The 202,408-nt window shown below is 41.8% G+C and overlaps 1 protein-coding gene across 12 annotated transcripts; it reads right to left on the reverse strand.

The window, feature by feature from the left end:
* Positions 1–23,314: 23,314 nt before the first annotated feature.
* Positions 23,315–167,199, reverse strand: KIF1A (kinesin family member 1A). 12 transcript variants are annotated; one of them, XM_063442400.1, is made up of 49 exons: positions 166,988–167,199; positions 116,701–116,808; positions 104,797–104,873; positions 102,724–102,903; positions 101,478–101,543; positions 100,071–100,249; positions 99,422–99,533; positions 98,920–98,997; positions 98,174–98,239; positions 97,296–97,313; positions 94,850–94,925; positions 93,813–93,891; positions 93,556–93,698; positions 91,582–91,715; positions 88,648–88,727; positions 88,429–88,504; positions 85,860–85,939; positions 84,740–84,846; positions 84,210–84,293; positions 82,967–83,147; positions 82,412–82,484; positions 81,722–81,815; positions 81,132–81,280; positions 80,506–80,684; positions 78,209–78,346; positions 73,512–73,630; positions 71,994–72,079; positions 71,004–71,139; positions 70,125–70,290; positions 69,299–69,389; positions 61,909–62,027; positions 60,853–60,908; positions 59,076–59,184; positions 58,266–58,332; positions 58,100–58,184; positions 56,228–56,333; positions 55,355–55,381; positions 54,408–54,431; positions 52,889–53,003; positions 52,102–52,235; positions 50,228–50,289; positions 49,072–49,217; positions 33,631–33,843; positions 33,320–33,397; positions 32,863–32,987; positions 31,859–31,996; positions 31,120–31,312; positions 29,769–29,887; positions 23,315–29,415 (listed from the first exon to the last, which is right to left on the reverse strand). In XM_063442400.1, exons 2-49 carry the CDS (start codon positions 116,804–116,806, stop codon positions 29,373–29,375), a joined length of 5,112 nt encoding a protein of 1,703 aa, XP_063298470.1. In that variant the 5' UTR covers positions 116,807–116,808; positions 166,988–167,199; the 3' UTR covers positions 23,315–29,372. The 12 variants fall into 12 exon arrangements, with proteins under 12 accessions (XP_063298470.1, XP_063298469.1, XP_063298474.1 ...); XM_063442399.1 differs by having other exon boundaries at positions 71,004–71,147; positions 71,993–72,079; XM_063442404.1 differs by lacking the exon at positions 54,408–54,431 and adding an exon at positions 76,809–77,036.
* Positions 167,200–202,408: the final 35,209 nt, after the last annotated feature.

Raw genomic sequence — 202,408 nt, forward strand, 5'->3', positions numbered from 1 at the left:
CTAGTAGAGAGACACTTGCAATAGGCATTTTACGTGTACAATGCCCTATGTCAATGGTCTCATGTCATACTAACATCTGTCTATCCTACAAGGCCCACAGCTAAGTCCTCTCTTCTAAGGACTCTTTCCCTTCTTATTCTGCTCCTTGCAGCCTGGGACAGAATAAGAGGTGGATGTAGTGAGTGTAGCAGAAAAGGAGATATGCACATGCTGCCACACGAGGACAGAAGGAAGTTACAGTTTTAGAGAGATAAAAGCAGCAGGAGTGTATGCACAAATGTAACCTAATGTTAAAGGGATACCCCGGATACTTAAAGAGCTTTAGATTGCTGATATGCTTTATGTGTGAAGAGTGTGTCCTCTTTTTTTTACATCAAGTAAAGATTTTAATAGAAATTAGCACCTTTATAAATTAACCTTATTACACCCCCTGGTTGTCAATCAGATAACTGTTACTTCAGTGTTCTTTAGCTTAGTTGAGATAAACTCAAGAGGCAGGTGTTGCTCAGAGCACCTGCCTTGTGAAGAATTCTCATTAAACTGCATTGGGAAGCCTGCGATTGAACAGTTACATCAAGTCCGGGCAGCGTTAGTAGGGGAGAGCTTGCAAAAGATCTGCTACTTTTGCAAGCTGTTTTTAGATATACCCACAATGAAAAAATGCATTATTAAATGCATGCATGTTTTTTTGCTTTATAAGGGCATGCCGCCACCACCTCTGAATAAACATTCCTCAAGTTTTTCATTAACCTGAAACTTGTGTCTGGTGTGAATTACTTTTGGGAGCGTGCACGCACTGTTTCTCTAATTTGACCAGGGGCAGATACACAAAATAATCAATCAATTGGATTGATATCCACTTCATTTGGCGCCCAACGTGGGGCCCCGGATTTGCCGGTTCGGAGGGCCGGAAACCAACGGACCGGAGCGGACCTCTGGAAAGTGGGACAACCGGAGCCTGATCACCTCCACAATACAGCCGTTGTCTGTATCCTCCTGTTTTGTATCGGTCTGTCTCCGTGTCCACTTCTGGCTTCCAGAAGGCTACAAGACAGGTAATCTCTTATCCGGTGCCCTTTTTATAAACAAAAACCTGTCAATTGTCTATCTGCCTCCTGAAAGACTGTATATGTGTGTGTGACGGCCGGTGTGTGAGGTTTGCTCTTTTTTTTAATAAATTTTTGTCACGATTCGGGGAACCCAACATGCTAACAGACACACACACACACAGAAAAGGTGCCGTACCGGACATTAGAGTGGCCGGGCTAAGCACACACAGAATAGTCAGGAGACAAGCCGAGTAAGGGGAGCCAGAAAACAGGAGAACGAGAAACAAGCTGAGGTCAAAGGGATGGAGAATACAGGAGAGTCGGAGAAACAAGCCAAATAATCGGTAACCAGAGAGAACTACAAGCAAACAGCAATACAGGTATCAAAGACCACAACAGGGCACTATGGGGCAGGGAAGGTAAGTATATAAACCCTGTGGTTAATTCTGATTGGATAACTTCCAATCAGAATTAACAATCACACGTGGGAGATATCTATACCTCCCACTGTGATTGTCATACTGTGACTTTAACGCCGGGTCACGTGGCTGACCCCGGCGTTTGCATAAATGTGCTGTCTCCCAGCGTGCAGCGTTATACACGCTGCCGCCGGGGCATGAGAAGGAGGATGCGAGCGGCGTGCGAGGCAGTGATGACGCCGCTTGCCGACATACACAGGAGGAGGAGACCGCGGCAAAGAACCAAGGGTGAGTGCTGCGAGCGGCTTGCAGCCTCCCCTAACAGCCGCCCGCGGAACTCTGACAATTTTAGCTTGACTGCCTAGCAAGCAGGGTACGCGACCGCCCGGTAAAAGGCTGGGGACCACCCGTAGAAGGGTTGGGGTATTATTGACCGCCCAGTAAAGAGCTGGGGACCACCAGTAGAAGGGTTGGGGTATTATTGACCGCCCGGTGAAGGGCTGGTGACCACCCAGAAAAGGGTTGGGGTTATTATTGTCCGCCCGGTGAAGGGCTGGGTACAGCCGAGAGAGAGGCTGGGATTGTTATTGTATTGTCCTGAATGGATCAGGGCTTATTTGCTGTGTTTTATTGTTTTACTATGCTCATTGTTTTAATATGTACATGGCTATATTGCTCGCCATCATTCTGTGGTTTCTGTGCAATTGTTGCTATAGTGTGGGTACCCTAGGTGTGTGCGTTTGTGTTGTGTGGCTAGTCCTTGATTCCGGAATCTGTGCTCATCTCTATATTTGTGATTTCTGTAAATGTTTTTTTTTTTTTTTTAATTTGTATTTTATTGAGTGTTTTGCAACATAGAATACAACTTATACAGGGTATGTCTTGGAGGCATGTATTAGTCCTTTGCCTCTTCTATAAGTCAGAGTTCTGTTGCTCTTCAAACGTGTCACACAGGTTGTCTTCAGTTGGGTTTTGTCATTGTCTGGTGTGTGTTCTCGTCTACTGTGAGTTGTTGTGTTTCGGCTGTGTTGTGTAGTCTTGTGTGGCTATGTGTATCTATGGTGTCGAGCTTCAAGGCTATGTGGTTTTGCGTCTCTTAGGTGTTTTGTGAAGTGTCTGAGGGGCAGATGTCCCCACCCCTCTGTACCCCGTGCTCGGGGCAGATGGAGCTTATTATTATCCTGTTCCACTCCACTCTCTCTCTTCTGTACCATCCCTTCAGCCACCTTTCCAGTCTCCTACGTCCCTTACCACCCTTGAAACAGTCCCACCATCTCCTTTCCTTTCAGCCCTTCCCGATGCACCTCCTTTCCCGCCACCCCCTTGTCCTCCACCCCTCCCGGTGTCCCAGTCTTTTACCCCTCTCCCATTCTCTTCTGTACCTCCCCCGGTCCTTCCCGTACGACCCCCCATTGTTGTTCCTATGGCCCCAGTCTCCCATCCACCTATTCCCAATGTTCCCCCGTCAGTCTCTCTCCCTACTGCACTTCCCTCCCCTCCTCCTATCTCCGATCCAACCCCCCCTTGTCCTCTCCCCATCACCTCTGATCCTTCTTTGTCTCTACCTTCTTTCCCACCCCCTAACATTCTTTCTACTCCTCCTACCCTTCCCACCGTCCCTCCCTCTACTGATCTGTCGTCATTCCTCTCTGCCATTTCCTCCACTCTGGCCCGTCCTTCTACTCATGCTCCTCCTACTACACTCTCTAACGATCTCCCATTTCCCGATATTCCTCTTCCTGCTACTACCCCTCCTTCTACTGACCTGTCGTCATTCCTCTCTGCTATTTCCGCCACTCTGGCCCATCCTTCTACTCCTGCTCCTCCTACTACACCCTCTAATGATCTCCCATTTCTTGATATTCCTCTTCCTGCTACTACCCCTCCCTCTTCTGACCTGTCGTCACTCCTCTCCGCCATTTCCGCCACCCTGGCCTGTCCTTCTACTCCTGTTCCTCCTACTACACCCTCTAACTTTCTCCCTGTTCCTGACACTCCCCTCCCTTCTACATCCCCCTCCTCCACTGATATGTCATCACTCCTCTCTGCCATTTCCGCTGCTCTGACCCTTCCCTCTACTCCGGCCACTCCCACCCCACCTCTTAATGCCTCCGCTCCTGACACTCCTTCCTATACTCCACCTCCCGTTGTTTCCTCCCCTACTGATCTGTCTTCACTACTTTCTGCCCTTTCCGCCTCCAAGGCTCTTCCCACTACTCCTGCCCCTCCTACTCCACCTTCCACCGTTCCTTCCGTTCCCATTCCTGTTTCTTCCCCCCCCCCGTTGTGCCCTCCCCTGATCCGCTGTCCGCCCTCATTTCTGCTCTGTCCGCTTACCTGCTTCACCCGGCCCAGATTGCCCCTACTCCTACACCGGCCCTTGTTCCTGTCACCCCTGACACAACCTCCAGTTACCCACTCATGGTGGTTGGTACGGATGAGTCTACCACGTCGGGACAACCCTATGCTATGGGTGTCTCTCCTGCAGCATCAGGCTTTCATCCTACTACTTCTCAGTTGGTTACTCCCCAAACTGTTGCCATTGGCCCCCTCGGCCCTGCTGCCCCGGTCACCCGAGCTCCAGTTCCACCCGATGTTGCTTCTTACCATGGTCTCCCATTCCCTGTTCCTCCTGAAGATGACAATGTGCAAGGGCATAATCCGTTCCGCACTCCTGATAATAGGGTTTCTCAAAGATTACTTCAGGCCTCCACCTCCAAGTGCCCCCTGCTACAGAAGGTGCTCCCCCCATGTATGTCACTTTCAATCCCTCACAAGCCGCCACTCTGGTCACTTCTCTCCCTGACCCGGAGAAACAGCCCATGCCCTTCTTTCGAAGAATGGCCCAAATCCGTAAGACATACTCCGCTGCATGGCGAGACCTCTACAGTTTGTGTGAAATTAAAGCTGGTGATGCCTATTGACCAATTATGGAAAGGAGTTTCAATGATGCCCCTCTCACAACTGACATGGATTTCCAATCAGGCATTACCTTTTGTGAACAACTCCGTGCTTGGGCCCAAGATAAATTGGCTGATCAAGCCACATGTATAAATGATATTGTTCAAGATAAGCTTGAGTCCGTAGAGAAATACCACTCACAGTTAATCCAGACTTTCTCTGACCTTTGGTCCAGTGTACACAATAAAGCTCATACCCAGATGTTGTCTGCTGCCTTTGTGGCTGGCTTGAAAGTAGCCATTCGGAAAGGTTTAGTACTCTCCCGTCCTGAATACAGGATAATCCCTTTGGACACTCTTTTGTTGGTTGCTAAAGGTTTAGAGTCAGTGTTACAGCCCGCACAGAGGAGAAATAATCCCCTAATGTTCACTGCCTCAGGTCCCATTACCAGGCCATCTACTGCACCCTCAGGTTACCCCACGCAGCCGACTATGCTGCCTACCCAGGGCCAGTTTATGCAATCTGCCCCCAGGCCCCAGCCCGGGCCTTGTTTCAACTGTAATCAGTTGGGCCACTACCGGAGGGACTGTCCCCATCCTAGGGTATACAGACCACCCCCCAATAGACCGTCCTGTTCCGCTTTGGGTTACCCTGCATATCCTAATGCCCCTGCAGCCGCCTATGGCTGTTTTCAGCCAGGTTATTTTCCCCCGCCACCTCCACCTGCTAATTTCCCGTGTTTCCCACCCCCAGAGTATTCTCAGGCTCCCCCTCCTCCTCCTGACATTCGTACCTATCCTCCAACTCCTGCTGATGGTTATGACGCGGATGATTACCCGCAGGATGAGCGCCCCATGCCCAGCCATGCCACCCCTCTACCTCCACGCGCCACTACACTGGTCCTGATCAGGCTCATCTGGACCTAGTGCAATAGGCAACTGGCAAACCTGTGTCTGACACCCCTGTCATGGCAGTGTCTACAGGGGATGGGGGGGGGGGGCTCTTGCTACAGTTTTCCTGCCCTTTGAGGGACATCCTACCACCTTTTTAGTTGACACAGGTGCAGCCCGCAGTGTTCTAAGAGAACAAGACCTGCCTGACCCATCCTTTCTGTCAGACACCGATGTATCCTGTGTCGGTGTTGATGGTAATCCACTCACTAAACTCCTACATGTGGGTTCCGATATTCTTTCGCGTTTTGTTGTCCAATTAACCTCTTGGGTGCTGATGTCTTATCTCGCCTCCAGGCATCTATTACCTTCACTGCAGATGGTCAGGTTCAATTACTCACGCCCCTCTCACACAAAGACACTTTCGTCCTCTGTTCTTTACCCCTGCTATTACATCTAACATCCCCTACCGAGGGAGCCAGGGTCCCAGGTGCCCCCAGTGCTCTAGACAGGGTCCCTATTAAACTATGGTCCACTGGCCCCGATGATATTGGCCGCCTACTGTTTTGGATCAAAGAAAACTTTGATTATTTGTCTATCTACACCTTCCAAATTGATTAATGCATGCACATGTCTTCTGGAAGTAAAATCACACCGGACACATTGCAGGTTTGAAAGAACTCCAGAGTGGCCTTTATTGCAGGGGGTGCAATTCCCTTTTAAAGCAGAAAAACGTCATATACAGAATCACAATTAGCATACAGTATCATTTATCCATTGGTTAACAGTCTAAGGGGTCTTTGTCTAAACCCACCCTACTGGGTGTGACCCCAGCATCATCACATGACATTTCTTTGTATCCCAGCTCCATTTTACTACATGTGGCATGTTTCTATAGAGCTTTTAGTTGCACAAAGGAAGTGGGGGAGGAGTTAATAAAAGAAGCTGTTACACGAGGTTTGCTCAGATGGGAAGGGGGGGGAGGTAGCAGCTTAGGAGACAGCTGCTGCCCCGGCTAAAGAGGAATTTGCAGAGCAAACAGTTACTGAGTGCACAGAGGGGGGAAGGGAAGCTTTTACTCTAGAAACCAGTTTTTTTACACAGTGAACACAGAATAAATAGACATTAATAAATAGCCATTTTGGTTTAATTCTTCTGTCCATAACAGTCCCCCCTTAAAATGGCTATTTTATTAATAACTACTCTCTCTAACTCTAATACTGTCCCTATAGAAAAATAACAAAAGGCTATCTTGCACATCTGTCTGAACAGGCCTCGAACGCTTCACTGTGCGGGTTACCCATAGCAGCTTGTCCACTACTTCTTCCGCGACAGACTTCTGCCCGTAGAGACAGACGCTATCCCTGAATGTCCTTAAGAGGAAGTAGCTGTTGATTTAGTGCGGTGCGACTGTAAGGGTGTATGTGGTGTATCACGGTCTATGTCATCAATCTCTTGGTGAAGGAAGGTCGGGGTGGTCTGGTCGATTGTCTGATCAACTGTCTTTTGTAGGCATTTCTTAAGACAAGGTAACTCACAACAAACAAGAAGAGCGAGGATGATTATCGTTATTAAAATGGAAACACCTATTTGGGCTAGAGCCCCTTGCCATCCAGACATCCATCCAAACCATCTTTCCCATGGATCTGTGGCCCCAGAATTCCTTTTCAGTTCATTGGATAAACTTTTTTTAATTTTTCTATTGGCAACGTTACCTTACCATTAGGGCCTGTATTATCTGGGATATAGGTACAGCATGTCACGGTGTCTGGGAGTATTTTTACATACTCTCCTTTTTCCTGCCAAAATCATCTATAAGGCCATTCTATTCTGGAAGGTCATCTGAGAGGTAGCTTGTAACCGCCCTATCCCACCATATATCCCATAACCAGTATAGTTCCCTGGATGCCTTCGTCTGGGTTAATATTTTTAGTAATGATTGGGTATTCATTTTCCATGACTCGCATGCTGACCGCTTAGGTTTACATATAGTGTAGAGACTTAAAAAGCATACCTCATATCCGGAGGAAGGTTCAGGGATACAGTACCTGGGTGAGGCCTCGCTCCTCCGCAGACATAGCAGTAGACTTGTTATGTGTAGTAGCATTGTATTTCATCCATTCAAGTCACAAGTTAGTGTCAGAGAAATCTGTCTCTACAGTCATAGTATCCTCAAATATGGGATGACTACCATGTCTTTTAAAGTCCTAATGTATGGCTTGAGGGGATTAACAGTCATGTACGTGGCACTTACCCATTCAGGTGAGTCCTACATGTCCCATAAGTAAAAGGTCTCCTGTTTATTATATGAACCTCCTCCCTTCCAATTCAGATTTTATTAGCTGTAATGCTTGGGAGAATAGATTCAAACTTAGTTTATTACCTTAAAATAATTTGGTACCCCCCTTGACACCCCTATGGCATTAATATATATGTGTGGGTAACACCGCCCTTTATAGGAGTGTTCCTTTTTGTCCTGGAGCATGAATGTGGTATGTCAAGAGTACCTTGGTGATTGTCATGTATTATGTGTATGGACATAATATTGGCTAGGGCACATTTACTTATTCTTAATCTTATAAATCTTGTCTCATGCTACCCTAATACTAGCAGACTCAGATCATTTAAAAATTCAATATTAATATCACCACAAACTCAAGATAAGCAGATCATTCTGAAGAAGCTTCGACTGTGCATAGGCACCTCAGGCGTGAGGGCTGCAGAGTAAGGAGTACGTCTGTTTCTCTTTAGTTTCACGAGGTCCCCTTTTAGGGTATTCGGCTTTCCATCGATGACAGGTGGTCAGGCATTATTATGGCCATCAAAACACCCACTTGTTGATATTTTCTTCAGCAAGTATCTTTGTTCTTTAAGAATGGAGTTTCAAAAATTGTCAAGATCAACAAATTCTACTTCCCATGAAGCAGAGGCAGGCTTTATTCTGGAATGATGAATCCACGGGGTGATCCCTGTAACTTTCAAGGTGCACTACTCAGCATGTGGTCTTGGTTATCACTTTGGTGGCTGGGTAGGCCTCTGGCCATCCTGAAAACATGTCTACTATAACTAATGCATATTTGAACCAGCCACTCTTTGGCATTCTGGGTGTAGTCAACTTGACTCCTCTGGAAGAGATACTGAAGTTTGGCTAGATGCTTGGGGCTTTCCTCCATTCTTCCTGAGTTGCCCTTGGCACAAATGGCACAAGATCTACAGTAACTGTTGGTCAGAGAGGCAATTCCTAGTACTTCAGAGTATTTGCTGATCAAAAGAGTTCATGAGGGTTCTGGACAGATATGATGCTCCGTAGGCCCACTGGACCACTGCTGAGTATATGTTCTTGGGTAAGCAGAACTTTAAATTGTTGGGGTACAGCCCGTCTGCAAGGGTTGCCCTTTTCTGTTTCCAGCTTGTGTTTCTTCAGGGTCAGTAGCTGCTTGTGTTTCCTTCAGGAGCTTGAGGTCTGTGGGTAGGATCTTACATGGTGAATATGGGAGTTTCTTCAGCAGACACTCTTCTGTCCACTTCCCTTAGTGCACTTACAACTTATTGGACAGCTTGGCCAGCCAAATAGTTGCCACATGCTTCCTCTGAGTTCAATCTTCCGTGAGCCTTTATCTTCAGTACGGCCACTTCTTCAGGAAGGTGTAGGGCATCCATCAGCTCTTTTTAGCCGTGCTGTACTTAACTGGTGTGCCAGTTGCTGTAAGAAATCTTCTTAGTTCCAGATTCATTCCGGAGTCATGTGCCACACCTAGTGCATACCTTGTTGCAGAGTAGATATTGGCGTGTCTTCCTTCAGAGGTCTTGCATGCTGTGGTGAGAGCCTATAGCTCAGCTTCTTGTGCAGACATTGTTGAGGTGAGATACTTGGTCCACTGTAGTGACAGCAAATCTGGAACAGATCTGTTATGGTGAGTTTCATCTCCACCAACAGGAACAGGTCTTCTGAACCACAAGATGTAATGAGGAAGAAGGCTGAAAATAATAGAGTCAGTGTCATCTCATTTCCCCCCCCCCTGGGAAGTGGTAGAAGAGTGGCCAGGTAATAGAGTGTCATCTCTGCATGGTGACAGTGTCCAGCACAGGATTAGTCTATTACAGGGAGAAGTGGGATATTGCAGGGAGAGTCTCAGGGAACCAAGGCACCGTTTGACACCAGAGCCTTAACCTGTTAGGGAATAGCAAGAGCTTGGACAGGCTTCGGGGTGGAGGATAGAGAGGGGGTAGTATGGCTTAAGGGACAGGCTGGCCCCTGGGAGCAACTTCACAGGAACTTGGAGTGGGGAAAACATTGAGGTGTGCAAAATCTTCAGGGCCTGTCTAATTCAGGTAAGGGTATTGGGGCAACTAGCTAGGACCCTTGCCTCCTGGTCAGGTTTCACTATGTGGAGCAGAAGAAATAATAAGCAGAGGGCTGTTTTGTCAGCAGCAGAGATTGGTTCAGACATATGAATTTGGCCATCAGGCAGAAAGGTGTTAGAGGCCTGCAAATGGGGGAAGGACATCTGCACCTAGCAGATTGATTGGACAGGTAGAGGTAACTACAAAGCAAGACTTAGTTAACAGGCTACTCCAAGGAGAGCCATCTACATGTATGCAGGAGAGAACAATATTAGACAGGAATGAGGAGTCAGGCAGGCCTTGCATGCTACAAATAGATTCCATGTGGCCTGCTATGCAAGGCCACATATAGCCGATGGGTACGGGCTTTATTATGTACTGAAATCTAAGTCAGAGGAAAATTTGGGACAACCTGAATGATACTTTCCACAGATGCTAACTCATCGTGGATGACATTGGTAATACAGGTAGCCTAATCAGCCAATTTATCTTAGGCTTAAACAAGTCACTCCATGAAGTGGAATGGGTCATTAGGATTCGGGCAATTCTACAGTAAAAGGGCATAGTAAGAGTGGAAGTAATGTTACGTTAGGAGTAGGCGTGGCTGTGGATAGTAGTAAATCTGCCTCATCCATTCTCATATACTATTCCTTTGTCTTCTGTATATCCGAAACACGTGTATGTCCAGTATACAATATACAGTAATCCATTTTGGTCATGATATTAAAATCTCATTCTCATGAATTAAATCAAAGATTTTAATTCAACCCCAGAAGTAACAAGGTTTTCCTTCCGTAAAAAGGAATGGAGTTTACTGTATAATTGCATACACCAAAATAACATACATAAAAACAATGGAAAAAAAAAACCAAAACCAAAAAAACAGTACAGACTAACAACGTAGTCAAACAAACAAACACACATAGATCACTATTCTTGTGCTGGTTTTTAACTCTGGAATCAAATATCTGCAAGATCTTAAATAATGTTGGTTATTGCACCAAACACAAATAACTGTAATAGTTAAGTAGTTATAGTCCTAAAGGAAAAAAAAAGGAGGGGGTCGAATCTGCACTCCTCTCTCTGCCTCTTCACAAGTTAGTGTAACCCCTTCATTTCTGGATATCTAAGAATAAAACCAACTTCCATCAAAGTACTTTTTTTTTTTTCTCTAGCAATTACAATTCAGTACTTAACTGAGCTTCAGGGAAATTAGAATCAGTCCCTGTGATTACATAAAGTTCTTAAAGGACCACTCTAGTGCCAGGAAAACATACTCGTTTTCCTGGCACTAGAGTGCCCTGAGGGTGCCCCCACCCTCAGGGACCCCCTCCCGCCCGGCTCTGGAAAGGGGAAAGGGGAAAGGGGTAAAAACTTACCTTTTTCCAGCGCTGGGCGGGGAGCTCTCCTCCTCCTCTCCGCCTCCGTTCCTCCCCGTCGGCTGAATGCGCACGCGCGGCAAGAGCTGCGCGCGCATTCAGCCGGTCGCATAGGAAAGCATTCATAATGCTTTCCTATGGACGCTTGCGTGCTCTCACTGTGATTTTCACAGTGAGAATCACGCAAGCGCCTCTAGCGGCTGTCAGTGAGACAGCCACTAGAGGAAATAGGGGAAGGCTTAACTAATTGATAAACATAGCAGTTTCTCTGAAACTGCTATGTTTATAAAAAAAATTAGTTAACCCTAGAAGGACCTGGCACCCAGACCACTTCATTAAGCTGAAGTGGTCTGGGTGCCTAGAGTGGTCCTTTAAGTAGAATATTTGTCCAGCACACACATTCCTCACTGAGGCTCACAAGCATATCACCCATTTAACTATATGAGTGCTGTACAGAAACATAAAGAATACAAAAGAACAGGAAATAACTCTACATTCATTGCAAACAAAAACACAAGGAGTTACATTACATAAATAAGTAAGGACACAAACATAAATCAAGGATACATCAAGCTACACATACACTTGCAATCATATCACTAACAAAGGAATTCCAACTGGACAAACCTCACTCAGAGGAAGGAGCGAGTCAAAGGAAAGAGGGAGGGGTGGAAGGGGGGGGGGGACAAGTTAGTTGCAAGCACAAAGTTTTTAACCATGTGAGTGCCTAAGCACAGCTCTCCTTAAGACAAAAGATAGAATAGGAGAACTACAAGACACATATAGAATATAAAACAAGTAACATATACAGACAAGACAAAAGCACAAAATACAAATGTAATTACATCACAAATAGCATAGAAACACGCAAACACACATACAACAACTTAACCCTGTGTTCGTTGTTTTTATAATTTCAACAAACTAAAACTAATTACGCCAGTTTTGTATTTCCCAAAACCAAACTTAAAATAAAAACCAACAAAAGAAACGCCAGGATTTAATATTAAAATATTAATATAATCCGGCCAAAAACACCAGGGTTGTCTTATGAACCCTGAACTTAAAATAAAAACAACGCCAGGATTTAAAATGAATATAATCCGGCCACAAACGCCAGGGTTGTCTTATGAACCCTGAACTTAAAATAAAAACAACGCCAGGATTTAAAATGAATATAATCCGGCCACAAACGCCAGGGTTGTCTTATGAACCCCCTGATCTCAAAATAAAAACAACGCCAGGATTTACAATTAATATAATCCGGCCACAAACGCCAGGGTTGTCTTATGAACCCGACCTCAAATAATCAAAAGAAGTAAAAACAGATTCTCAAACAGACACTTTCACATATAAAACTCACACTCAGGATTTAGGCTGTAGATAGACAATTATGACAGATTGTTCTATATAAAAGGGGACATTATTGGGCATATTAAATACCTGTCTGAAGATGTTATCCACAGGAAGCAGAAGTGAAGGCATGGAGAACAAACGGAGTCCAAAGAAAGGAAAATATAGGTAAGTAATTTACCATATGCAGAGCTGATCAGACTCAGTTTCCAATCTCTGGGAATCCTTTGTTCTCCTGTCTTTGGAATTTATACGGCTTCAAATGGAGAACAATAACCCTTTCAGTCCCTGTTCGGGCGCCAAATGTTTTGGATCAAAGAAAACTTTGATTATTTGTCTATCTACACCTTCCAAATTGATTAATGCATGCACATGTCTTCTGGAAGTAAAATCACACCGGACACATTGCAGGTTTGAAAGAACTCCAGAGTGGCCTTTATTGCAGGGGGTGCAATTCCCTTTTAAAGCAGAAAAACGTCATATACAGAATCACAATTAGCATACAGTATCATTTATCCATTGGTTAACAGTCTAAGGGGTCTTTGTCTAAACCCACCCTACTGGGCGTGACCCCAGCATCATCACATGACATTTCTTTGTATCCCAGCTCCATTTTACTACATGTGGCATGTTTCTATAGAGCTTTTAGTTGCACAAAGGAAGTGGGGGAGGAGTTAATAAAAGAAGCTGTTACACAAGGTTTGCTCAGATGGGAAGGGGGGGGGGAGGTAGCAGCTTAGGAGACAGCTGCTGCCCTGGCTAAAGAGGAATTTGCAGAGCAAACAGTTACTGAGTGCACAGAGGGGGGAAGGGAAGCTTTTACTCTAGAAACCAGTTTTTTTACACAGTGAACACAGAATAAATAGACATTAATAAATAGCCATTTTGGTTTAATTCTTCTGTCCATAACACTACGAGTTCCACCAGTTGTGGTTACTCTTCTGCAAGGAGCTGCCCCACCGTGACGACCACAGTACCCGTTGAAACCTGCACAAGCTCTCGCAATCTCCAAGCAAGTTGACAGCCTCCTGGCAAAAGGTGCTCTCATCAAATGTGTATCACAATGCAATACTCCTTTGTTTCCTGTCAAGAAGAAAACTGAGAAAGGACAACCTGATCAATACTGCATGGCCCAGGACCTCCGTGCTGTTAATGATGTCACTGTCCGGGACACTGCTGTTGTCCCCAACCCACATACGCTGTTGTCTCAGGTCCCACCGACAGCCAAGTTCTTTATGGTGGTTGACCTCGCAAATGCCTTTTTCAGTGTACCTTTGGACCCCTACTGTCAACACCTCTTCGCTTTCACTCATGACTGCCAGCAGTACACATGGACTGTCATGCCACAGGGAGCACAGAACTCTCCCACCCAATTTGCAAAAGCTATGTCTGCTGTTCTGGAGCCTTGGCAGAAAACTCACCCGGATGTGGTCCTGCCTCAGCATGTTGATGATTTACTCTGTGCTGATGATTTCTTAACTGCTGAATGGGACTCTGAGGACCTCCTGTGCTTTCTAGCTGAAGAAGGTTGCAAAGCCTCCAAAGCAAAACTACAGTGGCCCTCTGTGGTCTTCTTGGGACATTGCCTCTCCCATGGCACCCGTCATCTCACCAGGAACAGGATCCTCGCCATTTTAAACTTGGCCCCCCCGTCTACTCACCAGACTCTTCATGCCTTCTTAGCAGGGGCGGACTGAGAACCCTCAGGGCCCCCGGGCAAAATAAATCAAGGGCCCCCTTACAGGCCCCACCCATACTCCGCAGCAAGCGCCACCCATGTCCCGCCTCCATGCACCGCCTCCAGCCACACCCTACACAATCTTTAGACACAAGGAACAAAAGTGCAATAATCCCTTCAAGGCCCCAGTAGAGACTACAATTGAGGGCTAATGGGCCATGGAGGGGGGTCTTTCTAGCAGAGGCTATCTCAGTGTCCTTTAGAGAGTGTGTTAGAAAGAATCCCCTCCAGGCCCTATTAGAGACTACAATGGAGTCTAACAGGCTTGGAAGGGGGTCTTTCTAACAGAGGCCATCTCAGTGTCCCTGCTGGAAACAGTCGCCTCCAGGCCCCAGTAGAGACTACAATTGAGGGCTAATGGGCCATGGAGGGGGGGGAGCATTCTAGCAGAGGCTATCTCAGTGTCCTTTAGAGAGTGTGTTAGAAAGAATTTCCTCCAGGTCCCATTAGAGACTACAATGGAGTCTAATGGGGCCTGGAGGGGGGTCTCTCCAACACTCTGGTTCCTATTCACAATATAGCAACACAACATAGCTGATACCTAGGCCAAGTTGGCTCCTCTTACCTTAATTACTGTTGCTGGCTGGCAGTCTGTGGGCTTGCTGGAAGGCTGTGGGCTTACTGGCTGCGGCTGGCAGGCTGTGGGCTTGCTGGCAGGCTGTGGGCTTGCTGGCTACTGCCGGCAGGCTGTGGGCTTGCTGGCTGCGGCTGGCAGGCTGTGGGCTTGCTGGAAGGCTGTGGGCTTGCTGTGGGCTTGCTGGCAGGCTGTGGGCTTACTGGCTACTGCCGGCAGGCTGTGGGCTTGCTGGCTGCGGCTGGCAGGCTGTGGGCTTGCTGGCTGCGGCTGGCAGGCTGTGGCTTGCTGGCTGCGGTTGGCAGGCTGTGGGGTTGCTGGCTTTAAGCCTAACTGGTGGCCTGTAGGCTGGCTGGCTGTCTACTGGCCAGCCTGTGGGCTGGCTGGCCTGTGGGTTGGCTGGCTTGCTGGCTACTGGGGCACTCGTAGATTATTTAAAGAAATAATCCATGCACAATAACCACTACTACTCTGTGTAGTCGTTATGGTGCCAGGAGGGCCGGGCCCCCCTCCCAGAGTAAGTAGTCAAACCGTTTAAGAACAGTTTGACAACTTACCTGGGGTCTGCTGGGATATGAGGCTGTAGTAGGGTATAGGAGCAGTGGTGCAATGTGTAAGGGGTGCAGTCTGTGTGAAAGGTTCAGTGTGTGTGAGGGGGTGTAGTGTGTGAATGTGTAGGGTGTGTGGGGCAATGTGTGTACGAGGGGGCTGTGTATGTGTGTGGCAATGTTAGTATGGGGGGCTGTGTGTGTATGGGTGGGCAGTGTATGTGTGTGTGTGTGAGGCAATGTGTGTAAATGTGTATGGTGTGTGTGGGGGCAGTGTGTGTGTATGGTGTGTGTGGGGGCAGTGTGTGTGTATGGGGGGCAGTGTGTGAATGTGTATGGTGTGGGGGCAGTGTGTTTATGGGGCTAAAGTTCACTCTCACCACTGCGACCACCAGGAATACCTGGTGGTCACAGTGTTGAGAGTGAACTCTAGCCCGTAGCTCCAGGGCTAGAGTTTACTCTTGCAAGAGCCGTAACGTTGCCGTGGTAACCGCGGCAACGATCTGTGCTCGCACAAGAAGGACCCAGAGGAGCTGCAGGCTGAGCTCCCGGGTCCTCTCTTCCTCCCTCCCCTGCCGGCTGCCCGCACGGTGCCTGTGGACAGGGGAGGGGGCAATTGCCCTCCTCTTACTCCCCCCCCCCTCTTCTTACCCCCTTCTTACTCCCACTCTCTTCTTACCCCCATTCTTACTCTCCCCTCTTCTTACTCCCCCCTCCCCCTCTCCTTACTCCCCCTTCTTACTCTCCCCATCTTCTTACTCCCCCTCCCCCTCTTCTTACTCCCACCTCTTCTTACTCCTCCCTCTTCTTACTCCTCCCTCTTCTTACTCCCCCCTCTTCTTACCCCCTCCCCCCTCTTCTTACCCCCTCCCCGCTCTTCTTACCCCCCTCCCCCCTCTTCTTACTCCCCCTTCCTCTTTTTACTCCCCCCTCCCCTCTTCTTACCCACTTTACTCCCCCCCTCTCTTCTTAATCTCCCCTCTTCTTACCCCCTCCCCCCTCTTCTTACCCCCTCCCCCCTCTTCTTACTCTCCCCTCCCCCTCTTCTTACTCCCCCCTTCCTCTTTTACTCCCCCTCCCCCTCTTCTTACTCCCCCCTCCCTTCTTACCCCCTCTCTCTCTTCTTACCCCCTCCCTCTTCTTACCCCCCCTCCCTCTTCTTACCCCCCTCTTTTCTTACCCCCTCCCTCTCTCTTCTTACCCCCCTCCCTCTCTCTTTTTACCCCCCCTACTCCCCTCTCTCTTTTTACCCCCTCCCTCTCTCTTTTTACCCCCCCCTCTCTCTTTTTACCCCCCTCCCTCTCTCTTTATACCCCCCCTCCCTCTCTCTTTTAACCCCCCCTCTCTCTTTTAACCTCCCCTCTCTCTTTTAACCTCCCCTCCCTCTTTTAACCCCTCCTCTCTCTTTTAACCCCCCCTCCCTCTCTCTTTTAACCCCCCTCCCTCTTTTAAACCCCCCTCCCTCTCTCTTTTAACCCATCTCTTTTAACAACCCCCCTCTCTTTTAACCCCCCCTCCCTCTCTCTTTTTACCCCCCTCCCTCTCTCTTTTTACCCCCCCTCCCTCTCTCTTTTAACTCCCCCCTCTCTCTTTTAACTGCCCCCCTATCTCTTTTAACTCCCCCCCCCTCCCTCTCTCTCTCTTTTTACCCCCTCCCCGTAGCGTGGCCGAGAGGCTCTGCGTCCGCGGTGCCGACCGGATTGATAGGAAGGTGCACACACACTGAGTGTGCACCTTCCTGTCAGTCCGGCCGGGTACAGGAAACAGAAACTCCTGTTCCGCGCGGAACAGGAGTTTCTGTTTCCTGTACCCGGCCGGACTGACAGGAAGGTGCACACTCAGTGTGTGTGCACCTTCCTATCACTCCGGCCGGCACCGCAGACGCAGAGCAGCTCGGCCACGCTACGGGGAGGGGAGGTGAGAAGCTGCAGCCGCCTGAGCGCTCTTAAGAGAGCGCTCAGGCGGCTGCAGCATTTAAAGGGGCGGCCGGGCCCCCTGATGGCGGGCCCCCCTCCTGGCCGGGCCCTCGGACCATGTCCGAAGTGCCCGACCGGTCAGTCCGCCCCTGCTTCTTAGGCCTCATCACATACTGTAGATCCTGGATACCAGAGGCCTCTCAACTCATGCTTTGAAAAGCGAGCCATTCTCACTATCATCTCAAGCATGGGATTGTTTCACTGCACTACAGAAGGCTATTTCTTCTGCTCCGGCTTTGGGCCTCCCTAACTACCAGCTGCCTTTCAAATTGTTTGTTTCGGAAAAGATTGGCCATGCTTCTGGGGTCCTCTCTCAATCCCATGGTTCTCACCAGAGACCTATTGGCTATTTCTCATGCATGCTTGACCCTGTGGCTAGGGGTAGTCCCTCCTGCCTGCGCACAGTATTCACTGCCAGTGCCTTACTAGACAAAACCAATGACTTTGTCCTTGGGCCAAACTGACCGTCCTGGCTCCACATGACATTGCCGCCATCCTGCAGCAAGTCCAGCCGAAACATCTCTTTTCTCAACGACATCTCCACCTGCAGACATCTCTTCTACTACCTGACAATGTCACCCTTCAACGCTGTTACACTTTAAATCCAGCCACTCTTCTGCCACTTCCCAAGGGGAAAGTGCTGCACTACTGGTACAGTCTGGACATCAATCCTGACTTCCGAATGGAATTTAAAATACCTACTCCCATAGTTCCACATAATGAACAGCCCGAGAACCTTCTGCATTGCACCCTATGGTTCAAAGATACTCCAGGCCCTGACTCGTACTACGAAGAGGAGCTGTTCCGGTTGGTGGAAATATGCATTACATTAACGGACCTATTCTGTGATTCCCAAGGCAACATGGTTCTGTTAGTCTACCTACCAATGGAACAACTTTCACTGGCGGGAATCACAAAGAAGATTATAAACTGCAATACAGTCAGTTATCCTCGGTACCACACTGAGATATGTGAAGATCTCCCTCCCACAGGACAAGATCCAGAGGCCCCTCATGATTGTTTTGAACAAATGAAAATGGAAACAACTCACTTACCAACAGTGCATGAGGTCGCCCTGTAGAATCCAGACTGCACCTTGTTTGTGGACGGTTCCAGATTTGCTGATGAACAAGGACAATACCATACTGGATATGCTGTAACTAGAGAAGGTCAAGTACTTCAGGCCTCTGCACTTCCACTGTCAAAATCAGCACAAGAGGCCGAACTAACAGCTTTCACGGCAGCATGAAAGCTGTCAGAAGGCAAACATGTTAACATTTACACAGACTCTAGATATGCCCTAGGTGTGGCACATGACTTTGGCTTGATTTGGAAAACCAGGGGTTTTCTCACAGCTACCGGTACCCCTGTGAAACATGGCGCAGCTATTGAAGAACTAATGGATGCCCTGCTGCTTCATGAAGAGGTGGCCGTACTAAAGGTAAAGGCCCACGGTAAATTGAACTCAGGAGAAGCCCAGGGCAACCACCTGGCGGACCAGGCCGCTAAGAAGGCATCACGCCAAGGCTGGGAAGTGGACAGAAGAGTGGCCACTGAAGACACCCCTATATACACTATGCAAACCTTACCTACTGATCTTAAACTTCTGAGAGAACAACAAGTTGCGGCTACCCCTCAAGAAAAACAGACTTGGAAGGACAAAGGAGCAATCCTTCAAAATGATGTTTACTCTATTAACCTCAAGTTCTGTTTACCCTGAAACATGTACCCGGCTGTTGTTCAGTGGGCTCACGGACCAGCCCATCTGTTCAAACACCTGATGAACTCCTTGATTGACAAATACTTTGAAGCACCTGGTATCACCACTTTGACACGAATCTATTGCAGATCTTGTACTATTTGCGCCAAATGTAACCCTGGGAAGGTTATCAAAGCTGCTCCTAACCATCTGGCCAAACCACATTATCCCTTCCAGAGGATCCAGATTGACCATATCCAAATGCCAAAGAGTGGACGGTATGAATACGCACTAGTCATAGTGGATATGTTTTCAAGATGGCCAAAAGCTTTCCCAGTTGCTAACCTCACAGCCAAAACCACGGCAAAGCATCTCCTCACGGAAATTGTCTGCAGCTACGGGGTCCCAGAAGTGATTGAAAGTGATCAAGGGACCTCCTTCACCGCTCTATTAATCAGGGAAGTCTGGGCAGCACTGTGGGTGACCCTTGCCTTCTACACACCCTATCACCCACAAAGTAGTGGTAAGGTAGAGCGCATGAATGGCACACTGAAGGCCAGAATGCTTAAAATGCCCCAAGAAACTAACATGCCCTGGCCTGAAAGTCTTCCCTTAGCACTTTTCAGTGTATGGTATACCCCAAGAGGGAAGTTTAGCTTGTCTCCTTATAAAAAAATGTGTTTGGTACAGCACCCTGGTTAGGCTGTTACTTCCCTCAGCAACTTCAGGTTCAGTCAGACGCAATGGTAGATTATGTAACTGCACTCTCTCATGCCTTGACCAAAATCCATGCCCAAGTGTTTTCTTCTATTCCAGATCCAGAGTCAAATACAGGCACTCACAAGTTGCTTCCTGGTGATTGGGTTATGGTCAAGAAATTCCTCAGAAAACATACACTTGAACCAAGGTTTGACGGTCCTTACCAAGTTCTACTGATTACAGCTACTTCCGCCCAGCCATGAGCTTCCTGTGTTTCTTTTTGCTGCTAGGCCTAATGAAGGCCCAACAAGGTGCTATCACAACAGACAATCATGTTTACACATTTTGGTATAATTCTTCAAACACACACGTGGCTACCTTTACTTTTGATTACTGTGATATTGTCTCTTGTACTTTTCCACACACACACCATTCTGCAATATATAAAGACATACCTGACAAAAAGGACCCATATATCTGCGTAACAGGGTGGCACTAGGGACATCACTGTAGTTCTTAGAAAGCTGCAGGAGGGAACACTGGTAGACCATGGAGCTATAAACCCCAATGTGCCCTGGACAGAGTTGACAGAAATGGAAAGCCCCTGTTATACAGGATGACCTTGTGTAAGCCCGCAGGGTCAACCCCAATGAAGCTTTCCTTAATTATTGAACACCCCAGTCCAGCGGATGGTGGAGAGTATGTAATGGGCATGTATTGGAAGGGAGGTGGTTCACATAATAAGTTGGGAACCTTTTACTTACAAGACATGCTCACATCACCTGATTGGGTAGGCTCTATTCATATAACTGTTAATCATCTAAAACCTCACATCAAGACTTTAAAAGACATGGTTGCCATTGCCAATCCCACGTTTGAGGACACTATGGCAGTAGAGACCGGGTTTTCTGATACTAATTTATGGTTTGAATGGATGAGGTATAATGCCAACTCACACAATAAAACTAACTGTTATGTTTGTGGTGGGGCTAGACCCCATTTGGGTACGGTACCCTTTAATCTACCTTCCGATGTTGAACTGTGTTTCCTAAGTCTCTATGCACAATCAACAACTAATTTATCAATATGCAAATCATGGAAGAAAGTGTATCCGATCACCCTGGGAAACATCAGGCCACCAGATGGAGTCACTGTATATCCAGGTAATTACACCTGTTACACAGTGCATAAGAACACTGGTAAGTTTGTAGGCAAATTCCCGTCTGGCTATTGTGCTATATATCACAACCCTCCCATGACATTACTAGTTAATCAGGCCAAATCCGTTGGAGACATTTATTGGTTATGTGGCGAATGTGCCTTGACCAAAGCCATTATGCCCATCCATATTATTTCTGATAACCACCAGGGGCCGCTTGATTCTCCACATGCATACTTTTGGGCAAAAAGAGAAATCCCCATCCGAGGGAGTTTTGACCCACATGTTTATATTGATGCCATAGGTGTGCCAAGGGGGGTCTCTAATGAATTCAAGGCCAGAGATGAAGTGGCGGCAGGATTTGAATCCTTGATTCCACTAATTACTGCTAACAAGAATTTTAATTGGATTAACTATATTTACTATAACCAACAGCGGTTTGTTAATTACACCAGAGATGCCCTCCAGGGCTTGGCAGAACAACTGCAAGCTACCTCCCAGATGACATTCCAGAATAGGATGGCCCTGGATATGATTTTAGCAGAGAAAGGGGCTGTATGTAAAATACTACCCGATACTATGACATGTTGCACCTTTATTCCAGACAATACTGGACCCAACGGCAAGGTAACTATGGCCATAGAGAAATAAGACAGTCTCTCTGATGAGCTGCAAGAAACTCTGGGGTCCCTACATGGGACAGATGGTTTGGATGGATGAATGGTTGGCAGAAAACCTTATTTCAAGTAGGGATGGCAGTCCTCACTGTGACAATCCTCTTCCTCTTCCTGACTTGTTGTGTCCTACCATGCATACAGAAATATTTGCAGAAGACTGTAGGGCAGACAATTGATCACGCTACCCCCACATTTTTACACCAAGACCTCGATGACACAGAATGTGACACACCACATACACCCCTCCAATCCCACCAGTTCAAACAGACAACTGCATATCTTTAAGGGACAGAGTAGGAATAGCGTCTGTCTTTACGGGCAAAAGTCTGTTGTGGGAGAAGTAGTGGGTTAGCCACTGCGAGATACCCACGGAGTGAAGTGTTCGAGGCCTGTTCAGACCGATGAGCTGCAGCCAATTAAGGACACCTTAGGGACAGTATGTAGTTGTCTTTAGTAAATAGTCATTTTAAGGGGGGACTGTTGTGGACATGAAATATTAACCTAATTCAAGTTAGTAAAATGTCTATTTACTTATATAGTCTCAATCAGTATTAATCAATGTACATGTGATTTGCCTAAAATGGCCACTAGGGCCAGGGAGTTTCCCTTTGACATCGACTAACACCCTTACTAACAAGATGGCGATGGAATCTGGGGGAGACCCGCAAGATACCAGTGACTTCACACCCAGTAGGAAGAGCAATAAATCAACCACTTAACCCCTAACCAATTATTGATCTATTATTTCATGTTATCTCTGACAAAGCATATGATGTAATTTTGCTTTATAAGGGGCATGCCACCCCCTCTGAATAAACATTCCTCAAGTTTTTCATTAACCTGAAACTTGTGTCTGGTGTGAATTACTTTTGGGAGCGTGCACGCACTGTTTCTCTAATTTGGCCAGGGGCAGATACACAAAATAATCAATCAATTAGATTGATATCCACTTCAATAACCAACCTAGCAACTGCAGAATTACAGATTTTTGTTTAATTCGATGTTTCAACCGAAAAATCTAAATTTCCTGGTTATTTCCATGTGAATTGAATAACCTTGTTAGTTTTACTTCTATAAAATAGGCAATCAATATACCATCCCTTCATACGCAATCCACTTCTTCATAGTAACTGTTTATGTTAAACATGACAGACAACCATTTAATTTCTACTATTACTAGCCATTTGCTAGTCACTTTTACTTCTTTATTGCCTCCTTTTGTTTAATTGTCTCCTTTCTCTCTGTGTGATCCTTTATTTTAAGCATTTTTAGGCTTTCAGTTAGGCTGAGAATTATGGAAAATGAGGTTACAAACATCTACAGTGCCACCAGTATCTCTGTTGGGGGAGTTTTCTGGATTAGAATACTGGTAAACATGGTTTGCAAACAACTTCAGTGTATTGGGTAATTAGAATTACATTTTTACTAGTGAATGCATTTTCCTGGATGTTCATATATTTTTCTCAGTCATCCTTTGGAGAGATCCACAGTAGATACAAACAAATCCTACTTCCCTGATGTCATTGACCACCACCTCAGCCATACTATTAGTATAGCTTCTTTTTGTTGTTGTTGCTTTCAACGTGTTCTTAATGTCTTAATACCTTGCCAATAATATTGTGTACTTCATATATTTTGTTCATATATTTTGTTCATATATTATCTTGTTAACCAGCAGGTTCGTTCTGAATGCCCATTACACAGTTATCTGGTCCTCAAACACCTAAGCGCGCACTTAAGAATTAATGTAAGCTTTGATGCACAAGAAGGCAGTAATTCATTTCACAGGTCTTTGTTGAGAAAACTAGTATTCATTTTTTTCTAAATATTGTAATGTAATTGGGTTGTGGAGTGTATTGTGAGTTTTGCATGATTCGCTTTCATGAAAAAAAAGACAGTAATCACAAAATGAGTTGTTATATGCATAACTGACACATTTATTAATGAATTAAGTATTCCAGATCATGGTGTCCTGGTTAGGATATTAACTCTTTCTCTGCAAGGTGGAAAAACAATTCACGCTGGAACCATATGGCAGTGAAAGAGTTAAGAGATCAAAGAGCCCCGAACTGCACAACCCCACACCCCAAACACTCAGAATTATACATCACAGTTACAAGACACAGCACAGGGCTTGTGGCTAGGACCATACAGTGAGTAGTGGCTACATGGGAGAGATATGTGATTGGAGAAAAAAATGCCACAGAAATAAAATCAGGGGTATTTTCAAATTGTAGCCTACTTTCAATTCAATATTGAATTTTTTCATATAATTTTCATTATATTTCCATGTAATGGAGTCATTTAAAGATCTACTAACAATAGTTGGTCATGGCATTTATGATTCTGCAATGTGTAATAGTCTAATAATGCAGACACGTAAGTAATGAGGCACTCAGCCGCAGGAGAAGGTAACGACTGGCATCATAGCTGCACTGGACTATAACTCCCAGCTGGGTATAGTGGAAGCTGTACTCAGCAGCTAGGGTGCTAGGTGTTGCCTATTCCTAACACAGCTTGTTTAACAATACTAGTGACACAGCAACTTTTCTTTCTAAGATTCTGGACATTAGATAAAGTACAGTTAAATAGCAGATCACTTGTACAAATGATATAGTGGCTCGCTCCCATGCATTGTATATGGACAAAAAAAGTTCCTCTTAAAGGCTACATCATATGTCTCGACCCATAGCTATGCTCAACCTATTATGTGATTACACTTCCCATGATTCTCTGCTAGCCATCCCCAGAAATTGCCAGAGGGCCAGTATTGGACACCCCTGCAGTACGTTAGAAAGCTATCAACTGTTATTAAGCATTGCAGGACAGCCTGAGCATTACCTGTGCGCAACTATTCATATTATCATACATCATGCCCTGGGTAAGTAATAAGATAGATATAACCTTGGGTTCAGAGGTGATAGCCAGTATTTATCCAGAGACTTAGTGAGGTTTACATAGAGATTTATTACATATAAAATCCACTGCGTATTAAATGACAGCATTGAGAAGGAAAGAGATTAACCAGACTAGGTCTCATAATAGCTAGCCTATATTCAAACTAGATCTTGTTTGATATAGATACCGTGAAAATACTTTTAATTAGATTTCAGTCTTCTAATTTTAATATGATAAATTTAATTTCAGAGCACCACAAAGAATTTAGCCAAATCTTACATAGCATTAAGATGTCAACATGAATGAGGTCATTCTACGAATGCTGATGGAGACAATCAGAAAACCACAGTTTGAGAAACTTTACCCTAGAAACTAATAACATTGAAATGTCCCGATCACCACATTCCGCATTTGAATGAAGTATCCTTGAAGATTATAGATTAACATATCTCATACTGGAGTATATACAAACAAATAAAAAATATCAATGTACGCTGTGCGTATAGGTAAACTATGAACATCAAGTTTGTTAAAATTACATCTCCAAATATTACATCGTACATCGCATACATAAAATTAATCCTTGCCAGAATTTCCTGCCAAGCTATAATTCTTACAATAGATACATAAATAAATAAATAGGTTAGACAGCTATTTTGATATATTACTATATGGAAGGCATAGCGACCTGTGAAGAAATGGCCACCTTGTGGTAATGTTGGCTGAAAGACCTGCAACACACTGGAATCAGTGTCCAAACTTTTTACCATATGTGCGCCAATTTTCTGTGCGACAGGATTGTATCTAAATACTGGAGAAAGGCTTCTTTTGCTGTTTTTTTTAAAAATAGTTTTAAATAAGGCTTTAAATTTGTTAAGCTGCGGAACTCTGGAATGGAGAGCTCTAGCACGGCCTGTGTAGCATTTATGGGCTGACACTGCTAGGTTTAATTATTCATGTCTATCCAGATTTTAGCATCATATTTTACGGTCTGTGAGGTTTAATCACTAAACACCCAGCTGTGTTTGGAAACCGACTCGATTGTCAAAATGAAGAGAATGAACACAAAGTGGTAAACAAGTGCCTACTTTACAATACATTTGGACTCTTCCTCAGATATAATACAAAAGCATCTGGACACACGTTCCATCCTTTGAAATATTTGTGTTCATTAAAATATGCGGAATTAATATTACTTTTAACTGGTAATATTACAATATACGGTAAGTAACCCCTAAATTGTTATATTCTATCTGTTATACACGTGCAATTAGCAGATGGGTCATAAATCTATTAACCTGGACACTTATGGTCTTTAACGACCTGAGTTTACATATTGGAATTGCTCAGCTCCTACGGAAACTGAATTTCTCACCCTTTTCTAGTAAAATAATAATTCACAGATCACCTGTACCGATTATAACAATGCAGTAACATAAAGCTTTTCGATATGAGATCCAAATACATTTATTGTATATGATATATTTTTTTTAATGAGTGAGGATATATCATGATTTATAACAAGGCTTTCATGCAGTAAGCTACACAATGAAATCTTGAACAACCTCTAATAATATGACTGCACATTGATTTTTATTGAAATATTCCAGATAGAAAGCGGTCATTTACATTTAGATCACTTGACATTTAAAGAAACAAACATCATGCAGATGCATTCTTGCAAGGGCATGACTCGAAACCGTTAGATCCCCAAATTGTAATATGATTTATAGACCTTGCTTCTGCCATTACCAGCAGACCTTGACCAGTCCAGACACAATACTCTTTAACAGAAGATAACTCCCCATTTAATTTATTCATGGAGGCAATAGACTGACACACATGGCCTGTGTTGGGTTCTGTTATGCCAGGCCAAACAGCAGTTGCACCATTTAGATTTAGAGGTGAGGATTCTTACCATAAAGAAAGACCTGCCTAGGTGTGACTTTATTTGATCACTAGGCTCCAGGGAATATCACAAACATGGGAGACATTCTTTTAACATTTAGTAACAAGGGAAACAATCTAGTGCAAACAAGCTCTATGTTCCTTCCTGTGATGCTGATAAAACATCTTTAAACCCCTTAAGGACACAACTTCTGGAATAAAAGGGAATCATGACGGAATATTTCCGTCATGTGTCTTTAAGGGGTTAAGTTCCAAATGCTTTTAAACAAGAGTGATTTGCTATATTTGTCAGTGCTCAGTAGTCGGTTTCAGGGAATGGAAAATACAAACAAGGCACCGATTGTGTTTGGTTCTGTCTTGACTGCTTGCAGGGGATGTTTCAGTTTAAATATGAAATTCTATACAATTATATCAAGACAAATATTATGGAGAAAAATCTAAATTAATTGAGATGTGTGATATGCTTGTTTCCTTCCCAATGCGGTGTCCACCTCTCTATGCTACCTCTGTATACTGTAGGGGCCAAGATTGCTATCAGCGACACTCAGTATTCCAACACTGGATTATTCATAGACACTGCTTCTAACTGTCAACGTTGCTTGCTTCTCTGACCCTCACATGGTTAATGAAATGGTCTGTGATTGATAATATTGTATATTCAATGAGTTAGTGTACACGATCATTAAAGTAACATGATATGCAGTATGATAAGGCCATTACTAGAACAGCTTAGGATAAGTATATTAACCCCTCCCTCCTTTCAGAACACCAAAAGAAACTTGCTGCTCGATTCAACAAGATTAATGCCCTCATTATACGGACCCAATTTCAAAATAATAGACTCTGTGCAATGAGCAAACAGGCACTACATATAAATATACTTTCACTGTTTAAAAAAAACATTTATTAAATCAAAAAGGGCAATCTTCTTCAATCTCTTTTTGGAACCCATTTACAATTTGCTTTGCCCTGTTGCTCTTCAAATGTCTGTGACTTCACGCTATGAACTAAAACTAAACAGTAACATCAGCTCCCAGTGGGCAGCCTAATAACTGTCTGCTGTTTACTCCCTCTGTATAGTATTAATAGGCTATGTTTGACTAGTTTCAAAGGGGCACGTCGTGCTCTGTAGGTTTGTTGGCCTCAGATACACGCCTGACAATGTGAATGAGATGATGGAACCTCATGTCTCTGAAGCTGTTTGACCACAGGACAATGACTTACGTTCTACCAGTCCCACACATTAAATGCCCCAAGGCATAATCAATCATAACCAAATATACTGAGATGGGCTTTCTAAATATCTTCTTTACTCCTTCAGCATCAGTCTCCATCTCACTTTACTACCGACCATTCCCTGGCATACTTTCACTTTCTTGCTTTTACTGCCAGCCTGTTCATGGTGTCATGGTGAGTCTTTAAGGACATTAAATGGGCAGTGACATAGTGTTAACAACAAAAAATGTGTAGCTTTAAAATGTTCCTAGGTAGATGGGTTTATTATTAATTTGTACTAATTTCACAGTTAGCAGTTATCATTTAATGTGCTGCTATAATAAAAGGTCATTCAAGTGCATAGGGAAAAACAATATTCTTACTTGAGGGAAATTCTTTGGCTTACTAGAGTGAACCATGTCTTTGAGATGCCTTTCGGGGTATGTTTACTAACGCCTCCTTGTTTTTTCAATAAACAATGCTGTACTTTAAAGTGACCTTATACCTTTGAGTACAATTATGGAAGTTGTAGTCCAACAACTCTAATATTCCTATTAAAATACACAGAACGTCTTATCAAAGCCAGGACTTTAAGGCCCCGCATATTTGCTATTTCTGTCAATCAAAAATGCACATGATCATCCCATTCATGATGTGCGAACAATACACCACAAATTAGAGAGTAATAAGAGTATCTGGTCATATGGCTACGTCAAGTCACAAATACTATATCTCAATGTAGAGATGGCTCCACCATGGATGTCAACTTTTGCTCTCCTATCACCCAAGTACCTAGAACTAGAAATGTGCTCTAAGTACACCACCTCATCACATGTGGAGCTACGTTGTCATGCTAGATCATATTTATGTCATTGGTGCCTCTATACAGGAAAATTAAGGTTTACACAAAAAGTACTCGGTTTACTGTGCTGGGTCAAGGTTATCAGATATTGTTTACCATGTCAGTTCGAGCTCCGTATTGTAGTTTTTCTCAACACAGAACCTCAACCTTAACAAACATTAGACTGGCTGTGATGTACAGAGTTTCTGTTGAGTGAACTGGTGTCCCTGAATAGAGACATGTCAGTGTGTGTCTTATTTAGTTGATAGAAGGACAGAGAAAATGGAGCAAAGTGGTGTGGGAAAGGAAGGAAATTTTGGTGTGTTAGGATTGTGACCTTGCAGTCGAGTAAGGACCTAAATAAAGTAGTGTGTAGATACAAATTTGTGTGACGTTAAAAAGAGTGCTGTATGCTTAATGAAGAGGTTTTGCATGCTGGAAGGGTAATCAGAATGTCATCACTTGTCATATGCAAATCTCTAGAACATCAGGTGCTGTTGGAGAAACGTGGACCATGAAGATGTGTTCCATTTCCATCAGTTTTCATTGACCTATATAACTACCTTCTTCCAAATGACAACTAACTGGCTGGAGAACCGTGGACTCTTTTCTCCTTGTTCTCTGTCTTACCTTCCTGCCAGATTTAAGATTAAATCGCTAGTAGACTACTGCTTGCTAAATCAGATACAAACTTTTTCAATGAACCTTTACCTCTGCATATGAAAATATTAGATCTCCTAAGAAGGACATTGTCCATCGATAGTTTGGACTTCCTTACAGCAGAGTAACACTGGTAGTCAGTGAAATTCCCTAACATGGTGAAGGTTAGCCATTTTCACTGAAGCTGTTGTGGACACTATTTCGGACCATTTAGCTGGCTGAGTACCATGGGAAAGATAGTGTACAGTGACTACAGTGCCAAAAGCTAACCCTCACTCGAAGAAGAGTAGGACTGCCTTAGACAGGAGAGAAGTGAGCATGAGCAAGTGATACTCACACTGAGAGACAGCACTGAGCTTAGAGGAGTGGGGCTGTTGTGTGCAAGTTTAGGGGTGAATTATGAATGTGAGTTGTAGTTAAAGAAGAGGAGAGTGCAGGGATCCCGTTAGATTCTCATTTGGGCTGTTCTGCGACGAGACAGTTTGGACCTAGGAAAGGAGCAAAGAAACAGAGAAAGAAAGACAGAGGGTCATATGTGCATTTTGGTACACAGGAGTTTGTCCAATCAATATACATGGAAACATCAGCCTACAGTCACCGCAACTAGAAGCATGATTGAATATATTTAAAAAGTCAGATTTTTTTAAAAATAAACTTTGTTGAAGGATTCTGACGTGTTTGGATTCACCAATTAATTATTTAGTTTTTAGTTCACTTGTGCATTAACATTATTGGTGGTGCTTTTATACAATAGGTATTTATAAATGGTTTTCATCAACTTTTCCACTATATCATAGTCATTAGCTTTTTCCTATCCTCCCCGCAGTGTGTTGATTCTCACCGGATGGAGCCAGCCAGCAAAGGGTTGAAGGCATAGAGCCAGTCGTGCATGTCTTTGTCATTGCCGGCCTGCAGCAGGATGCCCCGGTGTTGAGTGCACACCGCAAATGTGTTGGGAGTCTGTAGGGTAAAAAAATCAAATCAGGTATGGATTCCTTACTGCATAAATCTATTCGAAGGTCCCACCACTTACAACACCTGCCAGTGTTGTGTAATTAATTGAGCATGACCTCTGCCTTTCAAGAGGTAAAGCTTTTTCTCCTGTATGTGTTGGTATACAATAGACAGAGTGGAACAACATTGATTGTAATGAGATTCATACATCCTTACGGCTTTGCGTGTTTTCTTCCTAAATAAATGCATGTATAGGTAACAGTGTATTCCTCTTAACAATACACATCTCTTATTGTGACCAAATTGCAAAAGCCTGTTTGACCATACTGACCATTACTGATAAACAAAATGTGAAGTGCTTCTCGTGCCTAGCCTCATATTATATACATATGGCACATCTTCTCAAGGTTAACACGTGTGTACAGGTTTAAAGAAACATTTTCTCCAAAATATTTCTCCGCAGGCTTAACCCCGCCAGATACATTTAGTAAACAACCATGCTTTGCACTACCCACATAAAACTATGCAATGCTAAATTATGACTTCATACAATCACCCAATGGTGCTTGTAAATAAAGCAATATGGGATCCAAGTCCATTTCCTTGACAGAAAAATGGATACAAAATCAAAATGTTCTACCAGGTATTCTGCCTTTAAAGTGTCATTCTGAGGATTATCACAAATTTGGATAATGGCAACGTTGATGATGTGAGAATACCCTAAGCCTACTCTCAGCTCTGGAAAAAAATGGCAGTGATTTGTAAATAGTATGAAAGGAACCACAGTATTCATAAACAGCCTGAAAATAAGGCAACAACACCAACATGGTCTAAACGTTTGTTCCACTTTATAAACATACCTGCACTGTTCTGTTGTGTAATCTTATATGTAAACTGATGTAAGTTCATATTAAGACAGTGTATGTATTGGAGATTGCAAAAGTAAGGCCATAATAGAAATAGAAACTTTCCACAATTCAGCTATTTTACCAGCTTTATTACTGTGCTCTAAAGTTCAATTCCCTCATCCATCCTTTACATTTTCAGGCTTTAGTGGATAAACAGTGCCGTGTAGTATTTGGGTTCATTCAGATGAAAATTAACATAACAAGTCATGGGAATAGACAAACACTTTGGTAATTAGAATTGGGTATGTGTGCGTCTACATTTTTGTTTGGCTTTTAATCCTTTAATGTAGTCATTTGATCTGGCATGTGTGTTTGCTCAGAAGGACTTACCTTCAGCATGGCCTGTTGGTCTTCACTGTACTCCACTTGAGCTTGAGAGAGATTGAGGATAGCTCTCTCCACTGGATCCCTGTCACTGTTGTAGATGTACACATATGGACGTCGGACCACCACGTACCTCTTTACCCAGCCACCTGTGTGAGGCTCCAGGAAGTGGAGGTAGCCCTTTTTAGAGACGATGGGGCTAAAGAAGATAAACATTATTTTATTGTTTTTTTTTGTTCCTTTTAAATGTCTAAAATTATTTAATATTTTGAAAAATATTTTAACATGTTGATATGTTTTTTTAATATATGATGTATTTTTGATATTTTAATATTTTGAAAAAACAAAACAAAACAAAACATTTGTAAAGTTTATCTAAAAATATTGAATAATTTAAAAAGCTTATCCAAAATATTAAATGCTTATATTAGATTGTAAGGTTATCTATATAATTTATTTCTTAATCCATCCAGCAAGCCAGTCAGCTAAACAATTGTATGCGTAGTGCATACAATAAACATATTCTATATGGCAATGCTGCACAGTGTTTTCCTCTTTTGGGGGCATAAATAACAGAATATAGCATCAGGTGAAACCTAAATCACTTGGACTGACATTTTTTTCTTTGGACAAGTCTACTACATTCATAGGGAAAGTTCAACAATCTTAAATTGTTCCTGTTGACACAGATCCCACTTTCCTCTTTTTCTCTTGTCTTCCTATTATGCTTTATATATTTGATTACCTGACACGGATCTCTTGTATGTCAGGAACAAACAGACTGAGAGGGCTCTTCAGACCATTGCTTGGAGACTTCTGAGATTCTCCTGCAGGACTTAGAAGATCCCGATCTGGGCTGAATGCACGAGAAAGGGGCTGAGGACTGAAGGTTGGAGAAAGAAGAGTAATTGGGATAAAGCTATATAATGCAATGTGCATACTAACCTGATCCTCACAAGATAACTTACAGCACTCAGAATTGACACCATTAATGCTCAGTATGATACATAGTGAATATATACTATATTATATACTATAATATACATTCTATCTAAAATCGTTTAAGAGATCTATGGCAATATACCTCAATACAGAATGCACCTGTCACGGTTTACTATATGTATTACCTATTATGTGTTAAATGTATATATGTGTGTGTATATATATATATATATATATATATATAGTTTTTATATTGTATTTTTTTTGTACTATAGTACCCTATTGTAACAATGTAATGTTTTGTGGACCCAGGACATACTTAAAAATGAGAGAAATCTCAATGTATCCTTCCTGGTAAAATATTTTATAAATAAATATATACTATAATATATATATTAACTTTTATGTCACTCCTTACTTGATGTACTGAGATAGAAATTTAACAAATGAATTACTTATACAGTTATGTTTACATTATTTGTTTGTTTAATGTATTGTCATTTGCTATTTCAGAGAGATTTGATTTTCCGACAAACATCTATAATTTGATATTAATTCGGACATGAAACTGTTGTATAATGAAATATTTATTTAGCTGATAGAATTTAATATACTGACAAATAGCGATAGGGAGCTATAGACGAAAACAGCTATAAAAATGAATAGAAAGTCTTAAATAAAATATAACATGTTAACAGTAATATATCTAGGATTATTAATGGACTACATCAAGATAATCATCAACCCCTCTTACTGCCTGATAATAAATAATCTCAGCGTATCTTGCACTGACTGCTAAAAACGTACCTAGTCTCAGGACTGCAATATCTTCCTTCAACCAAAGAAGGACAGGTACTCGATGGGGTAAGGGAGGTGACCCCCAGGGCAGGCAGTGAGGGGTCCCGTAGGAGCGTGACTGACATCTCAGACAACTGCAATTAAATGGTAGGTGAAACAACTGTAAAATGTATTATTACATCACATCTGTCAATACTTTCTGAATAAGTGGATTCTGGGAAAAGAAGTCTGAAACAGGAGAATGTCTTCTTAATATGCAAACATCTGGTCATCTACACCATCTCTCTTGCTATGATTATTGCTATTGGTTATTGATAATGTGCCACCACACTGCACAATTATGCACAATGAGGGCAACTTACAGATGTATGTCAATAAACAAACAGATACAAGTATTGTACAGCTTTTACAATTGGCATTCTATGACACTGGTTAGTTCCTTCCATTTTTGATTATGTTAACTTACCTTGCTCTCACTAGCACTCACACAGACGTGACTGTAAGTGTACTCCCTGTTGAAGGTATGGCTAAGCAGACGTAGACACTATAAAAGAAAAATCAGTTACACACAATCAGTGACAGAAACAAACAGGGTGAACTGGATACTGGATACTGGTCTTGAAAACTAAAGATTAATACTATTTTTTCATTCAACATAAATAATTAATAAATAAACAAATAATACAAGTTGAAAAGTTTATTTAAAACCTGCATACTATACACTGGACAGTTTAAAAAACAAACATTTTATTTGATATTATTAAATAAGATACCCACCTTAGCAGCTAGCTCTTTCTGCCTCTCACTAGCAGTCTCCAGGGGGTTTTCTTCTATGTGTGGTGACCCATCCTCATTGAGCTGTATCAGCTGGCATGTGGGACTAAGAGGCATTATCTCCTCACTTGGGGAAGGTGTGAGTGGATCTGTGGCACCTCTTAGAGTGGCTTCAAGCTTTTCTCGCAGTAGCAGATAATGTCGAGTTCTTTCAACCTGAAAACAGAGTCAGTTTAGCTAGAAGTAAGCACTTTATATGTTCTAAAGCTGCAAGTAAATGTAACATTTATAAGCCACTGAGGAAAGTAGAAAAGCATATTTGCCATGGAATTTTCTTTTTTCAGTAAGCTATGCATTGGTCCAAAAAAGGGAACCACTGCCCAGAGCTCTTAGCTATATTCAATATTCTATGAGTCTGCACTATGTGTGGTGCTTGACGCACATAATCTGGAACAATAATATAGATAAGGGCTGGGCAAACAGCAGATCCACAGATGTTCTAGAACTTCAACTGTTATGATTCTTTCCTAGCCTTATGAATGGCAAAGCATCATGGAAATTGCTGCTCTGCAACATCTGATGATCTACCGTTTGCCAACCCTAACCTCGATTAACCGTGCGGATTATAATGAAGAATCTTTAGAATTTGTCCATTAGCAATCAGGCCAGCGTCTTATTATAGAATTTAATTACACCCATTCGACTTTCAACCAGTCTTTTACAGGTCTTGAGAAGAGGTATACCCATGGATCTGATTCCAGTCTCCTCTGGAATATTTGAGTGATGAGATCCTCCACTACCTGCCAGAAATTGTGTATTTTAGTACACTCCACCACATATGAATATATGTACCTTTCATTCCAAAGCCCTTCCAACAGAGATCTGTAGGTGATCTCTTTATGTGATAGAGCTTGACCGGTGTGGTGTACCACCGGAACAGAACCTTGTATGATTGTTCCTGCAGGGAGGCACATATGTACGTTGTGTTGTTTGCTTTCACTATGCCCTTTAACACCTCCCTCAGGTCTTCCTCCCACCGGTCTATATATGTGAGATTGCCCCACTCCTTAGTCCCCCTCGAATCTTTGATCTATATAGTATGTTTTGCAAATCCGTTGTCTCTTCTTTTACCAAATTAATGTGCCAATGGCCTTTTGCAGCGGGGTGAGGTCTGTTTTAGTTATTGGGATTGGCAGCGTCTGAAACAAAAGCAGAACCCTCTGGAGGATATTAATTTTAATAGTATGAATCCTTCCAATCTGCAAAATCGGCTTGTCTATCCATTTGTCCATGTCTCTTGGAAGGAAGTCGGATCCCTAAGTACTCTATTGCATGTGTTTCAATTGGAATGATACGGTAAATTGCTGACCTCCCACTTCTGCTCCGTGGATATGTGGGTGCTATCTAATGGCTTGTAATAGTGGTTCCAGGGATATAATAAAAAGTAGGGGTGACGGGGGCGTGGCCTGACACCCGAGCCGCATGGTCGTGTTTCTCTAGAGCTCCGGGAGATACGCGCTACAGGAGAGAAAATAACTGGGCTACATAATCTATTTTCGGCCCAAAACCTGCAGGGACCGCCGCAATGTCTCACCGATCCGCCAAAAAAACGGCGAAAGCGGACAGGGCATCCTTCTTTATGGCTAAAGCCGTAAACAACAAACACCGCGACGGCCGCGAGGAAATCCAAGATGGCGGCGGCCACGGATCCAGGGAGGACTCTCCATCCCCTCCCTCCTCGCCCACCTCACTACTAGAGGATAGCCCCCTCACAATAACAACAATGAAGTCCTTCATGGCAGACTTCACGTTGCAGATACAGGGCACCATTGCGGGGCAGATAAAAACGCTGGCAGGTGAACTCAGGAGGGATATACAGGATTTAGGCCTGCGCACGTCCCACATGGAAAACGCTATCAGCAAACATGCCTCCGCGCATAACAACATGGCAGACCAGCTACACCATGTGCAATAAATTGTCCGAGAACAAAATCTGAAAATTGCTGATCTGGAAGATAGATCCAGGAGAAATAACCTACGCATCAGGGGTATCCCTGAATCAGTTACAAATGAAGCCTTACACAATTACCTCCAAACCTTTTTCCTGGAACTTATCCCTGAAGTTCACCCGGATCAAGTGGTCCTGGATAGGACACACAGACTCAGGAGACCCCAACACCTTCCTACCTCAACAGCCAGAGATGTCATAACTAGAGTGCACTTCTTCCATGTCAAGGAGAAGATTGCCAGAGCAGCCAGAAAAGAAAATTTGCCCTCTCAATATGGAAACCTGAAGATCTTTGTGGATTTGTCGGTGCATACACTCCAATTCCGCAAATCACTTGCACCTATCACCACCGCACTGAGAGCGCAGGAGGTTCCGTACCGGTGGGGCTTCCCTGCGAAACTTATCGTCCACCACGACAACTCCAATCACTCCATCACTTCCGTAGAAGACGGAATGAAGAAATTGGCGGCAGACTGGTCCCGGGCCTAACACGAAGGCTGATTATATGCTACATGATTGCTAGACCAATGTCTCATTAACCGGTCTAAATTTGTTTATATGTTGTGCCATTGCTCACTATCTAGCCTGGTCCCACGACTTTCAGTAAGGGGGATACATGTTTGTATGTTTTATTGTTGTGTGTAATACTTAGCATGTATAATGACCACGGCAACTTTTTAGTTGACGGCTAGAATAGGCGCTGCCCATCAGCAGTCACACTCCAAGGCACCCCACCCGTTCCTGTTAATCGAACACAGACAGGGCAAGGCACTAACGCATGTTGATTGAGCCTCATGTAGCGAGGTCTCTTACATCCCCGCACGAAAGGGATACTCCCGCTCCATTATCTCCCACAGGCGACTCCCTACCCCCCCTAGATACGGTCGTCACCACATCAGACTGACCGAAGGCCACGTTACCCACCACCTGTGCCCAGTACAACTAGGCATGATATAGCTCAAGAGGTTTGAGCTCCTTGTAACTTGTTCCTCAATGTTTTTCTCTGTTATTCCCGTTTTCACCCCCTCCCCCTCCCCTCCCCCACCAAGTTAGATATCGATCAACTGCACCATTGTGGCCCCCACCACAGCTGCCACTAGAGAGTTGAGTAAAATTGTATACCGCAAACCGGACATCCCACGACACCATACACTCTGTGCCTATGGGAACCATATGTCATTACCTACTCAATACCTAACACTCTATTATGAAAATAGTCTCCTACAACATGAAGGGGCTTAATTCCCCGAACAAAAGAAACCTATTGTTTCAGACGCTACAACACCAGCATATAGATATAGCGTGTATCCAGGAAACACATTTTAAGTCCTCAATAGAACCAAGGTTATTCGCTAAACACTAATCAATTCCACGCCAAATCTGCTAACAAGACAAAAGGGGTGTCGATTCTCATCAGCAGAGACATAGCCCTGGATGTCCAGAGACAGTACATTGACCCACAAGGGAGATTTATTATATTAGTGGGTCTTTTTAACGCAACACAATACACACTGGTTACAGCCTACTTCCCCAACACCGACTCGACAAACTTCCTAACCAAACTTCTCCAAATAGTGGAGGAACACCGTCAGGGAGGCCTAATTCTGTGTGGGCATTTTAACTTCATCCAGTCACCGCAATTGGACATGTCGGCTGCGCCATCCCATAATAGGGGTAGACGCCTGTCCAATACCGGCAAAAGCCTCACTACCCTGATCTCAAAGTACGGCCTATACGACGGCTGGAGGATCACCCACCCCACGGAGAGGGACTACACGTTCCACTCCGCGGTGCACCATACCTATTCCCGCATAGACACGTTTCTGCTAGACAGCATGTCCCTGGCCAAAATGGCAGAATGTAAAATTGGATCATTTGCTTGGTCGGATCACTGCCCAGTTTACATCACATTGCATGACGCTTTCCAATTCAGGGGGCGAGGGAACTGGAAGCTTAATGAGTCGCTACTCTCTGACGATTCCTTTGCTGACCTCATAAAAAACTAATGAGACCACTTCTTTCGACTGAATAGCGGTGGAGAGGTATCAGACACCTCGGTTTGGCTAGCCCATAAGGTGGTCGTCCGAGGCCTATTCATTAAGAGATCTGCATACTTGAAAAGACAGAGACAGGGAGAACTTCTCCGATGTCATGAACAAATTGCAGTACTATCAGATAGGAATAAAACCAACCCAACCAGGGAACTTGCTGCGGAACTCCAGCAAGCTTACCGCAAACTCCATACACTTAACGCAACGAAAACTGCGTACTTATTGAATAGACTGAGAGCGACTACCTACCACTCCAGTGGGAAAGCTAACAAATCCCTGGCAGCAAGACTGCGAGATAGACTATCAACTAATAGGATAGCAAGAGATTAGCGACACGTTCGCCAAATTCTACTCCAAATGCTACAATTTGAAAGACAATCCCAATACACACACCCCCACTGAGGTTGAAGTGAAAACATTTCTTGACCGCATCAAATTACCCCAACTTTCACGAAGCCAGATTGAAACCCTGACGCACCCCTCATGGTGACAGAGATATTAGACACTATCAAGGAATTGACTAATGGCAAATCCCCCGGAGCGGATGGGTTCTCTAATCGCTACTATAAAAAATACGCCTTAACGTTGGCTCCACACCTGCTGGAAACTTTCCACCAGCCGATGGAGAGGGGGGCACTGCCAACGGAAATGCTGCGGGCCACTATAGTGACCTGCCAAAACCCGGTAAATCGACTGACAACTGTAAAAACTTCCGCCCCATCTCCCTACTCAATACGGACGCTAAACTATATGCCAAAATCTTGGCAAACCGATTTGCCCCTCTGCTGCCCTCGCTTATCAAAGATGACCAGACTGGCTTCGTAAGGGGAAGACAGGGCCTGGATAACACCTGCAAACTGTCGGTGGTCCTCCAACAGCTTAGGGGGGCCAGAGGGGGCAGTCTCCTCCTAGCACTAGATGCCGAAAAGGCGGTTGACCACCTCGGCTGGCCCTTCCTTCGAGGTGTCTTGGAGGCATATGGGGTCCCACCTCAAATTAGTCGACAAATATTCGCACTTTATGCGGGTCCCTCGGCACAAGTACTCCAGTCGGGATTCCTCTCCTCCCCGTTCCAGATAACAAATGGAACGAGGCAGGGGTGCCCACTCTCCCCATTGCTGTACGTTTTGGCTTTAGAGCCATTGTTAGAGGGGATCAGAACTAATGACGAAATCCAAGGCGTTAAGATCCATCATAAGGTGATTAAGGTAGGAGCCTTTGCGGATGACATTCTAATCTATCTGATGCATCCACTTACCACACTCCCCGTAGTTATGCGTTCGAATGGAGAACTGACACTATCACATATCTAGGGATTACATACACGAGAGCCCACACGGATTTGTTTGCTGCAAACTATGTGTCGGTGTGGAACAGTTGCCGTATCCTACTCAAAAAATGGTCACCGCTATTCCTGTCCTGGACGGAAAGGGTTACAGCGATCAAAATGTCAATCCTACCTAGACTACTCTACTTGTTTCGTAACCTACCACTAGAACTCCCCCGATCCTTTTTCAAAACAGTCCAGTCAGATATAAACCACTTTGTATGGAAAGGGGGCAATCCTAGAGTGACACCACAGGCCTTGCTTAATGCACCTAAACAAGATGGGGGTCTGGCGCTGCCTAACATACTGTCAGGGTACCTGTGGTCTCTACCTCCGAAAGAGGTAGAGACTTAGCTGTTCCTCCATGCAGACGGTCTGATGGCTCCCTTCCCCGCGGTCTATCCGGTCATGCTAGGCCGGCCGCGAGGGAGTGACTGCCTTTTACAGCATCTAGGCAGGAAGTAGTCATCAGGACACTCCCCCGGAACGACCTGTCAGTCAATTGCTGCAGGACCAATCAGGACGCCTCGGAGGCGTGGTTACTGCTCTGAACAGGGTAATTAACAGAGCTTCTTTCATTAGCTCATTGCCCTGTCGTGGTTCTAGCTTGTTCTAGTCACTCAGTGCTTGTGTATTCTATTATCCCTTTTGGTTTTGACCCGGCTTGTTTACCTTACTCTGCTTATCTCTGTTACCCTTGATTCGGCTTGTCTCTCGCTTACCTGTCTTCTGTTACCCTCGACCTCGGCTTGTCTTTGACCATTCTATACTGTACTACTACGTTAGTCCGGCCATTCTAAGGTCCGGTATACGTATCTGGCTACTGTTTGTACTCTGCGTGTTGGATCCCTGTCCCGATCCTGACATTACGACAGGGCCAATGGATCCTGCAAGTACAAACAGTCAGCTGGCTGCTCCTGATCCTAGGTTTGAAGCCATGGATCACAGAATGGATCAGATGGCGCTTGCGCTACAGGCTCTATTAGCTTGTGCCAATAACCCACCAGAGGAGATACGTAATACCCCTGTTTCTCCTGTCGGTTCAGGTCTAGAGGTAGCCACAGTGGGTGCTTCTTCTCACATTACCCCCCCAGTTCGCTATGGTGGGGCTCCTGAGAAGTGTCATGGTTTTTTAAACCAAATTAGTATCCACTTTGAATTACAACCTCGCTCTTATCCTACAGATAGGGCAAAAGTAGGATTTATTATCACCGTAATCATTGAGAAAGCTCTGAGATGGGCCAACCCACTATGGGAGAACGATAATCCATTAGTTTATAACTATAACGCATTTGTAGCTGCTTTTAGAAGAACATTTGACCCTCCAGGTAGAAAGGTTAATGCAGCCAGATTACTGTTGCGCCTGAGACAGGAGAACCAAACACTGGTGGATTATGCACTAGAGTTCAGGTCTCTGGCGGCAGAAATCAAGTGGAATGAGCAGGCGTATATGGATGTATTTTTGAATGGCCTATCTGATGTAATCCTTGATGAGGTTGCTACCAGAGAACTCCCTGAGAATTTAGAGGATTTAATTTCGTTCATCTCTCGTATAGATGAACGTCTAAGAGAGAGACAGAACACTCGAGAGAGGAACCAGAGACCTTCTTTTAGGTTAGCTCCCGCTGTTCCAAGTCCTGACTCCACGATATCTTTGCTTACTGAACCTATGCAGAAAGGGTATACCCGCCTCTCTGAGGAGGAAAGACAGCACAGGAGAAGAGAGGGTTTGTGTATGTATTGTGGAGCCAAGGGTCATTTACTCTCGAACTGTTCTAACCGCCCGGGAAACGCTCACACCTAAGTCTCTCTAGAGGACAGGCCTTGGGTGTTTCTATTTTGTCCTCTACTCCTGATTATAAAGATCACAGGCTTCTGCTACCAGTTTCCTTAACTTGGGGGAAGGAAGTAGTAAGGGCTATGGCATTGATAGATTCCGGTGCTGCTGAGAATTTTATCGACCAAGCCTTTGCTAGTAAGAACAATTTCCCATCCCAGCTAAGGGAGACACCTTTGGCCGTTGAGGCCATAGATGGAAGACCACTACTAGACCCTGTTATCTTTCGTGAGACCATACCCATTAATTTAAATGTTGGTATCCTACACGTGGAGAATTTATCTCTTCTGCTCATTTCGTCTCCTTCCGTTCCCATAGTTCTGGGGTACCCATGGTTGAAAAAACATAACCCTATTATCGATTGGGAGTTAGGAGAGATACTCTCGTGGGGCCAGGGCTGCCAGGATCGGTGTTTGTGCAAGGTTTCTCCATTAGCTAATATTAACATACCGGAGAATCCTACTCAGTCCACAGAAAGAAAAATACCAGACCTTTACCTAGACTTAAGGGCAGTGTTTGACAAGAAGAATGCCGACTCTTTGCCTCCACACAGGTCATTTGACTGTAAGATTAAGCTTCTACCCGGCACTATGCCTCCGAGGGGCCATGTATATCCTTTGTCTGTTCAGGAAAACTCGGTTCTAGAGGAGTATATTCGGGAGAATTTAGAAAAGGGATTCATCAGGAGGTCTTCTTCTCCGGCCGGGCTGGGTTCTTTTTCATTAAGAAGAAGGATGGCACGCTGAGACCTTGTATCGATTACCGAGCCTTGAATAAAATAACTGTCAGAAATGCCTATCCTATCCCACTGATTACCGAGTTATTTGATCGTCTTAAGGGCTCCAAAATCTTCACCAAGTTAGATCTCAGAGGGGCTTACAATTTGGTGAGAATCCAGCAAGGTCACGAGTGGATGACGGCATTCAATACCCGGTATGGCCATTACGAATATACTGTTATGCCATTTGGACTATGCAATGCTCCTGCAGTATTTCAAGATTTGATTAATGAGGTACTTAGGGAGTTTCAGCATGATTGTGTTATCGTTTACCTGGACGACATACTAATACACTCTAAGGAGATTGAGACTCACCATAGACAGGTCAGAAAGGTATTACACAAGCTGCTGCAACATGGTCTATATTGCAAATTGGAGAAGTGCAGTTTTGATCAGTCTCAGGTAGACTTTCTTGGATACGTGATTTCTGGGGAAGGTTTTAAAATGGATCCTGTAAAACTTCAATCTATTTTAGACTGGCCCTTGCCCAAAGGACTCAAGGCTATCCAAAGGTTTATTGGTTTTTCCAACTACTATAGGCGCTTCATTAAAGGATACTCCTCTATCATTGCGCCTATTACCAATATGACCAAACAAGGGGCTGATACTAAGTTCTGGTCTAAGGAGGCTCTGGGTGCTTTCAAGACTCTCAAGGAACTTTTTGCCTCGGCTCCCATTCTAGTCCATCCTGATACGACTCTGCCTTTCTTGCTCGAGGTCGATGCCTCTGAGACAGCAGTTGGGGCTGTTCTGTCTCAAAGGTTAGGGGTGGATAAACCGTTACACCCTTGTGGTTTCTTCTCTAAGAAATTTTCTGGGCCTGAGAGCAGATATGACATCGGGGAAAGGGAACTGTTAGCAGTCATTAAAGCCTTAAAGGAGTGGAGACATTTGTTGGAGGGGACCCTACACCCTATTACGATTTTGACGGACCACAAAAACTTGTCCTATATTGGGGAGGCTAAGCGCTTATCCTCTAGACAAGCTCGTTGGTCCTTATTCCTGACTCACTTCAATTATGTACTGACTTACAGACCTGGTTCTAAAAACTCTAAAGCCGATGCATTATCTCGCCAATATGAACCTTCTACTGTACCTGAACCAGTTCTTTCTTCTATAGTTCCGAAATGCAATATCATTGCTAATACGAATCTCAGGATTCATTCTCCATTATTGTCCGAGATCATTAAGTTGCAACATCTAGCACCTAAACAGACTCCTGCGGGCCGTCATTTCGTTCCTCCTGCTCTTCAACTGGAACTTTTACAGTGTTTACATAATAGCAAGATGGCGGGACATCCTGGTATTCGCAAGACTTACGCGTTGATCTCTAAGGACTTCTGGTGGCCTGCTTTACGGAGGGATATTGAGGAGTTCATCGCTGCATGTGAAGTTTGTACTAAAACCAAACAACCCCATACGCTTCCATGTGGATTCCTGCAACCCTTGGAGGTTCCAGAAAGACCATAGTCCTGTTTGGCCATGGACTTTATTGTCGATCTACCTATCTCTAAAAGACAGACTGTTATCCTCACCGTGGTTGACAGGTTTACTAAGATGGCACACTTCATTCCCCTGCCTAAACTCCCGTCTTCTCCCGAATTGGCAGAGATATTCGCTAAGGAGATTTTTCGCCTACATGGGATACCCTCTCAAATTGTATCGGACAGAGGCTCCCAATTTGTTTCCCGCTTTTGGAGGTCCTTCTGCTCTCAACTTGGTATTAAATTAAACTTTTCTTCTGCCTATCATCCTCAGTCTAACGGAGCTGCTGAACGTACCAACCAGAAAATTGAACAATATTTACGATGCTTTGTTTCTGAACACCAGGATGATTGGGTCGGTTTGATTCCTTGGGCGGAGTTTGCACACAACAATCTCGTTTGCGATTCTACTCATTCAAGCCCCTTCTTCATGAATTATGGTTTTCATCCGTCTATTCTTCCTTCGGATTCTCCTTCCCAGGGGGTACCGTCGGTTGATGTTCATGTTGCCAATTTGAGGAGGTTGTGGGATCAAACTCGACAAATCCTTGTGCACAACTCTATGTTGGTCAAGAAACACGCTGATAAACGTAGAAGGGCGGCTCCGGTCTTTGTTCCTGGTGATAGGGTATGGCTGAGCACGAGGAACATCCGTTTAAAAGTGCCCTCCATGAAGTTCGCTCCTCGTTATATTGGACCCTACAGGGTGCTGACCCGTATCAATCCAGTTGCGTATCGTTTAGCTCTTCCTAATACCTTACGCATCCCGAACTCGTTTCACGTTTCATTGCTGAAACCACTCATATGTAACAGATTTTCCTCCACAATAGCCCCTCCTCGCTCCGTTCAGGTGGAGGGTCAGGAGGAGTATGAGGTTAACTCTATTATTGATTCTCGAATCTCCCGGGGGAGAGTACAATATCTGGTTGATTGGAAGGGATATGGTCCTGAGGAGAGGAGTTGGGTACCTCAGGAGGATGTTCATGCTCCCCGTCTCCGCAGGGCGTATCACTCTCGCTTCCCATCTCGTCCCGGTTCATTCCGCCCGGTGGGTGTATCTGAGAGGGGGGGTACTGTCAGGGTACCTGTGGTCTCTACCTCCGAAAGAGGTAGAGACTTAGCTGTTCCTCCATGCAGACGGTCTGATGGTTCCCTTCCCCGCGGTCTATCCGGTCATGCTAGGCCGGCCGCGAGGGAGTGACTGCCTTTTACAGCATCTAGGCAGGAAGTAGTCATCAGGACACTCCCCCGGAACGACCTGTCAGTCAATTGCTGCAGGACCAATCAGGACGCCTCGGAGGCGTGGTTACTGCTCTGAACAGGGTATTTAACAGAGCTTCTTTCATTAGCTCATTGCCCTGTCGTGGTTCTAGCTTGTTCTAGTCACTCAGTGTTTGTGTATTCTATTATCCCTTTTGGTTTTGACCCGGCTTGTTTACCTTACTCTGCTTATCTCTGTTACCCTTGATTCGGCTTGTCTCTCGCTTACCTGTCTTCTGTTACCCTCGACCTCGGCTTGTCTTTGACCATTCTATACTGTACTACTACGTTAGTCCGGCCATTCTAAGGTTCGGTATACGTATCTGGCTACTGTTTGTACTCTGCGTGTTGGATCCCTGTCCCGATCCTGACACATACACATGTATTACTGTGCAACTGTCATAGCCACTGCCCTCCCGCATTTCCTGCACACACCATCCCCATAGTGGGTACACCTAGAACGAGAGCTGGTGGCCCCACACACTTTGGCCAACGTAGTATGGATACCAAAGCACTCTAGACCGCAATGGCCCCAAGCGCCTCACTTGATTAAGCTACTTCTACGGCTCTGGGACAAACATGCGGCACAGCTTAGTGGCCACAATGGTCTATCACTGGCAACACCGATCATGTCCTTCACATATTGCATTCCCACATTCCATGCCACGCCATGGCACACCCATGGTGTCACCCACCTGACACACCTGTACAAACAGGGTAAAATGTTTGAAGAGCTGCAAACCCGATATTCACTGCCTACAACATCATACTACTCCTATATCTAGCTACGGTCGTTTTTGACCAAACACTACTGTAGGGACGCTGTGCCCAACCTACTACCCGCAACACCTAACGTATGGGAACAAATGCTTATTAAGGGGCTGCTCCCTACTACGTGTAAACCGATCTCCATGAGTTACAAACTACTTTCCCGCCACCTACCCTTTGCTGCCTCAAAACTAGTACAGCTGTGGGAAGCGGACCTGAACTGCTCCCTCCTGAGAAAAGATTGGGAACGTATATTCCGATTGCCTCGACTCCTGATCAAATCATCCACACACCTAGAACAACTCTATAAAACAATTTATAGATGGTACATGGTACCGAGCAGGCTACTCTTCCAGCATATGCTGGCACTGCAATGAGGCTGAGGGCACTGTCATGCATATTTGGTAGTCGTGCCCCCGCATCCAGACCTTCTGGGCGGGTATCCATGAGATTGCACAGGCAGCAACTGGCTGCTCTGTTTCTTTCGAGCCCAGACAGATGTTGATAACGGACCTCCCAAGAGGACTGCCCAGAGCCACACAAAAAACTCCTGCTACATATAATTTTAACAGCGCAGCGATTAATCGCTCAAAACTGGAAACAAACAACCACTCCTGGTATACAGCGAGTCATTGCAGACCTAGACACACAAAGCTCGTTTGAAACGGGCTTAAAAACACTGTTCCCACCAGCTCGCACCGCCCAAGCAGCATGGGAACTGTGGGGCTCATGGAGATCGGGTAATAAAAGAAAGTGAATGTAACTTACCAATAATACTGTTTTTTGTTGAATACGTGCGGTGTACACTATTTGAATATCCATTGCCAACTGTATAAAAGATGTTATGGTGCATAGATGAAATCCGTTTACCTCCCCCCCCCCCCCACCCTCCCTCTTCTTTTCTGTATCCTTAATCGCTTGAATCAATAAAAATTGTCACATTTAAAAAAAAAAAAGTAGGGGTGACGGGGCAACCCTGTCTTGTTCTGTTACTTAGCTAGAAGGGTACGCTATAGGCTCCCAAGCGTTTTATATGAGCCTTAACATTGTATGTATGTATGTGTTTATATAACGGTATGCCTCTGTATGTATGTATGTCTCTGTATGCCTGTATGTCTCTGTATGCCTTTATGTCTCTGTATGTATGTCGCTATCTCGCTTCTGCCTTTTGCATCCAAGATCCTTGAAAGAATTGTGTATGCGAGATTGACAGACTTCCCTGAGTCCAACTCCCTGCCAGACCCGCTTCAGTCTGGTTTCTGCGCTAAGCACTCTGTGGAAACGGCACTGACCAAAGTATCCAATGATCTACTCACTGCAAAATCTCATGGTCACTACTCTATCCTAATTCTCCTTGACCTGTCTGCGACTTTTGACACTGTTGATCATCAACAGCTTCTTCTCATCCTCCGCAATATCGGTCTACAAGATATTGCTCTCTCCCAGCACTCTTTCAGTGTTTCTTTCTCTGGCTCTGCTTCTTCTCCCCAACTACAGTCGTAGCCATCCGGGCCCGGAGCTTTATTCCCTTTTAGTTCTGAAATTGCCTCATCTATCTCCTCTATCGTTATCTTGTTTTGAAGGTTCTCTATTGCTTCTGTACTGAGTATCGAGAGTTTACATTTATTTAGAAATTCCTGTATGCCCTGGGCCTCTGCTTGTATGGTGCAAATTTGGGATTTTTAAGACAGAAACATAATCAAATAAAACTAACCAAAAAAAAGGTATAGTAAATGGAAAATCAACAAGCAGTAAATGGTAAATGATAGACTGCAATACACTCACAGGATTATTCAAACTCTTGTAGAGAAATGAAATGTGAATAGATGTCAAATTTTAGGCTATAATTGCAGATTTGGAAAATAATCCAACTCCACTATATCACAGTTACAGTTGCAAGAAAAAGTATGTGAACCCTTTGGAATGATATGGATTTCTGCAAAAATTGGTCATGAAATGTGATCTGATCATCATCTAAGTCACAACAATAGACAATCACAGTCTGCTTAAACTAATAACACACAAAGAATGAAATGTTGCCATGTTTTTATTGAACACAACATGTAAACATTCACAGTGCAGGTGGAAAAAGTATGTGAACCCTTGTATTAAATAACTGGTTGAACCTCCTTTGGCAGTAATAACTTCTACCAAACGTTTCCTGTAGTTGCAAATCAGACGTGCACAACGGTCAGGAGTAATTCTTGACCATTCCTCTTTACAGAACTGTTTCAGTTCAGCAATATTCTTGGTATGTCTGGTGTGAATCGCTTTCTTGAGGTAATGCCACAGCATCTTCTGTTTAAGCCATTCTGTTGTTGATTTACTTCTATGCTTTGGGTCATTGTCCTGTTGCAACACCTATCTTCTGTTGAGCTTAAGCTGGTAGACAGATGGCCTTAAGTTCTCCTGCAAAATGTCTTGATAAACTTGGGAATTCATTTTTCCTCCGATGATAGCAATCCGTCCAGGCCCTGACTCAGCAAAGCAGCCCCAAACCATGATGCCCCCACCACCATACTTCACAGTTGGGATGAGGTTTTGATGTTGGTGTGCTGCGCCTCTTTTTTGCCACACATAGTGTTTTGTGTTTCTTCCAAACAACTCAACTTTGGTTTCATCTGTCCACAGAATATTTTGCCAATACTGCTGTGGAACATCCAAGTGCTCTTGTGCAAACTGTAAACGTGCAGCAATGTTTTGTTTGGACAGCAGTGGCTTCCTCTGTGGTATCCTCCCATGAAATCCATTCTTGTTTAGTGTTTTACGTATTGTAGATTTGCTAACAGGGATGTTAGCATTTACCAGTGACTTTTGTAAGTCTTTAGCTGACACTCTAAGATTCTTCTTCACCTCATTGAGCAGTCTGCGCTGTGCTCTTGCAGTCATCTTTACAGGACGGCCACTCCTAGGGAGAGTAACAGCAGTGTTGAACTTTCTCCATTTATAGACAATGTGTCTTACCGTGGACTGATGAACAGCAAGGCTTTTGGAGATACTTTTATTGCCCTTTTCAGCTTAATGCAAGTCAACAATTCTTAATCGTAGGTCTTCTGAGAGCTCTTTTGTGCGAGGCATTATTCACATCAGGCAATGCTTCTTGTGAAAAACAAACCCAGAACTGGTGTGTGTTTTTTATAGGGCAGGGCAGCTGTAACCAACACCTCCAATCTCATCTCATTGATTGGTCTCCAGTTGGCTGACATCTCACTCAAATTAGCTCTTAGAGATGTCATTAGTCTAGGGGTTCACATACTTTTTCAACCTGCTCTGTGAATGTTTACATGGTGTGTTCAATAAAAACATGGCAACATTTCATTCTTTGTGTGTTATTAGTTTAAGCAGACTGTGATTGTCTATTGTTGTGACTTAGATGATAATCAGATCACATTTTATGACCAATTTGTGCAGAAATCCACATCATTCCAAAGGGTTCACATACTTTTTCTTACAACTGTATATAGTTAAGGATTTTTTTCTTTTCATTTTTTTTTCTTGTTCGCACTCTTTGTATTTGTTTAATGGGTCGGGGTTGCTATTATCCATGGTATTTTCGAATCTTTGTAATTGTGAGTTATGAAACCCATTCTGGACCTGTAAGTGCTCTGTGATATCATAGCCTCTATCTTATTGGCACTTTGGGTTATTAAATATCTAGTACCAAAGCAGGACCAGAACCAGTAATAGCTTCAGTCAGCAGGGCTAGTACAAAAGCAGGGGATGGAATTCATGGAATGTTTTAGCTTAGCAAGCAATATTTCAAAGTAAAGATGCAAAAGCTCCTAGTGTAAACCTTCACAGTACAAACTGACAGTATACTGTACATACTTATTGATACAAACGAGTCGTGTTGGATGGATCACTCAGGTTTACTTGGTTGTATAGAAATAAATAAGTGGTTTCAGCCTAGAGCTATGCTTTTGGAAAATACCTCCTGAAGTAGACTGAGTTTCTCCAGCTCCCACTGGTGGTCAAGGATCAGGCTGTCACTCCGAGGCCTCCATCCTGCCAGGTTCTCCTCACCACGCACATAGGCAACAGATGTGTCCAGCACACGCCGACGTCTCCTCTGCATACCTAGGATGTCATTTTGAAGTTTGCGAATCAGGGCACAACTTAAATTTAAAGGCCTGACTTCTATGACATCTGCTTGGCACGATTGCCTTGCATTGGGGGTATATAAAGCCTTATGCTTTGAGATTGTACATCTGGGTACCCCAACCATTAGGGTATTCAGATGCTAAAAACTGTACTTAACACCACTGACCATCTGGAATAATAGAAAGTACAGTCCATAGGATAGCCCACTCTATCTTTAAAAGAGAATTTCTTTCCACATGTTGAGGATTTATCTGCTTATCTGTAAGAATTCAGTAGTAGAGTCATCAGGTACCTGCTTATTGCTGGCAGAAAGATATGGAGGTATGCAAAATGTAGACTACAAATCTCCATGCTCCCCCATTCTTTGATCATGACATTTTTACGACAACCATTTTCCAATATTTAACTACTAGCCTAGCATTTAACTTATGCAGCAGGATACTGTGTCTGAAATCTTTTCTAATTAACATTACATCATAATCAACTGAAATCAACCAGGCACGATAACACGTTTAATGAGATAAAATGGTTACAGTGCCTACAGTGTCCCTTTAACTGTCTACAGAGTATGTTGTATATCCAATAACCCAAGTAAAGTTATCCCAATCAACTAGATATTACCCCTTGTTACTTTCTGTTTCAAATCTATTATTACTTTGAGATTGTAAGACTGAGGGCCATCACAGTAAGCATATTATATAAAAGTGATGTAAATGCTAGCTTATAAAAGCAAGGAATTGCGTTTCATGTCCACAATAATTATCCTTTTAAATCACAATCCCTTCCATTTCTATAATATACTAATCATTGTAAAGTACATAACATAAGAGGACATCATAACAAAGAGTAACATTTATGAAATTATAGGAGTCCACCAAATCAAGCTAATATTATGTTTACGTAAGTGGTGGTTCAATAACAAAAGATGAGTCAAGGAGAGTTTAAGAATAGACAACACAGAAATTAGGAAACAAAGGGACACTTACCTGGACTGCCGGCTTCTGCAACACGACAAAGGCTGAGCTCATATACACCTGTCACTCTGTTACTGTATTGCAGAGAAAGAATAGTATGTTAAAGGCTCTAGAAGTATTTACATTCTCTCCAGAGCAGATGCAGCAACATCTACTGCAAAAGTCTATTAACCCCTTAACGACACGTGACATGTGTGACATGTCATGATTCCCTTTTATTCCAGAAGGGGTTAAACAACCATTAACATTATTTTCCAAATGTATCACTCACCCTGTCACAGTGTGTATGCGTATGTGTTAATTCAGATTCTGTATTAATAGACAAACATATTAGCCAAGCAAGGCCCAGTGAAGCACCCATTTTCAGAGCTAGTTATATGCAGGGCAGGTGCTACTGCTAGGCAAGCTAGGTGCCTAAGGCGGACTCCCCCTCGGGGCACAATGTCCGGGCTCTGGCTGAACGGCAAGAGGAGAGTGCACAGCACAGCGCTCCTCTTTCTGCCAGTCACTTAGTGTAGGGTGGCTGCGTGTACCGTAGGTAGAGGATCAGGTCTTCTGTATCCTCTACCTGGTCTGACAAGATGTGCTCGCTGAGACCAACGAACAGCTTCCCACCAGACCAGGTAGGGGATACAGAAGATCCTCTACTTGCGGTCCGCTCGGCAACACTACATAGTGGAGCTGAGCAGGTGCACCAAAGGGGAAGAGAGAAAGACATGCAAAAAGGCCTGGGGAAGAGGACAATGACACAAACACAGGGGCTGCGGGGGAGAAAGAGACTCACAAAGGTGCTGGAAGGAGAAGAGGCACACAGAGGAGCTTGGAAAGAGGAAAAAGAGACACAAAAAGATGTTGAGGACAAAGGGACTGGGTGGGATAAGATACACACAAAGGGGCTGGGGAGAACGAGACACACAAAGTTAGCATTTTTTTTAAGTACGAGGTGCAAGTAGCTGGTCTTGGCTGTGGTGCAACATCTAGCACTGGCCCTGGTTTTTTAAAATCAGATTTGAATAGGATCAGTGGTATAAACTATGTAGAATTAATTCCAGTGAAATGAAATCAGCATTTTTTCATTAGTTGTGCAAAATATATTAATAACAAGAATCTTGTAATCCAGGATTACTATAAGTCTAATGTTTGGGGTCATTGAATTCAAAATGAGGGGATATAATCAGGAGTGGATTATTTTATTATTATATTGTACTTCCTGTGATATATTAGAGCTGGTGACATCATTCTACAGTAATTGTTTGCAGACCTGTATAATGTTACAGCAGCTTCCATATGTAATGGAAACATCTAACATATAAATTAGTTTTTACTCACAAAATGGTGTAAAAGTTATGTCACGTTCCAAAACTTCCAACATATCATGTGCCTTTGTAATGTAAAAAAGAACGCTAAAAAGCCACTATACCTATTTTGTTTTATTTGTTTGTTGTTCAATTTTGATCCTATGTACATAAATAATAACTCTTTTAAGATTTGTATATATTTATCTGGGTGTTCAGTGATGTGACCCCAACATCCATTACGTCCATTTGTCTCACTTCAAACAATAACATGTTTGGGGAAAAAAGACAGTGTGTTAATACAGTAAAAGGTACACTTTTTTTATTTAATAAAATTATATATTGTATCTGTTATTAGTAATTTGATGGCAATCAGACACAAATAGGTTAATTGTAAGGTGTGTGTACATGTAATTCTTTGTAGGTTCACAAACTTTCTCTGACCAGTGACAATAAAGCATATTAATTTTGCATTTAAATCAAAGCAAACATAAATTTTGTATATCCCATACAAATAGATTCACACTGTCTCTAGTATTTCCAAACTGTGTATCCTGTAGAACTGTCACTTGAGAAGTCTCACAAACATACCTCTCTGAGGCTCGCAAACTGCCAGTTCCAAATAAGTTTCGAATGGAGCGACATGCTGGAAGCTTAGCATCCCGCGAATAGAAAACCATGCAGAAGTCTTTGGTGATCACGGCTGGCTGTGTGCAATTCTCCATCTGTGGGTGAAGATACTTTTTATAGATACCATTTTCTACACTAGAACACCATAATTGTGAAAGTGTTTATATTCTCTTGCACAAAGGAAAAAGACAATGTTCCAAATAACTTATGACAGTCTGAGATTGTTCATATTCTACACAAGTGTAGAATTAAGCATGATGCAAGAACCCATCTTACTCCTTTGCCTTATTAATCCCTTCACCCCAAAAAACTTGTACACATAGGAGATGTAGGCATGCATCCAAACCCCAATCTTTGTATAAGTGATCTGTTACAATTTTAATACCTAGAAATATTGTAATCTGATTTTGAACGCCATTATTCTGGAACACAGTTGAGTGTTTTCAGTGTCAATAAAAAAAACCTGACTTCTGTGAGGCTTCTAGGTAATTCCAACGTGTATCGAATATCAAATGTCTTTTGTGAAAAGTGTTTTAGTGACAGCTGGTTTCATTTTTTTGTATGAAAATCTAATCTAAGACCTGAATAAAATGAAAATAAATTGGACTTTGACTTTGTGTTCTCTTATTCTTTAGCAGAATGTCAGCTATATATTTTTTGTTAATTGTTCCATTTTGGTGGATGTCCAAAGATCCATTTGGAATTTTTAGTTTTTTCTTCCAGATATGTTTTAGGTAAGATATCTTACCTCCACGTAGGCAGAGAGTGTCATGTAGATCTTCTCTCTGTACGGGGTGACTCGATTGAGCAGCAGAGAGTTGTGCATGGAACTATCCCATGCTACTTCAAAACGATAGAACGTCCTGCCAAGGAAATACACAGTTTTAATGCAAGCAACATGTATAGGCATTTATGAGACACATACAAGAGACAGACATGGGGTTGTTCACAAAGAGCGGTCGTAGGACAAAGTTTTAATAATGGAACAGTCTGCATGAACAGCTGGTTGGTTTCCATGGTAACTGATCCACTTTTAAATCTTTGCTCCACATGTGATCTTTATGAATCACACACAGCACTATCTAGTATACAAAATACAGACACAAACTACGTGACATGAAATATATGTGTATATCGTTACGTACGTATTGTTGTTTAATTTTGAAATGATATAAACATTTACACATATATTCTTAAAACAACACCGTAAAGTCAGCAGCACGTCCTACGCTATTATTATTTTTTTGTTTGTTTGTTTAATATTGAGGTCTAGTAGAGATAATCGCAGTATCAATCTCCAAAGAACCAATAATTATAAAAATATACAAATTATCTTTGCTAGGTGTGAAAAGCAGCTCTGAAAATATATATCTGAAATATATGTTTATTTATTTCAGGCGGCTATTACAATATTAAATCCTCCCAATATAAAATCCTCCTAGACAGTATCAGAGGATGCTTTTACCGTAGGAAAAAAAGCTATAACATAGGACCGCTGCTTTAGATAGCACAGTTCTACATACAATACCCCCAATATAAAACATCAACCCATTTTATAAGGAAAGGGAAAGCAAATGAATAAGTACAGCATGGAGAGAAGGAGAGACTAGCAGAGGCAAGGAAGGTGGACAATAAGAGAGAAAAAAATGTGAGTTAGGACTGGGGAAAGAAGCAAAATTAAAAATAGAGACGATCTGATCAGGGGGAAGCAAAGGTTAATATGAGACGATGATGGAAGACCAGGGAGATGGACTTAAGGGAACAGTATGAGAAAGAGCGGTTGCAAATTTAGGGTCTCAAGATGTTTTTTTATAAACCAAAAATCAACAGAACAAATAGTAAAATAAATACCGGTAAGAACTGAGCAGATGGGGTTACGAAAAGAAACATAACATTACAGCAAAAAGAAAAGTATGGAGATGGTGGGTTAAAGTGTGTCTGATGCCATTTGAGGGAGAGGAAATAGGAAGGGTGTATAAAGAAGGCTGACAACTGTACCCCTCTATTGGTTGGATTATAGCCCTCATTGGATGAGGTGCATGGGAAATTAATTCTTAGGACAAATAGGGGGACAGAGCTGTCCTTGCCTTCCATAGAAGGCCATCAGGAATGACAGGTTACAGAAAGGTGAAACATCAGTGACAAATAATGGATACAGTTTGACTTTTGAGACAGTTGATTAAAGGGGCAGGACTAGGAGGGATAGCTTAGACCATCAGAAAACGAGAGGGAAGGATGCAATATGGTGCAATATCACAAGCGAGTACCTGGTGCCCCTCCCGGATTGGCTGCTGAAGGAGCCCCAAATATACATAGTGAGAGAGTGTAAGTGTTATGGGCCAAAAAAGAGAACGAGGGGTAGATAACCCATTAAGCAGGGATGGAGGAAGACAAAATATATCATGCAATCCATCATGGCATGGAGAAAGAACAACCAGGAGTGGCCCAATACTAAATATTGCTCATTATCTATTTAAGGAGATTCTTATTAAATAGAATATCATGTTGGTAAACATATGGATAATATATTTTCATATCAGCTAGCTGTCACACTTACACAACATATATATGTGACAATCCTCTTGAACATTGAGTTAATTACTAATTAATTACCAGTAATAATAATAATTATTATAATAATTCCTTATTGGGCATTACAATGCACTGTTTCCATTGAACAGCAAACAATTAGATGGACTAATGTATCTAATTGCATAGAATACAAACTAAAGCCAAAAAATATCATAATTTAGTTAATTAACCAGAAATCAAATAACTAGTTGTTTTTAGTAAAATAAAAAGATTGATAAACCAGAAATGAAATGTATTATTTATATTTCTTGATGAATAACACAGCACAGGAATATCATTTGTAAAAATAAACTTTGTATCAGGGAGATTTCCTTTCTCTGTGCCACATGCATTATTAAGGAGGATAATATATACATATAGAGCTTTTATTGGGGGGGAGAGGCAGGAGTTCATATCCCAAGGTTGGGTCATTAGGACAAAATGTGTTAAGTATGACATAGGAAGCAAGGTGGTTGGATTCGATAGATTGGAAATTGACAATTAAATGGGGTAGCAAGCAGGAAGATGGAATATGTATTGGAGAACAGGAAAGAGGAAAAAAGAAGACAGGGGAAAGAATACGACTGTAGGAGCAAATAAAGTAAGTTTAAATAGCTGGGTGAGGAATCATAAAATAAAATACCTAGGTGTATCAGAATCAAGAAACTGCCTGAAACACAAATAATGAGATGTTAGTGTAGGTATCACAAATAGGGAATGGGAATTCTTAGGTCCGCATTGTCTCCCAACACATACACCCAGGGACATTCATATTAGTCAGGGGGCAGAGGACATTAAATATATTTCTCGTTTCATCTCTGGTGTGATCCTGAAAGAAGGGATATGTTTTAAAGTGTAATAATGTGAAGGAACATATTTGGAGATATTATAATGAAATACTCAATAGATAACTTGCTTAGAGAATGTAGACCTTTAGGTCAATAATGGGAGGAGGGTTGTGAAGAAGACTCTAAAGGAACAGAATGGTGAAATGGGTATTGCAGGAGGGGGTTGTGCAAATTAAAAGTGGGAAGGGTCAATATGCCATATGCTATCAATTAAAATGTGGGTTATGAAATGATGCGCAGATGTGGTTTAGCATGCCTAGAAAGAAAGGAGGATGGGTTTTAGGAATGGTTTAGATATGACAGATGGGTAGGTTTTGGAAGAATAAGTGGGGTGGTCTTGATGTGACTGTGAAGGATGTGGCTGGGATTTGCAGAACATATGCAGGGGAGTTGGTAAAGGTAACTACAATGAGGTTGGTGCAGGGACTGCTGGCCAAGTTACTCTTAGACATGCTTTATGATGAGGTCAAAAGCAAAGAAAGGGGACACAGCAGGATTACAATAAACTGATCTACAGGTTACTTGATGTTGTCATATATACTACAAATATAGGCCCTCTATTAATCTTCACAAGTAGCAGTTACTATGATCAGCTCATCAGTCTAAATTATCACATTTGGGGTACACCTCCAGCCAACTGTATTTCAGACTTCATTATAATAACTCACCGGTCACCACCCTCTGGGGGACGATACCCTGCAGATAATATGTTCAAGGACAAGATGTTGGGGTCGATTAGAGACTCGTCACCCTCTGGGGTATTTCGTATCCTTCCTAAATTGACAACAAGTGCATTTTCCTTTTTACATCAAAGTTTTTAAAAGTTCTCCAAAAAAAAATGTCAATGTGTGCATATTGAAATCAATATTATTTATAACATATCAGTTCAGAAAATATGTGAGAAACTTTGAATCTTGACTTAAATTAAATATTTGTAACAGATGAAAACAGGGTTATCCAAAATGCATACTGTACATGTCAATTAAACTTCTAAGCATATAGATAGAATATATCAAGACGACTAATCATTCATATTACTGCTTTGTACCCTTGCAACATAACCTACTTACCCAACATATTTATTATTTATTACATGTGACAATTGTGATTCCTAGTACACATTCAAGGTTTTTATTTCTTAACGTGAGTTGTCTGGAAAAGACGAATGGTTTGCTAGCTCCAGCATTAAGATGAAAAAAAAAATCTGTATGTTGGCTGTGTAAGAGTTTTTTTTGCAATTCAGTAACTTGGACTAAAGTTTGCAACTTGATGGTCTTCACATCTTGTTCCTCCTCGCTTTAAATTGTTTGTCAAATATTTGTAATATATCGTCAGGATAAAATTGTAAAGCACTGCAGAATATATAAATTATAGCAATAATAATAATAGCCTGCCATACTAGAACATTGCTAATTAAACTATAATGAGTATTTCGCTATTCTAGTAGATATCTCCATGAATCTATGACTCCGAAATGTTATGCATTATTGCATATGCAATATAAACTTTGTACCTAAAAAAGGCAAAGCAAAAGCACTAGAAATGGGCAGGGCTATAAATTATTATTATTATTGCCATTTATATAGCACTTTACAATATTATGAGACGGGGGGATTTGGCTATAAATAGGACAATTACAAGAAAACTTACAGGAATGATAGGTTGGAGAGGACCCTGCTCAAACGAGCTTACAGTCTATAGGAGGTGGGGTATAAAACACATTAGGACAGGAAATAGCAATCAAATAAGGTGGGAGTGATGCAGAGCTGGAGGAGAGGGTAGGGTTCTATCATTTAGGAGAGAGCAAGAGACAGGTATGTGAGGTAGAGGTTACTCTGGGAGGCCATAAGCTTTCCTAAAGAGATGGGTTTAAAGGCACTTCCTAAACAATAAATACAATTGTTATGAATTTATTCAAAGTAGAGTATGTCAAACAAAATACAGACTACATTTCCACTAGGAGCTAATTTAACAATTTGTCTTTTTTTTCTGTTTTCATGTTAAAAAACCATAGGTTTATTTGCTAAATTGAGAATTCAAAGTGCAAGTCAAAATAGCCAAACTGGAAAATAATCTCTAAGTAAGCTTTGCTTTCACTACGGTTAGTCTAAGTCATAAAGTGGCACTGTCCCCCCTTTCAACCTTCAATTTCAACTGAAATTTCAAAACACTCAAGAGATATACTGAGGCAAAGTATCCGGGCCCCCAATGGCGATGTCACCCTCAGGGGTCTTTGCAAAATCCCCAGAAAGTGACAATGCCACTTTAAATTTGAAAATCACTTTAACTTCACTTAGAATTTTCACTTTTTGGAAATAAACTTGGTAGTGTGATTTTTTGTTTTGTTTAAAAATGACTACATTTGTAAAAAAAAAAAAAAAACAACAACTTTTAAATATAAAAATGGAGAAGTTTAATAAAGGTTATATGGACAAAACACAAAATAAACTTGATCAAAACTAATGAGACTGTAAATGCTGCATATTTAGTATTTTCTTTAACATGGTTTTAAACTTTACATTGTTTGATAGTATACTCACCCACTACTAGCTCACGCACTTCCAGCCACTTCAATTCTGCACCTGCTTCATGAACCAATGTCACAGAAATGCGTCTTTGGATGCCCTGAGATAGGAAAATAATCAGTCAAAAATGTTGGGGTGAAAAATATACAGTGAAAATCCAATGTATAGAAATCACAGGTACCTGATGGAGAAGGAAAGTCCCATGGCATGGTAATCCAACTCCATGGTCCACGGCCACTGGTATGTAGCTGTCAGAGAAAAATATATAAAGTCTTGATGTAAATGTATGGTAGAACATGGAGAGTGCAGTAATGCCAATGCTGGTAACTAATTCCCAAAACAGACAATTTGCCTTCATTAACCCCTTAAGGACACATGACATGTGTGGCATGTCATGATTCCCTTTTATTCCAAAAGTTTGGTCCTTAGGGGTTAAATGTGGTTTTATCAGAGTCCGTACAGATGTTTAAACAGCAACTAGAGGCATACTTGCAACAACGTACTATTCAATTATATATTTTTTTAACTATAGGGTAATAGCTTCTTGATCCAAGGATACATCTGACTGCGATTCTGGGGTCAAGAAGGAATTTTTTGTATTAGTTAAATTTTTATTTATTTTCATTTGTACTTTTTATTAGCAAAATTCAAACTGTTTTGGGTTTTTTTTGGCCTTCTTTTGGATCAACAGCAAAAAACAGTTGTGAGAGAGGCTGACCTTGATGGACACACGTCTCTTTTCAGCTTATATAACTATGTAATTATGCTATATGGAATTATGGTTGTTAATAGCACTTTCTTAGCAAAAAGCTGTGAGGTTGATCAGAAAGTTGTGTTGGACTAGCCCTACTTAAGAGAGAGAATCGAAACTTGAAGACAGAGCCGGGTGATGAAATAGGACATTATGGATAGACAGACACACAGACAGTGTGAAGAAAATCCAAGATCAAATTGAGTTAACGGGCAAATGAGAAAAAAAACAGTCACTCACTCTCCGTTTGCTTCAAGTTCACATATTTGAAAGAACGCCATCAAGTCATATTTGCAATGGCACTGACCGGTGCTTGGTACTTGCTGTTTGGTTAACTTTGTGGCAGGAACTAAGGGAAAGAAAAACAGATTTACATAGAGAAGAGACAGGAAATTAAAAAAATAAATAAGAAAAATTCTACTTTTTAGATAGCATCAGAATATATTAATAGCAGAATCAAAATGCAGACAGGAGACATTCAGAAAGTGTTGGGAGATAACATTCAAACAATCGCCTTTATGGTCAAGTTATTATAATAAGAATTATGGAAATACCATAATTTATTGTGTTATAAGTGCAAATCCTGTAATTCTGTAGTTTGGACACCCAAGCCTATGGCAACAACTGACCTTAAAATCAGTTTACTAGGCAGGTGTTCATGTGTTGCTGGGGGGGGAGGGGAGACATAGAATAAATTAATTAACTCATCCGCAACACTCACAAATGTAATTATATGTTGGCTATTTGGGGGGGAAATCAATTCCATTACAGAGGCTGGTCTGGCGTGAACCTGCGTAATGTCCACAAATATATTTATTCTTGGCACACAAACAATATAAAGATGCATATCATTGTCAAAATAAGAGCCTAAGGGTACAAACTTCAGCATAAAGAGAAAGGCAATGTCTGAGGAGCAGACGACCCATCCATTTAGACAGAGAGTACACAGTAGCTGAGAATGAACGGTAAGAAAAGATCACCCCACGTAAGAGGTAGAGCAACTTCTTATAAAAGCCTTCTGCAGCAAGCTGGGGCCAAACAGGGGACACATATACAGCGAAAACATTACAACTGTTTTTAAAACAATTATAAAATGAATCATGAGACTTTAAACCCAGAGGATCAGACTAATAACAAGTGTAATTTTTCCACTAGAGTAACAAATCTGGTTTATTTCTCCATCTGATAGATCTAGACCTGAAGATTTGCTGCATGAAAACTTCAATAAGTTCAAATAATGATTTAGAAATCTTTTGTAGGTCCAAAAGACGCACCCATAACCAAGGTCAGAGATACGTTGACATGCAGGAAGTAGAGAAAAGAAGTGTAAGATACACTATATGGATGCTCTGGTTTACATCACGCACCATGCTTCTGAGCCTTTACCACGACCCCACCCATCCTCAGTAGTGAAGGGTCGAGGTGTGGTCTCTTTACCGTGCTTAAAACACAAGTGTCGGTGAGACCACCATCAGCAGACAATATTGGGACCAGGGAACTGAGCATACGGAAGGTTGGGTGCAGGACTGGGGGGATAAATGGGGTGTGCATGTCTGTGAAGCACATGTGAAGAATGGAAAAAAAAAACAATAAAAAATGGCAGGAAGTTAGATTGGCATCACTAAGTGCATACAAAAAAATTGAATTACATTGAAAAACATAAAACAAAAAAAACACTTGTTTACAACAAAATAGTGACAGAAAGCTACGTACCACTCAAAATAAATGTTGTCATTTTGTATATTTCATATGAAGAACATTAATGGACTGATACATTTGAGCTCAGATGAGCTTTACTAACATTGTCATACGTGATTTCAAATGTATACCTTCAAAATTCAATTATTAAAAAAGTAACAGAATGTTGAGCAGGACAAAATTAAAACAATTACCTACAACTTTAAAGTAAGAGAAACCTTTTCATTAGTGGGGTTTTCATTTTCCTAATTACATGCCCTATGACAGCAGGTAATGTGTTAGAGCCAACTCACAGAATGCTGTCTATTCTGCAACGTACCTGGTTTGGACAAAGGCATGACTCTGGGGAGGAGGCGTCTGGAGGATCGCAGGGGGCTGTAAAACCAAAAATACTTTGTAAGTCGCATTAATAAGGCATTGTGTTGTTTTGTCATATCTAGCCACATCAACATAACAGACAGCTATGTTCTTAATGCCCTTCTTTCAACAAAGTACACATGGATACTCGGTGTTGACGACACACACTGAAATTCACATTAAAATGCTCCACTGCACATGGAATAATAAGTTCATCTCAATATCTATTAGACTTGTGCATTCATTTTCAGATGAAGATGAAAATGAACAAAAATTGTCTTTTTTATTAATTTCGGCAACTGAACAGAAAATCAGAGAAGAACGAATGAAAAAATGAGCCACTGGCTGCTCAATGTTTAGCACACAGCATTTTGAGTGGGGGCATAGGCGATGATAAAACCTCCCTTGTACTACTGTGGGGGCATATTGACCCCCATGGGCTTATATTTAATTACATATTTATTTTTACTGAAAATTAGTGCAAATGTTACTTTAACTGGCAAATTAAAAGTAACAACATTTGTTTTGATTTTGTATTTTTTACATAGAAATTAATGGTTGTCTTAAAATCACAAAAAAAAATGTTACCGAATTTTGGGCAAACCAAAGAGATCTGTGCACAAATTTTGGACAACTTGAAAAACTTTGAAACAACAAAATTAAACTAATGTACCCAAATTAAAAATGATTCTATATTTTGTAGATTCAATTACCATTCTATATATACATAATATGGAATAGGTAACTCCTATGCTGTCCAAAGGGAAAGGGCAGGGTGCTCTACACCCAACATCCCAAATAAACATTGTGCCCAAAAGGACATAACCATGAAAGTACATTTTTCAACTCTTGGTTGAGATAAGAAAAAATGATAATGCATATCATCTGAAAAGTACATGAACCATCAGCTACATATGGAGAGGTTGTTTGTCTCCCAATCCTCCAATTCAACCTTACTTCACAAGGCTAAGTGAATGCGAATGTATGCAGACAATTATTAAGTCTGCATGAACATTACCTGAGCACATCTTTGCACAGCGGTGGGAATGGATGCTGCTGATAATGTCCAAACACTTCAAATACAATTGGCTGGCTCTTCACATACTCCACAAACGATTGCGTGACCTCTACTGCTATCTATAAAAATAACAACAATGATATGTAAGACAGGACAATCAATTTATCACTTAGGACAAGAGTAGGTTTAAACGATGCTTGCAGGATAGTAGCTTTCAAGGAGCCTAAAGCTTTTATCTGTCTCAAGTAAAAGTGGCACTTATTAGGTACACAACGTGAACAAGAAGGGTGTATAATGAATGCCAAGTAAAGCGGAAATCAGGTAGTTTTTAAGGAAGTGTTTCCTAAGTTCACATAAAAAAATAATAATCAAGAAGCAGTCACTCAATGTGCCACAAGGGAAAAACAAATATCTATAATGCAAATGAAGAATGACAGGGTTCTAGTGCTTGTAGCAGGGAGCAGAAGGTGGCTGATCAAGGGATCTCCGATGAGGAAGGCGAATTTGCCAAAATGTCAGGGTGTTCTGGTCTCGAGCTCGGGTCAGTATACCTGTTGTTACACTGGGTTAATGCATTGAGCAGTTTGTTTGCCTATATATGTGGTTAGTTTTAAGGTGAATACTCCGTATGTTTGCACTTAATTACTTATATATGTCTATTAATGCATTGTGTGAATATAACCTTTTGGCGCGATACTTCTTGGTGTGCTATGGGTTCATTTGTTTTATGGTATTTGCTAACCTGTAGGGGATTCAGGTCACTTTTACTCATTTAGTACCCTGCACTTTTATAACTGCATAATTCACAAAATTAACCCTTAACAGTTGAGCGCTTGTTATATATATATTTTTATATATGCTATATAGAATAAACGCCGGTATTTAGTGTAGTATATTAGGTATAGTATGTATAGAGGGTATAGTATATGAATTTGCATTTACATTTTATGGAGCCTAAAGATGACTCCTATTATATGGCGTGAAATGGTATAATCCCTTATCTTAGATATGTCAGTGGTAAGGGTCCTCATGATAGTAATATGTGGATAAAAACAGAATTAAATATTGTGCGCCCTGTAGTCAAAAAGTAAAAAGAAGTAGTTGAATATGTACTCACAAATGTGGAGCAAAAAATTAAATTTTTGCTCAATCCTCAAAGCATATATGATATATTCTCCACCAAGGAATATGGTGTCCAAATATCAGGAACAAGAAAGGATGGTCCAGGAATATAAGGAATTCTATAATTTTATTGGAAGTATCTCTGCTATGCCAAGGCAAAATTTCCTTTGCCTTCAGCTTAAAGAAGCAAGGTAAATTGTTAGTGTAGGACTTACCTAAGAGGTTTTGTCTTGATGTGGCAGAAATACTTAAATAAAATTAGCGAATTCATATATTTCCTGGACCATCCTGTATTGTTCCTGATATTTGGAGACCGCAGATTTAAGGTAAGTTGCTGTAGCTTCATGCATAGTCAGGTTGGCGGAGGTGCATCTTCTCCAGTTCTCGGTACAAATGGCATGATATGAGCCGAGTCCCAGACTCTAGGGTTTGGCATCCAAGATGAGGTGGTGGTAGGCACAAGTTGTCCAAGTGCGGTCAGTAATGTTGGGCCTTCGGTGACAGTTACAAGCTTTTGCGTGGTCCCTTTTTGTGACACCAGTAGGGATCTTGGTGTCCCCCATCTGTACTCATTCCCAGCTGAGCATGAAGTGTGATGTGTTGTAGAGATCTACGCTATTGTAGGGTGGCTCTTGTGAGGTCTTGGAAGACCGTCAGCTGGGGGTTCTCAAAAGTGTATGGAGTTTTGCCCCTCAGAGCTGTCAACATGTGTCCCTTGTCCTGAGAAGACAAACAACGGCGTATAATGTCCCTGGGGGCAGCAGTTTGTGTCTTGGTGGTACCAGGCAGTCTGTATGCCCCATCTATGGTGAATTTTCTTGTCACTGGGGGTGGTAGCACTGAGGCCATAGGCGCCGCAGGTAATGGGGCAGTTCCTCGGCCGTAACTGTGTCCCGGACCACGCGGATCTTGACATTATTACGCCTGTGGCGATCTTCTAGTGCTGAAAGCTGCAAGTAAATACCTGATGAGTAGATTGGAGTTTGTGTAGGGAGTCTTTCATGTTGGCCATCTCTGTGCGGATGTCTTGTATGTCATCCTCCGTGGCCCTGATGCGGTTTGTGACTTGCTGAACAACAGCTATATCAGCTGCCAGTAATTTCTGTATGTCAAGCAATGGTTTTGTAGATCCTGCTTGGTCGCAAGGTTACTGGTCAGAGAGTCGAAGTGTGTTGAGACTGCCTTATCCAGCTCTCGAGTAGGCTATGTCCCATTGCTTTCCAGCTGGTCCGAGGAGACCGTCATGGACATGTTCTCCTCGGCCGCCATTTTGGATGGCGCCGGTTTCTGCAGCATGGTGCTTATGTCCCGAGTGTCTGGGAGGTCTCCGTATGAGGGCTTTTGCTGCTTGCGCCTCATGTCCGCTGGAGTGGCTGTGGATCTCTGTAGGGGCTGTGGTGATGCTTCAGCATCACTGGTAAGTGGCGATCTGCCAAGAAGCGTGTACCAGCTAGGAAAGGCCGGTGCTTTGTAGGCCCCAGACCTGTGCTTAGGTTTAGCCATCTTCGGCAGCTGAAAGAAGGGCATCGATGATGCGGGATCACTCTCCGAACTGAGGGTGGTAGTGCCGGAGTTGGATGGTCCCTGGTTCGCCCAATTTGCCACGGACTAGTATGAGGTTAGCTGGAGCCTAAAGAGATGGAGTTTGCTTGCCTTTGCAGGCAAGCTCCGCCACCCCCCGAAAAGTACTTTTGAATACAAACACACACACTCACAGTGCAATCCCATTGTACAGCGCTATGGAATTTCCTGGCACTATATAAAAAATAAAATAATAATAATATCCATATAGAAAATACTAGGTTAATTACCCACCGGTCACTTGGTAGGCTGGAAAATTCAACCTGTGATGTAATCTTAAACCCCTGCAAAACTACTATTTTTGTTGTAGTTTTTACCTTGCCATGTTGGTCTGTCATGCTCAACATTGTAAGATTAACAATGAAATCCCAATACTGGTTAAAAGTCAAAAAACATAATTAACCAGATACTATTGGCAGATTGTACCCCACAGTGTTACTGACATTAACTGCACAAGTTCCTACATTATTTCTATTTGAATGTGGTCACTGGCTGTCATGATTTATCTGTGATTTACCACAGCATGAATATGGACTAGAGATAGGCAGATATGTTTATATCAGTGGGATTTATGAGCCCATCAGCATTTGACAAATTGTATATAGAAACAACTATAAGACTTACTAATCCACTTAGTCAGTGTAAAGGCCTGAAAAAATACCATAGAATTAATAAAGTAAATTAACTACAAAACATGTTGTATTACATGTGGTTAATATCATGTAATTACCAGTATTTCTCTCATCAGTACAATGACTTCTCGAAGGACCTATACATTGCACATACAAATCAAACCACACAACTCTGGAACTATCAACCCTCATAACATACATGACCAGAGGAAACACCGACACAGTCAAATGCTGCTCAAATTTCTGATTTCCAAAGTGGCTACTTGAAGGGCCATTTGCGCAAGATTTAAATTTTGTCTTAATCAATGACTCATAAGTGCAGTTTTTGTAATTCTTTCAAATTCCCTTGATAGGATTCTGTTCTTCACTTTTTTTATAAATGTATATATGGTCTCTCATATATCAAACATTTTCTGGATTCAGTTTTTCTTTGATGAGTCAGTCTCTACTGCCTACCTAATGTCACTCGGTCCATGATGTACGGTTTTTAATTGTCTCCCCTGTGACTATCACTATATGAGCACAAATGAGTCACGTTAAATAGCTGAATGAGTCATTTTCTACATAAGCCCCAGTCTGGTTGGCACAATTGAGTTTGTCTAAGACTTTAAGTGACTGATCTAATTAGAACTAACAGGGCCAAAACTATTAGTATGTTTTTTTTCAATAGCAGTGATTGGAAGCTTCTGGAGACAGGTCCAGAACATGTTTCCTTATAACTAGTATATCGCATAGTTGCACTAATGAGAATATTTTTTTATGGGTATTCAGCGCTTCTGGCTTTGAGGTTCTGTCATCTACTCGAAAATTCTCAATTACCTCTATCATTTGGTTGGTTATCATTCAACATAATAAAACGTTTCTTGTCTAAGCACAATTATAAAAGTGTGGCTGAAAGCCTTCAAATTCTATAAGTACCAGGGGCGGACTGACAGGTCGGGCAGATCGGTCATGGACCGAGGGCCCGAGGCAGTCAGGGGCCCGGCAGCACAGTCATGCTCTGGCTGAGGAGATCAGAGATCTCCTCAGCCAGAAACATGATTTCTCCGTTATTCTAGTGATATGCTGCAGGACCCCTGCAGCATATCACTCTGTTAACCCCCCCCACCCGTTTCCCCTCTCTCAGGGAGACCTGGCAGTAAGTATTCACTTCTTGCTGCCAGGTCTCCAGCCGTGCGGTGCTGTGTGTGAGGAGGAAGAGGCGGGGCCAGGAAGTGACATCACTTCCTGCCCTGCCTGAAGAGCACTGGACGATAAGGAGCTGGAGCAGCCTGGCATACAGCACAGGTAAGCTTCTTATAATTGTAATTCACCCCCCTGTCTCCCTGTACCCACATCAGCCCCCCCCCCAGTACCCATATCAGGCCCCCCCCAGTACCCATATCAGGCCCCCCCCAGTACCCATATCAGGCCCCCCCCAGTACCCATATCAGCCCCCCCCCAGTACCCATATCAGCCCCCCCCCCAGTACCCACATCAGCCCCCCCAGTACCCACATCAGCCCCCCTGTACCCAAATCAGCCCTCCCTGTACCCAAATCAGCCCTCCCTGTACCCAAATCAGCCACTCCCAGTACCCAACTCAGCCCCCCCAGTACCCAAATCAGCCCCCCTGTACCCAAATCAGCCCCCCCAGTACCCAAATCAGCCCCCCTGTACCCAAATCAGCCCCCCCTGTACCCAAATCAGCCCCCCCAGTACCCAAATCAGCCCCCCCAGTACCCACCTTAGCCCCCCCAGTACCCACCTTAGCCCCCTGTACCCACCTCAGCCCCCAGTACCCACCTCTGCTCCCCCCTGTACCCACCTCTGCTCCCCCCTGTACCCACCTCAGTCCCCCTGTACCCACCTCAGCCCCCCTGTACCCACCTCTGCCCCCTGTACCCACCTGCTCCTAGCTCAGCCCCCTGTACCCACCTCAGCCCCAGTACCCATCTCTGCTCCCACCTCTACCCCTCATTACCCACCCCAACCTCCTTTACCCACCTCAGCCCCCAGTACCCACTTCTGCTCCCACCTCAGCCCCCAGTACCCTCCTCTGCTCCCACCTCAGCCCCCCTGTACCCACCTCAGCCCCCAGTACCCATCTCTGCTCCCACCTCTACCCCTCATTACCCACCTCAACCTCCTTTACCCACCTTAGCCCCCAGTACCTACTTCTGCTCCCACCTCAGCCCCCAGTACCCACCTCTGCTCCCACCTCAGCCCCCCTGTACCCACCTCAGCCCCCAATACCCACCTAAGCTCCTCCTCCACACACCACATCTCCCCTTGCACCCACCTCAGCCCCCTTTCTCCCTGTACCCACCTCGGCCCCCCTGTACTAACCACAGCTCCACCTGCACCCACCTCAGCCCCCCTGTACTAACCACAGCTCCCCCTGCACTTGCCTCAGTTCCCGTGCACCTACCTCAGCCACCATTCCTCCTTGCACTTACCCCAGGATCTACCTATCCCTGTACCCACCTAATCCCCTATGCACCAACCACAGCCCCTATGCCACCTCCACCTACCATAGCTCCTATGCCTTCCAGTACCCACCACAGCCACTATGTCCCTCCCTGTGCCCACTACAGCCTCTATGTCCCATCCTGTGCCCACAACAGCTCCTTGTCTATCCGCACCCACCACAGCTCCTTCTGCACACACCACATCTCCCCCTGCACCCACCTCAGCTCTCCCTTTACCCACCTTAGCCTCCTGTGTCCCTACACCAACCACAGCTTCCCCTGCACCCACCTCAGCCCCGTCTGCATCCACCACAGCTGCTCCTGCACCCACCTCACCCCCCCTGCACTCACCTCAGCCACCATTCCTCCCAACACTCACCCCAGGATCTACCTATCCATGTTTCCACCCAAGCCCCTATGCTCCCACCACATCCCTTATGCCACCTCCAACTACCATAGCTCCTATCCCTTTCAGTACCCACCACAGCCCCTATGTCCCTTCCTGAGCTCACCACAACATCTATGTCCCACCTCATACTCTGTCCAACCCCACCCCCACTTCAGTCCCCGTGCCTCCCTGCGCCCACCTCAGTCCCCGCGCCTCACAGTGCCCACCACAGCCCCTGTGCCTCCCTGCACCTATTTCAGCATTTATCCCCCTACACACACACTACAGCCACTATCCAACTTATACACAGTAGAACCTCTATTATCCAAACACGCACACACATTACAGCCCCAGTAACCAACAGATGCCTACTACAGATTCTATCCCACACACACTGCAACACAGCCAGCCCTCTCTACTCACATAATGCACTGCAAATAGCCCCATTCACACACGCAAAAACCCACAAGGAGCCTTACTGTATAGACACACCACAAGCAGCATCCCCACACATACAAAATGACATGCAGCCTCCCTTCACATACACATCACAAACAGCATACCCACCATTGCAATACTGCACACAGCCTTCACACACACACAACTTTTACAATCTCTTATAAAGCGCCAACATATTCTGCAGCGCTGTACAATAGGTAAAACAAGAGAGAGGATTAATCTAACACAACACTTTGACATACAGGAACACATCACTAACCACATCCCCACACACGCAACCCCACAAGTAGACTCCAAACACATGTGGCTAGTTGTAAGGTTGTACATGTGGGGGATGCTGCTTGTGATGTCCAAAGCAAAATTAGTGGAAGTGTGTAATTAAATTTGCTTTATTTTAATTGCTGGGGAGGCACGCCAGCAAGGGTTACTCCATCTAAAACAGTGTTTATTAAAACACTGGTTTTGGTTGGATTAACCCCTTAAAAGTAAATCTGGCCATTTTGGGGGGCACTCGGGGATGTGGGAGTCAGGGATGTGTGGCTCTCACACATCCATTCTGTGTGCTGGGCAGCCTACACATAATATATGTGTAAAAGCACCAGAGAGAAGGGGTAGAAGAATAGCAGGGAACCAGAAAACCTTGTACCAGGACCAGGAGGGCGGGCCCTTGATCACCCACTGCCCGAGGGCCCTGTGAGGTGTCAGTCCGCCCCTGATAAGTACCAATCACATTCTACTAGATGGTTTACAAGAGCTTACGTTTTGGACATGATAGAATCCGAGAGGTGGTCCACGGCCTGTGTTCTTCAGTGGTTCTGTGGAAAATGCCTCATCGTGACGATGTATGAAACTGGAATAACATTAACGTGAAAAGAGAACAAGTCACATATTCAGTTATAGGGTTTCATTGAGCAAATTTTGAAAAGTGAATTTCAATGAATTGCCATCAACATTAGAAAGATAGAGGATAATAAAACTAAACATATTTGTGAATGGAGGCCTGCAGTATAAAATTGGTGCTTAATCCTTCTACACACTTTCTAATTATTGGATTTATTTTTGTAAATGCCAATTAAATTAGATGTGAGTTATCTTTCTAAATAATTACTATAATCACAATGATATGTTTTGTGTATTCAATACTACTATGGTGGGCCATTTTTAGTAATGCATAGAGAAGGCTTCATTAAGTGGTACCTGGTGATAATAGAATGTCACACAATTTTAAAACCCATTGCTGGAAGTGTTTGCTTTCCTGCATATGTTACACATGTGGTCATCAATCAGCCACAGTTGTACATGGTGCTGTGCATGGAGAATTCATCTGATAAATACTTATATTATTACACTAATAGTGAAGTGTTTTACCAGAAAGATTTTATTTATAATTTATTATTTTAAAGTATTTCCTGGGTTACAAATGTTAACAGTGAAGTCAATGATACTTAACAAATTGACTTTGGATGAAAGGCTAAACTGAAATAGCCTGGAATAGAACCTGCTACCTTGTGGTCTGAGTAGGTTCTACAGCGCGTCTACTTGATGAATCAGCTTGCTGCCAACGTCAATTTACATTGAAACTTACTTGAACTGACAGAATATGTCAGCGTATTCAGGAGGAATGCTTGACGCCTGTAGTACGGTCACTCTGAATGTGAAAATGCTTCCCAATTTCAAGGGGTGGCCTCCTCCATCGGACAGGTCAAGAGAACCCTTCACAGGACTATCCAGCAGAGCCGCCTGCATGGACGCTGTTTAAATGATCACAATTAATGTAACTGTCAGTTTTTATTACATTGAAATAAAATGGCTAATATCAGAATATATGGCTAAATATGGCTTATATCATAAATAGCGAGGTATGTGCCAAGAGATGATGGTCAAAATCAAGTGCCCAGATATCCCGTCTTCCCAGATATCTAGGTCCAGAGTGTATTTTTGTGTACGTTTGCATAAAATTATGGAGGAGACGAGTGAAGCATAATATTAACTGCCCCCTCCTCCCCTCAGCTAACAGTGCTGTTGAGTGGCAATTTATTAGTGTGGCACAAAAAATATATCTTTAAAAGATGAATGTTGCACACAAAAGGGCTAGAAATCAGTTAAATATAAAATTCAACCTTCCCACCAGGCCAATGGGTACGTGCATGGTGTACTATAACAGTAACAAGCTGAATTCTCGTTAAGGTCAAATTGAAGCATAATCAGCAAGATTTTTCTTTTACTTTCTTTATCCTCTTCATCTTAATATATAGTTGGAAAGATGAGCACATGAAAAGCAAGTGAGCTTGATCCAATTTATCACAGTTTAACGGCCACCTATGCTAGATGCCTTTCAAAGCACAATGCAAAAATCTGTCCTTTAAAAGAAGTCTTTACAAAGAAGTCATGTTACCCAGACAGTAGCAATCCTTCTGCCATTGCTTACACAATATGCACAACTGTCTGTCATGTGTCCATTCACCTGCACATGTGTTGTTGTTGACCTCATCGGCAGATGGGCCACTGTCAGGGTTTTGTCCCTGTCCACCTTCAACAATACGCAGCTCCTCTTGTGAAGTGCCCGAGCGCGTCATTCCTTGGCACGATTCGGCCTGGAACTGTCCCGCCATTAGGTGACAAGAAAATATAAAGCAGAAAATGAAATTATTACATTAAAACAGATTTACAAATACGCAAGATCCCTACTATAGACATATCTAAAAACAATAAATGTAGGATTAAGCACTCACTTATATAAAGGTCATTGCATGTGTACATACAATATAAAGTTTGTGACCATGTAGGTGGCTGTGTACCTGTGTGTGCGGGCTGTCTGTGAATCTATGTGTGGTGTGGAGCTATGTTATACACTCAGACGCACCAAAAATATGGAGCTCCTGGAAAAGAGGGACAGAGGGATAAAAAAAGAGTGACTTGGGCCAAAAATAGAGACTGTCCCTCCTAAATAGGGACACTTTGCAGGTATGAATTAACTACAGCAGGCATATATTTTACGACCTCTGTAATAAGGTGTGATAAATCAAGAACGGATGTTTAATCTCCTTTTAGCTGTTTTTAGATTACATATCCCTGAATTCATTATCAGCAAATCGTACCGCAGTCCAACAGCAGATATTTTGGGCATGGTTGGACGAGGTTCATGTGCTATTCTGTATGTACTATTCTGTATGTACTAAGCTTCTTAATTTGGTACAGTAGTTATAGTAGTAAAATGTAACCCAAGTACACAACTATCATTTATGTACAATAATCAGATAATGGCAAGTTGAAGAACAACAAAAATTGCCAAATTCAATCCCCCCTCCCCCTCCAAATCACTTCAGATAAATATTCCCTCCATCTTGGTTATTTTCAGCTCACCACAATTTGCTATTTAGTGAATACTATAGATACAAAGATTTTTAGAAGTAGAGCACATAAACATTGCACTATCCCATGGTGTGATTCTCACCTTCTGGAAGTGTTGGTCATCAAAGGAGATTTTGGCTGTTCCAGACTGTCGAACTCCAGAACCATAATCAGGCGCTTCCTCATCAGCTAAAAACAGTCACAATTAAACCATTATCATAAGCTAAATGTTAGCTTGACCTGAAACCTTACCAATGGGGGGAAATCTGAGAATATGTTGATTAATTTAGATTACAATAACACCTTAGAATTTTCCAAAAAGACAAATGCTCCATACCCAAATGTTATTGGGATACTACGACATTATTCTCTGTCAGCATATGAGAAACAGTTAGACACCCCTGTTTTAAGTTAATAAATGGTGGTTAGGTCCACTGGTTTTATAAGGAATAATATAGGTATCATATTGTGCCATACAACATGAAGGCTTGTCTTTTGCTTGTTTACTATTCATATATTTATCAATATTTACTATTGTTTACTATTCATTAATTTATCAATATTTCATCATGGGCATGGAAACATCACATCTATAAAGCAAAAATTTAAGCCTCATAGCCAGTACAGCCCGTTGTAATCAGGAGCCATCTAACAGTAAGGAGGCAAACCATTTTCTAATATTTGTGCACTTAACATGGTCTTCCAGGTGCACAGGATTCTGGTCTGTACCTTTGTCAGGTGCAGACCTAGCATATCCCTCTCGCAAGCTCCGGCATTACCACTGATAATATTAGAGCATTTCTGTGGTAACCTGTGGCAAAGCCCTAACATCAGATAGCCAGAAGTATTGACAGGAATATACAAGGTCTGCATCCTGTAAAGGTGTAGACGAGAAGAACTCACCAATGGACCACCAAAGAACTACATTTCCAGCCTCTCTGGTACAAGGTAATAAGCAGTAAGGGAAAATAAACTGAAAAAACAAAAATATATATATATGAAATTAGTTGCTTCCCCACCACCTTAATGCACAGATGGCATATCCCACCCCATGCTACATCCCCTACACACACATGTGTGCATGCGCTGATCTTTCCATTGGTGCTAGTATTTTTATGGTCGCTGATTAGGTCTGGTATAGGAGGAGGTCCATGATGGGATAAGTTACTGCAGTCGATGACACCAACCCTAGTGACACCACTAATACATATTGCATCAATGATCTCAAAATCAATAGACCTTTTTATAGAAGGCTTTAGAATTTTGTAGCAACCAATTAGCATCAATGGAATTTGGGGTTAAAGGTCTGTGGATGCACCAATTATTGTTTGTTTATAAAATATCCCAAACATGAAAAACACTATAGAAATGTAATCTACTAGGAACTTTTTACAAATACAGAGTACATATTTTGAACCTTCAACGTGTTTGGTATGTTGTGCATAACAAATGGTAAAAACACAATAAAATAAATTTGAATTCAAGATTGTAACACTACAAATCTTGGAAAATGGTTCTAGATATGTCATGTTTATATCCAAGGTAGTGTACATGGTGCACATATAGATACAACACACATCTTCTGTCTGTAGTAGATACAAGTATAGGAACATGGTGTTACCTGATATGGCCTGAACAGCAACACGTAGGAATCCTTTGACTTCTCCTTTCTCACTGACAATAGCGACTCGGTGAACCAAAGGCACAGAATACAGGAGATTACTCAGGTACACAAAGGCCCTGTAGAAGGGGGGAGAGAAGTTACAGGGGAGAAAAAAAAAGAAGGACTCAGGAAGAAAACAGGTGAAAAGTATGGTGGGGTAAATGAAGATTAGAAATTTTTTATGATTAAAAAAAAAAGAGTGACATAAAGAGAAAGGTGAAGAGAAGAGTCATAGGAGGAAGAAAATAAAGTTTTAAAGTTTAATGAAGAATGATGGGATGTATTTTGTAGTTTAGAGTAGAATCAAATAAAAAGGAAGATGGGTTAGTCAAAGAAGGAGGACAAAAAGGGTGAGGGAAAACAAGAGAGAGGTGGTTAGGACACAACAGCAATTAACTTGTTGGAGGGGTACAGCTCACACCACAACAAGAGCTGCCAAGCCACAGAAAACATACTAAGGGTGGACAGCCATGGGCAGCTGGGGTTTGGAACAGCCACAGCAGGGAATGGGGTGACTGGGATGGTGTGATGCATTGGATGGTGGGCAGTGATGGATGGTGGATCGACAGTGAAGGTGAGGGAGAGTTGGAGGCAGTGAGGAGGGGCCAACTAGACCCAGTGTTCTGTGTGGGGGAAGGGGCCAGCAACAGAGCAAGGTGTATGGGAGTGCCGGCCAAAACCTAAAACAAATCAAATGAAAATCGAGCAAGGCAGAAAGAAACAGAGATACAAGAAGGAGCCAGCTCTTTCATTCTACTGCATGGTGGTGTGGGAGGAAATCCCCTTGAATTCCACCAAAGAAATGCAACTTCTGTTTTGGATGAGCTCTGCTCAAGCTATTGTATTGTATTGTATTCTAGAAACAGTAACTAAATCAAGATCTTCTGAACTCTTCTGATATAAAAACATTTTTCAACAATTGATCCATTGGGTTATTTCGTTAACATGTAGAGCAAGCACAGGAATCACATTAATGGTATTAAATGTGATAATAAATGTATTTATCATTGAATAGTTCTCTGTGTAATTACTATTGTTAAATTGCATTTATCATAACAGTTAGATGTATTTAGTGTAATAAATGGGTCAGTTTAATCTGTTTCCCATGTTTTATGAATACAGATTGTAATATATTGATATATATATATATATATATATATATATATATATATAGTAATCATATTAACACATTATATGCACATATATAATATATTAATATGATTACTCTGCTCGACTCCTTGAAAGAACACATTGATACCTCATTGAGTTCAAAAAATTCCACCAGTTATTACCACAATCAGCTTCACTTAGTAAAACAGTAGGGATATTAAAAGATAAACACTGGTTATATTAGGGCTGGCAAATGTACTTTGATAATTTGAAAAAACAGAATTTGTTTTATTTTATTAATAGACATGATGTCATATGAGCACAGAGAACATCTGTTCAGACCTTATTGGGGCCAAGGGAAAAATAAACCTGAATTATAAATAGATAACAGACTATGGTCTCCACCCTCCTTACAACCCCTATTCTCCCCCCCTCCCCCCCCTAAAAAAAAAAAAGATAAACAGAGCCACATCAATGGTAAAGATAAAAGAAAAAGGATATTATCTTTTCCGAGAAAATGCCATCATGGGGCCAAATGTAGGAATAACGTGGGCAAACAGTGTCTTGCTGGTTTTGAACTACAGGTCCTGAAACCATCACTCGGATTCAAAGAGTAGCTTAACAATCATAAATGGCAGCTGCACTAGGTTCTACACAAATCCTACCATAGACTACAAAAAAAAGCTCAGTTTTTCCATAATGATAGTAAATCCGATATTACTATGCTATTATTATTATCGATATTTAAATAGTGCCAATATATTTCGCAGCAGTATATAGGTTGATGAGGACCCAGCTCAAATGAACCGCTTAACTAAAAACACTTTAGGACGGTCACAATCACAAAGAAACCTAAACTTGCTCTTTAATGGATTATTTCTAACTGCCAGTCAAGTATGTTAAGAATAAGTATTGAGGCTATAGTTTGCATATTTAAATGGCATTAGCATACAAAGAGAATGGAGGGAAACACAGGGCAATGCATTTTGTGAAATACATGCAACGTACATCCGCAGTGAGAATGATGTAGGGGATTACTTAGACGATCAATATTTGGCTTAGCACATTATTAATAAGCTAATTGGCTGCAATTATTTTCAGTTAGTGTATGCAAGGTCCATCAAAGTGTTGCCCAACGTAAAAAATGTATGGGCTCGGGAATAGATTTTATTCTATTTCTTTATAAATCAATGGTAAGAAACCATCTTGAATATAACTGTGAAACTTGGGTCAAAAGCTGTCAAAACCGAAATTATGTTAAATGGAAAATTGAAGATCTTAGTACAAAACAATCTCTGGTTGTTGTTATATTAGACAATGGACAATATACATAGGATAGCTTGTAAAATAGCTCACAAGACAGGGTCTAGCTGCACAGCTGTGTTATCAAACTGTCACGGGATCAGCGATGTCAATTGAGACATAATAACATCCATTATATAGCAAGAATATTGTTATATTGATAATAGATTTGTGCTCAGTGGAAAAACATGGTTCAGCTAAAATAAATATTTGTTTAATTTGATTGGGGATTTGTCCATATGGCATTTCAGTGTGGATTTATTTTGTCCACACAATTATTACAGGCATAATTATTCAGACAAACGAAAGGGGCGGAAAATGTTGGCCAATCAGTGTACTGCAAAATATACACACAATATAAAAGTTACGTATATATTTTGTATTAATAGGCACATTTTCCTGCTGATCAAGCTAAAAGTAACGAATAGGGTGAAAAAAGAGGAGTGAAAAGAATATTTATAAAGAGACACTGTAGGCAACCAGACCACTTCAGCTAATTGAAGTAGTCTGGGTGCTGTGTCCCTTTTGCACCTAGTGCTGCAATGTAAAACTATTAATTAGCTTTACATGTTTAAACCTGCCTCTTCTTATTCATATCTTTCTACCCGTTCTAGAATGTTGGCTAACATGACCTATTTAGAATGTTAGAATACTTAAAGAGAAGTATATGGCCGATCTGCTTGAAATAGTCTCCAAAGACCAAACCTAAAAAAATTCAGGCCAGCTTGTAACATTGTTGTGTGACTACATTTGTGAATCGTGCTAATTGAGCTACTAAAGGGACAAGCATTGTCCTGAAAGAGCTGGTTACTTCCCAGCATGCTCTGGGCAGACCTGACGAACCTTCCCACTACACTGAACAGAGGGGAGCGGTCGTGAAACGGGTCGGATCTGAATGCGCAGCAAGAATTCTCCTGGGGTTCATCATCCTCTTCCTCCTCATACTCCAAACCCTCCTCCTCTTCAAGCTGTAAGGCCGACCCCGGGCCCTCAGAGCTGGGGCTCGAGAGGGTAGGGGAGGGGGTTATTTCGGCCATGCTCTCGCTCATGCATGTGGTGAATAGGGGAGAGCTGAGATCAGAAAGGGGGAGGTGGGAGGTTAGTACAAGACATAACCGGTCAAACCACACCAGGGCCTGGAGAACTCAGAGGATTCAGGTTATGGGCTGAAGAAAATTGAAGAGTAACATGAAAAGAAATATGTAGAGAACAGGGAGCTCTAAACATTTGTAAATGTAAAAACACAAAGTGAGGAAGAGAAATTAAAAAATCAAGAATGGAAGGTAGAAAATATGCAGACGGTGTAAAAAGAAAAGGATGTTTTGCCAAGAGAAAGACTTGGCATTGGTGTCACTAAATTCTAGGCATGCCCTTATTATGTATGAATAGTATAATAAATTAGGCTCACAGGATTAAGTTGTCAATAAAATACAGGAAACTACGATTCCAGGAGGGATATGCAGAACATTCTGCTCCAAGGATTAAGGAGGCAGAAAATAGACCAGTAAGTACATAACCTGCAATTTAAACTTACTTGTTTCTGGCATTTTAAAATAAAATATTTTTTTCCCCTGTAAAGCTTTTAGATTTTTACATTGGATTACTCATCTTTTTAGCTACACAATTTGTTTCCAGGGCAACTTCGTTTAGTAAAAATGACATTTACTCAATCTACAGGATGTAACTGGTGGTTGCTGAAAGGATTTTGCTGTTGCAAAAAGCAATATATATTTAAACAAAAAGTCAGAAACATATATTTATGAATGACTAAGGACTGGAGATATTTATACAACTCTGTCATTGGATGTTTGACATACGGTAAGTGCAGTAAAAAGGAACATGGCAGATGCTGTTATTAAATGGGGTCTTTATAGCTACGTACAGAGAGGCAGTCTGCATATATCCTGGAAGTAGTAGTATTTTTAGGGATTTAAATTTACAGAAATTCCATGTCTACGAATATCCTCTGTTCATTCAGTCATCAAATAACTATCCAATTGTTCTCCAAAAGAAGTAGACGAAGAAATAGACAACAAGGCTGATAATATTAGGCGAAGGACAGCATATAAGGATGTGAACTGTGGATCTGAGTCAATCAGGAACTCACACGTTATGCTAAGTAAGGAACAAGTAATTGCTGTCCCAGAGATAGATTTTACTATTTGATACAAGAATCTTATGAGCTTCAAAAATTAGCAACAGAGCAAAATCTGGACCATGGAGCCAATTTAACATTTTTTTACCTGCCCACCAGACGGAACCAAGGAAATCGGTCATAGAACGGGTCTCCTCCGGTCACCACATTATCACAGTCTTCAGTCAGACCCGCAGGATGTTCCGCTGCCCGGTCGTACATCTCACGCATCATGTCCAGGCGTTGCCTGTACACAGTATAAGTAAAAAAAAGTTGAAAATAATTAATTATGTTTTCAATGTATATTTTTATTGGTCTTGCTCAGGTATATATGCTACAATGCGAAAAGGATCAACAAAAAGGGAAAAATCAAACAGAATATCTCAGAATATTCAGTTTCCTTTTTCCCTGTGTCTCATGTTTCCTGAATCCCCATTTGTATGTTTTGTATATATATATGGCTCTGGAAATATAATGGCTCTGGATCACCCCAAAAAAAAAAAAACAGGTAAAAAAAGGCAATCAAAGTGAAACAAGAAAGAGGAGAGGTAGAGGAAGAAAGATCGAAGAGATAGTTGTAGAGTACTCACCATGGATAAACTTTACAATATATCAAAATGTGTTCAGGAAAACAAGAAATATATATTTAATCAATCTGTGATCCTGATAAATTTTCTCTGTTTATTAAGTCGGCACACACAAATTTTTTTCTTTCAAATATTTGCAAATAAGTATTCACAGCCAACTTAAAGACAGAAAAAAACATCATGGACAAACACCATCATCTTGAAGACCAAAGCACCATTCCATTTCACACCTGCTGCTCTCCATTAGTATTCTATGGCCACCACTACATATAATCTCTCTCTTCTTATTTCTTTCCTAAGCACAGCCATCTTGCAAGCAGTCTAATCGACCCACTCTTACCAGGAATTGTGGGTTATGCCACTTGTGCTTTTTTGTAAATTTTGTTAAAGAAAAAAAAAAAAGCATGGATTTTATTTTACATTTTTCATTAAGAAGACCTTATTTCATCATCCTACTCAACGTTAAGCAGTCTTGATTCACTTTTCTGTACTACATTAATTACAGATGTTTCCCCGGGACTCTATTTATTTGATGTGTATACCCTGCTTGCTCTATTTGGAGTTACAGTGGATGGGGTTAAATGCGATCTCTCCCAGTTTGGGGTAATATGCTTATCATTTTTGTTCAGTCTATATAGCTAACTAAAATGTCAAGCTTAACCATTTAGGTGGTGTCCATTCTGGATTACATCTTATAACTCACTTTTGCCACTACATATCAAAAATTTCCATATCCTAAAAGTTTGCACATAAGATAATTTGTTTGTACATAGCCTATAAAAACTAAACTAACGTCAAACATAAACTAAATGAAAAACACTTATTTAACATGTAGTGTTTTATCACGTTCAAATTTAGCTTTCTCTTTATGGCAAAAACAGCAGTTAAAAATATGGTGATTATATAGATAGGTGCATATTGATTGTGCTTAGACCATATGTTTAACAATGCTGGACCAGAAGATTTTGCTCCTAAAAATATTGGCATATCTAGAAAATATACCTCTTGGAACAGAAACGTCCTGTTTTTTTACTTTGAGTGACAGATCATAAATGTGACTCATAAATGTGTTCTAGCAAAGAATCCACACATCATACAATCTCCTGGTAAGATTTGAAGGACTTCAAGTTATTAATACCAGAGCTCAGAGTGCACATTGGTATATTTATCTTTTTCTACTGATGCAACAGCGGTTCCTGACATTGAATTGGAATTAGTTTCAGCAGAGAATAATGGCAAAGTAAATTCGATGTTAGGTAAGTAACATTTTTCAAGTAACAAGTAATTGACATTCATCGTATCAGGGTAGATCTTAGCATTTGTATGTAAATGTTAACTCTGGTTACTAATTAATATTTACAAGAAGACATAACAGATGACCTGTGGGTCATAAAATTTTTTGATCCAGACCCAAATAATTAATAATAAATTCAGCTCAGTGACTCATTGCATAATATAAACTAAAATAAGAGCCGACAAAATGCAAGTGCCTGACTCATCGATACGTAGAATGTGCATTCTGTAATTATTTTTGTAGCTTATGGAGGAGACGTCTATTCAGAACATGTCATGCTTGACAATTTAATTTAAAAGGTTTAAAAATATCAAGGATAAAACATATGTTTATAGAAATAAAATTTAACTAGAGCAAAACAAGATCATGACAGTTATGGGCCAAATTAGATAGTTATAGAATGAATTTAACACCCCAAATTTAAAGGAGGAAGTTTGAAATGCAGCATAGCATGCTAAGGAAAAGCCAAGTATTACTTCACGTACGAGAAGATTGGGTCAGAAATCAAAGTTTTAACATGCACACCTGAGTTTTTCCATGGTCCAATAATGGGTTGCACCATTCTTTTGATCCTGAACTTCCACAGCCACAATGGTTCTTGGGAAAGGTCGTTTCTCACGTTCAGAGTGAGCGTCCGGAGGAAGCAGGTCAGGCGGAAGTGGCGAGTACAGGGTATCTGTCAGGAGAACAAACTGGAACTGCACCTGGAAGCGCAAGGATCGTGGGTGAAATGTAAACTCACAAACATTTTTATTTCAGCAATGGCAGAGTCCTCCAAAGTATTCTACCCAAAATATTACATAATCCTGTTGAAACAATGCAGGGCCCAAAAATGTTGAATCATTTGAAAAGTGCATCCAAAAATATTGAATCAAGGCATTAGTGAGACATCCTGACAGTGCTAATTCTGTAATTTATTCATCCAAAATGGTAGATACTGAAGGAAACACTAGCCAGATCACTAGGTTTGGGCATCGTGTATGCCGCTCACTGACCAGTTTCTCTTTATGTAAATCTGACATTACGCATACTACGAAACATTTCAAATATTTCTTTAAAATATCTGTTGTCATTGTGTGAAGGAAATTCTAAAGATTTTAAAAATAAATTTGTAGAATATTCAGAATACATGAAGTTACTATGAAATATACCTTTTTCTTCAGCTCCACACTTATAGCGTTGGCTTCTTTCAGGAAGATGGCGTTGCCCCAGAGCTGGTCTCGCAGAGATGTGAATTGATACCACTTCCATTTTCGAAAAGCCCAGAGTGCCAGGTCATACTCCTGTTCTGTCCACTGGACTGCAGAGGGACAGAGTGAATCAGGAGAGTTTCAAGACACGACATCTAACCAGGATTCACACGCTGGTTTCCTACTAAACAAACTCCCCACTAAACCATGTTGATGATTATACAATAATTTAAGCATTATTGGGTACATCCACTACTTATTTTTAAAGAAAAAAAAAATTGTTTCCCTATTTTTAAGTTCCACTTCTAAGCCGTTTAATATTATATTTGTAAATTATGATGTGGAACACTACACCTACATTTATTCCGTACAGAGCTATAAAAACATTTTTTTCTAAGCATATATATTTATATTGTAAAATAGGGAGGGCAATATAAATGTATGAAAAGCAATCTAACTTCAGTTCAGTACAGGATATTTACAGATGCACACATCAGTTTATCAACATTTTAATCCATTCAGCCTTGGCAATTATCACTAAGCCCCATTACCTTCATCTTCAGGATCTTCCTCCTCCTCATTGACCTCTGTGAAATATCTGGAATCCATCTGTTTCTGTAATGCCTCCAGTCGGCTTTCATAGTCCTGTCAATAAGATGGAGACTTGTGTCCGTAAAACAAAATATAGGGCAATTTAGCCACAGAGGAGCTAAACTCACCAGTTAGTGAGTTCGAAGTTCTATCAAGCAGTGTCCCCATCAGCTACAATTGATATCAGAATTACTATCGAAACTCAGTAACTAAACTTGCAGCACTCCATAAACTTAAAGAGAAGCTGTTTTTTTTAATTTTATTTTCTTAACAAGAACCCTTACCAAAATCTGCTAGTGTGAAGTTTAAAATTGTAGCTGCAGTTCCTAAGTGAAATTTTCAATTGATTCTCTGCTGTATAGTTCGACAAATTGCAGAATATTTTTTCCCCCTCTTTGGCCATTCAAAATTTGAAAGTCTCTTTGAATTCAATATTCATAAGAATTCACACTTTGGTGAATAACCTTTTATGAGTGTTGTTAAATGGCTGATCCATTTCATCCAGTAATGACAAGTTCAGTAAATTACTAACAGTTGATTTTGTGCGCAGAGTATAAGTGTGTCCTCAATGTCTAGCATCAGTCAGTGTACAGAAACATATCTCAATGCATTAAATGAACACACGGTCAGATAATGTTGCACCTCCTTACCAGTCTTTGCTGCTCCAGAAGATAATTCGCTTCTTCACGTTCTTTTCGATACTGATCTTCCAATTCTTGCAACCTAAAAGGATGAGAAAAAACAGCGTATGGTTCCTAAAATCATTTTTATATACAGGTATATCAATCTTTAGGGGTTTTTTTTGCTTTAAAAGTTAACATTTTGTGGTGACTCCCTGGATTATTCTCATCCTATATGCAAAGTCCCATGAAATAGACATGTGTTGGCTCAAAAGAATATCTTCATTGTAGGGCAGTGATTCCCAACCCAGTCCTCAAGTACCCCCTACCAGTCCAGGATTCAGGGATTACCCTGTTGAATATAAAGTTTTTTTTTTCTTTTTTTTAAAAATGCCTGAGGACTAGTATATACTGAATTTTCTTTTCTTTTTTTGGAAGTATTGAACAGTCGAATAAAAATCTGATTAACAAATCTAATCAAGATGCATCATGCAGAGCTGCAATGATTTTTCACAGATAGCCTATTTGAAGCTGAACTTTGATATCCCTAAGTTATTGCAATAATTAAGTATTCCCCACATTTACCTCTGTTCCATCTCTTGTTTCATATCAATTCCCTGTTTCTCAAGTAGTTCTCTCTGAGCAAATGCCCAGTCCACAGGCTCCACGGGGGTCTCTGCACAAGGAGTGCGCTCTCTCTCCTGACGTGCTTGTTCGGGGTGGTTAAATCGGAATACATGACTCTTCCCCATGATAATACGGTTTCCTGAACATTAACAAGGAATTATTAAAAAAAAAAAAAAAAAGTCAATACAAGACTGTGCCGAATAACATAAAATCTAGAAAACCGCATTTATTTTTGGGAGACAGTATCACCTATAATGTAACTGTTGGTTTTATGTTAGAAATAAGCGGTTTTATTTTGTCTTAAAAAAAACTTATTTTAAGGTAGTTGCATATTAAGTGGCCAGACATCAGAGGAAGGTGATTTGATTGATTTTCATGTTTAATTATACACACTGAGTCTAATCCACTTCAAAGTTAGACAATGAAACAATTTATTTTCTGTCACTACTCTTTTCAGGTCTCATACTTCAGCAGCCTTTGGAAGTCTGTATGGTAGGTGGTTGTCAGTCAATGTGTCCAAATGTCTACGTATAATTGGGAGTGTCCCTGTGCTATATAGATCCCATCTTCTAGTCATCTTAGATCTTCCATTCTATCCAAACAGACAGTAAGAGGTGGCAGTGTATCCTGTTTCCAATATAGGGGAACAATCTGTTCTGCCATATTTAAAATCCAAATGGTGAGGGATTTCTAATATTTAGCATCGATAAGGAGGTATGATGTAAGAAAAAGTTGGCACGACGGAATGGAGAAGGGTTGTCAATTGCCTTCCAAATTTTTTTTTGAAAATGTATGATTTTATAGTAAGTAATCATGTGCATATTTTCTGAATTGATACACTGAACTCACCAAATGCACTTATTTTTTATTGTGTTTGCTCCCATATTATCTATTTTAATGTATGTTCTCTTTCCCGTTTTTTGCAGAACCCGTTACTGTGTAGCTACACCTGATCTACAGTATAGAAGACAGTTGTTGAAATGGGTACTACACTGAATGATTATGTAAACGCACATGTTTTACAGTAATTGGTGACTATATTCTGGGAGACAAACCTCTACATAATAAACGTACAAGCTGAACCAGTGAATCATCCAATACATTCTGTACACACCAGATCAGGTGGGTTTACGAATAAAGATATGAAGAATCTGTTAATCCCCCTGAACATCATTGCCTGATTATTAATAAGTGATCTCACCTGAACGCAGCACACACGCCTCAGACACTTTCTTCCCATTCACATACGTGTCCGCTCCTTCACATGGATCGAGGGTCACCACCACTGGAGGGAATAGAGCATTGTAACAAAAAAAGAAAGGAACATCACCATTTGAAATGGTTTAATGTATCAAGATACTATTTGAAAAAAAAATGTCCTTGTCTTTACTTGACTGCATCTCTCTCCAACTACAGCTATTATTTATAAAGAGGATTCTGGGGAAAAGTTCTGAAAATGGACAGAGCAATCACCATGGCAACCAACGGAATGCTCCTGCCACTTGTTCCATATTTTACTGTATCCCAAATCTGCTCCTTATTACAGCCATCTTATCAAAAGGGGTACCATGGTTTTTGCTAAAATCATTTTTTTCTTACCTGGATGTATTATTTTCTGTATTATTATTATTTTTTGTTTCTTGATCTGCACTTTGCAGAATTGCCTTTTTATGCAGGTACATTAACACAGAAAGCGCGATTTTGTCAAAAAGCATTAAGATGTGCAAATACCTGATCCGCAGGGCATTGTATGACTGCGGAAAACGCAGTGCTCTTCTCTGATGAAATGGCCACTTAGTACAATGTCTTGCCTTCTTTCACAATCCTCACGCCCAACCCTGTGACATGGGAACAACAACAAAACAAGAGTGAGTAAAGAAAAGGTCTGTATCTTATTTTACTAAGTAAGCTCTCCTTATAGTTTGATGTCTTTCCACTTCTCATCGGAACATTAGACATGTGCATTTGTTTAGTTCCAAATCAAATTTTGGCAAATTCAGCAGAATCCAAAATTTACTGAAAACAATCTGCTTAACAGCGTCCCGATTTGATATCCTTAAATAGACAATCCCACATAAGAGTACAAAGTTAGGGAGCAATCTGCTAAACAGCTACATAATTTTGCAACCTAAAATAGCGCAATCCCATATAAGGGCACCAAATCAGGGAACTGTTGTGTTTAGTAGCTCATTAATTTGGTACCCTTAAAATGGTAATCATACATTAAGGTACCATATTAGAGAGCTATCTACTAAACAGCACCCTATTGGGAATAAAAAAAGTTCACATTTTTGGCCTTATTTCACTTTGTTCTGAATTGATCCTTTCTGAATTTTGTACGAATCTGAAAATTGGAATTAACAAATCGAAATGAAAACTAAACACATTTTGACCCCACGCATATCTACTGAAGATGTCCACTTATAGGATATTACAATCAGGGTACAGTACAAACTTCCTGGAGTAGTACGTCCTCAGTAAACAACATTATAATACATAGTGGTCTCTTTCCTTTATAAAGGATATAATATTAAACAACAAAGGCCTTGATTTTATATTTTTGGATACGCTTTTCAAATGATTTAATATTTTTAGATAAACTTTTAAAAGGATTTATCTACAACAAATCCCATAGATTTTAATAGTGACTGCTGTAGATAAATGATTTGAAAAGTTTATCCAAAACTATTAAATCATTTGAAACATGTATCCAAAATAAGAATGTTAACGTAACTAGCTGAGACTCATAGGAATTGAACCAACAGCTGTCATATTGCTATTGTTTTGTGATTCAATAGGGATACATGTATTGTGTTTCCTTGATTTTCCGTTAACAGCTTAATGTTTTTACCTGGTGATGCCATCCTTGATGTAATATAAAAGACACTCAGACATCAGAGGATCTTCATTAAGATTCACCAGGTGGGGAGTCTAAACAAAAAGTCAAAGCAAATATCATTCATACACGCGTATCTCCATCTGTCTCGTCCACTGCGGTCTCATATATTTATTTATTCATTTATTTCTGACTGACAGCTCTCCGGGTATGTGCCCCGTGGCTTATATAACATGTTCAGACTGATGGCTCTCAAGGACGGTGACTTGCAATACACTCAACATTACTTAACAGGGTCTCAGTTTTATATCTTCGTGAAAATACTCACTGATCTGGTGAGTTACTGACAATGTGACCACTGGACTGTCTAATACACAGAAAAAAATAATGACTAAATACTAAAGCAGGGGTAGGGAACTTTAGGCACCCCAGATTTACTAAATCTCCCATAGTACTCTTACAGCCATAAAGCTGGCAAAGCATCAGGGGAGATGTAGTCCACAGGATCTGGAGTGCCAGAGGTTGCCTACCCCTGTAGTATAATATGGGGTTTGTGAAAACACATTCGATTGAATTTAACTAATCTATAAATAGAGGTTAGGAGAATATTTGTTTAATCCTTTGTGTCACCATACCCCACTCCCTCTAGCATGTAAGCTCATCGAGCAGGGCCCTCAACCCCCTCTGTTCCTGTACGTCCAGTGGTCTGATCTCATTATGTGTCTGTTAGTCCACCCATTGTACAGCGCTACGGAATTTGTTGGCGCTATATAAATAATAAAATAATAATAATATATGTCAAGTATTTGTGATCTCTAATCCCTCAAACACCCCATGGTGAGAGAGACAATGGCTTATTTCTCAAATCACAGTAAGTATGGAACCAGAGAATGACTAGCTTGTGTCACGGGCATCACAGCCAATACTGTACATTTATATATTGTAAAGCTTCCTGAGAAACTCCTTGTGGTTATCTCAGTTGCATATAGAACCTAATACAATTGTGTGTTCCAATGTTCTTGAATTGCTAGAACTCTCTGTATTCTCTATACTTGTCCTGTTGGTACAGATATTAATTGGTCATTGAACAACATCCTTGGTTTTCCTACAGGCAGGAATGAGGTACACTGAGGTGGGCAGAAAGGCTTTTTGGAAAAACATATTTATATGTATACAGTATATGACCCTCAGTAAACTCAACCCACAAAGAAGACACACAGAAACATGCAAGAATTCGTATTCTTTAGTGAATATTATGTGATAGTTCCATAGCCAAAGTAGTTAAGAAATATCTAAATATATATCTTCAGCATGCACCTTCCCTGCTATATGTGAACAGCTGTGTGACCATGTAATGGTCTGGAAGACAATTAAGTTTAGTGTATTGCCCCTTACAACTCATGGCCATGTTAAATAATTGGGAAAGGTTGTTTTTTTTAGTTTTTTTAATAATCAGTAGCACAGATTCTCCCCACATTTTACACTGTATAGTATTTCAATCAGCCAGTTTTAGGTTTCAAAACTTTGGTCATGTTTGGTGTAACCAAGCTTTTGGCATTTTAGTTGCATAACCGATAATATATGGGCAGGATGTTATTTCTACATATCTAATATCTATGAAGGCCTGGTGGGATCCATTCTCCACGGCCCGCCTCTGATTTAGTGCTGCAGCTCTGACTCAAAGTCATTACTCTCTAGTCTTTATTGATAATGTAATTGAACGCACTTGCACTTCCATGTTTAATAGTGCTGCACGTCATTTTTGCTGCTTTATCTATTTCAGGACCCCTAAAGCAACGAATGCTGAGACTGAGAGCAGAGTTGAGTGAAACAGGAAGACAGAGAGACAGGGCACACCACACCTAAACCAACCTCTTTTGGGGAATATACTCCAACAAGGTCTGAACACAGTTCCCAAGCTGAGGGTGTTAATGGCTAATCCAGTGGATGGGTAGATGAGGGTGATGGAAAGACAACAACAACAAAAAAAAACTCAAGACAAACACATCAACAACACATACAAAACAGCACAGTACAAAACAGTACAGTGCAAAAAAAAATTGTAATAATTGAAAGTAGGAGAGTCTCCTGTAATTCCTGTGCAATAAAGTATTTTTCTGTAATGACACCTATATTTTACCCCAGTTGAGAGGCTGCCCCCAGCAGCGCATTATCTGATGATTAAAAGACTGCACTAGTCTTTATCCAATGTGTATGTGATTTGGACACTCATAGTTAGCCAAATTATCTCTCTCTCTGCCTCTCTATCCCATTATTTCTTTGAGACATCTGCTCCAAGCGATACTGATTCTCACCAATGCTATTTAGGAATGTGTCACTTAAGCAGAGCCAAGCTATCAGTTCTGGTTTATGTGAGTGGACACAAAATAAGAAGAGCCCATTGTTTCCACTAATAAAATAATAACTAATTGCTTCTAGCACCTTTGCTACTTTAAAGGGAATTCAAAGAGAATAAAAGAGTTAGAACATGCCCTTAAATCACCTTAAATGAACAACATTAAAAACCATCAGATAGATTATATGAAGGTATTTATTTATTATCAGTCTACCCGTCTGTTTTTACCTTTTTAGGTGAGAAGACGCCAAGTGTTCCTCCATCTTCTCGCATAGCCACACCCATCTCCGCCAGCAAGGCTTCTCTGTGTGAACAAGAACAAAAATTTGGACCTAGGCACCCTTAATGGAGAGGAACTTTTATCACACCTTATCCACATCTTCTATTAATCTGCAAACTGCTTCCCTTTCTCCCATAAAGTCATTTTTCTCAGTAAGGAATAAATACCTATCCATGCGAATTGCCTCTGTCCTGCGCAGTTTCTCTTCCCATGTTTCGTTCAGCTCAGCAATTATTTTCTCCGTCTCCTGGTAAATGGATAATTGGGAGGATAATAGAACATTAGGATTATACAGCACGCACTTAGTCCTGCAAATTGATACATTTACAGACGCTTTTGGTGGATAACGTACATCATTCCCACCGCTCCATTGGTCGAAATCTTGTTAATAAAGTATAGAATTACAATCTAAACCTTACTTGTGTTTAACCTGGTCCTGTGTTCTTTACTTATGATTAATAAACTTGTGCATTGTGCAAAAATTTGGATCCGCCTAATATATTTTTTTATTAAAAAAAAATTGTTCAGGTAGCCCAATATTCGTCCATGTGGCAGTTCGGATCATTCCGATATTGTCCATACAAAATATTCTTGAAATTGATTAGGACAAACCAAAATGCGTGCAAAAATGGGCCAATCAGTGTACTGCATAATAATGTGTATATATTGTCCAGTGCAGTGCTCATTTTTCCAATATTTGGCCACAAATCAAGTGAGAAAAAGTAATAAATAGAGGGCAAAAGAGGAGCACCAGGAAAAGAAAAATCTATATTTATATATTTATTAATTAACACAATTTATTTAAACATTTTAGCCACTTTACAGCATCAATGTTTCACTCCAAATCTGGACTTTTATTTCAATTTGAAATAAATTGTGTTTAAATAGGAAAGTCCGGCGAATGCTCTCCTTCGAGGTAATTTAATATTATTATAAGGCAAAAGGTGCACCGTGGCAAGGCGTTTTGAGAGAAAAGTGTGTGCGGGACCCACGCTCATATTTATATATTTATTTATTATATAATATACTAATCTAAAAAAATATTTTTTTAATGTTTCATTTTCCCCTCTGTTGGTCGCTTCTCACTTGATCTGTGAATACCATCAACATTTAATGGCTGCCCCCTAACTATCGATTATCTATTTTTCATTAATCGTCACTTTTTTGGATGCCATAGATGGAACACTGAATAAAAAAAAAAATAGAACATGCTTGTCCATTGTCCAGCTGCTTTGTTTATATTTAAAGTTGTTTTCCATGAAATATATCCATACACTGAAGTAACAAAAAGTACCTGCTAGAATTAATTTAATGTTTTAGTGTTGCTGCTGGTGCTAGAGTTTGTGATCTGTACCAAGCCTAGAGCTAGCCTAGTTATTGTGGGTCACATTGCTTACTACACAGACATGTCAAGTCATTCCATGAGGACTGCAGTTGATTAGTAAGCTGTTTGTTCGTCAGTAAGGATGTGATCTCATAGCTGTGCAAGAACATTGGAAATTGCCTTTAATAGTGCAATGGGACTGATGTCTGTAGACAGGGCAAGTCAGGTCATTGGACTATGTTGTCTCACTTTTTTATAAGATAATGATTGAAATTGCTTTGACTGCTGTTTCCTATGCTTTGTACACCTCAACATATGTTCTCTATCTTTATGCATTTCATGACGTAAAAGATAGGCAATTATAAAAAAAAAGCGTGCTTCCTGAAAATGTACTTTCATTGTTGAGTGATACTGTAGGTCATCTCTACGTGTAATTAGAAGTAATCATCTATTATTTCACTTCCTACGCTGCGGTAGTTCAGTCTGGAAACCGGCAAGTATCAGCTGTATCTGTGGCGACCGTTTTGATTTTGGGGATATCTCCTACATGGGCAAAAAGAGCTATATCACTTTGAGTGACTTTTATATGTATTTTTACAAATAAAGTATTCCTGAAGGATCCAGTAGCTGTCCTGATTCTAACAAGGTCTCTAAGTCCTGAGATAAGAGGACTGATACACAGTTAGAGCAGACTTATACTGCTCTACCATTGTGAGTGTTATTTTTTCTTATTTAATGTCACATATTTATTGCATACTACCCTATGTTTTTTTCTTGTGGTTGCTTTGTATATCACCCCGAAGGGTAATCAGCGCTATTGCTGCGTCCTGCAGTTATTATCTGTAAGTGTGTATCTCCTCCTTTGGATTTATATTTTCACATGTTGGATATTGCACATGCACTTTAAAATATTGGTATATTATATGCAATGGAATTTTAGGTTTTACACATATTAAGTGTTTTAAAAGGTACAGCGCACTTTATTATTTTTGGATTTTATTATTTCACTTCCTATATAACCAAGCACTTGGACTATTAATTTCTTAGTTTATATTCTAACTTCCAATCAGATGAAGTTAAACTTATAATAGATTGATAATTAGAAACACGAATCAGATAAAATGCACTATTCTTCAAGGTTGGCAATTAAATATTTTTTTTGTGTATATGTTTTAAGAGTTACATGATGTCCATTATAAAGGGGCTTATTCACACCGAGCAACTGACAAATATATTTTACACCAAAATAAACACATTTTTAATACATATCCAAGCTTAGCGAATTGGGGTTTTCTTTTTTTTTTTTTTTTTTATGTGGTTATTTTGGACAACATTTAGCCTATTTGTACAGTTAACCGCAATAGTTGCTTAGACAATATTAGACGTAAGTGGTTGCATATAAATAAATTGGTTGCCTAATGTTTGCAAGAATATAAAAATGTAAATTTATCATCACAAACTAATTGATAATAGCACTGACAATTCTCATAGCTTTGTTGATTAACCTAAGGTAGCGTTGACAATCTTGTTCTAACAGCACTTTCACTAACCCTGTCAGTAGTCAATATATGTGTGTGAGCCAACATCATTATAGGATCTTTGAAACATAATTGTGTAAAAGCTTTCTAGAATATGCACAGAACTCACTAAATGCCATAATTTACATCATCAAACACCAGAAGACAGTCTTTACATTTAAATACCTGACCAATTGGTACACAGCCTTGACATAAGATGGAATCTTGTATAGATACTATACAGGAAATGTCTTATTTACCTTGAGTCTTTCAATGGCCTCTTCACTACCAGGAGTAAATGCAAGGCGGTCATGTAGGCTACAGACAGAAGCAGCCCGGCTCGACAAACCAGACATGGATGATGAAGGGCTCATACCCGTTAGGGCATTAACGGCTGTGAAGAGATTGTCAGCAGGATGACGCGTGTGTAGAACATTGGCGTTATCCACAGGACACACATCTATAGAGAGCAGGAGCCAGAGAGAGAGCAAGACAGGACAGAGGGAGATGCAGAAACAAAAGGATGTAGGGAGAGCAGAAACAATTGAGGGTAATGGAGAGTACAGAGTAAAGAAGGAAAAATTAGTCGCCCAACATGAAGAATGTTGTGTATCATGGCAATGGGGATACAAAGAGTTCGGCACATTAGTGCATACAATTTATTGGTGTTAGCAAGGAGGATACATCATGAAAGGCCATAAAAGCGAAACGCATGGTTTGAAATAAAGAATTGCATTGAACATGAAAGCAAAGAAATAGCGAAGATAATGGAGTCAGCAGGTCAACATAAGGATTAATTAAAATTAATTGTGATGACAAATTCGAAGTTATAATTTGTCAAATTAAATGATAGAGAGGAGACAGCAGTTGTATGAAAGTTTGGCAAAAAGGGAAAAGAAGGATTTAGGAAAAGCAGGGAAGCAACAAGAGAAATCTTTGTTTGGATGTTGTAGATACGTTACATGGAGAGGACACATGGAAGCCTAAATACAATGCATAACCTGATAAAATTGTCATTACGTGACATTATCTGTGATTAACCATGTGCCTAACACAGTGGGATTGAGAACCCTGGTGTTAAGTGGACACTTGTTGAGATTGTGTGTTATGTTCTTTTAAACCCACGTTTATTGAACTTTTTAATCTTACCAAGCTTAGGCCTTGGTTTCATATTTTTGAATAAACTTTTCAAATTAGTTAATATTTTTGGATAACCTTTTTTTAAAACATTTTTTTATTCTGAAAACATCAAAAAGAAATAACATGAAAAATAAATAAAATATAAACAAATATTAGAATGTTTTTCAAAATATTAAATAATTTTAAAAATGTGGCCAGAATTATTATATGATTTGAAAAGATTATCCAAAATATTAAATCGAGGCCATAGGAAGCTCAAAAATTATCTACGATGGAAAAAGTGTGATTTACAAATAGATTCTATGAGCATGAGATATCCTTTAGACTTGTTATGTAGCTGGAATGCCTTGTAGGGATGACTAATAGGTATTTTATGTTAATATGCAGATTGCCATTTTATTTAAATCACTGCTTCAAGTAGATTAACTAATTAATTGATACAGCAATGTTTAAACCCTTCACTGTGACAGTACATTATATTGGTCACCCACAGGTGGTTAATGGGCAATTTGCCTAGGCTCAATGTCATCAAAATAATTATTCATCATGCAGGGCTACAATAATCAAAGACTGTCTAATGCTGTAAAGTTCTATAATGTGATATATAATCACCTTAAAGTTAGTTGATACAATCCATAACACAATGATTCCGCCACTATGCCAGCACGGGGGCGACCACACAACATACTATTTTAGCTCTGCACGGTCTACTCAAGATCATCTACAGTTACATAAGCTAATATGAGGGGATCTCTATAGGCAGTGACAAAAAAACCTTTGCAACGCCAGGTGTTTTTGGACCATTTCCCTTAAAGACAGAATGGGCATCTTGTCAAATATAGTCCACAAAACCATACACACATCGATAAATATCTTATTCATGTACTATATAAACTAAAATAATATGACTTATTGTTTTTTACGGCAACTTGAAACTATAAGTAATTTGCATTTAGAAACTTTGGTATTGAAAGAATGTTGATATTATCGTCTGTTGTGCTGTAAAACACAGCAGATTACGATTGTGAAGGAAAGTAATCTTCTCATATAACCATTGTGTGCAGTGCATACTTGGTCAGTGTGTACAAACTCACTGTCTATGATGTCAGACAGTCCTTGGGCTCCAAGTAGCTCTCTGAGACGTGCCACCTCATCTTTAAGCTCTCGGATGAGACGGTTATTTGGATCTTCGTTGATCACAGCATTGCATCGTATCTGTTTGGCACGGTCAGCGTATCTGCAGAAATAAATCCACTATCTGTTAATGTTTCAGAAGCCCAAACATTTGTTTTTTAGTATGAGTTTATAGCATTTCTATTATTTCTACAAATCAATGTACAAAAGATCTTACCGCAAGGTGCTCAGGGTTTCATCGTAATTGATATCAGCTGGACTGAGAGCAGCAACCATAGCTGTACGAGAATTTCCTCCTGTTAAACAGAGTCATCAATCAACATCTTCCAGTATTTATTTATTTAACAGCTCTTATATAGTGCTCTTATGCAGAGCCCTTTGCAATTCATGCAAACATAAAATTGGTAATATACGAACAGGGGATACATATATAAACCAAAACAAAAGGAGAACCCTGCCTGTGAACTTACAATCTCGAGGGGAATTGTGCTGTGATAAAAAAAAGGATGTGGGGATGAAATACAAATGTGAAGTAACAGAAATGTACCCACGTTTGAGCCAACATAAGGAGTACTCCTTAATAATCAATATACCATACACAGAGAGTATGATGCATTTAGAATCTAGAGGCAATGTTCTAAAGTCACTATGCACAGAATGTGGAGAAAAATGAACACAATAACTGTACATTAAGTAAAGAATAGAATAGAGACAAAGAGTTAGGTTGGTGAGAAGGAAGAAGTCAGGTGGGACTCTTGGTCGGAGACCTATTGAGAAAGGAAGAGGGCATCGAAGAGAAGAGTGTTTATTGTATAAGAGAATTTACCTAGTTGGGTGATAGGTGCAGCAGACATGGCTGCCACAGGTTTTTGTTTCGTCCAAATACATTATTTTCGTTTTGGAATTTGGTCAAATTAAATTTTAGTCTGGTAGCTGCTAAGCAGATAACTTCCTAAATTGGTACCCTTTTAGGATTGCTGCCCAGTTGCTAATCCAATAAAGGGGATCTTGAGCATATATTAATAACCTTGTGAGTGAGGGCTATTAAAATAATTGTGGTCTATTAAATAAAATGAACTGAGGGGGCATTGTGTCCACCCATACCCCATGAGTGGGGGCTATTAACTTGAAAAGGAGTGACCTAGTGGACCTTTTGTCCCTAACCATTGGCAATGGGTGAGGGTCCTAAATAATAACCGAACAAGCTTGCTTTTGATATTCCGTTACACATGGTGATATATATGTGCAGATTACCCAGATTCTCTCGGAGCAGCCATGTGAGCACAGAGTCTCTGTATGGGACGAAATCTGTTTTCTTCTTCTTTTTATTCTGCAAATGATAAAAATATGGCATCAGACACAGTGGTATTCTCTCATTTGTTAAATTGGTATACTCCTTATCTTTATTGCTGCTCAGATATCTTGTTCTCACTAACCCTTTTACTACGAGAGGGCTATGTCCTATATGGAGAATCAGAGAATAGACATTTACGGATGATTTTCACTGATTTAAGTGATGTTATGTACTAGCTATAGATATCGTAAACTGCTTGGAAGAGAGAACTATTTTCACCAAAATGTGTCTTTTACTCAACTGTGCCAGGTCTTTGAGGAGCCTGAAAACCAGTGGAGGCTCGTCCATCGGGGCACTTGGAGATGTGGCCCACTAGTTTTATATGGGGGGGGGGGGGAATTATTTGCAGTAGAATAGAAATACTTTAGAAAATATTTATTTTCTGGAAGGGAGAGTGGTAAGTCAAACAAATATGGGAAAAAAATTATTAGGTTTTAGTTTTGCAGGGCCCTTTCTCCCTCATTTGTAGCTTTTTGGAGAATTTTTTTTTTTAAATTCTTTATTTTTGGATGTGCTTGGTTACAACAAGGATAATGTCATCAGCATATATATTTGGTCAAGAGATTAGACATTTCCATCGCATAAACTCCAGGCTGCAGTTCGATTGATCTACTCTTTGGGATCGTGTCCACAAAGGTGAGTTACAGTTGCTGTTTTATAGCTCAGGTGCAGCTAGAGACAGTTAGATGTCTTGGTGAGTTGCATATCAGCCGAGCTTTTAGGCATAAAACCGCTATTAATTGCATAAAAGAGCTCAGAGCTCATGTAGGACACATCTATCCAGCATGGCAGTCAGGCCCCGCCCCCTTGGAGAAGCTTTCTTGAGAGAATCTAGTTATGTCAAAAAATGGGGCTTGTTTGAAATCTGTCCTGTTTCGGCAGGTTTTGCACATGCCTAGTGTCCTTTAAGAAGGAATTTCTATGCAGTTCCTATTCATGCAGCAGAGCCAGCTGTGGAGTGGAGGCATGCTATATTGGCCTCTCTATTCAGGGGCAATCATTGGCTGGTGGCACCAGGGGGTGGAGTTACAGTGCCGACAACAGGAGAGAGAAGCAAGAAACCGTCTTGGAAGCAGCAGAGGGAGACCACAGCTATTTATGACTAAGCTAATTATAACTACACAGATATAATGCAGTGAATGGAAGGAATAACCAACCATCACTTTGCAGGTTTTTGTTTTTAAAATAATAATTTTTATTGTGCCTCTATTTCTCCTGGATTTTCTTATTTTGAAATTCACCATAGTTTATTAACAATACATAAGACAAAGTAGGGAATACTTTTTTCTCATGGGGATCGTGACCTTTGGCAACTTTTGACATTGGGCTGAGCTAATGTATCTGCAATCCATCAGTCAGAAGGAACCCACAGAAGGGCAAACTGCTGACTTCATGGGCAAAGGAGAACAAAATAGAGGCACCTAGGTAATGAGATTCGGCACAAGGAAGAAAAGATAATAGGTACAAATTATGGCATGTGGCAATAAGGGGAGTATAATTTTCAAGTTACAAAACGCATAAGGAAAAGAAAATGGAAAAACTGGGATATTCTTATAGTGATTGCTCGTTTTGTACTATCTTTAAGGTCTCGGATGAGACTGTTATTTGGATCCTCGTTGATCACAGCATTGCATCGTATCTGTTTGGCACGGTCAGCGTATCTTGCTAATTTTGTACTATTTCTAGCTAGGTCGGAAATCAAGGCAGAGGAAAGGGTTAACAAAATAGAGCAAGTCTATAAACCAAGTGTTATAGTGCTATATAATCCTTCCCGTCACATGACTGCAAAGGTAAAGGATTATAATAGCTCCAAAAGATGCTAAATCATAAAAGAAAGTTCAATAGAACATATAGGAAGTTATATTATTTTTGTTCTTGATAGTTTTTTTTACTAGTAAAACGCAATGCAAATTTTTATTAAAGCACTAGCACCGGTAGGTTTGGGTATAATGTCTTTCCAGACAAGGTGTATATTTGCCTGAGTGGGTAGTAAATTTACGCTGTGTCATGGCTTGGCCATTATATTTGGCTAAGATCTATTTTTTCTCAGCACGTTTAATAATTAATGTACAGCAGTCATCCCTTACCAAGATCAGATCTCCTGTGACATTTCCTTGTTAAAAGGACAACTCCTTTATACAATGACCCCTTGTTTTAGTTTGAACAAGTTTTTTTCACTTGATCTCCAAGCAGAACCACTTGCAATTAACAGAAATATGTAAAAATGCTGAGTCAAATAAACATGAGCATAGTCCGTGCCCTCTACATTCATACACCTGCCCTCCAAGCGTACTACTTTTATAATGGTTTCATGTAAATGTTTTATTCTTTTCCAAAAAAGCTTACCTTGTTGGTCCCTGAGTCCTAAAAATATAAAGAAGAAAAAAAGTGGTAAGTCCCTTAAAAAGAAAATTGATCAGACAATGGCAGTGGGTGTTTAGCTCACCCGAATTTCATTAACAAAAAAAGATTGGGGAAAATGAATCAGATGACCCAAAAAAAGGTGTAAAGATGGGCCAATCAGTGTACTGCAAAATATATGCAAAATATGAATATTATGTATATATGTTCTAGGGCATTTTTCCGCCACTGACGGCACAAATCAAGTGAGAAAAATTAAGCAATAGACGGGAAAACAAATTTATTGGATATGGATATGTAATATCTAAATAAATATATTTTATTTTTTTTACTGCTCCTCCTTTTTCCCCCTCTTTTGGTCACTTCACATTTGATTGGTGAATAAAATCAACATTTACTGGCTGTTCCCTAGCCACTGTTCTACTAGACAGCCACTAGAGGGACTTCCGGCTTCTTAGACGACTTGGTCGTCTAAACGACGCTGGACGCCTGCACGCTATGCATGAGGACCTCCAGCATCACCGAAATCCCTGTAGGAAAGCACTGAATAGCATTGAGGGACATTAGCGCTGAATTCAGGTAAGTGACTGAAAGGGTTTCAGCGACGTGGGATGGGGGGCGGGAGGGAGGGGGCCACTCCAAGATTCTACAGTGCCAGGAAAACAGGTTTGTTTTCCTGGCACCAGAGAATCCCGATAAGTACTTTATTCAGTGGGTAAGGGAGATACTTACAGTTAAGTGTTCTACAATGGTTGTAAACGGGATTAAGAGGTCAAGTATTAGAATTTGAAATATATAAGAAAAAATTTGCAGCAAGCTTGTTAAAAAGATCTGAATCTATAGTCAAACAATGCAGGACTCACCATTTCAGCAAGTGCAGAAATTACTTTGCCCAGTGTAGTGAGGGACTTGTTTATGTTTGCTCCTTCCTATTGATAAGTGGAACGAAAAAGGCAAGGACGTTATTGACTAGTTATTGGCTGAACAAACACAGAGCAATGCAGACGCTACATAGGCTACTGAGAGGAAATATTCACAGCATGGACAGACCATCAGATATGTTTCCGAGCATAAATTAGCAATAACAATAGTATTTATATAGTAGAAACGCCTTCTACCCATCCCTTCTATCCATCTCTTATTTCCGTGTAAATCTGCTACTACACTGTCATACTATATCTTCGAATAGTGTGTCTGCACTCTTAGTTAGATTTTCCAGTTTAATTTGTGACAATGTTTCCCTCCAACTACAAACACATCACAGACATTACAATAGTGACACTTGTTAGCCTGCATTTCACACTTACTATTTATATATATATATATATATATATATATATATAGAGAGAGAGAGAGAGAGAGAGAGAGAGGTCCAGTTTATCTAAAAACAATAGATTGCTATTTGTGTAATTTGTTAATACAATAATATTCATTATCTCACACCTCACTGTGTATCTACAATAAATATTGCCATATACACTGTTCATTTTGTAGCACATTTTGCCATTTCTCTTTAATAAGCCATATTTGTTATACTGCACACTGATAATGTAATTACACAGCCGCAGCCCAGAGCAAGTCAAGCAGTGAGATCATTAGCGCCTCTCACCTTTAACCTTGTACCCTTGGCTCCAGTGGAGTCAGCTCGCTCACTTCCTGCAAGATCCACAAGACTGATTTTGCTAACCTGCAGAGAGGAGAAGATAACATCAAAATGCTTAGATGAGATCATTATTCCAATACTTCATTAAACTATGTCATGATAAATGCTATGTTACCAAATTGGGTTAGAAGATGATACTCGTTTGATTGCTATTCACAGATTCAGTGGGTATCCTTGCAATGAGGGTGTCAGGACTAGAGCCAGGAAATTAACATGGGATGATGTTTTTATAAAACACATGTCAATAGGGCTCTGGGTATTACTGAGACAAACTGTCTTCGCATATGGTATTGTGTATGGTTTGGGGTGGAATCTAAATCTTTTTGTAGTCTATAGGCCTGCTACAACTAGTTAGATAAACCATGCAATGATTATGATCTTTAGAACTCCACATAGAATCTCATTATATTCAGTTAAAGAGTGTTTTGTGACCTATTGATCTTTTTACCTTTTCAGTGGTGGTCTCTGCGTCGGCATCATGCCTACGTTGTGTGAAAATGATGTTGAACACAGCGTGGGAGCGACTGCTTGTTTCATTCATATTTGTGGCTGCTACAGTCCTGTGTGAAAATAGCAGAGGTTACACTTTGACAAAATATATAAACTTGGTGAAGGTTATAAGTGCATAGCAATTCTGATCTAACATTCCAAAAGAAGGGCAATCAGGGGGAACATTCAGCATGTTTCTATAGTGATTGTCCATTTTTAGCCAAAAGCCAGTTATATTTCTCTACCACCATATACAATTTTCTTACATTTTATGTGCTAGAACCTGGTAGTAAGTACTTAAACAAATCACACTAATGTTATCTTTGTGGATATTTCCATTCTCTTTAGAAAATAAATCTCAATATGCTATATTTTTCAAATGATGAATACTCTTTCTGTTCTACTATCTTTTTGTTAATCTAAAGGTCTAATGGACTTTCTGAAGAATAATTAAGAACATCTCATTAATATAAAATGACACACATGTGAATATCATATTAATTTAACAAAATGATTTCAAATCAGCATGATGTTTGGATCTCAATGACAATGATACAATGTGACCAAAAGCCTGATTGTAATTGACACACAACAAACATTTAAGGTACCTGGCCTTGTTACCAGAGTCCATGAGGTCTTGGATATCACCATAGGAGGTAACTGCGAGTTTTGACAGATCTTCTACATATGGTCCAAGTAGGGGGTGCTCACGCACACGCAGGTTCCCCTTATTCTTTGGGTTTAGCAGATCTCTAACCCGCTCACAGTAGATTTCCATATAACTGACCTGTAGACCATTTAATAGACATATATACATAATAATGACAATTTCTACATCTGAAAAAGACTACAAGCACCTACTGTATTAAGTGGTAGCCCAGACACAGATATCTAGAATTTGTTTTTGTTTTTTGCAAAAATAAAAGTCTGTTTTAACAACAGAAGAAACACATAAGGATAGAATTTTTTTTTTAAAAGCTTCATAGAAGAATCTCCAACTCCATTTTATTTTATGGTATGTTTTGTTCTAGTTTGGGACCGCTCTTTCTGGTTTAATATTAAGGGTTAGGCCCTTTAGTTGGTAAATTATCCCACCACGAGACCTTGTCTTTTGTTTCTATGTATATTTTATTCTTGACCTAAAATTAGATAGTTTAAGCATGTCTATTAGCTTGTGATAGCTACAATTTTGGCTTTCTGTTAATTTCTTGTTTACTTCTACAAAAAGTATTTAATGGAAAAAGATGTGAAAGAATGAAACTCTTTGCAAGAGAGGCCTATGACTAAGTGCTTATGGCTGAAAAAGAGAGGACCACAGGCACTTCAAATTGAAACCGTATGCAGATTTATTAGGAAAAAATGCAACGCCAAGCAACGTTTCGACCAACAAAGGTATTTTTTCTCAGCTTGAAAAATACCTTTGTTGGTCGAAACGTTGCTTGGCGTTGCATTTTTTCCTAATAAATCTGCATACGGTTTCAATTTGGAGTGCCTGTGGTCCTCTCTTTTTCGTGTATTATTATTGGAATGGTCCTGATCCGGAGCACCCTTGGCCGTTGGGATTGAGTGCGGTTCCCACTATCTACTTTGCATAAGTGCTTATGTGAACTATATTGCCATGAACTATATTGACTGGATGTCTGTGCTATATATGCTGAGGGCTTCTTAACCAATTAATTGATATACACCTAATTCTACCTGTTCTGCAAGCTCTGTGGCTGCAGACTCCAGTTTATATTTTGAAAACAGTTATAACTGTGTTTTTATTTCACTGTATTTATTAAAACCAAAAGGCAATATTTTTTTTTCCAACTGTGTAAGTTGTAATTACAGAATGAGCTTGTTCTATGTTTATTCTCATGAATACATATTATTAACGTAAACTGCGAAATAGAGCAATTATTCATTAGTTGTAGCGATTGGGTTATGATCTTGCAAATCCTGATCTTTTCCCATGTATCGTATTCTCATTTCATTGTGTCAGTGATCGTTACAACCTACAGCTGCCCACATACCTCCACTGAGTACGACATGTTGTCATTGCTTGTGTCACTAATCCTTGAAAACAGATCTTCACACAGCTGCAAGGCACAGAGAAAAGTGATTTAATTGATTTTGGATCAATTTTACAAAGCAGGAAATGGTCAAATAATCAGCCCTAGAGATACTTTGTTTATCAAATGGTGATTGAAAAACGGTAAGGGTTAAAGCTTTAGATAGTGTAGGGATTATTAATAATTCAGAGCAGGAGAATAGATCTTAAATAATTTAAAGACAGAGAGGAGTCAATGAATAATTAATTTGCTGAGGGGTTAACCAACTAAAAGTAATTCAGACACTGAATGGGTTAAAACAATGAAAGACTCGGTCATGCGTGCTTGCTAAGTAATGTATGAAATGTATTTAAAATATACAAAATAGGACTCCGGCTGTTTCTATGCAAAAAAATAAATCAATCGATAACTATATGTATTCAAAGACACGCACACATATCTATTTGTGTGCGTGTATATTGACAGACATAGAATGGTAGTTGCTTTTAACTGTTTCATTGACGAATGGATGTACAAATTATTACATGGAAATGCACAGATAAAGCAATCTTGGGGCAATTTGTTTTCTTTTTTAAACAATGTCATAGCTGTCATCATGGTATCCAATGCAATGTTCCTGTTAATTTCACTACTTTATCAACTCAACTTTCAAAACGATTGAACTACATTGCTTTATCACCTCCAATTTGTCACAGCCCATTAGCCAACATTATTATTATTAATATTTATACTTGTGCATTACTTTACAACATTAGTTACTAAATTAAAAAGGAAGTGTGAAGAATTGCCAAGGAAGTTGTAAATGGAAGGCTAAAACAACTGTATTGGAGAGATGTTCCAACGTTCCATTGTTTGACAAATTGCCACTACTCCTGGTTTGGTAAATTAACCACATTCCTGATGTTTTCAGTAGCCAACAAAAGGACATTTAAGGTTCTAGCTGGACTTTCAACCACTCTTTAGGTTATCTATTTATCTGTCATCAATAAACTATGTGAAATAAAGAGCATCAAAGCCAAATAGGCTGCTTTTATTTTCTCCATATGTGATTTTTATTGAGTGTGAGAACTATAGAACTGTGGTGGATTATTACAAGAGACAAATACCCACTGGGTATAATAAATAAGAGGTTGCTAGGATTTAGTCATCCACACAAGAAGGCAGGTTTATGACTGTAACTTACGTATTTCATTATCGGTTTGTTTACCTGGGGTATGATTCCTTGTTGCATCGGTTCCTGTTTGCCCATCATGGTATAGGATTTGCCGGCCCCTGTCTGCCCGTATGCAAAAATGCAGACGTTGTATCCTTCAAAAGCATGAAGCAGCATCTCCTTCCCGATGTCATGATATACCTGCTGCTGTCCAGCAAACTGACTATCCTCGTCCTACCGAATATAAAACAGTGAATCTGTAACAACCACAGCCTTACCAACAGCATTACATCTTCAACCAAGGAAATTCATTACTGTCCGTCTTTTGTATGGTATCATGCCTTTTGTTTACTTCATAAGCTTTTTCTAAAAGCAATTTTTGACGGACATCTCATACAGCCTGTTACTGGTCAATTTTTATGGCTTTAAGAACAGAATAGGTTTTTAGTATAAGTTCAGATTGAGCTTGTTACTTCCTGAAAGTGGGCTGGTCTGCCTGATAGCAAGACCTAACTCTTGGCCTGTTTTCATGCCAGTCGGTAGTTGCTAAAATGGTGGTTGTTATGCAACAATACTTACAGTTAATGACCGGTAATAAGCTACAATCGTGAGTTAACATTTCCCATAAAGGTTTATTGTAGTCACTAAATACTAAGTATTGCCATGTTAGACCATAAAAATTACCATCTGTCTCTATCAGACTACAAATTACACCTGCCTCATAAAAAAGGTAAAGAAGAAAATACAAGTTATTGTATGCAAACTCTCAATACATCCTATAAGCACAGTTTATACATACGTAAATATAACATTTTATGTTTCAAATTGTATTGATCTAAAGGACTACAACAATCAGACATATCACAACAACTGTCTCTGTATATCATAACACACCGGATCGCAAGATAAGGAAGAAAACAACACAGATGTATTTAAATAAAGGAAAACTAGCAGATTTATTCATAGAATATTCACCCAAATAAAACTATAAAACACGCTAATTCTAAGTAACTGTCCTTAAAGGAACACTCCAAGCACTGTAACCACCAGAGCACACTGTAGTGGTTATGGTGCCAGAAGTGCCCAGGCACCCCACCATTTTAAGTAGTCAAACCACTTTAGAACAGTTTGACATCTTACCTGCAGTCCACTGGGCACCGCTCAGGACTTCCACTACTTCCAACAGAGTAGAAGCTCCTGCGTAGGAGCTTCCATTCGTTTTCCTGCAATGCTGAGCTAGCTTACTGATTGGTAATTGGTATTTATGATGCTTGGAGAGTTCCTTTAACTTACCAACCACTTGATTGTACAAAAAGTCACTATCGAACTATATGTAGCTTTTAATAAATACTTGTGAAATCTGGCATGTCAAGTCAGTGGTGTAGCGTGGTTTGCCAGCGCACAGGGCCAGGCAAGAATTGTGCCCATTCGGGAGCCTAGATTGTCTTGCTTCTTCTTCCCTACCCACCATGAGGCCCACTTATCTCCATACCATCCGGATATAACATTATGTTTGTATCACTATCAATGCTTCATTTATGATGTAAAACAAACAGACTATCACTAGTGTGTATCTCCTGTTTTTCTTATAATTATCAGAGTATTGCAGTTATGCATGTGAGATGCAACTTTGATTTATGACATCACCTCAGAAAGAAGTGTACACATATAATATTATACATTGATTTACACCATGGAAAAATTTTCATTCTGTGTCCTTTACAGTAAAACACGATATTGACTATTTATTTACCACTTTATAGAATACGGCCGGTTAGTCACATAGCGGGAGGTAGAACAGCTACATGCAGGAAAACAATTATCGTGATTATGTTTAATTTATTGATTATCTTCTATATACTAAATAGTGAATATCTTGACTACAATCACGCAGCCAGTTACCCTCATTTACAAGAACTGACTCTTTTCTATTTTCTAGCATGGCGGTCAGGCAGACATATTTAGGAGTCATTCTTCTGGTTTCTTATAACCAGGACCTCTGTAGATCCACAACGTATTCCTAACAAAAATGTCCCTATATACAAACTGTCTGCAAAGATATTGATATAAAGTATAAAAATACCAGAGCATCTTTCCAAGAGGCAATCCCCAATGTGTCATACTCACCGAAGTGTGAGACCAGTAAGAATAGTCAAAGCTGAAGCTTTTCGGTGTTTCCTTCGGTTGTTTTGGGTTGATGATTGCTGGAAAAGGGAACAAAAATCATGACTGGCTTCTTTTTTAACACAGTTCTATTAATCCATGTTAGTCTGATTTGTGAGCATTGAAGAACGCAACGTAGCTAAACAATGTATCTCACAGTATTTTTCATTTTCATATTTAGGCATAAACCAATATCTAACTATATTTTAGGCGGTCACTAGCACGACATGTTGATAAATGGCAGAGATGTATTGATGTACGCTGGCACCTACCAGTCATTGGCAGGAAAGTTAGAAAATGCAGGTGATGTGACATAGGTTCCACCACTGGTGGCAATATTTGACAGTCTATGATGTTCCAAATAACATTTACCATCATCTATCAATTATAATACAAACCTAATAATAGTCATTGTCATACGTACATCATCAGCCATAACAATGGCTATTTAATGTCATCTTCTACCTTGCTCTAACTATTGTGGCATGCTGAAGAGGAAGGATTATGGATTATAAATAAAGGAAACTATGGAGGAGACTTATAAAATAAAATTACTATTTGGGTGTTCTATTCTGCTGACAGACTTTTCTAACCTTGTTAAAGATGACAAAGAGAGGTGCGTCTCAACCTGTAGATTAGATAGTAGAAGAGCTTTTGACTGTCTCTAGAATAGGAGTCTCAGTTTTCGTTGCACTGAGCTGTATGAGTCATTGTAATTTATCATCCATGGATCTGCAAACTACCTTGCCTAAGCTAAGGGGCATGGAGTCAATGGAAAATGGAATATTTTACAGCATCAATGCAGGATGTCAGCTCTAAACATCTCTCTCCCTGCTCCCCCCCAGAACGATGCTATACTATACGTCACTATCTGAATATTCCTATAGTCAATGGAATGTATATTATTTTATTATCTGTTATTTTCCATTGACTCCACAGCTACAGGAGCCACATCTGTGTTTTTTTTACTGCTTGTTATGTATATGTTTAATACAGATTTATATATTTCAATGAATCCCAACATTATTCCTTTTTTTATTTGTTGGTTTTTTTAAACTTATCATTTTACTTTATATCCAATTTATTTAGGGACTTTGGTTTGGTTTTGCACATGTATCTAGTTTGTAGCGATTGATGTTTGTTACTGCAGATGTTTTTGTGTCATATTTATATATTTTAAGGACCAGTTGAAAGCTATTATGTATCAGAATTCTAAAGGAGAATGCCTCAATATCCAATGAGCTGAATTATTAAGCAAGCCAATGATTTGAAACATGCAAACAAAATATATTCAAAATGGCTAAAGGGGAGACTTGATTTTTTTAGAATGGCCTAGTCAACATTCAGAACTAAACCATATTAAAATGTTGTTGTGGGTCTAAACAAAAAGCAGCTTTTGTGGCAAAACCTTCAGATGTCACTGCATTAAAGGGACACTAATGTCACCCATCTCAATGAAGTTGTCCGGGCAGTGTATTCTTTTTAACCCTGCAATGTAAAACACTGCAGTTTTTTTTTTTTTTTAGAAACTATCATTTTCATTACAGGGTTAAATCCACCTCTAGTGACTGTGTTCGTGAATGCCACTAGAGGTGCTTCTGCTGGACTGACGTAACGTGGAAGCTCATAGGAGAGCACTGAATACAATTCTTTCCTATGGGGAAGCTTGAATGCGTGCACGACACATGTGTGTGACATGCACGCGCATCAGGTCCCAAATGCATCTCTATAAGGAGCATTGCATTGGACCATAGCCAGAAGAGGCCATTCCTCCTCGTTGATATTGTGGAAAACAGAGAGCTGAGCAGCCCCAAGGAAATCACAGATTTAAAAAGCAAAACAAAATAAAAAAAGCAATACTTGACGACCTATTGATAATCAGGGTAACAGCTTGTTGATCCAAGGAGAAATACATTTGCTATTTTGAAGTCAGGAAGAATATTTTCCCTCCATTTTGTGGTATAATTGGAAATCATCTCAAATTAGTTTTTTTCACTCTTTTGGATCAATAGTAATAACTGTGACATGCAAGAGGCTGAACTGGATAAACCCAAGTCATTTTCCAGACTATGTTACTCTGCAACCATGTATCTTTGCTATCTAAGTGGGTGGTTTGGTTGTCATGCGGAACACTCGGCATTACATAACTTGCTGATAAATAAATGTTAAAAAATATATTCCTTCTTCATTTAGGTTCTCTTTTACTCTAAAATTAAATTTGGGTTGAGATTCAAATAATAGTCACTTCTAAAAAACAAATCCTGAATCACGTGCTATGTTATGCAACCAATTAGCTTGTGTTATGACTAATTAATTTTCTATAGTAAAAACAAAAATTAATGGGCTGGCATTGCATCATGAGCTATTCTTGTTCTACAACAGGTAGAGTGATACGTGGGCCCTCTGCCTGCTATAGGGTAAGATGCTAATAGCACTATTAACAATTCAGGCCCGGTACATGCAGTGATTTTAGCATTTTTGCAACCAGCACAAGTCTGGTTAACAGTAGTTTTTCACCCCCTTCTCTCCAACACCAGTGTGGGATTATGTGTGAACAGTGTCTCCCTTTGTTCAGTGTGGATGAGAGCACCCTGTCAGCATGTCTTTACTGATGCCAAATCCCCGTTATAGCACAGCGGCACAAAACAAAAAAACAACCTGGTACAGGGCCAAAGTGAAAGTGGAAAGGTCACAGGTACTAGATATTGTGACAGCACCAATGATTGTGTCATGAACAGGTTAGCGCCTACAAATCCCACAATGCACTTGGATCCATTCCAAACTATTTCTGCTTTTACTGGTCTTCCTGGCAGTAACACAGTTGTTCAGCTAAACACAGGGCTATTCATTATATGATAGCAAATACAGAACTGGGTAAAAACTGCTCAGAATGAGGAAAAACAGTTCACCTAAATTTCCAGTAGAATAATGCAGCTAAACCTTTGCTTATTGGAGCGAAAACAAATACATTAGGAATATAACTAGACAAGGACGGGTGGTGAGCTGTGTTTTATAACTCCCATCACTCTCAGCCAGTAAAACAGCCTGAAGCAGTTAAATGTAACAAGTGCAGCGTTACAGGACTTATTAAAGGGACACTATAGTCACCTGAACAACTTTAGCTTCATGAAGCAGTTTTGGTGTATAGAACATGCCCCTGCAGCCTCACTGCTCAATCCTCTGCCATTTAGGAGTTAAATCCCTTTGTTTATGAACCCTAGTCACACCTCCCTGCATGTGACTTGCACAGCCTTCCATAAACACTTCCTGTAAAGAGAGCCCTATTTAGGCTTTCTTTATTGCAAGTTCTGTTTAATTAATATTTTCTTATCCCCTGCTATGTTAATAGCTTGCTATAACCTGCAAGAGCCTCCTGTATGTGATTAAAGTTCAATTTAGAGATTGAGATACAATTATTTAACCCCTTAAGGACCGGCCTGTTTTTGCGATGTTTGTACGTTAAGGACCAGAGCAGTAACACTTTTGTGGTGTTTGTGTTTAGCTGTAATTTTCCGCTCTCTCATTTATGGTTCCCATACAAGTTATATATTGTTATTTTCAGGACAAGAAGGGCTTTCTTTACATACCATTATTTGTATTATGTCATATATTGTATTTAAAAAAAAAAACAAATTGGTGAAATTTGTTTTAAAAAAAACATGTTTTTCGACTTTTACTTGAAAAATCTTTTACTTATCTACAAAAGCTAATGAAAAAAACTGCTAAATAGATTCAAAATTTTGTCCCGAGTTTGAAAACACATGCTTTATTGCTGCTTTTTTTGCAAGTTATAGGCCTATAAATACAAGTAGGAAATTGCTGTTTCAATATATATATATTTTAAATGTATCAATAGTGACATTGTAACACCGTTATCTGTCATAAATCCCCGAAACACACCTAACATGTACATCTTTTTTTAAAGTAGACAACCCAGGGCATTCAAAATGGGGTATGTCCAGTCTTTTTTAGTAGCCACCTAGTCACAAACACTGGCCAAAGTTAGCATTTATATTTGTTTGTGTGTTAAAAATGCAAAAAAACGCTAACTTTGGCCGGTGTTTGTGACTAAGTGGCTACTAAAAAAGTCTGAACATACCCCATTTGCAATACCTTGGGTTGTCTTCTTTTGCAAATGGTATGCCATCATGGGGCTAATTCTCATTCCTTGGCTACCATACGCTCTCAAAGGCAACCTAACCAATCTGACAAATTTCAATAAAAAAAAAAGTAAAATCAAGCCTTATATTTGACCCTGTAACTTTCACAAACACTATAAAACCACTACATGTGGGTAGGGCTCGAGTCCTGCAGGAACGCGTGGGAACGGCGTTCCTGCACTTTTTCCACAGCAGGAACGCCGTTCCCATTACTAGTCCTGCAGGACCCAGGGCTGGCACAAGCGGCTGCCAGAGCAGGGGGGAGGACAAATCCGAATCCCCTGCCTCTGACTGGGGACTCGGATTTTTAACTCACCTCTCCCCCTGCAGTCAGTGGAGTCGTCCGGCCTCTCCTGATAATGTCAGTAGGAGGGGGCGTGGCTTCCTCTGCTCTTCTCACAGGACCGCTGGGGAGCAGAGGAAGCCACGCCCCCTCTTCCTGACATCATCAGGAGAGGCCGGCTTACTCCACTGACTGCAGGCTGCAGGTTCCAGATCCTGTCCCACCCCTCCTGGCCCAAGGTAAGCCTCAGGGAGGGGGGAAGGCACTTTTAGTTTTTTTTTTTGTCCCTTTCCCCAGTCCCTGTCCCCCTCCTCAGGCCCTGTCTCAGTCCTCAGGCCCTGTCTCCCTCCTCAGGCCCTGTCTCCCTCCTCAGGCCCTGTCTCCCTCCTCAGGCCCTGTCTCCCTCCTCAGTCCCTGTCCCCCTCCTCAGTCCCTGTCCCCCTCCTCAGGCCCTGTCTCCCTCCTCAGGCCCTGTCTCCCTCCTCAGGCCCTGTCTCCCCTCCTCAGGCCCTGTCCCCCTCCTCAGGCCCTGTCTCCCTCCTCAGGCCCTGTCCCCCTCCTCAGGCCCTGTCTCCCTCCTCAGGCCCTGTCTCCCTCCTCAGTACTGTCCCCCTCCTCAGGCCCTGTCTCCCTCCTCAGGCCCTGTCTCCCTCCTCAGGCCCTGTCTCCCCTCCTCAGGCCCTGTCCCCCTCCTCAGGCCCTGTCTCCCTCCTCAGGCCCTGTCTCCCTCCTCAGGCCCTGTCTCCCTCCTCAGGCCCTGTCTCCCCTCCTCAGGCCCTGTCTCCCCTCCTCAGGCCCTGTCTCCCTCCTCAGGCCCTGTCTCCCCTCCTCAGGCCCTGTCTCCCTCCTCAGGCCCTGTCTCTCTCCTCAGGCCCTGTCTCCCTCCTCAGGCCCTGTCTCCCCTCCTCAGGCCCTGTCTCCCTCCTCAGGCCCTGTCTCCCTCCTCAGTCCCTGTCCCCCCTCCTCAGTCCCTGTCCCCCCTCCTCAGGCCCTGTCCCCCCTCCTCAGGCCCTGTCCCCCCTCCTCATGCCCTGTCCCCCCTCCTCAGGCCCTGTCCCCCCTCCTCAGGCCCTGTCTCCCTCCTCAGGCCCTGTCTCCCCTCCTCAGGCCCTGTCTCCCCTCCTCAGTCCCTGTCTCCCCTCCTCAGGCCCTGTCTCCCTCCTCAGGCCCTGTCCCCCCTCCTCAGGCCCTGTCCCCCCTCCTCAGGCCCTGTCCCCCCTCCTCAGGCCCTGTCCCCCCTCCTCAGTCCCTGCCCCCCCTCCTCAGTCCCTGTCTCCCTCCTTAGTCCCTTTCCCCAGTCCCTGTCCCCCTCCTCAAGCCCTATCCCCTTACTCAGTCCCTGTCCCCCTATTTAACCCCTTAAGGACACATGACATGTGTGACATGTCATGATTCCCTTTTATTCCAGAAGTTTGGTCCTTAAGGGATTAAGGCCCTGTCCCCCCTCCTCAGTCCCTGTCCCCCCTCCTCAGTCCCTGTCCCCCCTCCTCAGTCCCTGTCCTCCCTCCTCAGTCCCTGTCCTCCCTCCTCAGTCCCTGTCCTCCCTCCTCAGTCCCTGTCTCCCACCTCAGTCCCTGTCCCCCCTCCTCAGTCCCTGTCCCCCCTCCTCAGTCCCTGTCCCCCCTCCCCAGTCCCTGTCTCCCTCCTTAGTCCCTTTCCCCAGTCCCTGTCCCCCTCCTCAAGCCCTATCCCCTTACTCAGTCCCTGTCCCCCTCCTCAGTCCCTGTCCCCCTATTTAAGGTCCTGTCCCCCCTCCTCAGTCCCTGTCTCCCTCCTCAGTCCCTGTCCCCCTATTTAAGGCCCTGCCCCCCCCTCCTCAGTCCCTGTCCCCCTCCTCCAGCCCCTGTCCCTTTCCTCAGCCCATGGCTCCTTCCTCAGCCCATGGCCCCTTCCTCAGCCCATGCCCCCCCCCTCCTCCTAAGCTCCTGTCCCTCTTCCTCAGCCCTGCCACCTTACTCAGCCCTTCGTCAACCCATGTCCCCCCCCTCCTCCTAAGCTCCTGTCCCTTTTTCCACAGCACTGTCACCTTACTTAGCCCCTGTCCCCCTCCTCAGCCCCTGTCCACCTTACTCAGCCCCTGTCCACCTTACTCAGCCCCTGTCCACCTTACTCAGCCCCGTGCTCTTACTCAGTCCCTGCATACGAGCATCAGCCCCTGTCCCCCTCCTCAGTCCCTGTCCCCTTCCTCAGCCCCTGCCCCTCTTCCTCAGCCCCTGCCCCTCTTCCTCAGCCCCTGCCCCTCTTCCTCTTCCTCAGCCCCTGCCCCTCTTCCTCAGCCCCTGCCCCTCTTCCTCAGCCCCTGCTCCTCTTCCTCAGCCCCTGCTCCTCTTCCTCAGCCCCTGCCCCTCTTCCTCAGCCCCTGCCCCTCTTCCTCAGCCCCTGCCCCTCTTCCTCAGCCCCTGCCCCTCTTCCTCAGCCCCTGCCCCTCTTCCTCAGCCCCTGCCCCTCTTCCCCAGCCCCAGCCCCTGCCCCTCTTCCCCAGCCCCTGCCCCTCTTCCTCAGCCCCTGTCCCCCTTCCTCAGCTCCTGTCCCTCTTCCTCAGCTCCTGTCCCCCTCTTCAGCCCCGTGCCCTTACTCAGCCCCTGCATACAAGCGTATAATTTTTTTGGGGGTGAGGGGGGGGGGGCGGGGAGTGGATCTTGGGTGAGTTCCTGCACTTTTTTACCCAGGACTTGACCCCTGCATGTGGGGTACTGTTATACTCAGGAGACTTCGCTGAACACAAATATTAGTGTATCAGAACAGTAAAATGTATCACAGCAATAATATCCTCAGTGAAAGTGCTGTTTGTGTGTGAAAAATGCAAAAAACGTCACTTTCACTGACAATATCATCGCTGTGATATGTTTTACTGTTTTGAAACACTAATATTTGTGTTCAGCGAAGTCTCCCGAGTAAAACAGTACCCCCATGTCGTAGAAAGTTACAGGGTTAAACACAGTGCTAGCAAATTAAATTATCTGGACTTTCGGCCTGGGTTGGCAGGCAGGTCCCTCAAATTGCAATCATTAAAATTACTTAATTAGCTAAAAATATTACATAAATACGCACGTAGAATTTTAATATATATACATATTTATATATTTGACGTCTACGTGTATATTTATGAAATTATTTATGTAATTATGTATATGGACATATGTATATTTCGTATTATTTTTATTTATTTATTTATACATAGATATATATATATCAATACATTCTAAGTGTATTTTGATATAAATACATATATATCAATATCAAAATACTGTTAGAATAAAATTGCATATATATATATATAATTTTTTTTAATTATTAAAAATTATTTTTATTATTTATTTTTATTAACATATTATTTGTATTTTATAATAATATATATACCATATATATAGTAATTATATATATTGTATATATTTGTGTGTAATTTAAATATAAGTGTATTTTTATATTAATATACGTATATATAAATATAAAAATACACTTAGTGTGACATTATATATATGATACATATACATATATTATATATAGATATAATACATGTATATATATCATATATATATATACATATTATTATTTTTTTACACTGATTGCTTAATTTAAAAAAATAATAATTTATTTTCTACTTGCCGGGAGACTGCCTGTCAGCACAGACAGCCCCCCTGCAGGCAGACACATGGACACCTATTGCGGTCATGTGATCGAGTGATCACGTGGCCGTGGGGTCTTGATCTGCCGAGGGGAGACTGCCCGGGCAGACAGGCAGTCCCCCTGGACCAGGAGGAGCGCGATCAGGTAAGTAGCCCCTGACCGTTATGACGGTTCAGGACCGTCAGCGGTCCAAACGCACGTTTTACCGCTGACGGTCCTGAACCGTCAGCGGTCCTGATGGGGTTAAGGTAAATTACATCTGTTTGAAAGTGAAACTAGTTTTTTTTTTCATGCAGGCTCTGTCAATCATAGCCAGGAGAGGTGTGGCTAGGGCTGCATAAACAGAAACAAAGTGATTTAACTCTTAAATGACAGTGAATTGAGCAGTGAAATTGCAAGGGAATGATCTATACACTAAAACTGCTTTATTTAACTAAAGTAATTTAGGTGACTATACAGGGAGTGCAGAATTATTAGGCAAATTAGTATTTTGACCACATCATCCTCTTTATGCATGTTGTCTTACTCCAAGCTGTATAGGCTCGAAAGCCTACTACCAATTAAGCATATTAGGTGATGTGCATCTCTGTAATGAGAAGGGGTGTGGTCTAATGGCATCAACACCCTATATCAGGTGTGCATAATTATTAGGCAACTTCCTTTCCTTTGGCAAAATGGGTCAAAAGAAGGACTTGACAGGCTCATAAAAGTCAAAAATAGTGAGATATCTTGCAGAGGGATGCAGCACTCTTAAAATTGCAAAGCTTCTGAAGCGTGATCATCGAACAATCAAGCGTTTCATTCAAAATAGTCAACAGGGTCGCAAGAAGCGTGTGGAGAAACCAAGGCGCAAAATAACTGCCCATGAACTGAGAAAAGTCAAGCGTGCAGCTGCCAAGATGCCACTTGCCACCAGTTTGGCCATATTTCAGAGCTGCAACATCACTGGAGTGCCCAAAAGCACAAGGTGTGCAATACTCAGAGACATGGCCAAGGTAAGAAAGGCTGAAAGACGACCACCACTGAACAAGACACACAAGCTGAAACGTCAAGACTGGGCCAAGAAATATCTCAAGACTGATTTTTCTAAGGTTTTATGGACTGATGAAATGAGAGTGAGTCTTGATGGGCCAGATGGATGGGCCCGTGGCTGGATTGGTAAAGGGCAGAGAGCTCCAGTACGACTCAGACGCCAGCAAGGTGGAGGTGGAGTACTGGTTTGGGCTGGTATCATCAAAGATGAGCTTGTGGGGCCTTTTCGGGTTGAGGATGGAGTCAAGCTCAACTCCCAGTCCTACTGCCAGTTTCTGGAAGACACCTTCTTCAAGCAGTGGTACAGGAAGAAGTCTGCATCCTTCAAGAAAAACATGATTTTCATGCAGGACAATGCTCCATCACACGCGTCCAAGTACTCCACAGCGTGGCTGGCAAGAAAGGGTATAAAAGAAGAAAATCTAATGACATGGCCTCCTTGTTCACCTGATCTGAACCCCATTGAGAACCTGTGGTCCATCATCAAATGTGAGATTTACAAGGAGGGAAAACAGTACACCTCTCTGAACAGTGTCTGGGAGGCTGTGGTTGCTGCTGCACGCAATGTTGACGGTGAACAGATCAAAACACTGACAGAATCCATGGATGGCAGGCTTTTGAGTGTCCTTGCAAAGAAAGGTGGCTATATTGGTCACTGATTTGTTTTTGTGAATGTTGAGATGTTATATTGGTTTCACTGGTAAAAATAAATAATTGAAATGGGTATATATTTGTTTATGTTAAGTTGCCTAATAATTATGCACAGTAATAGTCACCTGCACACACAGATATCCCCCTAAAATAGCTATAACTAAAAACAAACTAAAAACTACTTCCAAAAATATTCAGCTTTGATATTAATGAGTTTTTTTGGGTTCATTGAGAACATGGTTGTTGTTCAATAATAAAATTAATCCTCAAAAATACAACTTGCCTAATAATTCTGCACTCCCTGTAGTGTTCCTTTAATACAACACAGTCTCTTGATCGTGGAAGTAAATCATAGAAACAAAAAAGCATGAGCCGGAACTACATTTTCTCACGTGTGATTTTTTTCAGATTTAACGGGGAAACTGTCATTTCTGTGCAAATTACGTTATTGAATTAAACATTGACATTGAAAATCATCTCTAACTTGTTATTTTAAATTGATATTCAAGATTTAGCAAATTATGTCACAATCCAGCTCAATTCTGACAGAGAATGGACATTGCAAATGAGGAGGAGAAATAGAAAGATTGTTTCATTTTTCACGTTCTTCACACCCTTTCTCTGTGCTGACTGACTTCAAAGAACAGAGCTTATAACAATGACCGACAGGAAGCCGAGATGGCAGCACCCAGTTGCAGGATAAAGAGGTGTTGAATTATACATTTAATATTATTTTTCACACCTCATGAATACATCTTTGTTAGATATAGGCGATATATAAACACAATATTAAAAATCTGTGGAAATGACAGTTCCCCATGAGAAGATTTAATTGATTTAATGATTTAATAAATTATGACTTATCTCAGATGTTTAGAGGCAAAGGAAGAATAGGATTTAGTGTAAAATTATGAAAGTCTGCAAAACCTTCAGAATTATTTGCATTTCTGAATTGCTTTTGTGATTTTTATCTGATGCATAAATTATTTCTGGCTTGTACCAGCAAGTTCTTCAGTACAATGTCATGGGACGTAACAGAAACACGGAACAGTGTGCGTACTGCTGCCTTTACCCTATTAATAATACTGTGGCAGTTCCTGAAGGGAGAATTTCATTCTGCAAAGAATGAACCATAATATTTTCAAACCATGTATGGGATTTATTAACAGATGTAAGGAACAAAAGTCATTGCTGCTAAAAGAGACAGCACCAGTTACCAATGCTGAAAATATTTACATAAATTATTTCCTACAAATACATTTTTACTTTATCAAACTTTAGCTGTAGTGTTTATGGTGTCAAGAGTGCCCTGGTTCCTTTACATTGTAAGTAGTTAAACCATGTTAGAATGATCTAGTGGTTATGGTACTTGACGTGTTCCTTTATTCTAAACCGAGATATTTTAGAATGGCTCAAAATATTTATTCTATTATTTATATTTCTGGTGATCTATTTTTTACTAATGTATATCCTCTAGTCACTTTTCTTTTTTTATCTAAAAATATTCAGTTTTCTATTTTCCTCACAGTATTTCCCTCACTTCCTTTTATCGTGTGTTTCTGTGTAATCTTTACATTTCCATCCAAAATTCTTGAACACTTTGCATATAATTGACTGCATATAATCTGGGTCCCACTCTCAGCCAGCACTCCTTACAACTAGTAGTCTAATAATTATCAACAATTTAATCTCTGTTAAATGTAAGGTGTTAAAACTCGCTCTTTCTTCTTTCCTTTGATAAGTTTGGTTGGCGTGCCATCGTAGTCTTTCCAGGTTCTCTACTTGGTGTTCCTCTTGGTCTTTTAATGTCTCGTTTTCTGGCACTTCCTTTTCTCTGATACTTATTCCAGTAGGGGCACCTTGGGTGTTTGTCCTCTGGTCATACCCTAACACCGCTCACCTATTCTTGTGTGACACCCTTTCTAGTCTTATTAAACTTTTCCCCAATTTCAAGTCCATTAAATGTCCATTACTTTTGTACTGCATATTAATGTATTTATTTTGTCCTATAGCAGCCCACCTGTATTCTCCATTGTCTCAACAAGACCACAAGACATTAACCATTTTACGAAAAACATAATAAATTGCGTTGGCAAAAAAACTCAAGATACTTACTAGTTGTATTTCCAGACATTTGAATGATACATTTTGCGTCTTTCCCAATTTCACGTGAGTTGAACGGCCGCACTCTGACCGCGACCTTAACCGATGCTCCCGCCATTCCTGAAATACATAAACGATCAAGAATGTTCTATTACTGCTGGTTCTTCTATCTCAGCAGGCTTTCATTAAACAACAGGGAGCGTAATGAAAGATGGTTCTACATTCTGAAGAAATGTCAAACGGAATTTGGTCATCTAAAAACAGTTATCGAATACGACACAACATGTAGGAATAAAGTCCTCAGTGGTAGCAAGTAATGTATATTTAAATTGACACTCACATCAGTACATATAATAATTCAGTTTTATTGTGAAAAGCACATAAATTATCAACTAGATATCGGGACGGTATCCAACTATACTTCAGAAACATTTTTTACCGAAACGTGTGCCAGAATATACTTCACCTGGGGATGTCACTGCATAAATTATGCAAGAAATTATAACTATGCACAAAAGCTACAATTTTGAGCCACTGTATTATTTGAAATGTATTACTGCAGTTTTTTTTTGCTTTTTTTAAATTCTTTATTTTTGCAATGGCACTGAATAAAACAATGTGTGCGGTTTGGCTCGTGCAAGAGCCCATTGGCTTTTCTACTGCAGTTTTTAAACACTAAAACTGAGTACATTCTTCATGCCGACGCATTGCCAGTTGGTCACTAAGTCTAAAAAAAATATAAGTAACTCAATGTGGTCACATAAAACATTGCTGGTGTTAGAAAAGTACCATATTTTATTTTTTTTAAATGTTAAGGCGATGGGAAAAAAAGAAAACAAAAATTAAGCAGTAACTAAAGGAATCGAATGTTACTGAACTGAAAATCAAAGTTCAAAAATAGTTGTGATAATATTTGAGTTCACTACAATTCATTGCTCTATGAATAAACCACCTAATATTTTGCAATTTATTGTTAGGTTCCGTCCCCTTCACAAACATTCCCACATGCTGCTAAAGAGATAATTAAAGTGTCACTCCAGGCTTATAGTGCACCGTGCAAAAACATTCTGAAATCATTCCTTGTGACCTGATACTTTTTGAAATTTACTATGAATTCACTCAGAATTCCCACTTTAGTAAATAGAGTGTTTGTTTCAATTTATCAAAATGGCAAGAGATAAGAAAAGTCTTTGTATTTTTTATCTGTTTTCATTATATTCTTACTATTTTAGGTAGAAAAAAAAAGTTATTTTATGAATCTTGTATACAAGTCTTATATAAATTTTTTTTTTAAAAGTGATATGTACATCTCGCCCACCACCTTAAAAATGTTACACACGACACATCATTACAAAGACATTAAGATAACATAAAATACAGTTAGAAACCTGGCAAATCCTAAATTCATGCTAAATCGAAACCATAATCATTTGTGTCGACAGAGCATGCCAGTGGTCTATTATATATGAAACAATTACCTTTTGTTCTTAATTTGCAAAGTAATTAGAGAATAATCCTTGTAACGCACAAATCAAAGCAGAGAGCTATTTTTTTTAATAACGATGTGCAACAATAAGTGGTAATGACTTAAATAAACATATATTGCTATTCATGTGTAATATGCCTGCAAGACATCACATGGCAGCACATTTTAGGACCACTCTGCTAGGACCTGGGATTCCACACGTTGACAATTGTATGAAATATTAGTAATTGTTTTGACCTTTAATGCACACTGCCTGCCAAGAGGTTTGCCATGTGGTTGGAGTGAAATGACACATTCGTAGGGCTGGACCAGCCAAGCACAAGTCTATGCCACAATAAGCTTAACATTGGCATGTTTACTCCAAAATATAACCCAACCCTACGTCAACTATACCTTTGTAGTTAACTTTGAATTCCTGCCAAATCTGTCTGCATCTTCAGGGTCCAATGTTTAGAGCCAATAAAAGAGCATCTGTCATTGTCTAGGTTTTGTTTACAACCTGCTAATAATTCTCTGTTAACCAATTACTTGAGTTAAAGGCAGAACTCACTGCAAGATAATTATTTGCTGATAGTTCCTACATATTTCAATGTGAGCAGTTATTTTTTGAGATGAGCCAGTTTGTCGGGCATTTCACTGTACTTGGGAGTCAGTGAACAAACTGGATATTAGTATGTCCTCCACAGGTTAGAGGTAAAAAATCATGGGTTCTATGTCATATCACAAACTAGAACAAGCATCTATACTTCATATTTATTTGTATAAATAATAATAAATTGGGGTGGGAGGAATGCTACCTCATCGCTCATATTAGATGTAAATTGGTTTGGGAGAGATGGCCACCTCTCGTCATGTATGAAGAGTGTTGGGGTAGTGACTGACCACAAAATATTCTATAGAAATGGTATTGCGGTGGTGAATGGCCACCTCATTCTCTATGTAGATTGGGTTGGGAGAGATTAATGAATGTCCACCACAATTCAATCCCTTCAGTTGCCCAATCATGGAAAATAGGTAATAAGCCACGACATTCCTTCACATCTCCACTACACAATTTCAATTTTAGGATTTCCAGAAGAATGACAGAAGGCTACTTTGAAGAAACTGTCCCCAAATACCAAGTACATTTTCTGTCCTATTAATCCCCTATTAATGCTGATCTTCCAAAGGACAAACAAGGACAGATTACCATTCTACCTCTATATATTATATAGTTGTCCTTGTCATCAGAGGACACAATTTATTTTCTGTGGTATAAAAGAACAAACCAAGTGATGGATTTTACCTCATTATTAATATTTTTCCACAGCTCCCACACATTACATCTTTCACCCATTCAACAGCCTTCACAGATTTATGTTTTCATTCTCCCAAACTGCTTACATGAATGGTCAAGAGCCAATCAAAACAGACTGTTTACCAATACCTCTTATTTCCAGAAGTAAATGATGGTCAGACGGTCAGTGATACATTTAAGACATCTCAATCTTTTTTTATGTAAAGATAAATAAAATAATGGTTTTGCTCATTTGGAAAAATTTTACCATTTCTCAATTCACTATCATGTAATATCAACCTGTAAGGCTTTCATATACAACAATAAGGCACTGGAAAGCAAATGATATATATGAATTATAGAATATATATTGTAAAAATCAAAGCACATACCTTTATAATGTTAAAACATTTGAAATACTTTTTTTTTAATTTCGCTTCAGAAATCTCAGCAGCAAAACTAATCCGGATTACCCAATTAAAACAACTTGCAGAACAGTGCAGATCAAATATCCATTGACACAACATACAGTAATGGTCTGACGAGTATATCAATACTGAACTTACTAGCTTTCATGCAGAAGAGTGTATGAAACACAAATCAGCAGTTATTTTACACTACCAGGTTTCGATTTGCTAGTAGACAGCATAGGATTTTACCTACAGGCACCTGCGTACTAGGCGGAACCTGTCTTGGTATTCCCAATGTGTCTTTTTTAAAATTTATGTATTTAAGTGTTCTTGCATAGCAAGACCACTTAATGTTATCTCACATATATATTATTCTTATTCTTATTATAGCCAAATTTACCACTCCTCCCACAGTTTTTACACTACATAGACAGAAATATACCAAAACGTGCGGATTTTTCCCGATCGGATTGCTATTATTTTGTGGAACGTTTCGCCGAATGGTTCACGGGATATCGTCGTTCTTGTGGCGAAATTGGTCCCATAGGAATGAATGGCAAAATGTTCAAAACTAGAGTGGGAGCTGGCAAAAGCTGAAAAATCAGGACATGATTTCTAAACTGCCACCTCATTTTCAAGCCCACCTACACAAATCTTATATTTGGACGTCTGCAATGTCCCTCTCCGAGGCCTGTACCCGGTCTGTGACGGCTTTCAGGTTGTTGCTGATAGGGGCTAGTTCAGTCGCTAGAATTTTATGAAAGTCCACCAACAGGACCTTCAGGTCATGTCTGGTCGTCGGTGGGGGCGTCGGGTTTCGTCAGATGAGCAGTTGACGACTGTTCCGCCCCATGTTGCCTGTCTTGAGGTGCTGGGATAATAGGCCGCGTGGAGGTGGTGAGCCTCGGGGCTTCCGCCGGAGCGGGATGAGGTTGCACAGGCCGGTGGAACATTGTCCCGATGTCCCTGTGTTCCGTCACCGTCGCTTTTTGCGATCGGCGGCCCATAGCCGGCATGTGGGACTGGATGTCGGGTGATGTCTGGTATGTGTCGCTACTCGCCTGTTGCGCGAGAAGGGCCTCCAGGCCCGTGAGGGACAACGCGGGGTAGGCCCCGTTTTTCCGTCTCTGTCTGGGCAGGGCCTTAGGCTGGAAAAAGGGCATCGATCGCCTCGGGAGACGGTGGAGGTTATCGCTGGGACCTTTATAGGTCGAGGTGGGTTATCGATTTTGTGGAATTTGAGGTTTTGTGAGTGTTCTAAGAGGACCTCGCATGCATGGCGTCTATTCAGGCTGGTGGTCAAGCTCCGCCCCCTATAAATGTATGTGTTAATGTAACTGTGAAGCACTTTGGGCAACAGCGTTACAATTAAATGTGCTATATAAATAAATAATAACAGTTACTCCACCCACTCCAGTTGTAGACTACTGGTGGAGGCAAGAACACTTCACACAATTTCCCCAGAAATTGTAGCTTTTCTAGTTTCTTATTGTTGCTGCCAACAGCAGGAACTACCTGTATCAACAGCAAATGGATGTTAGGAAGAGGGAGGGGCAGTGAGGTAGGAGGGTGGCTAACTCATCTTTCACAATGTATGTGAACTGAGTTGGGGAGATGGCCAACTATCATGTATGAAGAGTGTTGGAGAAGTGACTAAGCACCTAATATTGTGTAGATATTGTATTGCTGTGGTGAATGCCTACCTCATATTGTATGTAGATTGGGTTGGGATAGATGAATGTCTAACACACCGTGCATATAAAGGATATTGTGGTGTAACAGATAAAAAATACAACATTTTACATACATTTACACTCTTTGTTTACTACATGCACGTATCTACTAATACATTTAGGGAATAAACTACACTATACATTTATATAGCCACAGACTACATTCATTCACGCACTGGTACACCACAATCATGCATCCACTCATACCTTATTCATGCACTGGCAACCCACAGTCATGATGATATGTATCCATACCTTACATTCATACACTGTTATGCTACAGTGACAATTTCACATTTACACATGCATTAAAACTAACACGTATATACAGTGATACATACACTGACATTCTACCTACACACCATGCTCATAAATACTCATATATTCTCAAGCTACACACATATCATGCTACACACAAAAAGACATATGGTCCTTTTACTTCACACAAAAGCACATAGAAACACATGAATGAATTAATGTCTAGTTGATATGTGCATAAAGGGATGTTTGCTACTGTCGGAATTCTCTTTTTTTCTCAAGATGGCTCTAATTTTAAATGCAACATTATATGGATACATGTACAAGGAAGTGTCTCTAGATATGCCTGCCATCATCAGTTAATATCTGTACATGAAAATGGTATTATCTGAATTTGTTTGTGTGTGTGATGTAGAAGGGTACCTCAGAATTCTGCGCATACAACTGCGCCAGTACATTGCCTGACCTGAGACTATTGATTTAGCTTTCACGTTGTGTCCCTGAGAACCAGACAAAAAACGTAAATCCCATGTGAATTCATTGACATTCTTAAATACCTGAGATGTCTCATGCTAAGAGAATTAATTTGCATAATAACGATCAGCTGTTCCACTGACGAAAAATCCAACTCCCCCCACCCCCCGTTCACGTCAATAATTGAATTATTATCTTTGATTTGAAACTACATTTTAGGTCTTTAAATCTCCTCTGACAGCTTAATGCATTAGTGTCTAATCACTCAGGGAAAAGCTGACATCCAACTTGCAAAATTTAGAGCAAAAAAATAAATAAATTTAAATGTTATATTCACCACAATTAAAAGAGCACTCCTAGAATAATGATTATCACAACCAGCTATAGTGGTTATGGTGCCAGGAGTGCCCTGGTGCCAGTCAGGGTATGTAGTCAGTTTGATAATATAATTAGGGTCATACAGGCAGAGGTTGCAGCCTCCTGTGGTGCCAGAAGCTCCTGTGAGGAGCTTCAGTTAGCACCGTAAGCTAAGCCCAGCTGTGCAGGGCTGACTCATTGGCTTGTAAGCGTTAGTTGATCTCTGTTGGCACCATAACCACTACAGCAGGCTAAATATTGGTTATAGTGCTTGAAGTGCTCTAATAAATATGGTGCACGTAACTGAAGAAAAATGTTTGTTTATGTCATCAATATGTTATCACATGTAAGAAACAGAGATAACAGAAAAAAGGAAAGATATACTGGAAAGAATGTACATTATCATATAGAATCACAAATAGTTGCGTCATTGAGAGCGTTAAGAAAATTTATCAAATCAAGTTGTGGGTTGTTTGGCATTTTCTGTTATTGGTTTTTATTTTTTCTCACTCATAAATATCCATCAAACAGAGTTTGCACGTATTTTATTTCTCCAGCAAAATATGTATTACATTTTAAATGGAATTGCATATATATTTGTATTAATCTTAATTGTTATTGCTCTTAGAAATCTGTTTTTATGTCAAAATGTTGAATAATCCAAAGGCCTTGCAAAGCAATGTTTATGGCCTGCAAAATCCTGTTGTTTTAATAAATGATTTGCATTTTCCACTTACTGTATTCTACCAGCAGCCTGCGTATTGCTGCTGACGCAGAATTCAAATTAACATAATCCATTTTCCAGCTTCCAACCTCAGAGTATAGAACTTTATTTTACTTTCCTCCGTAATAATAATGATCCCTGAGTCCTTACCGTATGGTTGTGTGTGTGTGTCCCCAGTGAGGGCAGTAAATGTCTGAATGTGCAAATGCAGTGACTGGATAAATTTAGAAGCATTAAGATTTAAATGGGTAACTCCACACAAATGGAATGGAATCAGAATAGAAATCTATTATACTACCTTTAAAGCAATAATATACCACCCTCCATTTTAGTTAAAATTGGCTTAAGCTATAATGGTTGCTACTTGGCAACCATTTCAATGGAAAAACTCTTGCGAAGGTTGAATCTACACACAAAAGCACCAAGTCATCAAATCAAAATATCCTACAAAAGTCAAGTAAGGTACCGTATATCGCGGAGGAAATAAAATGTAAATGTTATGATTATTACAAGTTGTCAATGTTGCGTGACAATTAATTGGTCTAAGATAAACATATACAGTATTGCTGGGCACACAAAGAGACAAATGAAGGGATCTAGAGAGAGAAAATATAAAAAAGACCAGGATAGGAGAAGGGGAAGGATCCTTAGTTTGTACTGGGCCCCATCATCTCTGATGGAAGCTACCCTGTACCTTGATTTTTCTCTGTATTGTTATATGCATTGAGGGACTTTAATCTAGCATGGTCATTTTTAGAGTCCATAAAAATGGTATACTGAGTAAAGAGAGATAATATAAATAAATCAGCCCTTCTAACTCCCATTTATCTTTTAGAATCTGCATAACTAATGCAGTGATTTACTCTTTTCCTCTATAAGTGACATATTGGAACAGAGCTATATGATTGTACTCTACTGGTGGATTTATCTAACGGTATTTATAATGACCTGTTATTTTGCTCTGCAAGGTGCCTCCTTTGTATTGTCCACTTAGTTATCAATATTTTGATAAAGAAATATACCAATTCTTCTAAAGATTTGTAACATCTCTGCCATTGGTGAAGGGTCAAGACAGTCACTAAAATTCCTGGTAGATAAGTGACTGTCCTAGCATACCGTAGTTGCCAACATCTGAAAATATGTCTGATCGATACTTTGCAAAACAATCAGTAAGCAGATTCTAACCGATTAGAATATTGTCGCACGTATTTTGAGATAGAGTTTTGTGCTGCATTTCTTGTGCGCTCGCCAGACATTTTATTCTAACATTATACTGACAAAAGAGGGAGATCTGAAGTGGATGCAGATGTGGGTCTTTATTAAAGGGTTACTCAAGCACCATGAACACTTCACTGCTTTGAAGTTTTCATGATACCTGGAGTCTGCATGTGCAGTATTTTGCTATGAACCTCTCTGCTGCCGAAAGTGTAACTCCACCTCTGGCTGTTTTATTGTGGCGTCATCTTGTTTTGGACTCGTTAACGGCAATGCTGTGCATATTCAGTATTCAGGCTGCCAGAAGAATGTGCCCTTGTTCCTGGAAAAGAGGCATGTTTAGGCTTTATTCTTGAGTCTTTTTGGGAGGGACCAATATAGGAACAGCTACTCTGATCAAAAAAGTGTTTTCCTGTGGGAGTCCCCCCTGATCAAAGCCTTTTGGAAAGAGCTCCAGTCGTATGTAGTTGTCAGGATCGGGACAGGGATCCAACACGCAGAGTACAAACAGTAGCCAGATACGTATACCGGACCTTAGAATGGGCGGACTAACGTAAGTAGTACAGTATAGAATGGTCAAAGACAAGCCGAGGTCGAGGGTAACAGAAGACAGGTAAGCGAGAGACAAGCCGAATCAAGGGTAACAGAGATAAGCAGAGTAAGGTAAACAAGCCGGGTCAAAACCAAAAGGGATAATAGAATACACAAGCACTGAGTGACTAGAACAAGCTAGAACCACGACAGGGCAATGAGCTAATGAAAGAAGCTCTGTTAAATACCCTGTTCAGAGCAGTAACCACGCCTCCAAGGCGTCCTGATTGGTCCTGCAGCAATTGAGTGACAGGTCGTTCCGGAGGAGTGTCCTGATGACAACTTCCTGCCTAGATGCTGTAAAAGGCAGTCACTCCCTCGCGGCCGGCCTTGCATGACCGGATAGACCGTGGGGAAGGGAGCCATCAGGCCGTCTGGATGGAGGAACAGCTAAGTCTCTACCTCTTTCGGAGGTAGAGACCACAGGTACCCTGACAGTACCCCCCCTCTCAGATACGCCCACCGGGCGGAATACACCAGGGCGAGAAGGGAATCTAGAGTGAAACGCCCTGCGGAGACGGGGAGCATGCACCTCCTCCTGAGGTACCCAACTTCTCTCCTCAGGACCATAACCCTTCCAATCGACTAGATATTGCAGTCTCCCCCGGGAGATTCGAGAATCAACGATGGAATTGACCTCATACTCCTCCTGACCCTCCACCTGAACTGAGCGGGGAGGGGCAATCGTGGAGGAGAACCTGTTACATATTAATGGTTTTAGCAAGGAAACATGAAATGAATTAGGAATGCGTAAGGCATTAGGCAACGCTAAACGATACGCAACTGGGTTAATTTGAGACAGTACCCTGTAAGGTCCAATATATCGAGGAGCAAACTTCATAGACGGCACTTTTAACCGAATGTTTCTAGTACTTAACCATACTCTATCGCCTGGAACAAACACCGGTGCTGCCCTTCTACGTTTGTCAGCGTGTCTTTTAACCAGCGTAGAATTGTGCAGAAGGATTTGTCGAGTTTGATCCCACAACTTTCTTAAATTGGCAACATGAACATCCACCGACGGTATCCCTTGAGAAGAAGACTCCGAAGGAAGGATGGAAGGATGAAAGCCATAATTCAAGAAAAAAGGGCTAGAATGCGTAGAATCACAAATGAGATTGTTATGTGCAAACTCCGCCCAAGGAATCAAACCGACCCAATCGTCCTGGTGTTCTGAAACTAAACAACGTAAATATTGTTCAACTTTTTGGTTAGTGCGTTCAGCAGCTCCATTGGACTGAGGATGATAGGCAGAGGAGAAATTCAATTTGATGCCTAGTTGGGAGCAGAATGATCTCCAAAAACGGGAAACAAATTGGGAGCCTCTGTCAGAGACAATTTGGGAAGGTATCCCATGCAAACGGAAAATCTCCCTGGCGAATATCTCCGCTAATTCGGGCGAAGATGGGAGTTTAGGTAAGGGAATGAAGTGAGCCATTTTAGTAAATCTGTCTACCACAGTGAGGATGACAGTCTGCTTTTTAGAAATAGGCAAATCAACAATGAAGTCCATTGCCAGGCAGGACCAAGGCTTTTCAGGAACCTCTAAAGGGTGCAGAAATCCGCATGGAAGCGAATGGGGTAGCTTGGTCTTGGTACAAACTTCACATGCCCCGATGAATTCTTTAATATCCTTGCGTAAGTCAGGCCACCAAAAATCTTTAGAGACCAGCGCATAAGTCTTGCGGATGCCAGGATGCCCAGCCACCTTGCTGTTATGGAGACAGCGTAGCACCTCCAGTTGGAGAGCGGCAGGAACGAAGTGTCGATCCCCAGGAGTCTGTTTGGGTGCCAAATGCTGAAACTTCATGATCTCAGAAAGCAATGGAGAGTGAATCCTGAGATTCGTGTTCGCGATGATATTCCCCTTAGGAACTATGGAGGACAGAAGTGGTTCAGTTATAGTGGATGGTTCATATTGACGAGACAAAGCATCGGCTTTAGAGTTCTTAGAACCAGGTCTATCCGTAAGAACATAACTAAAGTGAGTGAGGAACAAAGCCCAGCGAGCCTGCCTGGCGGACAAGCGCTTAACCTCCCCAATATAAGACAAGTTCTTATGATCCGGTAGAATAGTAACAGGGTGTAGTGTCCCTTCCAGTAAATGTCTCCACTCCTTTAAAGCCTTAATGACCGCTAACAGTTCCCTCTCCCCGATGTCATATCTGCTCTCAGGCCCAGAAATTTTTTTAGAGAAGAAACCACAAGGGTGTAACGGTTTATCCACCCCTAACCTTTGAGACAGAACAGCCCCAACTCCTGTCTCAGAAGCATCGACCTCGAGCAAGAAAGGCAGAGTCGTATCAGGATGAACTAGAATGGGAGCTGAGGCAAAAAGTTCCTTGAGAGTCTTAAAAGCAACAAGAGCTTCCTCAGACCAGAACTTAGTATCAGCCCCTTGTTTGGTCATATTGGTAATAGGCGCAATGATAGAGGAGTAACCCTTAATGAAGCGCCTATAGTAGTTGGAAAACCCAATAAACCTTTGGATAGCCTTGAGTCCTTTGGGCAAAGGCCAGTCTAAAATAGATTGGAGTTTACCAGGATCCATTTTAAAACCTTCCCCAGAAATCACGTACCCAAGAAAGTCTACCTGAGACTGATCAAAACTGCACTTCTCCAATTTGCAGTATAGACCATGTTGCAGAAGTTTGTGTAACACCTTTCTGACCTGTCTATGGTGAGTCTCAATCTCCTTAGAGTGTATTAGTATGTCGTCCAGGTAAACAATAACACAATCATGCTGAATCTCCCTAAGTACCTCATTAATCAACTTTTGAAATACTGCAGGAGCATTGCATAGTCCAAATGGCATAACAGTGTATTCGTAATGGCCATACCGGGTATTGAATGCCGTCATCCACTCGTGACCTTGCTGGATTCTCACCAAATTGTAAGCCCCTCTGAGATCTAACTTTGTGAAGATTTTGGAGCCCTTAAGACGATCAAATAACTCGGTAATCAGTGGGATAGGATAGGCATTTCTGACAGTTATTTTATTCAAGCCTCGGTAATCGATACACGGTCTTAGCGTACCATCCTTCTTCTTAATGAAAAAGAACCCCGCCCCGGCCGGAGAAGAAGACCTCCTGATGAATCCCTTTTCTAAATTCTCCTGAATATACTCCTCTAGAACCGAGTTTTCCTGAACAGACAAAGGATATACATGGCCCCTCGGAGGCATAGTCCCGGGTAGAAGCTTAATTTTACAGTCAAATGACCTGTGTGGCGGCAAAGAATCGGCATTCTTCTTGTCAAACACTGCCCTTAAGTCTAGGTAAAGGTCTGGTATTTGTCTTTCTGTGGCCTGAGTAGGGTTCTCCTGTATGTTAATATTAGCTAATGGAGAAACCTTGCACAAACACCGATCCTGGCAGCCCTGGCCCCACGAGAGTATCTCCCCTAATTCCCAATCGATAATAGGGTTATGTTCTTTCAACCATGGGTACCCCAGAACTATGGGAACGGAAGGAGACGAAATGAGCAGAAGAGATAAATTCTCCACGTGTAGGATACCAACATTTAACTCAATGGGTATGGTCTCACGAAAGATAACAGGGTCTAGTAGTGGTCTACCATCTATGGCCACAACGGCCAAGGGTGTCTCCCTTAGCTGGGATGGGAAATTGTTTTTACTAGCAAAGGCTTGGTCGATAAAATTCTCAGCAGCACCAGAATCTATCAAAGCCATAGCCCTTACTACTTCCCCCCCGCAAGTTAAGGAAACTGGTAGCAGAAGCCTGTGATCTTTATAATTAGGAGTAGAGGACAAAATAGAAACACCCAAGGCCTGTCCTCTAGAGAGACTTAGGTGCGAGCGTTTCCCGGGCGGTTAGAACAGTTCGAGAGTAAATGACCCTTAGCTCCACAATACATACACAAACCCTCTCTTCTCCTGTACTGTTTTTCCTCCTCAGAGAGGCGGGTATACCCTATCTGCATAGGTTCGGGAAGGAAAGATACCGTGGAGTCAGGACTTGGAAAAGCGGGAGCTAACCTAAAAGAAGGTCTCCGGTTCCTCTCTCGAGTGTTCTGTCTCTCTCTTAAACGCTCATCTATACGAGAGATGAACGAAATTAAATCCTCTAAATTCTCAGGGAGTTCTCTGGTAGCAACCTCATCAAGGATTACTTCAGATAAGCCATTCAAAAATACATCCCTATACGCCTGCTCATTCCACTTGACCTCTGACGCCAGAGACCTGAACTCTAGTGCATAATCCACCAGTGTTTGGTTCTCCTGTCTCAGACGCAACAGTAATCTGGCTGCATTAACCTTTCTACCTGGAGGGTCAAATGTTCTTCTAAAAGCAGCTACAAAGGCGTTATAGTTATAAACTAATGGGTTATCGTTCTCCCATAATGGGTTGGCCCATCTCAGAGCTTTCTCAATAAGTAGGGTGATAATAAATCCTACCTTTGCCCTATCTGTAGGATAAGAGCGAGGTTGCAATTCAAAGTGGATACTAATTTGGTTTAAGAAACCACGACACTTCTCAGGAGACCCACCATAGCGTACTGGGGGGGTAATGCGAGAAGAAGCACCCACTGTGGCTACCTCTAGACCTGAACCGACAGGAGAAACAGGGGTATTACATATCTCCTCTGGTGGGTTATTGGCACAAGATAATAGAGCCTGTAGCGCAAGCGCCATCTGATCCATTCTGTGATCCATGGCTTCAAACCTAGGATCAGGAGAAGCCAGCTGACTGTTTGTACTTGCAGGATCCATTGGCCCTGTCGTAATGTCAGGATCGGGACAGGGATCCAACACGCAGAGTACAAACAGTAGCCAGATACGTATACCGGACCTTAGAATGGCCGGACTAACGTAAGTAGTACAGTATAGAATGGTCAAAGACAAGCCGAGGTCGAGGGTAACAGAAGACAGGTAAGCGAGAGACAAGCCGAATCAAGGGTAACAGAGATAAGTAGAGTAAGGTAAACAAGCCGGGTCAAAACCAAAAGGGATAATAGAATACACAAGCACTGAGTGACTAGAACAAGCTAGAACCACGACAGGGCAATGAGCTAATGAAAGAAGCTCTGTTAAATACCCTGTTCAGAGCAGTAACCACGCCTCCAAGGCGTCCTGATTGGTCCTGCAGCAATTGAGTGACAGGTCGTTCCGGAGGAGTGTCCTGATGACAACTTCCTGCCTAGATGCTGTAAAAGGCAGTCACTCCCTCGCGGCCGGCCTTGCATGACCGGATAGACCGTGGGGAAGGGAGCCATCAGGCCGTCTGGATGGAGGAACAGCTAAGTCTCTACCTCTTTCGGAGGTAGAGACCACAGGTACCCTGACAGTAGTGAGTAGAAACATGCCATCACTACTGCTTGTTCCAGGCTTCCTATTTCTGGGACTTCTCCCAGACAATTCCAGTCTTTATAAATGATTTATGGACATTGTTGTGGCAGTGGGTGGCAAGGCCATTCTCCAGGTTTGGAGCAAGCTTGGTGTACAACCTTTGCACTTGTTCTTGACCAAACATTTCTCCAAACATGGAACTTCTATATTCCAACTTTAGATTCTTCTAACACGTCCTAATACGATATTCAAGTTTTTTTAGTTTAGGTTTAGGATAGGTGGATTATTTGTGAGTTTAACGTGTTTCTACTAGACCTGCTGGGTATCAAATAATAAATGGAATCCGAAATACGAAAAAGTTTCCTGGTCTGAACAAAATTGATGAAATAAATATGATAGAAATTATGCTTTTTTTATTGTTAATGTAGCATATCCTATCTGGGAGAGCAATAAATCACTGTCACCACAGGCAACATTAGAACAGGGATTAATATATGCTGGTTTTCCTGTGTTTTATGTGCGAAGGTCAAATGGTAATATAAAACTGTTGCAACGTCCTTGTAAAAGGCAAGGTTTTGTTAATTTATAGGGTGGTTGTAAGAAAAGATGATTTTATAATAAATGTATTCCTTTTTTGTGACATTAAAAACATGGGTGGGGATTGACAGCAAAATAATAGTAACGAGTCATTTCAGCAACAAAGAATCTGACAAAGCATTTTGCAAAAAAGATATTAATTTACAAACAAAGGTGCAATTTTGCGATGCCACATCTGCATATATTGTTCTTACATACAGTATCATAGCAACCACTTCTGTTTTTGCTTTTCTATGTAACGTTGCGGAATAGATGAATAGATGGCGTTTAAAATGTCTGAATCGTAGAATTTTACCACTTTTCTATATTGGCTTCAAAATTACATTTTTCCATGTCAGTTTTCCACATTTATATGAATGAGACAAGAATACAGGTGGCTTATTTATTAAATAGTGAAACTGAAAATTAACTTTCAATGTTTTGGGTAAAATAACCAAACTGTGACTATAGGCAAGTTGGATAATTTCAGTTAATGACTTTACAGAATAAACCCTATTATTCATTTAAAAATGAAATCTGGCTTTTATTTTAGCACGTATTGTAAAAATGCGGGTCGCTCCTCTAAATGAATAGTTCCCCTCATAAGTAACACTGTTTTTTTCCTATAAATTCCTTAAATTCGCTCTGACCTCTCACTGATGCTGTTTGCATACAGCTACTCTAAGAAAGGCAATTTTAGAAAGAGTTGTCAACGATCTTTCAGATAAGTGCATTACCCAGAACTCTGTTTGCACAATTCAACATCTTTATACACAGTCTCAGTCAATTACATTCCCACACTACCCACAGCTGTGTGAGCGGAGTACAAATGAAGGACTGTACATTCTAGAACATTAACTGTGGTTCCTTCTAGGCTGTCTCCTAGGAGATGCTAACAGCAGTCTGCATAATGAGCCACATTTTGCATGACTGACTAGAGATCCACAATCTCACATAACAAGTTATATCTTGTAATTAACTAGCCACTAAAAGACATTAGTAACAATATGGTCCAAATGTATAGATGCTCTAACATATTTAGAACATAGTACATGCTGCACCATATGAGCAATTAATGTATTTTACTTTTGCAATGACAAACAGAATCAATAGATGAGACTATTGAGGAGTTGATATTTTGGTGGAGGCTTCACCTTAAGAAGTCACTGGCAGGTTTAACCCTAGAGACTTGGTGGCCACTGTGATTTTGCTGATGACTGATACACCTACAGAGTTTGACACTGGCAGGGGTAGGCTGAACAGATAAAATTAGAATAAGAGAAGAAATAGTACTGCAATTGTTGAAGGAAAAAGTTAGTTGATGACTAACAGCTCTTGTGGTTGGAAAGTAATACCTCCACTTCACAGAAACTTGAAGTGGAGGTATTACTGCCAGCGTCATGGTCAAGAGAATACTGAGTGGCTTGGCAGACAGGAGGACTGGACTCAGTTGGTGCAACTTGATGGTAGACACTGGAGTGCTGGTGGACACATGAAATACTGAATCTTTGCTGTACAGAGACATCATAAGCAGACATGGATGAGCAGAAGACAGAGTAAAGTTATGACTCAGATCAGTGCACAACACAAAGCAACTGCCAACAAACTTGAGTTGAGGCAAAGGCTTGGTCAACTGATACTCCAGATCATACAGTGGTTGTACCCTTAATAGCATTGGTTAGGTAACTCTATTACTGTGACAGAGCTCCCTGTACCCTGACTGGGTACCTCCGCCGAGCTCGCTTCCTAGCTGAAAAAGGGAAACCTGAAGTGCTTCTGACCCAGTCGCCACAGCTTGACTGGGGTCACTCTGGAACTCTTTCAGCTGACCCGGCTGCAGCTGTACTTCCAGGCAAATATCGTCAAGTCTGCCTATTCCTCTGCAACTTTCCTTCCAGTGATTGCTATTGCCTTTACAAAGGCACTTGCAGCTCTCAGGCCTAGATCTCTTGATTTATCCCGGGGCTAGAGGGATCCTGCAGCCAGCAAAGAGGTCCAAAGACTCTGTCACTGGGATCCCTAGAAATCCACACAGAACACCCAGTTCCAAATGGAACTAACATTCATTACTTTATTTTTTAACTCGGGACTAGCCAATATGTTCATTACACTTAGATTGCTGTGACAACTTCAGTAAAATACAAATAACCAACCATAGCAGACAGCAATTTATTATAACATAGTGACATATTTATAAAGGGTTGGGGAAGACAATCTTTAACACAATATATCTCTCTTGTCTGCAGAATTAGTGATATCTCAAATCTACCTTAATATGCAAATTAACGAGGCTTGCTATTAAGTTAGTGCATATTGCTGTTGCCACCAACAGGTGGCGCTGTACAGGCTCCACAGCAAAATCCACCAACTGCATAGGGTTCATTGGACGTTTAATTTTTTTCAAAAAATACTTGGCAATGAGGGATGGTATGAATTGGAGCAGTGTCAGCTCAAAGTAAGTGGCTCCCAGTTCTGAAGGAAACCTGCACCCACATGCCAACAGAAACAATTGGCATACCTGGAAACACATAGTAGAGCTACTGAGGTGCCTGATACCACATTGAAAGCAATTTGTAATAACTACCAGACCCCTGCAATTATAGGAGGGAATGCGTCAAGAAGCTGACACAATAAGGAAATGACAATTGTTGGTGTGGAGGAGTTATTACATAAAGATTCAAAGGAAGCAAGATATCTAGTGACAGCAGCATGGAACCTAAATAATTAGTTATTCGAGAGTGAAGATAATAAAAGGAAAAAAGTCATTTTCCATGGAAAAAGATTTAATCAGAAGAGTTTCCAAGTGGTGAAGAAAAGCAGAAACGTATGAGGAATCTCCAGGTGGAAATTTCCTGCTATAAGCTAAAGGGTAAGAGAGACACCTGCAGTGCTTAGTGTATCTGTATCCAGCCTGCTACCTTTTGGTATATACCGGTACTCATCAATATATATCCAAGTGTATTTGGCAATAACTTGCTTATGGCTGATTTGCACCATTATCTCAGTATCTTTCAGCCAAATATCTTTTGTGCTTTTGTGCTCATTCTTGGCTATATTAATGGAATCAGTGATTGTCAATACATACAATACAAATCTCCTACTTCCAAACGTTCACACATAATAATAATAACAACAAAGTATGGGGATGTTTCTTTTGCCCAATTTAATGGTACTCATTTTATATACCTTGGAAGGATAAAAAGCTGAGTCAACCCTGCCAGGATTTCAACCTGCAACCCCCAAGAGTTGAACAGATTCTACTGGTGATGCATTAGCCCACTGAGATATCTCACCGGCCTACACATACATATGGAACTTGTAGTGTTTCTAGTAGTGTAGTTGATACCGGAGAAACTGACGGAAGCCAAGCACAGAGAGATGGACACAGGTTTCTTCAGGAAGAAAGAGATTCTTTATTGGATCACCGATCGGGACTCAGAGGGACTAATGTCACCAAAATACAGCAAGTTCTGAGCCCCGGACAATAGTGCAGGCTCCTTATATAGGCACATAACTCCTCCCATATTAAGCTCCACCGGCACATTCTCTTAACCAATCAACACAAATAAGAATTAACTTCCTGTTTGACCGCATGGCTTGTCCAGCACAATGGAGGAGGGGGAATACTACATCCTGTATTCTTGCACATGCTCCGTACACTACTGATCGTATCTTGCCTCGTGCAACCAACTGATCGATACGTCAGCATATGCACGTACACATGCCACGTGGTAATCTCGGCCTACTAAATTTATTTTTACCGAGATTCCACCACATTCCCCCCTTTGATGCCTCTTGATATTTTACAATTACTTGAGGCATCACTTAACCTTGGTTTGCATACACCGCAAGTTACCTTGAACCAGACCAGACTTATCTTATGATGTGAATCTTTTAACACTCATCTTCCTGCATTGGTTCTCCCTGATCTAAAGCCTTATACTTATAAATCGCCATTATCTGTGCAGCAGCCTTCCTCTCTGCTATACTTCCTATCAGGCTTTGCACAGACCTAACTACTAGGGGTATAAGACACGGCAGGAGTAGACACAACATTAAAATTAGTAGGACTCCACCTACCACTGCCTTAAGCCCTCCAAACCACTCATACCAGCTACCAAACCAACTACTTGGATTATACCCTTTCCATACCTGAGTAGGCACATGCGCTAGTTTAACCATATGGCTAGTAAGCTCAGCTATTGCTTGCCCTTCGTCATCTATTTGAAGACAGCAATTGCTCAGGTTAAACTTCCCACATACACCTCCCTCTACTGCCAAAAGGTAATCCAAGGCTAATCTATTTTGGTAGACTGCTGTCCTCATCCTGGTGTTATGCTTCGCTAGAAGATTGAGCGCTTGTGATGTCTCATTTGTGATAATCTCAACCACCGCCTGTAATCTTATAATACGGTTGAGCATATAAATAGGGGTTCTGTAACCAAAGGTACCATCCTCAGCCCACGTGGCTGGCCCATAATAATCTATGATACGCTGGGGAGGCCATTCATTATCTTCCCAAGTGCCTATCTCTATGGGTCCCCTTTTCTTCCTATGATTCACATCATACACTTTAACACCTAAAGTCTCACCTGTTTCAATCGGTAACAAGAAGAAGGATGGTTTGAGCATACCCAACACACATGCCCCTTCCCAGTCCTGTGGCAACTCCGAATAGGCTTTCTTACCACAGATCCAGTACATATTTGCTGGGGCTCTCCAGGTTGATGTGATGGATAGATCAAACCACACATCCTTTAAATTGGCGTATCTAGCAAACGGGTTAGATGGTTCTGAGACATTTGAAGCCGACCACCAAGTTGTATTCTTTGTATCATCATCATAAGCTTTTTGCCCTAGACAAGTTAATTCTCCTACAGAAGTATTATACATTATTCCTTTCCTTGCTATGCAAACATAACCTATGATGGAGGTCTTTAATCTCCACTCAGATTTACCTCTAACACTCATATGATAATCGGCTTGTGTAGATATTAGTTGGTCAACTGCCTCAGAACCGGACATTACCTCCTTTGCTTCCCAAGGCCATTGGTCTCCCATGTTAGTACCTCCACACACATAGCAGTTGGTAACATTAAGACTACCGGCAATACTTTCGGCTAAATCGATGAACAGGTTTTTAGCATTATGGGGGATCTTATTATCTATACTCATCTCTTCATAAAAGGAATGGTATACTTGATGAGTTTGGGAGGATACCGTATCAGTCTCTATCCCTATAAACAATAATGTCCCAGGATCTAAACCCGTCCCGTATATCTGAAACCCAAATAAATTGCCATATTTGTCTAAGAACTTATCGGGGTTATTTATAAGTATATGGATGGGATTACATTCCATAGACTTACAATATGGGCTAGTCGGCAACTTAGTCACTATCATGTCTTTATCTACTGTCTGTCCCCAAGTCGCCCACCCCACACAAGACCAATATGGGCAAAAGTTATAGTCTTTATTTGGGCATCTAGGACTTACATATTTATTTTTACTACTGGGACAAATATATTTATCATTAGACCCATACGTCCTCTCCCATCTAAGATCCCCACATACATTCCACGGCTTTCTACCACTCGATATCGCTTTACACGCATCAAATAGCAGAACACCCGAAGAATGTACGGATTCTAACACCGTCTTATTAATTAGGGTCCCCTGAGGATCTCCATTCCTGAGAGTCAACCAAATTGTACGAGGTTGATACTCTGGACTGAAGCACTTAGGTTCTCCTACTCCTAAATGGCACACACTATAGTCTATATTTAAGTATCTACATCTCGATACATCTCCTTTACACTCGTATTGTGAATGCCAAATTAGGGTTTGGGAAATATGGTTACCTGTTCTCGTAGTCTTAATGCATACCTCACAGCTAGGAGTGTCGGTACCTCTACCTTCCTGAATATAAAAACACATATAAATAAACACTATCAAAAGCACATCTTTCGCCGTCATCCTCAGTCTTCGTCCGTGCGATGGCGCCTCAGCTTCCAGGATGTGAGGGCTGCAGGGAATGGAGTTCTGCTCGTCTTCACAGGTGTCCCTTCGAGACTTTCCTGGCTTATACACTATGTGTTGGTAAGAGGACAGGCTTTATTATGGCCTTCTCACTCACTCCCTGTAACAATAAAATTTGTAATCTACACGATTCCTCGTTACTCCGACTGAGTAGTGCGTTTTAACCGGATCTTGCAGGGATTCTCTGGATCTGCTGTAACTTGCCAAGAATCGACTGCTGCTGGCTTAACCCTGGAGTGATGTATCCACGGAGTCACTTCGGCTACTTTTATCGCTGTAGGGGTAGACAAAAGAACAACATAAGGACCTCTCCACTTGGGCCCTAACGGTACATTATTCCACTCTTTAATCCACACTTGATCTCCTGGATGATAACTATGAACAGGGGGATAAATATTCACAGGTAATCTATCTTGTACCCATTTCTGTACCTCCTCCATAGTCTTACCCAACTCTACAACCTGCTGCCGGGTAATTCCTTCTCCCAACTGACTCAAATCCCCCCTTAAGTTACCAAGTACGGGAGGTGGTCGCCCATACATAATTTCAAAAGGAGAGAGGCCCATTCTTCTGGTAGGGGTACTGCGGATTCGCAATAGAGCTATGGGTAAGAGAACGTTCCACTTAAGTTGGGTTTCCTGACACATTTTAGCCAACTGGTTCTTTATAGTTCTATTCATTCTCTCTACCTTACCAGAACTCTGGGGTCTATATGCAGTATGAAGCCTCCACTTTATACCAAGCATATGAGTCAGTTGTTGTAGGCACTGATGAACAAAAGCTGGACCATTGTCCGATCCTATAGAACAGGGTAGTCCATATCGGGGTATTATTTCTCGTAGCAGGAATCTTACAACTTCTCCTGCTTTCTCTGTACGAGTAGGACATGCTTCTACCCAGCCTGAATAGGTGCACACAATTACCAGCAGGTAACGATGTCCACCCGATTTAGGCATCACTGTAAAGTCTATTTGTAGATCGGACATGGGGAGTCCCCCCATAAACTGGACTCCTGGTGGCTCGACAATGTATGATACCGACTTCTTTCGGCTCCCACACTGCTTCCAATAGTTGTAGGATTTCAGCTGCGTATTTGATTTCTTTGCCTTCTGAATTCAGTAGTCCTCTTTCTTTATACAAAGCTCCGTGGGCATGAGTGGTTAAAAACGCATACTTAGAGTCCGTATAGATATTCACTCTTAAACCTTCAGCCAATTGTAACGCTCGTGTTAGTGCTATTAATTCTGCCTTTTGTGCTGATGTTCCTTTCGCCAGTGGCCGAGCTTCTATCACCTTGTCTATTGTTGTTACTGCATATCCTGCATAGCGGATCCCTTCTTTCACATAACTACTGCCGTCGGTATAATATTGGACATCGGGGTTCTGGATGGGAAAATCACGAAGATCTGGTCTACTTGAGAATACTTCATCCATTACTTCCAAACAATCATGTTGACTTTCAGTAGGTTGTGGCAAAAGGGTAGCTGGATTTAAGGTGTTTACAGTCTCTAAATGCACTCTTGGGTTTTCACACAACATTGCTTGATACTTGGTCATACGGCTGTTACTAAACCAATGATTTCCTTTGTAATCCAACAACGTCTGTACTGCATGTGGGACTCGTACATAAAGTTCTTGACCCAGAGTGAGTTTATCGGCTTCAGCTACTAGCAGGGCGGCTGCAGCTACGGCTCTTAGACAAGGTGGAAGTCCGCTGGCCACTGCATCCAATTGCTTAGACATATAGGCAACAGGTCTTTGCCATGATCCCAAGTACTGTGTCAATACTCCCACAGCCATTCTTCTTTGCTCGTGTACATATAAGTAGAATGGTCGTGTGTGATCAGGTAGACCTAATGCTGGGGCACTCATCAAAGCCTTCTTCACATCTTCAAATGCCGTTTGCTGTTCTTGGGTCAATAAGAAGGGGTCGTGCTCTGTACCTTTGATAGCTGCGTACAGAGGTTTTGCTAGTATCGCATAGCTGGGAATCCATATCCTACAGAAGCCTGCTGCCCCCAAGAATTCTCGCACTTGTCTTCTATTCTTGGGTATTGGTATTTGGCAGACAGCCTCTTTTCTCTCTGGCCCCATAATTCTTTGACCTTCAGAGATATGGAATCCCAGATACTTGACAGTTGGCAAACACAACTGAGCCTTCTTTCTAGACACCTTGTATCCTGCCTTCCAGAGAATGTGCAGTAGATCGTGCGTTGCTTGCTGACAGATTTCTTTTGTAACTGCTGCTATCAACAAGTCATCTACATATTGTAACAAGACACACTCTCCTGGGATGGACTCGAAATCCAGTAGATCTTGACTTAGGGCTGAACCAAATAGGGTAGGTGAATTTTTAAACCCTTGGGGCAGTCTTGTCCAAGTCATTTGGCGTTTTGAGCCCGTTACAGCGTTCTCCCATTGGAAAGCGAAAATACATTGACTTTCTGCGGCAATTCGGAGGCAAAAGAAGGCATCTTTAAGATCTAAGACTGTGAAGTAAGTAGCCCCGCCCGGAATTAAAGCAAGCAGGTTATATGGATTGGGTACAACTGGATGTATACTAACAACCGCATCATTGACTGCTCTCAAGTCCTGCACAGGTCGATACTCATCTGTACCGGGCTTTTGAACAGGCAGCAATGGGGTGTTCCAGGGGGAAGTACAGAATTTTAGGATACCATACCGTATGAACTTATCCAGATAAGATTGGATGTTCTTCTTAGCCTTCTGCGGGATGTGGTATTGTCTTAGGCTCACTGGATAAACCCCAAGTTTTAATTCAATTTTTATAGGTGGAATATTGCGGGCCAGTCCTGGTGGGTTGTTCTCTGCCCAAACTCCTGGTATATTAAATAATGTCTCATCACTCCTAGGGTTTTGGCTAGTCAACACTGTATAAAGTCGCCACTCTTCTTCCTTTGGTACGGATAAAGTCATAATACCTGAAGGTCCATTAAACTTTAAGGATGTTGTTCCATTTGGTAGGAACGTAATCTGCGCTTGTAATTTTGACAGCATATCACGTCCCAGCAATTGGACTGGACATTCAGGCATATAAAGGAATTGATGTTTTATTACGTGGCCTCCCAATGTACAGAGTCGACTTTTAAGAACCGGTCTTTCAGCACTTCTTCCAGTTGCTCCTATCACAGTAATAGTCCTTCCAGATGGAGGAGCAACTAGATTAGTCACCACTGAATGTTCAGCACCAGTGTCGATCATGAACGCACTCCTTTTTCCCCCTATTGATACATCGACCATAGGCTCCGCTCGACCAAGGGGGATGGAGCCCGGTCGGTATCAATAGTCCTCCATGACCGTGTCAGCCAATCCTACGAAGTCCCTACCTTCTCTATCGCGGGACCTTTGCGCTGCTGGAATATACCTGTCTTCCCTAACACTTCCTCTGTTCCCATTACTCCCTCTATAACCATTACTCCCTCCGGGGCCTCCTCTACCTCTCGCTCTGCCTCTAAAGTTTACATAACCTGTCCTAGGTCTGTCTCTCTCAGACTGTTCTCTTCGCGGACACTCATTTCTCCAATGCCCTTCTTCCTTACAGTATGCGCACTGATTTCTACTTAGAGGTTCCTCATTCCATCTACTATCGCCTCTATCTGGGCCCCGTCTATCTACGCCTGCGATCGCTACCGCTAGCATATCAGCCTTTTTACGCATCTTGCGCTCTTCCTCCTTCTTGCTTTCTGTTTCCCTATTCATATAAACCTTATTCGCTACCTCCATTAGTTGGGTGATTGACATACCTGCAAACCCTTCTAACTTTTGTAGCTTGCGCTTAATATCTCCGTAAGCTTGGCTGACAAAGGCGGAGTTCACCATTCGGGAATTATCTGCGTCTTCCGGATTAAAGGGGGTATACAAGCGGTATGCCTCCAATAATCGGTCATAAAAGACACTGGGCGCTTCATCGCTTTTCTGAATCACCTCAACTGTCTTCGACATGTTAATAGCTTTCTTTCCTCCGGCTTTCATGCCAGCAATTATAGCGTCTCTATAGGCTCTGAGTTGAACCATATCAGCACCATTTACGTTCCAATCGGGATCGGTGTTGGGATAATGTGTTGCGGCCCATGCTGATGGATTAGCTTGGTTTAAAGTACGGGCTTTATCCTCTAATGCTTTAATGGCTGCTTGATTTATTCTTGTCCTTTCCTCATTGTTAAATAAAGTCATTAATAACTGCTGGCAATCAGCCCATGTCGGGTTATGTGTCTGTACTATTGAGGTGAACAGATCAGTCATAGCTTGTGGTTTCTCGGTATACGAGGAATTGTGGGTCTTCCAGTTTAAAAGGTCGGTTGTAGTAAATGGGACATATACGAAGACAGGGTCAGCGTGTGCCATTTGACCTGCGGCATCGATATAGGCTGACCCGGGATTCAGACGAAGAGGCATCTGATAGTGCTTTAATTGTTGGGCACCGGTCAACTGTCGGGTCTGTATGGGGCTACGTGGAGGGGCGTCAGTCATGGGTTCCAGTCGGGGAGAAATAGGGTATGGGGATGTGGGAGCTTGGTTTTGGGAAAAGGTGGTAAATAAAACACTTCGAGTCGAGCTAGATGAAGCTTGACCGGAAGTCTGAAGTGGCGCCAAATCAGGATATTCGTTTTTAATGGGGGTTGGTTCTGATTCCGGAAGGGGAGATTTAGTACGAGGGGGGGTAGATCCTGTACTGGAGGAGGAAGCGGAAGTGGATGGGGGTAATGAGGGGAGGGCTGCAGGACTTCCTGCGTTTGCGTCACTTCTTCTTAACGGAAAGTAAGGGGGCGGCAAAGGGATCTCGGACTCAGGGGGCGTGTCCAAAATGGGCCTAACACCAGTCCTAGTGGACGAACAAGTCCTAGCTACCATGAGGCGACATTGCTCCTCGTGGCATGTCCGGAGCCATTTTGGCGAGTCATTTACGGCCTGTCTCCAACAATCAACATAAGGAAACTGGCCGTAAAGTTCAGGCCTACCTGATACAGCCACGTGTAAGCGCTGTACCAGAGTTGGATCCAAACTGCCACGTGGCGGCCATGCCGCAACCAAAGTAGGCCACTCCCTAGTACACAAAGTGACCAAACGTACAGGAGACATTTTAACCCCAAAATCACAAGTTTTGAATCCCTTTTTAAAATTCTTCACCATACAACCTAAGGGATCCGGGATCGTTGACTGCGACGCACCCATACTTAACAATGGAACGTCGTCGACAACGAATACTATACACGCGTACTATTCAACAGTCACACCCGTTTCCTCTGGCAACAGCACCACGTGGTACGGTTACCAAGTGAAACGTACACAATAACACAATAAACACTCAGGGAATTCCCGTACACACACAGCTGCTACACCAGTCACTATATAATCAATATTATGCCCTTTGGAGTAACTATACAGTCACCCACGCTATAATTCTCTATATACGAATTACCCGTCTATAACACACCCCAGTAACATCGTCTTTTACAAATAGCGGTTACAGTACGGTTAGCATAGGTCAAAGCACAAGTTAAGGTCACAATACAATTATTAGTGGTTATGGTGTTAAACATGCAATGGACGACAATGATTAGTACTTATATACAGTGTCAGTAAATATACAGGGTTATGGTACCGTGCACTATAATACAGCAACACACTATTAACACTCTCGCTAGACGGCTGAGCTCGCGCTATCTAACAAGATATACACTTTACTAAACAATCGTTAACACATTTACAATTCCCAACTAAACTATTGGCCAGTACCTTGAATGGACTACCTAAAAACAATCTACATACGTTTTGGTTAGCCACACTGCCCAATCACCACATATATAGCGAGCTAGAGGACCGAATTTACACAGACGCCTCTTAGTCGCACTATCAAAAGTCTAGTGGGTTCCAAATTTACACGCCTTCCCACTTAGCCCAGATAGGATGAGAACTAGCGAACCGAATTTACACAGACGCCGCTTAGTCTCCCGGTCCCTCCGACCTAGCGAACAAAATGTACACCCTAGAACGCTAGTCTAGACAAGACACCGGTGTCCGGCTAGGGCTATTTACACCAGAGCCCCGCCTGACTAACAGAATCAAACGGTCTGACTAAAGAGCGTTCGATCGAGCGGTGCGCCTTCGCTCCTTCCCTCCGACAGAGGGGGCAGATACACAGATTCAAAACCCCTTTGGGCCTACCGCACAATCGGTATACCCCTAGTGGGTCCTGCCGTCTAAAACAGCAGTTGTCTTACCTCCTCGTTCCTGAACCTGAGTTCACACTCATCGACGGGGACACCCCAGCACTTCTCACGTAGAGGCCGATGATCTCCTGGACAACAGACCAGTGGCGCCGAGACGAAGGGAGGTCCACGCAGAAGTTCAGGGGTGCAGCCGTAGAGAACGTGGGCAAAGATAGACCGTCTCACGCCTCTGCCTCTCAGCTACCGTTGAACGATGAGCTTCCCGGCCAATGCACCAAATGATACCGGAGAAACTGACGGAAGCCAAGCACAGAGAGATGGACACAGGTTTCTTCAGGAAGGAAGAGATTCTTTATTGGATCACCGATCGGGACTCAGAGGGACTAATGTCACCAAAATACAGCAAGTTCTGAGCCCCGGACAATAGTGCAGGCTCCTTATATAGGCACATAACTCCTCCCATATTAAGCTCCACCCGCACATTCTCTTAACCAATCAACACAAATAAGAATTAACTTCCTGTTTGACCGCATGGCTTGTCCAGCACAATGGAGGAGGGGGAATACTACATCCTGTATTCTTGCACATGCTCCGTACACTACTGATCGTATCTTGCCTCGTGCAACCAACTGATCGATACGTCAGCATATGCACGTACACATGCCACGTGGTAATCTCGGCCTACTAAATTTATTTTTACCGAGATTCCACCACATAGTGTTTCTAGAGAGAGTCTTTTTACGCCATTTAATTTCCTCTGGAGCAGTGTGTTTCATGTAAGGTTAGAAACCACCAATTGCTCTGCCTTATTTTTGTTACTTCCCACCCAGCAGGCCTATACGCTTCATTTTTCCTTGTGCCGTTAATTATTGTTTTTTACTCCAATTTCCCTGTAAATGATATAGAAAAACAACTACTCGCACTCTTTTTAACCCCTTAAGGACCAAACTTCTGAAATAAAAGGGAATCATGACGTGTCACACACGTCATGTGTTCTTAAGGGGTTAAACAGGCTTCTATTTAAGCGGCTGAACATCAAATAATTTCCCTAAACTGTTTTATTCCTTTTGTGTACTAGTATTTCTACACCCCCTTTAGCTTACAGTCAGGGATACGGAATAGAGATAGTAAGGATAACAAAACTAGTAGACAAACGGGAAAATAAACAATATAAACATGATATCATTCAGATGATTGACATGTTGTGAATGCATAATTCATAATATATTACACCAGGTTACACTTAGAGAAATACTGAGCTACAGAACATAATACAAAAATAATTGAAAACGTGTTTTAAATAATAAAATATTAATTACAATTGTAACAATTGCAAAGTGCTGTAAATCAAAGAGAGAATGTGCCGTCTAGAGAGGGACACAACAGCGAGGGAAGAGCTTTTGCTAAAAGGCACTCAAGTATGTGCATTTTATATCTCAAGGACACAATAGACGTCAGCCACATAAAGAAAAATAATAATATATGATCCTCGGCTAAGAGTAAAATATTTCTAAGAAATAATTTATCTGGTTTAGTGGCCCAAGGTAACAAATATCACGCTTTCTGTGCGCCACGTGGTAACAATGTATGTGTCCTAATCAATGTACATAAATAAACATGCCTGTCATGGAATAGTAAGAGTCATGCACACAATTGCATCAAGTGACACCATTTATAGTGAAATAATATGGCTCCACATAACTGTCACCAGTTACAAAGGAAGTCAGTAAATCCAAGAGATAGGCTTTCGTAAATCACACTCACAAATCAAAATAAAGAGTTACAAATACCAGCATGGCTGCTGTGTATTGATACGCGATAGCTAATGTTTGCACAGGTCTGAAAAAGCATAAAGCCAAGAGTATAAATTAATAGGTGTAACTTCTTCTCAATTGAGCTTCTTGTAGGGTAAGTCAACAGAGAATATAAACATAGAACGTTATAAACTGTGACTGTTCCATAAACACTTCATTTATTGAGAAAACTAAGCTTCTAAAACCAAATCTATTTAATAGAGTGTACAGAAATAACATAGTGCCAAGTATATTTTACCTAAACATTGTGATAGCCAGATTCATTTTAATATACTTATTACATACTATTTGCATTCTTGTGTTTTACTGAGAGATTTTTCCAACCCTTTTAATTTGAGCTAAAATACCTGTATTGGTAAATAAATGCCAATACTGGGACATCCACATTGGTAACTTTTAAGCTACACATTTGTTGGTGATTGCATTAGCACAATGTATTAATTCAAGTAATATCAGATTAAAGCTGACCTTGACATTCATATATTTAAGATCACCTGATCACTTTAAAATGGTATGATAAAATCTAAACAATATACATTGATTATTTTGTTATAATGGCACCTGTCAAGAGTGGGATATATTAGGCAGCAAGTTTAATCTTAATTTTCATGTGTTAGAAGCTGGAAAAATGGGCAAGCGGAAATATTTGTGTGACTTTGACAAGGGCCAAATAGTGATGGCTAGACAACTGGCATAGCATCTCCAAAATGGCAAGTCTTGTGGGGTGTTTCCAACATGCAGTGGTTAGTACCTACCAAAAGTGGTGCAAGCAAGGACAACAGGTGAACCAGCATGAGGGTCATGGGCATCCAAGGCTCATTGATGCACGTTGGGAGTGAAGGCTAGCCGTCTGGTCCAAATACACAGAATAGCTACTCTAGCTCAAATTGCTGAAAAACTAATGCTGGCCATGATGGAAAGGTGTCAGAACACATATTGCACCACAGTTTGCTGGAAATGGCGCTGTGTAACCACAGATCAGTCAGATTGCCCATGTGTCCATCACCAAACGATGCTTCAATAGGGATGTGAATATCAGAACTGGACCATGGAGCAATGGAAGAAGGTTGCTTGGTCTGATAAATAAAAAAATTTTTAGATCGGGTGAATGACCTGGTGTGTGTCATTTACCTAGGGAAGAAATGGTAGAAGGATGCACTATGGGAAGAAGGCAGGCATTGTTATGCTCAGGGCAATGTTCTGCCTCGAAATTCCTCAGATCTCACCCTGATTGAGCATCTGTGGGATGTGCTAGATCAACAAATCTGATTCATGGACCCACCAAGCAACTTGCAGGATTTAAAGGATCTGCTGCTAATGTCTTGGTGCCAGATACCATAGGACACGTTCAGAAGTCTTGTGGGACCCATGCCTTGATGTATCAGAGCTGTTTTGGTCGCACGCACGAGGAGGACCTACACAATATTAGGCAAGTGGTTTTATTGTTGTGGCTGATCAGTGTAAAGCAACATAAATATAGTTCATGTCAACATATACACTGAGACATGTTTTATGGCAGTAAAACTGGTGAAAGCTGAAAAGCAATCATCTAAATTCTGCTTTTTGTACTGTTATAAATGTGTGCATGAACCACAGCCTATCTGGTGGTTATTCTCGATGTGCTTTCTACTTAATGTGATGCATTTTGCCTTCTTGCCAATCAACTAGAGTGATGCACAGAGCCGCTCCTTGCTCAGCTGAGCCTGTGCATTGTTATCTAAACCACAGCAATCTCTAGATATTCACATTCTGTGCCACGTCAGAAATTGGATTCTACTGGACAAATCAATAGGTTTACAATGTAACCGTGAAGCACTATAGGAGAACATATGGACAGTTGCTCACAGAAGGCAGGCTGTCATGGCATGAAATGAGGGCAAATGATTTCTTCAATGCCCAGATTTTGATGTTACCACTTACCTGTCCCATTATAAAGTGTCTCTCCCTTAATTCCTTGCTTTAACCAAGACACACTGAATCTGCTGTACTGCCAACATTACATGCCGCTAACCACATCACACTGAGATTTCTTTTTACATTCCATGAGATTTTTTTTTTTACATACCATCTTTTTACCACCTTACAGCTCCTTGTGTCTCCTTGGGTCTCCTTACATATAAATTAACCAGAGACAAGTCACTATAATTCTATCTTTCTTAATGAGTGCCTTTCTGTGGTTCCATTATTTTAACCTTGGCCAATTAGTTGACTAAAAATACAAGCTTACAGGAACACTTTTGTTTTATTTTTATTTTGCTAAGCTCTGTATTTCTCGAATTACTGATAAAATATCTTACTATACCTTTCCTGTAGAACCTCAAATATGCAATACAAATAGGGGTTATTTTTGATCATGAGAGATTTGAAGAAAATGGATTGATGTTTTGTTCTTGATCTTAAAATGCAGTACCATATGCGGCAAAAGGATAAATTACAATTGCAGTACTCTCTATGTGTCTAATTGCAGTATGGCCCCTTGGCAAAATCCCAACAGCAATTTCTCAAGCCATCTAGTAATTCTGTCCAAAATCAGCCATCTAAGAAAAAACTACAAGGGTAATGAGATGCAACTGAAAATCTGAAAATACACACAAAAGAACATCTCAGAAAAATAAGCTTATCCTTGAACAAAATTGGGTGCAACAACATTCGACTTTTCTAAAAAGACTGAATATGGCCTACGCAAGCTCTTTCAGCCAGTGTAAGAGGTCTCTTTGTATTAAGATACTCAGATTATACTGTATTATATACGTCGTGTTCCCTGGTAACTGTATTAAATTACTCCTCACCAAACAGCAGGGCCAGATTAAGAGGCCATTGGGCCTGGTGCTGACAATTATTATAGGTCTAATTATAGAATTGTATCGACAGAAAACACTAAAACAATCGTACCTCCCAACCGTCATGTATCTTCTGGAGATGGTGCTGGAGGGAAATTCACAGGATACAGCTTTAAGAAAACACATACCCTATGCTAATCCCTCACTTTCATCTCTCAAGTAAATCCATACCCCTTAACAGCAGTGTCCAGTGAAGCAGGATTTCACTGGCGGGGTAAAACATGCCCCCAAAAATCTGCCCGAGCAGTTAGGTCAGCATGGTGTGAATGCATGTCAGGCTGCCTGCCAATCATGCAAGCTTGCCAATTAAAGGTATACAATGCAGACAGCACCCTGAGCTTGGCATAAATGTGTCTAATGATGCGCTTGCTACACACTTTCTAAGGACTGTCCCCTAGAACTCGCTGGTCCACTCCTCTCTTTACATTACAGGAAGAATCTCCTGTTATACAGTCTGGGAAAGAGAAAAGGTGGATGTAGTGAGTGTAGAAGAAAGGGAACATGCCACAGAGTTAGAGAGACTGAAGCAGCAAGAGCATTTAAATAGTGTGCAAAGTCAGCTTTACATTAACTAATTTCATTGTCAGCCAGTCCACACAAGTCTTGTTTCCCTACATCCACATGTGAAGAGTGGTAAAAAAAAAAAGAAAAAAGATATATATATATATTTTTTTTATATATATATATATTTTTTTTTTTTTAAGCAGTGGGCCTATTCCATTGGGCCCCTATGTTAATCCGGCCCAGCCCAACAGTCTTTGTAGGCTTGGCAGCCTAATGGCAGCATGGTCAATATGCCATATCACGCCATATCAAAACGAAACTTAAGGATGTCAATGAGAAAAGTGTAAAGTTACCAGAACACAGTAAGTAATATGAGGAAAAACACATTCAATATTACTAAGCATACATTAGACACTAATACAAAATATCTATCCTACTGCATAATTCCTACAGAATCTACTAAGGGCCTCATGTATAAGGGATCTCTGTATACTACCCATTCCCCGGGGGTTTATAAAGTATATTCATATCTAATAAAGGCAGTGAGTGCATGCATGAAATCATGATGAATGTGTGTATGATGTCATGGTAAATTTATGGTGGACAACGACATAGAATAAAAATAACAAAGGAGATGTACAGGATTCTATGAATTATCTCCCTTTATGGATTTCAGACACACAAGCAAATAACTGCCTTCTTCATTATATTAAAGTTCATAATTAGAAAAGCACATAAACAAACATGATTTATGGAGGCAGATATTTTCAACTCTCTAGGCCACAGATTGTTTATATTATACAGTGACACAAAAAGGTCAATATATTGATCAGGTAGAACCTTCCATTTTTATACAGTATAATAAAGTATAAATAAAACATTAAGAAACAAATCACATTTATGTAACAAAACACAACTTTAGCAAATGGTAAACGATTGTGTGCCCTAGAAATCTATTATAATTAAGTGTTCTTGCATAGCAAGACCACTTAATGTTATCTCACATATATATTATTATTATTATAGCCAAATTTGCCACCCTAACTCCTCCCACAGTTTTTACACTACATAGACAAAAATTTACCAAAACGTGCAGATTGTTCCCGATCGGATTGCTATTACTTTTTGGAACGTTTCGCCGAATGGTTCACGGAATATCGTCGTTCTTGTGGCAAAATTTGTCCCATAGGAATGAATGGCAAAGCTAGAGTGGGAGCTGGCAAAAGCTGAAAAGTCAGGACATGATTTCTAAACTGCCACCACTCCCTCATTTTCAGGCCCACCTACACAAATCTTATATCAAAACGTTCAGCTATCCCTGCTGCCACTAAAAATGTCCACAGCTAAGCCATAGTCCTTATAGTTTTCACAATATGACCATTTGTTTGCAACTCACGCAGTCCATTGACATTCATTGAAACTCCACTCTGCAAAGCTCACATTTGAAGGGCAATTTCTAAACTGCGACTGTGCCTTCATTGTTAATATCTCAGTAGATAATATCAAATGTATAAATGTTAATATCAAAATGTAGGTCTGGGTATTGTGATTCTCACAATATAAAGCTCTTCACTGTAGGATTTATAGTTTTTAAAATACGACCGTTTGAAGATGGCAACCGCAAAAATACTCTGACCTGTGCCAAGCTGCAGCAGCAAGTGATGTCATAGACAGGGCCTTTTGCACCTGCTAATGTTTTTATAACTGTATGTTTTAATGTAACTGTGAAGCACTTTGGGCAACAACGTTGCAATTAAATGTGCTATATAAATAAATAATAACAGTTACTCCGCCCACTCCAGTTGTAGACTACTAGTGGAGGCAAGAACACTTCACACAATTTCCCCAGAAATTGTAGCTTTTCTAGTGTACTTATCTTATTTATGTAAAAAGCAATTTTATAACAAGACACAGAGGCTCATATTGCATATCTCTTTCTTTACTGTCCACCAATAGCAGCACAGGATGCAAACAGTAAGGAAATAAATGGTACACATAGTGATACGCCACTCCCATACTAAGTCCCAGTATAATAGCCAGCACCTCCCATTATAATTTATCTTTCTTTGCTGCCCCACATTCAGTTAAGTACCATCTTTTTGTCTCTGGAGATTTAGTCTTAATAATTTGTGTATTTTCCAATTGTATGTTTGAAATCTTTGGTTAATTGTGGGTTTCACCTTGATCTTCCCTTTTGGGGGATTGGTGTGTATAGCAGGCCAGGAGAACCCACACACGTTTTGGCACCCTTTTGCTGCATTTCGCGCCTCAGTTCGTCTCGCTTTGTGCTGGGCGGTCAGACATTCGCATGAGAACGCCTGTCCGTCTAGTTTCCCACTGTGTTTAGTTTGCGAACGTTTCGTTCGCGAGTTGGCTTCGTTGCCTGAACGTTCGGTGGTTTGCGATGCCTTCCTGTGTATTGTCGGTATAGATGCTTTCGGCATGCAAACTCACCCTGGTTTGGGATCCGAATTCACTCGTAATTTTAGTCTGCGGGCCTATTTAGCATACTTGGGGTCCTGGGGACCCTTAACACACTTACTTTATATTTTTTTCTCTTGTTTCTTTAGGTTTCAGTGCTGGAATGATCATTGTAGCAAAGGTTATTGCTTTTTCTATGAAATTGATTTTTAAGCCAGAAAATCTAGTGCGTGTTTTTATGTGTATACACCTTTATTTTGTAGCATTTGTAGCATCCACTTTATAGATACCCGTCTTTGCTTATTAGTATTTATTTTATTTTTTTAGCTAAGGTAATGTAAAATCCAGCCTCATTGATTTTAGCAATTAATGTGCAGTACATCTACTGGGTCCCTTGGAATAACGATAAGCCAAGGATGCGGTTCCTGAATGTATAATTTGTATTGTACACTGCACAGTAATCTACTTTTAAATGAGCTCTAAAGCATTGTCAGCTAAAGAGCTTTAATACAGACCATGAGTGTGCCAAGGATGATATAGCTTTTCTCTTATAGGAACACTGGAGAACTCCACAAATTATTTGTTTTAAAGAGACACAAAGCCATATTGTCAATGAACAGTACAGTTACATATCTCCAAATTGTTCCAGGTTCTGCAGGACCAACCTGAATTCAAGCTTTATTCTGCCACTTAGGGTTTAAACTGTCCCCAATCAGCACAGCATGAGTACAACATTAGATGCCCTTGAACAATGTTAACTGTAGTCAATACATTAAGCCCATGACCGGAGGATTTTAAAATCACTCTACAAATGCGCTTCACTGAGTGGAGTTGGCCAAACAGTCTATCAGTCATTTGGCGGCACCGCCAAATTCTTGGAATCTCATTCCCATTCTTGGAATCTCATACTTACATCTGGCTCCATGTTCATTGCTATAAATTCGGCTATATAATCAGTAATCATTATAAGCTCTGCCCTTCCATCAGTAAACATAACATTACAGGTGCAGAGCGGAATTATCAAAGTGTCCTGTTCCAAAAAGTGGTCTAAAGTACTAAGAGTGGGGCACTCCATGCCCTGTATTATTATTAATATTTATAGAGTACCAACATATTCTTCCGCAATGCTTTACAATTATAGAAAGGGTATATTTGAGAGGTGAAGAAGGCCGTGCTCAAACAAGCCAACAATCTATGAGGATTCAAGTTGGACAGATATATCTATATCATTACGTGTTCTGCCCAGGTACATTTATTGGTGAAGTGGTTGGGGATTGAACGAGTTTCCCGGTGCTTGGCATGTTCCTTTAAATGATAAAGCAAGGTATTCTGAAACCTATTCTAAAATCCAAAACTAGTATGTGTTTAAGCCATAGGGATCCAATGATGGGAATCGCTGCAGTGCGATGTAAAGGCATCATTGTGTTGGATACCTAGGACAAGTGATTGCCGTGATCATAACATAGAGCTATCAGACTTATGAATTTCAAAAGATAAACAGCAGCAGCTCAGAACAGTTATGATTAGTGTGTCATAGATGTGGTTTATGGTAAAATAAAGGCTATAGCCCAAAGTATTAGCCCAGCATACAACCTGCGTTCAAGTATTCATGTATTATCATCAGTCATAACAACAACAATGCATTTAGCATATTTAAAAAAAAAAAATCAAGGAGAAAACAGCCAAGAGGTTGAAATATCAGATTTTCATACCAAACATATTGTTAATTTAACCCAGGGATAATGGTAAGTCACAGAAATGCACAGATCCACATCTAATCCATAGGCCTTGATTTTATTGAAGTTTTCCAATGACTCAAATCTATTAGAAAAACATTTGAATTGATTTATCTACAGAAGTCAAAGGGACACTGTTAGCACCCAGACCACTTCAGCTCATAGAATTGACCAGGGTGAAGTGCCCCTGTCCGGGGCGCTTCCTTGATTCTCACTGAGTTTTACTCTGTGAAAAGACATTGGATGTTGATTGTATTCAATCATTGATTCAATGCTATCCCATTGGGAAGGTCTAGTGTACACGTGGCATTTTCTGTGCATGCGCATTAGATCCCCCATCAGTATGATATCGCTGAAGGAGGAGACTGAGCCAGTGCTGAGGGATCTCAGCATTGAAATAAAGGTAAGGGAAAAAAGAGTTTATAACTCTCTCATAGTCATGCAGAGGGACAAACGGACCTAAAGTTATGGACACAGTTCTGTATTCATCGTTGCAGAATACAGAACCAGCCAGCATTTACCAGCAACTCATGTCTATACGCAGAACCTTTGGCAGCTACTGCTACCGGGATCACCAGTACTGCACGCCTCTCCAAGCGAGGCTCCTGTTCGGGACGTGCACACATATTTACGCCGTCCTTACCGGCCGCCGGAATACAGACAAACTGTCTATATCTACCCGGATCCCTCCTCAGCCAAACCGAAGGTTCTTGCTATTCTTTTATTCACGGGAGTCTGGTAATGCATCCATGAACTTTATCTAATCTGTATTTTTGCAATTTTATTATTAATATAGTTTTTAATTGTTTAATAAACTGGCTTTTTTATATATCCAGTTTCTATTGCTTCAGCCTTTCTTGTGATATATTGTATTTATTGCTACAGCACACAGTTCCATGTACTGGGTTGCTTAACCATATGGATACTTTTTAACTTTTTATCTTTGATACAGCAAAGTATATTATTTAGATCAGGGTTTATCTACCCCAACTACATTGGGGACTGAGACACCTGCTCTATACAAAATCGGTTGCATTTCCTCCAGGAATCCACTCTCCTTTTTGTTTTTTGTTCTATGCAGTTTTAGTGTTGTCTCCCATTTCCTCATTCATTCGTTTATTTCTTTCTCTCTTCTTCTTTATTTATTTCATCTTCGTGTTATCTCTACTCTCTTGATTGTTATCTATATTATTTTATCTATTTATTTTTATTTATCTATTATTATCATTTCTTTTTTGTTTTTTGCATTTATCCTTTCCTATTGCACTTAAAGGTGTATTACGTAAAATTAGTACTTAAAGGTACAAGCCACCCTATATACCAACCTGTCTCCATCTGGTATATACTACATATTATTATACTCTCTATTTATACACTATAGCCAGTAGTCACCAGCCAGCTCCTGGACCCACACACCTAATTTAATTATCCATATTGAATTTTAGAGTGTTTTTTCCCTTCTCCCACATAGGTTTTTAATGAATCCCTATTGATTCCAGTTTTTTGAGCAGCTGAGTGCCAGTCTATCTCCCTCTCCTCTGTGTGTTACATTAGGTACACCAGAATATCTTACATAACAGAAATCAAGATTACTAAATGCACACTGGACACAGCCATTTGAATATCTCAAAGATGTTGGCACATAGCACTCCACAATTCAGCTATCTTTTCATTATGTATTTATATGCCATACTGAGCACTTTCAGTCACATGACTCACATGATATCTATTTCATCCATTTCAGGGCTTGGTTGCATTAAGCTTGCTGGTTTCATGTCACAAGAGGGAAGTAAGCCTACAATGGCTAGTCATAGTAATGCGTATACTGTATCATGTTTCACCAGTCTGTAGCTATAAACTATTTTTACAATGCTAAATCATACCACTAATTAAAGGGACACTATAGGCACCAAAACAACTTTAGCAGAATTAAGCAGTTTTGGGGCATATATCATGCCCCTGCAATCTCACTGCTCAATTCTCTGCAATTTAAATCACTTTTGTTTATTTTTATACAGCCCAAGCCAGACGTCCCTGGCTTTGACTGACACAGTCTGCATGAAAAAATGGTTTCACTTTTAATCAAATCTTAACTTACTTTAGAAATTGTTATCTTCTGCTCTGTAAATTGAACTTAGTCACACACAGCAGTGTATTAAAAAAAAACCTAATAATAATAACAATATATATATACATATATATATATATGTATATATATATATATATATATATATATATATATATATATATATATATTGTCAAAGATCTTGTTGCAGCTTCAGATCAGAGCTGGATTACCCATTAGACGACCAAGTCCGCCACTTAGGCCCCAGTCTCCTGTCTGAGTGATGCCTCTTAGAGCCAACAGGGAGATCAGAAAGATCTCCCTGCACTCCTCTAAGCCAAACATACTGAATGTCTCTGTATCACAGAGGATGGCGCTCCAGATCTGTCAGTTTCCCCTTTCAATGGTCTGAGTCAAGGATCAGGATCAACACTAAAACATGTTTGCTAACAATTTTGCTCCTAAACTGAAATGTTTTAAAGATATCTTGGAAATTGGTCATACCCTCACATTTCCAGGTTGGGAAAGAACTATTTGGTGAAAAATAACCTCCTGTCCTACCTCTTGCACCTCTTTTAAGCAAACTCAATTGTAATACCCCAATCTTTTTTCATCACTTTACGCTCCCCATACTTGTGAGGATGTGATCTCTATCACTGCTACAGGATGCACTATTCACACAATAGTAACATTGGATTTAAAGAGCAACTTCATCTACATTATATGAAAAAAAATGTTTTGTGGTATTTTTCATTTGTTTATTGTTACATAATTTACAAGATCCCTGATTCCACACAGATCACACAATGTTATCATCAAGAAAAATAAAATGAAAAACATACAAGCAGTTCCAAAAAAAATAAATGAAGAGAAAATGGAAAAGGATTTAGGCTGGAAGAAGCAGAGGTGTAGGAACTGTAGAATTGTGGAGAAGAATAGAGAATCAGGGATGAGATCAGATACAGAGTGACAACTGTCAGACACAATAGAGAGACAATGAAGAGATGTGGTTGCGTGTCATGAAGGGAGGCAGTTAAAGGGTGACTTTGCTAATCCTCATTTCTTCCCAAATCACAAGGGAGGAGGCCATGGACTTTTTTTTTAACCCTAGGATACCACTGATCATTGAGGTTATGTAGACTTACACAATGGAAGTACATGCTGGGAATGACACATAGGTGTGAGTACCTCACAACCATAGAAATACCACCCACCCACATACACTCAGCATCTGTCTGGCAGGGTACAAAGGAAGGGCTCTGTATAAACACCAACAGTGGAAAAAAACAGACATACTGACAATGATGCAAAGCAAGACAAAAGCATCGATCCTATTAAAAGCTTAGGTACAGATGTGTATATAGGTACAGTAGACAATTCCATGCATCAGGTTAAAATATATAAAATTAATAAAAAAAAACAAATAACATTCACACAATCAGAAACAAATGCCGATATTCTTTTTTTTTTTTTTTTATTGAAATACTTGTTAAATCCTTTACATTTAACCAAACCAAAAAAAATAATAAAAAAAACTATTCTCAAAATGTTTTTTCCCATTTTGCAGACATGACGAGGATTGTTCACTAAATTCCAAATTGTAACTGAAATTTGAATATCAAAAATTGGTCCAAAATAGCTTATCTAAAAAAAAAAAACAAATCTCCTAATCAGCTCTGCTATTTCAGTCTGAATTTTGGTTTGCAATTCACAATTTGGTATTTAATGAAATACTGACCTACGCAAGAGCATAACATGAATCATCTGGGTATAAATGTTAGGTAGATAAACACGAACGGTCAGTTCAGTGGTAATGGAACATTCTTAATGTGAAATAAAATCAGAAGCCAAATAAGTGAAGAGACAGCTCCAGGATTTGACAATGCTGTGTAAGTAATTGTTTTAATTGTTACCTAGCTTAATTAAATGGATGAAAATCACAAGCAGTATTTTCCTGCTGGGAGGTCAAAGGGGTTGTGGAGCAAGCAGTACAAATACCGCCATTATGTGAAATCATTGAAAATACAAAAATGAACCAATTATGATAATGCAGACAGAATGTCACAGGTGTATGACTATGAATGAAGTTAAGCAATATTAATTTTAACAGACTGCATATATAATTAATCTTAAAGTTAGTCCTGAATTATTTTTGGCAAAATGACATTGATCGTCAGTATCAAGTCTCATGTATGGAACAATATACATCCTGCCAGTCATGATTTATTGTATACTTTCAGTTTTTCTAAATGTCTTCTCAGGTTCTCCGAATTATTCTGTGTCCCATGTGTACACCAAAGGCCTAACATCCACTGGGCAGTCCTAACTTGGAATATCCATCCTGCTGTCCTACCTTTATCTTTCAATTTATACTACACCTCCAGAACCAGAGAAAAATAATTGACTATGGTATTAACAATACTTCACCACACTCGACTGGCCAGATACCCTGCCAAGGTATGCAGGAGGTCAAGGGTAGGCATATCTGACTCTATGGCATAGGAGGCACCTCTTTATAGTTTATTCAATGTACTATGATTTAACAGTGAGTTAGAATGAACTGTATTTTTTCCTAAGACAGAAGACAACCCTACATGCACAGTATTCATAAACACAGAGAATGCAGATTTCCACTTTATAATCTGTGAATAATGCGTATAATTATTTTATTGTATATAATTTCATGTTCATTTTACTGAATTACATTTTTGCCTGTCCCCAATAGCTGTTTTCGTTTAACTACCAAACACTGTGATATTGGCTTAATTAAAGGGATACTGTAGTGCCAGGAATACAAAGTTGTATTCCTGGCACTACCAATCCCTCTGCCTCTCCCCCTCGCGCCCCCTCCTACCTGGTAAATAAAGGGTTAAAAGCGTCCCTCGACACTGGGTCGAAGCTCTGCCCCCTCCTCTGTCCCACAACGAGCAGGGCCTAATGCACATGCGCGGCAAGTACCGGGCACGCATTAGACCTCCCCATAGGAAAGCATTGAATCAATGCTTTCCTATGGGGAAAACATCTGACACTGGAGGACCTCATGCAGAGCGTGAGGATGTCCAGCCTCAGATAATGGATCAAAAGTCCGTTACGATTCCGCAAGACATCTAGTGGCTGTCTGGTAGACAGCCACTGTGGGCAGACTTAGATCTGCAATGTAAATATTGCAGTTCTCTGGAACTGCAATGTTTAACATTGCAGCAATAGGTGCAAAAGGGACACAGCACCCAGACCACTTCAATGAGCTGAAGTGGTTTGGGTGCCTACAGTGTCCCTTTAAGGACTGCCTATGTGCTTCCAATTTCCTCCAAAGAGGAGACATACTGTACATGTTTACTATTTCTAGCAGCTGTGTCTGCACTATACATTGCTCACAATCATTTTGCACAGCACCTGCATATTTCCTGATTCATTCAAAATGATTTTCATTTAATTCAATGGAAACCTCTTGTAAGTGTACTGTAAGCAGCAGCATTTAAAGTGTACCAATCAGGAGCTGATGTAAAAAAAAAATTTTTTAATGTCAATTTGGATAAGTTTATGGCAGGCAAAAGTGACAGATCCTGTACAAAATTGTATCTTCTAATGTAATACACTGTCATGTAATGTTAAAGCAATATGTAAACATGTTTGATCACATCTCTTAGGGACACTATAAGTAAAGTAAAGCTGAACCTACATTTTAACTACATATAGATCCCCTCACTCTTTTCAGCATTTTACCACCGATAGTAAAAGACAGCTCAGTCATAAGACCCCCATATAGATGTCTGATGTCACAGCAATGCTAACCCGTCTCATAGGTAAAGCTCATTAACTCTGGTAGACTCTAAAGCAGATATTTTATAGAATGTATTTTAGTATATATCCCAAACAATATAACTGTGGGTGAGGTATTTGTTGTCAAACTACTGCAAAATGTATGATTTGTATAGCAGTCCTGTTAAATGGTGTACTATAGCACGCATAATTGTGCCAAAACATGTCTTTTTATGTTTTATGTATGTTTCTTGTTTTAAGTATGGGTGATGTAGCTGTTTTTTAGGGTTGTATTTGTGCGTATATGGGCTGTGTTATAATGTGTATGTAAACCGTTTGTGGTATTGTGGTACCCCTCGAATGCACACAGCTACACATTGCTACACATACTGCAAGACACAAACTGCAAGACACACACATTGTAACACACTACTACAACCACAACATTGACAATGCTGTTATTGTTATCCACCCTCCATTTTTCTTACCAATTGGCAGCAGGAGGGTAGCTTCCCTGGGCCGTTAGATTAGTCTCCACTCCTTCAAATATCATAAAAAGCATATCAATTAAACTGTTAATGGATAAAAAAAACCCCACACTAAGTCTTCAGTGAGTACAATTCTACTAATCTACTTCCCTAATACTATCCATACCTTTTGTATCACTTTGCCCCACTCCCTCTAGAATGTAACCTTATTGGGCAGGGCCCTCAACCCCTCTGTTCCTGTGCGTCCAACTTGTCTGGTTACAACTATGTGTTTGTTCGTCCACCCATTGTAAAGCGCTACGGAATTTGACGGCGCTCTATAAATATAATAAGAATAATGTATGACCTAATGTGTTTTACACCCCACCTCCTATAGAATGTAAGCTCGATTGAGCAGGGTCCTCTTCAACCTATTGTTCCTGTAAGTTTATTTGTAATTGTCCTATTTATAGTTAAACCCCCTCTCATTATATTGTAAAGCGCTACGGAATCTGTTGGCGCTATATAAATGGCAATAATAATAATAATAATAATAATAATGACCACCCTGTATTGCCTCTCAGTTTGAAAGGGAAGCAAGCAACCTCATTTAGAAAGCTAGTCAGCTGACTGTATCCCATGAAGCTCTGCTCTCAGTCTTACAGTGGTCTGAGTGTTGTCTTTCCACATATACAATGTAGCCATGAGCTGAATCACATTTGTTGAAATATAAAGAGTTCTAATTGCCTGATGCAGGTGAATAGTAGGCATGTAATAATGCTTATAAAACTTATAAAACAAATAAGAAGCAGGATGGAACCTGGACAAAACAGCAAAAATAAACATTCATAAGTAAATATCTGATTTTCTATATTTACAAAAATGCCATACATCAAAGTTTTATCAACTTATTGCACTATTGCACCATGTCTTAGTTGATTTATATCATTTCAATTCAATTATTTCCTCAAGGACAGTTTTTTCCATATACATAACTCTCAACAATTTAAATGGACAAAGAGACACACTTTGATTTTACGGGTGTGAGTGGGGTGTGTGGCACGTGATGGGACTGTTCAGATACATTTTAGATGATTTACTAATGTTTATGAATGATTGGTACACAAATACCCACTATAAAGTGTAAATGTCATTTCATCAATATTTCTTAAATAAGCAAAAAATTGCAAAAGCTTTACTGTAATGTCATCAATACTTCTTAAATGCTGCACAGGGTATTTCTGTTTAGTAATATTAGCATTGATAATTGCAGTAATAACACTTGGTATAAATCACATATTTTAATTGGGTATTTATATTTATGTTATCTCTTGCTCTTTAATGTTTGCACCAGACCTTTTTACATTTTATTACATTTATTAATAACAATTTATGCAACTAAAATGTAATTAAGAACAAGGACATTGCGTTTTGTTTACACAGACTGATTTCTAAAAACAATTATTGCAGTTTAAAGACATATTACTGTGAGTATTATTACCGTGACTCAGACACATCAGTAACACTGAGCTTCCAGAAAAGTGGTAAATTAGGATCGAAAATAGGGACTGTCCCTCCTAACCAGGGACACTTGGGAAGTATGCATTTATATGAGATTAAGCAGTTTGATTTGTGGACCAATAAATACCATGTGTTAAATATTCTGCTGAGATGTTTAGAGATTTCGGGCAATGTGGATGAAGACGAATGCCTGCCAACCATGCTCCCAAAGGACTTGACTGGGATCTGCTGGCATCACGCTATCTGAAGCTAATTACCAGTCCATCAGCAGAGAAATAAGCAGAATGTCCCTGGTGCTTTTATTTCCTACTGTCAGGTTCCCGGGTTTGAACTGTCTAGAGATATAATCTGGACTGACTGGATGCAGATCTTCACTCGAGGTGGAGCTTGTTTCAGATTTTCCTTTGCTTTTTTTACTGACTGATTTTTCATCGATCATCAGGTTTAATAATATAATGGAAATACAAGTAAATGAAACTAATGTCCAATGTAATGTCAGCCACCTGCTACATCCAGCACAAAATGTACTCCTCTTTTCCCTTGTCCCCTGTGACCCCCAACTCCCTAAATCCTTGACTAGGGATCAAGTGTGGCCTACATGGACGATGATGCACCGGTGTTGTTTTTGTTCTCAAAGAATCCTTTTGCTGCAAGGGCACAAACCAAGTAGTTTTGTAAGACAATGGATTTGTGTTACAGATCACCAAGTCCTCTGCTCCTTGACATTTTTTTGTCCCTTACCTCTTTACTACACCTTCGCTCTGCACATGAGTTACTAGATGAGTGGCTGATTGTGGCTCCTAAGGTGTAATTTTTAATTATGATTTGGCAATACATAAATGAACACCTTGTGCACCTTAGGTCCACCAGTGGCTTCAAAAGGAGGCAAACAATGCAGCCTTTTAATTTCCCACAAGAACCTTCTCTAACAGGAGGATGTGGATTGCAGGACTGGCAGTGAGCAATCAGCCAATTCCTGGATTTTGCAAACCTCACTACTTCTTTAGAACAGGTGCCCAAAATTGCACAGCATATTACCAGCAATTTATTAAGTGGCAAAATTATATTTTCATCCCGAGAATTTATGCCCCTATTTATACATGACAAAACCTTACTGGCCTTAGCAACTGCAGATTGACATTGCATATTGCTGCCTAATGTGTTGTCTATAACAATTCCCCAATCCTCCTCGTGTGTGGTTATCCCTAATTCACTACCATTTAGGGTGTAAATTGCTTGTGCATTCTTGACCCGGAAGTGCATAACTTTGCATTTCTCTACATTAAGTTTCATCTTACCGTGAATATTATTATTACATGAACAACACTTTTACCCCAGAGGTAAAGCCTAGTATGTCAGCACATTAGTATATAAAATCACTTGCAGTCACTGATAGCATTCATATGATAAAAGAAAAATGTTTGGGTCAGGCTGCCCCAAGAGCAATAAGGCAAAACTCTGGTCAGTGGCCTATGCATGTGGTCCAGCTGGGGAGATAGAAGTACCCTCAGGTTGTGTCCCAGACCGGACTGGAGTAACTTGGCTGCTTCCTCACACAGCAGTGCTGGAAACATATGACTACTCATCACTTTATTCTAGTGCACATAGGATAGGGGTAAGTCACCAACCATTGCAGCCCAGTCCCCACTAGACACCAAGGATGCCACTCTCTTGCTCCAGATCTGGATTACCCATTAGGCGACCATGGCAGCCACAAATGGCCTCACCCCAGACAGAGCTCCAATGGGACCCTGTCTGGGCCTGGAGCTCTGGCAGTGAGGAGGCCCTCCCTGAGTCGGCAGGTTGATCAAAAACTCTCCCTGCTTGGCTCTGTGCCCAACTCGACTCAAAGGAGTGCTGATGAGCAGCAAGCTAGCATTGAATCCTGGGAGAAAACATGCTCTGCCAGGACTCATTAGTTCGGTGCTGGAGCTGTGATTACCAATTCGAAGCAGGGATATAAAGTTATGTTATAGTGAAGTATAACAAGGAGGATATGGAGATTTCGAAGTGTGGGCTGGGGGAATATGGGGATTGTTAAAACTATGGGAAGCTATGGTGGGCAAATTAAACAACTACTTTAACCTTTCCTGATGGAATGTTCACTTTAGAATGCCCTAGTGCAGTGTTTCCCAACCCAGTCCTCAAGGCACACCTACCAATCCAGGATTTAAGGATTACCCACTTTTTTTTCTAAGGTGTTTTTAGAAAAAAAAGAAAAAACACCTTAGACAAAACTGGGTAATCCTTAAATCCTGGACTGGTAGGTGTGCCTTGAGGACTGGGTTGGGAAACACTGCCCTAGTGGGTAGTGCTAACTAGGTACCTCTGTTAAAAACCAGTCTAATAACAATACTTACCTGAAAGTCGATGCCGGCCGGGAGCTTTCAACACCATCCGAGATCACCAAGGGCCTTGTGCTGTCCAATAAAATTGCTTCTCATAGAGAACCAATTGATTGGATTATTTAATCAGCCTCAGAGCGCATGCGCATGCTCTGAACTAGCAGGAGGAGAGGAGTGGGAGAAGGGGAGGGATGGCTTTTTTTTTTAAAGAAAAAAAAATCCAATGGATAGCAATAGAGGGAGGTGGGAGGGAGCGCACGGTGGGAGGAAGGAAGGGAGAAGAGAGCAAGGTTCCTACCTGCAAGGCTGGAGATCATTACATTTGTGGTCATAGTGCAGTGGGCTCTGACGACAGATGAGATGTACTTTTTGCAGAATTGGCAGTAGGAAGCTTGGAACAAGACCGGCACAAACGTTAATGTATCTGTATGAGCAGCATTTCAAGCAGAAACTCTACACATACAGATTCCTACCACTATGACCACTTTTAAAACAGAAGTGGTCATGGTGGATTTAGTGACCCTTTAAATATTGATTGTAGTTTTCTAAAACAGAAGTGGTCATGGTGGTTGGAGTAACCCTTTAAATATTGGTCACAGTTTGCTCAGAAGCACTACAGGCATCTTTGCTATATAGCCAATGTGTACCTGTGCCCCGTACAACAAACATTTAGCACTAATAGAAAGGCAGGACAGGCAATGTCATTGGTCCAGAATATGTATGTAAAAGTAGCTTTTTGTGATTGTCCTGGTACAAGTTGAACATGAACGAATAGCATCCTGGCCACGCCAACCCTTTAGTGGAGTGTTGTTTACATAATGTTGTTCTGCTTGGCTGATTCAGTACTTGATCAGCCATGCAATATTAATCAGCACCCTCCACTAATGGCCGAAACGCCCCTTTTATTGTATGGTACTTATGAATAGGAAGGTCTGTTTGCCTCTTCTAAGTCACATTCAGCCATGCAGTATGAATTTTTTAATAAGCACCCTCTACTTATGGTCGAGTGCCCCGAACTCCCAATATATAGCAGGCTGCCTATAATAAATGGCATTCTGCAATACATTAGTTCAGCGCTATGGATTTAATCATCGTAATCACCTTTAATTTTCACCACCCATATCTAAATGGCTGCATGTGACTATGCTAGTTTCTAGGACACTAGTAATCAATGCATTATATCTTATTCTTAATGGCTTCTTTTGATGCATTAAATCACCAGCTGCTGATCACATCAATCCGCCCCACCAACAAAGGATCCGGGGAACAACAATTTACATTAGAGATCATCGTACATTGAGATGAAATAACAAATAAACATCTTTATCTAAAAAGTTGAGCGAGATGGGCAATTAGATTTACAAACTTGCCCAATTTGTTAACACAGCCCTAAGTAGTCTGATCTGTACAGTATTGTCCATATAGTTCCATACTTGGTTATTAACTGTTTAGTTGAGATACAAAATTGAGTCCATGATTACAATGTATCTGCACTGGTTGGTACAGGCATATGATATTCAGCAAACCCCAAGCAACTACCCATAATACATTGTTTACTGCATTAACACTGGCTTACCAAATTCAATGGAGGAAAACCAATTGACACAGCAAATAGTTTAGTGAAAGTGTTTTGTTGAGTTTATTTTGGCGTTTTATTTCACTAAAACAATATAATTGTTCACTGACCTAATGACATTTATGTAGCTTGGGTCCCTATAAAATAATAATAATATAAAAAAAAAAACAACAACTTAGGAGCCACTGCCCAAACTAGTCTACCATTATCAGTTATGTGTTTAGGATGACTGAGCCTACCATGACACATGTAAATTGCAATCTATACTTTTAATTGTTCTCGGCAAATGGCGAGGCCAGGTAACCCTACCTGGCATTGTAAAGACTTCCTCATATGATCTCAGACAGATCAGTCTACAAATTACGCATGTGCGTTCCCGGGAAACTATATATCTTGCCCTAGAAATACAAGAATTGCGTGGAGGATCCCACTGTACTGTAGCATATAGAATGTTAAACGTGTTTCTTTTATTTAAATGGGAATAAGACCAAATCTTTTAAATGTTGGGACATTTATGGAACATAAACATACTACCATAATAAATGTCTGTTACATTAATTAATTACAAGTAAATTTGAGTTGCAAACACCCCAGTTAGAACTTCCGCCATTTTCTATTGCCTGTGGTGAATAGTGGCAATCTACTGTGTATCAACCATTGCGCATACTCAATCCATTAATTTAGAATCGGTTGTTGTGTTTTGCTTCAACAAGGATGTGTTTGATGGAATTAAATATATTATATGTGAATCTGTTCTTTACAATGGATTGAAGTTGTCAGAACCCTGTAGATGGCTTATCCAGAAACATTATGTAAACACATTACTTGCCAGAAATACATAGAGTCTATACAATGGATGATCTCGCTAAGCCAGTGTGCAGTGTCATAGTCAATGCTCTTCGTCTGTAAGGCCTTTACTGTCTCTCTTACGGCCAAGCACAGGTATAGGCCTCTATTATTGTGTGTATCCTCGTTTGATGGCGCTGTGTATTGTTATAAACAAAATATGTTGGGTAGAATATAAAAGGAGGTAAAATATCGTCATGCAATAAAAAGAGAATTTTCCTGTGAGGAACATAGCATTTATGCCAAAATATACATTCAGAGAACCACATTCTGTCTCTATTTTTACTGACTTACATCACACCAGGATAATATTGCTCACATACAGACTAAAATGCGCAACACATCAATGGGGGGAAAAAAAATACATATTTACACCTTCTAGACACAACTGAGCAGAGCCTCAGACCACATAACTATGCATAAAATGCAGTACTACATACCTAAACACTACAAAATAATGTCCCAAAAAAAACAAACAACAGAAGATGTAATTTTTGATACATTTCTATTGTGAACATTGAACAGCACAGAATAATGCACAGAGTGAAAGGCAGATATCACGACACACAGTTAAGATCCAAACACCTAACACACGCCCATACACAAAAAGCAAAAAGTAGACATAAACCAATATCTATATTGAAATGTACATATCCATATAAATAGATAAATAGATATCTGTTTACTAGATTACAGTTGTCCTTATAGACATCATGTGCATTGAATTAATATTTAGAATTTAAGTTGCGGTAATTAAGATGGCACACAATAATATACGATACAGTAACACCCTTTAACATTGTGTTTTAATACTAAAATTAATATAGGGCATATAAGATGTTGAACTAGAGGCCTGTGCAGCATGCAATGGGTTAAAGCCTGGTACAGGAATGTCCCATAGGAGACAGAGAGGAGAGGGAGGAGTAGAACGAAAGAAGAAGAAGAAAGGGAGGGCATTGAAGGAAAAGAAAAATAAGGACAGAGAAATGGAAGGTGGAGATAATGAGAGATGATGAAAAATCATGAAGGGATATTGGAAAGTGATATCTAAATTAGAATGGCATGAGAAAACAGATGGGGAAAGAGGGTACAGAGAAAATGGGCTGACGGTTACTGGGAAATGAATTAATAACAATAGAGTAACTAGGACTAAGGGATGAATGCAAGGGCAGCGAGGACAATATACACCCATTACTAGCCAGAGGGACCTCCGACATGGCAAGAGATCAGTACATAATACCAGAGCTAAGGTAGAAATGGCATAGGGGCTGCATATCATAACAAAAATGGTATAGGGACAATACACAATAATACACGGATTATGGAAATCCTATAGGGACAATATATCATACCAAAGTGATGATAGAGATAGCATAGGGACAGAAAGTACATCATACCACAGGGATGATGACACAGGGCAGTACATAATAACACAAGGAAGGCAGAGAAGGCATGGTAAAAAAAAAAAAAAAAGACATAAAGACAGTGCATTATAATAAAGGAATGGCAGTGATGGCATAGGGATAGTCCATTAAAACACAAGGATGAAATAGAGGGCATATGGGCAGCATAATAGAGGGGTGTCAGAGATGTCATGATGACTGTCTAATAGAGGGATGGCAGAGATGTCATAATGACTGTCTAATAGAGGGATGGCAGAGATGGCATGGTGACTGTCTAATAGAGGGATGGCAGAGATGGCATGGAAGATGCCAGTCGATGAGGGTATCAGACGGCCAGTGATCAGATAAAGGGATGGGAAGGGTACCTGGCTGTGTCTGCTGTCACTGCTTCCCTCTGCGGTGGGGCATTAAGGCAGGTTCCCCCTGTGTACCAGTGCCTGGAAATGCTGTGTTGCTGTGTCACCGCTCCCTGTGTGCTATGTGCTGCCTGTCCCCCGGGTCCCTGCCCTGCCTGGCACTGCTGGTTGGCTGGAGCTGCTGGCTGGAGGGAGGAGGGATGGCTGGGCTGCCCAGGCTCTTACACATAGAAACAGAGATGGAGAGAACTCCAGGGCGGGGGCTGGGAGGGAGGAGAGAGCAGGTGGGGAGAGGGAGACAGCTCTGGGAGGAGGAGACATCGCTGCTGGTGCTGAGGAGGGAGTGACGTTAGTGCAGAGACTGCTCCATCACTGCAGCATCACAAGCTGACAGACAGCCACCTAGACAGCAAAGAGACTGCTCCATCACTGCAGCATCACAAGCTGACATACAGCCACCTGGACAGCATAGAGACTGCTCTATTATTACAGCATCACAAGCTGACAGACAGTCACCTAGACAGCATAGAGACTGCTCCATTTTTACAGCATCACAGGCTGACAGACAGCCACCTAGACAGCATAGAGACTGCTCCATTATTACAGCCACAGGCTGACAGACAGCCACCTAGACAGCATAGACACTGCTCTATTATTACAGCATCACAAGCTGACAGACAGCCACTTAGACAGCATAGAGGCTGCTCCATCACTGTAGCATTACAAGCTGACAGACAGCCACCTAGACAGCACAGATACTGCTCCATTATTACAGTGTCACAGATTGACAGACAGCCACCTAGACAGTATAGAGACTGCTCCATTATTACAGCATCACAAGCTGACAGACAGCCACCTAGACAGCATAGAGACCGCTCCATTATTACAGCATTACTGGCTAACAGACAGCTAGCTAGACAGCATAGATACTGCTCCAATATTACAGCATGACAGGCTGACAGACAGCCACCTAGACAGCATAGAGACTGCTCCATTATTACAGCATCACAGGCTGACAGACAGCTAGCTAGACAGTATAGAGACTGCTCCATTATTACAGCTTCACAAGCTGACAGACAGCAACCTACACAGCATAGAGACTTCTCCATTATTACAGCATCACTGGCTGACAGACAGCTAGCTAGACAGCATAGAGACTGCTCCATTATTACAGCATCACAGGCTGACAGACAGCCACCTAGACAGCATAGAGACTGCTCCATCACTGTAGCATCACAAGCTGACAGACAGCTAGCTAGACAGCATAGAGACTGCTCCATTATTACAGTGTCACAGATTGACAGACAGCCACCTAGACAGCATAGAGACTGCTCCATTATTACAGCATGACAGGCCGACAGACAGCCACCTAGACAGCATAGAGACTGCTCCAATATTATAGCATGACAGGCTGACAGACAGCCACCTAGACAGCATATAGACTGCTTGATTATTACAGCATCACAGGCTGACAGACAGCTAGCTAGACAGCATATAGACTGCTCCATTATTACAGCATCACAAGCTGACAAACATCTACCTAGACAGCATAGAGACTGCTCCATCACTGTAGCATCACAAGCTGACAGACAGCTAGCTAGACAGCATAGAGACTGCTCCATTATTACAGTGTCACAGATTGACAGACAGCCACCTAGACAGCATAGAGACTGCTCCATTATTACAGCATCACAAGCTGACAGACATCTACCTAGACAGCATAGAGACTGCTCCATTATTACAGCATCACTGGCTGACAGACAGCCACCTAGACAGCATAGAGACTGCTCCATTATTACAGCATCACAGGCTGACAGACAGCTAGCTAGACAGCATAGAGACTGCTCCATTATTACAGCATCACAAGCTGACAGACAGCAACCTACACATCATAGAGACTTCTCCATTATTACAGCATCACAAGCTGACAGACAGCAACCTACACAGCATAGAGACTTCTCCATTATTACAGCATCACTGGCTGACAGACAGCCACCTAGACAGCATAGAGACTGCTCCATTATTACAGCGTCACAAGCTGACAGACAGCAACCTACACAGCATAGAGACTGCTCCATTATTACAGCGTCACAAGCTGACAGACAGCAACCTACACAGCATAGAGACTGCTCCATTATTACAGTGTCACAGATTGACAGACAGCCACCTAGACAGCATAGAGACTGCCACATTATTACAGCATCACAGGCTGACAGACAGCTAGCTAGACAGCATAGAGACTGCTCCATTATTACAGCATCACAGGCTGACAGACAGCTAGCTAGACAGCATAGAGACTGCTCCATTATTACAGCATCACAGGCTGAAATACAGCCACCTAGACAGCATAGAGACTGGACCATCACTGCAGCATCACAGGCTGACAGACAGCCACCTAGACAGCATAGAGACTGCTCCATTATTACAGCATCACAGGCTGACAGACAGCTAGCTAGACAGCATAGAGACTGCTCCATTATTACAGCATCACAGGCTGACAGACAGCTAGCTAGACAGCATAGAGACTGCTCCATTATTACAGCATCACAGGCTGACAGACAGCTAGCTAGACAGCATAGAGACTGCTCCATTATTACAGCATCACAGGCTGAAATACAGCCACCTAGACAGCATAGAGACTGGACCATCACTGCAGCATCACAGGCTGACAGACAGCCACCTAGACAGCATAGAGACTGCTCCATTATTACAGCATCACAGGCTGACAGACAGCTAGCTAGACAGCATAGAGACTGCTCCATTATTACAGCATCACAGGCTGAAATACAGCCACCTAGACAGCATAGAGACTGAACCATCACTGCAGCATCACAGGCTGACAGACAGCCACCTAGACAGCATAGAGACTGCTCCATTATTACAGCATCACAAGCTGACAGACAGCCACCTAGACAGCATAGAGGCTGCTACATTATTACAGCATCACAAGCTGACAGACAGTCACCTACACAGCATAGAGACTGCTCCATAATTACAGCATCACAAGCTGAGAGACAGCCACCTAGACAGTATAGAGACTGCTCCATTATTACAGCATCACAAGCTGAGAGACAGCCACCTAGAAAGTATAGAGACTGCTCCATTATTACAGCATCACAAGTTGAGAGACAACTAGCTAGACATCATAGAGACTGCTCCATTATTACAGCATCACAAGCTGACAGACAGCCACCTAGACAGTATAGAGACTGCTCCATTATTACAGCATCACAAGCTGAGAGACAGCCACCTAGACAGTATAGAGACTGCTCCATTATTACAACATCACAAGCTGAGAGACAGCTAGCTAGACATCATAGAGACTGCTCCATTATTGAGGTATCAGATGCTAATTGAGGTGCTCCCCCATTATAGTACCTTTTATAATGACCTGCATCATTACAGCTGTTTGAGGGTTCAATGCTGTACCTTGTGAAGTAATGAAATGGCTTACATCAAAGTACCCCTTTCTTCAGTCTTCTATGATTGTATCATTATTAAGCAGGTTTAGGGCCAGGGGGACCTCAGAATCAGGTTAAAATTGAAATAGGGATATTGCAGGGACAGCTCTAAGTCCATGATTTAAAACAGGCCATAACAGCCACAAAATCCATGTTTGTTAAATGGTGGAACGGAATACGACTTGACTGCTGACCCTCTCCCTTTGCAACGGCCACAGCTTTTATTATTAAGCCAGCATAATTTAAACCAACTGTCAGCTGCTGGATTTTCCCAGCAGACAGCTAACATAACAATTCTTCCAGAGCCTCTTCAGCCTGAAGTCCGTCCTCAACCAGACCAGGCTGCGACTCCCCAAGCCCGTCCGGGCACTGCTCTCAGTTCCACTTGCTGGCGAAGGACAAACCGCAGCTGTGGCAAAATAAACATAAAAAGAAACCACACCAAACACAACACATATAACAATAACATATCCCGTATTCACACCAACTCAGGAAGGGTGGGCGGGAAACAGCACTGCTAGGTTCCCTCAGCGTGCTCTCCAGTGGTCTGGTAAGTATTACCCAGTGTCCCCGGTCCAGGTGCATCCCAAACATTGTATCCCCTTGTCGCCATGCCAACCTGTCCGGGCAGCAGTCATGCTCCCCCCTCCTTATCCACTCCGGGGGTTGGCCTTGTGGGGATATTTATGGGATAATAATAGTAAACAGTTGAGAATTGCCCACTATTTCAATTCTCAGATCCCAAAGATCGTTATTGTGTAAGTGAAATGTATTCCATATAAATAAAATCACAATTTGTTATAAAAATAGATACAATTTATTGTGACAAATTAAATAATAATAATAATAATATGTAACATGCGTGATAATAATCAATGAATATTTAGTATAACATCAGTATGCAATACAATGGCAATACACATTCCAATGGTTAACACAGTCAATTTCCAGACAAGATTTATGATGGGCTTCACAGAGAAACGAAAGTGAAACTTACACACAGAAAAGCTTTCTTTCACACAGCTTGCAGCGTAAGGCCATACAACTTTAGCTAAAAGTTAGAATAACCCTTTCAATGCTGTCTAGATCCTTCCAGGCATATATTATGCTATTTCATGTAATTTTAATTAACACAACATCTAAACCAGCTCATTAGTCATTTCCTGGAACCATCCAATAAAAATAATCTACCGCGGGGGCGGGGCCGGACCGCCGAGCTGGATGGCTGCAAGCTAAAGCAGCTCCTGCAACTCACTTGAAAAAACGCTCTAAAACCATGTTTTACCACCCAAGACTGGACCGACAGCAAAGTAGCCTAGAGCTGAGGATCTGCTGGACCCAGGGAGAGGCTGGCTCATCGAGCTTCAGTCCCCTGGGGGAGAAATCTAAGTTGCCCCAACCGGGGCCTTCTCCGGTGGAGAGTGGGGTGGACGGCCGCTGCCCCACTATCCTGTACAACAGACCCCAGCCAGGGGTACAATCTGGCGCGGATCCGGCTCCGTTCCCCCCCCTATGGACCGGGGGGGTGATCCCGGTCCTCACCCTGAGACCCAGACGCCGAGGTCAGAGAGGCCCGACAGCTAAAATGGCTGCCACACCGTCCGAGCACATGCTCCACTGGGAAACTAAGATTCAAGCGGCATTCAACGCCCTGTGTGCGGCATTCCGGACCCGAATAGAGTCCCAGCAGCAGCAACTCACACACATGGTGACCGTTGCCACAGTGGCCCCCAGCGCCATGCAGACAGCCTGCTCCTCCCCTGGACTGAGAGCAAAGAGACACAAGTATCCGACGCCACCTGCACCAGGGGTAAAGCCTGCTCGCAGAGCTCCCACACGGAGAAACCCTGCCAGACTGAAAAATCGCCGACCTCCCCTACCTGCAAACAGCTTAAGCACCCAGGCGCTTCAGCACTCAACGGAAAATCAAAGACACAGCCTGACCGCTGGGTCTGTAAAGGCGGGAGCTGGTGGACAGCCACGAGATACACAGCCCATACTGATCCTGGAGACCCTGACAACCGGCCACAGTGTGACCTGCTGGCGAAAGGCATTGGATGACCACAGGACTCAGAGCATAACACTAAGCACGCATAACCTGTAGCCAGTGGACTTCCTCTGGGTGATAATATCCTCATTTATCAGCATGTCTTTATCGCAAAAGTTTTCATCTTTGTTTTTCTTCTGCTGTTCTCTGTGTCTTGAAACCAGCAATTACAACTCATACTAGGCAGCAGCTCAGATTGCTTGTTATTAAATATGTTTATTAATTGCTTATTGTACACACGTATGTCACAACTGCATATTTTAAGCATCACACTCACATACCCACTCTTGTCTATGCAACACACACTAACCACGTCTTAAGCCTTGCTATATACCCTAGACATGTTTGAACTCCGTTTGAAACTCCATGCGAACTAGCTAATACTAAAAAAAAATGTGTGCCGTGAACTACTTTGCCCTCTATTTGCTCATATATGTATTTTGCCAATCTTGTACCTGCCATTGGGGCATTGCTAGAGCTTGTGTTAACCACAAAAATAAAGAATTAAAAAAAAAAAAAAAAATTATAAAAAAATAAATTATCTACCGGATTCTACAAGCTGAATTTTAACTTGCCTAAACAGATATTTTATCTTATTTTAGAGCAAATCAATACACCTGGATAAATATCACGATATGCTAACATGTGATTGTAACCACATTAATATATAATTATTCTTTTCCCACCTGCAGAATGGGATGATATAACTATATATTCTTTAGTAACTAAGATTTCTAAATATCGAAATCTGACCGTGATTTATCCAGTCATATATCATGCTATTAGGAAAATTTTAATTAATTGAGATTAATTAAATGAAAACAGTATAATTACCAGTTAAGTAGACATTCTCATCAGATGCGTAGGTAGTCTCAGGAGCTGAATGGATGTGTGATTGGTGTGTAAGAATTTCTGAGTGCCCTCGAGTGGATATCTGTCATGGATTTCTCTGCATGGCCGAATCTGAAACCCAAACTCCAACTCACTTCAACTCCGACTCTTTGACCTTGCCTGACTCTTTGACTCTTTTTCTTAATTTTTTTAAAGGGAAAAATTCTCTGTTCGTCACTAGGTGATAGAAAACTGGAGGTGTGGTTACCTTCCAGATAGCAATTTAAGTATTTGGTCTATAGAGGGCAGTCTCGTCCCACTAAACATTCCTATCCAGGAAAGAGTTAACTTTTCCTGGTGGCTATTCTGATGTTATTTTGGCTTATCTATAGGATAGAAATCTGTGTCTTTGTTAGCTTGAAATCCAAAATGCAGTCTGCTCTGTTCTGAGTGACTCAGGCAATATACACTTTTAATTTCTATCATAGCACAAAATGTCTGCCGATATAAATATCCTGACATAACCCCCCTTAGTGCATATCATAGCCAAATTAATTCAGCCTATGAATAAGCACTATAGAAGTTACAAGACAAATTGTGCATTCACATCATTTCTAACATAGGCCTTTGCGTGGAATGAACATTTTTGTATATTTTTGTACCTGTAAGAGTTTTGAACTTTACACCCCAATACAATCAACCATAATATCATTAATATCATTGTACACCCAATAACAATTTTAACATGGATGAACCAGTCAACACGAGCATTAAGATCAGTATCTAGCTCAGAGTATTTAAATGTGTCCACAGAAATGTTATCTTTCCTGATTGACATTTGGATAGTGTGGTTGGGCTTATGGTCCAGCAAGAACTTTAGATTAGGATCTAGAGGGATATCTAGATTCTGGAAGGGATCCACCATCTCAATAGCACTTTCGATGACGTCAGTGTACACTGGGTATAGCTTAACGTCACCGATGGTGATACGAGAGTCGTGGGGTACCTTGATCAGTGAGACAGGTGCTGGTAGGGCAATTACTTTATTAGTCACCTGGACCCTGCGAAAAACACTCATGTTTTTAAGACACGTGCTTACCAACCATTTATCTTTTACTAAGATTTACTAAGCATTACTGTCGGTTTTTGACATAGTTACTTGACATGTTTCAGAGCCATGTTTAAGGTACTCTATCTCACACAAAGCATTGGTAGAATCGTACACAAAAGGTTTTCCATCACATTGGAAATTATTGTCTTTGAATTTTTCACAGTCATTCAAAATGGGTATTGAATACCAATCTGGTACCCACGGTTGAAAAGCCGAAACATCTGGGGTTTGGACTTTTACATGGATATTTTCCTTCCATGTACCGACGTTGTAAATTGTTTTAATTTGAAAAATGTTTTTGGGAGTTACAGATTGGTATGGCCAATAAAAAGCAAATCTCCATATGTTCCGGGTAAATTAAGAGAAGTATAGCGCTCCCCATCTCAAAGGCCAGATTTAATTGCATAGGCTCAATTGTTTCTCCATCCACATTGGCAAGCATCGCATGAACAATATCCTTGGATACAAAATACAGAGGTATCCCCCTGCCAATTCGATCATTCCACTTTGCACTTCCTCAAGAAAAGCAAGTGTGTGAAACAATATTGGGTCATGCAGAAATAGAAGTTCACTCGTTTCAGACTTATCTACTAATGATTCAAGGTTTGTTAAGCATACAAACTTATAACAGTATGACATCACTTGGCCTAGGACAACACATTATTACGATTCATCAACATATGTATTCTCTCTATTTCTATTTTTATAACTTCATCCCTCACTACATTTATTACTGACTCCTCAGCAATATGCCTATAGCAGTTAAACAAGCTAGTAACCTGCTTAGAAAATGTAGTTATTGGATGGCAAGAACGTACATGAGATCATGGCACATCACAACATTTCACATCATACGATACCACGTGAATCAAGCATTCATCCAGGTTAGTCGTTCACCCTTCTGCATCCGAATCCATACCTATAATCCTTAATTGAGATTTAGGATGACAAGCACGCAACTGGTTAATGTGAACCCACTTTTCAATAAAATCACCATCCTTAGGAATTTTTATCTTGTATGCTACTGGGGAAATTTTGTCAATGATGACATATGGCCCTTTCCAAGAAGGTAAAAATTTATTTTCCTTCACTTGATTTTGCGCAAAGTTATACAGATAGACTTGATCTGTTATCTCATATTCCTTTTTTGTGGTTTTTAAATCGTAATAGGTCTTAACCCCTGTCGCTGCTTTTTCTAGATTATTTTGGGCAAAAGCAAACGCATGCTGTAAATGCTTGCGCAAATCTTCGATATACTGATGCATAGTGGCAGCATTGATCAAGTTATGATCTGAAGTACGATATAGTAAATGCTGTGGTAAAACCATCTTTCTTCCTGTCATCAATTCAAAAAGGTGACAATTTGGTAGCAGTGCTAGGTGTAGCTCTAATCGCCATTAAAACTAGGGGCAATTTAATGTCCCAGTCTTTACCAGACTCCTTAACATACTTCTTCAGAATTTTAACGATAAACTGGTTATATCGCTCTACCCCCCCGCTAGACGCAGCGTGGTATGCGATATGTAGCTTTCGTTTCACACCTAGAATTGTCCACATCTTAGCCATTACTTCACTGGTAAAATGACTACCTCTGTCTGACTCAATTCTTTGAGGCAGACCGAACCTGGAAAAGACATGGTTAATCAACAAAGTGGCGCACACAGTACTCGTGTTCTCTTTCAAGGCAAACACTCTATCCACTTTGTGTACATACATGTAACGGTTAACATGTAACATGTCTCGTCCCACTAAACATTCCTATCCAGGAAAGAGTTAACTTTTCCTGGTGGCTATTCTGATGTTATTTTGGCTTATCTATATGGCTAACATATTTTAAGTTTACTTGCCAGTTCAAAGTGTTTCTTTGAGTTTTGTCCAGACTATGTGTCTGGCAAATTCTGCTATAATTTCTAATATGACAGTTATAAACTAAATATGACCCCTAAATTACAATGGGACCTTGTAAAATATAGAAAGTAAAATTAAATTATTTAATCTTCTCTGTCACAAATGTCTGGGTTTAGAATTAATTCTATTCCATTAGCATTTAGACAGTCTGTCCATCCCCCGTTCTCATTTCTTATCACTTGGTTTGTATATACAAACATTCCTAAGCTCCCAGCTCAGTAGTTAGCGTTACAGAAAGGATAGAAATTTGTGTCTTTGTTAGCTTGAAATCCAAAATGGAGTCTGCTCTGTTCTGAGTGACTTTTAATTTCTATCATAGCACAAAATGTCTGCCGATATAAATATCCTGACAGCCTTGACTGCTAACCCTCTCCCTTTACCTTCCGTTACCCTTCCCCCCAATAACTCACAGACAACCAAATTGTGGGTAAGGGCAACAGCCACAGCTTTTACTATTAAGCCAGCATAATTTAAACCAACTGTTAGCTGCTGGATTTTCCCAGTAGACAGCTAACATAACAATTCTTCCAGAGCCGCTTCAGCCTGAAGTCCGTCCTCAACCAGACCAGGCTGCGACTCCCCAAGCCCGTCCGGGCACTGCTCTCAGTTCCACTTGCTGGCGAAGGACAAACCGCCAACGCAGCCTCTCTCCTATCCCTGGAGAGGACTGCATCCCCCCGAAGCCAGCGCCTGTTTAATGGCTGACTGTAATCCCACATTAAATATATCCAGCCCAATTTCGTTTAGGTGGACCCCGTCAGCCCTCATTATGTTTGCGTTGTTCCCTTCCAGCTCCACATGACGTGCCACAAAGCCACCCAGCCTATGCACAAAACGTGAAATCGTCATGTTGAACCGACGCCTGCCGTGCTCCACCGCCCTGGCGTGTGGCAGCGCCCCCCCAAGCCGGACGAGGAATGACTTCAGACCACACCAGTGTGACCTCGCTGAAAAGCGCCATACAGCGAGCCAAGTCGTGCTTGCAAGCGTAAATAAAATCCACTGCGCGGCACCGTCCCAAGTCATTCCCCCCGGCATGAAGTACCAGAACCACTGACCCGGTCACGAAGCGACGGAGCGCGACACACTCCGGATACACTTGGTGCCACTCCAAACTCCGTATCCCCTGCCATCGAACCCTAACCTGCTCATGCGGGAGCCCTAGATTCCGGCCGTATGGTGTCTGCTCGGCACGCCTAGCCGCCCAATAAATAAAGGAGTGACCGATGATCCAAACATACCGGGGGGAACCTGTAGAGAAAACAACACATCATAACTACCAACAGCCTATAACAGATGAGGACGAATATACAGCTGAAACCTGCGGAAATCCCATCGACCCATGCGCTGAATTGCAGCATCGGACAGCCCTACCTGCCATGCCTGCGTTGCTGCACCAATCCGGAAGGAGTGGGGGGAGTATCCCTTATCCTCTATGCCCAAAGCCCGCAAACTAGACTTAAAAACACTGGAGACTGACCCATCTGCGTGAAGCAAGAAGGACTCTGCTGCCTCCGGCCGTAAACGCATGTATTGCCCTACCGGCACCACCAGACACCACCTACCCCCAGTAGCACCAATGCTAACTGACCTCCCCCCATCCTAAGTGATCTGTTTTGGACTTCCGAATGAAAACTCCACTCCACTCTGCCCTGTGCGAACGTCCCCCCTCCGAAGAGATGCCGGAGCCCTAGCCGATGTGGCCACCAACTCTCCTATCCGCAGCGCGGTGTAAAAAACACAGAGAAAAGGCTACCCTGAAAAGCAGCGCCTCGCAGGAGGAGAAGCACACCACAGAGAGAACACCACACAGAGAATCCAATAGGTGGACGGACACCGGCCGTCTACAATCAGGGACCCTTTCCTTCGTCTATCCCCGAAGCACCCTCTGGACCACAAACTCTTTTGAAACGTCCTCCCACCCCATACAACGCATCAGAAAGGAAAGAGCCACTAAACTGCGTTCCACCGATGCCACCGAAGCTGCGCGCTCCCGTAAGGAGGACATGTAAGCCAAAGTAGACAGCAACCTACCCTAAGTGGAATACAAACCGAACTCTCCCGCATAGACCAGCCACCGATCTCACACTGCCCGATAGGCTGTCCACGAAGCGGGAGCCAGCGATCTCCTGAACAGGTTTGCTAAGTTCCGAAATCGAGGGTCCACAAGCAAGTGGAACATACCAGACCATTTTCCTCGGCTCCCGGAGCGACCTCCCGAAAACGATCCCACTGAAAGCGAGAAAGAGAGTCGGCAATAACATTAGACATTCCGGGAACATGGATTGCTCGGAACCAAATGTTAAATTCCAAACAACGCAGAACCAACCGACGCAACAGAGCCAATACTGGAACCGAGCCAGATGATAAACAATTCACCACATGGACCACACTCATGTTGTCCGTGCGGAAAACCACCTGCATGTTCGCGAGCTCCTCCCCCCACAATTCCACTGCCACCACAATAGGGAAAAGCTCGAGAAAAGTCAAGTTACGTATCAGGTCCGCCTCATGCCATGCCGCAGGCTAAGGCTCCGCACACCAACGTCCCCGAAAAAATGCCCCGAAGCCCAAAGAGACGGAGGCATCCGTAAACAACTCCAGGGCCACATTAGATATCGCTTCCCGTCGCCAAAATGTCCGACCATTGTACCCTGCGAGGAACTCACTCCAGACATTCAAATCGTCCTTAAGCCGCTTGGTAACCCGGATAAAATGATGGGGAAGACTAATGCCGACGGTAGCCAGAGACAGCCGTCTACAAAACACTCGACCCATAGGCATGATCTGACATGCAAAGTTCAAGTGGCCCAACAGGGATTGCATCTGACGATGCTGCACCCTCCGCGCACCCCTCACCCGATTAACCATGGTAGTAAGGATCCCCAATTTATCACTGGGCAAACGAAAAACCAAGTTGATGGAGTCAATCTCTATACCCAGGAAGGAAATCACCGCCCTTGGGCCCTCTGTCTTGTCCTCTGCCACTGGAACCCCCAAATCTCACATAACTGCCTTAAACTGTCCCAACAAATCCTCACATCGCGAAGAATGTGCCGGACCGACGAACAGAAAATCGTCAAGATAGTGCAAGAGGGAAGAAAAACCTGACACCTTACGATCCATTCCAGCAATGTGCTAAAAACTTCAAAATAATAACAAGAAATCGAGCAACCCATGGGAAGGCACATATCGTAGAAAAAACCCTTTTGAAACTGACACCCCAACAAATGAAAACAGGAAGGGTGAACTGGGAGCAACCGAAAGGCCTATTGAATATCTGACTTAGCCATCAGGGCCCTGGGCCCTGCTTCCCGAACGAGATCCAGAGCCCGATCAAAAGAAGCGTATCGGACCCGACTATCCTCCTTCGCAATCTCGTCATTGACCGAAGTCCCCGCTGGAAAAGACAGGTGATGAATCAGCCGAAACACCCCCGGTTCCTTCTTAGGAACAAGGCCCAATGGGGACACCCGCAAATTATCAAACGGCGGAACGGAAAACGGTCCCGCCATCCGTCCCAAGTCCACTTCTTTTTTCAGTTTAGCCGCCAGCATCCCTTCCTTACCCCGAATTGAGGACAAATTATGCGCAAACGACGCCTCCCCTGACGGAGTAAATGGGATCCTAAAACCGTCGGTGAAACCTTTCCAAAGCACCCGCGTGTCCCTACGCCTGGGATACCGCGCGAGCCATGGAAGCAGTCTTTCCGCCCGTACCGGGGTCCTCCCTCCGAGGAACGTCATCCTTTGATGCCGTCCTGGGGGGGGGGGGGAGGTTTCCTCTTCTAAAACACCGAACCGCCGGGTGAGCCCCACCACAGTGGGAACACTCATGTTTAAATCGACAACTGTTGTACCACCTGCAATGACTCTCATTGAAGAGCCAGCAGATGCCCTTCTTGATCCCGGCCGACGCTCCCCCAGGAGCGCCGGCGGCCGAAGGAAAGGACGATGTGGCTGGACGGCACGGGGTCATGAGAAGCAACCAAAGATTACCATCTTGCATGCCAAAATGCATGTGCGGTCGCATCGCCATTTTTTGCCTAAATTGCTGGTCATATTTAAACCAGCATTGACCCCCATAAACTTTATAAGCCCCCCAAATTAGATCTAAATAAGACAACAACGACGGGGCCCGCTCTGGAAACCTCGTTGGCAGAATACTAGCATAAGTTGCAAATCCTTGCAAGCAATTACCGAAGGTACGGGGGAGCTCCTTACCTTTTCCACTCTCCGTCGCATCACCGCGTCGCGGTTTATCAGCGGATTCTCTATCAAACGGGACTAACGCTATGAGGTCCACATACTCACCCTTCAAGATCTTCTCCCTCACCTCCAGCGACACATGCATCCCCAGGGGGTCACACACCGGCCCCCCTGCAGTACCCTCCATAGTACCCAACGGAGGGGTCCCCGTTGGAAGCGTAGCATCCTGCGCAGCTAAGCCCACCTGCCCTAAGCGATCTAATACTAAGCGCAGCAATTTTATGACTTCCCCTGTATTCCCTTGTTCTAGCCCAGATACCCCCTCTGCCCCTAACCAAGCGCGAGTGCACTCCAACTCACGGTTCTGGAGCAGGGGTCTCTCCATCAGCTCCACATCCGAACCATCTGTCATTATAGGTCCTGTGGCCAGCCTGCCAGCTGCCCCTCCAGGGAGTTCCAGATCTTCTGGGGTGGATGTGTGGAGGGGAATCCTGCTTCCCTCCCTCCTCTCTGACTGCAGAAACACCTTCAGGTCTCCTGGGGTCATGAAGAAGAGGGGAATCCTGCGTCCCTCTCCGCTCCCTGGCGGTCCAAAGAGGCACTGGCGAGTTCCTCCGCCGGCCTGCTTCTACCTGCTGTCCATCTCCACTTTTGGGGGGCCAGCGCTGCTCCGTTTCAGAATCCCCGGATCCATCTTCACCCGGACTTCCGGGTTCGGCAGTGGCCTGTGACGTCTGCACTCCCTGACCCGCAGACGTCACGTACGAACCACATCCGCCGCAGACGGAAAAGAAGGGTGAGGACTGCGCGACCTCACCTCTCCCACAGCGCCATCTTGGGATCCTCCATCTTGATGGCCAGGCCCCGACTGGACCATCCGACGCGTGGAACACCTCTCCCCGCTCCTTCTTCTACAGGAACCCGGATTCCTCCGCAGGGGGCCAGCCTCACTCACTGTAATATTGTTCCCCCCTCCCTCCCTGTAAAATTCCCCCCACCCTCCCTGTAATATTCCCCCTCCCTCCCTGTAATATTGTTCCCCCCTCCCTCCCTGTAAAATGTCCCCCACCCTCCCTGTAATCTTCTCCCCCCTCCCCTTCCCTGTAGCGTGGCCGAGCTTGATGGCCAGGCCCCGACTGGACCATCCGATGGATGCTTGCACACACTTCCTGTCAGTCCAGGCCGGTCGCGGACCAGAGAGGAGCTTGGCCACGCTACAGGTAAGGGGAGGTGAGGCAGTGAGGCAGCCGCCTGAGCGCTCTCTATAGAGCGCTCAGGCGGCTGTGGCATTTAAAGGGCAGGGTGCCCCCTCCTATATGGTGCCCTAGGCGGCTGCCTAGTTCGCCTTATAGGAAGCGCCGGCCCTGTCTCCCAGTATACCCCCTCCCTCACACCATGACCTCCTCCCTCCCTGTAACCCCCTCATTATCATCCCTCTTCTAGTATTCCCCCTTCCTCCCAGTAACACCCTCACTATCACCCCTCTCCCAGTAACCCCCTCACTATCACACCCCTCCCAGTATACACCCTCCCTCACACCATTACCTCCTCCCTCCCAGTAACCCCTTCACTATAACCCTCTCCCAGTATACCACCTCCCTCCCAGTATCCCCCTCACCATCACCCCTCTCCCAGAATACCCCCTCCCTCACTCCATGACCCCCTCCCTCCCAGTCTCCCCTGTCACATCCCTCACTATACTCCCTGCCAGTATACCCCCTCCCTCACACTATCAACCACCTCTCTCCCAGTATCCCCCCTCAGGATTCTCCCTCCCTTCAAGTATCCTGTTCTCACAGTATTACCCCCTCCCTTACACTATCACCCGCTACCTCCTAGTACCCCCCTCCCTCACACTATTACCCCACTCCCTCCCAGTATACCCCCTCCCTCACACTATCACCCCCCTCCCTACCAGTATACCCCCTGCCTCACACTATCACCCCTCCCTCATAGTATACCCCCTGCCTCACACTATCACTATGGTCAACTGACTGTGAGGAAGCCTTAACAATCCAAAGGCAGATGGGTAGCCTTACCAGTGAGATCCTTGGTGGCTACCACAGGAAGTGGACCTACATTTGCAGAGCATGAGATCCCAACTTGTACCCCTGCCTGGTTATGGCATGTTTAACTGTATGACTTTTCTTCTTGGAGAAATTCTTGATGTAATGAACTATTCTTGCCACTGTTATTAGTTTGATGAATAAAGTGTTATTACTCCAGCTGAAGGTTCTGACTTGGAACTTTGGTGTCTAGTGTCATGGTCAGTATTTCTTTTTATTATTTCATTTCTCCTGCCCAGGAATACTGCTGCACTTCCTTGCTGCATGACATGCACACAGTCGTTTCTCCGGCATGGTCGCTAACCTTACCCTGAACCCACTGAAAACACTGACACAGATTTTACTGTTTGAAATATTAGTCCACAGCTTTATTAAATAATAATAAAGTTATAACAAAAGAGGGTCATTGCCAACAAATATTTTATTAAAACCAACATCCCCCCCCCATACACAACATGTCCCAACACCAATAATTACAATAAATAACAATATAAATAACATATAACACATAACCTGGCCGTCCAAACAACACCATTTTCCACCAGATTCAATTGTAGGGGCCAAGACACCTCTATACCCCCAGGTGCAGAACCACCAATGAGCTTGAACCTACAAATCAAGTCTACCCCCTGATTTAATCTGGCCATTCCTGGCCGCTGTGAAGAAAACTGGAAACACCCACCTATCAAACAAATGGGAGGGTGGGAGGGAGGGAAAACTAACAGGTAAGTTTAGGTTTAGTTAAGATGGCCACTTCATAAAATGGCCGATATATATACTCTTAGTAAACCCTGCCCCAACTCACCAACTGACAATTAATTTAGAACTGGTTGCTATGCCTACCTCCTGGTCCTATCAAGGCCCGTTCCCCTAGCTGTGCTGTGATGTTCCATGGGCTACTTTTCCTACTAGTACTGATCTCTTAGACTTCATTACACTGACTACAGAGTACTGTTGTATGACATGTCTTACTGAAACCTAATCTGATTTTAGATTTGTAAGTTTAGATAAGCTTTGTTTTTCTTTTCTTCCAAAATGTGTAGTTCATGTATTTCTGCGCTATTGGCTCTATTTATTCGTCTATGTTTATGTAGCCGCCTAGCTACACTAAAGTAGAAATAATGGGCCGATTCTAGCCTGGAGTGCCCCTTGTTCTTAAGAGGTTTGTTAATTAAATTCAGATTTAGAAACTATTTTTTTTTTTTTGTTAATGCTAAGTTTATGCTAAAATATATAAAAAAAAAAATTAAAAATAACCTCCAACTCAACTCATTATTTTAACCTATATGGTGCAATTCAATTTTCAATTCACATCAGTTTGGTTTTTGGTGAATTAACCCCTAAGTGTTCTTAAATAAAATTTTACATACAGACTAAAAACATTAAAGGGTCATTATAGTCACCAGAACCACTTCAGCTTAATGTAGTGGTTCTGGTGTACAGAGAAACAGAAAAGTTAACCGTCAATACTATATAGCACACAGTACCCTAGGTTTATAAGTGACTGTGTACCCTTATAAACACTCAAGAAACAACTGTGACAAGAGAAAGAAAAACCTAAGGTACAAAGTAATGTGAATCACCAAAGTGATAATATGTAAATAGATATAATACCAACTGGAAATATGTAGAAATATAAGAACTCAGAGTGGTATCTGCAAAAAATATGAACAATACATAGGGTAATATTGTAAAGACCACTGAGAAATATGGGTGGTGGAGAACTCACAAAAGTAAGATGAATTCAGGCATATCTCCCTCTGTAATTAGGGAACTGGACAGTATGAAAAAACTCCAGCGATGAATCTCAGTATAAGTTGATGACAAATCTTCTAATGCACTCCAAACAGAGAAAAGAAAATGGATAGTGCAGATTGTATTAAAAAATAAAAATTTTATTGCATAAATTGCACTTACAGTGTATCAGAGTAAAAACAGCATGTCTCCACACTGGGTGGTATTCAAAAGCAGCAACTGGACCGATCAGGATACAAAATCAGGAACAGTAGTAGCAGCACCAAACAATATACAAATAAAAGGTTGGTTTAAAAGCAAAATAAACAATTCCAACGCGTTTCGTCCTTCTCTGGACTTCCTCAGGGATGTGTAGTTGTGATGGGGATGGGAGTCCTCTTAAATATCCATCTGCTAATGCTTCAAATGATCGCCGGTGTTGGCGTGCGTTCCACTGTGGAACGCATGTTACTTCTGCATGACGTCACTTCCGGTTTGACGAGTGTAACGAAAACACAGTTTCTATTGAAAATGACAGCTCAGATAGCAGTAGTAATGATCACATAGAGACATGGAACCAATAGAGTTCCTATTTATCTACCAAAAAACCTTATATATAGATTTTACAAATATGAACAAAATGGATTATTGGACATTGAGCATAATCCAATAATCCATTTTGTTCATATTTGTAAAATCTATATATAAGGTTTTTTTTTTTTTTCGGTCAAATGTGACTTCCACAGAATTTGGGAACCCCTGCTCTGATCTGGGTGATTTTTGGATATGTTGTTCGCCAAGATCAGAGCTATCCAGGGATGTATAATTTATGGGGATATGTTGGAGTTTTGGGGTGTTTTTGTATTTTGGGTAAAAATGGATACTTTCTGCCTGTGGATAATTAAGTTATTCCATTAGCTATCTTAATTATATCACAGGCAGAGGGGAGGGATTGCTGACTGTATGTGGGAGTGTTACAGTAATAATTATTGTTCCCATTGGTTTATGTTCCTTGTGTCTATGTGTTCCATCAGGTCCAGGGGGTGTGCCTCTGACCTGAAAATCTGTACAAAAGAAAGGCAAGCTGCTCAATAAACCTCAGACCTTCTTACCCTCAACTCGCAGCCTCGTCTTGTGTTGTAGGGAAATGCTATACCTACTTAACCTTTTCAGAGGTCTAAGGAACTTGCTACTCAAAGCAATCTACTTGGATGTCGTAGCGGTTATTCATAGCGCCCTTCAAGATTGGGGAAAAGGACATCTAGGCGGCAGAATCCCCAACTACTCTAGGGGTGACCATCACAGCTTTTATGTGCTAAAAGTTTGTGACATATATAAATCATGCAGCAACCATCAGAGTGAAGCATGTAAGCCCTCATCAAAAACAAACATAAAAAATGGTGAGCAAAAAACAATAATTATACTTAATATTTAATCCTTCTTAACAAAGTAGTCTGGGCAATGGTATCACCTTAAAAAAAAAAAAAAAACTATAAAAAACATAGTGGAGACTAAGGCGGGGCCGGGCCTCCGAGCTGACCAGACGCTAACACATACAGCTCCGACTCCGGGCCCCTAAAAAGAACATAAATCACCTGAAGCAACTATCTCCAAACCCGAGGGTGAAAATGCAAGGTTGCGGGGAATACCCCAGAAGCTTCCCGGAGCAGGGACATGGTCGTTTTTCGAACCAGACACGAATGTCGATGACTGCGGCCTACCTCCACGTGTGAGCTTACTCCACGGACAGGGAGAACAGTGCCCTGGTTGTTTCACGTGCGGGAAAGGCTCGGCCCCACTCTCCCCCCCCCCCCCCGGGCCCATCACCACACAAATATAGCGGGTCTGCCGCGGGCTGAACAGGGCCTGCAGAGATTGTGGCCTAACTACTTCAGACTGCTTTCCCCAGCATGCAACTACTGAAAACGCCGCTACCATTTTGTGGAAGAGGGGTACAATCTTACCTGGCGGAGGGTCTGTCACGTCCAAGCTTCAAGATCCTGAGTGGCTTTCCGGGGTTGCGGTGTCTCCGGTTCGGAGGGGCGGCTGTGTGAGCCTTGGCCGACTGGATGTCGGAGAATATTCTGCCTATCGCTGAGAGCCCAGCTGGGGGGTGTCGAGGCCTCCAGTGGTCCGGTGGCTGAGAGGCCAAGTGTGCCCTGGCCCAGAGAGGTGGCCGGCGGTGGGCGAGACATGAAGAGGCTGCGTGTATTCCTGGCCGGGACCAGCGGCATAGCGGAGGTGCAGGAAGTAGCTGACCCGCAGACTCTGTGGGGGGGAGCCTCGTGGCTCAGCGGGCTTCCGAGTGCCCGTGGTGCGGTGGATACCCGGGTGGGACAGTTCTGCTTGCGCCGATCCGGGGCACTGCGATCCAGATGTCTCGCTCCCAGTGGTGTGGAACGCATATAAATGCGTCATAAGAGGTTATTTAATTAAGCTGGGCACCAATGATAAAAAAAAGAAGGGACAATCCCTGAAGGATCTTTACGTAGATTATTATAATTTATCTAATGAAAATAAGCTCTTACCAACCCAAGATAAAAGTATAAAAATGTTATTAATACAAAACCGTATAAATGATTTACTATTTGAGGAGAAAAAGAGAAATCTACAATCCCTAAAGATCAATTGGTATTATAAAGACAATAGGGCAGATAGGCTGCTTACTAATAAACTGAAAAATAAAAAACAAATGAGAAGGATCCATAAAATTGAAACTGAAAAGGAAACATTATTATGCCCTAAAAAAACCGGGTCAGCTTTTAATGACTATTACAGTCGATTATATAATTTAGAATCAGTAGGACAACAAACTTCCTCTGCAGAATTTTCAAAAATAAAAAAATGCCTAAAATAACTAGAGAACAACTGAATGAGATTAATAAAGACGGTTACTCAAATACATTTTATAAGATATATAGAGACACCCTTTCTTGCCAGGATATTCAACAAAATAGTGGAAAATGCTGTGTTCCCCAGGGAGATGCTTCAAGCAAACATTGTTCCAATTTTGAAGCCGGATAAAGATCCATCCAAACTGGCGAATTATCGTCCAATATCTCTTCTCAATGGAGATGTAAAGATCTATGCCTCGATTATAGCAGATCGGTTAAAAAGTTATATTCCTGCTCTAATACATCAGGATCAGACTGGATTTATCCACGGCAGAGCAGCTTCAGGAGGCCTTAGAAGAATATTGGATGTACATGATGTTGCGATTAGGAAAAAGGTTCCCCTTCTGACCCTGTCACTGGATGCTGAGAAAGCGTTTGACAGGGTCAGATGGGACTTTCTGGGAAACGCACTGAAGTCGTATGGTTTAGTAGGAACAGTCTATGACGCCATTATGGCATTATACACCGTTCCCTCAGCTAGGACGATAGGCCCAGGGATAGAAGCAGATTGGTTCATTATTAAGAATGGTACTAGGCAAGGATGCCCTCTTTCCCCGATGCTTTATGTTTTAACTATCGAGTTTCTCGCAGAGGACATAAGGCAAAATGGGAAAGTTAAGGGTTTTTTGTTTAAAAAATTAAATTTCAAGAGATGAGCTACAAGCTGTTAACCGCCTGGTACAGAACCCCCGATGTACTACATCGCATTAACCCAGACAATGATGAGAAATGCTGGCGATGTGGCGCAGAGAGAGGCACCATGAGCCACAAATGGTGGACTTGCCCAGCCATCACCCCATTCTGGGAGATGGTACACACCAAAATACGGAAAATATCGGACCCGGAGCTCCCACTCCAGCCCCTCCCCATGCTACTACACCACACCACCATGTCACTGAAAATCTATAAAAAATCCCTCACAAGACATTTACTAACAGTAGCTAAGTCATTGATACCCACCCTGTGGAAAAGGTCGACCGCCCCCACATTCCAACAATGGGTGGATAGAGTGGGAGAAATACATATGATGGAGACTATGACAGCAGCCCTCTAGGGCCGCTCGGAGAAATGTCATCTAACCTGGACCACTTGGATTCTGTACATAGCGGCAGGAGGCCCAGCCCCATGAAAAACTATACTCAGATCAGGTTGAGGACCCCCCCCCCCCTTGCTCCCGACCCTTCCCATGCCTTTTCCATACTAGACTATACCCCCCCTCTACCCCTTCTACCCCCCCTCTTCCCCCTGACCACATCCTGACTGGACCGCCCCTCACCGTGTACTAGACTAAGACGCTCAACCCGAGAGTACATGTAAGCAAAATGATAGGTAAACACAGGACGCCCCAAAAGCCTGAAAAATACATGACCCAATGGCAAAAATAACCGCATGATAGGCCACACCACCTCAAGCACCAGGATCAGCCCAACAACACACAGGCCACACTCCTACCCTGCACACATACGTAAGGGACATGTTGAACACCCAAGCCCTGCCAAACGCAGAAAGGGACTCACTTTACAAAGTACGCACACCTGAGCACGGGTGAGGTGGGTCGGGCTGCTCCATCTATGGCATCGACAAACCCAAAACGGAGCTATGGAAGGAGGTGCCGCTACCGACTGACCCTTACACATACATGGCCCGTTGATAACCCGGCTAAGGTACGGTCCCACACCCGCCCTACCTACTCCACGCCCTGGGGCTTCATGAAGGCCCAAACAGGTAGGGTTTCGATACTGTGAGAGTCATAAGACGCACACCAATACGGTCTGGTGTAAATAACAACCAACACTATACATACCCTACAGTCCTCAACTAACTCGGGATATGTAAACATGAAAATATACAATGCTATGTAATTGTAAAGTTTACTGCTGCTTCTGTACACCCTAAACGACTGTTTGACTCCCCTCCCTCTATTCCCTTCTGTAAACCCCTCTCTTACTTGACAAATTGGATAAAAATGGAAAAAAATAATAAATAAAGATTGTCAAAAAAAAAAAAATAGAGATGCCACAGACCTGAGCAAACAAGCACAGATCAACGTTAAAACCAGCAAATAGATATAACTTTGTAAGATGTATAATTGCCATAGACCTGAGTAAGCTAGCACAGATCAATATACAAACTGATAAATTGATATAACTGGACACTATTACAAACAAAAGAGACCTTACCTAATATCTATAAGAGTATAATAACAACACCATTATCTAAGACATTGGTAAAAACATACCGACATAATTGCATGTAGACTAGTATGTACCTCTCTTTTTTAACCTCACTTTGAGCACTTTTGTATTAGAGATTATCTCTTTATTTTACTAACATTAACAAAAAAAGTGAAGTTTAAAAATGTATAATTATTTGGGGCACTCAGTTCTCGCTTTTAGAGATCATCTCTTTATTTTACTAACATTAACAATAAAAGTAAAGTTTTAAAATGTATAATTATTTGGGGCACTCAGTTCTCGCTTTTTTCATTTCAACTTCCTAAGTTATCTGAGTTATCCCCAGTTAGAGTGTTACCCCCAAGCTTCCACTCAGTTCCAAATTGAATATTTCTCATCATGGGTCTGAAATGTCTGCAGTGCCTAAGTAGCTAATATCAATGATAGCCAGGAGTCAACCAACCCCACATGTAGGCCAATCAGAAACTAGAGTTTGCTTTCTTTGTCCTAGGGATAAGCATAACCACCTAGCAAAGATTCAGCCTCCCGGAGAAATAATTTGCCGCGCTAAAAACACTCCTGAACAGCAACAGCATTTCAGCCAGAGACTGCCTTTGTCCCGGAGAAATATTTTGCCGTGCTAAAAACAGCAACAGCGCTTTAGCCAATCAGGTGATCAGGACAGCCGTGTAGCTCATGGCAGCCCTGATCACCACAGATTTTAAAATCGGTATACTGCAGATGGTTAACTCATCCAGACACAAAGAAACCCCTTAATGTATGATAGATAGCAATGTGCACGGTACTAAACATAATAAAGGAAAAGAGCACCACTGACAATGTAAGGGGGTAACACTGATTTATTTACTCAACCAAACATGAACTTACTCATATGAAAGGGTTATGTCAACAGAGTGTAAAGGCAATATAATAAAGTAACAATAAGTAAGAAACATTTCTGAAGTACTGACAGTTAATAGTAACATATGAAATGTAACAAAACAATCATGAAGGTGAAAAAAACAAAACAGTCTCTGAGAGAAATATTAGTATAGTATAACTCATAATCAAAGAGCTTCTGGAAGAAGTTTCTTAACCTCCAGAATTATTTAGGAGGGTCCTTGGCTTGATGATCCTGTTTGGGTAGCCGGTTGTAATCTGTAAAGATAAACAGAATAAATATAAATAAATATAAGTCAAAAAGAAAACAAGCACACAAAATGACTTTAATTAGAAGATTCCCAAACCAGAGAAATACCCTGCCACCACCAGGCAATACAAATAAACCTGGGGAGGGAGGGATGGGCGCTTTGCTAGGTGGTTATGCTTATCCCTAGAACAAAGGAAGCTTGCAGGTCATCGATAACCACCTAGCAAAGCGATTGGGTAGAATAGCACACACCAGGTGGTGGTCCTAACGAACTGTAAACGTTCCACTTAAGTTGGCCTCCAGTAAAACTTAACGAAAGTCTTACTGGAAGACCATCTTGCAGCTTTAAGGATAATAGGAAGAGGAAGGCCTTTCACTGCTGCTTTTGAAGCTCAAGCCACTCTGATAGAATGACCCTTAAAAACCGTGACAAGAATACACGCTGCAGACATAGCGGACAGTATCCAACCCCTGATTGTGTTAACCTTAGCTGGCCAAAAAGGTTTTCTGGAGGTGATAAGATAAGTAAAGTCTTGTCTGACTGGGGCAGACAGATTCAAGTATGAATTTAACAAATTAACTAAGAAGAAACTCAGCTCAGCAGAATCCTGCACCAAATCTAGAACCAAGTCTTCTCCCTTTAAGGTTGACATGGTTCGACAATATTTAGCTGGGTTAATTCTGAGCCTCTAGCTGCCAGAAGGGATGCCAATTTAAGAGCTGAAGCTAGAAGGGATGCCAATTTAATCGCCGTCCATCTTAGGTCAATCTGGTCATTGTCCAAAGAATTAAGGTAGTTTAATAAAAGTTCCACATCCCAAGTGGAAGTGTATCTCGGAGTAAAAGGCCGTCAGACTGATAGCCCTTTGAGTAACCTGAGGTAAAAGGCGTCTGGGGTCAGATTAGGGATTAGAAAATTGAATGCAGAACCATACGTCTTAATCGTACTGACTGCTAACCCTGAATGATATTTGAGCGTGAGGAATTCCAAAGCTAAGGGAATTGTGTCAGATTCATGGGAAAGGGAATTAAAGGAAACTTCCCATGCTTTAAATTCCTTGATCATCTGTTTGTATCTTACCCTGGTCCTGCGCCGTAATGAAGAATTAATTATGTCTAAAACCCGGTCAGACAGAAGAGGATGCGTTAAAAGCCTACCAGGGCTGCCATCCACATAAGTTGGGGGAGCTTGGTTAAAAGATCCTTGGTGCCTAGGAAGCAATCTGCTGTCCAGCCTAATGGAGCCTTTGGTCCCCTGATTAGAGGTTGGGTCAGGGGGTACCATGGTCTGGAGGTCCAAATGGGGTACACTAAAACCAGATGGGGCACCCTGTCCCTGCAGAGTTTCTCTAACAGCTTCATCAGAATAGATGGAGGGGGAAATGCGTTAAAGCCCGGAATGTCTGTCCATTGGAAGGACATCGCATCCATCTTCCAAGCTCCGTTTGCCCAAGTCCTGGTTACAAATTTGGGAGTCTGAGCCGAGGTCTGAGATGCAAAAAGATCTATCTGTCTCTTGCCCAGTCTGCTCTCTATCATCTGAAATAAGGCACTCCTTAACTGGACTGTAGCACGGGACAAACGCTGGCGGGACAGGGAATCCGACAGTTTGTTTGCCTCTCCTGGTACGTGAACTGCCAAAATTTGAACTTTGTGAACCAGAGCCCAGGACCACAGGTCCAAGGCTTCTAGGCAAAGACCTTTTGACCTTGTGCCCCCTCTGTGGTTGACATAAGCTACCTGTTGTTTGATTGAACCATTACCGAAACACCTAGGGGGTTCAACGGAACAAGGCCTTGGAGGGCTAATCTGATTGCTCTCAACTCTAGTAAGTTTATGTGGAGAAGCCTTTCTTGAAGTGACCAAACTCCTCTTATTGCGCCTTGGGCAGAGAAAGCACCCTATCCCTTGGTAGAAGCATCTGTGGTCAAGGTTAACTCGAAAGGCCCTTCCAGAAAGGGGTGAGGAAGTGGACTTGCCCCCAATATCTTGTTTAACTCTTTTCTAACACTCGTGGGAAGGACCACCCTTGACCCCCACTGGCCACCCCGTCTCAGTTGGTGTCCTAGAAACAGCTGACTTTGTCTGCATAGCATAGGGGGAAGCATCGTAACCCGGTGTTAATGCTATCAGCCTCCCAATAGTCTTTGCTATATCTCTTAGGGACCACCTGTGTTTTAAAAGAGCTGAAGTTAAGTGAGCTAGGATTTTTTTCCATTTGTCTCAGGGAACACCCAAGGTCATATCCATAGTGTTCAGCATGAAACCCAGAAATAGGATATTCTGAGTAGGGACTAGTATGGATTTTTACAGATTTACAATAAACCTCAGGTCCTGTAATAAGGAAATTAGGTAATCTCTCTGCTGAACGAGAGTATCTACCTCTGGATTCAACAACAGGATGTCGTCTAAGTAATAAAGACTAGAAATCCTCTTTGCCTGACATGGGATATAATAGCTTTCATTATCCTGAAAAATGTGTAAGGTGCGTTGGATAGGCCAAACACCATTACAGTCCAGTGATATATCTGTTCCTTCCAGCGGAATCTGAGAAAGCGTCGGTGTTTCATAGCGATAGGAACTGAATGGAAAGCATCTTTGAGGTCTAATTTTATGCAGAAGACATTTTTCTGCACTAGGCCTGGGATGTCCGTTAAACCTTCCATCCTGAACCTTTTCCTCTTTAGGAAAGCATTCAAAGCCTTGACGTTTAGTACTGGTCTCTATGTGCCGTCTGATTTTGGAATAGGGAACAAGGGACTGATCCAAACTGAAACTGACAAATCTGCCAATTCTATTTTACCCTGAGCTAATGCCTGGGAAATAGAGGAATCTAGAACTGGATTTACCTCTCTGCCCAGAGCTTGACTCTGGAAAGGAAACTGAATGAGAGGGAGTTGTAAACCCCTTTTGAAAATCTGAAGCACCCGTTTGTCTGAGGTTATATCTGACCAATTTTGAGGGATGTGAGGTAGACCACTTACTTGACTGCATGGGTTTTCGGTTGCCTGATGAGCCACGTCTGCTACTGCCTGGGGGTCTTGACTTTCCCCCATGGTGACGAAAGTGGGCTTGCTGAGTAACTTCCTGGGACGAACCTGTAGCCCTGTAGGAATGACCCTTGGTCCGAAAGGGCTTCTTGTAGCTTGGAAAGCTCTTCTTTAAATCAGAGAAAGATCTCCTACCTTTATATCGTACTTTCACTTCTTGTATAAAAGAGGGGCCAAATAGAAAGGAGTTTTCTAAATTAGGGAAGTCATGTGATTTCGGTGCTAAATCAGACATCCCTGCTGCATGCAGCCAGCGGGTTCTGAGAATGTTAGAAATATAGTTGAAGGATTGACCGATAAGCACCGCTCTGCTGGAAGCTTTTAGAAGTGCCATCTTAGAAGCAAGTAAAGCTGGTAGGGAAGGGTTATGAGAGGATCCCTCCTTCTCTGCCTTATCCAACATAAGTAGCAGAGGGACCAACAGCATCCGCAATTTTAAATTGTACATTGCGCAATGTCTGATCCATGGGATCCGCAGAAACACTGCTTCCTGTAATGGATAACAGTGCTGGATCAATTTCAGGGGCCATTAGCCATTTATTAGGGTAAATTTTAATTTATTTTTAACCCTTTCCCACTGTGGTGAACACGTGTGTTATTAATTTGTATATATTCAGGGGCCATTAGCGCCTGAATGTCAGGGATACCAATATGATTTCTAAGGAGGAGATCATCCTCTTTAACTAGCAGTGATCTGAAAGCTAGTTTGGCAAAATCGTTGGCCCATCTTGTTCGATGGCCCATCTTGAATGGAATAATTTTGAAGGGAGCACTTTACCTAAAAGGCTCACTCTGTCCATCTGAATGTTGCTCAACTTCCCTCGTTCAGTGGAAGCTGCAGAGCGAAGCACCTCATCGCACTCCCAATCAATCGCCGGTGATCCCTGTCTGGAGCAGGACCGGCTTAGGGAGAATGAATGAGCAAACGCTCTTTAGGTGGACGGTGAGGGACTGACAGCACTCAAACGAGTCTTGTCCATTTTGTGTGAAAACTGCTTTAAACCTCAAACTAGGGAAAAGCACGTTTTGCTTTTGGAGGTACTGTCCCTTTAAAACGTCAACTACGCAAACAAGAATGAGGGGAAGAGGGACCAAAATCAAGTTCATCCTCAGAACTGGAAGAGGAAAGGCAAGCCTTCTTTTTTCTTTTATTAACTGGCACTATATCCTCCTCAGAAGATGAAGAGAATATGTCCCTGGCAAGGAAGGCTCTCTTATGGAGCCTTCTAACGTTGATGGGGCTGTCTCTAGGAGAGACATCCACCATATCTGTGGCAGACACAGAAATGGAGTCCTGCATCAACGTTGCCATTTTAAAATCTGAGGTGATCAGGGCTGCTGCAAGCTACACGGCTGTCCTGATCACCTGATTGGCTAAAGCGTTGTTGCTGTTTTTAGCACGGCAAAATATTTCTCCAAGACAAAGGCAGTCTCTGCATCGGTAACTGATCCGCTTTTCACTCCTACACCATGCTGAGGATGTAGCTTGGCCACAACCTCCCCCCTCCTCCAGCCCGGGCCTTGATGGGCTCCATTGCCCAATGTCCAGGGTTTTCTTTATGCCTGGTGGGTGAATAATAGACCTGCTGGGACTCCAGAGCGTGGGGAACCATGTGGGTAAGTGGTCGGTGGGGTAGACATAGGTCCATATGGGACGATTGTCCAGATGCAGGCTTGTGTACCATGGCGACTTCCGGGGTCGGTGGTGTAACGGTCGCAGTACGGATGGGCCGTCTGCTGTTGATCCTTTGCCAGAATGCTTGGCAAATCTTGTTAAATTTGGCGTAGAAGATTTCCCTCCATGACTGGCCCACCAGGCTTTTTTGGTTGTGGAGATGCTGCTGTGCTGCGGCCATTTTCTTTTTTTGTAAATAAGATTTTTAATAGTGGTAACAAGGTTGAGCCATGACTATGGGACTCGCAGGTCCCCATCAGCGTAACACATATCGTATAATATGCACAACCTGTGCGGAGATAAAGTTAAGCAACATTAAGTATTTGTCTGAGTTTGCATGACCTCTGATTAATCTGATTCACGAAGTTCTTGTAACATTTATAATTACCACACGTGCATTTAGCGTGTCCGCTCTTTGTCAGGGATGAGTAGCTGTAAGGCTCTCATTTCTATTAAAACTTAATTTCTCCCAAACCTCTCGTATCACCTGTGCAGGAGTAGTTTTTAGTTAATGCAAACGTTCATACGGGCTCGCAGGCCCACAATGTTGACGGACACGCAGGTCCTGAGTATCGTAAGTTAAGTTAACTCTTGTGAAGATATTTCTCCTGGAAGATGAGTTTCGCTATGCGGCGGCCATTTTAAACACACCACGTGGTCTTAGACTCAGCAGTGTCTGTGCTGCAGAGAGGTAAGAGCTCCCAGTGGTGACTGAAATATCCCCCACCGGTCCAGAGAGTGTGTGTGGGGGGGGGGGGGGGGGTAATGGGGCTTTAGTGCTCAAGACCCGCTGTGAGATGCGCTCTTTAAGGCGGGAGATCGGCTGCCTCTCTCCACCTCCAGGCTGCTAATTACGTTAGGCCACACAATGCTGTTCCTTAATCTGTACATGGAAAAAATGCAAACAAGATTAACACACAGAGTTTGAAAGGGTTAACAGGTTTTACATTTAGACATGACATTAGGATCATATTAAAATAATTGGATTACCCTCCAGAACCCTAAACTTGAATACAAGGTGTACTACAAGGGCCACATCAAAATATTTAGGAACCTGAAAATTTCCAGCAGGCCAATAATTTGTCTATAGAGTCTTTCCAGTAACTTTTGCTAAAATGTGACTTGAAATCAGTTTTTTATGTGACATTGTGCTGATTCAGAGGAGAAAGCGTAATAAACAAAGACAGACATGCAGCCAGGCATACACAGCCAATTTTCAATCTGTCTCCCAGCATACCGCCAAACATTACCAATGGAGAAAGAGCCACACTCTATTCTCTGGGGCATGCCTGAGGGTGTGTGACCAGGGGCAGAGCTCTGAGACATTTTAGGTTACCTTGTAATTTACACACATAAAATGTTACATAGTTACATGGTTACATAGTTACATAGCTGAAAAGAGACTTGCGTCCATCAAGTTCAGCCTTCCTCACATATGTTTTTTGCTGTTGATCCAAAAGAAGGCAAAAAACCCCAGTTTGAAGCACTTCCAATTTTGCAACAAGCTAGGAAAAAAATTCCTTCTTGACCCCAGAATGGCAGTCAGATTTATCCTTGGATCAAGCAGTTATTACCCTACATTGAAAGATTATATCCTTGAATATTCTGTTTTTGCAAGTATGCATCTAGTAGCTGTTTGAACATCTGTATGGACTCTGATAAAACCACTTCTTCAGGCAGAGAATTCCACATCCTGATTGTTCTTACAGTAAAAAAAACTTTCCTTTGCCTTAGACAAAATCTTCTTTCTTCTAGTCTAAACGCATGACCTCGTGTCCTATGTAAAGTCCGGTTTGTGAATAGATTTCCACACAATGGTTTGTATTGGCCTTGAATATATTTGTATAATGTTATCATATCCCCTCTCAGGCGACGTTTTTCTAAACTAAATAGGTTTAAATTTGTTAACCTTTCTTCATAGCTGATATGTTCCATTCCTTTTATTAATTTTGTTACCTGCCTCTGCACTTTTTCTAGTGCCATAATATCCTTCTTTAGAACAGGTGCCCAAAATTGCACAGCATATTCAATGTGTGGTCTTATCAGTGATTTATAAAGAGGCAAAATGATATTCTCGTCCCGAGAATGAATGCCCTTTTTCATGCATGACAATACCCTACTGGCCTTGGCCACTGCTGATTGACATTGCACATTGTTGCATAGTTTGTTGTCTATAACAATTCCCAAGTCCTTTTCGTGTGTTGTTATCCCTAATTCGCTTCCATCAAGGGTATACGTTGCTTGTGTATTCTTTACGCCGAAGTGCATAACTGTCAGGGTACCTGTGGTCTCTACCTCCGAAAGAGGTAGAGACTTAGCTGTTCCTCCATCCAGACGGTCTGATGGCTCCCTTCCCCGCGGTCTATCCGGTCATGCTAGGCCGGCCGCGAGGGAGTGACTGCCTTTTACAGCATCTAGGCAGGAAGTAGTCATCAGGACACTCCCCCGGAACAACCTGTCAGTCAATGGCTGCAGGACCAATCAGGACGCCTGGGAGGCGTGGTTACTGCTCTGAACAGGGTATTTAACAGAGCTTCTTTCATTAGCTCATTGCCCTGTCGTGGTTCTAGCTTGTTCTAGTCACTCAGTGCTTGTGTATTCTATTATCCCTTTTGGTTTTGACCCGGCTTGTTTACCTTACTCTGCTTATCTCTGTTACCCTTGATTTGGCTTGTCTCTCGCTTACCTGTCTTCTGTTACCCTCGACCTCGGCTTGTCTTTGACCATTCTATACTGTACTACTTACGTTAGTCCGGCCATTCTAAGGTCCGGTATACGTATCTGGCTACTGTTTGTACTCTGCGTGTTGGATCCCTGTCCCGATCCTGACATTACGACAGGGCCAATGGATCCTGCAAGTACAAACAGTCAGCTGGCTGCTCCTGATCCTAGGTTTGAAGCCATGGATCACAGAATGGATCAGATGGCGCTTGCGCTACAGGCTCTATTAGCTTGTGCCAATAACCCACCAGAGGAGATACGTAATACCCCTGTTTCTCCTGTCGGTTCAGGTCTAGAGGTAGCCACAGTGGGTGCTTCTTCTCACATTACCCCCCCAGTACGCTATGGTGGGGCTCCTGAGAAGTGTCGTGGTTTTTTAAACCAAATTAGTATCCACTTTGAATTGCAACCTCGCTCTTATCCTACAGATAGGGCAAAAGTAGGATTTATTATCACCCTACTCATTGAGAAGGCTCTGAGATGGGCCAACCCACTATGGGAGAACGATAATCCATTAGTTTATAACTATAACGCATTTGTAGCTGCTTTTAGAAGAACATTTGACCCTCCAGGTAGAAAGGTTAATGCAGCCAGATTACTGTTGCGCCTGAGACAGGAGAACCAAACACTGGTGGATTATGCACTAGAGTTCAGGTCTCTGGCGGCAGAAATCAAGTGGAATGAGCAGGCGTATATGGATGTATTTTTGAATGGCCTATCTGATGTAATCCTTGATGAGGTTGCTACCAGAGAACTCCCTGAGAATTTAGAGGATTTAATTTCGTTCATCTCTCGTATAGATGAACGTCTAAGAGAGAGACAGAACACTCGAGAGAGGAACCAGAGACCTTCTTTTAGGTTAGCTCCCGCTGTTCCAAGTCCTGACTCCACGATATCTTTGCTTACTGAACCTATGCAGATAGGGTATACCCGCCTCTCTGAGGAGGAAAGACAGCACAGGAGAAGAGAGGGTTTGTGTATGTATTGTGGAGCCAAGGGTCATTTACTCTCGAACTGTTCTAACCGCCCGGGAAACGCTCGCACCTAAGTCTCTCTAGAGGACAGGCCTTGGGTGTTTCTATTTTGTCCTCTACTCCTGATTATAAAGATCACAGGCTTCTGCTACCAGTTTCCTTAACTTGGGGGAAGGAAGTAGTAAGGGCTATGGCATTGATAGATTCCGGTGCTGCTGAGAATTTTATCGACCAAGCCTTTGCTAGTAAGAACAATTTCCCGTCCCAGCTAAGGGAGACACCTTTGGCCGTTGAGGCCATAGATGGTAGACCACTACTAGACCCTGTTATCTTTCGTGAGACCATACCCATTAATTTAAATGTGGGTATCCTACACGTGGAGAATTTATCTCTTCAGCTCATTTCGTCTCCTTCCGTTCCCATAGTTCTGGGGTACCCATGGTTGAAAAAACATAACCCTATTATCGATTGGGAGTTAGGAGAGATACTCTCGTGGGGCCAGGGCTGCCAGGATCGGTGTTTGTGCAAGGTTTCTCCATTAGCTAATATTAACATACCGGAGAATCCTACTCAGTCCACAGAAAGACAAATACCAGACCTTTACCTAGACTTAAGGGCAGTGTTTGACAAGAAGAATGCCGATTCTTTGCCTCCACACAGGTCATTTGACTGTAAGATTAAGCTTCTACCCGGCACTATGCCTCCGAGGGGCCATGTATATCCTTTGTCTGTTCAGGAAAACTCTGTTCTAGAGGAGTATATTCGGGAGAATTTAGAAAAGGGATTCATCAGGAGGTCTTCTTCTCCGGCCGGGGCTGGGTTCTTTTTCATTAAGAAGAAGGATGGCACGCTGAGACCATGTATCGATTACCGAGGCTTGAATAAAATAACTGTCAGAAATGCCTATCCTATCCCACTGATTGCCGAGTTATTTGATCGTCTTAAGGGCTCCAAAATCTTCACCAAGTTAGATCTCAGAGGGGCTTACAATTTGGTGAGAATCCAGCAAGGTCACGAGTGGATGACGGCATTCAATACCCGGTATGGCCATTACGAATACACTGTTATGCCATTTGGACTATGCAATGCTCCTGCAGTATTTCAAGATTTGATTAATGAGGTACTTAGGGAGTTTCAGCATGATTGTGTTATTGTTTACCTGGACGACATACTAATACACTCTAAGGAGATTGAGACTCACCATAGACAGGTCAGAAAGGTATTACACAAGCTGCTGCAACATGGTCTATATTGCAAATTGGAGAAGTGCAGTATTGATCAGTCTCAGGTAGACTTTCTTGGATACGTGATTTCTGGGGAGGGTTTTAAAATGGATCCTGTAAAACTTCAATCTATTTTAGACTGGCCCTTGCCCAAAGGACTCAAGGCTATCCAAAGGTTTATTGGTTTTTCCAACTACTATAGGCGCTTCATTAAAGGATACTCCTCTATCATTGCGCCTATTACCAATATGACCAAACAAGGGGCTGATACTAAGTTCTGGTCTAAGGAAGCTCTGGGTGCTTTCAAGACTCTCAAGGAACTTTTTGCCTCGGCTCCCATTCTAGTCCATCCTGATACGACTCTGCCTTTCTTGCTCGAGGTCGATGCTTCTGAGACAGCAGTTGGGGCTGTTCTGTCTCAAAGGTTAGGGGTGGATAAACCGTTACACCCTTGTGGTTTCTTCTCTAAGAAATTTTCTGGGCCTGAGAGCAGATATGACATCGGGGAGAGGGAACTGTTAGCAGTCATTAAAGCCTTAAAGGAGTGGAGACATTTGTTGGAGGGGACCCTACACCCTATTACGATTTTGACGGACCACAAAAACTTGTCCTATATTGGGGAGGCTAAGCGCTTATCCTCTAGACAAGCTCGTTGGTCCTTATTCCTGACTCACTTCAATTATGTACTGACTTACAGACCTGGTTCTAAAAACTCTAAAGCCGATGCATTATCTCGCCAATATGAACCTTCTACTGTACCTGAACCAGTTCTTTCTTCTATAGTTCCGAAATGCAATATCATTGCTAATACGAATCTCAGGATTCATTCTCCATTACTGGCCGAGATCATTAAGTTGCAACATTTAGCACCTAAACAGACTCCTGCGGGCCGTCATTTCGTTCCTCCTGCTCTTCAACTGGAACTTTTACAGTGTTTACATAATAGCAAGATGGCGGGACATCCTGGTATTCGCAAAACTTACGCGTTGATCTCTAAGGACTTCTGGTGGCCTGCTTTACGGAGGGATATTGAGGAGTTCATCGCTGCATGTGAAGTTTGTACTAAAACCAAACAACCCCATACGCTTCCATGTGGATTCCTGCAACCCTTGGAGGTTCCAGAAAAACCATGGTCCTGTTTGGCCATGGACTTTATTGTCGATCTACCTATCTCTAAAAGACAGACTGTTATCCTCACCGTGGTTGACAGGTTTACTAAGATGGCACACTTCATTCCCCTGCCTAAACTCCCGTCTTCTCCCGAATTGGCAGAGATATTCGCTAAGGAGATTTTTCGCCTACATGGGATACCCTCCCAAATTGTATCGGACAGAGGCTCCCAATTTGTTTCCCGCTTTTGGAGGTCCTTCTGCTCTCAACTTGGTATTAAATTAAACTTTTCTTCTGCCTATCATCCTCAGTCTAACGGAGCTGCTGAACGTACCAACCAGAAAATTGAACAATATTTACGATGCTTTGTTTCTGAACACCAGGATGATTGGGTCGGTTTGATTCCTTGGGCGGAGTTTGCACACAACAATCTCGTTTGCGATTCTACTCATTCAAGCCCCTTCTTCATGAATTATGGTTTTCATCCGTCTATTCTTCCTTCGGATTCCCCTTCCCAGGGGGTGCCGTCGGTTGATGTTCATGTTGCCAATTTGAGGAAGTTGTGGGATCAAACTCGACAAATCCTTGTGCACAACTCTATGTTGGTCAAGAAACACGCTGATAAACGTAGAAGGGCGGCTCCGGTCTTTGTTCCAGGTGATAGGGTATGGCTGAGCACGAGGAACATCCGTTTAAAAGTGCCCTCCATGAAGTTCGCTCCTCGTTATATTGGACCCTACAGGGTGCTGACCCGTATCAATCCAGTTGCGTATCGTTTAGCTCTTCCTAATACCTTACGCATCCCGAACTCGTTTCACGTTTCATTACTGAAACCACTCATATGTAACAGATTTTCCTCCACAATAGCCCCTCCTCGCCCCGTTCAGGTGGAGGGTCAGGAGGAGTATGAGGTTAACTCTATTATTGATTCTCGAATCTCCCGGGGGAGAGTACAATATCTGGTTGATTGGAAGGGATATGGTCCTGAGGAGAGGAGTTGGGTACCTCAGGAGGATGTTCATGCATGCTCCCCGTCTCCGCAGGGCGTATCACTCTCGCTTCCCATCTCGTCCCGGTTCATTCCGCCCGGTGG

Source organism: Pelobates fuscus, chromosome 2, assembly GCF_036172605.1.
Source record: "Pelobates fuscus isolate aPelFus1 chromosome 2, aPelFus1.pri, whole genome shotgun sequence".
In the NCBI taxonomy this organism is placed as follows: Eukaryota; Metazoa; Chordata; class Amphibia; order Anura; family Pelobatidae; genus Pelobates; species Pelobates fuscus.

Bases quoted from the DNA above. Each gene is read 5' to 3' on its own strand.
- KIF1A (XM_063442404.1), bottom strand. From the start codon at position 116,806: ATGGCGGGAGCATCGGTTAAGGTCGCGGTCAGAGTGCGGCCGTTCAAC. The intron at 78,347-80,505 runs GTGTGCATGTTA...TACTGTGTACAG, and splicing joins TGGACCATGGAAAAACTCAG to GCAACGCCTGGACATGATGC. The intron at 58,333-59,075 runs GTGAGTGACTGT...TTTCTCTGACAG, and splicing joins GAACTTGAAGCAAACGGAGA to CTACATACCAGTGGCCGTGG.